The sequence below is a fragment of the Mustela putorius genome, unplaced genomic scaffold, assembly GCF_011764305.1.
Source record: "Mustela putorius furo isolate JIRA1106 unplaced genomic scaffold, ASM1176430v1.1 tig00003836_pilon_pilon_pilon, whole genome shotgun sequence".
NCBI classification, from domain to species: domain Eukaryota; kingdom Metazoa; phylum Chordata; class Mammalia; order Carnivora; family Mustelidae; genus Mustela; species Mustela putorius.
In genome coordinates this window covers 34,879,243-35,162,655 of record NW_025421989.1, presented here as the reverse complement: position 1 = coordinate 35,162,655, position 283,413 = coordinate 34,879,243, and the positions used below count along the sequence as shown (strand labels likewise).

The 283,413-nt window shown below is 52.1% G+C and overlaps 1 protein-coding gene, 1 long non-coding RNA gene, 1 other non-coding gene and 1 pseudogene across 18 annotated transcripts; all 4 read left to right on the top strand.

Moving 5' to 3' along the window:
• Window positions 1-4,525: 4,525 nt before the first annotated feature.
• LOC101692152 lies at window positions 4,526-4,936 on the top strand (annotated as a pseudogene).
• Window positions 4,937-62,408: 57,472 nt separating this feature from the next.
• On the top strand, window positions 62,409-183,973 carry BCOR (BCL6 corepressor). 14 transcript variants are annotated; one of them, XM_045089462.1, is made up of 16 exons: window positions 62,409-62,482; window positions 152,900-153,025; window positions 154,343-154,421; window positions 155,414-158,254; window positions 158,935-158,988; window positions 159,457-159,643; window positions 165,479-165,739; window positions 166,120-166,464; window positions 167,081-167,406; window positions 167,682-167,936; window positions 172,276-172,442; window positions 173,579-173,724; window positions 174,188-174,265; window positions 174,460-174,616; window positions 175,853-176,140; window positions 183,818-183,973. In XM_045089462.1, the coding sequence occupies exons 2-16, from the start codon at window positions 152,940-152,942 to the stop codon at window positions 183,837-183,839; spliced, it is 5,292 nt and encodes a 1,763-aa protein (XP_044945397.1). In that variant the 5' UTR covers window positions 62,409-62,482; window positions 152,900-152,939; the 3' UTR covers window positions 183,840-183,973. The 14 variants fall into 14 exon arrangements, with proteins under 14 accessions (XP_044945397.1, XP_044945396.1, XP_012912953.1 ...); XM_045089461.1 differs by lacking the exon at window positions 62,409-62,482 and adding an exon at window positions 132,775-132,863; XM_013057499.2 differs by lacking the exon at window positions 62,409-62,482 and adding an exon at window positions 133,343-133,635.
• A 29,763-nt stretch (window positions 183,974-213,736) lies between these two features.
• Window positions 213,737-213,809, top strand: TRNAQ-CUG. Its single transcript has one exon. It is a non-coding gene; the product is annotated as a tRNA-Gln (tRNA).
• A 22,786-nt stretch (window positions 213,810-236,595) lies between these two features.
• Window positions 236,596-281,809, top strand: LOC106006055. Of its 3 annotated transcripts, XR_001179903.2 has the most exons (6): window positions 236,596-236,651; window positions 236,760-236,931; window positions 237,065-237,355; window positions 237,783-237,952; window positions 279,450-279,565; window positions 281,602-281,809. It is a non-coding gene; the product is annotated as an uncharacterized LOC106006055 (long non-coding RNA). The 3 variants fall into 3 exon arrangements; XR_006609493.1 differs by having other exon boundaries at window positions 237,065-237,952; XR_001179902.2 differs by lacking the exons at window positions 279,450-279,565; window positions 281,602-281,809 and adding an exon at window positions 263,414-263,677 and having other exon boundaries at window positions 237,065-237,952.
• The last annotated feature ends 1,604 nt before the right edge of the window (window positions 281,810-283,413 follow it).

Here is a 283,413-nt window from a genome sequence, read left to right as displayed (position 1 = left end):
TGCACATATAGTATAGTTATACATATATATTTTTTAAACTGTATGTGCATCTTACATATATAGTGCATATTAGATTTTATTTCTATATATATGACAAAGGTCAGGTAGGCCAAATTATTGAGGGTGCTTATCTCTAGGGAGGAAAATAAGGGGGTGATGTAAAGAGGGGAGAGAATGGACTGGAAGAAGTGTTCACTTTTTACTCTATGTATTAAATTTTAATTTTTTTTTTAATTGAGAGAGACCACAAGAGGGAGGGAGAGGGAGAGAGGGGGAACGTCTCAAGCAGGCTCCATGCCCCAGCATGGAGGCCAACCCCTGGCTCTATCTCAAAACCCTGAGATCACCACCTGAGTCAAAATCAAGAGTTGGGCACTCAACTCTAACTAAGCCACCCATTTGCCCCAAATTTTAAGTTTTTACAAAAAGAAGATATTAAAGTACTGCATATAGAAAATGTATTTCATCCAAACCAAACAGGCCAAATAGAATCATCTAGATAAAGTGCCTGGCACACAGTAGGCACTCAATTCATGGGAGCCGTTAGCATCATTGTTCTCATCCACAAACATTTGTTGAGTGTCTATTATGTGGGAGCCATCGTAGTCAGGCTCCATAGGGAGGCAGAGAAATACAAAACAAAGTCCCCGCTCTCACATGCACAAAAAAACCCCAAACGCCCAATGGCAGTGTTTACTTTGGGTCCAATGAGTGCTATAGAAAATAAAGCCTTTAAGAAGTTGAAATGAGAGAGAGATCATTTCCAGCTGGCCTCTTCAGGGGAGGTGGGGCTTGTGCAAGGCATTGAGGAAAAGGGAAGATTTCAATAGGCAGAGAAAGGGGGAAAGAACATTCCAGCGGCAGAAAAGAGCGAGGTTCAAAGGGCAAAGGGACTCTGTAGGCATGCGCAGAAAACACCGAGGGAACATTTGGCTCGGCTCCCCCGGGTCTGCAGGGGACAACCAGGCCGGATCTGACAGCGGCAAGAGCCGGCCTCTCCTCCCTCGACTGCAATAAGACAATCTCTAGCCCCAATCCTTCCGGTACCTGGAAGGGGGCCAAGAGTGACTTTCTTTACAGTTCTTGACCCTTGTGGGCTGAGCCTAAGAATGGGAAGCAAAGTAGCCAGGGCCATTAAAAAGAAAAAAAAAAAAAAAAAGTGAACCCTTTCCCTTAACTGCTGGTGCCCAGGTGCGCGCAGGGCAGCCACACCAAGCCGGGGGTGCGGACCCGCGGGCCCACTGTAACGTGCCTGACGTGCATGCGCCTGCTTCTACGTGGGGCGTGGGGGGGAGCGACGCGTGAGCGCGCACGTCGTAATGACATGTGGTATTTCCTGTGATTGTGTGCTGTGATATACTGGGTTGAGTTATGAGGGCAGTGTGTGCTAACCGCATTCCTGAAGGCTAATCTCTGTGAGCAACGAAGAAGGGGGCAGAGGGAAACAAGCAGCCGGCGACGGATCTAGCCACAGAGCACGTCGCTGCCTTCCGTGGGCAGCGCCGGGACTCGGGGGAGGGGGCAGCCTGGGAGGTCACCTGGCAGTGTTCGCACGGGGGGCACGCGAGTTATCGGGAATAAAACTGGGGGGCATTTAGATTCCAGACGGAGCCGGAGTGGCCTCCTGATCAGCAAAGTGTCGCATCGCGGCACCCTGACATCGTCCTTGAGCTGCTGCCTGTGTGTATCTCTCCACAGCGTGTATACAGAGACTAGGGATAAACACTTTTTTTAAAAAGTTAAAGCTTGATTAGCTGAACACCACAAGGCCCTGGGAAATTGAATTTAAGAAAAATTTGGATAATTGGAACAGCATATAATATCGAGAATGTTAAACACACAAGTCGGCTTGAGCACAGAGTTTATGGCAAGCTCTGATTAAAATGAAGTTTCTGATAATCAAAGTTTTAATGGCAGAGGCTCATTTGAATTTCTTCTGTCTAGAAGGGAGATTAGATATCGTGTGCACAGAATATCTTGTGATAGTTTCCAGTCTTCCCAATTCCACTTGGGTCACATACACACTGTATTATGTATGTATTTATTTCATGAAAAGTGCTCTATCCTCTGGTCGGCCCCCAACTAGCCCAAACAGGACTTGCCACAGATGTGTTTATCAGATTGCTCTGCAAATGCACGGGGAGGAAAAGTCTGCCTATCGTCTAAGTGATTTCAAAATCAAAGCCATTCCAGACACACCAGAAGCCTAAAGCAGCCAAGAGATAGGCCGAGTTTATAAACTTCCATAATATGTTTATTGCAAGGATGGCAATTACCCAATATCCCTGCCCTCCTGGGTCTTAGATCAGAATATTTCCACAAAAAGAAATCTGTGTTCGACTGCATTTAGCCAGTCATAATTCCAGATGTCTGGAATGTTCCAACACCAGGCATGGGGCTAGGGAGGAAGAAAGGAAGGAAGCTGCTGATCATTGTTAGAGCCCCGTGGTAGTCTGTGGTGGCATGTCTAGTGTGGCTGTTTGTCCCTCTTCCTCCTCCTCCTAATGGCCAGGTGTCACAGGAGTATCGTTAGATGGGGCGGGGGGCGGGGTTGGCTGTCCTGAGCCACCAGATGCTTTTCTGTCCGGCTCTGGAAACCCAACATGTCACATCAGAGACGTAATATCTTTTTTTTTTTAATTTTATAATTTTTTTTAAAGATTTTATTTGACAGGCAGAGATCACAAGAAGGCAGAGAGGCAGGCGGAGAGAGAGGAGGAAGCAGGCTCCCTGCCGAGCAGAGAGCCCCATGCGGGCGGGGCTCGATCCCAGGACCCTGGGATCATGACCTGAGTCGAAGGCAGAGGCTTTAACCCACTGAGCCACCCAGGCGCCCCAGGGACGTAATATCTTAATGAAATGACTCGAGTGTGCGTAATTTACGCTAGAACGGAAAATGCTGACATGGCAGAAAGGACGCTTGTTCCTGCGGTTGCCGGAGCACATTCGGGCCACATCGCTTGGGAATGAATCAGACCAGCATTACAGGGAAGCTGCTAAGAGAATTGCCTCCTCGAGCGCTCCTATCAAATGTTGAGGTTATTTACCGCGAGCGTACATGGTGGCCCATTCTGCCCTGTTCGCTGGATCACAAACTTGGGTGAGTTCAGTCATTTGTCCCAGACTCCTTCCGGAGCCTGAATAAGAGGCAGGGTTATTCCGTAGAGTCATCAAAAGGATTGATTCTGCCCTTTCCTCTGGGGCTCTTCTGGCAAACATTAAACATCACAGCACCCTATTAAGGGAAGTTGAGGTGCTCGTTTCATAGATGCTAAGACTGATACCAAGGTTTTGCATCCATGACACCTTATGGCCATCGGCATAGATTTTGTTTTGTTTTGTTTTGTTTTGTTTTGTTTTTTACCCCCAGCAGACTGAGATGTGGTGGCTTGGATATGGCATGGCTGAAGAAGTCAGAGTTTCTTCTGATCATCATGGGGCTAGGGAGTGGGGTCTTAAACTCTGAAGCCTCTGTCTTCTGCTCACCACGGGGCAAGAGGCATCAGTTCAAGGCCAGGTGCAAGAAGACTTTTTCTGCTGGTCTCTATGCCAGGAAGTCTCCAAAGTGGAATGACACATACCCTAAAACAAGATAATCCTTTGAGGAGTAGGGGTAATGGGTTGAATTGTGTCCCACCAAAATTCATGTGTTGAAGTCCTTGGCCCTAGTACCTCTGAATATCACCTTATTTGGAGATAGGATATTTATAGAGGCAATGGAGTTAAAATGAGGTCACTAGGGTGGGCCTAAAAAATATGACTAGCGTCCTTATAGAAAGGGGAAATTTGGACACAGACATACACAGAGGGAAGACAATGGGAAGAGACACAGGAAAAAGATAAGCCAAGGACAGAGGCCTGGAACAGCTGCCTCCCTCACGGCCCTCAGAAGGAACCAACCCTGCCAGCACCTTGATCTTGGACTTCTGGCCTCCAGAACCATGAGACAGCGCATTCCTGTTGTTTAAGCCCCTCAGCGGGTGGTTCTTTGTTATGACAGCCCGGGCCAATTAATTTACATAGGAAGAAAACATCAGAACTTGAGAATTTTCCTTACAACATTATGGTAGTTTGGCTTATTTTTTTTAAGGTTTATGTATTTATTTAAGAGTGAGAGAGAGAGAGCTGGGGAAGGGACAGAGAGAGAGGGAGAGAAGAAACCTCCCCACTGAGCACAGAGCCAGAGCCCCCAGTGGTTTGGCTTATTGATCCTAATTCATGGCTCACCTGGAACAGAAACGACACCGCTTCCTGGTGACTTTGCAGTGCTTTGCACTGTGGGTGGGATATACTCCGGCCACCCACGGGCAGTTGGGCTTGAGCAAGATTATTGCCAGAAGTGGCACGTGAGAGGCCACTTTAAACGTGTTGCGTGGTATGGTTTGCCCTCTTGAGCTTCTGCCATCACTAGGAGAACAGGTCCCAGGTGGCTGTATTCGCATCAGCCAGGGCTCCAGACTTGCACAAATTCTGTGACCTGGAGCACTTTCCATCTCAAACTGCGATGGGGAGAGGAGCTGCTGCCATGTCCTCCCACCGGCAATGGATGGTGGGGCAGAAGTGCTCCAGCTTCCTGGTGGAGAGGAACAAGCAGGTGTACAGCACTGACCCCAATAACCTGAAGGCAAACAAGTCCTTCCACTACATGGGCTGATTCACCGCTAGACTCTGGGTGTGGAGCCCAGTCCCCGCAACAGAGATGTGGTGGTGGTCATGAAGCAGAGATCCCGCCAGTGAAAACCCACTACCACCTGCTTGCGAGTCACCAGGAACCAGAAGGTCCAGGAACCCTGAGCAGCACCAGGCCCGTCATCCGCAAGAACGAGTACCGCCCAGATCTGCACATGACCGCCATTCACAAAGCCAGCACCATTCTGCGCAGCCAGAAGCTCCTTATGGTGAAGAGGAAGTGACCCGCCCCACAAAGAGCTCCTGAGCACCTGCCCCCCACCTCCAAAACAATAAAGATGTCAACCACCCCAAACAAACACACAAAACCCAAAAAAAACCCATGACCTGGAACCACTCCCAGCCATCCTGCTGACATAGCCAAGCCTAGCCAAGATCAGTCAGAACCCCACAGCTCTGCAGGACTGTGAACAAGAAAAATAAACACTGGGTATCATAAGCCACTGAATTTCGGAGCGTTTGTTCCGCAGCATTATGGTGGCAAGAGCTGACGATTACAGTGACCAGTATGCGACATGCAGACTGGCCTTGTTGGGGCTGTACATCACCACTCAGCATCCAGTGTGACAGGTGAGGAAGGCTAAGGGAAGAGTGTCAGTCCCATAACTTGGACACCATCTGCCTCAGATGGTTTTTCACCTTCAGCAAATGGCCTATGATGAATGCCATGGTGAGTGAATTTACAGATTACATTACGGCGCTCTAACCAAACTAATCATCACCAAATGAGCAAGGGGCTCGAAACGGTTCCTCTAACGAATCCATGGCTGGAAGATAGTCCTATAAAATGAAGCCTAAGCTAAGAAGAAACTGGTGGTGCTCACAGTTTTCCTACTTTGAGAGCTAGTTCATTTTAAAATTTTCACACTTGAGGAGACAATTCAAAATACGGCTTTTTTTTACTTCTATTGTTAATAATGGACCTCACACACAGGAGGACTTATGATCTTAGCAAAAAGCATTAGCACAGGAACATAAGTTATAAGGAAATAAACATATAGGGGGAAGGGGTGCTAAAAATGCTTTACTGTTGGGGTTGAGACCATTTGAAAGTCACTTGCAAGTTAGCTCACCAAAAAAAAAGGAAGGGAAGAGAAGGAAAAGAAAGGGAAGTAAAGGAGGAGCATGTGGCTGGCTCAGTCAGGAGAGTGCAACTCTATCTCAGGGTTGTGAGTTTGAGTCCCACATTGGGTGTAGAGATCACTTAAAAATACAGTCTTTTAGAAAGAAAACTGGAGGGGCGCCTGGGTGTCTCAGTGTGTTAAGCCTCTGCCTTCAGCTCAGGTCATGATCCCAGAGTCCTGGGATCCAGCCCCGCTTCGGGCTCTCTGCTCAGCGGGGAGCCTGCTTCCTCCTCTCTCTCTGTCTGCCTCTCTGCCTACTTGTGATCTCTGTCTGTCAAATAAAAAAAAATTTTTTTTAATTAAATATTTTTAAAAAGAAAGAAAACCGGAGGGGTGCCTGGGTGGCTCTGTTGGTTGGGTGATTGCCTTCAGCTCAGGTCATGGTCCTGGAGTCCCCGGATCGAGTCCTGCATTGGGCTCCCTGCTCAGCGGGAAGCCTGCTTCTCCCTCTGACCCTCTCCCCTCACGTGTTCTCTCTCTCACTCACTGTCAAGTAAATAAATAAAATCTTTTTTAAAAGAAAATCAGAGGTCAGCTCACCATACTGAACTGATTTATTTACTTGTTAGGTGAGTTCATTTGTGTTTAATGTTGTAGAATTACGATGGTGTTATCACGGGAAAGGCCTGTCCCCCCAAAGCACAGAGCATAGACCCATGGGCTCTCCAGTGTTGTGTTGCGCTCCTGCTGTTTCTGAAGCCTGGGGGAGAGATGATGTCATGGAAAAAGAGACGACACACCTCAGTGCCAGGCCTAATGAGCGACATCCAAAGCCAGGAGCTAAATTGCTCTGCTGTAGCCAGGGGGCCTGGGGCCCTCACGGAGGGATCAAAGGCCCTGCTCCCCACCCGTAGTCTCCTCTTAGTTTTGCAAAGGCCTGAAAGGGGCGCCTCTGTTGGCCTGCCCCAACTCTGACACCACCATTCAAGCCCCATTCTCAACCAGAAACTCTACTCTGAACCCATTGGGTTCCTCTCCCTCCATCATGCAAACCTTGCTCTGGGCATAGTCCCTGAGCTGGGGTATGGAGCAAGGGTTTTGTAATGGAGCAAGACCTCCCAGCCATGGGGGAGTCTGGAAAAGGAAGAGTCTGAAGGGGAAGTTGGAGGGTTAGAGGAGAGTCGCTAGGCTGCCAGAGTTGGGCCATGAAGGAGAGCTTGGGGAGAAGCCCACGGAAGATGTGTCTGTATGTCTGAAGGCGGGCTGGGCATGGCACGGCTATGGCACAGCAGAGCCAACAGTCAAGAAGCAGAACTGCATGCATGGCAGGAGAGAATAAGGGCAAGGTGGCACCTTCTGGCACCTTCTGTCGTTCACTGCATCTAAGCACGATGACCAGAAGGGAGTGGTAGCTGCTTTTCCTCCACCTTCCAAATGCGGTGCAAATTTCTCTTCTGACCAGCTGGCATCTGGAACCACAAAAGGAAGGGAATTTGGGGGAAACATCGCTCCAGCCTTGCCAACGTGACACAAAATAAAACCACCACCATGGACTAGATTTGAACAGATTGCCAGAGGGTCTGTGGCTGTTCTTTGGCCCAACTTGTTTCAAAGTGAAGATCGTGCACTTCTGGACCCCACGATGGCCCAGTGGACCTGGTTCATGAAAGGAAAGGCCTTCACTGGTCAACTTCAAGTCTGTCCTTTTAACTCACTTACCACTTGAGAAGGATGATTTCAGGCTGGGAGACTCAGAGAGAGAGAGAGAGAGAGAGAGAGAAACAGCTAAGGGCCTGTGGCAGATTGTACTTTCCAAAGATGGCTGCTGCTAAGGACCGAGTAGTGTCCCCCCAACACCCTGAAATTCATAGGTTGAAGCCCTAATCCACAGTGTGGCAGTATTCGGAAATAGGGCCTATAAAGAGGTAATTAAGGTTAAATGAGATCATAGAGGTAGGGCCCTAATCCGTTAAGACTGGTATCCATATAAAACCAGGCAGCCGCTCCAGGGATCTTCCCAAAGAGAAAAGATCGTGCAAGGCTAGGCAAAGAGAGAGAAGCCTCAGGAGAAACCCACACTGCTGACACCTTGATCTGAGACTTTTGGCCTCCAGAGTTGTGAGAAGATAAATTTCCATTGCTTAAGCCCCCCCCCCCCGCCCCACTTGTGGAATTTTGTTATGGCAGCACCAGCAGACGAATGTAGCAACTGCATTATCTCCCATCCCACAGGGTCTCCTTCAAGGTGATAATGACATTCCAAGTTTGATGACGCTTCTGGTGACGGTGTCTATGCCCTCTTCCCTTGAACGGGGCCAGGCCTTTGTGACTGCCTCATCCAACAGAACACAGCAGAAGCAAAGCTATGGGACAGCTGAGGCTAGGTCCTCAAACTGCCAGTTCCCCGTGTACCTTGTTTCCTCGGGCCACTCCTTCTTCGAACCTAGCCGCAGCCCTTCAAGGGCACCAGGAATCCACATGGCGAGGCCACAGTGGACGACCCCAGCCGAGGTCCTGGCAGCCAGCCAGCGCCAGCACTAGATCTAGGAGCGAGAGCCTTCGGGTGACCCCAGGCTCCAGAAGTCAAGCCACCCAAAGGACACTATGTGGAGCAGATCAAGCTGTCCCCATGGGCCTTGCCCGGACTGCAGATTTGAAAGCAAAGTAAACCATTTGTTGTTTTGAGCCACTAATATTGGGGGTGGTTTATGACGCAAATAATCAGAACAGAGGTCTTCAGAACAAACGCATCCAGGATGACACCTGGGAGAAAAGGAAGCCAGGTCAGTATATATAGGGCTTTACCTGTTTGGAGGGGGATGGCAGGGATTTCGGACAGTCAAGCTGATACCGACCTCTGGCACCAATGAGACAAAACAGGCTGCTGGATGAATGTTTCCCCAAAGATCACACCCACTTCTAGGATTCCTATTCATTTTCAGATGGCTCTGAAAGTCTTCCCAAGGAGATTTTATTATTATTATTAATGTTGATCAAGCTCCAGACAGAGTTTAAAGAGGACATATGTGCAGAAAGAAAATGCTGGAATCGGGAAGTTGAGCTGGAGGCTAGAATAATTAAAGGTTAAACTCCAGGGCTGCATTTGGTATTTATAGAATTTTCCATGCTTGGTGTGAGGGTTTTAAAATCAGGCTGAGCAGGGAAGCTCCTTTCAGCCCTTATAGGAGGGAAAGGATTTTAACACAAGGAATCCAGCCTGTCTAGTTCAAAGTTTTCAAAGGCAGCGTAATTAAGCTGCTTTGTTGCTTCAAGTGATGCTGTAAAGGTGAACAGGGCTCAGAGAGGAGGCTTGGTGAACAAAACAAAGCCAAACAAAACACTTTCTTTCCCTACCAGGCACCCAGGGCTGTCAGCAGCAGGTCCCTGGGTCATCGAAAGCTGTTTTCTCCTCTGTTCCCCCCGCCCCGCCCCGGGCGTGGAAAGAGCACGAGAGCTGCTTATGGGCATTTGACAGGGACCGAGGCCATAGGGGAAGCAGCGCTCTGCTCTGGTACATTGTGAGGGTCACCAAAGGATGTACACGAAGGATGCAGGTGAAGGAGGAGGGAGTGAGAACCAGGCACGCTGCCACCCTGCCACTGGCTCCGCTAGCAGCTGCACACTGAGGCTGAAAGCAAAGGCACTGGAATGCTGGTCTGCTTTGCTTCTCGCCTCTTTCCACTCCCTCCCACCACCGTCTTCAGTATAGAACATCAGAGAGACTCCTCTGTCTTTCAGCTTGTTGTCTGTTTTCAGGAATTGGATGTCTCCTTTTGTTTCCTGAAGCTTTGATGGGGGGTGGGGGTGAGAGGCAAAGGGTATGGGGCTCCAGGCTCAGACGGATCTGCCAGGGAGCATTTTCCTAATGCATCCCTGATCCAAGCCTTCCAAAGACACCGATGGGGAGGCTTGTGAAAACTTGTCTAAACTGGCACTGCCTCTCTTTGTGAAAATGGAGTTACTTAGACGGACTATCAGCAGCTATTGCAAAGGGTGATGGTAAAGACCATGTGGCAACATGGAAAAAGGCAGGCGTGATATATCCTTAAACGAAATCTCAGAACTCCAAATGGCACCAGGGTGCCATTGCAACTATGTTAAAAGTGGACTGGGAGCAGTGGATCAAACAGAGACAGCACACCCGTGTTCGTTACAGTGCTAGTCACAAAGGCCAAACGGTGGACATGACCCAAGTGTCCACAGACGGATGAATGAATAAACAAACTGTGGATACAATATCATTTGACCTCGAAAAGGAGTGAAATTGTCATATGCTACATGACTGAACCTTGAGGATATTAGGCAAATAATATGAAATAAGCCAGTTGCAAAAGGACAAATATTGTATAATTCCATTTATATGAAGTTCCTAGAGCTGTCAGATTCTTAGAGACAGAAAGTAGAATGGTGCTTATTGGTGGGAGGGGGAACAAGGAATTAGTGTTTAACGGACATAGAGGTTCTGTTTGGGAAGATGCAACTTTCGGAGATGGGTGGTGGTGATGGTGGAAGGACAATGTATGCTAATGTCACTGAACTGTACATCTAAAAATGGTTAAAGTGATAAATTTTACATTATGTATAATTTACAATGAAAAAAATAGTTAATTTTCTTTAAAGTTGGATTAGGCAGACGTGATTGTCAGGGCCCAGAAGGAAGAAAGAATAGGGAGTAACTCATGGGTACAGAGTTTCATTTAGGGATGATAAAAATGTGTTGAAATCAGTAGAGGTGAGAGGAGGAGCAAGATGGCGGAGGAGTAACAGACAGAAATAGTATTAGGTCCCAGGAGTTCAGCTAAATAGTTATCAAACCACCCTGAACACCTACAAACTGAACAGGAGAGAGAAGAGAAGAGCAGCAATGCTAGGAACAGAAAGCGACCACTTTCTGGAAGGTAGGACGTGTGGAGAAGTGAATCCAAGGCAACATTTGGAAAGACAGACCACAGGGGGAGGGGCCAGCTCCCGGCAAGTGGTGGAGCAGTGGAGCACAAAATCAGAACTTTTAGAAGTCGACTCCACTGAGGGACGTCGCTTCAGAGGCTAAGTGGGGGTGGGGGGTGTGGAGCCCTCCCGGGGATGGTGTGGTCTCGGGTCCTGCAGGGTCACAGAAAGATCGGGTGTATCTGAGAGCGGCAGAGCCCACAGGTATCAGACCAGGGAAGCCGGCTACAGAGATGGAGCTGAGGAGTGAGCTCTCAGCTTGGGGTTACCGTAAATCGTGATCCAAGGCACAGTCGGGTCACTCCTCTTCAAGCAGGGACCCCACCATTGGCAGATCCCAGGATACTCACCTTCTTCTCTAGGAGGAGCAACAAGGGAGCAAGTGGCAGGAATCTGCTGGTTTGGAGACTCCAAACGGGGCCATGCGCCAGAGATAGAAATGCATGGTCACAGGCCAGGCCAGGCGAGCTCAGAGTGCGGCCAGAGACCAGGGAGATGAGAGAGACTGACTGCTTTTCTCTGAGGGTGTGCTGAGGAGTGGGGCCCCGAGCTCTTGGCTCCTTCGGGCTGGAGACTGCGAGGCAGCCATTTTCATTCCTGTCCTCCAGAATGCTATGGAGAGCGTTCAGGGAACAAAATCTCCTGAGAGCGAACCCAAGCAGATTACTTAGCCTGGCCCCTGGCAAGGGCAGTACAATTCCGCCTCAGGCAAAGACATTTTAGAATCAGAGCAAAAGGCCCCTTCCCCAGAAGATCAGCAAGAACATCCAGTCAAGACCAAGTTTACCGATCAATGAGAACTGTGGAACTCCAGAGCTAAGGGAAAGCAACACATAAAATTCATGTCTTTTTTCCCCAGGATCCTTCAGTCTTTCAAAGTTAAATTTTTTAAATTTTATTTTTCTCTTATTCTATTTTTAAAATGTTTCCACTTTCCTATTTTAACTTTTTTATCTTACTAATACCTTTTTAAAAATCTTTTCTAATTTTCATTATTATAGTCATATTTTGTCCCTTCCTTGTATTTAACCTTATTTTCTGTATACATATAAGGGTTTTTTTTCTCTTTAAAATTTTGAGATACAGTTTCTTCTATCATATCAAAATAAACCCTAAATCTAGTGCATGGCTTTGTTCTAGTCTCCAGCCTGATCATATTTCTTATTCTTTCCTTTTTCTTTTCCTTTTTGAACCAACTTATCTTATCAATTCCTTTTTTAGAATCTTTTAAAATTTTCATCTTTACAGTCATATTCCATCCTTTCATCATGTTTTCCCTTATTTTTGTATATATGTAAGTTTTTCTTTCTTTAAATCTGTGGGAGGCAGGTTCTTCTAAAAGACCAAAATACACCCCAAATCAAGTGTGTTCTAGTCACAAGTCTAGTGTGTTCTAATATATGTATATATTCCCCCCCCTTCTTCTCCCCCAGTTTTGGATCTCTTCTGATTTGGTTAGTGTATATTTTCCTGGGGTTGTTGCTACCCTTTTAATATTTTGTTCTCACATCCATCTATTGTTATCTGGATAAAATGACAAGGCAGAAAAACTCACCTCAAAAAAAAAAAAGAACAAGAGGCAGTACCCATGGCTAGGGACCTAATCAATGCCAACATTAGTAAGATGTCAGATCTAGAGTTCAGAATGACAATTATCAAGGTGCTAGCCAGGCCTGAAAAAATCATGGACAATACTAGAGAATTCCTTTCTGGAGAAGTGAAAGAACTAAAATCTAACCAAGTTGAAATTTAAAAAACTGTTAATGAGGTGCGATCAAAAATGGAGTCTCTTACTGCTAGGATAAATGAGGCACAAGAGAGGATTAGTGATATAGAAGACCAAATGATGGAGAATAAAGAAGCTGAGCAAAAGAGAGAAAAACAACTACTGGACCACGAGGGGAGAATTGGAGAGATAAGTGATACCATAAGATGAAATAATATTAGAATAACTGGTATCCCAGAAGAAGAAGAAAGAGAGAGAGGGCCAGAAGGTATATTGGAGAAAATTATAGCAGAGAATATCCCTAATTTGGTGAAGGGAACAAGCATCAAAATCCAAGAGGCACAGAGAACCTCCCCTCAAAATCAATAAAAATAGGTCCATACCCCATCATCTAATAGTAAAACTTACAAGTCTCAGTAACAAAGAGAAACTCCTGAAAGCAGTTTGGGACAAGAGGTCTGTAACATACAATGGTACAAATATTAGATGGGCAGACCTATCCACAGAGACCTGGCAGGCCAGAAAGTACTGGTGTGATATATTCAGAACATATATAAATGAGAAAAATATGCAGCCAAGAATACTATATGCAGCTAAGCTATCATTGAAAATAGAAGGAGAGATTAAAAAGCTTCCAGGACAAAAAAAACTAAAAGAATTTGCAAACAGCAAACCAGCCCTACAGGAAATATTGAAAGGGGTCCTCTAAGCAAATAGAGAGCCTAAAGGTAACAGAACACAAAGGAACAGAGACAGTATACAGAAATAGTAACAGTGACTTTACAAGCAATACAATAGCACTAAATTCGTATCTTTCAATAGTTACTCTGAATCTAAGTGGACTAAATAGCCCAATCAAAAGACACAGGGTATCAGAATGGATAAAAAAACAAAACCCATCAATATGCTGTCTCCAAAAAACTCATTTTAGACCCAAAGACACCCCCAGATTCAAAGTGAGGGGATGCTTTAAAAAAAATTACAAGAGGCACCTGGGTGGCTCAGTGGGTTAAGCCTCTGCCTTCAGCTCAGGTCAGGATCTCAGGGTTGTGGGATCAAGCCCCACATTGGGAATCTCTGCTCAGCAGGGAGCCTACTTCCTCCTCCTCCCCCGCCTGCCTCTCTGCCTACTTGTGATCTCTGTCTGTCAAATAAATAATTAAAATATTTTTTAAAAAATTACAAAGTGAAAGAGTAGAAAACAATTTACCTTGCTAATGAACATCAAAAGAGAGCTGGGGTGGCAATCCTTATAGCAGTTAAATTAGATTTTAAGCCAAAGACCACAATAAGAGATGAGAAAGGAAACTATGTCATACTGAAAGGGCCTGTCAAAAAAGAAGACCTAAGGGGGCGCCTGGGTGGCTCAGTGGGTTAAACCGCTGCCTTCGGCTCAGGTCATGATCTCAGGGTCCTGGGATCGAGTCCCGCATCGGGCTCTCTGCTCAGCAGGGAGCCTGTTTCCCTCTCTCTCTCTGCCTGCCTCTCCATCTACTTGTGATTTCTCTCTGTCAAATAAATAAATAAAATCTTTAAAAAAAAAAAAAAAAGGACCTAACAATTTTAAATATCTATGTCACTAACATGGGAGCAGCCAAATACATAAACCAATTAAAAACAAAATCAAAGAAACACATAGACAATAATACAATAATAGTAGGGGATTTTAACACCCCCTTCATTGAAATGGACAGATCATCTAAGCAAAAGATCAACAAGGAAATAAAGGCTTTAAATGACACACTAGACCAGATGGACATAACAGATATATTTAGAACATTCCATCCCAAAACAACAGAATACACTTTCTTCTCTAGTACACATAGAACATTCTCCAGAATAGATCAATCCTGGGTCACAAATCAAGTCTCAACCCGTATCAAAAGATGGGGATCATTTCCTGCATATTTTCAGACCAAAATGCTTTGAAACTAGAACTCAACAAGAGGAAAGTTGGAAAGAACTCAAATACATAGAGGCTAAAGAGCATCCTACTAAAGAACGAATGGGTCAACCAGGAAATCAAAGAACAACTAAAAAAAATTCAGGAAACAAAAGAAAATGAAAACATAACTGTTCAAAATCTCTGGGATACAGCAAAAGTGGTCCTGAGAGGATGGTCTAGAGCAATACAAGCCTTTCTCAAGAAATAAGAAAGGTCTCAAGTACACAACCTAACCCTACACCTAATGGAGCTGGAGCAAGAACAGCAAAGAAACCCTAAACCCCACAGGAGAAGAGAAATAGCAAAGATCAGAGCAGAAATCAATGAAATAGAAACCAATAGAAGAGTAGAACAGATCACTGAAACTAGAAGCTGGTTCTTTGAAAGAATTAATAAGATTGATAACCCCCTGACCAGATTTATCAAAAAGAAAAGAGAAAGGGCCCAAATTAATAAAATCATGAATGAAAGGGGAGAGATCACACCAACACCAAAGAAATACTAACAATCATAAGAACATATTATGAGCAAGTACACACCAGCAAATTTGACAACCTGGAAGAAACTGATGCATTCCTAGAGACCTATAAACTACCAAAATTGAACCAGGAAGAAATAGAAAACCTGAACAGACCCATAACCAGTAAGGAGATTGAAGCAGTCATCAAAAATCTCCCAGCAAACCAGAGCCCAGGGCCAGATGGCTTCCCAGGTGAATGCTACCAAACATTTAAAGAAGAATTAGCACTTATTCCCCCTGAAACTGTTCCCCCAAAAATAGAAATGGAAGGAAAACTTCCAAACTCATTTTATGAGGCCAGTATTACCTTGATCCCAAAACCAGACAAAGACCCCATCAAAAAGGAAAATTACAGACCAATTTCTTTAATGAACATGGAGGCAAAAATTCTCACCAAAATACTAGCCAGTAGGATCCAACAGTACATTAAAAGGATTATTCACCACGACCAAGGGGGATTTATTCCTGGGTTGCAACGTTGGTCCAACATCTGCAAATCAATCAAGGTGATATAATACATTAATAAAAGAAAGAACAAGAACCAAACAATACTCTCAATAGATGCTGAAAAAGCATTTGACAAAATGCAACATCCTTTCTTGATCAAAACTCTTCATAGTGTAGGGATAGAGGGTACATACCTCAATACAATCAAAGCCATCTATGAAAAACCCACAGCGAATATCATTCTCAATGGGGTAAAACTGAGAGCTTTTCCCCTAAGTTCAGGAACATGGCAGGGCTGTCCACTATCACCACTGCTGTTCAACATAATACTAGAAGTCCTAGTCTCAGGAATCAGACAACAAAAAGATATAAAAGACATCTGAATAGGCAGAGAAGAAGTCAAACTCTCACTCTTTGCAGATGATATAATACTTTATGTGGAAAACCCAAATGACTCCACTCCAAAACTGCTAGAACTCGTACAGGAATTCAGTAAAGTGTCAGGATGTTACATCAATGCACAGAAATTCTACACACCAACAGCAAGACAGAAGAAAGAGAAATTAAGGAGTCGATCCCATTTACAATGGCACCCAAAACCATAAGATACCTAGGAATAAACCTAACCAAAGAGGCAAAGAATCTATACTCAGAAAACTATAAAGTACTCATGAAAGAAATGGAGGAAGACACAAAGAAATGGAAAAATGTTCCATGCTCATGGATTGGAAGAACAAATATTGTGAAAATGTCTATGCTACCTAAAGCAATCTACACATTTAATGCAATCCCTATCAAAATACCATCAATTTTTTCAAAGAAGTGGAACAAATAATCCTAAAATTTATATGGAACCATAAAATACCCTGAATAGTCAGAAGAATGTTGAAAAAGAGAACCAAAGTTGGCAGCATCACATTCCAGACTTCAAGCTCTATTATGAAGCTGTCATCATCAAGACAGTATGGTACTGACACAAAAACAGACACATAGATCAATGGAACAGAATAGAGAGCCCACAAATGGACCCTCAACTCTATGGTCAACTCATCTTCAACAAAGCAGGAAAGAATGTCCAATGGAAAGACAGTCTCTTCGACAAATGGTGTTGGGAAAACTGGACAGCCACATACAGAAGAATAAAACTGGACCATTTCCTTACACCACACACACAAATAGACTCAAAATGGATGAAAGACCTCAAGGTGAGATAGGAATCCCTCCAAATCCGTGAGGAGAACATAGACAGCAACCTCTTCGACCTCAGCCACAACAACTTCTTCCTAGAAACATCGCCAAAGACAAGAGAAGCAAAGACAGAAATGAATTATTGGGACTTTGTCAAGATCAAAAGCTTTGCACAGCAAAGGAAACAGTCAACAAAACCAAAAGACAACTGACAGAATGGGAGAAGATATTTGCAAATGACATATCATATACAGGGCTAGTATCCAAAATCTATAAAGAACGTATCAAACTCAATACCCAAAGAACAAATAATTCATTCAAGAAATGGGCAGAGGACATGAACAGACATTCCTGCAAAGAAGACATCCAGATGGCCAACAGACACATGAAAAAGTGCTCCATATCACTAGGCATCAGGTATATACAAATTAAAACCACAGTGAGATACCACCTCACACCTGTGAGAATGGCTAAAATTTACAAGTCAGAAAACAACAGGTATTGGTGAGGATGCGGAGAAAGGGGAACCCTCCTACACTGTTGGTGGGAACGCAAGCTGGTGCAGTCACTCTGGAAAACAGCATAGAGGTTCCTCAAAAAGTTGAAAATGGAGCTACCTTATGACCCAGCAATTGCACTACTGGGTATTTACCTAAAGATACAAATGTAGTGATCTGAAGGGGCACGTGCACCCGAATGTTTGTAGCAGCAATGTCCACAATAGCCAAACTATGGAAAGAACCTAGATGTCCATCAACAGATGAATGGATAAAGAAGATGTGGTATATATATATACAATGGAATACTATGTAGCCATCAGAAAACCACAAAATCTTGCCATTTGCAATGAGACAATTATCATATGATCTCTCTGATATAAGGAATTTGAGAAGCAGAGCAGGGGGCCACGGGGGTGCAGGGAGGAACAAAAATGGAACAAGATGGGATCGGGAGGGAGACAAACCAGAAGAGACTCTCAATCTCATGAAACAAACTGAGGATTGATGGAGTGAGGGGGTGGGTAGGGACAGGGTGGCTGGGTGATGGACATTGGGGAGGGTATGTGCTATGGTGAGTGCTGTGATGTGTGTAAGCCTAATGATTCACAGACTTGTACCCCTGGGGCAAATATTATGTTAAAAAAGAAGAAGAAGAAGAAGAAGAAATCAGTAGAGGTGATGATTGTGCAAGATTGTGAATGTGCTAAATGCCACTGGATTTTTCATTAAACGGTTTAATTGTGGGGCATCTGGGTGCCTCAGTTGGTTAAGCATCTGCCTTCAGCTTAGGTCATCTTAGGATCTTGAGATAGAGCCCCACCTCAGGCTCTGCACCCAGCATGGAGCTTACTTAAGATTCTCCCTCTTTTTCTGTCCCTCCCTCTTCTCCCTCTCCCTAAGGAAAAAAAAATGTTAATTATAGGGGCTCTTGGCTGGCTCAGTCAGTAGAGTGCATGCAACTCTTACTCTCCGAGTCATCAGTTCAAGCCCCACGTTGGGTGTGAAGCCTACTTAAAATAACATTAAAAAAAAAAAAGATCTGATGATACTTTATTTAATAAAATAAAATAGGGGCGCTTGGGTGGTTCAGTCCATTAAGCGTCTGCCTTTGGCTCAGGTCATAATCCCAAGGTCCTGCAATTAAGCCCCACATCGGGTTGTGTGCTCAGTGGGAAGCCTGCTTCTCCCTGTCCCTCTGACTGTCGCTCTCCCTGCTTGTGGTCTTCTTGCTCTCTGTCAAATAAATAAATAAACAAATAAATGTTTTTAAAAATAATTAATTAAAATAAAATGGTTAATTGTATGTCGTGTGAATTTCACCTCAACTGTTTTTTAAAAAGGGATTAGGAGAAGCTTGAAAGGGAATGTGGAAAAATGAGAACTGTTTAATGCATTAGGATTATAGGACTATTGGTGGATTTATTTTGACTTCTTTTTTTTTTTAAGATTTTATTTATTTATTTGACAGAAAGAGACAAAGCAAAAGAGGGAACACAAGCAGGGGAAGTGGGAGACGGAGAAGGAGCCTTCCCACTGAGCAGGGAGCCCAATGTAGGGCTCGATCCCAGGACCCCGGGACCATGACCTGAGCTGAAGGCAGATGCTTAATGACTGAGCCACCCAGGTGCCCCTCATTTTGACTTCTGAAAAAAAAAATTATTAAAACTGTGCAGTGTATTTTTTATGTGTTTAAGAGAAGTGTGTCAGGCCGAAATTCTATTATTAAAGAACAGACTGTTTATCAACAATAGCAAAAGCCTTTCTTAAGACTTACGGAGCAAGACTGTCCAGAGAGAAGCACCAGAAGGGAAGAGAAATTGGGGACTGAGCTAAGATATCACTTGTCACTTCTAAATATGTATTAATATATAGTATGTGTCATGTATCAAATATATTAGTACTACAGAATAGAAGAGATGAGTACAGTAGGTCCTCACCCCTCGATCAGACATAGATGCTTCATATCCGGGGTTTTCCGGTATGGTGCTGGGCCCAGAAGGTGGACTGGAGCTAGCCCTTGTCCTTGTGTAGTTGACGCCATCCAGCTAAGTTGTGTGATGCTGATATCAAGTGCGTGAGGTCAGAGAAGGGAAAGAAGCCAAAGCACACAGAGGCTGCCTAAAGGGAGAGAGGGCACGTTAGCGGGCCTTGGGGGACACTTGCGAAGGCAAAGGGGAGAGAGGAGTCCTTCTAGGTGTGAGAGGACAGGCAGGGGGCAGGAGGGCCGACATCTTTGGTCAGGAGAAGGGAGGGGAGAGCAGAGGGGTACGCCAGGCAAGTTGAACGAAGCCCAGTGAAGGCAAGCTTTGAACTCCTTCCCAGAGGCATAAACACTACAGGCGGTAGGCAGTGAGGAGCCATGGTTGGCTCCCGAGTGAGGGACAGAAGCCATATTTTCAGGTTACTCTGCCAAAACAACAGTAGGTCCTGGATCCCCTTTCCTTTTACCCAGGGGGCCCAGAGAGGCCAAAACACAGCTGGGGCCCCAGCCCTGCTACGGATTACAGTAGCAGCAGCACGGAGCAATTTTGGAAACCCTATTCTCATCCCCAAAGGGAATACTCTTAGAAAATCATGGTATGTCTGGTTAAAGATGGAGGATTGCATCCTCTGCTTCCTTCCAAAACTTCACGAAAATGCCAGTTGAGGGATTTTTAAAAGGCATTTGCCTGCAAGTCTAAAGAGAACAAGAAAGGAGAAAATAGCCAGGAGCTTGGAAGCTGGAAAGCGGAGGGTTGTTTGATGACTGACTTACAGAAGGACTGGGAAAGCCCATCCCTCAGGTGGCAAGGGGAAAGGCTGAGAAACTACCAGAACTTCACTCCCCTCCAAAGACCGAGAAGGGGCCATGCCAGGTGCTTCTGCAAGTGGAGGTGAAACAGATCAATTGAAAGTCCTTTCTAGAAGCAGTCAGATATTTGGGTGCCTTCCCCTGCTCTGTACACCTAAGTGACTGTCCCTTTACCACCCCCCACTGCAGGCAGAAGACTGGACCTTTATTATCTGCACAGGGTTCAATGAAAAGGTCTTTGTCTTTTTTTTTTTTTTTTAAGTTTTTTGGTTTATTTAAGACACAGAAAGGCACAGAGTGCAGGAGAACAAGCATGAGCAGGGGGTAGGGGCAGAGAGCCCGCTGAGCAGGAAGCCCAATGTGGGTCTAGATCCCAGGACACTGAGATCATGACCTGAACCAAAGGCAGATGCTTCACTGACTGATCCCTGCAGGCACCCCTAGGTGTAAGTTTTGTTATGAATATCATGGCCCTCCCAAGCTCTCCTGGTCATGCAACTCCTAGAAACTTGACATTCAGGCTCAGACACCCTCTAGGAAGTAGACTGAATACTGCCACCAGGGATTTCCCACTTACATAGCCTTGCCAGATCACCACACAGCAGTAGTTCTCAAGCTTTAATCTGCACCAGAATCCCCTGGAGGGTTTGTTAAAATGCACACAGCCAGAGTTTTGAATCCAATAAATTTAGAGTGGTGCCCCAAAATGTGCATTACTTACAAGTTCCTAGGTGATGCTGCCACTGCTGGCCCAAGTACGGGGACCATATTTGGAATACTGGTGCTTTAGAGTGAAGTCTGCTGGGATGCCTGGGGGGCTCAGTGGTTAAGCATCTGCCTTCAGCTCAGGTCATGATCCCAGGGCCCTGGGATCGAGTCCTGCATCAGGCTCCTTGCTCTGCAGGGAGTCTGCTTCTCCCTCTCCTTCTGCCTGCTGCTCCCCCGCTTGTGCTCTCTCTCTCTAACAAATAAATAACATCTTTAAAAAAATTTTTTTTAAGATTTTATTTAATTATTTGAGAGAGAGAGCATGAGTGGGGGTGGGGAGGGCAAAGGGATAGGGAAAAGCAACAGACTCCCCGCTGAGCAGGGAGCCTGAGGACCCCGGGGATCATGACCTGAGCCAAAAGCAGACGCTTCACCGACTGAGCCACCCAGGCGTCCCAATGTCCTAAAGGCTTCTAAAGAGAAAGTACATATTATACACGAGGATTAAGAGTCAGAATGGCCCTAGACTTCTCCATAGCAACCCTGCAATTTGGGAGAAAAGAGAAAAATGCTTTTCAAAATTATCAGGGGGAAATGATCCAACTTAGAATTCTATATCCAGCCAAACTATCAGTTAAGCGTAAGCCTAGAAAAGTACTTCTCTGACATGCAGGGTCTCAAAACATTGCTGTCCCTGCATCCTTCCTCAGAAAGCTGCTGGGGGAGCTGAGGCACCAAAATGTTGGAAAAAGTTGTGAAAAAGCATGTGTGGGATCCAGGGAACCAGGGGTGCCACCCAAGATGGAGGCAGAGAAATTCTCCAAAACGAGAGAAGGAGGCCACAGGAAGATAGCTGAGCCCTAATCCCAAGGAGGGACCACTCTAGGCACTGCTCAGAAGCTTCCTGCTAAGCCATGGCCATCAAAAGGGTCATGAGGTGCTTGGACACAGTGAGAAATTTAGTAAATCAGGAGAGTTTGGGCTGCAGCGACCTGCTTAAACTGAGGCAGTCAGAACATGGTAAGACAGCTCAGTGACTACAGACTGGCCTGAATTCTGATTTTCCGTGCAAAGATGAAAAGGCCCAGCTCCCGCCTCTGCCTTCCTCCACCAGCAGCCACATCCCAGGCGCATTTGGAAAGGCAAAAATATCTAGGCCAATTTTATCATACTAAAAAGAGAAAAGAATCATCAAAGTTCAAACTCCCCATCATCAAATGATCTCAGAGTCTCCCCAGTGTGAAATTCCAAATGTCTGGGTCCAGGCACTGTCATGGGTAGATTGGCAATGGTCATTGTTTTATGGAAGGAGAACGCGCTAGGGTATAATTAGATGACACAGATTCCTTTTTCATTTTTTATAGGGAATATCTTGCCGTTACATTGGAGTATGGCATGATATGTTTATGGCAAGGGATTTTTCACCCGGATGGTATCTCTTTGGGGGGTTTATTTAAAGTCAAAATGAGGGGCGCTTGGGTGGCTCAGTCGGTGAAGCGTCTGCCTTTAGCTCAGGTCAGGATCCCTGAGTCCTGGGATCAAGCCCCACATCAGGATCCCTGCTCAGTGGGGAGCCTGCTTCTTCCTCTGCCTCTGTGTGCTCTCTCTTTCTCAAAGAAATAAACATAATCTTTAAAAAAAAAAAAAAAAGTCAAAATGACACCAATGTGGAGAGCCAAGTGGTTCAGCTGTTCTCTCCCCCACCCCACCCCCAGATCTGCCACGCAGGTTAATGACTATCACTTACACATTTCTCTTCAGTGCAGTTGGCTGCCTTTAGTCATTTACATGAGGTACCATGGTCCCAGTCTACCATTTTTATTGTACAAAATGTAGGACTAATCAGGATTGTAAAGCATCTCAATAGGTTGAAATAAATAATGAGCCTTATCTGGGCACCACCACCCCCCAAAAAAAACTACACCAAAACCAAAACCCATTCCACAACCCCATGATTTAATCAAGAGTCTTCTCAAGGAGGACAAGTCTTTCTGGGTCCAGGGCTGCTGCTGTCACTCAACTACCAGCCGGCCAGCCATGATGGATGCCTGCCCCAACACCCACTGTGAGCTTCTCTGGGATCTGGCAGACCCTCTCCAATCTCCCTACCCCACCCCCCACACATCTGCAACCAGACTAGGGGTCAATGCCAGGCTGAGCCCCCAGCCCCTCGTGTCCCCTACGCTCTATCCACCTCCATAGGCAGCCTTCCTTCAGCAGCCCAGGACCCCTCACTGCCTGTCTCCCCTTGGCTCATGTGCCAGCGGAGGGTGGAAAATGTAGCTAATTCATCTTTGGATCCGAGCACCCCGCAGAATCTTGTACAAAGCCGTGCTTAATAAATAGTTGTTGAGTGAACGAATAAATGAAGGAATGAACAAAACAAATGTGGGGAGACGTATGACTCTGGGGCTTCGGGAAATGCCTCATGAACGGGCTGACGTCATATGACTGCCAGAAAATGCTAACACCAAAGGCTTATGCTGTTGAGCAGTGGTCTTTGGCGCTCCCACTGTGGTGCGTTGACAACTTTAGTCTCTCTCTTATTTCTTCAGGATAAAAAAATATACGTCAAAGTCCCCATGTCAATATTAAGGGAGATTACTTTCTTTTTTAATTCACAGATTCAAGCCAATGTGACTAGTCTCTGCATTTCCTTCGCAGATTCCTGCTGGCAGGTGCCCTTCCCTGGCCAGTGCCACTGTGAATGCTGGTCACCCGTGGCCCCTGCGAGACCAGGAGAAAAGCAAGAAGCTGGCCTCCCCCTCCACCATCAGCAAATTGTGACGCATGGCAGCTTACAGGTGCCTAGTGATGTGGATTTACTGATCATATGACCTAGTTTTAACTTAACTCCCAAATGAGCCATAGAGCTTAAAAAGATTCCTGCAAAGAAACCATGTGTTAAAAATAATACCAATAATACAAGCACGCCCGGGCAAGATGGAGGCAGAGCAGATGTTTCTTCTAGCACGAGCTCTTTGGCAGCCACATCATGACGCCAAAACAACCATAATCTAATCAGATCTGAGATGAAGTCGGCCCTCAAATTGAAAATATCAAGAGACAATTTGAAACACGAGTTTCCAATCACTGCCGTTTTAATGACAAGCCTGGCCTTGAGTGTAACATCGTATATGGGGACTCTCTGACGAACAGCAGAAGCCGCCAGAACAGAGGTCCTTAAACACAAATAAATGCGGCAGATTGCGAAGGAAACTAACAGCATTTAAATCATTATCGAATTATTAAAACAGATTTGTGATATAGATATTTACGCGCTTCTTTAGTAAATCATTAAGCGACAAGTTCCTGTGGCAGATCTAATAACTATCATCACTGCATAGCACTGGTGAACAGAAGTGGTATTTCAAGATCTCCGCAACAATGGGAAAGTGATTTTAATTGGTGACAGCCACAGGTACCGCGAATACTACTGAGGCTTCTTGCTTATGATCATAATGGAAGGAAATGCTAAATTTCAGTTAGGAGCGAGTGAAAATGAAGATGTCATGTCTTCCGGCATCAAATTCACAGACCCTGTGAATTTTATCCTTGAATCTCAGCAGAGAGCCTTGGTCCAGAACAAAGTAAAGGCTCTTGGTCCCATGTCTCACAACCTCAATACCAGGTGTCCTGTTCAAAATCATTAACAAACAAACAAACAAAAAAATAGCTCATAGAAATTGCACATAAAAGCATTTATTACAGAGTGCCCAGGTGGCTCAGTAAGTTAAGCAACTGCCTTCCGCTCAGGTCATGATCCCTGAGTCCTGGGCTCGAGCTCTATATGGAGCCCTGCATGGAGCCCCCCGGCAGGTTCCTTGCTTAACCCTCTCCCTCTGCCCTAGCCTCACTGTGCTCTCTCTTTCTCAAATAAATAAATAAAATCTTTAAAAAATAAAAACAGCAAAGACACACATACCTATATGGAAGCACTTTCTTATGGACTGAATTGGGTGCTCCCAAATTCATAGGTTGAAACCCGAACCCCCAGTGCGACTGTGCTTAGAGATAGGGCTTTACAGAGATAATTAAGGTCAAATGAGGCCACAAGGGTGAGCCCCTAATCCGAGAGGACTGGTGTCCTTACGAGAAGAGGAAGAGACCTCCAAGAGCTTTTTCTCCACCCACAGAGGGGAATGACTGTGTGGGACACAAGAGTGAGATGGCCATATATAAATCAGAAAGAGGGGCCTCACCAGGAACGGAATTTGCCAGCAGCTTGATCTTGGACTTCCAGCCTCCAGAGCTGTGAGAAATTAAATTTCTGTTGTTTTAGCCACCCGATCTGTGGTATTCTGTTACAGCAGCCCGAGCTGACTTGGACACCAATGGATGGGCTTCTGACTATTTCAATGACAGCAGAAGTGACACTCTCTGACTTCCAAAGCCATGCGGATCCTGTCTCACTTGGGGGTAGGGGGTAAGGGGAAGCATTTGCTCTTAGAGTCTGGGTCATCCTGTAAAAAAAACCCTTGCGTTATGGGTTAAATTGTGTCCCCCAAAAGGATATGTTGAAGTCCTAATTCCTGTGACCTCAGAATGTGAACTTATTTGGAAGTAGAGTCCTTGAAACTAAGGCTAGCTAAGTTAAGATGAGGTTATATGGTGTAGGGTGAGCCCTAATCGAATCTGACTGGTGTCCTTATAAGAAGAAGGAAATTTTGGACACAGACCCACAGGGAGAAAGGAAAACACATGTGAAGACACAAGGAGAATGCCACACAAAGACAAAAGAAGAGGTTGGAATGATGCTTCTAGAAGCCAAGCAATGCCTGGGACCCCCAGAAGCCAGAAGAGACAAGGAAGGACCCACCCCTAGAGGCCCCAGAGGGAACATGGGCTGGCTGACACCTTGATCTCAGCCATCTGGCCTCTAGAACTGTGAGACAGTACCTTTCTGTTATTTTAAGCCACCCAGTTTGTGGCACTTTGTATGACAGCTCCGGGAAATCCGTATGTCCTTCCAGCCTGAGACTGCCACCTTGGTAGTCCATGAACACTCACAGCCGAACCTGGCCGTCCATGCTCGGGGCCCAGGTGGCTGCCATGCCAGGGAGGACGCCATCTTGGAAGTGGATCCTCCAGCCCCAGCTGTGTGACTCTTCCCAGCTGAGGTCCCAGATATCACAGAGCAGGCACAAGCTGTCCCCTCCAGGTCCTTGCCAGATTCCCACCTGGCAGAGTCTATGTGCTGGTATTCTGGTTAGTTTATGCCTCTGTGTTTTGGGGTAGTTCGTTACATGGTGTTAGGTAAGTGGAGGAGATACTGTTATCAAAGGGAGGGAGAATGGAGGCTGGGCAGGCAGAAACAGTAGTAGTGAGCGTCTGTGTCTTTTGTTTCTACAGAAGGCGATCTGCGACAAGTGCTGCTGCTCCAGCGGCTGTTGGGCTCCATGGGTGTGTGGCCTGTGCACCCAGAGGGGCCCCATGTTGGCTTTGACACTTCCCTCTGGCTGGATGGAAACTCTGAATATTCAAACAAGGGGTCCTGCATTTTCATTTTGCACCAAATTATGTAGCAATCCTGGCTGGAGCTTGAGGAACTGGCTTTAACCACCCGAGGATTTCAAGAATGGGGGACACACACCACAGAGAAGAGGAAGGTGACAAAGACTCTGGATCCAGGAGCATTTCAGAGAGAAGGACTGCCATACCAGTTTGGGATGCCTTCCTCCAGACTTTGGTGTGACTAGACTTCTATCTTGTTTTTTTAGGGTTTATAGTCACTCTCACTTGAGACTAATTCCTACTGAAGATGTGGGTGTATGAACTCTGAATCCCTCAATAATCATTCTGGAAATACAGCTGTTGAGGCAAAGTCTATACACCCGTGCCTCTCTTGTAGCCAGATATGACCCTGAAACTATGTTGTGCCCAATGGGAAATGAGCAGAAATGTCAGATGCAATTTCCGGAAAGTGTCCTGAAATAGAGATTGTGTGCTCCCCTTTTCATCCTTTTCTCCTTCCTGCTGGCTGGAATGCAAACATAATGACTGGAGCTTCTGCAGCCATGGCGCTCCATGATGTCTGGGGCTTCCTCTGGAAGACCTGAAGTTGGGAATGTAGAAGATACACTTCCATGGTAGGTCACTCACATGGCGGGCAAAGTGGTGCAGACAGGTTGGTTTCTCACTATGTGGAGCTCTTCATGGGGCTTCTTGAATGTTCTTTCAACATGGCAGATGGCCTCCCCCAGAGCAAGCAACGTGGGAGAGCAAGCCGAAAGTGGCAATGCCCAGCATAGCAATCCTAGACAACACCATAATGCAAACTTCAAAGTTGTGAAGAGACTAGATCTTAACTGTTCCCACCATAAAGGAGAAATAATTATGGGACACGATAGAAGTATTAGCAATCATGTTGCAATATGTAAATGTATCAAGTCAACCTGTTGTATCCCTTAAACTTACACAATGCTATATGTCACTTGTATCTCAATAAAAATGAATTTTAAAAAAGAAAGCTAAGGGGCAAAAGAAAAAAAAAAGTAAGAAAGCAAGCAAGCAAGCACACTAAGGGGTGCCTGGGTGGCTCAGCTGGTTAAGCATCTGGCTTTTGATTTTGGCTCAGGTCATGATCTCAGTGTGGTGAGATGGAGCCCTGTGGGCTCCTTGCTAAGTGGGGAGTCTGCTTGAGATTCTCTCCCCCCTTTCTCTCTCTGCACCTCCCCTCCCCTCATTCATGTGTGCACATGCACACATGTGCTCAATCTCTCTCTCAAATAAATAATTAAATTAATATTTAAAAAAATAGTTTAGGGGGTCTGGGTGGTTCAGTCATTGGGCATCTGCCTTTGGCGCAGGTCATGATCCCAGGGTCCTGGGATCGAGCCCCACATCAGGGTCCCCGCTCCGTGCGAAGCCACTCCCCCTGCTTGTGTTCCCTTTCTGGCTGTCTCTCTATAAATACATAAAAGATCTTAAAAAAAAAACAATAAATCTTAAAAAACCATGTGGACATTAAAAAAAGTATTCAAACCACCTCATAGCTAGCTTGTAATTGAATCACAATTCAAATACAGAGACCTCTCGGTCTTTAGTCAATGTCATCCTGCTTCCTTGTCGGTATCAGTCAGGATTCCCCTGAAACACAGAACGGTTAGCAGGAGAGGGAGTGGTGGTGGGTGGATGTGTGTACAGAGGTTCTATTAATTAGGAATTGGCTCCTACATTCGTGGAGGCTAACAAGTCCCAAGATCTGCAGCCAGCAAGCCACATGTGGGAGAGCCAATTAGTGTAGCTTCAGTCTGAGTCCAAAGGCCTGAGATGCAGGAGATCCTATAGTAGTTCCAATCCGTGTGACTTCAGGCTCAAAATCCAGGAAAAGTCATTGCTTCAGTCCAAGTCCCAAGGCAGGAAATCACCCATATTCCAGATCAAGGCAGTCAAGTGGAGGGAATTCCCCCTTTCTTCCAGGAGGGTCAGCCTTTTTGTTCTACTTGGGCCTTCAACTGATTGGATGAGGCCCACCCACATTAGGGCAGATAATTTGATTTCCTCAGTCTACCAATTCAAATGTTAATCTCATCCAAAGCAGTCTCCCAGACACACCCAGAGCTGTGTTTGACCAAATATCTGGGCACATGTGTTCCCATCAGTTTGACATCTATAATTAACCATCACAGTGTCCTTCATGAGCTCAGCTTGTTTATCCTTGGACATTTTTAGCTTGGAGCACCAGTTTTGCTCTTGCTTGGCCTAAATGTTATGCTTTAAGGAGTCCTGCCCTCACCCATACATAATTTCTGTATTTTCATCTTCGTATTGATGTTGATAATATCTCCTGTTAAATTAGGTGGGAGGAAATAAGTAGAAGAAAAGACACAAAAGGAGTACTAGGGTGTCCTAGTTCTAAATACTTTTTCTTAATGGATTTTGGAAGAAAAATCAATGAAAAATACCTTAATGGGAAAAAAATGAGAAAATAGTTTAATCTAGGGCAGTGGTTCTTAAGCTATAAAGTACATCAGAATCACCCTTGCACTTATTAAAACGCAGATGGCTGGGTCCCACTCCCAGAGTTTCTGGTTCAGTAGGTGTGGGATAGGGCCTGAGAATTTGCATTTCCAACAAGTTTCTAACAAGGTAATTCTGATTGTGCTGGTTCAAGACCACATTTTGAGTGGGGGGAAAAGCCACATTTGATAGGGGGGAAAGCCTGTCCATAATATGTGCAGAACTGAAATGGTATTTAGGGACCCATGTTTCTTCTATCTTGACACTTGACCATTCTATGCCACCTCATAGCCCAAGGTGGCTGCCTGAGCTCCAGCCATCAGGATTAGATTCCAAGCAAATGTTAGAAGGAGCAGGGGGAAGACCACTCCTTTTAAGGACACTTCCTACTTCCCAGAAGTTACGTGCAAGACTTCCCCTTACACACCATTGACTGGAACTTAGTCACATGGCCATGCCTAGCTGCAAGTAAGGTGGGAAATAGAGGCATTTTTTTTCCCCTCCAGGAGGCTATGTGCCCTAGCTAACATTCTATTACTTATAAATAGTGGGGGAAAGAGCTATTTAGGATTAACTAATGGCCTCTGCCATGGAAAGCTTCCACCTTGTTTGGAACAGGAGATAATTCATTCCCTATTTTGGTGTGTAACCTGGGCCTATCTTTCCTTCTGAGTCAAAAGCACAATCCCTGCAGCTTCATAAACAGGACTTAGAACCTTGCAAAACCTGGTGACTAAGTAATTACCAGCCCAGCCTAAGTCACATGCTCTCCCTGCGAATGGCTGGAAGAATGACCATGAAATCCTAAGCTAGACATGAGCTGTTTCATGCTCCCTCTCTCTGGTTTAGTTAATTGGTTATCCTGTTAACCGGCAGAGGTTTGTTTCCTCTGGATCGCTTGTCTCCTGAAACGTAGTAAAGACCAGACATCAGCAAATTTGAGGGGGAAATGTCCTCTGGAGGGGAAAGAGCTGAAACTCCAGCACACACGTAATTATACTCACTCGGTTCCAGAGCAAGCATAGAATAAATAAGCTTTTAACAAACCCCACCACCATGCCAGACGCCAGAGGTTTCCCCATTCCCCAGCTCTGTGCTCCAAGGGGGAAGATGGGCCTCGAAGGTCCCTGCTGCTAAGAGGTAAAGGAGGCGTGGGAAACAAGCTGCTGCCCAAACAGACGCTTTCTTCAAATGCGTGTGACTCAGTGGCTTCATTTTTAGGCACAGCCCCGCTTGGCAGAACTGAGCCACAAAAAGAAAAAAAAAAAAAAAATTGCTGTTCCCTGATGAACCCTTCTAGCCACTGGGTGCCACTATTGATTTGTTCGGTTAACCAAACTGTAAAAATGCTTTACCGTTGGGGGGGGGGGTGGATTCTCAATGCAGATTACTTTGGTAAAGCAGGAAAGGAAAATGGGCCAAAAAAAAAAAAAAGTCTGCATGTGCGTGTGTATATATATATACCCTTAGATGTATGTTGGTTATTTCTTTCCTCCTGACTTCCTGTCGCCAGACGACATACTTTTGTCTGTAGTATCTCCTTCTTGATCACTCTCTCATAATGAATTTCAGAGTAACACTTTAAGAACCGCCTCAAGAATTTTGTTTCCTGAAGTGCCTTACAGCTCACAAAAAAAGAAAGACAGACAGATGTGGCAACTCTACTGCTCTGTGATTTTACAATTATTTATGTGTGCCATCATCAATAACAAATGTTTATAAAGTGCCTACTATGTGGCTGGGGCTGGGGAATAGAAAAATCAACAGAATTCCTCCCAGGAGGTTTTACACTCTCACACTCTCTCTCTCTCCTAAAAAGATGTATTTATTTAAGAGAGAGAGCGGGGAGGGGCAGAGGGAGAGGGGGAGAGAGAACCTGGAGCAGACTCCCCACTGAGCATGGAGTCCTACTCAGAGCTCCATCCCACCACCCTGAGAACTGATCTGAGCTGAAATCGAGTCAGATGTTCAACGGACTGAGCCATCCAGGACCCCTACTCTCTCTTAAAAAAAACAAAACAAAAGAAAAAAAGACCTTATCTCCCACAAAAAACTTTTTTTTTTCTTTAATTTTCGGTAGGCTCCATGCCCAACATGGGGCTTCAACTGATGACCCCTAGATCAAGAGTCTTGTGTTCCACTCACCAAACCAGCTGGGCGCCCCCATACTCTCTCTTAATGAATAAAAGAGAATAAAAAGGTGGGTATCTAAGTAACTGTGGCCAAAACCATGCACTGTGTTCATCCAATGGGCATTTCTCCCCTTCTGTGCCCCCAATTTCCCTCCATCTTTCTCAGTGGCCAAGCCTACATTTTGTTCTAGGGTTCACCGTTCGGTATGGTCAAGGAAGATAACCCTTCCCCCGTTCCGGGGACAGTGAATCGTGGTGGCTTCATATCCCTTTCCAAGATGAGCTGAGCTTGGCCATGTGACCCAGGCCTAGACAACGAGACGGGAAGGAAAATCCACCACCAAAATACTCCCAATGACAGAAGCGTCAATTCCTTTATGCCAAACACGCAATGCCTGGAATTGCATTAGTCACCTTCAGACCACAAGGAGAGTCACCTCCGACCAGCCAAGGATAGCAAAGCAGAGAGATGGAAAGCCCCCCTGTTGGTAGACCCACCCGGGAGCAAGTCTGCCTCGGGAGTTCTTGTCTTGTGAGATATGTGAGCCCCTTTTTGTTACGCACTTTTAGTGGGGTCTTCGGTTTCTTGCAGCTGAAGGTACCCCACCTGAAGGTCATGTACACTGGCTGCTTTATGCACGTTAGCTGGCCCATCATCCATCTGCCTGTGAGGCAGACATAAGCCCATTTCAGGGATGAAGCAATGGAGTCTGAGAGGTTAATACCATATCCAAGATCACCCTGGTGAAGCCCTCTTTTAAATGCAATCAAGGCACAGCGGGTGAACAGTGAACGGATGACCAAGCAGCAGGTGCGGCTGAGGGGCTGAAGGTCACCGCCTGTCTTGGGGACATGGAAACACAACCTTGTGCAGGACATACTCTACCCGAATCTTCAGATTGTTCCTTGACTCTCCAGCCTCAGCATCTTCCAGTTCATCCCAAACAACAGCTTTCCGTGTTTCATCGAAAAGCCTCGAATTGAAATCCGGATCAAAGACAATCCAGATAGCCAGGAAGTCCTTCCTAAAGTCTCAGCTCAGACTCCCCTGTTGGCAGGGGGGTTGGGTCCCCAGCTCCAGCACAAGACAGCCCTGCCCTCTCCCTCCTCTTGAAAAGAAGGAATAAACAGTGGTCTGGGATTCAGCACTCCTCCCCGCAGAGCAGCGATGATGAAAACAAATCTCACTGGGGACAAAGGCTGCGCAGCTCCATGGGGCCGTCTGCATGGGAAGATCCGGGGACCCCCCCCCCTTTTGGGCGTCCTTCACGCTCCTTAGCCAAATGGAAAGCCCACACAGCAAAGTGATGCTTCTGCTTTCTTCCCTTTTGTTCAGCGCCCATTACAGGACCGCGCTGATGCTCAGCAGGCACATTTCTCTCGGGCTCGCCACCCCCCGGCTCCGGCTCCGACGCTGGGGCTGGAGGGCTGTCCTTCACCTGGGGCCTCGCGGCAGCAGATCACCGCCAGCTTCCCGAGGGCGGTGTTCCAGGCGAGGAAAATTGCTCCCGAGATTGCTTAAGGCCCCTGGGGAAATGACAAGGAGAAATTAATCTTCCATTGCTAATCTTCCTCCGCGGCTGGATCAGAATAGTTGCCTGCCAGAGACGGCCGCCTGGCTCCGGGTGCCTGGGGTGGGGGGCGGGGGGGGGGGGAGGGCCGTGCGCATGGTGTGTGTCTCTCCTACACTCTGCCCTGCGTCTCTGCGATTAAATTCCCCAGCCTATGGGGCCAGATCACTGTTACTTGGCCCTGTGCCTCGGTCTACACCTACCCCTCTCCCCGCCCAAGATCTAGACCTGCTCCAGCCTCTGCTTACACCTGACCCTCTGGGCTCCAGGACCTGCTCCCTTCTCGCTGCAAGGCCTGGACCTCAGCTGGGCCATCTGCCTGGAAGCCTTAGTTGTCCCAGGTGTAATGACTTTCCCGTCCATGTCCCTGCCAGACCTCGGGCACAAGCATGACATCTGTCTGCTTGGCTACTATGCCTCTGGCTCCCAGCACGGGGTGCTCTGGGTACTCAGGAATGTGTGTGCCAGGGAGGAATCCCTTCGAGTCGCTTAGGATGTGCAGCCACTCGTGACCTCAGGGGTTAGATTCGATTATTCTGTCCATTTGATGGAGGAAGAGGCTGAGGCGCAGAGAGGTTAAGTACTTGGCTCAATGCAGGTGATCCACTCTGGAGCACCTGCTCACCATCCCTGGGCTACAGTGCCCCTCTGACTGCAGGCTGTCTTGTATAGCTCTGGGTGCCTTTGCATCCAGACCGAGTCTTATTTTATTTCTGTTCCCTTGGTCTTTTCCAGGCACTCATTTAAGCACCCGTTAACAGTCGCACACCATTCAGCCCAAGAAGCCATAGCCCACCGCTCGTGGGCTCGCACTCTCAGACAAGCCAAGCCAGAAAGTGATGAAAAGATGTAAGTCACAGGGAAATCAGGGAATTGTCCCAAACACGCAGGGTAGACTCTTTAAATTTTCTTTCAGAGCTGGCTCTTTTTGCAACGCTGAAGTTAAAAAAAGAAGGAAATTGGGTTTAGGAAGGAAAGCGAGCTAAAGAAGCCAGTCTCCGAAGCCACCTGCATTGCTCAGGCTTTAAGTCTGAGAAGCAGAAGGCGGGATTCCCAGGGGAACCTGTCCCTTCTACTCGGGGGTGGGCAGGGGAGGGGACACCATGCCACTCTAGAGAAGCCCGGCTCATTGGCTCCACAACGGGGATGTCGGAAAGCATGTCTGGGAAGCATCCCCCCTCTCTGGGGCCCTGAGCAAGTGTGTCAGTTAGGACTGCATTAGGGTGCGAGGAACCAAAAACTTCATGATCAACATGCTGAACAAACCTGATGGTCATTTCGTTCCCACAAGAAGAAGTCTACAATTTCATATCGATAGGGGTGAGTTCAACAACATAAAACATCAGGGACAGCATTTCTGTGGTTCTCTTGGCCTTTCCTTCATGCCTCAGAATGGCTGCTGAAGCTCCAAGGATATGTTCGTGGTCAAGGCAGGAACGTGTGAGGAGGTGGGGCCCACCAAAAATATCTGTTCCTTTTTTTTTTTTTTTTTAAGATTTTACTCATTTATTTGAGAGAGAGCGAGAAAGACAGCACACGAGCTGGGACAGGGGAGGGCAGAGGTAGGAGAAGCAGACTGACCAGTCGAGCAGGGAGCCATATGTGGGACTAGATCCCAGGACCCTGGGATCATGACCTGAGCCGAAGGCAGACGCTTAACTGACTGAGCTACCCAGGCACCGCTATCTTTTCCTTTTATAAAGAAGTGAAAGCTTTCCAAGGAATCTTCTGGAAAACTTCAGTTTATGAGCCACCTATAACTGTGAAGGGATGCTGGAAAGTAAGCATTCAGTTCCCTGCCACCCCATATATCAGGGAAGGGGTATGGGAATGGGAGTTGGTTGAGGTTTCCCCAAGAGCAGAGCTTGAGACAAGGACTTGGGGGCAAGTAGCTTATTCGTAAGGTCACTTCAGGGGGCACCTGGGTGGCTCAGTCGGTTAAGCATCCACCTTCGGCCCAGGCCATGATCCCGGGGTCCTGGGATGAAGCCCTGCATCAGGCTCCCTGCTCAGTGGGGAGTCTGCTTGTGCCTCCCTCCCTGCCTGCCGCTCTCCCTGCTTGTGCTCTCTTGTGCTCTATTTCAAATAAATAAAATCTGTATAAAAAAACAAAAAACAAAAACAAGGTGACCCCAGGAAGTATGGCAAGGGAGGGGTAAGTAAAACAGAGAGGGAAGCCGCATGGGGAGTGAGGCGGGGGTGTTGATGAGCTTGTTAGCACTGGGAGCAGCTGAAGCTTGATTCCACTGGAAACCCCATGAGAGGCTGTGTGGGACCCGCTTCAGAGCCCACAGTCCCCTCGAAAGCCCCAGCCCAGGTTGGCCAGGTCGAGGGTTCTCCCCATGGTGCCAACTCTGTGGCATTTTCAGGTTGCAGCTTACAGCAAGATCCCTGATGCCAAAGAAAGCCCATAGACCAAGAAGAAAAGAGAGGAGAGAACAGTAGGCATTCCAGAAACAGCTCCTGGCTGCTGCAGGTGAAAGCAGAGGCAGCCTAAGGGCTCAGAGAGAGACATTGATAGTGCCCACTAGGGGCGCCCGACTGGCTGTCGGAAGAATATGCGACTCTTGATCTTGGGGTCATGAGTTTGAGCCTCACGTTGGGTTAGAGATGACTTACATAAATAGATAAACTTAAAAATAGTGCCTGCTCTGGCCACCAACCCTTACTGCCAGAGTGACCCAGTGGTAGGCTGGTTCCTGCTCCCCCTCTTCCTCTCCACCCCTCAGGGCGCCTCCCTCCAGCTGTCTCCCTGCTGGATCCTTCTCAATAACCAAGTTCTCCCCTACCCCACCTACCCTCAGGCCCTTTGGCACTCCAGAAAGAATGAGATGAACTAATTTACACTGATATTGTAACAATATATCCATAACAGTAACATGTATACAGTTCCTTAGAGCTCACCATGAACTTTCACATGCATTATTCTGTTGGGTGGCTCAGTTGGTTAAAGCCTCTGCCTTCGGCTCAGGTCATGATCCCAGGGTCCTGGGATCGAGTCCCACATCAGGCTCTCTGCTCAGCAGGGAGCCTGCTTCCTCCTCTCTCTCTGCCTGCCTCGCTGCCTATTTGTGATCTCTGTCTGCCAAATAAATAAATAAAATCTTAAAAAAAAAAAAAAGAAACCTCACAGTATTGCTGGGGCGCCTGGGTGGCTCAGTGAGTTGAGTGTCTCAGTCAGTGAGCGTCTGACTCTTGGTTTCCCCTCAGGTCATGGTCTCAGGGTCATGAGATCGAGCCCTGTGTGAGGCTCTGAGCTCAGTTGAGCGTTGGCTTGAAGAGTCTCTCCTTCTGCCCTTCTCCTTGTGTGTGCTCATGTGCTCTTTCTCTCTCTTTAATAAATAAATTAATCTCAAACACACACACACACACACACACACACACACACGCAAACTCACAACATTGCCTTGCAAGGAATCTCAGGTTCAGAGAAGTTAAGTAATTTGCCCAGGGATACTCAGCTAATAAACTGACCGAACTGAGTACCTTGTAAATGCTAACACCCCAAGTAGCCAGCTATCCCTACCTCTCCACGATGCCTTCTGTTTTCCTCTCATAAGCAGGCACTCAATAAATATTGATGTTTAATGGACTTCTTCACTAGCAAAAGAAAAATTGCTCATTTGGGGAACTGTCAACATTCAAAGAGTTTGTTATGAAACAGGTTCTAGAATCAAATCCGAACTCCTTATCCTGGCCAACACGGCCCACAGGATCTGGTCCTGGGGCACCTTTCCTTTCATTTCATCTTTCTTCTCCCGTCTACCTGTCCTCACTTCCCCAGGTCACCACCTTCATTAACTACACCCTCGTTCCTTGAACAGGCTGAGCTGCTGCCTGCCTCCCAGCCCTTGTTTTGGCTGTTCCCTCTGCCTAAAATACTCTTCCCCTTGTTCTATCACTGTCAGCTCTGACTCACCCCGAAGCTTTCAGGTTCCAAGTTGCCTCTTGTCAAGATCGTTCTCCCCCCAGCCCTCACATTCTTTATTTTCTTCTCCCTTGACAAATAACTTTCCATTTTTTTGTTGAACGCCTCATTTGCCAAAGTAAGGTCTACATTTCCTCCATGTGACATGGCCCTGTGACAAAGTTCTGGCCAGTAGGGTGTAAAGTGGAGGGGTATCTTCAATTTGCATTGAGTGTCCTTAACGAGGAGTCTTCCCTTCCTTGTGGCTTCTTCTCTGCCGGCTGGGATGGGTACCAGAAGGCTGGTGCTCAAGCAGAGGGGGCCAGGGTGGTTGCAAAGCCACACAGAGAAGCCTTCTCACATCCCACTTGGCACCAGAGCAAACAGGGTAGCTACAGGCCAAGGAGCCCAAGAAGGCCTAAAGGCCAATAACATTCCCAAGCTGGAAAATAGAGCTCTAAAAATGTTCCCCATCCCCAAGATGATCACAGACACGGCTGTGAAAGCTGTGGATTTAATGTAGCAGACCGTACTTCGAAAGGGGTCTCCACAATATTTAGGTAGAATCTCACATTCTCTTCCAGAACTACCTTGCCATCCCCCAGCGAGAGATGAGTCAGGGGTGCCTGGGTGGCACAGTTGGCTAAGTGTCTGACTCTTGGTTTGGGCTCAGGTCATGATCTCAGGGTTGTGAGACTGAGCCCTGTGTCGGGCTCTGTGCTCAGCATGGAGTTTACTTGAGATTCTCTCTCTCCCTCTCCCTCTGCCCCTCACCCCACTCTCTCTCTCCAAAAAATAAATAAATCTTTTTCTAAAAAGAGAGAGATGAGCCTATCCTAGTTCTCTCTCCTCTTAAAGTTGGGCGATGCTGTATGATTTCTTAAGAATGGCTCACGAATGGTAGATTGGCTTCTCTCTCTCTCTCTCCCCACCACCCACCACTTCAGCTTCTCTCCTGACCTCGGGCACTCACTGTCCCAACCCAGCTGCCATGCTATGAGGAAGCCCAGGCCACAGGCAGAGGGCAGAGGTGCAGTGTAGCAGTTCTCTTTTTGCTTTTTAAAGGTCTACTGAAAATTTTTTTAACTTTTTATTTATTCATTTGAGAGAAACAGAGAGAGGCAGAAGCAGGATCCCCACTGAGCCAGCCAGGAGACAGACGTGGAGCTCGATCCCAGAACTTGGAGGCCATGACCTGAGCTGAAGGCAGACACCCAACCATCTGAGCCACCCAGGAACCCCTCGGTATAGCAGTTCTAGCCGACATCCCCAGATGAGACCCCAGACCACACCCAGCTTCCACTCTCCCAGGAGGCCTTGCGGTGATCCCAAATCCCCCCCCACCACCACCACCACCCCCGCCTTGACCTCACCAGCTGACACCAAGTAGAACAGAGATAGTGGTCCCTACTGAGCCCTGGTCTAATCACAAATTTTATGGGAGAAAGAAACGCCCTGCTGGGTTTAAGTTTTGTAGTGGTTTGGTGTGGCTGGAGATAGATAATCCCAAGGACAAAAGTCAGTGGGTAACAGGAGTGGCATGTGGGCCCCTTCCTCGGGCCAGGACCAGGCCTTCCTTGCCCAAGATCACTGCTGGGGAGAAGGGAAGAAGGAGATAGATATGAGGAAGAACCACATTGACCCTGACAAAGGACCTTCTTTTTTATTTTTAAGATTTTATTTCTTTATTTGAGAGAGATCACAGGAGAAGGAGAAGCAGACTTGCCACTGAGCAGGGAGCCCGATACAGGACTCAATCCCAGGACCCTGAGATCATGAGCCGAGCCGAAGGCAGAGGCTTGACTCACTGAGCCACCCAGGAGCCCCAAAAGGGGACTACCTTTAAACTGGAAGGACCTGAGCTGGATTGAATTGGCCCGCTGATGTTTTCCAGCATCAGCGGAAATGTGAGCTCAAGGGCCAAGGTAATTTTAATTTCAGGAAAATAAAGAGCACTAGTCTTTGCATACCAGACTTTGTGACCAAGCAAAAAATTCCTACCCACTTTACAGTTGGGGGCTGGGATGTGTCCAGCCACAGTCCTGACTCCAGTCCACGAGCAGGCACTAAACTCACATACACAGAGAGAAGGCTGCCCTAGCCTTTCCAGCAGGAAATCATGACTTAGCAGTATAAAATGGGCCCTGGAACCAAGTGGATCTCTAAGTTCGTTCTGCTACACCCCTACACCCCTAGCCATCCTGAGGCTTCTGGCAATGAGAGAGGAGGGGAAGGATCAAGTGCGGTGTGGGGAGCCCTGTCCTGGTCCCGTGTGGGGAGTAGGGCACGCACATGGTGGAGCCGCTCGGAGGGTCACACTCTGGCCTGGTCTCTTTGTGGACAATCCAGGCAGAAGGCAGGGATGGAGGGGCCAGATAACGCCTCCAGCCATCTCCAGCCTTCCAATTCGGAGACAGATGTTTTATGACTCAAGAGTTTGGGGAAAGCAGTCTTGCTTCAAATACTCCTATTGTAAGCCACATCTGAAGTTTTTACAAAGTATGCTTTTTTTGCTTGAAAGTACCTGAAAGGCTATCTGTCCCCAAACATGTCTTGGGAACCCTTTGGCGGGCTCTGCGTACAAGCTGAGCGGAGCTGTGTTCTTCCCTCTTCAGACAAATTAGGTGTGTATTCTCGGGAGTAACAACACGTGGTTGTCATTAGCGCTCGTGATGTTTGGGGTTTGGTGTGAACCCACATTTTATCCATTGAATGATTTCTTTTTTCCAAAATAGTGAAAAGAGCCACAAAACACAAAAGTAATTACATGATTTAACTTTCCATCTCGGTCAAGCCGTGATTAGAAGTGGAAAATAATACTGGCGCTTGGGTTTCTCGCTGGAAAGGCCAGAAAAGGACATTTGTGATGGTTGGGTTTGGGGTTTTTATTTTATTATTTATTTATTTAGTTAGTTTTGTTTTGTTTTGTTTTGTTTTGTTTTGAAGGCCATAAACTACCAGTGAGGAGAAGCCAAAAGAAGCTGGGGCTAAGACAAAAGGCCTCTCTCCTAAGTGACAAGGGCTCAGTGGCCACTCGGGTCCTAGAGAAACGCAAGACCTCACCGTCCTGTTGTTTAACCTCTGATGCCTTGCTCACTTCTGGTAGAATCCAAGAAAACTCGCCATGGGATTGTGATTTATAATGAGAAATATACATTTGGTCTTTGCCCCCCCCCCCAACCTTCTTTAGCAGAACTCCTAAAACCCTTGGAATTTCTTAAGCCTGGAGAGTGAGCGGATGTCTTTTGTTATGTTAATGAGATGACTTTTGGAAGGCCCTAGATCACCTGAGGGTGGGGGCTGGTGAGGAGGAACCAAAGGAATGACTAAAGGGTTGGAACTTTCAGTCCTACCCCCTAACCTGGGGGTGGAGAGAGGGGCTAGAGGTTGAGTCAATCCCCATTGGCTGATGACTTAATCAATCATGCCTGTGTACCGAAGCCTGCATAAAAATCCAAAAAAGACGGTTGTGAGAGTTTCCAGGTTGGGGAGCACAGGAGATGTGGGGGGAGTGGCTGGCTTGGAGAGGGAATGGAAGCTTTTCATCCTTTCCCCAGACCTCGCCCTGAGCATCTCTTCCATCTGGCTGTTCTTGAGTTCTATCCTTTTGTAATAAACCAGCAATCTAGAGAGTAAAACGTTTCTCTGGGATCTATGAGCTGCTCTAGCGAATTAATTAAACCTACGGAGGGGCGTCACTGGAAACTCCAATCTGCAGCCTGTTAGTCAAAAGCACAGGTGACAACTTGAACTTGGACCGGGATCAGAAGGTGGGGGGGCAGTCCTGTAGAACAGGGCACTTAACCTGTGGGATCCGAAGCTGTGTCCACCAAGATAGTGTCAGACATCATAGGACAGCCAGCTGGTGTCCGGAACATTGCCTGTTGTTGATGTGAGAAACCCCCACTCCCCCCACACTTTGGAATTGGGATCTGGTCAGTCTTATTTCCTATAGTCTATATCAATGAAGGACAAGAACGGGCTTCTGATCTATCAGGCAACCAGGTATGAGCTCCACTACATTTCCTAAAGATTTTTTTTAAGCTTTTTTTCTTTTTTCAGTAATCACCACTCCCAACGTGGGGCTCAAACTCATGACCCAGAGAACAAGAATCACCTGCTCCTGAGCCAGCCAGACCCCCCTCCCTGAAGATTTTTAAAATAAGTTTGGATAGGCCTTTGCACTGTCATTTAGCTCTCCCTACCTACTCGTATCTGTCCTGCCAAGAAGGAGCCGTGGCCGGTCAGTCTGCCCTCCTCTAGCCTTGGCACTGATGGCCACATCTATGGCCCGAGGCCCTCGCCCTAGCCAAAGGAGATTGCAGCAGAAGAGACGATGGCAGCTGACTTCAGACCAATGCTGTGAGTTCCTTTTTTTTTTTTTTAATAGACGGAGATGTAATTGACTTGTCATTATATTAGTCTCAGGTGTACAAAGTAATGATCCACTACCTGGATGTATTGGGAAATGATCACTACAATAAGTCTAGGTAACATCCATCATCACACTTAGCTACGAAATTTTGTTTCTTATGATGAGAACTTTGAAAATCTACTCTCTTAGCAACTCTTTTTTAAAAAAGCTTTATTTATTTGTTTCAGAGAGAGAGAGCACAAGTGGGAGGGGCAGAGGAAGAGGGAGAGAGAATCTCAAGCAGACTCTGCACTGAGCATGAGCCCAACAAAGGGTTGGATGTGGGACTCCATCTAACAACCCAGAGATCATGACCTGAGCCGAAAGCAAGACTTGGATGCTTAACCAACTTGGCCACTCAGGCACCACTCTTGTTTTGTTTTGTTTTTTTTAAATATTCTCTTTATGTAATCTCTACACTCAATGTGGGCCTCAAACTCACAACCCCAAGCCCGAGAGTCACATGCTCCACCATCTGAGCCCAGCAGGGTCCCCTCCTAGCAATTTTCAAATATGCAAGAGCGTGTTATTAACTATAATCACCCTGCTGCATGTTACAATCCTGGGACTCACTCATTTTATAACTGGAAATTTCTACCTTTCGACCTCCTTCACCCATTTCATCCACCCCACACTTCTGGCAACCACCAATCTGTTTTCTGTGTCTATGAGCTTGGGGTCTGTTGGTTTGGTTGTTTTTTTTCTATAGGTTCCACATACAAGTAAGATCATACAGTATTTCTCTTTCTCTGTCTGACTTGTTTCACTTAGCAGAATACTCTCAAGGTCCATCCATGTTGTCGCAGATGATAGGATTTCACTGCTTTCTATTTCACTGTATATCTATACCACATTCCCTTTAAGAATGGTGTGGCTTATGTTTACACTTCATTTCAGCCAACAGTCTAGACCTTCTAGTGACCAGACTGCCATGTACAGTCCAGAAATGGGGTGCCTGGCTGGCTCACTTGGATGAGTCTTGGACTCTTGATCTCAGCTCAGGTCTTGATCTCAGGGTCCTGAGTTCAAGCCCCGCACTGGGCTCTGCAGTGGGCATGGAGTCTACCTTAAAAAAAAAAAAAATGGGTCCACCCAAACTCCTCAGCGTTTCTTGTCTTATTTTACTACTGATATAGGATGTGTGTGCGTGTGTGTGTGTTTTAAGATTTTATTTGTTTATTTTTGAGAGCAAAAAAGAGCAAGGGGAGGGACAGAGGGAGAGAGAGAATCTCAAGCAGACTCCACACTGAGAATGGAGGCTGACATGGGGCTCAGTCTCACGACCTGAGATCATGACCTAAGCTGAAATCAAGAGTCAGATGCTTCATCGACTGAGCCACCCAGATGTCCCCAGGGTGTGTTTTTTAAAAGTTGGGTTCATTTTGTTGTTTGAGGGGCCAGGAATGAGAAGAAAATTTCCTATCAAATATAGAGGGGCCTGTGTGGCTCAGTCAGTTGAGCATCTGCCTTTGGCTCAGGTATGATCCCCGAATTCTGCAGGGTCTTGGGATCGAGACCCGCACTGGGCTTCCTGCTCAGCAGAGAGCCTGCTTCTCCTTCTCCCTCTGCCCCTTGTTGCTGCTTGTGCACTCTCTTTCAAGTGACTAAATAAGATCTTAAAAAAAAAAATAGAGGGGAGCTCAGAAACATTACATGAAAATCTCTGAACCTCTCCCAATCTCAATTTTCATAGCTTTCAGCATCTGAACAACTGCTGGGATAATTAACCTGTTTAATTTCGAGAGCAGTAAAAACTGCTTTCTGTTAGAAGACATAGAAACACTGGCTGAAACTGGCTTCCACAGCTACTGGGAAATATCTTGGTTTCTATGACCGTAGAGTCCAGAGGTAGAGTTGGCTTCAGGCAAGCCTTGATCCAGTGATGCTATAGTAGCATAGTGCCATGTCCTAGTGCCTCCGTATTTCACTGTACTGCTTTCTGAGGATGCACAGACATCCTCCTCAGCTTTGTGTCCTGAAGCAGACACTATTAATGCCCTGTTCCTTATCCCCTCAGAAGTTCACTACAGCTGCTGGAGACCATTCACTATGCTCTCACAACTGCCTATCCTCCAGCATCCATGTAAGTCTGATGCACTGCCTGGATATCTTCTTCTGCGACAGGGGACCTGGGAATTGACATTGGGGAGACATTTCCTCTCTCTGCAGTCACATATGTGGCTTGCATTATATTTCTGTCAGAGAGTTCAGCCATAGACTCTATAGAATGACGACACACTGTGCCACCAAACCTGGCTGGCAACCTGTTTTTGTCAATAAAGTTTTATTGGAACCCAGCCACACCTATCAACCTCTGTATTGTCTGTGGCTTACTTTCCATGCAGTGGCAGAGGTGAACAGTTGCAATAGAAACCTTTTGGCCCGCAAAGCCTGAACTATTTCTCCTCCGACCCTTTACAGAAAACATCTACCAAAGGGATGAGCAAGATGGCAGAGGAGTAGGAAACCTAGTATCATCAGGTCCCAGGAGTTCTGCTACATGGTTATCAAACCATTCTGAACACCTACAAACTCAACAGGAGATGGAAAAGAAGAAGAGCAGCAATTCTAGGAACAGAAAAATGACCAATTTCTGGAAGGTAGGACATGCAGAGAAGTGAATCTGAGGTATATATGGGAAGACAGACCTTGGGGGAGGGGCTGGCTTCCAGCAAGTTGTGGAGCAGCTGAGCACAAAATCGGATCTTTTAGAAGTCGGCTCCACTGAGGGATGTCGCTCCAGAGCCTAAGTGGGGGGAGGGGACAGGGACAGTGTGGTCTCAGGACCCATGAAGTCACAGAAAGACCGGGGGATATCAGAGTGTAGCAGAGCTCCCAGGTATCAGAGCGGGGAAGCCGGCTACAGAGATGGAAACGAGAATTGAGCTCTCAGCTCAGGGTTAGTTACCTTAAACCATGCTCCAAGGCACAGTCGGGCCACTGCTCTTGGAGGAGGGACCCCATAAGTGGCAGATCCGGGGAGACTCACCTTCCTGCTCTGGGAGAAGCAGTGCGACAGAAACCTGCTGGGTTTGGAGACTCCAAATGGGGCCATGAGCCAGAGACAGAAATGTTCGGTTACAGGCTGGGTGAGTTTGGACCAGGGAGACAGGAGTGACTGAGCGCTTTTCTCTGAGGGCGACTGAGGAGCAGGCCTGAGCTCTTAGTTCCTCTGGCTCGGATATTGAGAGGCCGCCATTGTTATTCCCGTCTTCCAGAGCTCTATGGAAAGCATTCAGGGAACAAAAGGTCTCAAGACCAAAAGTACGCAGATTACTTGGCTGGGTCCCTGGCAAGGGTGGTGCAATTCCGCCTCGGGCAAACACATGTAAGGATCACTACAACAGGCCCCTCCCCCAGAAGATCAGCAAGAACATCCAGCCAAGATCAAGTTTACCAATCAATGAGAACTGTGGAACTCCAGACCTAGGGGAAAGCGACACACAGAATTAATACCTTTTTTCCCAGGATCCTTCAGTTTTTCAAAGTTAAGTTTTTATAATTTTATTTTTCTCTTATTCTATTTTTAAAATTTTTCCACTTTCCTATTTTAAAGTTTTTTAACTATTTTATCTTATCAATACCTTTTTAAAACTCTTTTTTTAATTTCCCAACACCAAAGAAATACAAACAATTATAAGAACATATTATGAGCAAGTAGACACCAGCAGATTTGACAATCTGAAAGAAACTGATGCATTCCTAGAGACCTATAAACTACAAAATTGAATGAAGAAGAAATAGAAAACCTGAACAGACCCATAACCAGTAAGGAGATTGAAGCAGTCATCAAAAATCTCCCAGCAAACCAGAGCCCAGGGCCAGAGGCTTCCAGGGGAATGCTACCAAACATTTAAAGAAGAATTAATACCCATTCTCCTGAAACTGTTCCCCAAAAATAGAAATGGAAGGAAAACTTCCAAACTCATTTTATGAGGCCAGTATTACCTTGACCCCAAAACCAGACAAAGGCCCCATCAAAAAGGAAAATTACAGACCAATATCCTTAATGAACATGGAGGCAAAAATTCTCACCAAAATACTAGCCAATAGGATCCAACTGTACATTAAAAGGATTATTCACCATGACCAAGTAGGATTTATTCCTGGGCTGCAAGGTTGGTTCAACATCCACGAATCAATCAATGTGATACATTACACTAATAAAAGAAAGAACAAGAACCATATGATCCTCTCAATAGATGCTGAAAAAGCATTTGACAAACTACAGCATCCTTTCTTGATCAAAACTCTTCAAAGTGTAGGGATAGAGGGTACATACCTCAATATCATCAAAGCCATCTATGAAAAACCCACAGCGAATATCATTCTCAATGGAGGAAAAACTGAGAGCTTTTCCTCTAAGGTCAAGAACATGGCAGGGCTGTCCACTATCACCACTGCTATTCAACATTGTACTAGAAGGCCTAGCTAGTAATCAGACAACAAAAGGAAATAAAAGGTATCAGAATCAGCAGAGAAGAAGTCAGACTCTCACTCTTTGCAGATGATATGATACTTTATTTGGAAAACCCAAACGACTCCACTCCAAAACTGCTAGAACTCATACAGGAATTCATTAAGTGTCAGGATATCACATCAATGCACAGAAATCAGTTGCATTTCTCTACATCAACAACAAGTCAGAAGAAAAGAGAAATTAAGGAGTCAACCCCATTTACAATGGCACCCAAAACCATAAGATACCTAGGAATAAACCTAACCAAAGAGGCAAAGAATCTATACTCAGAAAACTATAAAGTACTCATGAAAGAAATGGAGGAAGACACAAAGAAATGGAAAAACGTTCCATGCTCATGGATTGGAAGAACAAATAATGTGAAAATGTCTATACTACCTAAAGCAATCTACATGTTTAATGTAATCCTTATCAAAATACTATCAATTTTTTCAAAGAAGTGGAACAAATAATCCTAAAATTTATATGGAACCAGAAAAGACCCTGAATAGTCAGAGGAATGTTGAAAAAGAGAACCAAAGTTGGCAGCATCACAATTCCAGACTTCAAGCTCTATTATGAAGCTGTCATCATCAAGACAGTATGGTATGACACAAAAACAGACATATAGATCAATGGAACAGAATAGAGAGCCCACAAATGGACCCTCAACTCTATGGCCAACTCATCTTCAACAAAGCAGGAAAGAATGTCCAATGGAAGAAAGACAGTCTCTTCAACAAATGGCGTTGGGACAATTGGACAACCATATCCAGAAGAATGAAATGGACCATTTCCTTACACCACACACACAAATAGACTCAAAATGGATGAAAGACCTCAAGGTGAGTCAGGAATCCATCCAAATCCATGAGGAGAACACAGGCAGCAACCTCTTCAACCTCAGCCACAACAACTTCTTCCTAGAAACATCGCCAAAGATAAGAGAAGCAAAGGCAGAAATGAACTATTGGGACTTCGTCAAGATCAAAAGCTTTGCACAGCAAAGGAAACAGTCAACAAAACCAAAAGACAACTGACAGAATGGGAGAAGATATTTGCAAATGACATATCATATACAGGGCTAGTATCCAAAATCTATAAAGAACGTATCAAACTCAACACCCAAACAACAAATAATTCAATCAAGAAATGGGCAGAGGACGTGAACAGACAGACATCCCTGCAAAGAAGACATCCAGATGGCCAACTGACACATGAAAAAGTGCTGCACATCACTAGGCATCAGGGATATAGAAATTAAAACCACAGTGAGATACCGCCTCACGCCAGTCAGAGTGGCTAAAATTAACAAGTCAGAAAACAACAGGTATTGGTGAGGATGCAGAGAAAGGGGAACCCTCCTACACTGTTGGTAGGAATGCAAGCTGGTGCAGTCACTCTGGAAAACAGCATGGAGGTTCCTCAAAAAGTTGAAAATGGAGCTACCCTACGACCCAGCAATTGCACTACTGGGTATTTACCTAAAAATACAAATGTGATCCGAAGGGGCATGTGCACCCGAATGTTTGTAGCAGCAATGTCCACAATAGCCAAACTGTGGAAAGAGCCTAGATGTCCATCAACAGATGAATGGATATAGAAGATGTGGTGTATATATATATACAATGGAATACTATGTAGCCATCAGAGAAATCTTGCCATTTGCAATGATGTGGATGGAACTAGAAGGTATTATGCTGAACGAAATAAGTCAATCAGAGAAAGACAATTATCATATGATCTCTCTGATATGAGGAATTTGAGAGGCAGAGCAGGGGGTCCCTGGGGTGCAGGGAGGGACAAAAATGAAACAAGATGGGATTGGGAGGGAGACAAACCAGAAGAGACTCTCAATCTCACGAAACAAACTGAGGGTTGCTGGGGAGTAGCGGGGGAGGGATAGGGTGGCTGGGTGATGGACATTGGGGAGGGGATGTGTTATGGTGAGCACTGTGAATTGTGTAAGACTGATGATTCACAGATCTGTACCTCTGGGGCACATAATACATTATATTTTAATTAAAAGTAAGTAAATAAATAAATAAGAAAAAGGCAGCAATCTCTGATGGAGCATATTGGCCCTAGGAATATTCCTACGCTGCAAAAATATTACTGGCTTTCAGTAGAGAAGAGAATTTGCTTATTTTTTGGAGTATGTGAAAATACAAATTTAATATGTGTGTACACACAATCATATGTGACTGGTATGTGTGTCTCTCTTGGACCAGGATGTTGAAGTCCCTGCTTCCAAGCAATGATTATCTGCACGTGTACTGTGGCTCAAATGGAAAGTGTTTCTAGCAAGCCCTTGACAAGTTGCCAAAGAAGTATTACAAAAAGTGGTTTTTTGAAAGATTTTAGTTACTTATTTGAGAGAGAGAGAACAGGAGTTGGGCGGTGCTGGCAGAGGATAGGGGGAGACAGAGACTTTCCACTGAGCAGGGAGCCAGATGTGGGGCTCGATCCCCGGACCCTGGGGTCAAGACCTGAACCGAAGGCAGACGCCTAACCAACTGTGCCACCCACGGGCCCCCGCAAATTCTCTTATTAGACTAAGGATGGCAATGGTAACCTGCCCAAAGTCACCTAGCTTGTAGGAAATACAGTATGTTCTCCCGTCTTTTTTTTTTTTTTAAACTATCTTAAACCTCAAAAGAAAAAATGTTACCAAATAAAGTAAGGCTGCTATAATATTGCTATTAGTTTAGTCTGCCCAGAACACAATCTCACAGCCCTTCTTCTGATACTCCCCCACTCCTTTCATAAAGAGCTCAGCCGTGGGCCTCTGGTGTGACTCGCAGTTATGACATCCCTACCTATCCCCTAGGAATTAACATGGAAATGAAACTAAATCTAGTCTGCTTCCTCCCAGACAGAGCCTTTGGCTCAAGAGGTAGGCATGTGAACCAAGCCTGGCCTGTTGGAGACCTTTCCTACAATTTTCTTAAAAAGGAAGTGGAGGTTGGGGGATGCCTGGGTGTCTCAGTTAGTTAAGCCTCTGCCTTTAACTCAAGTCATTCTGGGGTCCTGGGATCCAGCCCAGCATCAGTCTCCCTGCTCAGTGGGGAGCCTGCTTCTCCCTCTCCCTCTGTCTACTGTTCTGCCTGCTTGTGCTGGCGCGCTCTCTCTCTCTCAAATAAATAAATAAATCTTAAAAAAAAAATGTTGGGGCGCCTGGGTGGCTCAGTGGATAAAGCCTCTGCCTTCGGCTCAGGTCATGATCCCAGGGTCCTGGATTGAGCCCCACATCAAGCTCTGCTCCGCAGGGAGCCTGCTTCCTCCTCTCTCTCTCTACCTGCCTCTCTACCTACTTGTGATCTCTGCCTGTCAAATAAATAAATAAAATCTTTAAAAAAAAAAAAATGTAATCCCGGACTCTTTTCTCCCCTTACTATTGCTCTATAACAAATTATGTCAAGATGCAACAGCATAAAATAAGCATTTTCTCATGCTCCCAGCTTCTGTGAGCCAGGAATTCTGATAGCACAGTGGGGAGGACTTGTCTCTGCTCTCCAGTGTCTGGAGCCTCAATAGGGAGGACTGGATGACTGGAGGGGTGGGGGAGGGGTGTGCTGGAATCATCCAGGAGCATGTTCATCACATGTGCTTGATCTTGGCTCTTAGGTGGCACTGCAGCTGGAGCTCTCCGTCACAACACTTTCATGTGGCCTCTCCATGTAGCTTGGGCTTCCTGACAGGACGGCAGTCTCAGACTTCTGCCATGGCAGCTCCGGGACTCCAAAGGCAATGTCCCAGTTACTAAGACAGAAGCCATATTGTCCTTTACGACCTAGCATTGGAAGTCCCACAGGGTCCCTTCCACGGTCATCACAACCCCATTAAGAACAGAAAATATAGGGCGCCTGGGTGGCTCAGTGGGTTAAGCCGCTGCCTTCGGCTCAGGTCATGATCTCAGAGTCCTGGGATCGAGTTCCGCATCGGGCTCTCTGCTCAGCGGAGAGCCTGCTTCCCTCTCTCTCTCTGCCTGCCTCTCCATCTACTTGTGATTTCTCTCTGTCAAATAAATAAATAAAATCTTTAAAAAAAAAAAAAAAAAGAACAGAAAATATAAGGGCACCTGGGTGACTCGGTCGGTGGAGCACATGACGCTTAATTTCCGCTCAAGTCATGATCTCAGGGTTGTGGGGTCAGGCCCTGCATTGGCCTCTGTGCTGGGCATGGAAACTGGTCGAGGTTCTCTGTCTTTCTCTGCCCCTCTGTGCCCCCACTCACGTACATTCTCTGTCCCTAGAACAAAACAAAACAAAACACCTGGGAAATATAGACCCCATCTCTCAACAGGAGGAGTGTCGAAGTCACATTGTAAGGTGAACATCTGGGATGGGAGATGGTCTTGGTGCCATTTTTTTGAAAATAGAATCTGCCATCTCTTGGTAGTCATGTCATTAGGGGAAAAAAATGTGAGAGAATATGGAGAGAGCGTCTAGCAAGTGTGCAATCTCCTCAGGCCTACTGGTCTAGGGCCCTGGTTCCTAGAATCACTTCATAGATGTTAGAAGCTCCCCCAGTCGTGTGACCCATGAGACTTCCGTTTTGCTTAAACAACTTTAAGTGGGTTTCTATCACTTGCAACCATGAGTCCTAGCTGATAAGATAAATAATTGTTGATTTTGAAACGGAGAGACTTCATTCATTCGCTAAAGATACCTAAACAAGGCACCCAAGGAAATGTGCTAAGTGCTGCGGGTGAGAGAGCGGTGCAGGAGGGAAGCAGACAGCACAGCACGGTGAGTACGACACAGCCCTGAGTCACCCACAAGGGGCTTACAGGCCTGTGTTAGTTTGCTCTAGCTGCCACATCCGAGTACCCCAGACTGGAGGGAGTGGAAACAACAGAAATTTACTTCTCACTGTTCTGGAGGCTGGTTTCTTCTGAGGCCTCTCTGCTTGGCTTGCAGTTGGCCGCCTTCTTGCTGGGTCCTCACGCTGCCTTTTCTCTATGTGCACACGATCCTGGGGTCTCTCTGTGCACCCAAATCTTCTCTCGGAAGGACACCAGTCAGACTGGATTTGGGTCCACCCCACCGGCCTCACTGTACCTTAATCACTTTTTGTCTTCTTCTGGAGTTTATTATTTTCTTTTTTTTAAAGATTTTATTTATTTATTTGGCAGAGAGAGAGTACAAGCAGGAGGAGTGGAAGGGAGAAGGAGAAGCCGGCTCCCGCTGAGCAGGGAGCCTGATGTGGGCCTTGATCCCAGGACCCTGAGATCATGACCTGAGCCAAAGGCAGACACAACCCACTGAGCCACCAAGAAGCCCCATCAAGAGTTTATTCAAATACAAATTCGTTCACATATAGTGCAGTATTAGATTGGGGGGTAACGTAATCACTCTTTTTAAGGCCCTATTTCCAAATGCAATCATATTCTGGGGTTTGTAGGGTCAACGTATGAATTTTGAGGGGACACGATGCAGCCTTTCAGGGAGGATAATCGTGAAAGACCGTTGTTCGGCAAACATTCACTTGCCTCCCCCTCCTTCTCCCTCTTGGGGTGCTGTGTTCCCACTGACTTCAGACTTGACCCTGTGACTTGCTTTAGTCAATGTCATGTGAGCAGATACGATGCCAGAGAATGCTTTAAATTGCTTGCACCATTCAGCCTGACTTTTGCTCTCTGGTCATCTACCATAAGCCCAGAATGCCCCCCAGGAAATTGCTGAAGAAGAATGAGGAGACATGGGAGGAGGCCTGGACCCAAGCTACAGAATGCAGCTAAACTCAGCTGAAATCACCAGAACAAGTCACCCACCCATTTGCAGGAAATACACGTTTTAAGCCACTGAGTTGTGGTGTGTTTAAAACTTTTGTTACACAGCGTTATTGCACCAATAGCTAACCAGTATGATAAGAAATAAAGTAAATTACTACACCATGTAGACAGAAAGCTCTTTCTTTATGCTGAATATTATTTGCCGGAAGATTCTGAATAGATATAATTTCTTTCTGTCTAATGGTTAAACCAACGAGCTATAAATTATTTTGATTATCTAACATATTTGACAGAGAGGGGAAGTTTTTCCCAAACACATTGCATATGTTTCCACTTTCAAGAGGATTATTACTATTTTGTGAGTGTCAGCAATGCGCTAAGTGCTGACCTGGGAATCCAGGAAACGCAGTTCATGCCCAGAAACCTCAATACTGGAGTCACCTAAGGACCATCAGACAGATGAGGTCATGAGCTAGGAATTCCTTAAATATGTGAAAGGATTGTGAGTAATTATGTAATTACACTGGTGATTAGAAGCCCAAGTTCACATAGCATTAATCTCAGGTATGACTCCCTACATGTTTCCAGATTGACATTTCTCAGACTTGCATTGGCCCTGATTTGTCCAGTTTCTTCCTTCTTTTTAAAGATGTATTTACTGGGGGAGGGGCACCTGGGTGGCTCAGTGGGTTAAAGCTGCTGCCTCAGCTCAGGTCATGATCCCAGGGTCCTGGGATTGAGCCCCGCATCAGGCTCTCTGCTGAGCAGGGAGCCTGCTTCCCTTCCTCTCTCTCTGCCTGCCTCTCTGCCTACTTATGATCTCTGCCCATCAAATAAATAAATAAAATCTTTAAAAATAAATAAATAAAGATGTACTTATTGGGACACCTGGGTGGCTTAGTTGTTAGGCATCTGCCTTGGGCTTACGTCATGATCCCAGGATTCTGGGATAGAGCCCTGCCTCCGGCTCTCTGTTGGGCAGGGAGCCTGCTTCTCCCTCTCCCTCTCCCACTGCCTGTATTCCCTCTCTCGCTGTGTCCCCCTCTGTCAAATAAATAAATGACATCTTTAAAAATAAAAAAATTTTAATTAATAAATAAATAAAAATTTAAAAAAATAAAAAAAATTTTAGTATTTATTTATTTGAAAGAAAGGGGTAGAGAGGGGCGTCTGGGTGGCTCAGTGGGTTAAAGCCGCTGCCTTCGGCTTGGGTCATGATCCCAGGGTGCTGGGATCGAGCCCCGCATCGGGCTCTCCGCTCGGCGGGGAGCCTGCTTCCCTTTCTCTCTCTCTCTGCCTGCCTCTCTGCCTACTTGTGATCTCTGTCAAATAAATAAATAAAATCTTAAAAAAAAAAAAAAAGAAAGAAAAGAAAGGGGTAGAGAGTGTGTGCAAACATGGGGTGGGGGAGGGGCAGAGGGAGAGGGAGAATCTCCAGCAGATTCCTCACTGAGCATGGACACCCCCCCACCGCCCCACACGAGGCTCCATCCCAGGACCCATGAAATTATGACCTGAGCTGAAAACAAGAGTCGAATGCTTAACGGCGTGCGCCCCTCAGTTGCCGATCCTAGAAATCTGCTTCCCGAGCTGGAGGCACATCTTATCCCCGACAGGGTTCAAACGCTGGTAACACCATCAGCCCCTCTTCTATTCCTGATAACCTGCCATGATTCGAGATTTGCAATCAACGGCATGGGATTGTGAACACGAGTTGGAATGACACTTTATATGGTCTCCAGATCATCTGTTTTCGTTCGTTTGGGCTCTCCTGTTTCCATTGCCTCTCTAAGCAAAGGTCACGACCTCTCTTGAAAAGGGCTCGACGGAAGGAAAAACAGCAAGTCTACGTGTTGAAGTGAAAGAATTCGGTTCACAAAATAAAACTAAGGCAACAGAAGGCAAAGGGAGTTTCCACTGTTTGAAAAGGGGCTTTCTCAGCACAAGCTTGGAAAAAAATGTTGATGATTTATGCAAATGAGGAAGGAAATGTGCCCCGAGGGATCTTGGCACAGAAGCTCAAGTTGGAATTCTGAATCCAAGGCTGGCGGTGTCTCTCTGATTCACTCTGTGACTGGGGCTGAGCCATTTCACCTCTCTGTTTCTAGATATCCTCATCTATAAACGCAGGCTAACAACGCTGTTCTTCCTGCCCCTGAAGGGGAGGCAGTAAAAATGAATGAAATGTCGGGGAATTACTTCTAAGAGCCATCGATTAGAAATACAGCATATGGTCTTAATGAGAACTTGTTTCTGCCACAAATTTTTCCCCGCTCCCTATAATCACTCCAGCTAGAGTGCCACAGAAATCAACTTCTCTCTTCAGCTCTCTTCACATGCTGCTCTGAAAATCACAGAGGTCTTTAAAACGGAACTCCTGCCTGTTCTGGGGATGCAATATGAGGCCATGGCTCCTGGCTCTTTTCTGCACGGAGCCCCGCAGCCCGGATTTTCCGAGACGGCGGAGATTTAAAATATTCTGTCCCATTGTCAGACCATGTGTTGGAACATGTGTCAGATCACGTGTCCTGATCATTGCTTCGGAAAATATGGTCGCTCACACCTTCACGGGAAAGGAAGCACCTGCTTGCTGCCTAAAGTCCTCTTTGGAAACGGATGGGGATAAGCAATAAAAGCCAGAGAGAGACCCATTGATTGACTGAGCAGTGGATATATATACATAGGGGAGGGGGAGAGTGTTCATTTGACTCAACCATTACTAGGTGCCAGGTGGGGTGGGCTGAGTTAGGTATTAAGTAGCTAAGCTTGTGCTGGGCACCGGGCTACTACGACAGTTACAGAAAGTGGTAGACAACATCGCCGGCCACAGCACCTTGCAGTTCAGTGACGAGAAAGGCAGGGGACAGTTAAGAAGCCAAGGGCATGCTCTGGGGCTGTCATGAGAGTGAGGACGGTTTGTGGGAATGCAGGGAGGGCTGCATGGAGGTGGTGACCCCATAGCTGAGGGCTGGAGGAGCAGAAGAAGCTCAGGGGTGGGCTGAGAGGGAGCAGGCGTTCTGAGCAGCTCTGTTGCTGCCCCACTCATGTCCCTGCTCCTCCCCGGAAGGCACCTGAAAGGACTTCCCAGATACAATGAGGACTTCCTGAAACTCCATCGGAGAGCGTTCTCTGGCCTCCGAAGCACGCTCAGCTGGCCACCATATGTATGGGCAGATACTAAGTGCTTGGCTTCCCAGAAATAACCCTCAACTAATGCGGAGTGGGGGCAGGGGTGTGTTGGAGCTGTGGTACTAGCTCTGGAGAGCCCGATTGTTACATATTCAGAAAATTTGCAAGCCAATTGTTAAACCATCACTAGCTTAGAATCAGCCACAGTGGGAATATTTATATCATGGCAATTGGCAAACACTGCAAATTAAGACTTTCTTTGTCCTCCCAGAAAGCTGGTTTACCAGCACACCCCTGGATGGGAGTTGGTGGATAGATATACTCCAGCTTCCTCACCCCTCTCTGGGGCAGTTCCGAGGCATGTGCTACACAGGATCCCAGAGAGGCATCAGCAGGATCTCCAGCCACCACCACCGCCCGCCCCACCCACCTTGGTAACCTATTCACCAAGGCACCCTTTTTTGGCCTGTCTCTATTCCCGCTCTCCTGCTGTGCTTCCTGAGATCACAGCTTTTATGCCCCCAAATCCTTGGCTCGGGGTCAGCTTTTGGAGGGACTCAGAGTAAGACAGGAATGGAAGCAAGAGAGCATGGATAGAGATCACGGAGGGCTATCGCACCATTTGGTGAATACCGGATCTAACAAGGTGTCTCAAGATCTTGAAAAATGGCAAGGATCAAGGTCGCATTTTAGGAAGGTAACCCCAGGGGCCGTGTGACACACAGATGCCAAAGCAACAAGAGCGGAGCAGGCGGATAGTGGTGAGGGTTGCACAAGCAGACAAATGTACTCAATACCACCGAACTGGGGCACCTGGATGGTTACATCAGTTGAGCGTCCACCTTCCGCTCAGGTCAGGATCCCAGAGTCTTGAGATCGAGCCCCACATCGGGCTGCCTGCTCAGTGAGGAGTCTGCCTCTTCCTCAGCCCTTCACCCTGCTTGTGCTTTCTCTCTCTCTCTCTCAAATACATAGATAAAATCTTTTAAAAATACAACACCAAATTGTACACTGACGATGGTTAAGATAGTTTTTCTTTTAAGATTGTAAGTTTTATATTATGAGTATTTCACCACAATAAAAAAAAAAAAAATGAGGGGCGGGGCGGGGAGAAAAGATTCTAGATGGGAGAGTTAAAGACTAGGTCAGTGAGAGAGTCCAGGGAAGAAATGGTACAAGGGGGTCAGACAATCGCAGGAAGTGCTGTCCGTGTAGACCCTGATGGAGTTGAGCTCAGCCAGCACTGTTTGTGGACAGAACTCTGAGCCAGGCCACTATTTTTGGAGCAGATACCAAAAGAGGAGGTTGGGAGAGAGATCTGCAGGGAAAGGACAGGACACACAGGAGGGTAGTGTCAAGGAAGCTGGAGTAAAGGGAATGTCAAAGAGGAAGCATAGCTAATGCCACAGGCTAAAGAGGGGTGGTGGTGAGAAATAAATAGGTAGGGGTTTAGTATATGATATCAATTTCTCATTAAAGCCCCACAGGAGGGGCGCCCGGGTGGCTCAGTCAGTTAAGCATCTGCCTTTGACTTAGGTCATGATCCAGGGACTCTGGGATGGAGCTCCCTGTTCAGCGGGGAGCCTGCTTCTCCCTCCCTCTCCCCCCTCCCTCCACTCGTGCTCTCTCTCACTTGTTCTGCTCGCTCTTTCTCTCTCTCTCTCAAAAAAAAAAAAAAGCCCCACAAGAGCCCTACATTAAATCCAGCGACCTTGCTGAATTCCCTTATTAAGTCTGATAGTTGTAGGATTTTTTTTCAGATTTGTATGTGCAAAGTCATGTCATCCGTGAATGATGGTTTCATCTCTTCCTTTCACTTCTGATGCTTTATATTTCTTTTTCTTGCTTTATTGCACTGGTTGTGACCTCCAGAATAATAATGAATAGGAGGAGTGATAGCAGGTGTCCTTCTGTTGTTCCTGATCTCAGGAGGGAAAGCTTCAAATATTTTACTATTTTTTAAAAAGAATTTATTAATTTATTTGTCAGAGAGAGAGAGAGAGCACAAGCAGGGGGAGAAGCAGACTCCCTGAAAAGCAAGAAGCCTGAAGCGGGACTCAGTCCCAGGACCCTGGGATCATGGCCTGAGCTGAAGGCAGTCGCTTAACAGAAGTCGCTTAAACAACTGAGCCACCCAGGTGTCCGTCAATATTTCACCATTAAGGATAACGTTTGGTGTAAGTTTTGCACATATATACTCTTCCTCAGATAAAGGAATTTCCATTCTCTTCTAAGTCTACTAACCAAACATATAATAAATGAGTATTAAACTGTATATCTGGTTTCTCTGGCTGACCCCTGGAAAGTTACTTTAAGCTATAAAGTAACCGCCTTTGGCCTTAGATATGTCTGGGTTCAAATTTCGACTGTACCATTTTCTAGCTGGGATGCCAGGTGATCTAATTCATTTCCTCATAGAGAAAACGGAGATAATTATAGTCACTCTCTCATACGAATCTGAGATTTTTTTCTTTTATAAGCTTAAGAGCCCAAAAGGCTGGTTTTGAAGCAGGACTAGGGTTTAACATCCAAAGCCCAGGGACTCAGCTCTCAGATGCTCGGTGAGGTCTAATGTTCCCAAGAGCGTTTCCATCTCCTGCTCCTCGCTCAGGATCTCCCAGAACCCTTCTGATGATGAATGGGGATGGATCTGGGCTCTTCCATTTGAGTACTCACACTCTGCCTCCCAGGACTGAGGGCACACGTGTATGAGTGGTTGGTCCACAGTGAGAGATGGTCTTCAAAGATGGCCCCATGATGCATGTTTGGGTACTCATTCACGCCCTTCTGTGCACCCTGCTTTTGAATCTGGGTGAACTTGTGACTCTCTGGTAACTATGTGAATGGGCAGAAGTGATAGTGCATCATGTCCAAGGCTAAGTCAGAAGAGGCTTTCTAGTTTCTGCCTTACTCTTTTGTAATGCTTTCTGCAAGACCTGGGGCACCATATAACAAGGACTACTCTCCTAAGACCACCACGCTGGAGAGGCCACAGATGGGAGCCACATTTTACAGTCCCAGCTAAGTCCGGCCTTCCGGCCATCCCCACCAAAGCACCACTCATATACGTGAAGCCAACTTGGATTTGCCAGACCGGCTCATCTACCACCTGGTACCACTTAGAGACCTTAGTCAATCCCACATGGAGCAGAAGACTTGCTCATCCTCGCCTCTTTTTTTTTTTTTTTTTTTTTTTTTTTTTTTTTTTTTTTTTATTTTATTTATTTATTTGAGAGACAGAGGGAGAGGGAGAAGCAGACTCCCCTCTGAGCAGAGATCCTGACTCGGAGCTCAATCCCAGGACCCCGGGATCATGCCCTGAGCCGAAGGCAGATGCCCAACTGACTGAGCCACCCAGGCACTCCAGTGCCCCTCCTAGTCTTGCACTAATTCCTGGCTCACCAGATCGTGAGATACAGTAACGTGGCTGTTATTTTAAACACCAAGTCTGGGGTGCCTGGGTGGCTGTGGGTTAAGCCGCTGCCTTTGGTTCGGGTCATGATCTCAGGGTCCTGGGATCGAGTTCCGCATCGGGCTCTCTGCTCAGCAGGGAGCCTGCTTCCTCCTCTCTCTCTCTCTGCCTGCCTCTCTGTCTACTTGTGATCTCTCTCTGTCAAATAAATAAGTAAAATCTTTAAAAAAAAATTTAAAAAAAATAAACACCAAGACTGGTGGCTGTTCACTGTGTAGCAACAGATAACTGGGATCCCTACCTTACACGGTTCATCTTCCACCATGGATATGTGCTAAGCAAACCCGTCTCGTGCTCGAACCTCTTACAACCCTCTTGGTTGACCCTATTCTAACCACTTGAGTTAACCAGATTCAAATAAGCAGTTTTTAAGCACTGAGAAAACAGTGAAAGAAGGAAGTCATTTCACTCTAAATTTCCTGCAGGCTTTGTGCCTTAAGTCCCTCTATTAACAAGGATGGGCGCAGATAATCCTCATAGCAACCTACGATGTTGGTCCCATGGTGTCCGGTTGTTTTTGAAGGTTGAGAAAGTGAAGACATGAAGAGAATAACTAACTGGTCCAGTATCGCTCAGTTAGTTAAATGGCCAATTTGGGACTGGAGCCCAGTACTGTGAACTACAAACCAAGCCTTTTTTTTTTTTTTTTTTTAATCTTGCTTGGGGAACTTGTAGTTGGCAATCAGGGAAACCCATTCATAGTAACACAAGGAACAGAAGAGAATTGATAAGGAGAACAGAGGAGCGCAAGCCCAGCCAGGCCTCCCCAGGGGCAGGACCTGGGCACTGAATCCCCTCCAGGAACCCATCTTAGCCCTCTCCGGGGCCCCATGTTTCTGAAGGCATTCTGTTACTTGCTGCACTTCTTCATTATTCTCTGCCTTTCTGCAGACTGGCTTTCCCCGGCCTGGCATACACAGGCCAGAACACCACGGCCCCACGGTCAGGCAGGGCTGACCACAGAATTTGCAAAGCCCAGAACAAAATTAAAATGCAGGGCCCCAGTTATGGGCAGGGTAGTCAATCTCTTTTTCCCAAGTGGTTACCACCTCCACCTATGGCAGGTCGTAGCTTCCAAGAGATCACAGCCACCACACTGGGACACACTCTGTGCCTGGATCCACGGTGGGTAGGTGGGAGGACTCTGCCAAGTTGCCAGTCAACCGTGCTGTGGCCCTCCCAGCCCAGGCAGGGAAGGCTGCCCCCTTGCCCCACCCCCACATTAGCACCCAGGTCCCTACCAGAGGCAGAGAGGGTGGAAGGCCGTGGGGTGGGGGAGCTGGAGGCACTGGGTGTTGGGGAGCAGGCATCTGAGAACCCATCTCAAGGAGGTAAACCGGGAGGTGAGGCCCTATAGGACCCAAGTCTCCATGCCCCTGGTTCATGCTCCACCGCCCCATTCGGCTTCACCTACCAAACATGAATTAGAGATCATAGTCTTCAAAAGGTCAAGGTCAACAACTGCAGAGCATTGAACCCTGAGCGTGGGGCCCTTCTGACCAGGGGGTGGCGTGATTGCAGTGGTCACACACCTTGGAGCCAGCCCTGACCTGCTGGACCCGGCTTTCTCTCCTGATCTGCCCTTCCCAGCGAAAAGAACAGAAGGGTCTCGGCCAGGGTCAGGCTCCCCCTGGAGCTATAGCAAACAAGGAGCCTGCCAGTGACCCCATAGCAAGGAGGAGATGATGGGCCACTTCCCAGAGAACTGAGATGCGAGCCAAGAACAGGGACCCAATGGTCCCTCCTGAACCCTCTCCTACCACCCACCAAGTGTTTTCCTACTATCTGCCACATACTCTCTATGCATAGATGAGCAGAGGAGGCCTGTTCCCACCCCAGTGGGCTGTGCCTCCTCCTCCTTTAGTAATGGGAGGCGCCAAGGCACCCAAGCTAGAAGGTAACACTTCTCAGCCTCCCTTGCAGCAAGAGTGGGTCAATGAGACAGTCGTAGAAATCACTGGGTGAGACTTCTGAGAAATCTTTTTATAAAGGAGGCTGACTCAAATGGAAGGGGGCGTCCCTTGTGCCCCTTGTCCCTCCCCTTCTTGCTGCTTGAAGGATTTTAAAGCCGTGAGTTTCACGATCAGGGGAGTTTGGGGGAGGGTGCGTTCAGTTGCCTGGCAAAGAGTCCTAGAGGATCTGAATGAAGGCAGTCCGGTGAGTCAGCGCAGGATAGATGTTATGGGTGGAGGACCCACACGATTTGATGGTGGGGACCATATCCTGCACCTTTTGTGTGCCAAGCAAAGTAGAATGTAAGCTCTGCGAGAGCAGGGCTTACCTTTGGATACGCAGACCTCGCAGGATGCCCGGCACAGAGTGGGTGATCCCGAAATGTGGTCCAATACATGAACGGAGAGAGTAAATGAACAGCGCTCCCAGAGGAAGCAGGCTCAAGGAGTCAGGAGCATCCGCGCCCCGGGGAAGAAATGATTCTCCAGCATTGCTTCTCTTGCTTCCTGCCACCTGCGATTGCCCGTCATCCCCATGCTTAGACCCAGTCAGGTTGCCTGGAGCCCCGGGGTAGACAAGTCCTAGGAATGCCACCCAGCTTTGTGTTATTCCCAACGCCGACTCCGACGATGCGGTTTGCAGACCCAGCTGAAGCGACTGTTTCCACAACATCACTTCCTCTGCAGCGTGAGAAAAGAGGAAGAAAACTTGCTCTGTGACTCTCGTCTTCCCCCAGGGAAAGCACAAAGCTGTTGGAAACAATGAGGGCAGCCCTGTGTAAAGGGGAGACTTTTGTCTGTGCAGTCGGGTTGCTGGGCCGGAGACTTCCTGCAGGGACATTCGGGAGCTTTGCAGAGAAATAAATGCTCACATTCAGAATGACCAGCCTAGAACACTTTTATGAGCCTTTTCTCCTCCCCAGGCTGTACACAGATAATAAATCAAATTAGCATCCTGAACCTCCCGTTCAACATCACTTGTCACCCGTCCCCCGGCACAAGGGGTAAGTGAGTTTCAGCAAGACTGTTCTCAGCTACAATCGGGCCACGTGGGATGGAGGCCTGTGGCCTCTTTGGAAATCATCTGATGCTTCCAACCTGGGCTGGCCACGCCGAGGTCACAGGGTCCTGCTGGTCATTCCAGACCAGATTGTAAAAGAGGTCGCTGAAACCCCAGTCTTACACTCAAGACTGGGTTGTTACTTCGAGAGAAAATAAACGTTTTCATTTCTTGGTTAATAATCTTAGGAACGTGAGCCAAAATAGACAACTGTCAGAAAGGGTGGGCGGGAGGGAGGGAGGAAAGGGGGGGGGAGAGAGGGAGCGAGAACAGACTATATCAATAATCAGAAACAGAGACCAGGCGCTTTCCTCCTCCATGTTCTGCCTAATGTAGTGACTTCCACCACAGAGGCATATGCAACAGATGTTGGAGGAATCAAACTGGAAAGGAGAAAGTTTGCTTTCAGGTAACCGGAAGTGAAATTTGTCCTCACTTCAGATTGCCCAATTAGTGACACAGAAGGGACAACTGGGTAGGTTCAGAAAATGAGGAGGGGAAAACTAACAATATGGTATAAAAGTACATTCTATCGGATTCTCTAAATAGAGGAATTTTTTTTTTTTTAATCACATCCTCTCTCAGGGGCCACCGGAAGGAGGGGGACAGCACAGAGAGTCAGTGGCAGCTCTCCAAATGGCAGATATGGTCCTACTGATCAGCATCTCAGAGCTATTGGCTAAGGTAGATAGCCTCATATTTGGACAGATGTGGCCTCACAGCTGGTGAGGGCTGTGACAGAAGCTGGCTGCAGGATGGTGGTGGTCCTGATGTGGTCCGTGAATTTAAAAAAAGAACCACTGAGCTGTAAACCATGCTTCCCCACCCCCTCCCCACGGCCTGCCTGTGGAAGAGAAGCCAATGGGCCATGTCTGCGGGGACATACACTCCTTCCTTCTTGCTATATGTTTCGAATCATCTCAAACTCAGTTCCAGCCTCCCTGACCCTAAGCAGAAGCCTCCAGAGAAAGAATAGCGTTGGGAAAGAAAGGGCTAACACCCAGTAAAAGCCGCTTTGGGTATGTGCCCCAGCAAGTTCAAATGCTGCCAAGCTGATTGGCTGGGAGGGAGAGGAGGAAGGTTAGTATATTTTTGAATAAGAGTTTCCTGTTACCTGCAAACACTCCAAAAACAGAGGTTTTATTGAGGTAGGACCATCATCTTAGAAGGATCAAGAGTTGAGGCTGCTTTCTCCAAAATCACTTGCCATCACCGGTTCTGTCAGTCACTCGTTCAGGCCCCCATTCATTCCACCAGAATTTGATGCCTACTGTGTGCCAACCACTGTGCCTAGTGAGAGAAAGAGAGCCCTCAAGAGAACACTACAAACACACGGGTCTGTACTTTTGATTCCAAGGCGAGCACCATAACAGAATGTTTAACCACCCTGGGCTGGAGTGTCCTGGGTTCAAATTCTCACTAAGTCATTTAACTACACTGGGTGACCCTGAGCTAGTTATGTAACTGAGTGTTCTCTATGCCTCAATTTCTTTTCTTTATTTGACAGAGACACAGCAAGAGAGGGAACAGAAGCAGGAGGAGTAGGAGAGGGAGAAGCAGGCCTCCAGCCCAGCAGGGAGCCGGATCAGTGCTCAACGTGGGGCTCAACGAGAAGTTCCGTCCCAGGACCCTGGAATCACAACCTGAGCCCAAGGCAGACGCCCAACAACCGAGCCACCCGGGCGCCCCATGCCTCAGTTTCTTGATCTGTAAAGTTGGAAGACTTCAGAAATAGCGCAAAGCGGAAGTGGGAGCTACTATTAATTATTTAACGCACTCTCTCCACCCCACCCCAGCTCTGCTCGGTGCCACAGCCCACCGCTGGGTGGTATTTCTGAGGCTGGCCAGGCCCTCTGCCGCCGGGCTGTGACCCTGGAAATCGGGTCAGACACTAGTCAAGGCTGCATATGCCTGGTCGGGAGGGAGGGGGTGCTTTCTTAGCGCGCGGTTGCAAGCGTTTCCCCAGGGCCTCCGGATAGTCTAAAAACTCACTTCGGAGGAGAGGAAGGAGCGTAAAGTGGCTCTTTCGATCTGAGACACCCCCTCCTGGAGAAACCACCCCCTCCCCCCAGCCCAGCGCGGAGTGAAATCTTAGAAGCCGCCGCTGCTGGGTTTGCACGGAATGCCGGAGTCGGTGGAAGCCGGAGCTGGTCGGCCCGAAGGTCAGCGAGTTGTTTTGAGTTCTCGTACCCGGAAGGGGGGGCAGGGAGGAGAGGACGCCAGGGCCCGAGAGACCCCGCATCAGAGCAGAAATTGTTTGTGCTCCGGAACAGGCAGCTCAGCGGAAGCCGCGACGGGGGCGGGTCACGTGCGGCGGTGGCGGCGCAGCTGGCGGGGGAGCCAGGCTGGGACAAGGGCCCGGCCGGGCGGGGGTGGTGGTTTTCGCAGCCGAGGGTAGAACCGGCGTGCTCCGGGCGCTGAGAGCGAGCGACGCCCGGAGCCCGGGGCGAGGCAGGCGCGCGAGTTACGGGGAGGTTGGGGGGGTGTGCGGGGGGAGCTGGTGTGGGAGCCGGGGTGCTGGCTGGGAGCTGTGCGCGGTGCGGCACAGGCGGGACGAGGAATTGCTGGGGGGGAGGGGCGGGGGGGCGGAAGCGGGTCCCCGAGGCCGGAGTGGCCATAACCGGACCGGCGCGGAGAGCGCGCGGGCGTCTGAACCCCGAGAATGGAGGCGCCACTCTCGTAGTCGCCGGCCTTGTTTTCTTCTTGCACGCAAATCCCGGAACGACCGGAACCGCCATCCCTGCCTGCGTCCCAGGGGCGCCCCATTCCGCGTGGAGGCGGCTGCATCCCGCTGGGCTACTCCGGGCAGGGATCGGCTGAGGCCGTGGCCCGGGAGGGCTGCCGAGGTGGCTCCGCGGAGGGTGGTGAGCCGGGGCCGGGGTGCACACGACACACACGTCTCCCCCCCTCCCCCGGAAGAGCCGGCGAGCGAAGGCGCGGGCCGTCTCTGGCGGCTCTTTGGGGACTCCCCGGGGGCGTGCGAGCCCTGCGGCGGCCGCAGAACGGGAGAGGGTGCTGTAGAGAAACCATCAGCCCCACCTTGAAGACTGGAGTGGCCTCGTGGCCAAGGGGTGAGGAGTCTCACGCTTTCCCAAAGCGGCGCGCGCTACTCCAGCGTGGGAGGGAAAGGACACAAACTTGGCCGCCCGCCAGACCCTGTGAAGACGCCTGACTTTGGTGTCCTCCCCCCCACCCGCTGGCCTGAAATGTACCTCTCCCACCACCGCCGTAGCCCACAAGGTTCAGGTCCGAGACCTGGAAGAGCGGGGGAGTGTGGGCAGGCCTCGGACGGGAAACCCACCCACGTTCCTCTCCCGCGCCACGCGAGGAAGGCGCAGAACAATTGTCTCGCAAAGTTTCCCGCGTCCCCTCACCCACCCTACAGAAGGGCGGCTTTTCCGGACGTGGGGGCAGGGGGAATGGCCTCGGAACGGGGAGCAGTGCTAGTTCCTTTTCCCGAGACCGGAACACAGGAAAGGGGCGCCGGCCGCCAGTGTGTTCGCGTCCCCAGAGTGGCGGCGCTTGGCCCGCTGCGACGTCTGCTCTGGGTCTCGGGGCAGCGGGAGCCGTGCAGAGTCTGGGACGACGTGAGACGCCATTTGCATTCCCCCCTCCTTCCTGCAGGTTGGCGGGGGCGGGGGTGTCGCCCGCCGCGGAAGCGTATTCCTGGCAGTGACACTGATTAGATGCTGTGTCGGTACGTGCACAGAATCGGGGTGGGCCTTCACCTCTCCTGTGCGCATACACTTTCTGTTGGAAAAGTTGCTGCCCCCCCCCACCCCGCCCTCCCCTGCTCTCGCCGCACAGCTGCTGTCTCCAGGGCGGAATTAGGCGAGCACGTTTGCTCAGCCCGAGGGAGAGAGGATCGCGCCGGCGCGGGGAGGCCGCCGGGCCCGGGCCTCGAAAATCCAGCCCTGGCTTTGCGTCGAGCTGCAGAGTGCGGCGCTTACGCGCGCCCGGCCAGCGGAGGCCTGGTTTCCATCTGCCCCTTTCGCCTCCGTGTTAAGTTCGCCGGGGAAAACCCAATCATCCGTGCAGAGTCCCTCGGAGGAGAACCCACCGTTCCCCCCCACCACCACCAAAGCCCGATTCTGACCGATGGAAAAAATGACAGTATAGGTCAGAGCAGGCTGCCCGCGAGTATTAATGCGGCCGCCTCCGTTCCCGGTGCTTGGGGAGGATGGGCGCCTCACCAGGAAACCGCCGAAGGGGGAGCCAGGAGGGCCGCCTGCCCCTTCCCGGGCTAGAAAACGTGGATTCTTAGAGAGACTAGACAAATGTGGTCAGACAGCTGCGGGAACTTAGCCTATCTAAATACAGGTCGTCCGTGTATCTTTCAAGCAAGATGAATTTTTTTTTTTTTAATCGAGTGTACGTTGAGTCAGTTACAAGCACTATGAGAACTGGTTAATCAGATTCGAATGAGAACCTCACATTTTTGCCTGGTATTAAACGTGTGTGCAGAAGGTGCTCGGCTGACCACGATGTCTCCTGGCACCACCCGTGTGTGTTCTAAGAAGGCGCGGTCTCCCTTGCATTCCACCTTGGAGGACTCTGAATATAACTCTAAAAGGGGATTTATTTTAGTTGTAGTTTCTATTTGGAGGCTGCTGAGTCCTTGCAAACTCCTGTCTGGGATTGTTTGTACCGAGTAGTAGATTTCCCTGGGTTTTGGCTTTTAAAGCCCACGTCCCCACCCCACCCCCGGGCTTTTTTCTTTTCCTGCATACGTGCCGCAGGGTGTGGGGAAACTGCCCCCCCTCCCCGGCCGACCCCCCGCAGCCAGCCCTGTGCTGCCACCACCTTCAGTCTCTCGCTTTGCGCACCACGCGGCCTCGAAAGAGGGGTAATGTCAACTCTCCGGGTGGCGCTCGAGAACTGGAATTCTGACTTCGGGCTCCGGCGGTGTCCCGGGCGGCGGCTTGGGGGCCCGGAAGCTGTAAAGGGGAAGCCCCGTAGGTGACCCCGAGGCTTCGGGAGCAAACCCGGAGGCAGCCGCGTCTTTGTCTTCCGCGGGCCTGGCAGCTTGGCACGCACAGTTCCGATAAGGATCAACCCAGAGCGGGAGCGCACCGCCAGCACATTTCAGTGTCGAGGCGAATGCCTGCAGCCGCGTCAGGGAAAGGCCATTTGCGTTGTCTCTGAGAAGGAAAAGGCTGTCCCACTTCATGAATTATGGGTGACCCGGGAGAGGCCAAGCCCCGGAGTGAGAGGCGCTAAGACCTCCTCAGACCTTTCTTTGCCCCAGCTCTTCCCCATCAACAGGAGACCCTGTTTCAAAGGGAATGTGAAGCTTCTTGAAATTCGAAATTTGGCCAGTTCTATCGACATAAAGAGTAGTGCACCTATGTATCCCTAAAATCAGGCCCAGGAACAAGGCCTGCCACATTCCAGACCTAGAGCAGCGTTAAACTCTGGCTAAAGTGCTTCAGAGAGCGGACCTCCAAGAGCTGATTTATAGGAGGTGGCTTTGAGCCATCAAAAAAGGGTGGCTTGGGAGAGTCTACTGGAGGTCCTCTCTCCCCCAGTGCTGTTTACCCAAGGCCTCAGGGAGAGGGTGGTGGGTAATGGTGCCTGAGCCCTGGCAGAAGCTTCCCATTAATCCAGTCTAACTGAGCACCATTAAAGCACGCCTTCCTCCCTACATCTCTAACACACACACACACACACACACACACACACACGCCTTTAAGGCAAAGTGTAGTTCAGACAGCTGGAGTCCATTTTGCCTTCTGGCCATTTTTGGTGGGTACTAGTGTTCTTTTCCTCCCTGCCCCAACCCCTGCCTCCATACGGCCTTTGGGAACTTGAACCGGCTGTTTTTTTTCTACCCTCTCCCTAACCAAAGGTAGGAGAGTACCAAATCATAGCAACACACACATTGTAGCAGCGCTCTAGGTGTTTTGCATATTAACTTCTATTATCCTCAAGACAACCCTATGAATTAGAAACTGTTGTTGGCCTCCTTTTACAGATGAGGTCTCATCATGGAAGTTCAGAACTGTTCAGCAACTGGCCTAAAGCAGCACAGCGTACGATAGGGCAGGAAGGGTCCTGAGCTGGGAAGGCAGAGCTGTGCTGCTTGTTGTCCAGTGTTGTGTAGTGAAGGCAAGCCCTTTTGGGGGATGTTTCAAGGGGGACTGCCTGAACCCCTACCTTCCAAAGGAAGAAGTTATGGGAAGATCCGAGAAGGCCCAACATCTGGCCCTTGTTTTCCAAAAGAAAGTTTTGGGGCTTCATACAGAAGCACGTTGTTGTGGCTCGCCGCTGGTGCTGGAGAAGGGGTCAAAGAAGGCAGTGCAAAGGCCCCATGCCCCACCTTGCCGCAGAGCATCCGGTGGTCACGACCAGCGGAGGCGGCTGGGGGCTGGGGACAGCCGATTATAGAGGAACCCCTTATCACCAAGTGTCAGTGGTCCTGGAAGGCGGAGCTAAACGGATGCTTGTGGGGGTAGCTGGGCCACACGGATCCCTGGGCTCCTCCAGCAGAACTGGACCGATGTCATAACCCAGCCCGCAGCTCCTGGCTCCCCTCCTCTTGAACGCCAGTCCTGGGCATGGAGCCCCGTGGCGGGGGAGGGGGGGCAGAGGGATGGGGCGGAGGGGGGGTGGCGGGTGGGCGGTAGCTGGAGAGGCCAGCCAGTCATTCCCTCTGAGGACGGCTGGTTCTGGGTTGCTCCCACCCACCCTGCCTCTCGTAAACACGGGACACCCTTTCCGGGCGAGAGTGCGCGCGCAAGCACATACACACACGCGAGCGCGCGCGAGTTCCAAGCGCACAACCGGCCACCCAGGCCTCCGCCTTCCTTTCCTCCTTCCCGGTAGGGCGGCTGTGGGGGAGTTAGGGTGGAGGGGCCGAGCAGCCCTCCTCTTCCCCAGCGACAGTGCGCATGCTGCACCCCTGGGGCCTGCAGCCAGGCCTGTGGACCTCCTGCCCACCCACCCCCTCCCAGCAAGTGGCGGTGGCTGGCGGGGACCTGTGCACTGTGTTTCCTGATGGCTCTTTGGGGGAGGATGGGGAATCCAAAGGAGAGGGCCAGGCAGTAGGGTGAGCGCGTGGATGGCGATGGCGATGAATCCTCTCTCCCGCGAAGGCTAGTCGGCCTCCAGCCATCCCTCCAAGGGGTCTACCTGGCACGTCTTGTATTGGACCAGCCTGACTCCCCAGCATGCCTGGCCAGAGTGAGGGTATGTGTGTTGGGTGGGGGTTCGTGGTCAGAGCCGGCGCTGCATGATCAGCTCCCCACCCCCTCGAGCCTCTACTTTCAGCACGCGAGGACTCGTGGCCCCGCTGCCCTCCCCACCACCGGGGTCTGCGGAAGGGCAGGCTAGCCGGCCTGGCCGCACTCGCCCGCGATGAGCGCGGCTCCGGGAGCCCGGGCCGGCCGCCGAGCTAGGGGAGGGAGCGCCGCAGCCCGCGCGCCTCGAGGCAGAACACACGCCTTTCCCGGAACCTTGAAACCCAGGGGAGTCGCTGCCATCTTCGCGTGACGAGCAGCGAGACGCCGGTGATTAAGTGTTTCTTTCCGGCTCTCTCCCCGGGTTGCGGCTCGCCTCCTTTCCACAGGGCTGGGAGAATAAAACCTGGAGAAAAACACAACTGCGCTCCACTCGCACACCAGGTCCCTTCTGGCCTCCCTGGGTGAGCCGGCACGAGGCACGCTCGGGCTCCTTCCACCTCGCCTTGCCAAAGATCGAGGTCCAGGGCCACGTGCCTCAGTTTCCATGCCCCCCCCCATCGTAGAGTCTAATGGGGAGGGGGCTCACGTTACTAAAACCACCCGATTTCTCCCCTCCCCGTCTGTTCTCCTCCCGTGGGGATTAAACCTTAAACAGGAATCCCCCACCCACACTAGGGACTAATCCTGCCGCCCCTCCTGGGATTAACTCGGCTCACAGGTCCATAAAACACTTCCGGCACGGCCAGAGGGTCTGTCTGTAGAAACACTTTAAAATTGTCCTCCCGGGTCTGCCGTCAGAATTGACTCGGGGGAGGCAAGTGAGTAAACAGGAGGCTGTAAGGGTCGAGGCGGGTGGGGGTTGCAGGCTGGGGAGGAGCTGCCCCAGTTGGAGGCGGTGAGGGCAGTCTCAGCCTGGAGGGTGGCCCAGGACCCAGCAGACAGAGCTCAGAAAAGGATGCAGCATTTGCTACAGGGCACTGATTTGGAGAAGGGGGGGGGTGCAGGCAGGAGGAGGCCTGTGTCAACCTAATCCTGGCCCTAGTTCTGTGAGGCAGACTGGATCCCTAAAACTTGGTGGGGAGGAGGGGCTCAGGCTCCCCTGCTGGCGGATGGGAACAAGAAGTGTGACGCCCCCCCCCCCAAGCTCAGGTGGAATTCTGAGGCCCAAAGTGTCAAAGCGCTTTGGTTTTTTTTGGTTTTTTTTTAAAGATTTTATTTATTTATTTGACAGAGAGAGATCACAAGTAGGCAGAGAGGCAGGCAGAGAGAGAGAGAGAGAGGAGGAAGCAGGCTCCCTGCTGAGCAGAGAGCCCGATGCGGGACTCCATCCCAGTACCCTGAGATCATGACCTGAGCCGAAGGCAGCGGCTTAACCCACTGAGCCACCCAGGCGCCCCTCAAAGCGCTTTGTTAAAGGGGAGTGCACCCTCCATTTCACTGGGATCAATGTGCAGCCTCTCTTACCCTAGAAAACACAGTGACTTGGTCAGTAGACAACAAAACAGAGCGAAAAGCAGCCGTTCCTCAAATCCATATGGGAATGTACCAGGTCAAGGGAATCCAAAAGCAACTTAATATTTTGAACCTCTTTTTCTTTTACATCACTTCAAATTAAGTTTCTGAAGTGATGGGAGAAGCTTTGGAATGTTGTAAGAGAAAGCTCTGTCCCAACTCGAGGGGGGGGGGGTTAAACGGAAAGAGAAAGGACCTTCGAAGTGGATCCAGCCACATTGTGAGGAGAAATCTGGATGAAGACTCAAAATTCAAAGTAGCTTTCTAGCTCCTTCAGTTCTTCTGGAGAGCAGATGCCAGAGACAGCCACTCCATCCCTCAGGACCCCGAAAGTAGGCCGTGACTCAGGCTGGGTCATCTAAGTGTGTACGAGGTGGAGGTGACGTTGGAGTTCAGGGTGGGGACAGTGACGAAGGGTAATATGCTTAAATTGAACATCAGAAGACAGAGGCCTGCCTCAGGGTCCTGAAGGCCTAGAGCCGCTAAAACTGTGTGTGGGAGGAGGCGCCCCGGGGACTCCTTCCCCACAGATGGACTCACTCAGCGTGAACGGCCCCAAGTGGCACCCAGGCACGCCCGGGACAGAGGCCCAGGCTGTGCCCTGCACCCAGCCTAGCAGATTGCTGGTGGGGGGGGGCTCTGGCTGGACCGCTCACCGCCCTTCCTCTCCCCTCCCCTGCCCTGTAGCCTCTGGGCAGGGTCAGCTAGCCTCCACCCCACTGCCCCTTGTGCGCCGGGCGCCCTCCCCTCCCTGGCGCCGGGCCTGGATCCCGAGGCCTCCTCCGCCCCGTCGTCCCGGTTCTTCCCGCCTCGTGATTCATTTAGCGGCGGTACAGAAAGCCTGTTTACCTCCGCAGCCCAGGGCGACTGATCTGCTTAAAAAGCCCCAACGCCAGCGCCGACCAGTAGGGGGGGATTGTCCTATAGATTATTTCTCCTCCTGGGTGTTTTTTTTTTTTCCCCTTAAAGAGAAGGCTTGGTTGGAGAGGGGGGTGGGGTGGCGTGTTGCTGCTGTTTTTTAAAAACACCGTATTTGAAAGAGAAACAAAAGCCGTTTAGGAGGTACCGGGGCTGTTTTTACAGATAAAAAGTGCAGCGAATACCACCGGGCCCCCAGCAGTGATAAACTAAATGGTTGGCCGATTCGGCCAATTAGCAGTTAATCTGTTATCTGCGATCTGCAAACAAGTTTTTTGAGGCTCCAAGGACACCGAATTCCTGTTCCCGTTGGCAGGGTCGTTCGCGCTCCCGTCCGGTGGGCACCTCTGATGCTCTCGGTTTCTCTTCACTGGGAATTCGGCTCCCACAAACATGTTTTGCGGGTGGGAGGACAGACTTGAACCACAGAAAATTCACTTCCGCAGCCGAGGAGCCGCCCGCCTGCATCTCCCCTCGGGCCTGAGCTTGCTCCCCGTTGGTATTTTACCCCCTTCCCCAATTTCGCAGCCCTCCCATTCTGCACGCAGTAGGCCTCCAACACATGTGGAATGAATGTCAAAAGCTATAATGAGGCGCTCGGCCTGGAAGGCAGCTTGGCGCGCGGCCTCGCCTTCGGAACCCCATTCCCGTTCCCGGAGCCCCCAGGTCGCCGCAGCCTGTGCGCGCCTTCACCCTGCGCGGGCCGGGCGGGCGGGGGAGGCCGGGAGGCACGAAGCGCCTGGAGCCTGCACGATGATAAATATTGCGCAGACAGCCCATAAATAATTTGCATTATGTTCAGCTGACAACGCAGGGCGATTAATTTTAATAGCTACATATTTGCCTGGGCTGCTGCTTTCGTAGGCCGGGTAATGAAAGGCGAGAGGCCGCCCTGGCTCCGTGCTCGCGGTCTCAGAAGGCAGCCGGAAGGTGCGGGAGCGCCCGACGCTGCGTCTCCTCCATGCAGCCCCCCGGGGAGCCCTCGCCCCAGGGCCTCCCTTCCGCCTTCCACGCTGTGCAGGGATGGGGTGCGCGCGCTGCCCGAGCACCCCGGGGCCCGAGCAACAGGAGCCACCATAATGACACTGCACATTTGCCTGTACGGGGACAGCCACTTGTGGACTCGGAGACCCTCCCCGAGGCGATGCACCCCACCCGGCCCGAGTCCGAAGTGAACTCGGGAGGGGATTTCACATTGCAGTTTGGTGGCGGCGGGGGGTTGCTGGTGTTAGGCGCCGCCAATTCGCCGGTGGGCCCCAGCGCGGCGGAGACTTTTCCGCCCTCGGGACCCGGACAAGGGACAGAACAAAGCCCGGCTGCCCACGCGTCCTCTCTGCGCGCGTCCTGAGTCCCGTCCCGCTCCCCGCGGGAGGCCCCCCCTAAAATGCTTCCCGAGCTCCTCGGTTGAAAGGACCGCATACATAAAGGACGGAAGAAAGGGTTCAGTGGAGCTCTTAAAAAGGGGGGGGGCGGGGAGGCGAGCGCGGGGAGGAAGGACACAGCGCAGCGGCCGCCGCGGTCCCGTGGTGGCCGGGTGCGCGCGTGTGCGTGTCTGTGTGTGCGTTCCGATGACAAAGCCCCGCCGCCGCCAGCCAGCTCCTGGCTGCCGGAGCAGTGGTGGGGGAGGGGAGAAGGAGGAGGGGAGCCAGCGCTCGCGTAGGTAGCGGGGAATCGAAGCTTCCCCAGAGAAAGAGTTCATTCATGAGCTGGCGGAGACCTCCTGGCCGGGCCAGGTGGAGCCTCCTGAAGCCCACACCTGTGTATTTCCCTTTTTGGAAAGGGGGGAACGCATCGATCATTACCATATTTTAATTGCCTTTCGCAAAGGTCATCTCTAATTATGGGTTGCGAGGAGGGTTGGCCAGAGGTCTGTAGCCCTTTATTATCTTTGTGTATGTGCGTGTGTGTGTGTGTGTGTGTGTCTCGCCACTGAGACAATGCACCCAGCTCTTCTCGAAATGCCAATCTGAGGGTGTCCGTGCGCGCCTGCGAAGCGGTCACGACGTGCTGAATCCACGCAGACAGACCGGGCTGCGTGCACAATAAAAGCCGAGCAGGCGGCGAAGGGCCGCGCAGACCCACGGGTTTTCTTTTTAGAAACGGTGGTGCGAAGAGATTTGACAATAATAACACGCAGCAGGATTAAATCAGGGCGGGAATAAGAAAATGCATTTTCGTTTCTAGAACCGCGGGCTCCTTTTAACCCATCCGATTCCCCAAGAGCTTTTTGTACCCTTGTGGAGTCCAGCTCAGGGACAGGTGGTGGGCACTTAGCAGCTGGAGACTGCCTGATGACGTTCTGGGCCAGCCACATTATTTCAATATTAATCTCTTCCTTTAATTCAGCATGTTGTCAGTTACAGGCACGTGGACTCCTCAGCCACGTCTGTTTGATGGGAAATGATAACTGGCCAGCCAAAAAGGAGAAAGAATATGTTGAGGGGATTTTAACTTTTAAAAGTCTTCATTTCCTTAGTTTTCATCGCTTGGGCAAACCCTTGAGGCACAAGTCTATTTTAACTTCATCAGAGGGAGAGCAGTGCAGTCGGGAAGGTTGTTGGACCTTCAGGGGGTTGGTGGGATTTTGAAGTTAAGGTGTCCGTGTTCAGTAAAGAGCTATATGGTCCAGAGTGGGCAGCAGCCATTCTGAACTTGACTTTCTCAAAGGATCCTGGCACCTTTGAGCCTGCATGCTGGTGCAGCCAGGGGCTGGGGTCAGGAGCCTTGGAAAGTTGGGGGCTCTTATCCTGGCTCTGCTTCCTGCCTGCCACCCCCCCACACCTGGCCTCCTGGCCTCACCAGCAACCAGCTCTGCCCAGAGGAAGGCAGAGCCAGATGACTGGTCCAACCCCTAGAGATTGCCTGGTTTTCTCCTCCCCTGTAATCAAAACCAGATGCACTTAAGCGCCTTTCATCAGAGGAAGCCCAAAGCCCTTTAACAGGCTTCAATAAAAGGCTTCCTAGGGCCTACCAGCCTGCTCAGTGTCTGGGACCCTGTGCCCATTTCCCAGCTGCAGAAGCCTGGGGCTGCAGCGGGGGCTAGCTCCTTCTCTGGGATCCCCCAGAAGCCAAGGACAACTATTCAACCGCTGTGGCTCCTCCAAGGCAAGTAGGGTACCAGCATCCCTGCCAGGTGTGCGGGGACAGATCCCGTGGACAGGAGAAAACAGACGTGGGAGGGAAGTCAGCAGCTCATGCCTAAGGAAGGACAAGAAGAGGGGCCTATGAGAAGGAACCAAAGGAACCAAGATACAGAGGTGGGCTGGAAAGGCAGTGATGATCAGAATATCCAGAAGGGCTCCAGGGTTCATGGACCATTTCCCCCTCAGCCCCCTTGTGCCACTGTATTGTGGTGTTTTGACTCCCCAAGGGCAGAGGCGGTCTTATTTATCTTTGCGTGCCCACCTCAGGGCCTGGCACAAAATACATGATCGAAATGTTTGGGAGATTGGGGCGCCTGTCTGGCTCAGTTCCTAAAGCATGGAACTCTTGATCTCCGTGTAGTGAGTTCCAGCCCACATTGTTAGGTGTAAAATTTACTTAAAAAAAAAAAAATGTTTAGGGACGCCTGGGTGGCTCAGTTGGTTAAGCAGCTGCCTTCGGCTCAGGTCATGATCCCAGTGTCCTGGGATCGAGTCCCATATCGGGCTCTCCTTGCTCCGCAGAGAGCCTGCTTCTCCGTCTGACTCTGCCTTCCACTCTGTCTGCCTGTGCTCGCTCTCGCTTGCTCTCTCTGACAAATAAATAAAATCTTAAAAAAAAAATGTTTAGGGGACGCCTAGGTGACTCAGTTGGTTAAACGGCTGCCTTTGGCTGAGGTCATGATCCCAGCGTCCTGGGATGGAATCCCATGTCCAGCTCCTTGCTCAGAGGGGAGCCTGCTTCTTCCCCTGCCCTTGCTCTCTTGCTCTCTCCCCCTCTGGCGAATAAATAAATAAAATCATTTTTAAAAGTTTTGGGATGTTGCAGGTATGGTAGACATTTCTGGAACAAGACATATGTGGGCTTAAGGTGGGAACTTCTGCCCTCCCCCCGCAATGGTTGTATAACCTGAGACTCAGTTTCCTTATCTGTGAAATGGGTATGAGAATGCCTACATCCCAAGATTGGGGCAAGATTAGGTGAAATAACGGCACTTAAAACACCAGGAAGATAATAATATTTTAATAAATGTGCCCTAGTTCTTGAGAGAGTGAGAGAGAGTTTGTGCTGATGTTATTTGGAGTATAGGAAGGAAATTTCTTGCAAGGCCCTGGCTGGGTAAAGGTCTCACTGGCCTGGGATTTGGGTCAGAAGAGACTGTTGGTTCTAAAATATGTGTTCCAGGCGCACCTGGGGTAGCTCAGTAGGTTAAGCCTCTGCCTTCAGCTCAGGTCATGATCCCAGGGTACTGAGATCTAGCCCCATGTTGGGCTCCCTGCTCAACAGGGAGTCTGCTTCTCTCTCCCTCTGCTCTTCCCCTTGCTTTGTTCTCTCTCTCTCTCTCTCAAACAAATAAATAAAATCTTTCATTATTCCAGTTCCAGTAGCACTGTGAATCGGAGCCGTGGGACCTCACTGTCCAGAGGAGGCAGGCAGCCCCGCTGTGAGCTCTGGGAGCCATGCCAGCCTTCAGACTCACACTCTTGGGGAAGGGGTTAGGTCCCAGGCCCTTGGGCTCTCCTCTGCAGGCCCGACTTGGGACTGAGCCCTGGTTGTGCTCTGAGGGTCAGGCCTCCTGGGCTGAGTGACTGGCAGATTCTAGTTGGTGCTGGCTTTCCGTGGTCCTGGGGCCGGGGGGGACGGCACTGTCCCTTCTGCCTGACCTCTGCTCCTGCTTCATGGCCGTATTTTATCTTCAACAAGTTCATTCTTCAGCCTTTGGCTGGGCAGAGATGGAATGTTACCTGCCTCTCTTTGCTGCTTGTCTTTTCTGGCCTGTTCAGCACCCCACTTCTCATGCCCACCCCACCCCACTGTACCCACAATTTGACAATTTCACTTCACAGTCTCTTTTCTTTTGCTCCCTGGCTTTCTTGCTTGTGGGGCGTGAGGGGGTGCCCCTGGGGGTCCCTACATCCCCCTCCTTAGTCTTCCACATGCTATGTTCTTGCACCCCCTTCCCAGGACTAATCCTCAGAGCTCAGCCCTTTCCCTCGGGAGGGCTGGCTATGAATTCAGTCCGTGAAGTGGGGGCAGAGGGAGGGTCAGGCCAAAGGGCACTGCTGGGTGATTCCATGAGTGTATGGCCTAGCCACTGTGACTCTGAGTATCGTGGATGAAAATACACGAGTCTGGAGGGTGACACGAGTGGAGTAGTTGCAGACAGGGAATGAGAGATGTGGAGTTTGTGGGGAAGAACCTGATGCTGACACTCCTTGCATATTTCCATCCTTCCCCATCCCCAATAGGAGAACCTTCAAGAAGAGGCCAGAGGAAGGTGGGGAGAGAACAGATGGGAGAGCAAAGCCAGCTGGGTGGAAATGCCTGGTCCCTGTCTCCTGCCCAGTGAACTGGGTCCCTCGTGCAGCCAGTGTGGGTCAGGAGGGGACAACATATAGAGTTCCTTCAACCAGGTCCTTTAGGGAAGCGTGAGATCAGATTTGAGAAGACAGCTCATGGTCCTACAGGGATTCCATAAAGAACAAGAGATTAGTTGTGTCAGCGAAGGTGGAGGATTTGAGTCCCGATCAAAAATGTCTTGCTGTCAACACTTCTGTTTTTTATCCCGCTCACATTCTTCTAGGGATTTAACAATGATTGTCCCTACTTACTATCACAAAAACAAGGGTCATCGAATGTCCGCTGCAGGGGTGCTCGCTCCAAAGCAACTGACTTCTGCTCCTGGGTTCTGTGGGTCCAAATTTGGTGGAAAGTCTCAACAGCTGGGAGCTAGAATCGTCTGGGGACGGCTTCACCCACATGTCTGGCTGGTGCCTGGGACCTCAGCTCTGTCCCACTGCATGGACACAGGGCTCCCCATGTGGCCTAGGCTTCCACATGGTATGGTGGCTTCGGAATGGTAGGCCTTGAAGTCACACAGCAGCTGCTTGAGGCTCCCAGACCAACCCTGCCAGCAAATGGGAAGAAAGCCGCATCACGTCTTCAGACCCAGCCTCTGAAGTCACATGGTGTCATTTCAGCTCCACTGTACTGGCTGCAAGGAGTCACAAGCCCATTCAGAGTCAAGGGAAAAGGAGGAGTGGCAAAGAACTTGTGGCCATGGTGAGGGCAGGGGGCATGCCCAGCACTCTTGAGAGCTAAGCTTAATGAACAGTGGCTCTAAACAGAATGGTCTATATTGTAATAGAAACTGGTACTCTCGAGAGGCCACATAAATTATACAGGGGGTGGGTAGGGGCGCCTGGGTGGCCCAGCTGGTTAAGCATCAGGACTCTTGATTCCCACTCAGGTCTGATGATCTCAGGCTGGTGAGATCGAGCCCCACATCGGGCTCCATGCTCAGTGCATTTGGCTTGAGTTTCTCTACCTCTGCCCCTTGAAGCCCCCTGCCCTCTCTCTCTCTTCTTTTTTCTCAAAATAAATAAGTAAATCCTTTAAAAAATATTATACAAGAGGTGGGGAGGCAGAGGGTTGAAATTAGGCCAGGGTAAAAGAAATGGGTCTGTACAGCAAGTATGGATTTTATGAAAAAATAGACAATATCTGAGGACAGCTCTGTCTGTGAGCTTGGGAAACCTGAGAAGGATGGAGAAGAATTGTGTGCTGGGATCAGATGGGTTCTAGGCCCTGCAGCACTGAAAGGGAAAGCAGGTAGGGCACAGGACTTAGCTGCCCCCATCCTTCGCCCTCCACTTTTGGGGGATCTGTGGCAGCCCTTCATTGCTTCAGACAACACAGGATTATGTACTATTTGCTTACAAGTCGCCTCTCCCCGCCGCCAGCATATGGGCATCTCTGTGTTGGTACAAAGCTGGAGATGTAGTCGATGCATTTCCGAAAGTAAGTGTGGAAAAAATAATACATTAGTCTAATAATAAATTACCCTAATATTTAATGTTTGTCCCCTACCCTCAGGTGTGGTTTTAAATATCCAGCACGAAGAGTGTTGGGGCTGTGTACATCTCTAGAGCCCCAGGTTCTCATTATCTTTGTCTCTAACCCCTGAATGGAGAGTTTGACTTCTAATTTCATGCTAGGGGTTTCACAGGCAACGTAATTGTATTTGCCTCTGCCTTTGATCTGCTCCTTGATCCGCTGTTTCATTGTGGCTCAACTAGGAGACAGAGATGGAAACGTGGTGGAAAAACATGATTTTGTTTTGCCTTGGAATTGACAGTGATTCTTTTCTCTGGCTCCCTTAACGTGACACACCTTCCCTAAACCTGAAATCGAATTGTTTTCCCCGTTTTTGAAAATCCAAAAGGCATGTGCCCCCTTTGGCATGCTTTCCTTTTTGCTCACAAAGATTTAATTTTCAGCAAAGACTTCGGGGGCAGGATGCTCATGTTTGAGATCTCCATGAAAACTAAGTCCCCCCGGGGTTAGCATAGAGTTTCTGGGTGAACTCTGACCCATCTGCCCCTTTCCTGACCTCACCCCGACTTGCCAGGATGTACCTGGTGGACCTCGGGGCCTCCCTTCGGGTGATCTTGGTCTGTGTGGGGCTGGCTGCTTTGCTTCTGGAAGCCAAAGAAACCCAGATTCAGCAGGAACCTGGCAGGTCAGAGCCAAGCAACATTCAGTTTGACTCCTAAAGTCAGCGGGCTTCTCAGGCTACAGGGTCCGATACATGGGGTTTTTCCGGCTGTGCCTTTCATGAAGGTCCCCAGCCAAGACCGGGAGCGAGGGCCGGAATTCAGGCCCAGGGCACCTTTCCCCCCTTCTTTCAAAGTCACCCAGGAGGCTAGTGGCCATTCTCTTCTCAGGGTGGAGGAGAAACAGATTCTCTCTCTGATCAAGAAGACAAGAGAAACAGTGACACAGGGCAGGACAGGGGTCAAAAGTGCGTCTTGGGAGCAGAGTGGGCCCGCCTAAGGCTGCAGACCAAGCCAGTGTTGACCCAGCAGGTTAGAATAGTAGGCCCATTTACTGACTTACTCTTTGCTCTGTCATCTGCAGGGGCCAGTGTTCCTAAATTACTGAGTCCCTCCTAGGCTTTATTTGGAGTTAAAAAAAAAAAAAAAAAAAAGACGGGTGTCACTCTATCTATGTGTCTTGTTTAGCAAGCAGGGTGGGGGGGGGTGCCATGTTTTCTTCGGTTGTGAATATGAAGACTTTAAGGGATGTTGCTAGCTTGAGGCCTTTGAGGGTAAGACCGGAACAGCCCATACAATGGAGTTTGACTTCCTAACAAGTCACCTGTGAAAGAAAATTCACACTCCTGTGTAATGGATGGTGATAATTTACATTTAAAAGTCGCTGGCTCAGTCCTAGAGCATACATCTAGATCCTGGGTTCCTGAGCTCAAGCCACACAATGGATGTAGAGATTACTTTAAAAATACAAAGGTTAAAAACCAAAAATGTCTAAAATAAATAAAAGTGGAAGCTCAGAGCACCTGACTGATTCTGTAGAGCCTGTAATTCTTGATCTCGGGGTCATGAGTTCAAGCCCCATGTTGGGTGCAGAGCCTACTTTATTTAAAAAAAAAAAAAGTGTAAGATCGTCCAGATAAAGCAATTCCTAATCAAAATTAAACAACTCCAAAGAGGGACTTTTCTGGTGTTAGCAATAGGCTGCTAGCGAAAGCCTTCGGAAGCCTTCTATATTAGGCCTGGAAAGCCAACTCCTGTTCCTCCCATTCATTTCTGTAGTGGATGGTATTGGTATTCCAAATTCCATGAATACTTGGAAAGGTATTTTCACAATAAAGCCACAAACAGGGTCTCTCTTGAGAAGGATGAATTTAGAGAACCTGTTCTTCCCCTTTAACCAGGAATGTGTAGTCTGGGAGCCCCAAATCCACTCATCTCCCTCCCCAGTTTTTCCCCCCACTTTTGGTAATTTGAATTGGGTATGTTGAAGAATTAGACGGTTTTGAAGGACATTAGTTACATCCTCTTGACTGAGAGTTCTCAAGTTTATTCTTCTAAATGTGGAGGAGGGGGGTGTCTGGGTGGCTCAGTTGGTTAAGTCTCTTAACTCTTGATTCAGCTCAGATCATGATCTCAGGGTCGTGGGATCAAGGCCTGCGATGGCTGGCTCTCCCCAAGGAGTCTGCTGGAGATTCTTTTTCTCCCTCTCTCTTTGCTCCCCCACCTGTCCGCGCTCGCTCTCTCGCTCTTGCTCTCTCTCTCAATAAATAAATAAATAAATAAATAAATAAATAAAATCTTCCTTAAAAAAATTTGATGTATATATTTTTTAAAGATTTTATTTATTTATTTGGCAGAGCGAGACACAGCCAGACAGGGAACAGAAGAAGGGGGACTGGGAGAGGGAGAAGCAGTCTTCCTGCTGAGCAGGGAGCCCGATATGGGGCTTGATCCCAGAATCCTGGGATCATGACCTGAGCCGAAGGCAGACACTTAACAACCGAGCCACCCAGGTGCCCCCAAAATCATGTGTCTTTAAAAAAATTTTTCAAATATTTTATTTATTTACATGAGAGAGAGAGAGAGAGAGAGCGCGCAAGTGAGAGAGAGCCCTAGCAGGAGCTGGGGAGAGGGGCCAAGGCAAAGGGAGAAGCGGACACCCTGCTGAGCAGCAGCCCCATGCCAGGCTCCATCCCAGGACTCTGGGATCATGACCTGAGCCTAAGGCAGATGCTTAACCGGCTGAGCCACCCAGGTGCTCCTGTTGTTTATTTTATTTTATTTTTGAAGATTTATTTATTTGAGTGAGGAAGAGTGAGCGAGAGACTACATTGGTTGGGGGTGGTGAGGGGCAGAGGGAGAAGGAGAGAAAATCTGGGGCAGACTCCCTGCTGAGTGCAGAGACCAACCAGGGGCTCAGTCTTGGGCCAGAGATAATGATGCGGCTGAAACCAAGAGTCAGTCACCCAACCACTGCACCACCCAGGTGCCCCAGAATGTGTTAGTTTTTCTAAAAATTGGAGTTTTTCACAAAGAACTGTTTGCCCAAAGTTTACAAAGCCAAATAGTATGTAAAGTCTTGGTACAAAAAAGCAGACCCCTCCCTTGTCCTGCCTGTTTCTTCTGGTAGATACCATAATTTTAAGTAATATGTAGATGTGGCCTTCTCTTAAATAACCCACTGTAACTATCTATCATCTGTTGACCTCTTAGTATAAGAGAGGAGGATTTTGGTTTTCTGCATCATACTTCCCCTCTCCTACTCTTACAATAGAGCTATGTCATAATTTCTTAAGAAATTCATATTCAGGGGTGCCAGGGTGGCTCAGTGTTTAAGCAGCTGCCTTCAGCTCAGGTCATGATCCTGGGGTCTTGGGATCCTGCTCAGCGGGAAGCCTGCTTCTCCCTCTCCCACAGCCCCTGCTTCTGTTCCCTCTCTCCCTGTGTCTCTCTCTGTCAAATAAATAAATAAAATATTAAAAAAAAAAGAGGGGTGCCTGGGTGGCTCAGTGAGTTAAGCCTCTGCCTTCGGCTCAGGTCATGATCTCAGGGTACTGGGATCGAGCCCCACATCGGGCTCTCTGCTCAGCTCGGAGCCTGCTTCCCCCTCTCTCTCTGCCTGTCTCTCTGCCCACTTGTGATCTATCAAATAAAGAAAATCTTTAAAAAATTCATATCCAGTGTTTCCTTTGCGACCACATACATATTGCTTATTGCCGAGGCAAATGAGCTTCAGTGATTGCATTCCCTTTCCTGTATTTTTTTCCCCCTGGGGTTAATAATTGCCTCAGTTTTTAATTTGCTTAATTTTGTTTGACCTATGACTAACTTTCCCACACTCCCCAACCTCTGTACAAATCATCTTGGGACAGTTTTCTGCACGTTCACATCCTGGAGACCATCTGCAAATAAATAGGCTGACCTATTTTGCTTTGTGTGTTTGTTTCCTTTTAATTCCCATTATCTTTAAGTCTGAAAGCTTTCTAGAAGTTTCTAACCCTCCCTTTAATTTTATTTTTAAAAACTTTTCTTTGAAAACACACACACACACACACACACAAAACCCTTTTCTTTGTATGAAGTGTGGTGGGAGTTTTACCGATTTCAAACGGGAGTATTGTGTTTTGATAGAAAATTGCAACTCTACCATCCAGCTAATGTCGGGAGCTAAGAAATGAATCCCAAGTTTCTGATTCTTGGTATTTTGCTTAGTTTAAATAAACTTTCACCATTTTTCCTAAACATCAGCCTTTCAGAAGTGATGACTGTTATTCCCTGGAACCCTGGAATGAACCAGTGTTAGTAAATTTTTATCCTTTCCTCTCCTCCCCTCCCAGAATGGATACTACATTTTTAGAAAGTAAAGGTTATTTTTAAAATAATTAATTGGCCCTTCCCCATGCCATTTACTACAGGATTCATGCCTTTTGTTTACATTCATTTCACGTTGCCTTTTATTTGTGTTTAGTTAGTCATTTACAAGTCTGCCTTCCCACCTAGACTGTAAATCACTCGAGGGATGCTTTTTTAAAAAATTCACTTTTGTACTTTTGGATTCCCCTAGGACCTAACACAGTGCCTTGCCCTTACCAAGGTCTCCATAAACGCATGTCAAAAAAGTGGACAGATAGAGTGGCAGTCTTCTCCAATCAAGATCCCTTAAAGGGAGGTAACTTTCCAATATTCTCTTGCCCCGAAAGAGACTGCGAAATCTCTTGAACGGTGGGCACTGCGCTGCAGGCCTCGCTCCCCAGCCCTCGACCGCCCCAGGAGCAGCCACCGCACGCTGCAGTCGGGAAACAGCAGCCCAAGTTCGGCGGGAGAGGTGACAACGTGTTGACCATTGCAGGACTCCGGGAACGAGAGGTCGTTTCTAGGGATTGAAATGCACACGGGCGGTGCGGCTAGGGGCGAGTCCAGATCGCGCTCTAAGCAGGAGCGTCGGCCCTAGGCGGGGGTCAGCCGTGCCCCGCGGCGCGGAGGGGGTGCCCCGGAGGGAGAGGGCGCGGCGCCCCGCCCCACCCCCCCTGCTGCCCGGGAACGCCCGCGCGGCCGCCCGGGACCCGGCCTGCGGCTCTGCAGTCCCACCGCCGGGGGCAGCGCCGCCCGCGCCGCCCGGGCTAAGATGGCGGCCGGCGAGCAGTCGCGCGGGCTGTTGGCGCCCAGGGTGGCGGGGGAGGCGGGCGGCGCGCCGCTCCCAACCCCGGGAGCCGGTACGGGCAGCTGTGTATCCTCCCCCCGGGGTGGGGGGGAACCGCTCCTCCTTGGCCCGCAGGGACCCCCGAGGACTCCCTCCTGAGACTTCCCCAGATAGGCACCCTGCCAGGCGCTCTACCTGGACGGGCCCTAAAGGGACATTTTATCAGCCAACTCCCCCAGACTCGGGTTCCGAGGAGGGAGGCAAGTCCCTGGCTGAAAGGTCTGTAAGGATGGCAGCCCGAGTAGACATGGTGGACGGAAGACCAGCGGGTACCACTGAGTACAGGCCTCACCACCCACCCCCACCCCCACCCCCCGCCCCAAGCCATTTCCTCCCGCCTTGGCGGCTCAACCAGTACGGCTTGGAACACCTTCGGTGCACAATTACGCAATGCCAGTGCCCGCAGGGAGCGGGGGGGGTCAGACCCGATGAAGACACAGGGACCAGTGCTCTTGAAATCAGAATTCTCTTGGAAAATCTGGTACATCCGGTTGTGAAATTCGTAATATCATCTAGTAAAGGCTACAGAACGTGTGCGGCTCGTCACATTAGCTCTGGCATCGGTATGCGCGCCGTGTAGGCTGCCTTCCTCCTAGGACACTCCAAAACCTGAGGTCCAATTTACCAGAAATGGCATTGATGAATGCGGTGCATTCTGAGTGATCGCCTCGGGCTCAGGTTGGGAGGTCAGAAGGCCCCTCCCCTCTCCGCCCCGCCCCCTCCCCCCAGCAGCTGAGGCAGGTAGAATCACAATGGTAGGAACGGAGAGGTACCTGGAAAAGCTGGCCATTATCCTCCGTAAACTTCAGGCTGGCACCTCCCATCAGTTCAAGGTTCCATCCAAAGTTTGCAGGTGGCTTAGCAGTTCAGTGTGAAAGGCTGAATGTGAACTTTTTTGGCTTTTGTTTTGTTTTGGTGAAATAAACCCCTTCTGCATAAGGTTTGCACAGGCTTGTTATTCGTATGCAGAACACTTCCTCCACCCACCTAAGCAACAGCCACACCAGCCTTTCCTTCCTTCTGCAGCCCCTCTTGTAATCTTGCCTGTCTCTTGCCCCAGTTTAGGCAGCTCCCTGCACTTTTTTCAAAGACAGCCCTATACCCAACACCGGACCTAACCCTCCCTGGTCCTGACCTTCCCTGTAGCGGCTGGGGCCTGGAAGGACCAGCCTCCCCAACTCAGGAGGGCCAAGGGCGCTGCTTGTTGTGTTTATGTGCGTTTTCGCCTCTCTGCACACTTGTTGGTACTTTTCAGATACCATGCTTTGCCAAAAAATAAATCGTATGCAAGAAAAAGTTCAAAGCGGCCCATTGAAGCCAGGCCTCCAGGAGCTGGGGGTCAATCCTGCGGGGGAGCCAATCCTCCGCTTTCTAAGCCACAGCCAGCACCAACGGGTTTACCGCTGACCATGTGCCCACGGAATTCCTCTAGTAACACCAGCTTCGGTGGCCTGGGCGCACCCACCTCCGGCCTTGTCCAGCCCCATGCTCCTTCCGGGAGGCGCAGCAACCACAAGAGGCATGACAGGCGGCCCACCGAGCAGGTTTGGTGACGACTTCCCGGAGACGGCCGCCTCCAGCGGCAGGCCCCATCTGCAGTGCAGCTGAACGAGTTAAGCTGCCCCCAGCGTGAGCGGCCTGGGGTGGGGCCCGGATGAGAACAAACCAGCGGCAGCTCCGGGCAGCCTCGGTCTCAGGATCCCCCAGTTACATAACTAGGTGAACCTGTCTTTCCAAGGGCTGCGTGAGAGGCCCGAAAGACCCCCGTCGGGGGTTGGGGAGGCGGCCTCGGAGCCGGGCCTAGTGTGAGGCTGCGCTGGGGACCTTGGAGTCACGGAGCAGGGGAGAGGGACGCGTCCTGGGCATGTAAGGCGCTTCTGCACTGAACTAGCAGCGAGGGGCTGCAGTACCCCACCCTCAGGCTTCTGCGGCGGAGATGAGCCCCCGATGGCAGAGATGAGGCCCCGATGCGGGCAGGCAAAGGAGGCGCGGTTCTCAGGGCAGCTCCTCCAGGGGCTCTAGGGTTACTCGCCATCGCTGGGACAGTCAGACCCCGCCCTGCCGCCCCTGCCCTCTGCCTTCGGGCATCGGCGGGAACCTGGGCTGCCTGTGCCCCCGCCCCGGGACCGCGAGACTGGGCCCTACGCGACCTAGCCTCAGCCTCACAAAGGCAGCGTGCGGCTGGGGCAGAAGAGGAGGAATGGCCACTACTCTCATATCTTTAATTACGCCCCTACCCTTCCCCCCACCCATCGTCGGCTTCCAGCCCTTTAATCAATTTCACGATATTAAATATTAATTTCCCGCCAGCCAGGCTTTCTCGGAGGAGGGGGAAGGGACCGACAGGGCAGTTCCGAGGAAAGGATGGCTTTGTTGGGTGTGACCCGGGTAGTAGGGCGCTGGGGATGCGCGGGCTCCTAAGTGACCTGCGCCGGGAACTCGGTCTGCGCTTCGCGGCTGGGGAACTTGGAGAGTTATGCAGGCCTCCGAGAGGGGCAGGTAGGTGCGCTGGGCGACCGCTTCCTGCTCCGCACGCCCCCCCCCCGCCCCCAGCCCCAAGTCAGCCTCTCGCGGGCCCGCGGCGCGCAGCGATGATGGATCGCGCCTGGCGGGGGTGATTTGGTGTTGATCGCACATTATCACTGGCAGGTTGGACTGGTTGCTGATGGACGACTTCTAGCGGCGGCAGCAGCAGCGTCTTCAGATACCGTGCGGGGACTCGCTTGCTTTGCGAGGGTCTCTCTTACCCCGCCCCCCAGCCACCTCTCGCACACTTGCCGGTGTAAGGAGGACTTAAGAGTCCAAGCGGGGTCTTGCGGCACCCAAGGCCGCCCGCCCTCGTTGGGGTCCTGGTGTGGGCCGCAGGCCGGGCGAGGAGGGGAGCCAGGACGGCTCTCCCACTTCCTACCATTCCTCCTTCCCTCGCCGCCTGCCTACTCCCCCCCAATCTTTCCTGCTTCCCCATCGAAATCGGGAGGGCCTGGGTCACTCGCGGGGTGGTTTCCCCGCCGCGGGTGCAGGCCACGGGGTGGGCGGGCGAGATACCCCCCAAGCCCTGCGGCCCCCGCCCCTCTCTAGGGGCTCGGAGCACCGCGGCGCAGCGGTGTGCCCCTCCTCGCCTCTTTTTCTAAAGTGCCTGCAGATACAAAAGCGGTTTCGTAATGCCTTCCGTCTGCGAGAGCCGGAGGACCTTGGCTGACCTTTCGGAAACTGATTGCAACTGCCTGTTAACAGCCCGTACTGACCGCACCGAGCAGAGCGGAGGACAATCATTTAAGTGACAGACGGCGAGGTGGCCTCGGCTCAGTCGAGCGGCCTGGTTAAGCCCGCCCCTCCCCTCCCCCCTTGAGTGCCCCCCCCCCCACTCAGCCCTGGGCGCACTGCCGGCTGTGGCGGGCGTCCGGACGGGCGGGGAGGGCGCGCCGCGTGTGTATGTGTGTGAGTGTGAGTGTGTGTGTGTGTGTGTGTGTGTGTGCGCGCGCGCGCGCGCCCGCTCGCGATTACCGGTTGACGGGTTAACCCTTCGCCGAGCGGCCGGCCCCTTTGAGGCCGGACGCTGTCGGCTTAATCTGCCATCTGCAAAAGAGGAATAAAAGGGCCGCCTCCGCCGACTTTCCCTAATGGATAAACTGTCCCCACTCAGCGTGACCAGGGCCGCGTCCCCGCTGCTGCTGGAGAAAGATCCCGACCCTCAGCTCTTCCGGCATGTCCCCGGGTCCCCTCCCTGCGCCCCCTCCCTTCCCCGCACAGAAAGACACCGACACAGGAACAGTACAGGGACAGCGCGAGGGGTCTAAAGGCTCCAAGAGACTCGCGGTGCAGTGGACGTGGGTGTTCCCGTGTTTTCTGTTTTGGAAACTGGAGAAAGGTTGGGGGGGGGCCGCACTGGGAAGGCGAGGTGGGGGAGGGGAGGCTGGTGACAGGGCACCTCGGGCTGCGCTCGCTCCCTCTCTCGGGAGAGATCGCCAGCTGCTCTCCAACAGGCAGCGCCCTGAAATCTATTTAAAGAGAGGGAAAGGGGAGGAGAACAAAGGGGGAGGAGGGGGGCGGTGAGCGGAGCTTGGGCGAGAGCGAGCGAGCAGGGAGGATCCGCCGCTCCGCGGGCACATCAAGCGCTCACATCTGTACACTCCGCGATCGATGGGGAGAATGGATAATATTTGTCAGCTGCAGACCTTTCTCTTCCCGGTTCCCGGGGAGGGGAGGGGGCGAGGGAGGGGGAGGGGCGGGCAGACCAGGCGCGAGAGGCCGCCTCAAGGACAGCGCGCTTCCCGCTGCAGCCACACGGAAACCTAGAGCCATGAAAGCCCGGGGATTTTTCTCTTATTATCATTATTAATTATTTTTTATTATTCCACAGCAGCCAGCGAACGCTCGGCGGCGCCCCTCCCCCGCTCGCCTGCCGCCTCCCTTTGTTGATTCTCAGCTGCGAGCGCGGCGGGCCCGAGCCGCCGTCGCCGCCGCTGCCGTCGCCGCCGCTGCCGCCGCCGCCGCCGCCGCCGCCGCCGCCGAGCACGATCTGCTCTTGAGCCCTCGGTCGCAGCTGCGGCCCAGGAAGCCGGGGCTGCGTCCCCGCCCCCCCGCCCCCCACGGCGCGGCAGCCCCCGCATCCCCCTCCCTGCCGCCCGCCACGAGGCCAGCCCAGCCTCTTCGCTGCTGCTTGCTGCGGCTCCGCGTTCCCAGCGCCGAGCAGAGGCGCTGGCTGCTGCTGCCCCGAGCCTCCGGCTGCGCGGGGTCCTTCGCCACCCCTCACCCCCGGCGGCTGCACTCTGATGCCGCCGTTTCCACACATGGTCTTCATTTCGCACACTCGCGGCGTGCTTCCTCTCGGCTCCTCTCCTCAGGGCTTTTCGGAGCGAGGAGGGAGGTTCAGAGGAAGTTAGAAGCCCAGCGAGCCCAGGGGAAAGGGGGAAAACCCTCGCTCTCGGTCTGAGCTTCCCAGGCGGAGGGGAGCGCCCCGCGGGGGGTGGGGCAGAGCCTGGGTGCCCTCCCCTTCCTTAGATGCTGTGAGGGGTGGCGGCCGGAGGACAGGGAGCTGGGGAGCGCGTGAGCTCCAGATCTGCTTTGGCTTGTCCCCCGCCCGGCCCTACCGACTAGGGCAGAACTGACCCGCCCTCTCGGAATGGTACATTGGGCCTGGGAGCCGATCGGATTAGCGGTCCCCAAATGAGACCAAAGACACCTCAGACTGTCCCCCCCCAACCCTCCGCGGGGGAGTTCCCTGGGCCTTTGCCCCCTTCCTCCTCCAAGGTGTAAAGCTTGGAGCTGACGCCCCCCTCCCCGGCCGGAGTCCGGGCCCGCTCTGGTGTGTGTGTGTCTGTGTGTGTGTGTGTGTGTGTGTGTGCGCGCGTGCAGAAAGTTCTAGTCGGGGTTTACTTGTGGCTTCGCGCCCCCACCCCCACCCCCGCTGTCCTCCTGCGATTCCGGGCCAGCCTGCGGCGGCGTCCCCGACTGCTCCGCGGTCCTGGGCAGGGCAGGAAGCTGGCACGGCCGCCGGCTGGGCCGGCGCCACTTGGCCGGGCCGGCTGGTCTCTGGAACTCGCGCGGCACCTTCGCGCCGAGTCGGGTTCCCGGGTCTCCCGCCCAGTCACCCTGAGCGGTTCCCCCAGCCCCCGCTCTGTCCGTCGTCCTCTCTCCGGAGTCTCCCTTTCTCCGCCCGCCTTCTCAGCTTATCCCCTCCTCGGTCTGTCTCGGGAGCCCCGTAGCGCAGTCAACCGCCCTTCCCGAGATTCAAAAAGAAGTTTTGTGTTTCCCCGGGGGCAGCAGGCTAATGCTTCCCTTGTTTTCCGGAACAAAGCAGACATTCAGTGGGGAGGGGGCAGGCTCTGACTCTTTCCCCTCCCCGCAGCACCCCGCACCCCTGCAGGTTTAGAACGCTCGCTCCCGGGCCCCGGCGGCCTGGGGATGGGGTGGGGGCCCTCTTTCTTCAGGCTCGACTACAAAAGCCGCGCCCCAGGTTCCCCCAGCCACCGCCGGGAGCCGGAGAGAAGGCTACATGGTGTTTGGGTGAGGTTCCCAGCCCCGGCTGGGAGGGCGCGCACGCAGCTGTTTACAGTGTGCCTGTGCTGCGGGAAGCTCGCCCACCGCCGCCTGACAGCGTGGAGCCCCCGCGCGCCGCCAGCTCAAAGGAGGCGCGGAGCCGCGAGCCCTCCGGCACTCGGCCCGAGGCCTCCGCAGCCCTGGAGCCAGGGCGCGCTGGTAAACTCGAGGTCTCCAATCGCGCTAGCCTCGTCTGGCCCACAAACCGTCCCCTTCTCCCCAACAATGGACTGAATCGGGTAGCATATCAAAGGGACTGAGAAGGGGGGGCGGAAGGGGTGAAGAGCTCTCTTGGGGCGCCCCGAGCAGTCCCTGCGCCAGGGTTCTCCGCAGCCCTTGCCCTCCTGGGGGTAAGTCTCTCGCCAGAGTGAGCAAAGCACTCCACTCCCGCGACTCGGATTTGCCTCTGGCTGCAGATAGCGCCCCGCAGCCCCACCCTACCCGGTGGACTTCCCCTCACCCCACCCCCGGGGGGGCCGCGGCACTAGCAGTGCCCACGCGAGCCGGGCCTTGTCCGCGCAGTGCTGCCTTAGATCCCGCTCCAGCTCTTCCCCTCTCCCGGGCCTGTGGCCGGCCCCCGGCGCCTTCAGCGCGTCCTGAAACTTGATCCCGTGTCGGAAGGACAGTGTGTAAACACCAGGCGCGCTCCAAGAGCCCACGGGAGGGGCCGGGCAAGGGCCGCCCGGGCAGCGCCGAGGCCCCGCGCCCTGGCCCGCCTGCTCGCCCCGGGCACGATCGGCGGGGCCACCGCCTCGCTCTCTGCCTTCCCAGTTGGCTCAGCTAATTGGAACCGCCGCCGCCGCCGCCGCCGCCGCCACCGCGGCAGCCTCTTGTTGAATTTTCTAGATCGCAACCGTTCAGTCGTGGCTGCCTCCGGCTCCCCTCCCCCTCCCACAGCTGTTATCTCGGCCGGCAACTTGTTGGTGGTGGGGACGCCCCTCCGCTGACCCTGGCCTCAGACTCCGTTCACCCTAGCAGTTCGGGGGTGTTTTTCTGCGGGGCGTGGGAAGGGAGGTAGAGTCTTATCGAAGAGTGATGCTGTGCGCCAAAATCTGAGGTTCGTTTTGGTGAGCGCGAATACTATCCAGGGGATCCTCTAGGCAGAAAGCCATCGTCCTCGCTGCCTCGCACCAGGAGTAGTGAAAGTCCCCGAGGGGCTTCAGGAGCAATTCCAGTAGAAACTGCAGTTCATTCCTGGAAGACTTTACCGAGGGGTGGGGGCATTGGGATGGCTCGAGCTATCCGCAACCCCCCTGCCCTGCCCCCCCCCCCCAGTCCTCAGCATTTGGGACTTGCTACAGCAGAGCTCTCCTAAAACCAGGCCTAGCCTACCCCAACAGGACAGGGCCATTTGAAGTACCTGGTGGGTCCAGGGGGCTTTTGTCAGCCTCAGTGGGTTCTGGAGGTGCACCTCCCCCCAAGGCGGGTCAGCTCTAAGCTTGTGCCAACAGGCCCTCCTGGGCCTTTGGTCCCGCCAGCTGAGCCTCACTTCTTGCTTGGCCCCCCTCCCTGGCCTAGCCATATGTCCCTGCTTGGTGCGGACTATGGGGTCTGCACACTGTCAGTTCTGCATGGGTCTATAGGGAAGCCAGAGCCTGGCCTAATGGCCAAGGGGGAAAGGAGTGAGGCAGTCCAGTAGTAAGTACTGAGGGAGTCAAGAAAACGCTGTTCGCTGCTATGCTGGAGGAAGCACTGCCCAATATCCAACATCCGCCTAAAAACGACGTGTCTTCTGAGTAGAACTTTTTGCTGGTGGGTTTCACAGGCCCAGGGCCAATGTTGTAAAAGTGGCTGCACCCCCAGCCCGGAAACGCCTAAATACACAGTCAAACTCCGGGGTGGGGGGTGTCTACAAACCACCACCCAGGAGACCTGTAGCAGCCAGAAAGCAGCAGCTTTTCCTGTGATGGTTCTGAGAAGGACACCCTTTCCCTCCCTTTGATGGTTCTCTGGCAACTGTTAGGGAACAAAGAGGCAAGGCCGCTGGCTCATTTTCTAACACCTCTTTCTTTCCCTTCTAACTTTTACCCAGATCCCCTCTTTGGGGTTTCCCCGAGGTGTCCTCTCTATTTATAACCAGAGCAAGATTTCCAACTCGGTCCATATTGATTTGAGTTATGATTTAAAAAAAAAAAAAAAGGACTCTATAAGATTAATATAACTTGGTATCCAGGATGGCACTTCAGCAGGTCAAGTTCACCTAGTTCTTTGGCATCTAAGAGCCTCCAGGCCTTCCCAATCAGATGATCGAAGTGTATTTCCCCACTGTTAGTTTCTCTTCTCTTAATGTAGTGGAAAAAAGAATCTGCTCAAAGATGTTTCTTCTTCACCCGTATCCTATCAGTCTGCCAGAAACTTGTTTCTGTACAGGGTAAAGTGTATTCCTGTGTTTTGATAAAGAAGAGAGTAATTTGTGTTCTTCTTCGGGCCTGAAAAGATAATTATGTGTCCTGGGAGCTTGCTCTTCTCCTGGCTGTTTAACAATCTGGATTCTTGTTCTGGAGCAGGAGTGCTTCGGTGTCCCAGCCTCCTTCTTGTCATCCCTTTCCCTCTGTCGCCACCCAGCCATCCCCAGGTCTTTGAGTGGGCCACAGGGCTAGAGGGTTTCTGTCTTGAAGGCTGGTGGTGCCTCAGAAGGGCTTAAAACTCTGAGTTTGGTAGCAGGCATTCATGTTTCTTTTCCCGTGCAAAGAATATTCTGAGACATTGGAATTCCTTTTACAGGTCCCTGAAAGCTTTTGCCAAGAGCTCCCCATGGGGCCTATGGTGATGGATGTCAGGAGGGCCAGGAAGAGGAGCCCTCAAGGTGGGAAGAGTTGAGAGCTTGCCTGCAGGACTCAGACCTGACCCAAACCGAAATGCAAACAGCAAACCCCCCAAACCAGCACCAACCACCAGGTAGCTGGTTCGGAAGCAAATCCTACCCTCCCCCACCCCACCACCAGGAAAGCTTGGGGACAAACAATCCCTTCGGCCTCCCTTTCGCTTGACTTACGGTTCCTACAGTTAAGCATACCAGGAAGCTGAGAGGCATCCCCTAGTCCTCACTTCCCCTGGCACTGGGCTTGGCTTGGCTGAACTTGCCGTTCCTGTCTTTTTAAAGGAGCTGGTGGTATTCCCGAAGCAGGATCGCACTGTGCCGCCTCCCCAGGGGTCCTCAGCTATTGATTTTTAATATCCGTATTCAATATTGTGTATTAAATATTGAATCCATGCACGAGAGGATGTGATGCAAATCACCAGCCGTGCCTGAGACTTTAATAGTTGTTTTATTGCCCGGAAACCACAGTTGGACGCGAGGCGCCCTGCAGCCGAGGCTGGGGGCGGGGATGACAGGGGGAGAGGAGAGCTGAGCAGACAAGCACAGCCAGGCCTCCCAAAGCTGCAAGACCTCTGGAGTAGCCATGCTGAAGGCACTGCCAGGCACTGGCAGCTCACCCCTGGGCAGGTGGGCTGGGGGCCAGCTCTCAGGCTGCTACAGAAAGAGTAGTCCGCTCCGTGAGACCTGGGTAGAGGAAGAGGTGTGGGGCTGTGTCCTTCCTTCCTGGACTTCCCTGACTGGACTGTGCATTCCTTGTCCAGCCATCCCCCTTCCCCTCCACACGGATCTTCACCCAAACACACACACACACACACAGCTGTTGAACAGGAAAGTGAACTTGGGGGCAGGAAACTCAGGCCTTGGGCCTCGTCCACCACCCTTGGCTCTACGACCTTGGTACAGACTCTCTTAACCTCTCTGGGCCCCATTTTCCTCCTCTGCCAATGGGGGTAATGCTGTATCTGCCTGACTTCCCTCACAGCGCGGCAGCGTGGCAGCGAGGCTGGTGCAAATGATATAATATTCAGGGAAAAGGCTTTTGTAGACTGTCAGGCCCCACCGGAGGAGGCCAGGCCAGCTAAGGGATTAGTGTTGGCTTTCCCTTTATACGCCCCCTCTCCTGCAGGCTGTGTCTCCCGCCCCCTCTCCTGCAGGCTGTGTCTCCCGGCTGGCTTCTTTCTCTCAGGCAGGAGCCCCCTCCTCCATTACGGGCTGCTGGCCTCCTCTCCCTTGGCCACCTCCATCCACTTGCTCTCCTTGGCTCCTGGCTTAGCGTTGCTCTGCCCTCAGACTGGGCAGTGAAGTTTCGAGGCCACCCAGCGGGAGATAGGAAGGGCCAGAGCAACCGTGTGTGTGTGTGGGGGGGGTGGTGTAGCTAGTGTGTTCATGGCCAATATGGCCAATAGCCTCAGGAAAGCGTTCTTCTCCGTTGGAGGGAGGACAGTCGCGCTCTGCAGCGGCTGCTGGGGTTGGCTGGGTTGGGGGAAGCAATGAGTTGGGGCCGCTGCTGGCCCAGTGCAGGGGCTGCTGGGCTCACTGTACGGGCAGTGGGAGGGAGTGGCCGAGAACCGGAGGCTGTGGTCCTCTTCGCCACATTACACTGTTCCCCGTCGCAGGAAGTTCAGTTTGGATTCCCGCTGGTTGGAAAGTCAGGGCGTGGGCTTGGTCATAAAAGTCTTAAGATCGGGAAGCCCAAATGTTACTTCGGTGGACAGTGGCGGCCCTCCAGCTGCCTCCAAGTCAGGTAAACAGTTGTCCGAGGCCCGCAGGGCGGAGACACGAGTTCTCCAAGGGCCATGCTCTGAGCCCTGATTAGGGGCTGAAACTCTCTAACCCAGACCTTTGTCTGGGGTTCAGGGAGGGGCGGAGACCAGAGGGGTCCCTGTTAGTTAAGACCTCCCCGCGGCCAAGGAAGGTCCAGACTGATTCGCCAAATCCGCTCAGGCCAAACAGAGACCAGCTCTGGCAGTAGGCCCCGCCGGGAGTCCTGGTCGTTGTCCCCCAGGCGCGCCACCAGGGGTATGCCAGGCTGGGCCTGCTGCGCATGCCTCCGCGTCGGGGCTCGGGCGTCTGCTGCTGCCTGCGTTTCCGGGTCTGCGGCTGAGCCTCCCCAGCTTTCTCCTCCCGCTTTGTCTCGCTGCCAGCTCTTCGCCTGCCCTCGCCAGTCTCCTGGGTCGGCTGGTCGCGCTCTGCCTGGCCGAGTGCATCTTGGCATTTATGCTGCCTAGCTCTTTGCGCGCCTGTGGCCCCCTTCCCTCGACCCTGGGGCTCAGCTCGGCCTCTTCCTGCTGGCTAGTTGGCACTGACTTGGGATCGCTGCTAGTGTCCACCCCTCATGCCCCCTCCCCCGGCCCAGGCCGACGTGTCCCGGGCTCAGCGACCTCGGGGACTGAAACATCCCGAGGTTCTGATTTAGTAAACCGAAGAGGGTCAGAGTATCCCTCATTGCATTCCCTGATGCACCCAGCCCTAGACAGCAGCTGAAAGGGGGCTTTTATGAGACCCACTTTGCAGAGTTAAGGGGGAACTCTTCAGCGGCGACCTCGCGCCTTCTGTGGCGTTCTCCAAACTCTCGAGACTGTGAGCGGGGGAGAATTTGACTACGGGGTTCTGTCTTTGACCTGAAAATTGGCCAGACGTGTGGGTCCGGGTAGGGGTGCCCTGAGTGCATGTGCCTGTGCCAATTGCAGGGACTTTCGGTGGATTAGCCGCTACAAAGAGGGGAAGGGGTCACTGGCCTCTGGTGCTCGGGCTAGGGAGCCAGCCAGGGGCCTGAGAACACCTTAGGCCGCGGGACAGGTGAAGACACCCTTCCGAGCCCGCCCCCTCCCCGTGGGCCAGCACACTGTCGGCCTTGGAGGAGGAAACTGCGTCCAACTCCTTGAAAGTAAACTTGCCGCGAGGGGAGCGAAGGAGGGAGGGGGCTGGCGGGGGTGTCTGCGTCGGGAAGGCCTGTGTCAAGTTTCAGCCCCTAATGACACTCGGTGGCAAGGTGCCAAGGCCCGGGAAAGGGCGGCAGGGGGAAGGGCGGCCGGGGTCGGGGTGAGAGTGACCGCGCCGCGGGGCCGGACCCGCGAACCCCGAGGCGCACCGCTTGCTCTCCGGCCGGAGAAGGCCGGGGGGGCGGAGGCGGCGGGCGGGGAGGGGGCGCTCCGAGAGCCGCCTGAGCGGAGAGGAGCGCAGGCATCTTCCGCAATCCATTCATGCACTGAAGCGCGTGCAGAGCTGCTGATCGCTGCCATTGTTACTCGCGGGCGGTGTGGGAGCCGAGCCTCCACTCTGGCGAGAGATAAATGGCCTCTGACAGCCCCTCCTCGCCAAGAGAGCTCCTCGGATTTCACCGCGCGGCGGCTCTCAGGTCTGTGCCTCGCTCGCTTCCCGGTGAGAACCTTTAAATCAGCCTCCCGGCCCTCCCTCCTCCCCGACGCTGCCCCCCGCCTGCTCAGGCCCCGGCAGCGCCCGGGGCGCGCTGTGCGCCGTCTCTGGCCCCCTCCCCATCGGGGGGGGGGGCCGACAAGGTGGGGACCTACAGGAGAACCCGGGGGCTGCGGGGGAGGCGGCTGGCGCCCCCCCCCCGCCCCGGGTCCGCACCTCCCCCGGAGCGGAGCCCCGCGCCCCGCCTCCGCGCCCACAAGATGGATCAGGCTACCGTGCGGAGAGCGGGCTGTAAATATTTAAAAAGTCTCTCGCGCGCCGGCGGTAATGGCTTTCGCAGTCGGAATGTGTGCTAGGAGAAGAGAGGAAGGGCGATGTGTGTACAGTGTTGCGAGGTGGGGGAATCGTTCTTTTGCCTCCCCCACCGGGTCTGGGGTGGGCTGCGGGTTCCGGCTGCCCGATTTCCCGCCCTCAGTCTCTCCACGGCCGCGTCCCACGGTAGCGTCGAGAACGCCAGTCGATAGGGAACTTGAGCATGGAAGGGGGACGCAGGCCCCGAAGAGGTGACCTGGAGCCACTATCCCCTTCGGGGTCTCCCAAGGTCCTAGGCTGGAACTGGCCAGAGATTCCCCCGTCCAGGTCCGCTTCTCGCTGGTGCACGGGGGAGGGCGGGAAACGCGCAGATTAGAACCCTCCTGAGTTTGGGCGGTCGTTAAAGCCTGAGCCAGGGTTTCTGCAGCGGGGGCCTGGGCCCTGTTTGTGCCTTTGCTCCCCTCCGCTTGCCTCTCTGAAGCCTCGATCCACTCTAAAGGAGAGCCCTTCTCCACCCCCACCCCCACCCCCATTTCTGAATCTGAAAGTAGCTTTGTGGCTGCTGGGACAGAAAACCTGGGAGGAGGCGACGCGGAGAGATGGGGTGGGGGGCGGTGCCTAGCGCCCTGGCTTAGTGGAGGTCACACGTGGACGTGGAGGGGGATCGTTTCTTCTCTGGCGAAAGTGGGCCTGGGAGCTTTAAGGCCGAACCCGGCGGGACGGGAGAGGTGGGGGAGGGGGCATCCAGTCTCCTCGGCTGGGAGAGGCTTAATGGGCCCACCACAGGGTGTGTGCGGGGTGAGGCTGTCGCCTTTGCCAGCAGCCCCTCCCTGGCAGGGCGGGGGCGCCGAGTTGCCCAGGGCTGGGGTGGACCGGGCGCCGCGGGTTCTCGGGAAGGTTGGAGGGGTGCGCGCCCAGGCTGGAGCAGCCCCCCTTCCGCCCCCCTCCCGCCCCACTCCTCCGATCCGCCCGCTCGGGGACCCGCCGGAGTGTGGGTGCTGGCGGCGTGTCAGGGCGCGCCGGGGCTGCTTGGCGTTCGAGCGCGTGGAGCTCCCGACTCCTGGCAGCTCCGCGCGCACTCCGCTATCAGGGGCTCCTGTTGTGCCCTGCTCGCTTGTTTGTCTCGTGTGAGCCTCGTAAACCGCCCTGATTTATTACCCAGACTAAATGCTTAATTTGTGAATATGAAACAGATTAAAAGGGGCGGGGGGGAGGGGGCTTGAGGTCGGCATATTTTAGCAATCAGACCAAAGCAGCCAGGCAGATGTTTCAAATTTGTCGACATTTTCAGGCTCATGTGGAAAGGCAGCCAGAATGGTCAAGAGGTCTTCTCCTTCCTTCAACCTGAGAACTTGGCAGTGATCAAAAGGAGGTGATTAGTAGCTACAGAGAAAAGACACCGGCCGGCAAGGGGTTAACAAGCTGAGCCCTTCACCTCCGGGATTGGGAATGGGGTGTGTGTGGTGGGGGAGCAGGGGAGGTTGGTGAGAGCTGGTCACAAAGGCAGGAGGGGTCCCAGCTAAAAAGGCTCAAGTCCCAGAAGCCAACTTTGAAGAACAAAGTAGAGGATCTATTTAAAAGTTAATTCAGTAAATAAACTTTATTGGCGATAAAACAAACAAGAAAGATGGAACTGCCAGCTGAAAATGGCCAAAAGACAGTAAAAATAGTTGGATGTGCCCTAAACAGGCAGGTCCCTGCCGCCAGCTGCCTCAAACAAGCCTCGCCTGGGCACCTTCTCCCTTTTGAAAAGCCCTCGTGTGAACAGGCGATATTTTTTGGCATTTGTCATTTTTAGGCAACTTCACACATCAAAGGCAAGCACGGCGTTCTTTGCCGTTCCCTGGTTGCAGCCGCCCAGTGAAGCAGATACAATTTCTATAAATTGGCCTTCTCCTCTGGGTTTTGATTGATCATCACCATATGAGATTATTGAAAGTCTAATGTCTTATTTCACTTTCTCCAAGGGGTGAGGAGGGGAACAGTTTATTGGAAGTCAGGCCACGTGAAGACTCTGGTGTTTGTGCAGTAGTAATTTCCATTAGCCTGGGTAGATCAGCCTCCGGAAACTCCCCTGCATCTCCTGCCTGCCCCTCATACCCTCCTCCCCTTCCCACCTCTCTTCCCTCTTCCATACCCCCTCCCTATTCCCCCCCCCCCCGCCCCCGCCCCAGGTCTCAGCTTCAGTGGCTAACAAGTACAGTACAAATTAGAGCCTTCTGGAGCCTTCGTCGTGGTAAGGAGAAATGGCTGTTGACTAAAACAAGGCAACAGGAGATTCATTTTTTTAAACATATTTTATTATCACTCAGGAATTCCCTCTTGAGATTTGTTTCCCACTCCAAACTTTTTCGTTCCCCTTTTGCCTCGATACCATCTTTCATTTTATTAAAGTTGATTATGGTTCCTCTGCCTTGTCCCCAGCCAGACAAAGGCTTAGGGAAAGTCAGAGAACGTGTTAATTATATGTTTCTTGTAAACCGACTTTTCATTTCCCCCTAACACATTTAGTCGGCTTGGTGTTTAGTTTAACACTCAATTGCTGCAAATATGCCGCTTAAAAATGCTGTCTTTATTAAAACAAATAAATGAATGCAAAGACCTTTCTAATTTCGACTCGCGTGGGCTAGAAACAGAACAGAAAACTGAAATCGAGAGCAAGAACGAAGGAAAGCCAGCAGGGAAGGGAGAGAAAAGAGACCAGGAAGCACACACACAGTATTCCTTCTGCCATCCCTCCCCCAGCCATGTTAAACTGGTCCATACAACCGTCCCTCGCTGTGCCCTGCAGCTCACCAGCCCGCCTGGATTTTCCATCACTTGGTGCCTAAGGCGATCATTAGCTGAGAAAGGACAACCTCTACCTGGGAGTGGGGGTGCTGGCTGCAGGCTCCTGTGCTGGGCCGGGCCCCATTTGCTCAACTGGAGAAGGGTCCTTGCTTCTTGCCCCTGGGTGCATTGGTACCTAATTAAACTCTATCCAGGGCAACGTGCGCTAAATATATGGAGGCTGAGAGGAAGCTGGGAGGAAAAGAGGGTCATTACCTGGGCAGACAGAGTGCATCTTCTGAGAGCCAGGAGGAAGGGATCCCACCGATCACGCTTTCTGTTTACCCTCAGCAGAGCATCTGAGTGTACGTTAAACGTCTTGCTGAAATCAAGGAGAAATGGAAATTAGGAAGGGGAAAACAGAGCAAATCCGGAGCCTATGGATAAGGACACAGGGCCTTGTGTCACCACCAGGCAGGAGGGAGGTCTACCGTAGCTCCAAAGGGACAATGCTGGCTGCAGAAAAATGACTCGGGTGCCCTTGCGGCGTTGGAGTTATTGCTCATGTGCCTTGGCCCCCGTCGCACGCGGGAGCTACGGCTGTATTTATAAATGGCTGTGAGGACAGAAAGGAACGGATGTGTCCGGAGCCCAAGGACCAGGTGTGTGTTGTGAAGCTAAACAGACCGTGGAAAAGCAGGGGAGAATCCTCAGCCGAAGGCCAGGGATCCCATGAAAGACCTGAGCCTGGGCAGTATCAAAATGGCGCGACCTGGGTCATGGTCATTTCCCACCCCACCCCACCCTGGCTGGTGAAGGGGAGGGGATGTACATTCCCCTAGAATATGGAAGCTCGGGGGCTTTCATTAGCCCCCCTTCCACTTTGCTGAAGCTGAAGAAATCGGTTCAGAGGGTAAAAAAGAAACAAAACGCTTGCTCGAAGTAACCCATTACTGGTGAAAGTAAGACCGGAACCCAGAGCTCCCTGGTTTGGGAGACCGAATCTGAGGAGGAAGGTGACTGGTGGCTAGAGGAAGATGCGGGGTGCTCTTGGTCACTGCAGAGGCCCAGGATTTTAGTCATTTAGCATATATTAAGCACTTGCTGTGTGCAAAGCCCTACTCTGGACCCGGTGCTGTGAGCCCTCCAAGGAATACACAGGGAAGCCACAGTCCTTTTTCTGTGCCTGGTAACAAAGGCCTTAAAGGACAAGGGGCGAAGGGGCTGGAGAAGGGAAGAAAGAAGCTGGCCACTCGCAGGGGTCTGCTTTTATATGCTGCCCACAACAAGGTTTACAAGTGGGGTGGCCTGGGTGTGAGACTGTCCTCCCAGGGCTGGAGGTGCGAAAGAGGAGATCCGGATCAGGCCCCTTCGCTCCACTTTCCTTGCAGGGTCTGCCCAGAGCATGAGTCTAATGCAAATCAGGGAGGCAAGTTTCCCTGCTGGAGCGCTCCTTAGAGTTCTTTCTGTTACTCTGGACAAATAGAAAAGTGGAGCTTATCCCCAAAAGCTCCTGGACAAATGTAGGCTCTCTGGGGGAGCCGGTAAGGGAATACTGCCTCCCTCAACAAAACAAACCCGAGACTCTCCAAGGTTTAGCACTGGAAACGGAATCTCCCAGCACAGAAGGGGAGCCAGCAGAAGTGCCCCCCAGTCTGTACCCCCCGGATTCCACCTGCCCCTTGGGGCTCTCGCAGTGTGATCACAGGTGCCCTCCCTGCAGCCATCTGGCCTCCGCCCAGCCTCCGCTCTTGGTTTCCCTAAGCAGAGGCGAAACATGCTGGAACCTTCAAAGCACATTCCTAAACACTAAGGGAGATCTGTGGGGAAGGGAAAACAAAGAGGCCAAGGAGCTCCAGGGAGCAGTTCAGCTTACAGAGTCTGTGGGCCAACAGGGCTGGCCCAAGTTCAGTCAGACTTCCTGGCTGTGGGCCAGCCTGAGCTGGCAGCGTGCCCTTTCCAGCCCACCACTCAGGCCTTCGTTGGCCCCCAGACCTGGGCACACCCTCGAACCCAGCCCAAGCCCCGGTGGTCCTCTCAGCCCTCCCTCTCGCCACTCAGGGTGCTAGTTCCAGTGCCAGTCCACGGTCCCCCAGCCCCTTAGCCCAGAACTTCCCAAGAGGGAGTGGGTTGCCAGTGGCCAGCCCCTTGGGGTGGCCCAGTGCATCTGGGGGTGGCCCGGGGCCCCTGACTGGTAGCTTCTGGCTTTGAGCAGCCATCTTGGGCAGCTGTGGACCCTGGGCAGCTGCAGACCTTTGGCCACTGTTGACAGTGGGGTGCCATGAAAATAGCACATTGGATGTGCCGACTTGTGATAAGTGTGACACCCAAGGCTCTGAGAAGTACCCACATGCACATATAATGGGGAGAGCACCAGGCCCGTGGCCCTTCCGGGAGGTGAGCATTTGTTCAACACCTAGCCCCTCTTCTTGGTCGGGCATTGCATCTGTGGCCGTTGGGGGAGGCTAGGGGAGACCCCAGGCCTTGGGCCCCTCCTTAGAGAACTTACAATCCCCCCGAAGAGAGATAAGCCCCACGTAGCCAAAAATCTCACTGTGCTCACACTAATTGAAACCAGGGGAAAGAGCTGCCCTTGGTTTTCCTCTTCAGGCATATATTGTTCAAGCCGAAGGGCGGATGGCATGCTTCTGCCTACTTTCCATCTACAGCTGGAAAACCAAAGATTTCCCCCCAACTCTGAGCTGCCAACCTGCTGGACGGGGACTGGGGCATGGGGAGTTCTGTGTTCTCTTTGCTGGGGTTCCACCCAGAAAAGGTCATGGTTAGCGGCAGATGTTAGGGGGAACACCTGTGTGTGCCCCAAAATTCTAAGGATAGATATCAAGGGTGTGCCGAGGGAAAGTAAGCCCCTCCTACCCCTTTCCAGTTTGTCTCTCTTGGGGGGGTGGTCACTGCTCCCTGAATTCTTGCTTACCCTCCCTGAGATCATCTATGAAGGCTAATTCTTTTTAAAAAAAATTATTTTATTTTATTTTTGAAAACCCCAAACCCACAGAAAAATCGAAGGAACAGTACAATGAACACCCATATAGGAAGGCAGATTTTCAAAAGCGCTATATTTATTCAACACGCCTACCCTTGGAAAGAATTCAAAACCCCTTCAAAGATCTGAATTAATTTAACTTTATCTTCCAGTGTTAGTTAGGAATACTTTGCCCTCGTAGATATGTCGCTCGTCCATCCTTTCTCCTTGTGCCAACCCCCCTGCCCTGCCAGCCCCTGGCACCATCTCAGGGTGCCTTGTTCATGGTGGGCCTTTAATAAATCTTGTGGAGTTCAAACAGCAAAGACCACAGTAGTGGTTGGCAGGGTGGAACCAAGACTGCTCTCTTGGAAAGCGGGCTCTGTCACCTGACTACTGCGTAGCTTTATGCAGTCACTCTTGGGGCCTCCCTTTGCCCTTCTAACGTGGAGGGTAGTCCTACGCCAGATTTCAGAAAAATCTAAAAAGAATGCCTGGCATGTACAGAAGGTGCCCAAAAGGACGGGGGAGTCTGGACGCTGAAACGCATTTGGTATCAACTTTGCTTTGGTGATTGCCCATGAGTCATTTGGCCCCAAGTTCATTGGCGAGGGCAAGGGAAACCCGGAATGCGGCTGCATAATCATCCCCCTGAGAGCATCGCCCAGCTCAGCTATGCTCCGAGCCGAGGCGGAGCGGTGTATGAGCCCCAAGTGCTTTTCTGTGGACAGTTTCCACACTGGTGGAGAATGTCTAGCCTTGCTTATTCAAAAGGCATTTGGAGGGAAAACGCCCCCCCGCCCCCCATTTTCTGGTCTAGCTAGCCACTGCCCGGCTGATAGAAACATCTTTGGAGAACCAACATTGACTTTAGGGGCAAAGCCAGGAAGAGCATGCCTCTCTTTCTCGCTCTCGCTCTCGCTCTATCTCTCAGGAAGTTTCAGGCTCACAAAAGGCCCACTTCCGTCCCAAGGTGAGGGTCAGACAGGCCAGTGGGTGCGATCCCAGGAGTCCTTCTGTCTGATAAGCCAAAGAGGGTCTTACGGACCCCCAGACAAGTTCTCCCTGATGCTCTTCACGTAGGAATGGTTGAGTGGTGGATGTCTTCACAGCCAGAGGCAAGAGAGGACGCAGGAAAGATAAAGAAATTTGTTTAAAGGTATACTTTGCTCTGTGCTATAAAATACTGTGCCTAATGTTAGGCTTTGACGGCTGTAATATCTGACCTTGACATTGTAGTGTTTCTGCCATATAATTTAATTAACGTGTGATGCTGGCACGATGCCAGAGAGTCAAGCGTTCTGACAGCTCTTGGAAGCCACGTAAGTCCCTTTGAAGTTCCCCCCACAGTGAACCAGCACACGGAGAAACCCCCTAAGGTTGAGGACAGCCCCCAATCCAGGGTACAGATATGCAGCTGTGTTGCAGTTATACTGGATGGCACTGGCCAAGCGATGGGCCAACTTGTCCCAGTTCTAGAAGCCTGCTGTGGTTTCTGAGGGCCCCAACCACCGTGAGTGGCTCCTTGAGGACGAATAACTCATCCTGCATCAGGAACAATATGAGGAGGTCTCCTGTTTGCAGATTTTTCCCCTCAAGATGTTTTCTTCTCCCTCTGCTTCACCTATCACCAAATCATTGAGCTTCATAGGGGACATAAATTAGATAAGGGGCGTATTAACTAAGGACCAAAAGGACCATATTCACCCATTCTGCACAGAATTTTTTTTTAAAGATTTTATTTATTTGACAGAGAGAGAGAGAAAGATCACAACTAGGCAGAGAGGCAGGTAGAGAGAGAAGGGGAAGCAGGCTCCCTGCCAAGCAGAGAGCCCGATGTGGGGCTCAATCCCAGGACCCTGAGATCATGACCTGAGCCGAAGGCAGAGGCTTAACCCACTGAGCCACCCAGGCACCCCCATTCTGCACGGAATTTAACACTTACTGTGCACCTACCAAGTCTTTGGGCATTTATAGCAGGGAACAAAACAGTGTCTTGGCTATTCGTAAAACTTCATTTCACTGGAGAGAGAGAGAATAAATACGACAAACATGTATGTCGTACTTTTGGTTGCTATAAGTGCTATGAAGAATTAAGGGTGGGGTGTCTGGGTGGCTGCATCGGCTAAACAAGCATCTGACTCCTGATTTCTGCTCAGGTCACGATCTCGGTGTCATGAGATCAAGTCCTGAGTTGGGCTCCGCGTTCGGTGTGGAGTCTGCTTGTCCCTCTCCCTCTGCTCCTCCCCTGTTCCTCCCCCTGCTCCCTCCCTCTCTGTAAGAAATAAATAAATAATTAAAAAAAAAGAATTAAGAAGGGTAAGGGGCTTGAGAGAGGTGGGGTGTTTTTCTTGATGACACACTGGCCACTAAAAGTCTGGGGTTGACAAAATCACGTGCTTAGGTGGTGGGTGTATCGGTCAGTGCTTGCCATAGTAATGCTGTGTAACAAACCACCTTAGGACTCGGTAGTTTACAACCATAAGCATTTGTTTCTCACGTATGTGTCTGTGAGTCACCTATGGTTAGCTCTTCTAGACTGTGTTCCATTGAGCTTGGCTACAAGTGTGGGTCGGATTCAGGCCCCTACATGTCTCTCTTATCCTCCATGGACGAGTGGATGATCCGGACTGTGCCTGCAGAGTCCTGGTCTCAGAACTCACACTCTATTACTTTTGCTTACCTTCCATTGGCCAAAAGACTGTCTTTGGACTGGCATTGATGGGATAGATGGGAGGTACAGCCACCTCCAGCAGGAGGAATTGCAAAGTCACATGACAAAAGGGCATGGACACAGGGCGGGGTGAAGACTTGGGAACAGTAACACAATCTGAAACAGATGTTTCAAACCCAAACTATGTATCTCCACCTATGGCATTTGTATATACAAATACATATATCAAATCATATAACCGCCTTTGCCGGAGTCTTCTGTTTTAGATTAAATTTAAATAAATCCATGCAATAATTACACATTAGCATCTCTGAGGTGGTTTATTATGGGACCAGAGGCTTCTGGGTCATGGCCACAAACCTCAGGAAACCTGGGAAGATGGACCACAGAGCATCCCAGGGCTCAGAGAGAAAGCCGTGCTAGAGAATTCTCTTCCTGCCTGGGCTTCCCTTGTGGGGCTGGTGCAGGTGGAAAGACCAGAGGACACACGCAGATCCAGCAAGTGTCCTTGCTGGCCTCCAAGCGTGTCTTAGAGTGACGCAAATCTGGAATGGGCCCCAGGTGTGTCACACAGGGCCTCACTGTACTAACAGCTAGAGGTTTAGCTTGTCTCGTTGGCTGTCTAGGACACATATTCTTGTGTTCGTTGTATAAGGGCATAGGTCAAAGATCCCAGAACTTTCCTGCGTCTCCTTTCCCCCCAGGCTGGTCTTCCCTTTTCTCATGCCATCCTTGAATAAAGTGAGAGGGATCCCTAAGGGTCTCTTCAGAAAGCAATGATGTTTACAATCGGGCTTCTCTTCAGTGAATTCCTCCAGGGCTCTGCAGTCAGCCAAGTACTGGAACCTAGCCCTTCCCTTTAGGAAGGAAAGCTTGCCATCCAATTGATTCCGATGGCTAATGGAATCTAATCGCCTTTGGCCAAAGCGATTCCAATCAGAGGAATCCACTGTGTAAAAATTCAGGGTGGCACCATCAAGATTTACATCTTGTAAGCAAAGATAATGGAGCCCAGGGGCAGGTGTTTAATGGTAGGACCCCGTAGGGATTCCGTCCATCTCTTACTTGGGAGAATTCTGGCTCCTGTCTTCGAAGGTGTGTGAGGTGATCCATCTTCTGTAAATAATCCTAGCCTGGGACTGGGAGGGGGACCAGCTGGATGTAATCACCTCTCAGAACCGCCGCCATTGTGGAGCGCAGGGGGCCATTCCTGACCCTACAGCTGGGTCTCCGATTCCACTGGCAAGGTCGCTAGATTTAACTGGGTCTCTCTGGAACTTGTCCGTGTCTGAACCTCACTGGGCTTTGTTTCTTTGTCACTCGAAGCGTTAATCTCTTCACAACTCTATCCCAGAGGCCCTTCTGTGCTTTCAACCTTCGCTCCCCATTGGATGATGATAAGGACGATGGCGATGATTCACTTTTTGTTGAGGCAAACTAGCTACACGGAAAAGCCCACATGCCATTCGTGTACAGCTTGATGGCCGCACCCAGTTAACGAGCACCCAGAAATCAGAAATCAGTTAGTGCTCCCTTTCCAGGTACTACAGCCCCCCAAATAACTGCTATCCTAACTTCTCCTTTTTTTTTTTTTAATAATTTTGTTATTTTCTAAAAAAGTAATCTCTACCCCCAACGTGGGGCTCAAACTCACAACCCCAAGATCAAGAGTCACACACTCCTCCGACTGCGCCAGCTAGGTGCCCCTGTTGTCCTGACTTCTAGTAGCATTGATGAGCATTGTCTGACTTGTTGCTGGATGAGGTGAACTTTTTGTGTCCAGCCTCTTTTGTTCCACGTGACATTCTACTCGCAGTGTGTCTAGTGTGGTGTGCTCATTCTCTATGCTGTGTGATATCCCAAAGTGTGAAGATACCACATTTTATTTATTCATCTACTGTCCTACTGTTGAGGGGCACCTGGGCAGCTTTGCTCTGGTGTTGTGCTAATTGTGCCACTATGAACACTTGTGTACCTGCCTTCCAGTAAAGAGATGGACATGGTACTGTGGGCTGTCTGTTTACCCACAGGTTGTATTTCTGGGCTATAACCTGGAGGCTATAAGCCTCTGTTCAGCTTTAACTAGAATTTTCCAGACTCCAAGTTGCCAGAGTTTTCCAAGGCAGTCAGGCCGATTCGTACTCCTACAACTGAGTAGGAGAGCTCCCCTTGTCAGCACTTAGGATTTTCTTTTTCCTTTTAGGCAGTCCAGTGGACCTGATTAGATTTCAAAGTCATTTCCTTCCTTGAAAATTCTCCCAAGTGTCTCCCATAAAACCAAGGTGGGGAAAATGTTAGCTGACGCCCTGGGACATAAGCACGTCTATGGTTTTCTTGTCCTCAGAAAATCTGCAATGTGGTCCTTCATCTTTTAAAAAGATGGTAGCTTTTGGAAACAGAAAATAAAAAATCTGGATCAAATTTCAAGCCCCTGCTCCCCTTCCCCCAGTCTGGTCCCCCTCTGCACTGGTTGCCCCAAGCCAGGAGCCTACTCAGCAGGTGGCCGGAGGCTTCCAGATGCCCACCCACACCCTTCCACCTGCTCTGCCCTTCAAGGGAGCCTCAATCCCTGGGCCCAGGGCTGGAGCAATCCCCCCCCCCTCCCTGATGCCTGGCTCCAGCCACATCTCCTCTGCAGAGCCCCTACTGGTTTAGGTTTGATCATCCAGGATGTCCTTGTGCTCATGGTCACAGCCACAAAACGTGTCCTCTGGCCTCTCCGGAGTATCTTTAGCTCCTTGATTCATTCGTAAGGGACCACAGAGCCTAGGAAGGGGCCAAAACACATGAGCTGTCTGCGACCCTAGGGTCCAGAAGGTCTGAATATAATCAGATGAGCACATATCATGAGTGATTTCCCAACACTGGGTGTATTTTGCGGAAAAGCTTATGGTCTCCTCTGTCTAGGACAGCCTGGCTGAGCCTCAGAGCTCCTGGGGCTGGTTCACACTCTGGCTGCTTCCGCGAAGTTAGACTGAGTAGGCCTGGGGTAAGGCCTAGCATTCTCTACCTTTAAAAAAAAAAAAGATTTTATTTATTTATTTATTTATTTGACAGAGAGAGAGAGAGAGAGAGAGAGAGATCCTAAGTAGGCAGAGAGGCGGGGGGGGGGTGGGGGGGGGAGGAGGAAGTAGGCTCCCCGCTGAGCAGAGAGCCAGATGCGGGCCACTGGATCCCAGGACCCTGAGACCATGACCTGAGGTGAAGGTAGAGACTTAATCCACTCAGCCTCCCAGGCGCCTTTTTTTTTTTTTTTTTAAGATTTATTTATTCTTATTTGAGACCGAGAGAGAGAATGGGGGTGGGGCAGAGGGAGAGGAAGGAAAAGAATACCAAGCAGACTCCCTGCGGAGCAAGGAGCCCAACATGGGACTCTATTCCATGACCCTGAGATCATGACCTAAGCCAGAACCAAGAGTGAGACGCTTAACCGACTGAGCCACCTAGGCGCCCCTGGCATTCTCTACCTTTTAACACTCGCTGTGGCTGACCACAGCCCGGTTGGGAGACTGACTGAGTCCGAAAAGGATGTTCTCTTCTAAAAAATGAGGAAATGTCAGAGGGTGTGGGGAGAAGGGGTGGTGATGGAAGGTTTTGGGCTCAGAGAGACGGTGTGGGAGTCTCAGCTCTTTCGCTTACCACGGGTGTGACCATAGGCGAGTTCCTCGACCCCTCTAAGCCTCAGTTTTCTCTTCTGGGCAGTGGGAACAAACACCATGGGGCTAGCTGTTCCACTGCAGTAAGTTACCTGGGATTTGTTGGTAATTTGCCAAGAGGAATTCCAGGAAGGGCTCCTCCAGGGTGGCTCCCACCTGGGGTATCTTGGGCAAGATTGTCTAATCACACGGCAACTAGCTGATGTGGCCCATTTTCTGGAAGTTTGGTGGGGCTGTCGATGGTGGTTGACTTCCTTCTGACTTTTCCTGGAAGGAGCACCCCTAAAGAGCCGGGAGGAAGCTGTATAGCTTTTTTTCTGACCTAGCCTTGGAAGTCTCATGGCATTGCTTCTGTTGTGTTCAAAGCAGTCATTGAGCCCACACAGATTTCTGGGAGTGGGGACATTGACTCCCGGTGGGAAGAGTGTCAGTAACTTGCAGCTGTGTATCTCATGGCGTTGTTTTCAAGATGGAATAAGCTGATCTCTTGGAAGTGCTGGCCAGTGTGGATTCCCCTTCTAGTCTAAGGCCCAGAGCTCACAGGTCAGTGTTGGTGCCCGGGGGCAATGTTCACAGTTGCCATTATCTGTATCTACCAGGCTGTCGGGACCTGGTGAAAGGACAGTCTTGATTTCTAGTTATTTCCAGTCCTTTTGAATAGTTTGTACAGGGCATCAGCGCCTTCGGATTCCCTGATGGGGGTTACTGGCTGCACGAGGTGTCCCGCAGTTCCCTGTGACCCCATATCAACCCTGAGCAAGTACCTGGTCTCAACTGGAAGCTTCTTGGGCTCCAAATGGGAGCACTGACTGAGGACACCGTGTCTTTGGGACAGACACAGTGGCGTGGGGCCCTCGGGAGACCCAGCTGTGTTGGGATGATGAACTGGGTGGCAACTGGAGAGTAGCTTTTGTGGGGACAGTTCCTGTACCTCATGTTAAAGAACAGGTCCCTCTCTGGCTTTGCTTTCTTCACCCCAGGTCTGGAGAGAGCCAGGGGGCTGAGGAAGTCAATGCGAAACAATTTGGGCCAGCTCGCAGGCTCCCAGAGGGAGGTGAGGGATGGACTGCCTCCGGAGCTGCCTTCCAGGGGGACTCTGGATGAGGCAGCATGAAAAGGGAGATTGGGAGGGGTGCCTGGGTAACTCAGTGGGTTAAGCCTCTGCCTTCAGCTCAGGTCATGATCTCAGGGTCCTGGGATTGAGCCCCCCTGCTGAGCAGAGAGCCTGCTCTCTGCCTGCCTTCCTGCCTCCTTGTGATCTCTCTCTCTGTGTCAAATAAATAAATAAAAATTTTTTCTTTTTTTTAAAGGGGGAGATTAGGAAGACAGGACAGAGGATGGAGAGCATTATGTTTGTGCTACAATCTGCTGTCATTTGGGAACAGGGTGGTTGAGAGCCTTCGCTTAGGAAGGGTCCCATTTACCCCTCTGGCTCACACTCTTATTCTAGAAAAAGGCAATGGAGCTTGTGTTTGGCAGTGTGAGGAAGCTGCTCTGTCTGGTCCTCCTGCTTCTCTTTCTGGGGCTCCTTCCCCTCCCCCATCATCACCACTAGCCTCATGTTGGCCAACTGTCAACTGTCGTTCAGCGCAGGGGGTGTGAGAGGCGCAGAGCGACACCGGGACCCAACAGGTTAACCACCAGAGCTCACATTACTGGGGTCCTTCTACACATGGACACCAAGCTGAGGGCGAGAGAGGGTCTCCAGGCCTCTATGATGCTGGCCCAGGAGCACGTGTCTATGAGTACACATCACTTGCCCGAGTGAGTGATACACACACGTAAGTGCCTCAGGAAACCGTGGTGAGTGCAGAAGGGCTTGGAGGACTGGGGAGGCCTGGAGAGGACTCCCTCACAGTCACCACTAGTCCAGACTGCAGGCTTGCCGTCCGCTCCGGGCTTCGTGCCTCAGCTTCCCCATCTGTAAAATGGGAGTCATGAGGATGAAATGTGGGGGTGCAAATAAGCACAGGCTAGGCACACTGAGCCCTTAGTCTGGTGGGGCTTCAAGTAGGGATTTGCCTCCTCAGGAGCTGGGGAGGAAGGGACGGTGGGGTCACTGAGAAGGAGAAGCCCCCAGGAGGCCAGAGGGCACGGGAGGGGTAGTCAGCTCCTGGGGTGGGTTCAGTACTGAGCAAAGACCCAGTGTGTGCCCTGTGCCAGTGTGTGCCGGTGTGCCGTGTGCCGGTGTGCCATGGAAGTTCCTGCTTCCAGGGAAAGACAGTGGAGGAGCTCGGCCCCTCCCCCACCCCTCCCCCAGCTCCCCAGAGCCTCCCAGCTCCTCCTTCCCTCCCTCCAGACTGCTTCACCCTCTCCCTGAGGCAATGCCAGGCAGCTGCAGCCATCCTTCTGCCTCCTGCCATACCTGGCCTGGCCCGGGCCCCCCACAGAGGCCTGCCGCTCCCTCACCCCAGTGGCCACCCAGCTCCTCCTAGCTCTCCTCCCTGGGCCCAAATCCCCATTCTCCTTAAGCCTCAGACCTTGGGGGAGAGGAAAGACCATCCATTTGGGAGTGCCGGTCCAGCAGCTCAGGAGAACTACTTAACCTCTTTGAGTCAGTTTCCTCATCTACGAAGAAGAAGGGTAATAATTGTGACTACCGACTTGTTTTGACTGTACTCCCGTGAGGTTTAAACAGGGGAGTGCAGTCAATATGCAGCCGGTACTTAGTAGGTGCTTAATAAATGGGGGCTCTTTTCTTAATGGTGCTACGGCTGTGTATACAGAAGGTGTCTGATTCATCCACATTCAGGGATTTGACTGGCATAGGGGGCCACTTACTGCTAGAGTCTGGTTACAGAAATGGAGGTCATCCTCCTTTGATGACTCAGAGAGAGCACCCCTTTACCTGCCTGTGGGGTACCCCTTGCTATGCCCCAGGATTGGGAACAGCAGGTACAGATGCAGTGTGTGTGTGTGTGTGTGGGGGGCAACCCAGAGGGAGCTGGGAGCCCCTGAGGGAAGAAACTGTTCTGGATAAAGGATTTTCTCATTTCCTTGAGGGCTTTGCACAATATACAGGAAACATACCTTCTTCCAAAACTTCTGGACTGAAACCTTTCTACTGTTTCAATGCAATGTATCAGTGGGTTGCTGCTTTGTAACAGAGGAGCCTGCTAGGGAGTGGCTGAAAGCCACAATGTATTCTTACTCACTAGTGGGTGGTTCCTGCTCATAGCTAGTTGGAACAGGTGCAGGGGTTGGGGGCGGGACGCCAGTCTGCCTGATGACATTGATGGGGAGGCACACTGTGGCCCCCTGCCCAGTCTGGTGGTTGTGGCTGGCTCCTGCTTGGGGTGAAAAGTGGCTCTCCTCCCTGTCACCTAACATCCTTTAGTACCTGAGACTCCCTTCTTTCGGGGGGGGGGGGGGTTCAGAACTGCCTGAGAGAATGAAGCAGATGGCCACAAGGGTCTCTCAAGAATGTGCTTCCGAAGTCTGACAGCATCCCTTTTGCTGTGTCCTGTTTGGCCAAGAGCACATCTTCAGGCCAGCCCAGATTCTAGGGGAGGGGACGTAGATTCTAGATTCCACCCTGCCTTAGTTTGCCTGGGCCACCGTAACCAAGTGCCACACACACCCAGGGGAAGGGGTTGCTGAAAGGACAGAAATGTGCAGCCTCATGGTTCGGTTCTGGAAGCTAGATGTCCAAGATTGAGGTATTGGTAGCGTTCGCTTCTGAGGCCTCTCTCCTGGCCTTGGAGATGGCTGCCTTCTCACTGTATCCTCACATGGTCTTCCGTCTGGCTGGGTCTGTGTCCATATTTCTTCTTTTTTTTTTTTTTTTTTTTTTTAAAGATTTTATTTATTTATTTGACAGAGAGAAATCACAAGTAGATGGAGAGGCAGGCAGAGAGAGAGAGAGAGGGAAGCAGGCTCCCTGCCGAGCAGAGAGCCCGATGCGGGACTCGATCCCAGGACCCTGAGATCATGACCTGAGCCGAAGGCAGCGGCTTAACCCACTGAGCCACCCAGGCGCCCCCATATTTCTTCTTTTTATAAGGACACCAGTCGGACTGGATTCAGGCTCACCCTCATGCCCACATTTTAATTTTATTTTCTCTTTAAAGACCCTAACTCCAAACACACTCATGTTCTGAGGTACTAGGGGTTAGGACTTCGGCATGTGGATTCTGGGGGACACAACTCAGCCCATGACGCAACCCCTTGGTGGAAGAAGCTCCATAGAATAATCTAGGATTATGGAGTACCCAACCATAGCAAATGCTCCCGCACGCCAGCTGCTAATATTACTATTTTATTTACCTTCGCATTGTGAGGTTAGAGGATACACTTCCACAAGAGGTCCTAAACCCCCAGACTCACCCTCTCCTGCAATCACACGCCTTCCCCAGGGTGGCTGCCCCAACAGCTGAGAGCAGGCTGTAGGGACCTCGGCCGTCTTGGCTACCCACCTTCCCACTCACTCAGCTGTCCTTGAGTGGACTATGTGGGCGGCCTCCCAGAACCAGACAAGCCAGATTGGCCCCAACAGCCTTTATCAACCCCTGTCCCCCCCTGCCCAGCATACCCCTCCACCCTATGCCCGACTGGTCGCCTCCCCCAGGGCTCCTGGAGTGTCTTTTCCAGGGCATTCGCTCTTGAAAACATGGAGACTCATTCCCATAACGCCTGACTTACACATAGGGGGTGTTTATTTTTTTATTTTTATTTATTTGACAGAGAGATAGAGAGCACAAGTAGACAGAGAGACAGGCAGAAGCAGAGGGAGCAGTCTATCCACGGAGCCGGGAGCCTGATGTGGGGCTCGATCTCAGGACCCTGATGGGACAGTGGTGCCGGGAGAGAGGAAGCATGTCTGCTCCCTCTGAATCTCCTTACACACACATGCATGCATGTACACACACGCACACACACAGACACATCCCGGGAAGCCATCCTGCGCCCCAGGCAATATCTCCTCCCAGGCTGCGCCCCTGCACTTCCAGAGCAAGATCAATGAAGGAAAGTAAGACAGCGGCAGGTGCAGCCATGCCGAGAGACATGAGAACACGGGGAAGAAGACGAGGAGAAATGGCATGCAGTTGGGGGAGGTCAAACGCCGAATTACTTGCATCCCTGATGGGTGCCCAGTGCAGCTCAGAGACACAGCGATGGGGGCACCCAACAGAGAAGGCCCACAGAGCCCCCCTGGGTTGCCAGAGCTGCAGTTCAGTAGGGCAGAGGATTTTAGTTCTGTCCGTGAATGCCGTCATGAGCTGATGGTGAATTTGCAGAAGGCTTCCCCATAAAACATGCAGAAGTGACCACAGCATCCCTACTGAGCCTACACAGCCCTCCCCAGGCCACCATGCTCTGGTTGAGGGTCCCTGAGACCCTTTAGCAACTTCTTCCCCACCTCACTGCTGCACACAGCTCGGTGACACCCCCTTCCGAATGGGAGAAGCACGTGTATCCGGAAGAGGAATTCCTGCAGGGATTTCAGGAAAGGAACAGAATGGGGATTTCTGGTCCCCATGACTCATTTTGTAAAAGTCACTGTTTGACCCACAGTGGATGTCTTGAAACCTCTAAAAGGAAGGTCAGCAAGTGTCTGAGACTCCCAGGCCTCAGAGTTGCCCCAGGGCCCGGGAACGAGGTCAGACATGGAAACTACCATGCTGTGGCCTAGAGCTCCTGCCGTGGAGCAGTTCTGCTAAGGCAGAATGTGTTTTCCAAACAGTCTGGCTGGTCGGTCAGCCTTGGGGCAGCCGTGGGTAGCAACAGGCTAAGTGTGACGCTGGGCTTGGCCCCAGACTCTGGGCCTTTTTAAACAGCACGCTCTGCTTCGCTCTGCGCTCAAAGTTGCCTGCTTAGAAAACATCTCTGCTTGGGTGGTGAGGGATCTAAGCCCTGGTGACAGGGAGGTTGACATTTTTGCCATCAGCGGCCAAAGGCTGCTAAGAATATCCAGCCACAGATCTGACCACAGGCCGGTTAATGCCCCCTGACTTCCGTGGCCCTCCAGCCATGGGAGGTAGAAGCTTATGGGGTGGCTGGTACTCCTGGAAGCCCTCAACTGGGAGTGTGCAGGCATGGAAGTAAAGAATAAAGTAAAAGAAAAACACAAAACACACCAAAAAAATCCCTCACCAATAAGCCCACCCTGCCTTCAAGGAATATATCCTCTGAGGAGGGACGACACTGACCAACCACAGGGACCCACTGGAGGTTACAGATAAAAGCAAGGACAGCCATACAGAGGGGACAGGAGGTTCCCAGTGCAAAGGAGAGAGCCCACCGTGGCTTCCTGCAACCAGATGGGTGGATCTGTGGCCTGGCAGCTGGTGGCCTTCCTGGGAGCCCAGGATACACGGGCCTTCCTCCTAACCAGCGTCTGTCTCTGCGTCTGCAAAGCCAGGGGTTGGGCTCCAGAAATGTTTCATGGGCAAAGGGGACTCCCAGGTGCCTGGAGTTCATGCCTGAAGGACATATCATGAGCAGGTGGTCAGTGGCCAGGCCGAAAGGAAGCAGGGAGAGAGGGAGGGTGGGAGAAAGAGAGCTCCCAGAGAAGGATGCCTGTATGCAACAGTGGAGAGCAGCTGTGCCTGTATGGGGTGGGGAGTGACGAGTCCAACTTGGCTGGAGTGGAAGGAAGTTCCTGTAGAGGAGAGGAAGATAAGAGGAAAGCCAGGGTGGAGGCCTGGCCCACCGCCAGCTGCGCCTGCTTTATGCCAGCAAGTTGGCTTCTGGTCACGTGATTTTGATTTCACTCCACGCCTCCGGGCTGTCTTGGGAGCCACTCCGCTGCGCACCTTCCCCGCAAGCCAGAGCGCCCCCGCTGCTCCCACCCTCCTGCCACAGGGTCTCCCACCCAGAGCTCCCATATGATGATGAGCCTTACTCTTCCCCACTTTGTTTCTGTACATTTGGCTTTATTGGTTTTTTTTTTTTAATTTTGTGAACATTTTATTGAAGGGCAGCACACCAACAGAAAAGCGTATATACTTCCTAAGCGTACAGCTTGATGAATTTCTACAAGCCCAACACACCCAAGTGGCCAGTCTCCAGATCAAGATGCAGAATATTCCCTGCAGGGTCGGGGGGCCTCCCCTGAAGTCCCCCTTATGCTCGTCCTCTCCCCGGTAGCCCCTACGCTGACTTCTGACACCTTAGACTGGCTTCCACTGTTCGATCGGCTTGGCCCACTTGCAAATTTGATGATCACGGAATCCTCCCATGCGTGTTCTTTCACGGGGTGCCTCCACGTTGCCTGCACTTTAGATGGGTAATGAAGGCTGAGCTTCCGGAGATTCCTCTGGCCTATGGAATCCTTTGAGGAAATCTTGGAGAATCCCTAGCAGAGGCAGTAGAGGGCCCACGGAGACTGGGGGTGGGGGTGGGCGGGGACTGCATGGCTGTTCGGCCCAAACGATAGGCTAAACGTTGGGTTAGGTGCTGCAAGGGGAAGACAGGGTCAGAAGGAAATGAACGGAAGATGGGACTGGATCCAGAGAGCTGGGCCAGGTTATATATGTAAGAGGGTCTTCAAGGGCAAGAGGAGAAAAGAAAGTAGCTCACGCCTGCCAGGAAGGAGGGAGAGACAGAAGGTCTGGACCAGGGGCGTGACTCCTGCCTCCCTAAAGGATGTCCTCCAGGCTCCTGGGGCTCTCCTGGGAGTCTCTCTTTCAGCTAAAGATTAGAAGGAGGTGGGGTCCTTGCCTTGAGGGAAGAGACAATTGAAGTTTCATTGCTGCAGTGTCTGCGAACATTTTTCATTTTGTGTATGTGTGTGTGTGAGAGAGGGAGAGAGAAAGCGTGCTTCATTCCTAGGGGGCCTCCTGCCAGCTGGTCAGTGCTGGCTTCCTCCTGCATGATGACGGCAGGGGTAAGAGGTAAGACAGAGGGAGGAAGGCGCCCCAGGGATTGAGATTGGCAGAAACATTTGAGAAGTCCAGAATCCAAAATCCAGAGAGGGCCAGTGACTCGACCAAGGTCACAACACCGAGGGCACTGGCTCTAGAAACCAGATATCTTGTCCCTTCCATGCTTCTTTCTACTCCTGCATACCACCCCCCTCCCTTTACAAAGAGCCCTGTGTTGCCACCAAAAGAGCTGAATTACCTCATTTTTGAAAGGCGTTATGAATTCGGTTCTATTTTGCGGACCGGGGCAAAGATGCTGTGAGCAGGAGTGACATTATAATTCATGTCCCATTTCTTGTATTTATCTTTGCTGGGTTTTGTGTATCTTTGGAAGCAGCCTTAAATCATTATTGGAACAAAGTAGGGCGAAAAATAATAATATATAATTACAAATGAGGCATAGGCTGTGTGATCCTATTAATTGCCTTCCCAGCAATCCTTATTCTTGGTATTTTCAGAATAATTAAAAGATTAGGCTAACGTCAGTGGAAGTAGTGGGTGAGCACTGAACCCCAAACACAACATCACCTGCTCCAGAAATGGCCCGGTGCCACCTGCCTCCGGCGACGCTCTCTGAGTAACACCAAGGGCTGTGCTCCAGTCTCTGAGTATTTACTCTCTTCAGAGGAGAAACTTTGGCAACGGCTGTAAAATAAACCCCAAAGCAGGGAAGAAGCCGAAGAGAGGAAGTACTTGGTGGCGCATTAATCATAGTCGTCAGCCCAAGAGCAGAGGACAGAGGCTGGATCGAGCAAAGACAGAACCTAAATTATCTTGGTGATTGATCTTCCCTTCTCTGCGCTCCCTGTGCCAGCAAGCAGGTCAGAAAGGTCTCGGCGCAGCCACTGGCACTGAAACGGCGAGGGCACCCGCGGACTGACCGGCGTGCTTTGTCAAAGAGCAGGGCGGGGATGACCACGCTCTGTCGTGGGGATCCTACCAGAGCTTCCGTTCACCCAGAATGGGGCCTCGTCTTGGAAAGCTAGGGAAGAGAAGAAGCACCTACCTCAGAGGGACCTGCGGGACAGATTCACTGCCGTCATGTCCTCAGGGGACATCACTGGCATGCCAGGATGCAGTGAAGGCCATTTCCTTGCAGATCTGCGTAAAGCACCCAATTAGGACAGGCCTGTGCCATTGGCAGAGTAACAAAGCTGACCACAGGGGCCTGGAAAGTCCGAAAGACTGCGTGGGGAGGGGCGCCTGGGTGGCTAAGTGGGTTAAAGCCTCTGCCTTCTGCTCAGGTCATGATCCCAGGGTCCTGGGATCGAGCCCACATCGGGGGTCTCTGCTCTGCTCAGCGGGGAGCCTGCTTCCCTTCCTCTCTGCCTATTAAAAAAAAAAAAAAAAAAAAAAAAGACTGCGTGGGGAAAGGTTTGGGCTCTAGGAATCAGGCGATGAGTGTCCAGGCAAGCAGGCTAGCTAATTATCCTCTAAAGTCTCGGTTTCTTCATCTGTGAAATGGGGATAATAATAGCACCTTTATTATAGGGTGGTTTTCAATATGAAATGAGATTACTAATGCGTATAAAATGTTTAGAACTGTGTGCCTGGCGGACACTAAGCTCTTAATAAGTCCTAGCTATTGTTTTTTTAGGAGCTGGAGAAAGCTAGTGACCTTCTTCTCCCCAAATCTTAAGAGCTGTCCAGCTTCAGAAGGGCTGTGTGGTGGGTTCTTTCTGGATCAACTTTTCCCCTGCTCTAGCTCTCCCCATGCTAAGAGCAGAGTATTGTTTATCAAAGCTCCAAGCAGGAGGGAAACAAACAAATAACCACCCCCCCTCAAAAAATGTTGCCTGGAAGTATGAAAGGGCAGCTGGTTAATGATCTTGACAAACCATTATTTAGTATTATGGAGTGCAGAAGCTTTCCAAACAGAGCTAGAGAATCTGCTTGTTCTGGGGAGGAAGGCCTTCCCTTGAACTTGGTCCCACACTTTTTTCAAAGCTTAGCCGGGAAGAAGGCAACTCTTCATTCAGATGATAAACTTTTAGGTTCCCATGGTGAACACAACAGATCAACTGAAACTTGCTGATCCCAGAAAGAAACAAACTCCTTTTGTGATAGTTACTGCAGTTGGCCAGTTGCCAGGATGACCCCAGAAGAACACCATTAGAGAAGCTATATAGGATCTGATCCCAGAAATAGTTTAAGGTTTGGGGGAATAGTGCCTGTGTGGGGGAGGCGAGCAGTATACTTTGCTGGAAAGAGCCCAGATTTGGAGGCAGGTAGAATCCCCGTAGCCAAGCTTGGCTAGATTAGCTATGTATTTTTAGAGGGCAATTGTAAGAGCTTCTGTTTCCCCAGCTATAAAATGGGAATCATAATACCTTACCCATTGGGTTATTTTGGGGGCTCATGGGAGGAACATAAACAAACATATTGGAAATGCACTTAATAAAGTAACTGCAAGGAGCGGAGGCCCTCGGTAAACAGGAGCTATTTTTATCCTGTAGGAATTACTCATCGTTAAAAAAGACTTGCTTTGCTACCAAATGCATTGTCGTGGTGTAGTTACTGTTAGAAGTCAAATGGCATGGAATTGAGAATTCCAGTTGTCTAAGGTCAAGGGTGTCCAGAACCCACTCTTAAAGTTTTTGAGGATTTCGAGATAGGAAGACAGTCTCCATCTTTTGCCACCAAGTAAGGACCAAATGACTGGCAATAGGCAAGGTACTCTAAAGAGATTCTGATTTTGACTCTGGGTTTCTGGCTTACTCTTGGCTGCCCCTCATTTATCTCCTGAGGTTGATATTCTGTGGCACTTAGCAAGGATACAAAGGATGTCCAAGACTGGGGAGCCTGGGTGGCTCAGTTGTCATTCATCTGTCTTCGGCTTAGGTCATTATCCCAGGGTCCTGGGATCAAGCCCTGCATCAAGCTCCCTGCTCGGCGGGAAGCCTGCTTCTCCCTCTCCAGTTCCCCCTGCTTGTGTTCCCTCTCTCGCTGTCTCTGTCAAATAAATAAATAAAATCTTCAAAAGAAAAGAAAAGAAAAGAAAAAGGATGTCCAAGGCCTTCCCCCCAATGGGCACACCCAGGAACCTTGGCTTCTCTGACAAAGACCTGTGTACATGCATCCCTGCATCCCATGCTCCCTTGGGCCTTCCTTGGACCTTCCCAGACATTGATGGCTCCTCTGGCTTCATCCTGCCCTTTCTCGAATTCTGCCTCAATCCTCACCAGAACTACAGAGCCCCTCCCTGCAAGCCCAGGCACCCCCCTTTTCTTTTAGCACACACCCACAGTTGTCTTGTTCTCTTAAACTTGGTTTCTTCTCTTGTCTTGATACAGAATATTGACTTGATACTATCTTGCTGGGTCAGAGCTGGGCTGAAAGTGGCAGCAAAGAGATGGGCTGGAATAATAATCTTTGGTTATTTTTTTTTTTTAAATGTTATTTGTAAGTCATCTCTACACCCAACGCGGGGCTTGAACTCACAACCCTGACATCAAGAGTCCAAGCTCCACTGACTGAGCCAGCCAGGTGTCCCCTAATCCTTGGTTATCCTCCAGGCAAGTGAAGATGGTGGCCTGGCCTTAGGTGGATGTGGGAGAATGGGAAGCAGGCTTACTGGACAGGACATTGGGAAGTAGGAAGAGCTCTGCCACTGGAAGGTGAAGTGGGAGATAGGTCAAGAGTGACCGCCCCCCGCCCCCCCACCCCAGGATTCTGCTTTAAGTACTTGGGTGGCTGAAACATTTTCTGCAACTGGGGTGGGGGAGGATTGGGACAAAAGGCAGTTTTAAGCAAAGAGCACATTCTCTTTAAGGGATAGTTTGTCCAGCTTACTGCTCTTTCGCAGCTCCCGTCCCAAGGCCTGGAATTTAGTAAATTGCCCCCCCCATATTTGTAGATTAATTCGTGATTTTAAGAATTCAGTTCTAGGATGCTAGGAGTTAGTGACGCAGAATGGCTGCCAACATGAGCTCTGGAGATAGAACTGAATCCTATCTCCAACATTTTCTGAGTGACCTTGCGAATGTTCTATAGCCCCTCTCAGTTTCCTCATCTGCAAAATGTGGATAAGGATTAATAATAGTAAATTTACATAAAGTGCTCACAGGAGCCCGCACTATGCAAATGTTAGCTATTGTCATTCTTAAACCGGACAGAGATTACCAAGTGGAGAAGTCAGATCTGCAGCTCTGTATGACGGTGTGGAATGGGTGGCGGGGGTGGGCTGGTGGGGTGGTGAGGGGGGGTGTAAGAATCACCAGCAAATAGGTGACCTTTAAAGCCAGGGGCCTGGATGAGATTGGGGGAGGGAGAGGTGGGAGGGTCCTGGCCCAAAGTGACTAGTAAAGCAGAGAGGAACCTAGAAAGAGACTGAAGGAGGATGACAACCGTGTGTGTATGTGTGTATGGCATCTGGGAAGCTAAGAGCAGTTCGACTGGGAGTAGTGAGGGGTGGTTAGTGCTTCTAAGGCCAAAGGGAGGAATGGGAAAATGCCCCCCCATTCCTGGCAACAGGGAAGTGATCACTGGCAGCAATGATCTTGAGTGCTGTCTGCAGAATGGCCGGGGAGGCTGGTGTAGGTTGAGGTGTAGGTTGACGAATTTGCTATATGATGTACCTAGAGGCAGTGAAACTCCATGAACCTTGGCACAGACAAGACCCATCTTCCTGTGCTGGTAGAAAATGATCTGTAAGATGTAGTGATAAATCTCATAGGTAAGATACAAAATAGTTTGGCCGATGTACACCCACTTCTAAAAATAAAACGGAGGAGGACAAGCATATTACAAAGAAAGGGGTGGTGGGGGAGTGCTCCCAGCAGCTCGAAGATGTTTCCTGCGGCTACAGAAATGTGTCTATATTCCCCCCTAATTTGCTTTTATACAAACTGTAACATACCCAAATGGTAACATACTATGCACGTTGCTTCTTTCTGCACCTTATGTTTTCCTCTTAACAGTAGTCCTTCTGGGTCATTCTGTATTAGTCCTCGGAGGGGAGCTTAATTTTTAAAATAGCCACAGAATATTTCGTCCTATGCAGGTACCATCAGTGTCATCACTGAACACTTAGGTTGTGTCTAATCTAATGCTGTTACAAACAAAGCTACAATTTTCCCCAAATCATAGACTGTCTTCAAAACTAGGAGATCTTGAGTGCACCCTAGGTAAGGTAAATAGAAATTCCACACTTCTGTAGACACCTCTTTAAAGAAGTACAGCTATACACGGGAACAGAGCTGGGGAAGGAGATGTGGGGTTCAGGAAGGGCATTTGGAAGATGGGAGATGCTTCAAGGGAAAACGAATACAACAGGGTAATTCAATAAAGAGTGCATAGGGGTGGGGGAGGGGGCGGCCAGGAAGAGGCTCTGCTGTGATATTTTAGCAGGTGTAGAAGGATGACTTAAAATGGTAAGAGTCTCCGTCCTGGGTGCTGTAGAAGCACCAGGATGGGTGGATGGATAGATGGACACAGGCCATAAGGAAGCTTCCACTCCAGCAGGAAAGCTACTGTGTTTCACAAATCAGTTGCAAGATTGCTAGAAAGCAGTTGATTCTGTTTCCGAGGTACAAAGATATACAAACTTCCCACTGGGGTGCCTGCTGGTGGAGTTTTCTCACATTTCCAATGGTTCCCTGGGTTCCCGAAAAAACATTAGCTGGGGAGAGGAGAATGATACTTTGCCTGAAATTTGTACATTTTCCCATAGGGATTAAATGACATGTGTGCCCTGGAAGGCTTTAAAAAAAAAATCAGAAATAAATAAATAAAAATCCCAAGAAGAATTTATATTCCTGATGGCTATGCTGATGGTCTTGTAAATTGTATATTTAATCAAAGGCACTCAAATGTCTTTTTTTTTTAACTATTGAAGAGCCATTTAAATGTCAGCATAAGTGATTCCCTCCCAAATAGTGCTGTTTATACATTACTTCCCCTAATAGACCATAATGATTCATAAGGAGGCATTTCGCGCCTCCAAATTGTAGGCCTATTGAAATATAAATTAAGATGATAAATAATTTGACCTTACCTGAGAGTACTAAGTATTTACATGTGTCAAATACGAAATTACCCTGAATATCAGGGTCCCTAAAAAGGGCTTCCTCTCCTGGCTGAATTCAATAAATGACAAAGGTTTAGAAATTTCCTTTAGCGTGTGTAGGAAGAAGAGGGGCATACACAAAAGAATGAGCCCGGGGACCCGGCGGTCCCCGCGCTCCAGGCAGACTTCCCATTGGGCCGGCGGGGGGTAGGGGGCGGTGGAGCGCGGATTTCCCCCCACCTCCCGGGGAGTGAAAGGCGGGTTCCGGCCGCCCCCGCACGCTCCGCGCATTCTGGCTCTCCCCCTCCTCCCGCAAAGCCGCTGGAGTTTCTAAACATGGAGTTTGAGCAGGAACTTTGCCAGGCCGAGCTCGCGGCCCTCCCGGGTCCCCGCCGCGCGGGATTCGCTCTGTCGGCGGCGCCGCCTCCCCGCCCCCCACGCCCTCGGGGAGGCGCTGCCCCGGCGGTCTCCAGCCCGGCGGAACCACTCCGCTGGGTTCAGAACCTGAGAAGGTGCGGAGCCTTCCGGGCTCAGCGCCCCCGCCCCACCCTGCCCGGGCCCCGGAGAGTGGCAGCTGGGTGCCCTCGGCGGGGCCCGAGCCGAAGCCGCCCGCTGGGCCTGTTCGTTGGCCGCCGCCTGTGCTCGCGGCCCGGGGCTCGGCGAGCTCTCCGCTTTCCCGGCCAGGGCCGAGAAGCGGGGGTCGCCGAGGCGGCAAAGGGGTGCAGGCCTAGTCGACCGCTCGCGCCGGGTTTTTGTTTTGTTTTGAAGCCGGGCGTGGGGGAGGGGCAGCACCTTGTCAATGAGAAATTTCCTGTTCGCAAGACTCCGCTTGCAGAGTTTCTGTCCTGCCCTTGAACTGACAAGTGGATCTCGGCAGCGTTGGCCCCCGAGCCTGTCCAGCTGCGCCGGGCGCGCGCGGGGCGTGGGGGCGGGGGCACCTTCGCTGCGGCGCCGAGGCCCCGGGAGCCCGGTAGAACGGGGCCGCCGCCTGCCCTCCCGGTTCCCGGGCGCACCCGTGAGTGCCTAGCCGAGCGGTGACTAATCTGCGGCTCCCGGCCTCTTGGCGCGCAGCCCGGGCTCGCCTCCCGCCCCCTCGTCCCGCCCTCCCCCCCCCCCCGCCGTCCTCGCGGCCCCGCCGCGCCGAGCTCCTCCAGGAGGATCGCGCGGGCCAGCGCCGCCGCCGCCGCCGCCGCCGCCTCCGCCGCCGCCACTGCGTTCCCGAGAGTGTGGGAAGCGGGTCGAGGCAGGCGGCTCCCAGCCATCTCTCCAGTCGGCCTTTTTCGACCCAAGCCCGAGTGTGCGTGTGTTTCCTTCCCCGTAAGCACTTTGATCAGCGTTTCCTCAGCGCCGCTGAGGAGCCAGGGCGAATCCGAGCTTTTAACCCCCTGCGCGCCGCCCCACTGTGGGCTCCGTGGGGACGGCGCCGCGGGGAGGCTGGTCGGCACGGAGGCGATCAGTTCGGTTTGGCAAGCGCGAGTATGGAGGAGCCCAACAGAAGCTGAGGAGCTTGCCCAAGCGCGGGCAGGCTCTCCTGGGGAGAGCAGGCCGCGAGGCCCCGGGCGCCTCGTTAATGTTCAAGCCCGCCCCGGGGCCGCACAGTAACCCGACCTGCCCGGCGAGGCAAGGTGCGGGCGTGAGAGTCCCGGCAGGCGGAGGCTTCTGGAGGGAATCAAGACGCCCCGGGGGGGAGGGGACCCGCCTCCACGCACCCTGGCCGCTGGCGCGTGGACGGCTCCCAACCCGGGGCGGGGGACCTTGCCCCGCGCCCTCGGCTCTGGCCGCTGCTCCCTCCCTCCGCTGGCCAGGCCTCGCCCGGGAGTTAATGATTGATTTACTGGCTCCGCGCGGCCGGCGCCCTCCCAGCTATTTGTCCAAGCTGAGGAGTTGCTGGCGAGCAGCGCAGAGGCCGGGAGAGCGGGGGTCGCCGGGGATGGGAAGCCGCGTTGCCGACGGGAAGAGCGGCCACTTGATTAGCCTCTACTGAGCGGCTCTCCCCGTGTCCCGGGCGAGCCCGCTGGAGGCCCGGGCCAGGCGAAGGGAGCATTGGGAAGCGCCACACGTAAACGGGTTGGCAGCTGGTGATTAGGCCGCCCGATTTTATGAGTCATAATGGGCCGCCCGCCTGGCCCTCAACCTGCTCGCTGTGGACTCGGCGCGCTGGGGTCCAGGCGGTGGACCTTTCTGGGCCGCGCATTGGGGGGATGATGCTCTGGGGGTCCACGGCCGCGGAAGGCGTTGCGCAGGATTTCCTCTCATTTCTCGCAGAAAGCAACACAAACACCCTAAATCAAACCGCTCCGACAACCGAGGGCTCCACACAGACACATCAATAAGGATTTCGCCTCCCGCGTTCGAACGCACTGAAACACTTGTCCTATTTTTATGCAAATGACACCACACAAATAGATCTCGCAGGCCCGGGAGTGGGGCGAGAGGAGGAGGGGCGCCGCCGCCCCAGCCTGGGGGCTGTGAAAGGGGAGGGAGTCCCAAGCCCGCACCCTGGGGCCCGCGCCGGCTCGGGCGCAGGGGTCTGGTACTGGCCAGGCGGCCCGCCCCGCGCGCGGTGGCTCCCTGCCAGCGCCGCCAAGTCGGCCGCGTCCCCAGGCTGCCTGCAGAGGCGGATTAGGGAAGGAGCGAAGCGAGCCTGTGACTAATCGCGGGGCCTCGGACCGGAGCACCAAGGCCATGTGCGACTGACAGGATCGACACTAGCAGAGGACACGGCGACGCCTCGCTTAATTGCAGGCTTAAAAAACTGCCGCCTGAGCAGATCCGGTGCGGAGAGCCAAGGCGTGCGCGCTGGGCTGGGGAGCGCGCCGGGGGGAGGGGTGGGACGGGGCGGGGACGGGACCTGCTCTCTTGCCCAGGGGTGGGAGGTCTGGCATTTCCTGGATCCAGGGATCTGGCCCTGCCGTCCACCACTCTGCAGGGTCGTCCCACCCTTCGTGCGGCTGTGTAGCTGAGTTGGCCAGTAGAGTACGTTCCAGCTCCCAGGCCTAGGTTTCTGACCCTTTGACCCGTGGAGCCCCCGTTCCCCCTCCTTCTCGCCCTAGATCCTATAAAGGAGGCTGTACGGTTGGGAGTGAGAGATCCCAACAAACCCTTAATAGAAAAGCCACACACACAAACCACTTTCTTCTCTTCCCTCCCCTTCCTCTCCGCCGGTTGATACAAAGCCTCGAATGACCAAAGGGAGGGAGAGGCCCATCAGGGCTGCAAGGATCGAGGTTACCGAGTGCCCCAAAACTCGGGGCTCGCAGACACGCACCCTAGGCTCTTCACCCCTGGTCACCGTGCCTCTGGCCCAGACCTCCTTCCTGGAGCGCTGAGGCCTCTCAGGGGAGAAGGGGGAAGCGTCGGCAGACCGGCTGGCCTGTGTCTGTGAGGGGAGGGGGGAGGGAGGGAAAGGCGGGGTGGCGGGGAACCCAGCGAGAGAAGTTTCCACCACGCTCTGGTCGGCTTCTGCCAAAATCCCCGGGCCCCTCCCCGCCCGCACCGCCTTCCGTTGCCACCACAAGTTTGGTTTAACGAGAGCTCGGGACAAAAGCAAACGTTTTCTATAGACCCGGAAAACAAAGGGGAAAGAGACGCGCGGGGCCGCCGAGAAGCCGCTGCTAGCGTAATGGTGTCGGGCCGACAGCAGAGCATTAGAACTGCAAAAGCCGCGCGGGCGGGAGGAAGTGCGAGGCGGGAGGCGGGAGCGCGGGGAGGGCGGGCGGGGGAGGGGCGCTGCGCCATGTTTCCGTGTCACCCGCCGAGTCGCCGGCGCTGGACTCGGCCGCCGGCTCCCGCCTGCCTCCGTAACAGCAGAAAGCGTGCGATTAGCAGCCAGACAGGCGGGGACTCCGGGCCCGCGGGGCCGCCGCACACGCCGCCCGCGGCCCGGGCCTGCGCCCCCCCGCCCGCCGGGTAATCATCCTCCTCGCTGCAGCGCTGTGTGCACTCTCATTAGAGCAAGGAGGCTTTTCTCTGCGCACTCGCTCGGCCCCCGCTGGCAAAACAACGCCTTCCCCGGCCGGGCCCAGGGCCAGGAGCGCCAGGGAGGGCGGAACGGGGGAGGGGGGGCGGTGAGGCAGGGCAAGCAGCGCAGGTCATCTCGGCTGCCCGATCTTCTCCGGGCACGGAGAAGATGCGGAAGGTCTATCCGCCCTCCCCACGCTGAGTGGCAAAGTCCGAACCCCATACCAGCCCCTTCGGGGGAGGGGAAGGAGGTGCGGGTGCCGCCATGACCTACTCTCGTCCCTCGCCGGAGGCTAGAGTCGGGGCCGAGGGGAGATGAGTGTGTCTGGTTTGGAGAGCGGGGGCGGACACCGGGAAGGCTCCCAAAACAGGTTTTGCCCCATCTGCCTTGCGAACGACCTCTTAAGGACAGAAGTCGGATCCCAGGGGTGGTGGCCCTTCGATCCCCCGGAGACCCGAACCCCCAGGCTTCGAGCGTGATCGCATAGAAGGGATGGGAGATGGGGGCGGCCGAGACGCGGCTGCGCCTGGCCCAGAGCTTCGGAGCCCCGTGCTCTCCTCCGCGATCTCTGCACACAACAGTAGGCAGCCTCTCTCGGCACCACGCGCCCAGCTGCAGGGCCCCGGGAGCAGGTGTTCCTGCCCGGTCAGAGTGGCGTCTCCGAGCCCCTCCCGTCCCAGCTGCGGGGCTGGGATTGGGGGCGGGGTGCGGGGGGTCTTATGGCGGTCACCGAAGGAGGTCTCCCTGGACCGCGAGAAGGGTCCTCTGGGCTTAATTGGGGACGCCCCGGGGCGAGAGCGGCCGCCCGGGGCAGGAGGGATGGAGGGTGACGCGCGGCCATCCCTCGTCTGGAACAACCCTGGGGGCCAGCAGAGGCCGCTCGGGGCGGCGCGAGGGCTTCCGGTCCCGGTGACTGCGGCGGCGGCGGCGGCGGCGGCGGGGCGGCTGGGAAGTTCCCGGGGCGGCCGCGAGGAGCACCCTCCCCTGGCTGCTGCCTCCGCGCAGCTTTCGGAGCAGCGCCCTAGGAGCTTCTCGGCGTCCGGCAGCGCCGCTCTCGGCTGGAGCGGGGACGGGGGCTGCGGGGTGGTCCCGGCCCAGCCCCCCAGCGCGGAGGAGGAGGCGGGGGCCGGAGACCCCGCGGGAGCTGCGGCGCGCCTCCCTGCCCCCTCTTCTCGCCGCCGCGGCGGCCGCTGATATGGCGGGCACGTGAAGCGCAGCTCGGCGCCTCGGCGTCAGCCAGGGAGCGGCCTGCCCCGGCAGCTCGGCTTACTCGCCGGCCCAGGAACGCGGAACCGAGCCCGGCCGGGTCCCGCAGAGCCCGCGCCCCCGCCCCGCTCCCCGCTCGCTGCGGCCCCGCACCCCTCCCCGCCCGCGCCCGGCCTTGGGGCCGCGCCAGACGGCTCGCCCGAGGGGAACTCAGGCTGACTAATGGGACGCGTGTAGGCCTTACGTGAGGCCCGGCTGTCAGCGGATGCCCGCTCGCTCGGCGCCTACGCCGCGGCCAGGCTTTTCGGGGAAGGGCGAGAGGAGGGGTTTCCCCACTCGGCGGTTTCGGCTCCCCGGGGGACAATCCGGCCGCGGCTGGCCCCGGGCTGTGGGTCGCACAGCCTGGCCCGGAGGGGGCAGACTCGGTGTGCGAGCCCGGGATGGAGGGCGAGGTGGTGGGAGCCTAGGAGCTCTGAGCCCGAGATGAGCACTGTGGCTCAGCCACTCGGCCGGGGGCGCCCGCCTTAATGTTTGCGATCTGGAGCCAGCTCCTGGGCTGGGGGTAGTTTACAGGCTGCCCTGAGAGCCTGGAGTTCAATACCGAAACCTCCCTAAACAAATACAAAGTCTTACGGAAACCCCTTCGTGAAATATTTGTGCGGGGGTGGGGGGTGGGGAGGATTTTACGAAACTCCCCGAGAGTCCGGTTCGTCTGAGAGTTCTCGGGTTCTGGTGTGCATGATATGATAACCTTTTCCTTCCTTGATGGGGGACTGCAAAACCCAGCAGAGTGTCTTATCATTTCGCATTAACAACCACTTCGTGTCGACATAGGTCTATGGGCCTCCCAAATACACGAACTACCTGTTTAGCTTCAACACGCGAGCGCGATGGAGAAACACAACGCTGGTCAGTAACTAAGAGCAGAAAGCCGGGCTGCGAGCTTGAGGTCGGACGCAGAATAAACCCTCATCACGTATCCCTGGTTTTATTCAGCCTAATTACACTAGTAATCCTGCCTACCCCTCCATGAGAAAGCCTGAAACCCTGCAGTCGAGGTGCGACTTTTCCTGAGGAGCCCCGCGGTCGGGGAAGGGTTTGCTGGTGTAGAGGAGGTGGGTTTTAAATGTCACTTCCAAATGAAAATGCTTTCCTTCGGCCTCTCTCTCTCTCTCTTTCTTTCTTTCCTTTTTTTTTTTTTGATGCAGTTTTCGAAAGCATTTTTTCGAGATAAGAAGTGACCGATCAAAATCGCTGAGGGGAGGTTGTAAGCAGCCGCTTTGCCCCAGCTTAGCGTTATCTTATCTTTCACACTTGCATGGCGGAAAAAAAATTGGCTTATCTTTATCCCCACCCCCTTCTCGCCTTAATTGCTAAAAAACACTGGTGTGTTAAATGGGGAGGAAGGAGGTCTCCGGATTGTCAGTGGAAAAGTAAGATTCAAATTGTGGGTGCCTGGGGCGGGGGAGGGGGGAGAACAAGGATGGCAGGATTTTTATTCTTTCTTCCAGGCCTGTCTAGTACAACTAGAGGGTCCAGTCCAGAATGGAAACCTTCGATGGCCAGATTAAAAAAAAAAAAAAATTCTGGGGATGGCCTTGGGTGGTGTGGCTTTCCCTAGGCCCTGCTTTCTCGGTGCTACGTTTACCAGCCTTTCCTCCCCTTGTCTCAAAAGCTGGCGGTGGGTCTCGGGTTGAGGCCTCTCACTCTGCCTTCATTCCTCCTCCCCATACACATCCCCCTTTTGGGGAGGGGGATGCAAGACTGGGACGCATGGCCTGCTGGAAATCATTAAAATATATGCGAGTGTCTGCAAACACACACTTTTAAATCATGGCGTTTCCCCTCCACGCTGGTATATTTAAACTCCAGAGCGAGCTGGATCCCCTCCCTCTCTCTCAGTCGTTTGTCTGTGTCACCGACAGGCCGCTAATGGCCGGGCTTCCAGGCGCTGTGCATTATGCATTAGCCTCCTCCCTCCGCCGCACACAGAAGGTTCTGTCAGGCCTCGCAACACAAACCACCCAGCGCCCCCCTTCCCCCGCACTGACGGCCAGGGGCTGCGCGGCTGCTAACGCACTGGGCTCAGGGGATGGGGAGGGGCCCCTAGGGGCGAAGGCAGAGCAGAGTGGGCGGAGGGGGAATGGGAGCAGGTAAAAAGTGCCGTGGATCAGGCCGCGTGGAATCCCCTCCTGGCGCTGGCCCTGAGCTTTGCTCCGGCTGACCTTCCCCGAAGCCACCACCCGGGGCCACTCACCTCCGCGCCGGACTTTTCGGGGGCCTTACAGGTTTCTAGAGACAAATCAGCGCCGCACTTCCCTAAGCCGGGCCCTATTCCCTTTCTCCCTGAGGGAGAGGCTGGTGGAGCCTTCCAGATCCCTCCAGTCCCCAGGTGATGCCCGCGAAGGGGCTGGGGCTCCGGGGGATGCATTTCCGCAGGGCTCCCCTGGGAGTGGAGGAGGGAAGCTGGATACAAAATGGCTGGGGAGGAAAGCCAGCCTGCTGGGTCCTCAACCAAGGAGTTGACAGTACTCCGCCCCCTTACCTCGCTGTTCCCACTCACTGCCCCCCACCCCACTGACCCCGGCCGGGTCAAATAGGAGCGGGAGGCCCACTTGCTAAGTAAGCAGCTGGGGCGGCTTTCGGCGTCCGGGTTTATCTGCGGGAGCATCCACCCCGCGCCCCAGCTTTGAGGGCTCTTAAGCCAGGGCCAGATGGAGTTCAACACAAGGCCTCCTTGAAGCCTCCCGGTATTTATGCTCATTAGGCTGACACCTATCAACTCAGCGAACCCCTCAGTGTAAACCAAAGGGCAGCTCACTCAGGGGTGCCTGAGTTGGAGGACCCCAGAGCCTGCCACTAATAAAGCCCACACCAGAAATTGCAAGAGGCATTTAGTTGGTGCTATCATGCTGGGCCTGCCTCTTGGACCCTCCTCCCTGAAACGCCCAATGACCCCTCAAAGGCTAGGCAGAAAGAACAGCCATCTTCAACCTGGGGACCCCTAAGTCTAGGAGACTTCTGCACGGAAAGCAGCTACCTTTAGATGTTTCCAGATGACTGAACTCCCCGGAACAAGGATGCCCTGTGCTTGGACTGGGTGTGCTAGTGAATCTTCCGGGGCTGCTAGGTAAGCCCAGAGTTCTTTCACAAAGAATCAGTGAAGACTGTTAGTATGTGTTGTTGAAAATAGTTACTGTTAAGAGGCTGCCTCATACCATATGAAGTGAAAATACATTATCTGTGATCACCCAGATCCCACCTATCACAATAATCAGCGGCATAAATGTGAGAACAGTCTCTGAAGAGCATAACCAGGGGCCTACAGAGCCTTGTGCTTTAGATCCTATGCATAGGTTACAAATGAACTGTGCCCACAATGCTGGAACCCCAGGGTCCCCCAAATATCAGGTAAGGACCTCATCATGGGATGTGTGGTTTTTCCCCCAGACTTGGGCAGTGGTTGATGGTGTTGAAGGGGTCCTGGCAGGTCTTGCACAATCAGCCTGGGTCAAAAAGTCTGGCCAGGCTCCAGGCCTGCTCCCTGAGGCACCAACCTGCTTGCCTAGTTGCGGAGGTGGGGTCGAATCTGCACCAGAAGAGTGCCTGAGAGCCCGAGGTCGAACCATATATTCTAACCAGGACAGACTTTCCAAGGGGACAAGAGGCAGGTAGGAGAGGGTTAGCCCCGCGCCTCTCCTTTAGGATCTCGTTTCTTTCTCCACTGCCCATGCTGCCTCCCCTCCCTTGCGATCACTCACGGCCTCTCTCTGCCTCCTCCTCTGCTTTCATTGAAATCCTCCCGTTGCTGAGCGCTGGGTATAGCGGCCTGACCCCCAGGTCAGCTCCCAGGGGACTCCTAGGAGGGCAGGGGAAGAGGGAGCCCTGGAAGGCCACGGCTGCATTACACTCTGCTGGCTCCAAGGTGTCCCCAGCACCTGGAGTCCCTTCCTGAATGGGGGACGCAGGATGGGACTGCCCTGTGTGAGCTTTCTCCTCCTCCACCCTGGAACAATTCCAACTACCCAGGCCAATAGGTGTAAACTCCCAACCCTTCCCTGCCTTAGAGCACCTCCGGAAAATCTCACATTTTAATTCCCAGTGAGTCACGAACCACCTTCCCCACATACACACTCGTGCCTCTTAGGACTCCCTTAATAAGATATTTTTAAAATCCCACGGAGTTGGAAAATGTATCCCTCAGAGATGGAAGAAAACCCTTTAATCCCACCAGCCCGCACGGGGATACCAGGGAGGCTCGGCTCCTTAAAAAAAGTCGGGCGGGGAGGTTTGCGGGTGGTGAACGCTGCAAATTACGTCAAAGGCGAATTTACTGGCCTGTTTGTCTCCAGCATCAAATTTCTCCCACAGTCAGCCCTCCTCGCGGCCCCCTCGAATTTACAGCACCACAACCCCCCCCCCCAATTCATTTTAACTCTAGGACTTTTAAAGTTAGACAAACAGGCCCCTTTGTCAGCAGCCCCAGGAGGCCACAGGGTTCTGAGAGGCTGCAGGCTCCGCGTCTCGCTTAGTTCCTGGATTTTCCAAAAGTTCTGGACGGTTACATGCAACTCCGGGAAAAGCCTGTGCCTGGGGGGAGAGTTGGGGAGGCATGGGAAGGGGAGAGAAGGTGGCCGGGCATGGTGCCAGGGTCTCTGCGGCGGCCTAACCGAGCCGGAAGAGCCTGGCACGGTTCCACACTCACCCAGGCCAGCTCTGCTCTCCTGCGTGGCCCACAGTGGCACGGCGGCCTCCTTGCCTGGAACCACGTTCAGAGACTTTCCCCACAAATACCCAACTTCAGCCTTCCCAGTTATTTTAGACTTGTTTTGAATAAAAGGAGTCGCTTCAAAAAGAAATGTTGCTACAACACACAACCAGAGGCCTTCTCTCCAGCTGTGTCTGTAACTCGCATGCGTTCAGTCTAATAACTTTTAATGTCTGGCCCTAAAATGTCTTTATAAAAAATAGCTTTACAGCATAATAGTCCAGGTGTCTTTCTGCTTGTTACCGGAGATTAAAAAAATGTGTGGGTTAGCTTTCAGAGACATCCACCTCCAGAAAGACCGGGAAGAAAAAGGCGTGCATGCCATTATGCAGGCACGGGTCCTGGAAGTGGTGGCGGCCCAGCAGGGCTGGGCACTGTTCTCAGGGGGCACTTGCCCGCCTGTCTTTTACATCAGTTGTTATAAGCAGCTCTGGAGCATGAAGATTTAATTCGGCCCGAAGTTTCGGGTTTCAAACGGTAGAGATGTTTCACTTCTGCTTTGAAAGGGGCTCTTTTTATAACTATGTACTGAGAACTAAAACAGAATAAATAACATCGCACCTAACACCAGTCCCGCAGTCAGTATTAAGTCTAATTTTTGAAAGGGCTCTGCTAGCTAGAGCTGATTTTGGCCTTGACCTTGACTTCGTAATCAACTTGAGATGCTTTTGATTATTTTTGGCATGGAGACACTCCAGGATATTTTAAAACTTTCCGTGTGGATTTACAAGCTACCTCCATTTCGGATTGATGTTCTCATCGAGCCTGCACCATCTTGTCCTTAGGCAGAAAGAGACTTCCCCCACCCTCAGCATAAAAAGACTCTAGCGAAGAGCCCCAGTAGGATCACCTTTTGCCGTGAGGTCCAGGCCCCCGGTCTGGGTGCGGCTAGGCCGGAACACCCCTCCCCCACTCCCACCCCTTCCCGCCAGCTTCACGAACTGGGGCTTCACGGCTCGCCCTAGAGGCTCTGCGCTCCAGGGAGGCCGGAACCTCGCCTCTCCGCCTCCCCCTCCCGTCCGCCGGCCCCCGCCCTCCCCCCGCGGCCAGCGCCGCGCGGGGTGCGCTGGAGAAGCTCAATACGTGTCAATTGAATTGAACTGCTGCGGGCGCAGGCTGTACGCCGCCGCCGAGCACCGATCAGCAAGACGTTACCGAGTGGAAATTTATGGGGCGAACGGTGTAAGCCAAAAGTTGCTCCCTGCCAAGGAAAATAAAACGCGGGAGATAATCTCCCGAGGCCGGGGTGAGGGGCCAGGACGGAGCCTCCAACCATCAGAGGTGCAGACTACGAAAATATCCGTGAACGGGGGAGAAATTCTGGCGGATCTCCGCTCCCCTGCCGCCCCCACCCCCGCTTCCTTGTGCCCCACGGACTGCCTTCCCCACCTCACGCCCCCACCCCCGCCTCTCCAAACAATTCCCACACAATTGAAACGTCCGGGGAACTCGAGTGCGGAGTTCGGGCGAAACGGCCACCGGGGCCCGGCGCGGTGTTTCCAGGTAGCTCTGGACACCAGAATGGGCCAGGGCTCCTCTCGCAGGAAGGGGCGACCCAGGGCGAGGGTGGGCGCCGACGCGCACTCGCCGGGCTCTGCCGGGTCTCGGAGGGGACGCGCGAGCGGGAGAGCGCAGTGCTGGTGGCGAGAGGAGGCAGCGGTGGCTGCCGCTGGGGTTTGACAGCTTTGGCTGCGCAGAGTGCGAGGCGCTTTATGGTAATTGCGGTCCTCCACTGGCCTTCTGGGTAGCGAGGGGAGTCTCGGCGCGCGGCGGGGAGAGCCGCCCCCGCCGCCCCCCATCCCCTCCGCTCAGGATCAGCGGGCCGCCCTCGCCACCGCCGCCCGAGCGGGTCTCCAGCTCGCCCAGGACGCGCGCCCGGGCCGGGTGTGCGCAGCCAACTCGGTCCGAGCGGGGGAGGGGAGGGCAAGGGGCGAGGTGGGGAGCCACCCAAGTGGTCCCGGCTACGGACCCAGAAAGGCGAAACGCGCCCGGCCGGGAGTCGATGACGGCTGGGGAAACTCGGGCAAACCTTTCCTAGGGAATCACCCCTCCGCAACCCCACCGCCGAGGCGCCGCAACGGAGGGTGAGCGGAGGCTGGGGGAGCTCAAACTTGCGAGAGCTGGAGGCGGCGGCGGCGGGCGGGCGGCTGTCGCCCGAGCGCTGCGCCTGCGGGGGGAGGGGAGGCGGCTGCTGGGAGGGAGGGAGGGAGGGAGGGCGGGCGGAGGGAGGGGGAGGAGGAAGAGGAGGGAACGGAGGAGGGGGACGCGTTGGGATCGCGGCGTGCGGCGGCAGACGGAGCCCGGGCTCCCAGCGGCAAGGTGAGGTAGAGCTACGCTCCTCGCTGAACGCGGGCCGAGCTCGGCGGCTGCGGGGGAGACGCGCCGGAGCCCAGACCGCGACCGAGAGCGGGAGCGAGGCGGGCGGCGGCGGCGGCGGAGGGGGAGCCCGCGAGCCGCCGGGCGGGGAGCCCAAGCCGCGCTGTCGCCGCGCAGGGACGACTTGGCCAACACACACACACACACACACACACGCACTCGCACACTCACATACACCCAGCCCGAGCGGGCGCTCGCGGCGATCCGTCAACATGGCGCTGGGGCTCCTGCCCGAGCGCGGGCGGCAGCAGCGGCAGCGCGGGAGCTGCTGAGCCCGGCCGAGCCCGGCCCAGCCCCGGGAGCCCGGAGGATCGCGCGGGGCTGTCGCCACCTGCCCGGAGGCTTTGAGCCCGCCCCGCCCCGCCCCGCCCCCACCCGGCCCAGAGCCCACCCCTCGGCGGGGCCGACCCCGAGGGCAGCCGGCTGGCAGCAGACGGCGAAGGAGACGAGCGAGCGCGGCACCGCGAGCGGGCTGCGGGCAGCCGGGGACGGCAAACTTTGCTGCTCGCCGCGCTTCCCCGGCCCGGCTCCTTCTCCGCTAGCTAACGTCGCCACCCCACTTTGCTTCAGCCCCGCACACCTCTCCCCACCCAGCCATCCGCCCCTCGCTCCTCGCCGCCTCGACTCTGCTCGCGGAGGAGGTGGGGGGGGGGGAGGAAAACTTCAAAGCGCCAGATCGCAGGCTCCCTGCCTACTCCCCGGCCGGGGATTTCAGGTCAGTGCTCGGAACACCTTTCCCCGGGGAGGCAGGCAGCGCGGGCGGCGGGCGGGCGGGCGCGCCGCGAGCTGCAGTCGGTCCCCTCCCTTGGGGCCCCCGCCCGCAGCGGGTCGCTCCTCCGATTCTCTCGTGTACCCCGTGGAGCTCGAAGCTTTCGCTTCGCGCGTCCCTTCGGCTGCTTGGCTCGGTTTCGTTTTATCTCCTAAATGTAAGTTATTAAAAATGCAGCCACCCTAAGCGGCCCCGCGTGGGCCCCGGGGAGGGAGGGGCGCGGCGAGGGGGCCTGCCGCCTCCCCGGGGGCCGGGAGGAGAGCAGGGAGTTCGCGGAGTGGAAGTTTGCAGCCCGTGTGTGTCTGTGCGCGGGAGCGCGGTCGCCGCTGAGCGCCGCGAGTCGGGCGCAGGAGGGGGGGGTTCTGGGCTGGAAGCTGGGAAGCTAGGTTCGGCGTTAGCTCGCGAGCAGGAAGGGGAGGGCGGCGGGTTCCCGTCTGCTTTCTTTTTCGACTCGGGAAAGAACTGTAAAAACCCCCAGCCGCCGCCGCCGCCTGGTCTCGCCTCTCCAGGGGCCGGTCGTTCCTCCTAGTGGAACGACGGCGTGTGCGTGCGCGAGGGTGTGTGGCGGGCGCCCCGGGCCGAGCCGAGCTCGACCTGCTGCCGCCGCCGCCGCTGCGCAGCTCAGGAGGGGAGTCCCAGGTTTTTCCTTGGCTTGCCCCAAAGCTCGAATCACGTGGATTAAAAAAAGGGGGGGGGTAGAAACTACTAGGAAATCGAGCCGAGCGAGGGGTTCCGACTCGTCCCGCCCGCCCGCCAGGTCAGACGCTTTGTTTTTTAAATGTTCTTGTGAAATTACAATCCGCGACTCCCTCCCACTCCCACGCTCTCCCCGATGTTGCGGGGTAGGTTTTAAGTTGGGAGCCCGGGGCGGGGGGGCCAGAGAGGTTGGGGATAGAATGTACGGGGGCGGCGGCGGGAAGGGAGGGCGCGGACGGCTGGTGGGGGGGCGCGAGAGACCGGGGCCCTCCACTGGGCAGCGGGGAGTCTGGTGGGGAAGCTGTTTGGGCGTGTGCGTGTCTGCGGCCGGAGGAAGTTGGTCCCACTCGGAGGGCGTGCGGCGCAGAGGCTAAAGGCGAAGAGGAACTTGCGCACCCGGGCGCGATCCTCGGCCGAGGCGGGGAGGGCGAGGCGCCGCCGCGCCGCGGGGCCCGCGCTCGGAGCAGGCTGGCCGCCGCGCCGCAGAGCCTCCGCCAACTCGGGGGCTCAGGGCGGCGGCGACGTACGCCTGCTGTTTACCAAGCAAGCCCTGGGGCGCTGTGTGCGGAGTAGGGCGGCTCGAGGCACGCGTGGTCCCGGCGGGCTTCCCGCCGTTCGCACTTTCGAGTGGGCACTTCCCCGGGTCCCCGAGACGGCGGAGTCTGGCCGCGTGTAGGCCGAGGCCGGGCGAGGCTTAATTTGCTGTTAATGAATCTTTTCCAGAAGTCCGCGATCTCCAGCTAGAGGCTGTGAGTGCCTGCGCGCGAGGGCGCGCGCCGCCGGCGTCTGAAGGGTGGGGGTTGGGGGAATTGAAGAGCGAAGGAAGGGGGAGGGTTATGTGTATTTAAAAACAAACCTTAAAAAGAAACCAGCGCGCTTCAAATAGGTATTCTCACAGCCTCTCTGTGTCTAGACCAGACAGCTCAGGGTTTTAGCTGTTTTTTTCTTTTCTTTTCTTTTCTGTTTCTTTCTTTCTTTTTTCTTTTTCTTTCTTTCTTTTTTTTTTTTTTAAAGAAGGCGAGAGGAGGGGTAGTGGTATTCGGTGCTAGGGGTAGCCTCTTGTCGAAAAATCCTGAAAAATGGCCTAGAAGTGAAAACAGGGAGGAAATGGCCCACCCCAGAAGGTAGTGGGTGGCGAACGCAGACAGAGTTGGGTATTTCTAGCCATCTGACACTTCCTGTGGCACTGGAAACGGACACCGCGGGCCGAAATCAATCCTTACGAGGTGTTGGATTCGGTTTTGCCAGCGGAATTGCTTGTGTGGAAGGCATTTTAATTGTCGGCCTCGGAGACTTCTGTACGTGGGCACTTGGAGAATACGTTTGTTTCTCGACCCTTCCCACACCTATCCCGACCTGTTATCTGGTCTGGGCTTTGCAGTGTCGGTTTTCGTGTTTATTTTGGGCACGATTTCACCGCGTGGAGGGACTGGGGGCTGGGGGGGGTGGAGGAGATGGCGGTGATTAATGTGCCGTCCAGCTTTAACGTGAAGCTGGCCTTAAGTGTGCGGGTATCCGCCGCCCCTCGCCGGGATTGCCTGGGGTAGTGAGGGGAGCGCGCGGGGTTCGGGCGCCAGGCGCTCGGCAGGCAAGTCGGGGCTGGGGCTCGCACGGCCCCTGCGCTGTCCTTTGAGGCGCTGTCACCAGTAGGTGACTGAGAGTTAATTAGGAAGTGTTCTCCGGATCAATGGGCCGCACAGCTCATTAGCGATTCTCCCCAGCCCTTTGCAGGGCCGGCCGGGCCTCTGCCTCCCACACAGGCCGGGGCCCCGCGGCCCGGGCTTCGGAGAGCGCGGCTGGGAAGTGGGGAGGGACCGGCAGCGAGGGGCGGCGGAGAGGCTAGTGTAACTTCTCCCGGCTGCGCGCTGCGTGCGGCGCCGCGAGGCCCGCGCAGCCCGCTCTTTCTTCCTGCTCTTGGTCTCCTCGACTGTGTCTTTAACTCGCTCCTGCTCGCGTCGCAGCCTGGCTGCTCCTCCCCGCCTCCCTCGCCTATCTCTTGTTCTCTAAGCACGACGCCTGTGCTCCCCGCCCAGTTTGGGATTAGACAAGATAAAAATAGGACTGCCCAGCGCGCAGAGCTGTGACTGCCCCAGCAGCCGGGCTGGCGGGAGCGCCGGGGGCCGGGGCCAGGGCCGGCAAGATCCCGCGGTGCGCTCGGGGCGGCCCGCGCCCGGAGGCTCCCACCCCCGACCCCGCAGGCGCGGTCACGCTCCCCGGGCTCTGTCCGCTGGGTACCGTGCGAGCAGGGGGACCTGGGCAGGGTCTCCGCGCTCTCGCGGGTGTTGTTGGTGTGCCTGTGATAGATCGGTCTAGACAGGCATGCAGGCTCCCTCCCGGCTGAAGGACGGGAAGGGGGGGGCGGGCCGCGGAGGCGGCGGCAGACTCCCGTGAGCAGCGAGTGAGCGAGCAAGCCTGCGGGCCCAGCGAGCAGGGTGGAGGGAAGGCTGTGAGGATTTCTCTTAACCCTTTAAAGGCAGTGGGGGAGTGTGATGGGGGGTGGGGGGCAAAGTTCGTGGTAGAAATTCCTGGAGGCAGAGTACACCCCCCTCCCGGAGGGGGCGGGGCGGTAGTCTGGGCCTAGGGTTTTCCTTTCTCTTCTGTGCTTGCACGCTCACATCCTGGTGCATTGGACTCGATTCTTCGACAAACCAAACGCAGCTGCTAGATGATCTAGTTCGATCCAGGACTTCTCAACGGGAGAGGCGTGAACACACAGAGTGGGCACCCCTCACTTAAGGAACTGAGTTTGGGAGATGTAGAGCTAGACCTCCCAGAGAGAATTAGTGCAGATGATCTAGTAATGGGAAGGTCGGCTCAGAACCGTAGTGGGGTGGGGCTTCTGACCAAGACTGCTGCAAACGGAAGAATTGAGGCTGAAATGCCAGGCCAGTGGGTCCAGGTATGCGTTGGAGACAGCCAAGAAGTCCTTGAGTTGTCTGCATAAATAGATGCACTTTTAACCATGAACTTGTGGGGAGTTCGAATCAGGTATGTGCAAGGAGACGACCTCTAAACAGGAGTTGGGTAGGGATGTGTATGCACAGTCGTGGTGTCAGCCTTGGACGGGTCTAGAAATTTAAACTCAACTTTACAGACAGTGATCTAGTTATTTCTTAGAGGTCGAAATTGGTGGGGGTTACCCTATATATAAATAAATAATTAGTTAACACACCTGCCTCCTTCCTCATCCTCTTTCAGGGTTTGTGGTCCAGGGGATCCTCTAGTTATATTTAAACTGCAAACCCATGTTGGTCTAGCCTGGGAACGGGCCACACATTACTGGCAAAGCAAGAATGTAAGTAGTGGGGAGGTGTAGGCGCTAGACAGGAATGTTCAGATTAAGATGTGGGCCCAGATGACATGTGCTGAGACAAATCAAGACACTTGGGCTCCGATGCCCACATGGAACAAGAGATACAGAAGAGATAAAGAACTGGCCAAGAAGAATGTAAACACGGGTATGCAAATATGGGGATCTATAGTGATATTCTAAGAGAAAATCCCAGACTTTGTTGAGCTAGAAACTGGGGCAGAATTCTGTAAGTGCGTTCCAGAGACAAAAGCCCATTTAAAGGTGTGAAGAGGGTCACTTGGAAACACAAAAAGCATTCATATGCATACATCCATGCTTAGATACACAGGCTGAATGACAAAAACTCCTCCTTGGCCGAGGAAGACTTTCCTGCCGGGGCAGAACAGCTTGGGTGAGGAAGTGTGGGCTGCCCAACCACCTTCGTGCACTCCCTCGCAGGGAAAAAACTGTGTGGTAGGCTGGAGGTAAACTGAGGGCAAAGCGGCCTAGCTAAGGGTGGATGGCCCTTGCTCACTAACAGGACTTCTGGTTATAGTTTCTTCCCTTTCCGGGTAGGGAACAGGGCATGTGTGGAGCAGATAGGAGGATCTCTGAGAGATTTTGAGTTCTTGACCTTGAGTGGATGGATGGTAGAGGAAAAAGAGGAGTAGGTCGGTAGGAATAGATAAATGGGGGCCCTGCTCTGAAGTCCTGTTTGCTAATGTGGCTGTCAGCCTGGTGGATTGATAAAGATTGAACCGAAATAAGTGCGAAGTTCGGCCTCCGGGAGGAATAAAGAGGAGGTATGCTTTCATTTTGGTATGCTTTAATTTTTTTTTTTCCTTTTCTGGAGGAGACCTTGCGGGGTAGGGTGGATTAGCAGGCGCCTGTGTGACCCCCAGACGCTCACGTAAACCAGGCCAGGGTTGGGTTTGCCCGCGGCGTCGACTTGCCGCGGTCCCTCTTTGTCTGAGCCCAGCCGGGAATTCCAGCTTTTATTGGGAAGACCGCACTCGGGTGGAGCCCGCGCCGGGTCGGGCGGGGCAGGGCTGGGCTGGCGGGAGGCTCGCAGGCCGCTGTGCCGCCCCAACTCCGGGACGGTCCTCAGGAGCGCGAGGCAGCCCTGACAATGGCACCTCGGTGATTTCCTCGAGGGCGCCTGGCCCGGCGGAGCTAGCCAGGCCCGGTGGGGGCGGAGTCGGGTGGGAAACTCGAAGGTCCACTACAGCGGCCGAGCCCCACCCCTCCCTCCCGTGGGCCCCACCCCTCCCCCCGCCAGCCCGAGGCCGAAAGGAGCTCTGAAGGCCCTTTGTTAGGCCCCAGGGTCACACCCGTGCCCTGGGGGCCGCAGAGGGGCGGAGGGGCGGGAGAGCGGTGCTCTCGGCCAGAAAGGACCTTATCCTTGCTCCAAGGCCTCGGCCGCCCGCTCACAGGGTTCGGGTAGGGGAGGCCCAGGCCCAGGCCCGCCCTAGCTGCTTTGCGGGTGTGTATGGCCCTCAGGATTCCGTCTGTTTGCAGAGCAGGCTGTGCTGCTGGGGCCTAGGTGGCAGCGGCGGCGGGGTGAGAAAGCTGCTGGGGCAGGAGTGGACGGCTTTCTCAGGCTGCCCCCGCTGGTAGCCCAGCCGTCTTAGGCGTGAGTACTTGGCCGGAGACTTCACGCGGCCACCGGCCCGGCCCGACGGCTTTTTGCTGATTGTCCCCAACGTGTTTCCCCTAGAAGGAATATCTGACTTTGTGCTGGATGGGAATTAATGAACGATGCTTTTCCGCGATATTTCTGTAGAAGGCCCCCCTTTCCCATCCCAAGCTCATCTGTGCCTGTCCCCAGTCGAGGAGGTCTTCACTTGGTTATTTTTTTGAGCCATGTCTCCCCGAGCCAACCATCCCCTCCCCGCTCCCCCCCCCAGCACCCACGGGCTCAGCTCCCCTTGATTAGACTAGCGGGGGAAGTCCGCTGGAAGATCCTGACAGCATAAAATATAATTTGTGATCTAAAAGACAGTTTCCAGTATAATCTCATTATGCACCACAGACTCCCGGTGTTATTTTGTGGAAGGCGGACAATGATCAATTTACATTGACCCGGGGCTGGGCGAGCTTTTAGATGGTAATTGCCATATTGATTTGCATGCAAAAAGGAGACCTGCTAAAATTAAAGACCGGAAGCTAAATTAAACTAAATTTATTGTCTAGGTGCAAACCAGAGAAACTACTGGGGGAGGGGGTGAGTCAGGTCGGGGTGCCAGGGGCAGAGCAGGTGAAAGTCCCAGAGAGCTTCCAGAGGTCACGGATTGGGGAGCGATCTTTGCCCTTGTGATTTCATAATGTGAGGAGGGGGACTTGTTTAGGGTAGGGGGACCCAGCAGGAAAAAGTTATAAACAGGCACCGTCGCATTGAAGGCACTGGGGTCTTTTAATGCTAATAGTAACTGGCAAGGGGAGGAGAGGTTTATAGGGTTATAGGGGTCTTCCTGCACCATTTCCGGCAAGCCCCTATTTCTATTGTTCTGTCAGAGCGCTCGCAATCGTGCCAGGGACACCCAAAACTCTTGCAACTAAAGAGTTTTTTTTTTTTTAAAGAAGAAGCAGCAGCAGCAGCAGCAGCCCACGGCCCTTCCCGCCCCACTCCCTCCCCTCCCCCCTGCGTAAGTTCTGTCGGAGAGCGTGCGAGTGTGGGGCGCACTGCACGCGCGCAGCTGCCAGGCCGGGACGGTTGGCGGCTTCGGGAGTTCCTCCCCGGTCGCGGCAGCCCCAGGCTCGGCCGGACGCCGATCGTTTTGGGAAGCCGCCCGCTCCAGGTGACTCCAGGTAGCTCAAGGTGTGTGTGTCGGGGGTCTTCCGGGGCCGCTGTGTCGCGGAGCCGTGGGGGGGGTCACCTCCCTGGAGGTTTGGAAGGGCCTGCTTCGAGCTGGGGGCGGGGAGGGGGGCGGAGGCTGGAAACCCTGCCCCCATCGCCAACGCCAGAAAGTTTAAGAGAGCGAGCTAGTGAGCGAGAGACAGAGCCACTGGCGGGGAGCCAGGGGCAGCCGGGCGGTCGGGGGCGTGTTTGGCTGGCTAGTGGGGTGAGGACCCGGCGCCGCCATCGCCTCGATTCCTCCAGCTACCGAGGCTCTTGCCCGCCTAGTCGCTCCGGGAGCCATTTCGCACATCCGGAGCCTTGGCCTCTTGGAGGAGCCACGGGGTCGAACCCGGGAAGCCCGCAGGGGCAGCCAACTGTCCGGTGCCCCTGCCCTTCCCGGTCGCCATCGAGCCGAGCGGGAGATGGCCCTGTGGAGCTTGGGTCGTCGGGTGTGGAGAGTTCCCGGAGCATCTGAAAGCCTGGGGCAGATCTGGAAGTTGGGGATGGGGCCGGGTGGCGACGTTAGGCCCAGACCCCCGCTTCTGCGATAAATTGGAGAAATGAAAGATAATCCCAGTTCCTCACTTGGCTCAGGGCTTGGCCTTTCGTGGGGTCCAGTAGGGCCTCGTATCTTAGGACCCACTTCCCTCTGAATTTCCTCCTCCCACCCCACTTTGGTCCCTGGGTTTTTTCCTAAAACCCTGGGAAAAGTAGGTGTAGGCACTCTTTCCAAAGGGCTTTTGCTCTATCCAGATAATTTGATTTATTGCCTTATGTGGCAAAACTAGGGTGGTGTGCCCAGCCCTAGTACCAGGAGTCAGCACTTTTTACAGAACCCTGAGAGGAGCCACCCACCTACCCTTGCCTGTTCTGGGGTCTTGGAAGTGGAGCTTTGTTGGAAGCCCTGACCTCACCTCACACCAGGGTATTTTTGGGTAGGGAGATGGGTAGGAAGTGTCAGAAATGGGGGAAAAGACTGCAAGGGGACTAAGAGCTGACTGGCTGTAGGGGAAACTGGGTTCTGGTCTCCTTGTGGACTGTTACATAGGTGTTCAGCGCTTCCCTCTTGCCCTGCCCTCGAATACAAGGGCTCAGGAAGCTTTCCGAAATTCGTGGGGATCTCCGATGGCACAATTAGACCAATAATTGGCTCCTCTCCGCAACTCCAGGACTGAGTTTGACCGTGGCCCATTTTTACTAGCTGTGTGACCTTGGGGGCAAGTTATTTATGGCCTCTGAGCCTCAGTAAGTTTCTTCATTTGTAAGACTGGGAATAATTATCCACCTTTAGGATCAAAGAAGACTACTTGGCACATAGTAGGCCCTGAGGATTTAGGGAGTGCTTTGAATGACTGGTGGTGTTCCTGGAGGTTGTGCCTGCATTCCCCGCTGCCTCGGACAGCCCCTGAGAACCAGCCTGGGGCTGGGGGGGTGGGCACGCAGGACAGCAGGTTAAATTCGCCTGGGAGGCTTCTCCTCTGGTCTGCCTTCTTGGGCTGCTCTTTGTTTTGTAGCTCTTTGCGTTCTGCGCTCTAAAGGGTTCCATATGAAAGGGCTTGGAGTTTTTTTTCCCCTCCCCTAAGTGGGGTCATTATATGGTTAGGAATTGATTCCAGAACCGGGCACCTATCTAGGTGATCTCTGGCCAGCCTCCCCGTTCTTCTTGCAGGGCAAAGGGGAGCCAGTGGCCAGAGGGGAGAGACATGGTTGGAGGAGGTGAGGGGGGTGGCCTGCTGCGGAGGCCAGAGGTGCTGTGGTTTGTTTGATAGGGATTAAGCCCGGATGTTACGAGGTCTCAGTGTGGTTTTCAATAAAGTCTGCCAGGGATTGCTGCCATATATATGTGTGTGTGTGTGTGTGTGTGTGTGTGTACATATCGATATGTATTTTTAAAAATTACCAGCATGAGAAGAAAACCAGACCTGTATGGATCCAGGCCGGTAGTAAGCTACTGTGATCAGGTTTCCTCCTTGACTCCCAGAGGGGAAGTCAGCATTTGATTGAAGCTACACTTGGTTCTTGACTCTCAGGGGATGCCTGCTCTGAAACTGGAGCCCTCCCTCTCTCTTCTCCTCTCCCCCCCACCCTCCTCCTCCCTCTTTTTCCCTTCTTCCCCTAAAAGCCTTTGTGCTGAAAGAGCTTCAGTAGGCACGAATCCCTGGTCCCTCTCTAAAGAATGCCTTCCAGCCTTTGCTGACATTGTTTTGTGAACAGTGGGTTTTACCAGGCCAGCAGTTTTTCTCCCCCCCCACCCCGCATCTTAGCTCACTAGTTTAGAGGTAAGAGTATGGCCACGGTGCGCCTAACTGCGCTGATTTCCACACCGTAGAGCCGGAGGCCTTACCTGTAATCTGAAGACACCTTAACCTTTACCCTAGGTGCCCCCAGACGGGGTGAAGGTGGGGAGAGCCAGGACCCCCCGGGGTCATCATTGAGGGTATGTTTGTTTTTCTCAGGCAACGGAGGCAGAGGGTGGAGAAGGGGTCTGGTCAGAGAGGAGGGTCGGTCCCGCCTTGGGTCTGATTTAAAACTTGGTCTCACTGGAGCAGCTCTTAGGCACTCAACAGTTCTGTACAAATGCAAACTTGAAATAGCTCTAGGCCTACGTCATTTAGGACAGAATAAATGAAGTACAGAAATGTCCAAACTATGCAAATCTTGGAGTTGTCTGCCCTCCCATAAACACATGACAAGTGCCAAGGCATTTCCAGTCAAAACAGCCGTGGAACCAACAGCCTCCGTCCTTTGTATTTATTATTTTATTAACAGCATTTTACACAGCAGTTAACAAGCACAGCCGTGCCCGCTTTGCGCCCCAGCTCGCTCTCGGCAGACGGGGGGGGGGTGCTGGGTGGAGGGTGGTGGGGAGGGGTGGTCCCTAAAGGAGCCAGCTAGCTGGAGGAGTTTGTGCATTTGGGTAAGGGAAAAGTATAGCGTTTGGGGCTTTCTGCTGGTCCGAAGGAGAGGACAGCTCAAGTGAGCCTTTGGAGGAAGAGATCCTCTATCTCTTCCCGAGAGGGAAGTTGCACAGATGTGGTTATGTCTGGTCTCTGCCGGGATTCCAGAAGGTGAAACAGTATCTTTCAGGATTCTCTCTGCCCATCAGTTACTGGAGATTTTCAAAGAGTAAGTGTTTGTCTGCTATCGTGAGTCTATATCCTGGTGGAAAGTTTATAACGAAAAGTAATGCCTTTCTTAAGTCATAAAATGAGCCTTGTATGATTATTTAATTAAAATCTATTTAAGGACCGATTAGGCGTGTAATTTGCGCTAATAATGACGATTATGGAAATGTTCGACTTAACCAAAAATCATAAAGGAGACATTTTGATCAGTGGGGCGGCAAGTACGCACAGAGTTGGACCATTTTTTCAAGGCGTCCGAAGGCCTGGGGCTGCAGGCGGCAGAAAGTGCAGAGCCGCCTGGCCTCTGCGACCTGGCTCAGGGAGCGGCTGGCCTCCCTGCCCTGACCCGGAGCCTGGCCGCGCCCTCCCTCCCGGGGCAACCTACACTTTCTGAAAAGCGACCCTGGGAGTCTGAACCACCTCCCTTCCAGCCGAGGGTGTGGGGGAGGGGTGCTTCTCCCCCAGCCACCAAGAGGGGCAAACTCTGGGAGAGGGCTGATAAACCAAACCGAAATCCTGGTGACATGGCTGTGCTCTTTCGCTTTTACAATCAGGGGCGACAAACTGCACGCTGCCTTGGCTAGCCTCGGCTGGAGCTGGAAGGGCGGGGGGGAAGGGGGGGTCCCCTTGTTCCGGAGAAACCTGCCAGCTGCTGGGCTTGGTGCGAAGGCAGTGGAGGCAGACACAATGCTGCTGTTGTTGGTTTGATCTCGAACTGTGGATTGTTAGTCTGGCTTTAACTATGCGGTAAGGGGGGAATGTGAAGGCTGTTTACAGCGAGTGCAAATAATGTGACAGCTGTTGGTGCACGAGCAGCATGCGGACTGCTGCAGAGGTGGCCGCTGCTTTCTGGCCACGGTATCCTCATCCTCTCATGAGGGAAAAAGTCAGCCACGCGGCTCACCGCCCCACACAACACCCCACCACCACGCGCCCCAACACCCACCTTGATGGCTCCCAGAATCAGTGTGGAGGTTCAGGTCGGTGTGTGGTGTGTCGTGCTTTAGGGGGATTGAACCGCGGGGTGGTGGGAGAGAGGGCCCACAGGGTCCCGAGTGTCCCTCTCCAGAGGGGTGTGGCCAGGATCGCTGGACCTTGGTCCTCAGGTGCCCGGAGGCCGGATTTTTAAGACTGGGGAGCATAACTTGCAGCCCTAAGGAAGTTTGTTGGAAACAATGTGTTATTAACTGAAGGCTTTCTGGAAGTTGCAGAGACGCTTTGGTGGCCCTCTTTTCCCCCTTGGAAATGGCCCTGCTAACTGAGACAAGTTAGAGAGACAGGTTGGCGCCACGTTCTGTGCACTCACCACTCTTTTCCTCGGGGCTGGAAACACTGTGCATAGATTCAGGACCCAGAAGGGGGTGTTTTGGGCGTGTGAGGGTGGAGAAAGGGGTGCATTTTGGCTTCTGATTACCCACACCCCTTAACCTTCCTTCGCAAGCCCTCCCACTTCCAAGAGCACATTGGCCTTCAGCTTCAGGACACAAAGGTGTGGCCCTGGGGTGTGCCCACAGCGCTTCCCACTCTGACTTGATCAGTTAGATGCCCACAGTCACGGGCTTCCTCTGAGCTCCCGGTGGCCCACTAGGTGCTGGGAGGAGGCTCCAGGGTGGGAGGGAGAGCAGTTGGTGGTGGCAGTCACCCCTTGTCCGCACCAGTTCTGGAGATGCAGAACTGGCCCAGGCAGGTGGGTTCAGGATGGCCAGAGACCCTGTTGGGCCTGCCTCTGAGGAGTCCTGGGGCCAAAGGGGTGTCAGAGTTGCTCCCCCCCACCCAAGGTGGGAGCCCGCACAGCCCTGCCCACCCCCAGGTTTTGGAGGATCATTTAGAGCTGATTGAATTCTGTAGCATGGCCTTTCTCTGTGACTGTTCCCCGGGTGTACGGCCTCCAAGGACAGCTGCAAATGGAGTTTGTTGCCCCCAGCCCCCCAGGTCTCCCCTCTCTGAATCCTAACGTGGACTTCTGCATCCGGTTGGGTTCCCCAGTGGGGAGCTGGGAGATGCTTCTGGAGTGATACATGAACTTCGGTGCCAGTTCTATAAATTGGTCTCTTTTTATGACGTGTGCCATTTTCTGTAGGAATGTTGCTTGCAAAACGAGTTTCGCCTTGGAGGAAAGGCGGAAAGATAAACAAGCCTGTAACGCCAAAACACTGGCAGTCTTTCCCTCCTTCCAGCTCTCTTAAAGCAGCCGGGCTGTATTTCCAGGATTAGACTCGTGCTTGTGAAGAGGGACTCTGGTTGGCTTTTTTTTTTTTTCCCCAAGCAAATGCAAATTAGAGAAAAATAATTTTCTTTCAACGATATGCAATGTATTAGTCACTTGTTATCGTGCTCCGAGGCAGGCCTCATTTGCGCGTCTGCCAGCTCGCTCACATCTGCTCGGCGCTGTTCGGGGCATTTTAACCTTGGCGGTGTCGTGTCTAGTCCCACGGATCAAGGAGGAGTAATTAAGGTCTGAACAGCTACAGAAATTCACGGGCCCCCTTCTCTGCCGTCGTGGTTCCACAGCTTTGTTGGGGGGGGGGTGTTCCGAATCCCAAGATTGAGTAGCAGACATGGGGTTTCTTTTGTTCCTTGTCAAGAAAGTGGGAGCCCCCTCTTGTCCTCTAACCCTCATTCCCAGCCCTCCCAGAATTCACAGGCAGCGCACAGTCAGCCAGGGAACCCAGAGTGCGGATCACGGGCCGTGTGTGAGGCATCTTTTTAGCGTAAAAAGTTCCTTTGTGCCTCCCGGGCGGGTACTCCTGATAGCTGTTGTTAATATCTTCACACTATAGCTTGTCCCTTTGGTGGAGGAGGGGGGGTATGGAGTATGTTGTATTCCTGCAAGACCCTGGTGGAGATGGCAGTGCATGGACACCCCTTCTGGAGTTGGGATATGGATGGTTTATTCTGGATTTCCCCCAGGTTGTGCAGACTCCCAAGTGGCAACCCGACTCTCCTCTGGTGGGATTAGCCCAGAGGAGGTGTGCGGTTTTTTTGGGGGGGGGAGGTGAGAGTGATTAATCGCATTCCACCCAGGTTTTCCTGTTCTGGGCTGCCTCCTGTTGAGGGACACCAGCTTCCAGATGGGCCCTCTCTTGCCCACGTGGTGGTGTGGGGCACAACCCTGAAAGAAAGTGAAAGGAACAAAAACCCAAGGCGGTGGCTTGCTTCGGTGTCAGGGGAGAAGGGGAAGTGTCCCGTGTTGGTCCAGTAGCCCACCCTGGGTGGGGGGGGGTGGTACATGGCAGGAACCCACCACCGGTTTGGCAGCCATTCTTCCCGTGGGTCTTTGCAGGGGCCTCCCCTCCTGGAACCCCTTCCCACTTTACAGTTGGCTACACTTGGCTAGCCCGAGGCGCAGGCGGGGGGCGGGGCACGTCTGCGGAGAATAACACTCCGGTCTGCTCAGAAGGATCCCAGGATCAGGGCCAGGAGGGTCTGCGTGTGCCCACCCAAAGTTCCTTTTTGTCAGATATTCAGCGGCGGGGGCTCGGCGGGGGCTCGGGAAAGGGGAAGCCTAGAGGAGCGCCGGCCGCAGGGCCCCCGGGGTTAACTGGGGGGGTACAGGACACTGGGGATTGCGGAGGTCGGGCCGCCTTCGGGAGAGAGCCGGAGTTCCTGGAAGACGGGGCGGGGGAGCGTCGCGAGGGTGTGGGCGTCTGCCCTGGCGCGGCCCCCGCGCGGGGACCTCTGGCGGAGGAGCCGTAAGGAGGGGCGGGCGAGCCCGGAGCAGCATGGGTGTGTGTGGTGGGAGAGAAAATCCCTTTGTTGCCGACCGATCGCGCTTGGGGCTGAGGCGGGGGGAAGGGGCGCCCTTCCCCCGCTCGCCCTGGCTGCGGCCGCCGCCGCCGCCGAGGGCCAAGTTCACCCCCCGACCGACCCCAGTGGCTCTCTCCTCCGACCCAGGCGCCCTAGGAGGAGGCAGGGAAGGCTCTGGTTTGCTCGAAAGGTCAGGGCTGCGCGAGTTTCTCATCCTCCTCGCTCCCTCTCCCCTCCTGCTCCTCAGCTCAGTCTGTTACTAATGCAAAACTTGGGGCGTGGGTGGGGACGCCCCCAGAGGCAATGCCCTGGCTTGGAGTGTGCAAAGAGACAGCGCCTCGGCCGGCTGGATCTCTCCCCCCACCCCCTCTGACACCCTTGGAGGGCTGGTGGACTGAGCCAGCCACCAACATCAGCCACACCCCCGGAAGCCTGTGGCCCTGTCCAGAAGTGGGGGGGGGGCAGTCTTGGGGTCCCCCTCGCCCGGCAGCTACATGTCTGGGAGGGGGGTGGAAAGCAGCCCAGGAGGACCCGCCCCCAACCGTGCACATCCGGGAGAGCGTTTTCCTCTCATCTTCTACCCCCACACGCTCCCCTCCCCCCATCCTAAAATAGGAACTTCTTCACCCCTCCCTTCCTTGACACCAGGAGAGAAGTGCTGCTGTGCGTGACTCAGTCTGCTCTTGGAGCAGCTCCAAAAAGGGCTCCCGCAGGGTTCGCTTTGGGCTTTGATGAAATCCACACAAGTCTCCTGAAGGTCACCCCTCCCTGGCCTGGGCCCCTCTGTGTCCCTGCCTCAGCCTTCCCACGCAAAAACTGTGCCACGATCTGGGGATGGCACACAGCATGCCTGGTGGACTCAGATGCTGCTTGAGGGGGCTCGACGTGGCGGGCAGTAGCTCTTGCCTGGCGAAACTTGTCACCAGTGCGGTTTAATCCTCTGGAAAACACGGTGCCAAATATTTACAGATGAGGGGACCAAGGTTGAAGAGGTTCGGCCACCTGCCCAGGGACACACTGTGGATGAGGGTGGGAGCTGGGAGACTGGTGGTGGTGACCGTGTTCTTGGATGATCTCCACAGAGAGCCAGCTCTGATGTGAGGGAGTCCCCTTTCCCAGCACACCCTGCACGCAAACTGTCTGGGCTCTCTGATGTCAGCTAGGCCTTCTGAGCCAGGAGCAAACCCCCCCCCCGCCCCCCTCCACCCATCCAGGCCTTCTTAGCCCCTGACTGGATAACCACCTGATGGATGCAAGGGGTGCCAGGTGAGAGAGACCCTTGAAGGGGCACCATTACCACTTGTGAAGGAGTTGGAATGGTTTGATGGTGACTTGACACCTGTGATGTGCAGACTCGAACTGAGCACTGCCTCAAGGGTGGAGGCAGTAAAAGTGGCCTGGTGCCAGGAGGAGCCCAGTGGAGAGACAGGAAGGGTGCCAAACTTGGTCTGATGCTGCCTCCCCCTCCCCTGGCGCATCCCAGCCACTCACGGTCATTGCCGCTTCCCTTTCCAACCTGCTGCTGTTGTCTATCTGGGTAGATCGCCTTTAAAGAAAAAATAGTTCTCTCTGTCTCCTCAGGGCATAATGGTGTCCTCATGGCCGAAATGGGTGGGATGGTGGTGACTGGTCCTGCTCCGTGAGCCTCTCCTGTCACAAGCTTGGCAGTGCCTCTTCTCAGGGATCACAGCTCCTAATTTTGGTCCCTCCAACCTCTTTCTGCCAGTCATGTCCTTTCACGGGTGTCCACGCCACGCCGAGTACTCGAAGCATAACCCTTGGCTTCCAGAGCAGGTGACTGCCCACGTCTGTTGCCGGAGACCCAGGCCCCTCCTGCTTTCATTACTGGTGCTTTCAGTTAACTGCCATTCAGAGAGCTGGAGTCCATGCTCGGGGGCAATGGACTGGTCTCTCCCCGGAACTGGGTGTTCCAGTGGGCAACCACTACAATTCCTACTGTTCTTCAGAAACCACCAGACTCCCTCAGTCTCCCTGTCCGACCTCTTCTCTCTCAGCCACCTTCCCCATCCCTGTCCTTCCTCCTTGGCCCCCATCTCTCCTCTACTGGAAAAAGGGTTAAAACCTCATAGCCAGGGTGTAGCTTTAGCAGCTAACATGGAAACAGGTTGGTGCTTGTAAAGTGCTTTTCTTGAGTGACTTCACACATCTTGGCACTTCTAGTCTGCACGTGGAAGAGCGGGGCGGTGGGGGCGGGGGTTGGTGCACTCAGAGAGAAATAAGGGCAAACAAGCCTCTCATAGTGGCATAGTGCCTGCTCTGTTTGTCATCTAAATCACATTATTTGTCCTCTCCACCGCTGCCCAAGGGTCAGCGAAGTCAGTTTTGAAGCACTTTCTCTTAGAGTTTAAAAAAAAAAAAAAAGACCCCAACTATTTCAACAACCCCTTCTAGAAGTGGAGTGGGATGAGCATCGCTGTATCTCTGCCTCTCAGTCTTTTTGTTGTTTCTCACCCTGGCGTCCCCTCAGCTCCACATCCCAGAGAGGTTGGTGGGGGAGGTCCCCAGGGCCTCGACCCCGACCCCGGCGGGGTTGGACTCTGTGTGGCCTCTGCCGCCCAGCCGGACGCCTGCCCAGGATGTTCCTGCTGGGGATTCCCACCAGGATCCTCGGGGCTCCCCTCTCCCGGAGCAGGCTCTCACCCGAGAGAAGGGCCTCCTGGCCAGCCCAGGCCCTGGCTCACTGGCCCTTTCTGCTTGGCTCCATCTTTGGCCAGGAACCTGAAGAGTTAAAAGTCTTTAGCTTGTTGCAATGAAATTATGGCTGGCAGTGGCGCCGCTGTTTGTTCAACAGACCTCCACTTTTAAACAGTTCACAAAAAGTTCATGGGGCAGCTCAAGATTGTGTGTGTGTGTGTGTGTGTGTGTGTGTGTGTGTAGTCAGCAGGATCCAGCAGTGGACCTCCCCCTCCCTCGTTTCTTCATGTTCAACCTCCTCCCTCTGCCCCCTCCCCACCACTCCATCTGACCCTGTGCACACGCGCTTGAAGCCACTTCATTTAGGTCACATAAGTGTGTGGCATTAATGTTGAAAAGTCCACAGGAAGGGCCCCAGAGGGGTGGGGGAGGGGTCAGGAGGGCTTTGAAAGCACCCAGTGCTCCCAGATGTCCCTGCATCGCTTTCATCCTTCCGTCAAGTCCGGGCTGCCCCTTCTCAGGAAAAGCCCCTTTTTTCCAGGCGGGGGCATGAAGGCAGCACCCTTCCTGTTTTCCTCACTCAGGTGCTCAGAGGTCCTTGTCACAAGGTGTTGGCTAAAGGAGGTGGGGAGGTTATAGCTTGTTTAAGGGGAGGCCACTTTGGGGACTGCAGAAGTTTGAGGTCATGGAGGGGCTCTCTCTCTTTCTCGCAGGAGTGTGCGCGCACGTACACACACACACACACACACACACGGTTTTTCCTTTCCTCATCATTTTCTTAAGGACTTGATCTAGTGATGCTTTTTGCTCCTGGTGTAATTTCTGCTTTTCCTACGGGTGCATGGCGGGAGAGGCTGGTTCCGAGCGGTCATTCCCACTTCTGGTCCCCCTGTTGCAGCCGGTGACCAGGACCCCTGCCTCCTGCCTCCTGTGAACCAAGGAATGTTGCTCTACCTTCCCAGTCAGGCCACCCAGAATGTCTTCCTTTTGTTAGAAGGGGTGGCAGGGGTTAGGGAGGAGACAATCTCCCTTGGATGTGCCTTGTGGTCATCCCTGGACTAAGTGGTGTCCCCCCGCCCTCGCTTGATCTGTAGGTTTGGAAGAAGGAAGAGAAGCTCATGAGCCCCCACAGAACCTTCTTCAAGACCCCAGCTGGTCTTTTCAGGGCACCGTGTCTAGCCCGTTGGAAGGAGAAGGCGCTTTCTCTGAATCCCACCAGGCCTGCTGCAACTGCCTAGTTAGGCCTCTTCCTCTTCTTCCTCTTCCTCCTCCTCCTCCTCTTCCAGCGCATCATTGTTGGGCTCCAACTCCGTGCCGCGTGTCTGTGTGTGTGGCTCTTGATTAACAGACGGTGTTCTGTGTATAGAGGGGCCGACAGGGATACTGGTGGACAAAAGGCCTAGTTAGGACAAAGAACTGCTGAAGGACAGACCAGCCTGGCTTTTGGATTCAGGTCTCTCAGGTGCTCCCCCACTCCCAGCCTTAGTTACTCCCAGAAAGAGTCCCCGGACCCCGGAGCCTCCAACTGGGCCGACCTGGCAGTCTGCTCCTTGTGCTCAAGTGTAAAAGCAAGCATTTGCATATTTTTCCCTGCTAACAAAGGAAATGTGTCGACTTCGGGAACATTTGGGCTTTCGGAAACTGTGTGGGTGGGTGTGTGCGGGAGGAGAAAGAAAAGTTCCCCCAACGATCTGCACACACCGCTGATTTCAGAGTCTGCTTTGGGGCCCGGGGAAAGATGGCCTGGCCTGCGGGCCCGGCCTGGACAAGGGAGATGACGATGTGTTTGTGCACTGGGGAATTGCCCAGGGCCATCGGTCCCAGGCATTAAAGGCTCCCTACTTATTAACCCAGCATTTAACAGCAGGATATGGGCTGAAGCGCAGTCAAAAGAAACGGCTCAACCTCCAAAGAGCAATTAAAATCCTGCACGAGGATAAATCACGCGCCGTGATAATCCTGTTAATAAAATGCAGCTTGTCCTGACCCTTCACTCATGCAGCAAACTAGAATGTGATGTGGGTGGGGGTGGTGGGCAGAGAAGGTAAGGAAGGGCGGGGAGAGGTGCTCTCCCCTCCTCTGCCCTGGCCACCTCCCCCTCCCTGTAGGTGGAAAATCGGTGGCGTTTGCCTGCTCCCAGCTTGCCAGTGGCTCGCAGCCCAGCAGCCTGGGCTGCTAAGACTTCTGCGCTCACTGATGATTTCTTGTCCCCAGCGAGCAGGCATCATGGAATTACTTAGCCGCCTCCCTCTAGCTCCCAGGCCAAACCACCCGGGGTTGGTGCTTCATCTGATCGAGGGCTGGGTGGGGTGTTTCGCTGGCCCACTGACCCTGTGTAACCCTCAATCTGTTAAGTCGGTCCACACCACTGCCCCGGAGACACAGGGTAGTTTGGGTTACTACACCTAACTCTTGTGCCCTCCCCCAGACCTGATCCTCTTAGTCCGCGTCTGCTCCCCCCCCCCCCCCCCCCCGCGCACCCCAGCGGAAGATCCGGCGTGTGGCCCCCACCAAGATCGCTGCCCAGCAAGCTGCCAAGCATGTTACCCAAAGGCTGGGGAAGGACAAGGCAGGAGTGGCCGGGGTGGTGGTGGTGATGTGTGCAGTTGTCGTGGATGGTGTGGCGCGTGGCCCTTTAACCCCCTCCCCGCCCACAGGAGAGTCGCGGGCTGCCCCTGTACCCTTTGGGTCAGGTGCGTTCCCTGACTCCCAGACATCTGTAGAACATTGAGCGCAGCCTGCCTTCCCGACTCTGCATTCTGTATGAATTGCCTAGAAAGCGGGCCTCTCTGGTTCCCTGTTCAGCTCTTCTTTATTCAACCTCCCGGGATTTTTTTTTTTTGTTTTTTTAAACAGACTAGACGCTTGAAGAAAAGCTGCCATCCAAGAAGACGACATGCTTTCAGCAACCCCCCTGTATGGGAACGTTCACAGCTGGATGAACAGCGAGAGGGTCCGCATGTGTGGGATCAACGAAGACAGGTGAATGTTCCCTGTCTGGGTGAGGCCTGGGGAGAGAGGGTGGGTGCCGCCCCACCCCCACCCGGTGCTCCAGAGCCCTGCTGAAGCCCCCCTTACCTTCTTAGAGCCAGAGTGGGCCCAAAAGGGGTGGGGGAGAACGATCTCCCGCCTAGCTGGCGGCCCTTGATTTACAGTTTTAACAGGCAACCCGGCTCAGCGAAGCATTGCCGCCCTTTAAAAGATTAGCCCCTAAAGCGGCCTTTCAGTGCACTTTCGTCCTTAATTTATTATTTCATATTTATGAAGGAGAATTAATCCCAGTCTATATGCTGCTTTAACTCTAAATGTCAGGAGTGTGGGCCCAGGTGGATCGGCATTCGATGTGCTTTTAAAACAAATAGTTTGCTCAGTAATAAATGGGGAGATGGCCACCCCTTACTCAATTCAAGCCCCAGGTTTCTCGGTGTCCTCTACCGCCTCCTCGGCGAGGCCATCGGCTCCTGGTTTCAGTCACCCGACAGCTCCGCTGGGCTTCCTAATCAGTGATTTTGGAGTGTGGGGTAGCAGCAGCTAAGCGGCAGGGGCCTGAAGCCGCTCTTGGGGTATCCGCTGCTGCCTGTCAGCGATTTTATCCTGGGGATTTGAAAGTTGGCACCGTACACTTGCTATATCGATGCTGTCTGATAACAAGTCCCAGGACGGCCGCGGCAGCCTGGCACAGATGGGCGGCTTTGCTCTGGAGCCCGGAGCGGCTGACATGACATTTGTAGGCTCTTCGTGTGTATCCCCCGTCACTGTGAGACGGGCAGTCACATACGGCTTCATTATCACCAGGGAAGCCAATTTTGTAGACCACGGCACCTAACTTTGGGGAAAAGTTTTGAAAGCCCACCCTGGTGAGGAGCACAGAATGGCAGGTCCTGTGACTGCAGCCTTGTGTCTCCACTTCGGTCTTTGGCCTTTGGTCCTCCCTGATGTCTGACCTCAGGTAGAGCTTCGGAGGTCCCCGCTAGGATCGTGGAGCTATGTATTGGCCCCCGTGGCCTCTTCTCCAGAGAAAAGAACAGCACAGAATCTTCGTTTCCCTCGGCGGCCGGCCTGGGGCCCTGTCTGGGATTCCCTGGCCCCGTTGTGCCCTGCCTTGCCTTTGTTTTCTGCCAGCCCAGCTGAAGCACCATTTGGGGCCAGCTTTCAATAGGGGCGCTGGGGAGGAATTGTTCGGTGAGGGCGGTTTGAGGAACGGAGTTATTAGAAACTGGTCCGTTCGGGGGCGATCTGTGAAAGATGGATTAAGTGGGGGAATGCTTTCATGAAGTTTCGTATGTCCTTTTCACGTAGGAAAATTCCTGTAAACGATGGTGACGCTTCAAAGGCCAGACTGGACCTGAGGGAAGAAAATCCCTTGAACCACAACGTGGTAAGAGACGTGGCTTCAGTCTAAATATCCATCGATCTATAATCCCTGGTGCATTAATTTGCATGCTGCCAAGGGGTCTTTTGGGGGTAGGGCAGGGCTGGGTGGGTCTGAGTAGGATGCTGCTTCTGCAGGACCTGGCCCTCACCGGAGCTCTTCTTGCATTCCCGGTGACACGCTAGCCCTGTCCCAGGAGTGTCCGAGTCAGTCCCATAGTGACCCGGTGGCATATGTGCCTCCTTTTCTTGGCTAAGCCACAGGCTGCCTCCATGCTCTCTGAAGCTCGATAAATTTCCAACCTCCAAGTAGACCCTTAGGGTTTCCTTTTCCAGTAAAATACGAAACACAGACCCGTCTTCAGACAGCAGGAGAGGAAGTCAAAAGGCACTACCACAGTTTGACCCCTGGCCTCTTTATTGATTTAGAAATGAGACAGCTAAAGTCCTCCTTCCCTGCCATCCCACCAAAGATTGTTTCTTGCATGTTATGTTAAATAATCACCATGCTTCCCTAGCTGGGGGGGGGTGGGGAGAGACCCCAGTGAGCACCACCCTGCCCCCCAACATAAGGGCCTGGGAGGTTCAGGTCCCGTCTCCCCACCCACCCACCCCCCTGTCCGTACCCTATGAGGGCGGTGCCTAGAGTAGTAGAGCTGGCGTCCTTTCTGTGGCAGCCGAGAATTTTTGCTGAGAAAGTGAATTTTCCCGAGTTAATAGATGACTAAATTTAATGTATAGGCCCCAAGTCTAAAGGGATCAACCTTTTACAGGCTTTCAGGATACTAGCTGAACCAAGGTGAGAAGGCAGGCATCAAAGGCTTTTGGATATGTGGGCCAGGGATGGTGGGCCCCCGTGAAGCCTCTCTTTTTAACCCTTTGTGCTCAGATGTGGAGGCTGATGTCCTGTGAGCCTAGCTGTTGGTTTCTCCTTGGGACAGGACCTACAGCTTTGATGGGGGCGTCACGAGTTAACACCTGTGTTCTTCTTCCACTAAGGTGGAGGCCACTACGGCCCATCGGATCGATGGCCTGGCCGCGCTCAGCATGGACCGCACCGGCCTGATCCGGGAAGGACTGCGTGTCCCCGGCAACATCGTCTATTCTAGCTTGTGCGGACTGGGCTCAGAGAAAGGTCGGGAGGCTGCCACGAGCACTCTGGGTGGTCTTGGGTTCTCGTCCGAGAGAAATCCAGAATTGCAGTTCAAACCGAACACCCCTGAGACGGTGGAGGCTTCCGCTGTCTCTGGAAAGGCCCCCAATGGCTTCAGTGCTATCTACAAAACACCCCCTGGGATACAAAAAAGTGCTGTGCCCACAGCAGAAACGCTGGGCTTGGACAGGCCTGCCAGCGACAAACAGAGCCCTCTCAACATCAATGGTGCTAGTTACCTGCGGCTGCCCTGGGTCAACCCTTACATGGAGGGGGCCACGCCAGCCATCTACCCTTTCCTCGACTCGCCAAATAAGTATTCCCTGAACATGTACAAGGCCTTGCTACCTCAGCAGTCCTACAGCTTGGCCCAGCCGCTGTATTCTCCGGTCTGCACCAACGGGGAGCGCTTTCTCTACCTGCCGCCGCCTCACTACGTCAGTCCCCACATCCCGTCGTCCCTGGCTTCGCCCATGAGGCTCTCGACACCTTCTGCCTCCCCGGCCATCCCACCTTTGGTCCACTGCGCAGACAAAAGCCTGCCCTGGAAGATGGGCGTCAGTCCTGGGAACCCCGTCGAGTCCCATGCCTATCCCCACATCCAGAACAGTAAGCAGCCGAGGGTGCCCTCCACCAAGGGGGTCACCAGCGGTCTGCCCGGGGACACAGCGCTCCTGCTGCCCCCTTCGCCTCGACCTTCGCCCCGGGTCCACCTTCCCTCCCAGCCCACTGCAGACACCTACTCTGAATTTCATAAGCACTACGCCAGGATCTCCACCTCGCCATCTGTCACCCTGTCGAAGCCATACATGACAGTCAGCAGTGAGTTCCCTTCGGCCAGGCTCTCCAACGGCAAGTATCCGAAGGGCCCGGAAGGGGCTGAAGGGGCCCAGTCGGTTCCCGGGCACACCCGGAAAGCAGCGGGCCAGGACAGAAAAGACGGTGGCTCCCCTCCTCTGTTGGAGAAGCAGACAGTTACCAAAGATGTCACCGATAAGCCACTGGACTTGTCCGCAAAGGTGGTGGACGTGGATGCTTCCAAAGCCGACCACATAAAGAAGATGGCCCCCACGGTCCTCGTGCACAGCCGAGCTGGAAGCGGCTTAGTGCTGTCCGGCAGTGAGATTCCGAAAGAAACCCTATCTCCTCCCGGAAACGGCTGTGCTATCTATAGATCTGAAATCATCAGCACGGCTCCCTCGTCCTGGGTGGTGCCCGGGCCGAGCCCTAATGAAGAGAACAACGGCAAAGGCCTGCCGCTGAAAAACAAGGCTTTGGACTGGGCGATCCCACAGCAGCGGAGCTCATCGTGTCCCCGCATGGGCGGCACAGACGCTGTGGTCACCAACGTCTCGGGCTCGGTCTCGAGTGCCGGCCGCCCGGCCTCTGCGTCGCCGGCACCCAATGCCAATGCAGATGGCTGCAAGACCAGCAGGAGCTCCGTGGATACTACGCCGTCCGTCATTCAGCACGTGGGCCAGCCCCCGACCACACCTGCCAAGCACAGCAGCAGCACCAGCAGCAAGGGCGCCAAAGCCAGCAACCCGGAGCCGAGCTTCAAAGCAAACGAGAATGGCCTTCCGCCAAGCTCGATCTTTCTGTCGCCAAATGAGGCATTTAGGTCCCCACCGATTCCCTACCCCAGGAGTTACCTCCCTTACCCGGCACCCGAGGGCATCGCTATAAGCCCCCTCTCCTTACACGGCAAGGGACCTGTCTACCCTCACCCAGTCTTGCTGCCCAACGGCAGTCTATTCCCCGGGCACCTTGCCCCGAAGCCCGGACTGCCCTACGGGCTGCCCACAGGCCGACCGGAGTTTGTGACCTACCAGGACGCGCTGGGGTTGGGCATGGTGCACCCCATGTTGATACCTCACACGCCCATCGAGATCACTAAGGAGGAGAAACCAGAGAGGAGGTCCCGCTCCCACGAGAGGCGCTACGAGGACCCAGCCCTCCGGAACCGGTTTTCTGAGATGCTGGAAGCGAGCAGCACCAAGCTACAGCCAGAAGTCCCCTCCGACAAGAACCTGAAGCCCAGCCCCAGCTGGAACCAAGGGAAAACGGTAGTCAAGAGCGACAAACTTGTCTATGTAGACCTCCTCCGGGAGGAGGCGGACGCTAAAACAGAGGCGAACGCGGCCAAGCCGGGCTTCGCGGCCGAGAGCGTGGGCCAGAGCACCGAGCCCAGTAAGCCCCCGGCTGAGCCCGCCCTGCAGCCACACCGTGATTTCGTCGCCCTGAGGGAGGAGTTGGGGCGCATCAGTGATTTCCACGAAGCTTACACTTTCAAGCAGGCCCCTGGCCAGTCAGTCTTCAGCTTAAGCAAGGAGAGCATTCCAGCAGGAACCACCAAGGAGAACCTGGGGCTGCCCGTCTCTACTCCCTTCCTGGAGCCGACTCTGGCGAATGATGGCCCACCCGTAACTTTTGGGAAAACCCCAGAGGATCCCAAACCGTTTTGCGTGGGCAGCGCCCCGCCAAGTGTGGACGTCACCCCTACCTATACCAAAGACGGAGCCGACGATGCCGAATCCACCGATGGCAAAGTTCTCAAACCCAAGCCATCGAAGCTGGCAAAGAGGATCGCAAATTCCGCTGGTTACGTGGGTGACCGATTCAAGTGTGTCACTACCGAACTGTACGCAGATTCCAGCCAGCTCAGCCGGGAGCAGCGCGCCTTGCAGGTGAGCCGTCCCCCCACCCCCAAATTTCAGTGACTTTACCAGTTGTCAGTTCTGTTTTTGTTAATGTGGAAAGAGGATTGGGGGAGTATGGTAGGGCAGGGCGCCGGGCAGATTTTGGTTAAAGAAAGCTTATGGTCACGTAAATATATGTATGACACGTGTCCAGTAAGGGGACGTGAGTGGTAGCACTTAGGAGGTTCACGTGTCCAGACACTTGCCGTTATCCTGTAGATGCTAAGAGAGCTCCACGCAGACGCTGCTAACAGAAGTATTAATGATTGCAAAGGTTAGCTAAAGACTGCATGACGTCCCCTATCAGTTGCTTTGACTTCTCTGCCATTACTGTATGTTAACGAATAATGCCTAGCAATACTGCTTAGAAATGTCTTACGCGATACTTGGTGGAGATGTGTGGCAGCCGCGTGTCTGTGGGATTCGGGCAATTTTTTTTTTTCCACCCCCCCCCAAAAAAAACCTCGCTTAAAGGGATAGAGTTATGTGTTTAACTTGCTAGTGAATGATAGATGTTGTATAGGAATTTCCTTAAGATATTTTACTTTTAATTAAAAGATAAATAAAGCCAAATTGTGTTGCAATGTGAAGAAAAAAATTGGTTTATGCTTATAAAAATGGATGAAGTTATCTAAATGATCCATTGAGTGCCCATTTTAATTACATAGATGGAAGGATTACAAGAGGACAGTATTTTATGTCTACCCGCTGCTTACTGTGAGGTCAGTTCTTCAAATTTTTATTACTAGAATCTTACATAAACCTTTTGAGTTAAATTTCATTTCCAAATATACAGAGGGAAGTTTGTGGGCCATGGTCGTCTTTTATTCATTGTGCATTTTGTTTTCTTTTCTGTTGTTTTTGTTTTGTTTTCCTTTGCGTTGTGTTTCTGTTTTGTTTTTATTTACCTCCAAACGAGAATGTCTCTGTGCTACACATACACAGCGCGTTTCTCTCTCTCTCTACATATGGCTTCACGAGTACAGACTGTGTGATTGCTTACGTATAGCTACTCTTACGTTTTTATCTATTACGTTTTTAAAATATCTCAGTCGTATCATAAATTGTGGTTGGTTTTGGGCAAACTTTTCTTTGAAACTACTTTCCTTTAAGGTAAGGCAAATGAAATAGCTTTTATGGTAAGGTGTCGTGTTTTTTTTTTTTCTTCCCCGTCTCCGTTCTCTTTCTAGCGTGCAATGATGCGCTTCTCAGAGCTGGAGATGAAAGAGAGGGAAGGTGGCCACCCGACAGCCAAAGACTCTGAGGTGTGCAAATTCAGCCCTGCCGACTGGGACAGGTTGAAAGGAAATCAGGACAAAAAGCCAAAGTCGGTCGCCCTGGAAGAGGCCATTGCCGACCAGAATGACAATGAGAGATGTAAGTAAACCCCCAGCGGCTTACCCGTGGTGCGTGGGGTGGGAGGCACTGCTCCCAGAGCTCAGGGAGGCGATGGGGAAGCGGTTCATTGCTGTGGCCCTGTGGCTGATGGGCTGCTCAGAGAAATAGGCCGCTGTCACCAGTCCAGGAGGGAAGGACCCATCGTCTGTTTGAACGAGGTGGTGTCCAGGGACGGAGGCACCCGTGGAAGACGACTTCCTGGGACGCTTCTCCTTTTCTAGGGAAATACCGGTCCTGTAGTTAGTGACGTTCTGATACGATACCAGCAAGGGAATGACCACGGGAGACATAAGCGTGGCCATGTGTGTTGTGTCCTGTTTTGTAGTGGGTGCAGATAATCTGCCCTGCCCTTCTTTTTGGTACCAGTGGGCTGATGCTTCCAGCCAAAGGTGCCTCCCCACCCACCACAGCGACAGCCTCCCAGGGGACAGAGGGTTCTCGTGTTCTCCCTCCAGAGATAAAGGTTTTGTTAAAATGGGACGGGGTCTATTGAGGGCACCAGAGAGAGGAGATCATTGTTTTCAGTGGCATGTTTGTTGGCCACGGTTAGATGTTGACAGCATGATCCAGGGGTGTGGAATAAACCAATATAAAGAGGGGGTCTTCCCGCCAGACAGAGGTGGTATTCTGTTGGGTTGGTCAAAACGGAGAGGAAGCAAGGGCTTTTCTCAAATCGCTCTTCGGGCCCAGCAGTGGGTTCCCCGCTGTGGTCTGGGGCCGTGGGGTTTGCCCACGAGATGTCCCTGGCCACCACGGTGTGTGGGTGGCAAGTGGAGAAGGTCTTTCTCCATCTCTTTTAAATGCGCACGCGTGGGGGCCCAAAGGGCGCTCCAGACCTTGGAAACCTCACTCGTGAGGGTAAATTTGGGCGTCTGGCTGAGTGTCAAGGTGACGGGGGTTGCAGAATCCTCCTGACGGGGCAGGCAGGGATGGGAGATGCATTTGTGCGGGCTCCGTGCTGTTGGGCATCATGGGTTTGGCGTTCATTGGTGCCTGATGGTGTTTGGGGGAGAATTTGTGGTTCTGGATGGAGTTTGGGAGACTTTGTGCCCCCGGAGAGGGCGCTTCTTACTGCTGTGGGCACAGACCACCCCCAGCCCCCACCCCCTGTCTCCCATAGTCAGCCTTGGGGTCAGACAAAGGCCTGTGGCCAGGTTTCTGGGTAGGCCATGCCAGGACCATTTGTTCTCCTTCAGTCTCAGAAGAAGGGAGTTTTTGTTGCTAGTCAGTGGCGGGGACTCTGATGTGCCTGGAGTAAAGATTTCTTTACTCTTCCACTTCAGGGGGATGGATAGGGAAGCTTGGAGGGTCTGAGCTGCTGTTCAGTAAAGCAGAAACGAGGACAGCCTTTGTTTCTGATTTGCCCATAATGCCAGCTCTTGGGGAAGCCTCTCAGGGAGACCTGATAGACGTGAGCAAAGCTGAGTTAACAGGTAGGTGCCTCTCTGAGGGGAGAGGGAGTGGGTGAGGTAGGCTGGAGGAAGGGAGCAGGAAGTTAGGCAGCCTTGAGTCTTCTTGCCCTTTGTCTGGGTTTCGAGTAACTTGGCCAGACCCGGGATGACTGCTGTTCTTCCCATCTCACTCACCCTGGCTGCCTTCCCAGGGAAGTTTATGTCCTCTGCATCTTTCCTGCTGATCCTAGAGTCGAGTACTCGGTCTGGTCAATGGAGAAGGAGAGCCCAGATGACTCAGAAAGACCTCCCTCCTTCCCCTCCCCGGAGTCCCTCCAGGCTCAGTCCGTTGGGTTCTTTTCCTGGAGCACCCAGGACACGCAGCAAGGCTTGGGTCATCACCAGGGGCCAGAGAAGGATTGGGGAAGGCGGGGGTGGGGGCTCACTTTCTAGGATGGGGGCAAAGAAGGGGGTAGGTCACCATCCCCAGTCTTATGGGGACTTGGCAGTTTGTGGAGGAGTGACCTAGAGGAACCATTGTCCTTGCTGTCACGTCCTCAACTAGGGAACAGTAGGTGCTGGATCCATTTGGCTTCAAGTTAACAGGTTGTCTTGTCCTTTTGGCCCTCGTGTCTTGAGCCCACGTGAGCTCAGGCCCTGCCCCACGTTGGTTCTCTCCTCACTGGGGTCCATGTGGCCGAGAGCCAAGCTGTGAGCACGTGGGAGCTGGGGTAGGGGTGGGGGTGGGTAGGGGCTCTGAGGAAGTTACGGGATGCCTTCCAGATGACTTCCTTCTCTCCAGACTTCCCTTACCTCCCGCAGACCCCAGGAGCTTCTAAGATGATGGGTGCTTCCGGGAGGGGCTGGCCTGACAGGAGCGAATGTAGTCAGAAACCCCATCGTCGGGATTTTCATGTCTTTTTCGTGGTCAGAGTCAGTTTTTATTTTAAAAGTCCAGCTGATGCCTTTAGGAGGCTTTGTCGCTTTGGAAGTTTATCAGTAGAGGAAACATCAGTGGCATTCTGAAGGTGGGGAGGGACAGGGACAGTCCCTTCCCCCATGAACCGGGAGTGATGGTCTCCCTCGGCAGCCACTTGGCTGGAGCAGACCCGGGATCTGCCCTGTCTGGGTGCCTGGGCAGGACCTGGAGGAAGCCTCGGTCAGAGGACTTCACGAAGCTTTTCTCAGGCCTTGCACCTGCGTGTTGGTGAACTAGACTGAGTTTGGGATCAGAGGTTCCCCCTGTATCCCTTTTGTAGAGGCCTTGAGTCCCCACAAGGTTAGCCTTTACCGGGGGTGGTACAGTCACATGCAGAGGAGGGAGTTCCCATCATGGGGAACCCTCCTGCCTTGTTGAGGGCTCACTGGGAGGGGGGTGGGGGACTGGCCCCTGACAGCGGGGGTGGTTGCTTTGCTGCCCCCAGTGAGGCATAAATGTTGCCATGGCGAGCTTTCTGTGAGGTGGCGCTATGACACAATCAGAACAAATTGTGGGAGGCCCTTGAGTCACGGGACTGGCGCCACAGGGAGCAGGTGTTAAGCCACGAACCACACAGCCACATTCACGTCTGCGTCGATCAGGTGACCAAGAGCGCGTGCCGTCCCGCCTGTAGAAGGGCTGAGAGTAGTGGTGGTGGCCGACCCAGTGGTTAGGTCCCCTGTATCCAGCTCTCTGTCTCCTTCGCTCTCAAGGGTAACCCCATGAGCTCTGGCCAGAACAGCTCATCTCCGAGCCCTGGGCCGGGTTTGTGATGAGTCTCCCCCCTCCCCAACCTTAGCTGGTGGCGATGTGTCTCCTGGTTCCTCGTGGTGGCTGCTCTTCAGGGTTCTTACTGAGGCAGGTCTTGGCTCAGTCCAATTGGGATCTTTGCCTGAGAGGATTGGGAGCTGTGGAAAGGATGGGGGACCCTAGTCTGGGGAAAGACCCTCCAGCGGAACAGGGGAGACAGCAGCTTAGTGATGTAGTGTGAATAGGTGATTTTGTCAACCTGTGACTATAGTGGCAGGAGGATTCCTAGGGGGGCACGGGTGCGACTTTGCTCCCTCTCCTTGTGGGTAACGGGGTGCTCTCTGCCCTCAGGCGGCAGCTTCTCGGTGGGAAGCCTGGAGGAGACCTGGGGAATGGCTCTTGTCCGCTTGTTGGGGACACTGTGGTTCAGTGAGCAACAGGGAGCTGAGGTGTCCAGTCGGTGGCTGCTTGCTGACCACGGCGAACGGCTGGGCAGGCTAGGTGGGACGTGAACTGCACGGTTTGCAAGTTTGCAGCTGAGGTGAAGATGCACGGAAAGCCTTCTCCCGGAGCAAGGCACGCCTCATTAGGGGACCTGGGGCTGTTACAGGTACAGGTGATTATGACACCTGCAGTTAGAGTGTAAAATCCAGAAGTGGCATCTTGGGAGGGAGAGAGGCGTAAACGGATCAGGGCACGTCTCAGGTGTGGGCACCAAGGTGGCCAGGGTCCCACACCAGCTAAGCTGCTGCCTGACTGTGACCGTAGAAGGTGTCCATCACCTCCCAGTCACCCCTGCTTTCAGATCACCTGCTTTGATCCATCTTTCCTATCTCGGGGCGGGGACGACACGTACACTGAATTAACTTTAAAATGGCATAAGGTGGTTCCTATATTTGTGCGCTGATCCCCAGCCCTTCCCACGGGGCTCTCTGTGAAGGCTGACCAGAGACGCCAAATGGTGTCAACTGGGAGGGCTCACGGCTCCAGATTTTATGCAGTGGGGCTAACATGAAAGCTTGTCTGACAGTCTTGGTGTCCCGTCCACTGATTTCCCCAGCCTTTCTCTCCACTGGTCTTGGCCTGTGTTTATGAAGCCCAGTCCGGGAGGCAGCTGGCGGTAATAGTCCCACTTTACAAGTGAAGGGGGCTGAGTTGTAGAGTAGAGCTGTTACTGCTGGAGCAGTTAGGAGGGTCACAGAGCAGCGGGCGTGTGACACTCACAGCCCACCCCTCTGCTTCCCCCGGGCCCAACGTGGGCTGCCACGAGTCCCGGCTGCCACTGAGCTTTGTGTCTTCCCGCAGCCATGACAGTAGACCCACATGGTTGGGTCCTTCCACCATTGAGAGCACAGCCTAGCTGGGGCCAGGGATCGATCCCACCCCTCAACGCACACACGCAACTGACCACCACTAAATGGTGGTGATGTCCCCAGGAAAAAGCCAATTGGGGAACCACGTGGGCTGGTCAGGAGCAGGGAGGGATATTTGAAGTGGCCCCCCGGGGGTGGGGGTGGGGAACGCAAGAGGAATGGGGTTGGCATATGAAGAGTGTATTTCTGACTTCATCGAGAGATGGACTCGCACAGTTTCTGCTCAGTGTTAGCAGAATACCGAGCTCCCGCTCCTTAACATCCCAGCGATGCTTAGGGAATTAAGTGTGTATTAGAAGAAAGGTGACCCAAAGCGTTGGTGAGCCATTTCTTAGACTAGAAAAACAGCAGCGCGTCATGTTGAGCTGAGGTGATCTAAGGAAAGGTCCTGAGGTGAGGAGCCCACCCTCGTGGCTTAGGGAGCGCTGGAGGGAGCAGTGCAAGGAGACACACCTGTGGGCCAAGGGGGCGGAGCCTGGTGTTTGGAATGTCCTCAGGTGCTTGCCTGTGAAGGAAGGCATGAAGGGAGTGCCAGCTGGGGTAACTGACGTCCCATGGGTGTGCATGGTGTCACTGAGGTGTGTGTGGGGGGGGGGTGGGGGGCGGCTAATATACACTCTTTCCACTTTTTCCCTTCCTCCCATGTGAGAAAGACGGGGAACGAGTAGCGATAAGGTTGAGTTCTTCGAAATTGCCCTTGACCCTCGTGCGCACACCAAGAAGCCTCTCCTTTGGCTTCCCCAGGCTCCTCTTCCCATCTCCCTTGGTCCCCCAGCTTCTCTGCCTGCCAACACTCCCTGCCCCAGCCCCCCTCCTTGGCTATCTCCCAGTTGACCCAAGGGGACACAGATGCGGTCCCTTCTGCAGATGACATGTAGGAGCTATTTGTTCTCTTTATTACACAGCCTTCCTTTTATTTCAAAATAATGCCCTCAGCAAATGTTGCCCGAGAGATTTCTTCGGTCAGCCCTGGCTTGGTTGGCTCTGGCTGCAGGGTCACCTGCCCGCCTGCGGGAAGGGACCCGGAAGGGACCTAGGCGTCTTGAAGTTGTGATGCCTCATCTTCCGATTCTCCTCGCGCCCCAATTTAAAAAAGGTGCAAGGAGAAAGTTGAGCATCGTAGTCGCTTTCTGCTTAGCTGTCCTAGCCCTGGGACCTTCTGTTTTGGTGGCCTTTGTGCTTCCAACGTGTGAGGGCCCCGGTGTTCTGAAGAAGGGTCTGTGTGTGGCAGATTACCATGGATGGGCACGGAGGTCCTGTGTTCTCACGGTGACCTTTGGGCCTTCATTCCTTGTCCTGCCGTTGTCCCCCCCCTCCCCAGGCGAATACAGTGCTGGCAACAAACATGATCCTTTTGAAGCTCCAGAGGACAAAGATCTTCCTGTGGAGAAATATTTCGTGGACAGGCAGCCTGTGAGCGAGTCCCCCACTGACCAGGCGGCTGTGGACATGCCACACAGCCCCACCCTCCGGCTAGACAGAAAGCGCAAAGTATCAGGTGATAGCAGCCTCACCGAGACGGCTGTGGAAGAGGTGCCCGAGGACCCTCTGCTGAAAGCCAAGCGGAGACGGGTCTCCAAAGGTGAGCTCAGTTGGCTTCAGCTGCCTGCGCATGCGGGGGGTGGGGGGACGGCCAGACCCAAACTGTGCTGCCTGCCCTCACCACGGGGCGCCCAGGGGGAGTCCCTCGTGCGGAGCAGTGGCGGTCCCCCGTTCCCGCCCTGGAGCCCTGGGGAAGCCACTCATGCCTCCCCTGTGCCCAAAGCCAGATGCAGGAGCTTGAGCCCAAAGATGGCCAAAGATACCGGATAAGTCCCGTTCCGAGAGACTTGGTGACCGGCTCCGGCAGAGGCAGGGACCGCTCACTCCCCTTCCCACCCCCACCCCTATTAGCGATGCGTAAGACAATTTGTTCCCCCCCCAGGGGGCTTTTTGATTAATTTGTAGTTATTTCTCCATTAGATGACTGGCCTGAGAGGGAAATGACAAACAGTTCCTCTAACCACTTAGAAGACCCACATTATAGTGAGCTGACCAACCTGAAGGTGTGCATTGAATTAACAGGGCTCCATCCTAAAAAGCAACGCCACTTGCTGCACCTTAGAGAGCGCTGGGAGCAGCAGGTGTCGGCAGCAGAGAGCAAACCTGGCCGCCAGGGCAGGAAGGAAGTGACCCAGGCGGTTCAGCCTGAGGTCACCGTCCAGGGCAATAACAGCCCCGAAGAGAAACCCGGCAGGAAAAGGGCTGAGGCCAAAGGCAACAGAAGCTGGTCGGAGGAGTCCCTCAAATCCAGTGACAATGAACAAGGTACGCAGAGGCCGCCCCGCTCCTGCAGGGTGGGTCACCAGCCTTCCCGTGGGCAAGGGCCCCAGGAGGAGCCGAGTGCCAGAGAAATGGACAGACCAGGTCGAGGCGGGCAGGGAGTGCTTTCCTTTCAGATCCTTCCAACCTCCGGTCCTGCCCTGGGGAGGGAGTGTGTAGTGAGGGGAGCTCAGGAGGGAGCCCATCGTCTGGGGAACCCCAGGGGGCTGGCCGGTGCCCTGGTCCAGCCTCAGCCCGTGTCTGCTTATTTAGGTCTATTTAGGTCCTGGGCACCCAGCTCCCCCCACCGCACCCCCACCCCGGCCCCGTGGGTTGGGGGGTGGGAGATCTGGAAGAGCTGGCTCCTGCCCTCCTCCTGTCCAGGTCCTTTGAGGAAACTTGGGGCCACTTGGCGTTTTGTGGGTTAACCTACTTGCTGTTTGAATGTGGGATAATTAAAATATTAATGCTTTGGGAACATAATTGGTATATCTTTAAAAACTGAAGCCGCTCCAGTGATCAGTGCTAACAATGGGCTTTTCTTTCCGCACCGGCTACAACTGTGTAACGCCCGCTTCTTCTCCCCCTCCCTCCTTCCCGCCGCCACCCCCTCTGGATTTAGGCTTGCCTGTGTTCTCCGGCTCTCCGCCCATGAAGAGCCTTTCATCCACCAATGCGAGCGGCAAAAAGCAGACTCAGCCAAGCTGCACGCCAGCCTCGAGGCCGCCTGCCAAACAGCAGAAAATTAAAGAAAGCCAGAAGACAGATGTGCTGTGCACAGACGAAGAAGAGGATTGCCAGGCTGCCTCCCTGCTGCAGAAATTCACCGACAACAGCGAGAAACCATCCGGGAAGAGACTGTGCAAAACCAAGCATCTGATCCCGCAGGAGCCCAGGCAGGGCTTATCCCTAGCGGGAGACTACTATGTGGAGAACACGGACGGCAAGGTACCTCTTGCCTACCCCCTACCCCCACTCCCCTTTGGGCCCGGGACAGCACACCCCACCTGCTTGCCGCCTCTGCTTCTGGGGACAGAGGTTCTCTTTCCCCACATTCCTCCCCGAAATATCACACCCCACCCCCTAGGGCTCCTCCGTGCAACCCTCTTTTCTTCCCAAAACAAAAGCAAGGGAGAGAGTTCCCCCCTCGTTCGGGTCTGTCACTTGGGAAGGCGGGTCAGTGAAGCCTGGCTTACCTGTGTGCACACCCGGTTTTGTGACAGGTGACCGTCCGGAGGTTCCGGAAGCGGCCTGAGCCCAGTTCCGACTACGATCTGTCACCAGCCAAGCAGGACCAGAAGCCCTTCGACCGTTTGCAACAGTTACTGCCAGCTTCCCAGTCCACGCAGCTGCCACGCTCCAGCTCCCCTCCAGAGACCACCCAGTCGCGCCCGATGCCTCCAGAAGCTCGGAGACTCATCGTCAATAAGAACGCGGGCGAGACTCTCTTGCAGCGGGCGGCCAGGCTCGGCTACGAGGTGAGGGGCCTTGTTGGGGGTTGCCTGGATCCCAGGAGCCCTGGCCATGGCTCCTCAAGGCTGGGGGCGGGGGTGGGCAGTGGCGGGGTCCAGACACAGCCCCCTCCTCACCCGGGACTGGGCCGGTATTCCAGCGGGGTGTTTGCGTTCTCCCCGCTCGCGCTCCCGGCTCCTGCCGCTTTGCCGGCTTGTTCAGTCGCCACGTGAAGAGAAAGGCCTCTCTGATGTTCACGTCGTGTTCAGGCAGGTAGGCTGCTTCGGCACCCTCTAGTCTCGCTCACTTATCTCTGATACAAAATCTGACATAACCCAGGGCTTGGCGACTGGGGGAATTTTAATGAGCCCTTTTAGATTCTGATTAGCAAGGGGGAGAGAAGTTATTAGCTCTATTTTGGGTTGCCTGTGCTGTTCCGGGCAAAGCGATGCCCCTGTCGGGAGGGGGCAGGAGATGTCCGGGTAGGGCTTGGGGTTGGGGGACAACCTGAAGAGTCTTTTTTTTTCCAAGAGGGCGTGCGGGGGAGGATGGGGGGGACTCGGTCAATGCCTAAGACTCACCGCCCCCTCCCCCAGCCTGCTCCTCTCCCAGACCGCCTCACGCTGCTGGACTTGCCCTCTAAGAGATATATTACCCCCTCTGCCCCGCGCGGCTCCCCCACCACGCTTGTCAGATGAAATTGTGATGTAAGAGCCCACAGGGCAAAGGCATTTTTTATGCTGGCATCAGCCCTCTGGGAGTTGAATGGTGGAAAAAAGAGGGCTCAGCAGGCTGAGTGTGGAGGTGTGGCCCAGGGCTGCGATGAGGGCCCGCGAGATGAGGATGCTCGGGATGGGCCCGGAGTCCCGGCCCCCGTACCTTGGCCAGCTCTGTGGCTCCGTCTGCTGTGTGGGGGAGCCCTTCCTGGTGTGACCGCCTTGACCCCCAAGCCAGACACACACACCCCCATTTCCCTCCCAGGGCACAACTTGGTAGGAAGTCCAGAGCACCCGTGATTTTTTAGCTTGAGGGTAGTTTTGGTGGACCGTTAAAGATGCTATTGTTGATGCCTTTTCTGGTGGTATTCCTCTTCTGGAGATCTCTGGATTGCCTGGAGAGAACTCTCTGGAATGATAATCTTAGGGGTGGTGAAGTCCCTGTGGCATCTGGTTGGCTTCCCGTGAGCTGAGAGCTGCAGCACCTAGGATGACCGACAGATACTCTACCCGACGCTGAGCTAGTTAGACCCCGCGTGCCCGGCATTATTAGCTCCTTGGGTCATGACTGGTCGTGGTTGAGAAAAGGGGTCTGTGTTCCCGGCAAACACTGGATGAGAGGAGTGAGAGCAGGAGGGTAGGGCTCCCTGCTTCACTTCTGATCTTGGCATTTCCAGAAGTCTTCATTTGGGCCCAGAGACCTAGGGAGACCCTTGTTGGTTCTCTAAGGAAGTTTCCATTTTGGTTTTCTTGTGGAACCAGTGGGTCTGAGGCCTGGACCAAGGAGCATTTACTCAGTCCATGCATTTTTAAGCTACGTACTAGGCCTCTGATGGCACCTGAACCCTTGGAAATGTTTATGTCCTGACAACTGTGTGTGGGGGGTTCCCTTCATGCCTCAAGTTCAGCATGTAAGTTGCATAGATTACCAGTTTTGACGTTGAGCATGTATGTAGTGACTTTTAACTCCCAACTTTCTGGGATTTCGTTGGGGAGAATTTAAAACGCGTGGGGATGGCCATTTAGATTGGGCAGTCTCAATCTTTGAAAGTTGAAGGACCGTTTGTTTAACGCCGGAAAGGCATGTGTCATGAAAGCACTGACTTGGAAGAGTCTTACCGAAGTTCGTTTATACCACCATGTGTTTTTGCTTAGCTAGGGATGCTGCGTGTCCTGAAAAGGGTGTCCGAGCTTTGTGTTGGGCTTCTCTGCTCCTTGAGGTTCAGAAACACCCTCTACGTTAAATAGAGCACTTGCGTGGCTGGAGACACTCGAAGCTTTTCCCTCCTGGTAGAAAGGCTTCTGTTTCTTAGGCTAAAATGCCCGTGTGCAACCACATGCTTGTGCGTTTCGTGGTGATGGTTAAATTTTCTATGAATTGAATAAATCATGTTTTTAAAAAAGTTAATGAGGCATTTAATTAATTAACAATGTCGGGTTTATGGCCTTTATGGTTACATTTTGCGGTTAATGGCATTCAGCTTATAGCCACTTAACAGAGAATTGTCCAACGAAAACAGTTTAATTTTGTTTGGAAATGGGTGGGCTGCCCTTCAAACACTCCCATTTCTAGTACAGAACATAAGCCAGGAACTGTTGGGTGGACAGCCTTGCCTGTCCTCTCTGTGGATGACAGCAGTGGACAGGCGATAGGCCGCTGCCCTCCCAGCAAGGAAGCCATAGTTCTTTAGGCCGCTTGACCCCCTAACTAGACTGGGGCTTGCAGGCTGCTCATAGCAGCTGGATTGCGTCCCTCTCTCAAGGGGCCCTCTTGGGACTTCTGAATCTCCCCACTGACCAGGTACCAGAAGACTTGAGCTGTAAGTCTAGCACATGATGTTCGTTGAACTTGGGGCTCTTAATCTCTCCAGACCTCAGTTTCCCCAAGCGTGGAAGGAGAACGGTGCCACTTTCCCTTCTGGCTGTTGCAGAGGTTACTGTGGGGTAACAGGTGACATCCTCATTTGGGGAAACTGACAATGCTGTAAATAGCACAGCACAGTGAAGGCAAAGCCCTGTGGCCGTCCCGTGCCTGCTGCCTCTCCTCTGCCCTCCAGGAGAGGAGAGTCAACTTAACCTACCCATCAGGTTGGCCGTCCTTTGATTTCGAGGTACCCTGGTAGCGATGGGGGGGTCTCCAGGTGAAGGCCATAATTGTCAGAGCAAATAAACCCCAGTTGATAGGACACCCGGCAGGCTGCTGGAACCCGGGTAAATTGATCTGCGCACAGCAGTCGGTGGCGCTCGGACCTGATCCTGGAGCCACGTGACAAGGCCTCTCCCTGGCTGGGGCACCACAACTCATTAGCTTGCAGCCGTCCACTCGAGTCTGGCTAGTGAGGGCCTGCTAAAAGAGCAGCAGCTTCATGCGGTATCCTGGATACGAGGGCTTGGGGCAGGTGGCCTGGGAGCCCGGAGGATTGTGGGCTTTCTGGCAGGTTGGGCTCCCGAACGGAGAAACGCATCTGTGGGCATGCCTTCTTTCTTCCGCCTCCTGTTTCGGAGGGGAGCTGCTGTGGTGTGACCTGAAGCCACAGGACACTGATGGCCAGCTCTGCCAGCATGCCACATGAGGTTCACGGGGTGAGCATGTAGAACATTCTAGTTAGCTCCCAAGTAAGTGGTCGCTTTGGATGGGGCCTGGAAAGACCCCGAAAGGTTTGTAGATCCCAGTTTACATCTGCGGGTGGCTGGAATGACCCCTGTTTGGGGTTTAACAGAGGAGTTACTTCAAAGTTGTCACAGGGAGGCCTGCTCCGGCCCCATCCAGCTCCCCCTTGGCAAGTAGACTGTGTGTAGGCCAGCCTCACGCAGCCCAGCTCTGGGAGCCTGACAGCTCTCTGCTGGGCATGACTTGTAGGAGAGCAGGGCCGTGTGTTTTCTGGTGGCAGACGCTGTTCTGTGTGTTTGAAAACTTTCTTAATCAAGGTAATAAAACATTGAATAAATTACTGCTCTGCTTACCAGGAGCTGTTCGTATTAATATTTTAACACACCAAAGAAGTCAGATTAATAACAGTGATTCTAACGCAACCCGTTGACACAGAATACCTTCTGAAATGGCGGGGGGAGGGGCGGACTTGTTTTGTTTAGTTCTCAAGACGAGTAGGTTGCAGCGTGCGACTTTTCGGATCCCTGTCTTTATTAACTTAAGTAGCTATGCAAATATCCCATATCGATTCTGCTCCCAGTGGGGCAGCGCAAGGTGAAGGAGAGATTGGGGTTATCTGAAGTGGTGTCCTGTCCTTTCTCGATGTTCAGCGGCGGGTACAGAGAGAGCCTCACTCTTGGACCCTGCTTACCCCGCAAGCAGGAGCACGGGAGGACTTGGCTAACCTAACCCAATGCCCCTCCTTCTCAGTGTGAAGGAATGTTCTCTGGCTAATTTAATCTCTGTGCGTCGGTCATCCATATTTTTTACCTTTTTCTCTCCACTACCACCTACTGAATGCACCCACGGACTCCGTCACATGTGTTCTTGCCACCTTCACCAGCAGGGCCCCCGCTGGCCCGAACTGCTCTTGGGCTCAGGGACCCAGGGACACGCGCGTGCACCTCTGAGAGTAGGCACTGCCAGGCTCTGGAGAGGTCGCCCTTGTAGGCACAGAGGTCTGATGGCGTCCCCGTCTTCCCCCCCCCCCCACCATAGGAGGTGGTCTTGTACTGTCTGGAGAACAAGATCTGTGATGTGAACCATCGAGACAACGCAGGCTACTGCGCCCTGCACGAGGCTTGTGCACGGGGATGGCTCAACATCGTCCGACACCTTCTGGAATATGGCGCGGACGTCAACTGCAGCGCCCAAGACGGAACCAGGTGAGTGGCATTGGTTCTTGGGGCATGGGGTAAACTCCAGAAGGGAAGGTGGAGAGTGATAACCTAAGCACATCAATGTTGGAGTCTTCCAGAACGGAATCAAGCAGACCTTTGTGGCAAACGAAATGGAACTCCAAAAATTACTAAGGGCTGCCCTGGACTGAAAGTCCTAAAGACGTTAGAGCTTTTGTGATAACTGAGGTTGTCACCTTTTTAACAGTGTATGAAATACGTGTGAATAAGTAGTCTCAGGAACACATACAGATGGAGGGCCAGCGGCCACTGGCTCCGTAGGACCTGCTATGTCCACTGGCATCCCCACGCCTGTCCCCTACCCTGTCCTTGACCTCAGGTCAGAGGCCCAGGTCGAAGTCAGCCCTAGCATCTTTCCCAGTTGCATGTGGGATGCAGCTGGGAGACAGGGCCTAGGGCTTTCCTGACAGGGGTAAAATTAGCAAAACTGCAAGGTATTTGGTGTCTCGTGGTTTCCAAACAGGATTTCCCCCCCAAGATGGGACTGCAGGCAGCGTTCTGACCCCAGTGGACAGGGGCCAGAAGACTCTGAGATCTCACTGCCCCTGCCCTGCCCGGGACTCTGCTTCTGGGCCAGAGGCAGGCTCATTCATCTCTGAGCTGCTGGCACGCCGTCTTCTGGAGAGGCCCCACTTTGTACCTAGTTTTCATTTTTTTAAAAAGGAGTAGGATTTACCCTTTATTACTTCTATTATTATTATTATTGTAGAAAAGTTGCTTGGCTTTTTGGCTTCCATGATGGTGTGAGTCCTTCACCCCACCCCGCCCCCGCCCTAAATTCTTTTTTCCCAGTCTGTGTCACTACTTCACGTTCATTGAAAATAGTTTCATTTTAGTTTGAGTTCCCCCTTGGGCCCTGGATTAAAATAGATTTGCATTTGGGAATTAGGTTTGAAATTGGCCCTTCCACCTGCCTCAGAAAGGGTTATGTGTAGAAATAGCAGAGTAAGTCCTTGCTTGACCTTGGGCCACTCCCAGGGCCTCCATTTCCCTGTCCGGAATGGCAGCGGCACAGCTCCTTGGTGAAGAGGGTGCCTGGGAGGCTTGACGCACACATGTCCCGTGGTGAGCACAGATTTAATCCTACTACGCGTCTCTCCTAGACCACTCCATGATGCCGTTGAGAATGATCACTTGGAAATTGTCCGCTTGCTCCTCTCCTATGGTGCTGACCCCACTTTGGCTACGTACTCAGGTAGAACCATCATGAAAATGACCCACAGCGAACTTATGGAAAAGTTTTTAACAGGTACGACAAAGTTCAGGAGATGGTCTTAGTAGTCCAGCTGTTTTCTACAGTTTCTTCACACACTTATGTCCGGGGACTGCCCCTTCCTCACTGGGCCCACTCTCCTTCACTTTAAGGGACACTTGCTGGGGAAAGTTAGTCTGTCTGAGAACGGATACGTAATTCAGAGGACAGATACGTACAGTCTTTGCCTACGAGGGCTGAGAAAATTCTTCACTTACCCATCTAGCCTTTTGGGTGGGCCAGGGGCAGGGAGGGTGGTCCGTCTGTCTGGAAAGCAGGTGGACGGGTACGTAGGTCTGGGCGCACGTAGCTGAGAACAGGGATTTGGAAGCGTTGCCCAAGAGGGAGCACTGTGGGATAGATAGGAAGCGCCGTGCCAGCTCTCACCGGGAAATGCCCCCTACCTTGGCCAGCGTTTCATTCCCCTACAGCGGGTTTTATCTTGTTTTTCTCCTTCCAGATTATTTAAATGACCTACAGGGTCGCAGTGACGAAGACTCCAATGGCTCTTGGGAATTCTATGGCAGCTCTGTGTGTGGTGAGCAGTTGTCCTTTTCCGTTCAGTGGCAAGTGAATGAGTTACAGAACTTTCTGGTGTGGGTGAGGGCTGGCGGGCAGCGGGTGCTGTAAGCAGGACTGAGTTGGGCAAGTTTTTCAGAGTCCTCTTTTGACAACAGCCAACCTCTCGCGGCTGCTTGCTGACATCTTTCTGTCTCGTCTGCCCTCCCTTAGAACCAGATGATGAGAGTGGCTATGATGTTTTAGCGAACCCCCCAGGACCGGAGGACCAGGATGATGATGATGAGGCCTACAGCGATGTGTTTGAATTTGAGTTTTCGGAAAGCCCCCTCTTACCGTGTTACAACATCCAAGTGTCCGTCGCTCAGGGGTGAGCATGGCTGTCTGTCACGTGCTTGAGAACTAACTGGGCTGCTCGGGGAGGGGTAAGGGGGCAGGGGTTAGAAACCCCTTTCAGCAGGTGAGGGTGGGTGGGTGAATGAATGCCGTGAACCCCACATAATGCAGTAGATCTTTCTAAAAAAGGTCGGTGGGGGTGGGGGAGTATAGCATGGTCTAACTGCCCTTATCAGGGGACCCTCCCCCCCGCCAGGACATTGAATTCAGTGATTGGAATTTCATGGAAGAGTTGGGGCAACTCGGATCCTTAAGTCACTAAACTTGGAAAGGGGTCCTCTTCATGAGCCCCCCCATAATATGCCACTGTTGTGACCTTCCAAGACACTTGCAGTCTGTTGGCCTCTGCTGATATACCCCCCTCTTATGTAAGATCGAAAAGAACATTCTGTGGTACCTGGGATCTTGACTGTCCTTGGACGTGGTTAGACCAAGCCTTGCCCTGATGGTTGGGCCCTGGGGCCGCAGATGACCAGTCCCTTGGGGGTGTGTACGCGACAGGGGACTCTTTGGCTGCGTGTTGACACAGGTGCTTAATGAGTAACCTCCTCCTCAGATTCCAAAGTCGTAAACACGCATGCTGCTACAGTGACATGTTACTCGTGATAGAAGTCCTAAAGCCTGGCAGGGTAGCTGGGAGGAATGTCACACCTTCCTTCTCAGAAGAGACACTCCCAGGAGTCCCAAGGGGTGGGGGTGGAGGCGCAGGCGCCGGGAAGGGAAGGCCAGCGGGCCAGCCTTCTGTGTCGTGTTGATAATGCTTCCCTTCGGGAGGGTCAGAGCAGAGGACAGGAGAGACCCGAGGGGTGTCTGTGGGCGGTGTTTGGGCTAGGATACAGAAGGCTTCCCACGGTGACCAGAGTGAGGTGCTTGCCCTGGAGAGGGGTCACCTGAGAGCTGTGCTCAGAGTTGTGTGAGCAGGTGTGTTTGCCTGTCAGCCTCTGGCCGCCCCAGGACTCCCCGAGATGAGGCTCCTTTCAAGGTGCTGTCCCTGCTGCTGTCTAAGTCCGGCTGGTCCTCTTTCAATGGTCGCTTCACAATCCAGACACATCGCACCTCCTCACCAGCTTTTCTGGGGGTGATGAGACCCTGGGACGGGGTCCCGGCAGGGTCCCCACAGGAGTGGCCAGCCCATTCGCGTGGGGGTTGTAGCTCCAGGCACCTTCAGCTTGGCCCAGAAACTCGAGCCACTCTCCTGTCTCATCTGCAGGCCTCGAAACTGGCTGCTGCTCTCGGACGTGCTCAAGAAGCTGAAAATGTCCTCCCGCATCTTCCGCTGCAATTTCCCCAACGTGGAAGTTGTCACTATCGCCGAAGCCGAATTTTACCGGCAGGTGTCGGCCAGTCTCCTGTTCTCCTGCTCCAAAGACCTGGAGGCCTTTAACCCCGAGAGCAAGGAGCTCTTAGACCTGGTGGAGTTCACCAGTGAGCTGCAGACTCTGCTGGGCTCGTCCATGGAGTGGCTGCACCCGAGTGATGGGGCGTCAGATGACTACTGGTGAGCTGGCTGGGCCCGCCGTGTACAGTGTGTCATAGTGTTAATCTCTGTGCATATGTGTCATAATACGACTATTTCTGTAAAGAAAGGACACTATTACATAGGAAAATATCTCTTCTTTATATAAGAGAAACGACTCCACAGTCAGAAGGACTTAGCAACATGTTCTGTTTCTGTCTCTGTTTTGGTTTTCTCTTGTTTTCTTGTTTGTTTATTTCTCCTTTTTAAACCTCTCCATCGGTTTGTATGAAGTTGTTACAATGTCTATTTACTTTTCAAATGCACACCTGCTTCTGGGATATGTTCATTTCTACTTGGAACATTAGTTTTCTTTTCATTTCTTTTTTAAGGAAATCAAAAATATGAGGAAAAGGAGCTGCACACTTGGACTCAGTGTCCCACAAAGCTCCCGTGACCGCGACCACCATGGTTTCACGTGTGGCCACAACCCCGTGGTTGGTTTGGGGGCGTGAATTGGGTGAAGGCACTTGGCAATTGTTGTAACTTTTATGTTATGTTTACAGAGTACCTGCTCAGGCCAGGGAAATGCTATTGGATGTAATCCAGTAGCGTGTAATATAAATTCAGACCATAGCCACACACAACAACTAATTGTATGAAACTTTTATATCCTAATTTAAAAGCTGTGAAATTAGTTTTCACGCATCAAACCGGATTGTTTATATGTTTAAACATTTTATGCTCTTATTTAAAGAAGACTTTGAGCTATTTTTTTCTGTACCCTGTAAAATATTGAGAACTAACATAATATGTTGAGGTTGCTTGAAAATGTACATAAAACTAAAATTTTCTGAATTGTGTGTTTATGTTTGAAATCTGTGTTTTAACTTTGTAAGTAAATTCTCTGCCTTTGTATTTATATTTTACAAAAATTTTCTTAAAAGGCAATAAACCTGTTGAGGAAAAGGAGAAAACGGAAGCACCTCGTGTCCCATGTTTCCCTGCAACATTACTGTTGTCACAGATGCTTTTTAAGCAACAATGATGGTCAGGGCCCCACAGTGAACTTCAGAGGAATCTTTAGTGCCCAGAAACCAAAGCAGATGGAAGATTTCAGGGGAGTTTACTCAGAACCAAGTTTTGAGGCCTATTCTAAGTACATTTGGATGTCTCTTGGATCCTTCTCCCAGCTTTTTCTCTTGATGCCCCGGTACTCCCTTACATTGTCTTTGGTGGCCGTGACGGCGAACTATAGTAATTCCATCGTGGCCAGCCCTTCGTCTTTAAGGAGCGATCCTTCCAGAAACAGGGGGGGTTGCGTCCCTTCTCCCTCTAGACCTCATGTCTTTTTGTTACCTTTTGCAGTCCAGACCTATAGTTTTGACCACCCTGACACTCAGCCGCCCTTCCTTTTCCAGCAGTATCCGTGCTGGGTTCTCTCGGTTGGCGCTCAGTTTCTGTCCCATGTCCTTTTACATCCTTTCTTCATTGCAGAGGCTGGAAATCTGAGAGCTGCTAGGCTCCCTTGCAGCTAGGATCTCAGCGTCCCTTTGGTTTGGAAGGCAGAGGGAGGGAGAGGCATCCTCCTGCTCTAGTAGCTGCCAACAAGCCTGGAGAGCTCATCGAGACACACTGGCTGGCTGGCGTGACTAGACCAGCCTTCCAACATCGAGTCTTCAAAAGCAGTTGGGGTCGTGGTGGCCGCTTGCCAGTGCCCGGATGACAACCCTGGTGGATTGTAGTGGAACCCAGGGGTCCCTCCCAAAGATTTTATAAGCATGTGCTTCCTTGTATCAAATCCACTGGTGCTCAGAATGTCCTGAGTGCTTTCTGGGCCTACCTGGAACGCTGAGAACGCGAAAGTAGAGCAGACAGACAGGGGTGCTGGTGTCTGGGAGGAGGCCGCAGGGATGATGTGGTGGAGTGGGCTCTCGAAGCGCACAAAGGGTGGCGTCAGCAGGCCTCAGTAGGCGGGAACAGCGAGGCAGAGCTGGGAAGGGGGACTTCTAGCACCGTCGGATAGCCTGGCGTATGGAGTGAGAGAGCCTCTTGTTGGGGAAGGCTTGGAGTACCTGTAACGTTTGGGATGGGTCCTGAAGACAAAAGGCAGCCAACAAGTGGTTTTGATCTATTAATGCTTCCAGGAGCGCCTGGATGGTTTGGTCCGTTAAGTGTCTGCCTTCAGCTTACGCTGATCCTGGGGTCCTGATATCGAGCCCTGCATCATGTTCTCTGCTCAGCAGGGAGCTTGCTTCTTTCTCTGCCTCTCCTCCTGCTCTTGATCGTGCGCATGCGCATTCTCTCTCTCTCTCAAATGAATGAAATAAATCATTAACGCTTCCATTTAAAAAGAAATCCACTTTTATTATTAAGAAAACAATCCATGCCTTTGACTAACTGAATTTTTTTTTTAAAGTATCCACCCCCCCAAATAAAGTTCTTTGAGCAGTAAAAAACGGAGGGAGATGGGGCACCTGGGTGGCTCAGTGGGTTAAAGCCTCTGCCTTCGGCTCACGTCATGATCCCCGGGTCCTGGGATCGAGCCCCTGCATCGGGCTCTCTGCTCAGCAGGGGAGCCTGCTTCTCCGTCTCTCTCTGCCTGCCTCTCTGCCTACTTGTGATCTCTGTGAAATAAATAAATAAAATCTTAATTAAAAAAAGAAAGAAAGAAAGAAACGGAGGGAGGGAGGAAGGAAAGGAGGAAACCACACATTTCAAAAATTCAGGCTCCTGTCCTCCCTCCCAGCCACCTTTTCTGCCCATCTCCCACTCAGGTACCACAAACAACCCGATAATCATTTGCCGAGTTACTGTGTTCTAGGAAGTCACTTCCAGCATCAGGTGAGAGTGGCAAAAAGGTAAAAACAAATAGCAAGACCCGTCACCCAGGCCCTCGGAAATAATTTAAGCACAAGAGGACCAGTGAACCCAAACAAAAGGAAAGAAAAGCACCAAGGCATTCACCTCTATAATAGTTTGGGTTAAACTAACTACAAAGGTAGTTTTATATTTGGGCTGGAGGCAAAGGAGGGCTCAAGGCCAGCTGAGGTTCCATCCCAGATGAGGGGCATTTTTAGTAATCAGGCCAAGAAAACAGGTGGGAGCCCCAGGTTTAAGGGATGGATGGGGGAGTAATGCACTTGGTTCAGGAAACACTGGAGGCGGTGGTTCCTGTGGCTGGAGGAGCGTTAGCCTAAAGAACGTGGATTGAACTGCCAGCATGTGTGGAAACATGGATGAAGGAGGGCCAAAGCGTTGACCGTGGGTACAGAGGACATAGCACAGTCTAGAAGCTCCCCTGTGGTAATGGAGAGGACACCGGTGTAGATAGTGAAGATGCAGGCTAAGACATGTAGACCCCTGTGGCTGCGGTGAGACCACAGGGAGAGTGAGTCATTCACTGCTCACCCTGGACAGAGGGCAGCGGTATGGTTCCTTCTGCTTCTGAAGGTGTCCTGTCCTCCCTCTCCCAGGTAGACTGGCTGTGACCGCTACCTGAGCAGCCTCCCTCGACCAAGAAATGTGGGAGTCATTGTCCATGTGTTGGGTCCCCAAGGCCCTAGTGACGGAGCCACCACCCCAGCCCTGCCCTCCCCTGCCTGGCTTTTAGGTGGGAGACGAGGAAGTGATGTCGAGCCAGGCCACTGTTAATTTTGAATTGTTCTACTACTCCACCCAAATCTCCCCTTCATATACTTCCCACCTGTGTGAACTTTGAGTTTGTTCTCTGTTGGCAAATTGTCCTAATAGTTGTTATAGTAGGGGACCAGAGACATCTGAGTCTCCATCAGCAGGGTTTTCTGGGGAGATTGTTCAATGAAAAGACAAGAGGAAGAAAAGTATGCGTGGTTTCCTGCTATTCAGGTTGGGAATGGGGAGTTAACCCTAGACACCTATCTGTTTTTTAAAAATGAAACACCTTTGAAAAAATGCTTACGTCTGGGGAAAATAGAGCTGGCCACAAGTGAAAGAGGATGGAAGCTAAGCATCTCTGAATTTCCTCATTGTATAGAGTTTCTGTAGTTTTCAACTGTAAGCAATGCCTGCAAATAAAAAAGCAAAAGGAAGCAAACCTAACTTGGACCCCAGTTGATAGCACAACCACACAGGAAAAGAATGATTTCAAGTGACTTTAGAACACAATCAATTGATTATATAATCCTTTGTGGATTTACCTTGAGGACAGAAAAGGGCAAAAAAAAAAAATTTCAAATTTGTTTTCAGTAATCCTATCCTTGGTGGTGGCATCCGCATTGTTATTCTGAGCTGGTCCTGTTTGTGTTGTGAGATAAAGCGGAAAAGTATCTGTTGTTGTTGGGAGCTGAGATTTTCAGCAAGGGAGAAAGGAGATGCAAATGTACGATTGGTGAGGTTGAATACAAATTACACAGTCCTGAAGCTGAATTAGAAGTAGTATCACTATGAAGTCGTGATGAATTTTATCTTAAAAAAATATATCGGGGCACCCAGCTGGCTTAGTTGGCAGAGCATGTGCCTCTCAATCTCAGGGTCGCAAGTTTGAGCCCCACGTTGGGTGCGGGGGTTACTTAAAAATAAAATGTTTAAGAAATACATTTTGTACCAAAAATATATATTGAAGCTCTGTCTACTGAAAAGGCCCAGAAACAATGACCTTTAGAAATGGGCACCACTGTGTCTCAGACTGTGGTTTCTAAATACCTTATCCCACTACAAAGAATTGAGCTCCCTTCGAGCAATGGTTGACTGCAGTTTGAGGAGGGAGACAGTTGGAGGGGAGTATGGGTGTGCACAATAAGCTGGTGGGGCTTTATCAGGAAGACAGCAGCCAACTTGGAGAAGCCCCAAATAGGATAAATATGGGTTGCTTTGAGCATCAGTGGGGATAGCTGCAATGAATATAAATAAGCATGAATATGTTCCCATTTTGAGTTCATAAAGGTAGGCAAAACCAAACTCCTTGACACCCCACACCCAACCCTGTTGGGGAAAACCTCATCAGTTGAAAACTGGCAAACAAGGGAAAGAACTGAGCATTTTCCCTGCCTTTCCTAAACGAAAGAAATGTTTTGTTCTATGACAGTGTCCCAGCCAGGATCTGAAGAAATTACAGAACGTTACCAGTTTACGACCCTTCATGAAACAGTGGATCTGGGCAGTGATTGTTTATGAATGCCAAAATTACCAAAAAGAAAGGAAAATACAAAAAGGAACAACCAGTCATTGTGAGCCTCCCAAAGGGAAAACATTTCACCTCATCTGAAGTTGTCTTGCCAAAAATTTGAACCTGAAGACTGATCAAGGCTCTAGAGCAGTGGTCCCCAATAGAAATATAATGTGAGGGGGGCCTGGGTGGCTCAGTTGGTTGGGTGTGTTTGTCTTAGGCTCAGGTCATGATCCCAGAGTCCTGGGATCGAGCTCCATGTGGGGGCTTTCTGCTCAGCGGGGAGCCTGCTTCTCCCTCTCCCTCTGCCTGCAGCTCCCCCAGCTTGTGCTCTCTCTTTCTCTCTCAAATCTTAAAAAATAATAATAAACCATTAAAAAAGAAACTCAATGTATATTTTGTGCGCGCACAAACACACACACACACACACACACACGCACCACTTTACAATTTCGACTGGCCACATTTCAAGTGTTTGATAGCCCATTTGGCTAGTGGCTACCATATTGGACAATGTGAGTCTAGATCAAATCACAATTTACAGGAAATACAGGGGCAGAAGAACATGGTAGGATGCTATGGGCATGAATTCAGCACAAGTCAGACTGAGGCTCTACAAGATTCAGGATTCCGTTTCCTCAAAGTGTAAAGAGGAAACATGGAGGGGAACCTGCAGCTAATAGACTTAAGAGAAACACTAAGAGTTGTAGAATATGGATTTCAGAGTCTTATTTGAACAGACAAACTAAAAAAACATTTGTGAATACCAGGGGTGCCTGGCTGGCTCAGTTGATAGAGCACACAATTCTCATCTCAGGGGGTCCTGAGTTCAAGCCCCAGGATGGGCATTGAGTTAGCTTAAAAATAAATTGGGGTGCCAGGGTGGCTCAATCGATGAAGCATCTGCCTTTGGCTCAGGTCATAGCCCCACATTGGACTCCCTACTTAGCAGGGAGTCTGCTTCTCCCTCTGTCCCTCACCCCACTCTTGTGCTCTCTCGCTCTCCTCCTCTCTCTCAAATAAAATCGTTAAAATTAAATAGAATTTTAGGGGCGCCTGGGTGGCTCAGTGGGTTAAAGCCTCTGCCTTCAGCTCGGGTCGTGATCCCAGGGTCCTGGGATCAAGCCCCGCGTCGGGCTCTCTGCTCAGCAGGGAGCCTGCTTCCTCCTCTCTCTCTGCCTGCCTCTCTGCCTACCTGTGATCTCTGTCTGTCAAATAAATAAATAAAATCTTTCAAAAAATAAATAAATAAATAGAATTTTAAAAAGATACATTTGTGAAAACCAGGGAAATAAAAACACTGAACATTTTTGGTGGAGTCCTTATCTTTTAGTAATAGATGTTAAAATATTTATGAGTGAAATAAGATATCTGGGATTTGCATCAAAATCATCCAGGAGGAGGGGTAAGGAAGAGGTATAGACAAAACAAGCCTGATCATCAGTTGGTAATTGTTGAAGCTGGTGAACTTTTGAATTGTTGAATTTGGTTATATTTGAAATTTTGAATTGTTTGAGTTGTTGAATTTTAGTTATATTTGAAATTTTCTACAATAAAAAAATTTTTTTATGGGGCACCTCGCTGGTTCCATTGGTAGACCATGCAACTCTTGACGTGGAACCTGCTTTAAAAAAAAAGTTAAAAAAAATCTTTTAAATGAACATCAGTACCTATCTTTCAGAGTTGTCAGGATTAAATGAGATAATATGTAGAGCTCCACGCACAATGCCCAATAGATAGTAGGCACTAGATAAATGTTTAGGTTCCTCCTTTTGTTTTATTTAATTTTTAATAAAGATTTTATTTATTTATTTGACAGACAGAGATCACAAGTACGCAGAGAGGCAGGCAGAGAGAAGGGGGATTAGCAGGCTCCCTGCTGAGCAGAGAGCCTGACCAGGGCTCAATCCCAGGACCCTGAGATCATGACCTGAGGCAAAGGCAGAGGCTTAACCCACTGAGCCACCCAGGCGCCCTTAGTTTCCTTCTTTTAAAAAAGCTGGACACTTGGGGTGCCTGGTTGTCTCAGCCACTGGAGCATGTGACTTGGGGTTGTAAACTTGAGCCCCACGTTGGGTGTGGAGATTACTTAAAAATAAAAAAATCTTGGGGCTCCTGGATAGCTCAGTTGGTTAAGCGTTTGCTTCAGCTCAGGGTCATGATCCCAGGAGTCCCAGGATTGAGCCTTGCGTCGGGCTCCCTGCCCAGCAGGGAGTCTGCTTCTCCCTCTGCCTCTGCCTGCTCATGTTGCCTTCTCTCTCTCTCAAATAAATAAATAAAAAGTTTTTTAGGAAGTCTTAAAACTGGGGCATCTGAGTGGCTCAGTGGGTTAAGCCTCTGCCTTCAGCTCAAGTCATGGTCTCAGGGTCCTGGGATTGAGCCCCAAATCAGGCTCTCTGCTCAGCAGGGAGCCTGCTTACCCCTCTCTCTCTGCCTGCCTCTCTGCCTACTTGTGATCTTTGTCAAATAAAGATAAAAGAAAATTACTGCAAAGTTACCTTGAACTCTATTTAGCAGGTTTCCTGTAGTGATATTTGTATTGTCATTCTGAATGTATTTTGTGTGCATTGTAGGACAAAGCAAAGACATCGGTGATGTTGGAAACCATTGTGTGAGAAGAGAATTACGAACATAGAATGGAGGAAAGAGAAAGTACCTTGTGATGTTGGATTTGAATTGTCAACTCAAGATTTAAATAAAACAAATATGATGTGGATTTTTAAGTTCTGTCTACTAAAAAGTCCGAAAAAACATTGACGCTCCAGTAACAATGAGCACATCTAGTAGCAAGTTCTTGGTTTCTAAATACCATTCTCCATCAAAAACCAGGAACTGCTTGAAGAAATGGCTGCCCCCGAGTCTGTAGCAAGGAGCCTACAAAGTGAGCCTTGCCTGTGGAGGGGGACACTGACACGTGTGTTGAGTCCAGACACGGCATTATCTCCATAGTGTTCTTTTCAACAATGTGTAACCTGAATCCTATTATGAGGAGATGGATAAATTCAGAATGTGGGACAGTCTGCAAGACAACTAGCCTAGCCTTCCTTTATTTTTTTTAAAATTATTTTTAAAGATTTTATTTATTTATTTGACGGACAGAGATCACAAGTAGGCGGAGAGGCAGGCAGAGAGAGAGAAGGGGGAAGCCGGCTCCCTGCTGAGCAGAGAGCCCGATGCAGGGCTCCATCCCAGGACCCTGAGATCATGACCTGAGCCGAAGGCAGAGGCTTTAACCCACTGAGCCATCCAGGCGCCCACCTTCCTTTATTTTTATTTTTTAATCCATGTCATGTAAAACAAACGCACAAGGGAATGTTCTGGATTAGAGAAGATGAAGAGACAAGGCAATCAAATGCAACACATGAAATTTGCTAGAATTCTAGGACAGAGAAAAAAGTTGCTATAAAATTCTTTGAGGGGGCACTTGGGTGGCTCATTCAGTTAAAGTCTGACTCTTGGTTTCAGCTCAGGTCATGACCTTGGGGTCATGAGATCAGGGAGAGAAGACTTGGCAGAGTCTGCTTAGAATCCTCTCTCCCTCTGCCCCTTGCACTCTCCCTCTCTTGCTCTCTTTCTAAAAATAAATAAATAAAATCTTTAAAAAGTATAAATAAAACATTTTGGGGACTACTGGAGAAATTTTTAAAAATCAATCTTAATGAGGTATAATTTACATAAAGTTTCCTGCTGCCCCTTTGCTTTCAATGATCCCCTCACCCCAGGCAACCCCCAGTGTGATTTTTCTCACTATAGAGTTAAATGGGAAATTGAAAGAAAGGCTATAAATTAGAGGGTATTATTGAGTAAACATAAATTTTCTTAGTGATGACGGCATTGCGGTTATGTAAGACAATGTTCTTCTGGGGCGACGTCCGCTCGGGTGTTTAGAGGTGAATTTTCATGACATCCGGAATTTACTTGCAAATGGTTCAGCAAAGAGTACACACACACACACACACACACACACACAGATAACAAAAGCATGGCAAAATATTACTAATTGTGAATCGAGGTAAAGGGTATATTAAGCTGTTCTTTCAACTTTTCTATGGATTTGAAATTTTTCAAAATAAGTTGAAGGGAAAAAAGGAAAAAAATTGTAATTTTCATCTCAGCCTTTTTTCAACGCCTCTCAAAGTGGTTTCCTGAGGGAAAGATGAGAGAAAGGCAGGTTAAAACATTTATTACCTTGTCACTCTTCTTCTTTTTTCTAAAAGGTATTAGGATACTGCCAAAAACCAGAAGGCCCAAGAGGTTTCATGTTCCTCTCCATCAAGGCCCCTCCTGAAGCCCAGGTTCAGAGTTTGGGGGGTTGGATGTGGGTCTGGATTTGGCGGAGGGGGATGTCTCTCCTTCTTATGGTGAAGTCACCCCCCCCCCGTCTTCATTCATTAGGCTGCTGTAATAACAGAGGATACTAGAGTGGTAGCTCCTCACCAACGGAGATTTCTTTTTTTTAATATTTTATTTTTTTGAGTGAGAGAGCGAGCATGAGCAGGGGAGGGGCAGAAGGAGAGGGAGAAGCGGACCCCCCCCTCAGCAGGGAGCCACCTCCAACATTGGACTCCATCCCAGGACCCTGAGGGGTCATGACTGGAGCCAAAGGCAGAGGCTTCACTGACTGAGTCACCCAGGCACCCCTGAGAGGTGTTTTCCTACCATGTCCTCGCATGGTGGAAAAGTAGTCCTCCAGTCCTGTGGCCTCCACCTAGGACCTGTTCTACCACCTAGAACCTTCACATCAGGGGTAGGGTTTCAACAGGTGAATTTGGGCAGGGATCAGGGGACACGCATATTCAGTTCCTAACACCCCCCTGCCCAGGGCCCCCTGGTTTGCACAAACAGATTTCTGAGGATAGATTGGGCCTCCAGGGCTCCACCCAGGCCGCCAGAATGGAGCCCCTGGTCAGGGCTGTGGGCCCTCCACGAAACCGCTGTGCTCCCACCTGCCTCTGAGGGCACAGTCCCCAACTGCCCCAAGCCGCCCGCTCTCCCGAATCCCGCCCCACGTTCAGGCCAAGGCCACACTTCCTGTGGGCTCTTCCCATCCAAGGACTGAGCACAGCAGCTGTGCTGTGGCAGACTCATTCTGGCAAGACGTGGGGCTCCTCCAATGGGCACCTGCTCTTACGACCCAAGTTCTGGCTGAACTGGAACCGCACCCCATCCATAGTCACCCCCTACCCCCGCCCCCGCCTCTGCAAGTGTCCCCCCTCTCCTCCCCTCACATTTTCCTGCTTCATCCCCCAAGACGCGCTTTCCTGTCCTGTTCCACCTTGCATCTGCTTCTTGGCTGACCTAAAGGAACACACTTTCCCTCTGTCCCACATGCTATGAGAAAGGACTGGGGCCAGGGTTAGCAGGGCCCAGATCTGCTTCCGGAGGCTGGTGTTTTTTTCTCCGCAGGCTTATATTAGAGGAAGAAAAGGAAAAAGAATAAAAAGGCAGGCTCTAGATGCATGGGCAGGCCAGGGAAGGCCTCTCCGGGGACGGGGTGTTTGAGCAGACGAGTGGATAAATAAATTGGCTTACAGTCAGCCAGCTAGATAGTAGACGCCGGCTACGGCAACCAACACAGATGCATGTCACAGACGTAACTGATCAAAATAGAAGGTAATTTACAGAAGAATGCGCATGGCATGACACATTTATGTAACATTGCAGACAGGCACAATCCCGTTATAGTCTTAATGGGCTTCTGACTAGTTAGTAAAGATATAAAAACAAGAAGAGGAGTGATACATACCTAATTCGGGATAGTTGTCACCTAGGGGGGCGGTAGAGGGAGGGAATTGGTTACCAGATGGGGGAGGAGGGGTAAGGAGGGGAAGGAAAGGGAGGAGAAAAAGAAGAGAGGGAGGGAGAAGAGAGAAAGAAAGAGAGGAAGGAAGGAAGGAAGGAAAGGAGAAAGCTAGCAAGCAAGCATGGTCAGGATATGAACTTCGGAAGCAGAAGTTTCTTTTGACTAAAACCCGTGCGGTGCTTAAAATAACAGAAGTAAACCGTTTCTGTCTTTGGGCATATCCTTCGTCTACAGTCCCAGAAGGAAAATCCTAAGAGTTTGCCATGATCTCTTATCTGCGTGGCTTTTCTCTGCAGATTAATCTTGCTGGCAGGCAGGAGCACGACCCCGAACACATTTTGGAGGCAACCGTGAGGCTAGGGAATTGTCCCAAAGCTTAACTTTTGCCTCTGCCTCTACCCACCGCCCAACTCCACTGGATTTGCAAGGTCTGTCCAAGTGCTACTAATGCTCCCACCCAAAGGCTTCAGGGTAAAAGGATGAGAACTTTCTAAGCTGGCCTGGTGGCTGGATTACACCCCTGGATTTCAGTTCTCCAATGAAAGAAGCAGGAAGGTTCCTGTCACTCCTTCCTTTCGCTGCCTTTCTCTTTCCCCATCTTCCACTTGATTTCTTCTAATATTGTATTTTTTTAAGATTTTATTTATTTATTTGACAGAGACAGAGATCACAAGTAGACAGAGGCAGGCAGAGAGAGAGGGAAGTAGGCTCCCGGCTGAGCAGAGAGCCTGACGCGGGGCTCGATCCCAGGACCCTGAGATCAGGACCTGAGCTGAAGGCAGAGGCTTAACCCACTGAGCCACCCAGGCGCCCCTTAAAGTTTTTTCATAAGTGAGCTCCACACCCGACATGGGGCTCAAACTCCTGATCCCAAGTTCAAAAGTCTCATGCCCTACTGACCGGGCCAGCCAGGCGCCCCTCATTCTGTTCCTTCTACCCATTCTCCCTCCCTGCTGGCCCCTGTTCCACTTGTGACAGATGCATAAAAGTCACCCCATCTTATTACTTTTTATTGTAATTCTCTGTGGATGTGCCTGTTGTCCTTCTTTAGCACGTTAGCTCCTTCTTTTGGAAGTAGTATAGAGAAAGGTCAACAGCGTGATAGAAAAATGCACACGATGTAACCAGAAGGGTCATAGAAATTAATGCAGATGGGCTTTAAACATACGAAAAGATGTTCAGTCTTGCTAATAAGAAGAAGAATGTGAATTACTATGTTGCCCCTTCTTACCTGTCACATGGACGTGAGCCCAAAAGCTTGACAGTGCTCTTTGTGGGTGAGGTGGTGTGGAAATAGGACTTTTCGTACGTTGATGGTTGGAATACAAAATGGTCCAGCCATTATACGGGGAAATTTGTCAACAGCAAGCGAATTTATACATGCTTTTACCCTTTGGTCCGGCAATCACACTTCTAGGAACTCATCCCAAAGATATTACTGGAAAATATATGAGAAGATATATCCAGAAAGTTATACTTTGAAGCAGTTTTTGTTTTGTTTTGTTTTGTTTTGATTTTTCAAGATTTTAGGATGCCTGGTGTCCCTGTAGCAGTTTTTGTAAATGCAAAAGATTGGAAGCAGCCCACATACTATTAATCAAGGACTAGTTGAAAAAAATGACAGTCACCCCCAAATGTTATGGCTTATACTGGCATAAGAACATATGGAACAATGAAATAGTATAGAATAGAAAGCCCCAGAAATCAACCCTCACATAGATAGTTAGCCGACTTTTGGCAAGGTTGCCGGGACTATTCAGTGGGGGAGAGGATATTCTTTTTAACAAACGATGCTGGGAAAACTGAATCTATGTGCAAAGGATGAAGCTGGACCCCTACCTCACACCGTACCTCAAAATTAACTCAAAGTGGAGCAATGACCTAATGTGAGAACCAAAACTCTAAAACTTCAAGAAAAAATCAGGAGCCAATCTTGGTTAGGCAATGATTTTTCAGATGTGACATCAAAAGCATGAGCAACCAATGAAAAAATAAATTGAGCTTTTTCAAAATGAAAAACTCTGGTGCTGCAAATGATACCATCGAGAGAGTGAAAAGACAATCCGTATGCTGCAAGAAAATATTCACAAATCATACATCTGATAAGGGACTTCTATCCAGAATATATAAAGAACTCTTACAACTCAATAATAAAAAGACAAATTAAATTTCCCAATTGAAAAATGGGTAAAGGTGGGGCACCTGGCTTGCTCAGTTGGAGGGGTGTGTGACTCTTGATCTTGGGGTTGTGAGTTCAAGTCTCATGTTGGGTAGAGAACTCACTTAAATAAATAAAAACTTTTGGGGCACCTGAGTGGCTCAGTCATTAAGCATCTGCCTTTGGCTCAGATCACGATCCCAGGGTCCTGGGATCGAGCCCCGTATCCGGCTCCCTGCTCAGTGGGGAGTCTGCTTCTCTCTCTCCCACTCCCCCTGTTTGTGTTCCCTCTCTTACTGTGTCTCTCTGTCAAATAAATAAATATAATCTTTTAAAAAACCCAACCTTTTAAAAAACCAAGGGATTTGAATAGACATTTTTGCAAAGAAGATATGTAAATGGCCAATAACTACAAGAAAACATGTTCAACCTCATTAGTCATCGTGAAGATGCAAATCAAAACCACAGTGAGCTACCACCTCGCCCCCACTAGTATGGCTGTAATCAAAAGTAACAAGTGTTAACAAGGATATGGAGAAATTAGAACCCTGTGCGCCACTAATGGGAACATAAAAGGATGTGGCCATTTTGGAAAACAGTTTGGTAGTGCTTCCAAATGTGAAATAGAGGGGGTGTCTGGATGGCTCAGTCGGTTGAGCATCTGCCTTCCGTTCAAGTCGTGATCACGGGGTCCTGGGATTGAGTCCCACATCGGGCTCCTTGCTCAGCAGGGAGCCTGCTTGTCCCTCTGCCTGCTGCTCCCACTCACTTGCGCTCTCCCTCTGACAGATAAATAAATATATTTTTTTTAAGATTTTATTTATTTACTAGACACAGAGAGTGAGATCACAAGTAGGCAGAGAGGTAGGTGGAGAGCGAGAGGGAAGCAGGCTCCCTGTTGGACAGAGAGTCTGACGTGGGGCTCGATCCCAGGACCCTGAGATCATGACCTGAGCTGAAGGCAGAGGCTTAACCCACTGAGCCACCCAGGCGCCCCAATAAATAAAATCTTAAAAAAAAGAAAGAGATGGCTTAGGTTCCATCCTCTGTGGGAAGAGTGTCAAAGAACTTGGAGGCATGTTTTAAAGCCATCACACTTCCTCTGCCCCACACACCTCCAAATCTTTGCAGGTGGGAAATCCCTGAATGCATGGAAAGCAAGGAACCTCACGGAAATGGCTGTGAAGGGCTGTAATGTCTCACAGAGCAACCTGCACGAGGGCCCGGTTGCTTGTGCGGGCCTGTCCTGGGGTGACCCGTGGGCTGAGCAGGACCCCGGGGAAAGGAGCCGGTGCCACTGACCGTTGCTATGTCTTCGGACTTCTCAGAAGAGAAGTCAGTGATCCGGGCTTTTGTGGTGGCTCTCACAGTCGTTCATGACATTGACGAGAATAAAAACATCCTGGTTTGGCCCCAAGCTCCCCAGTTTGCAAACTCCAGGGTATGGCCTGCAGGCTTTTTTCACTCACAAAAAAATTTCCAGATTCATGCTGGGTCTGGATGATTCGCCCTCTGTGTAGGGGCCAAGGAGATCACTTCAAGGGCCTCTGCCTCGAATGTTCCCCAGAGAAACAGTGCAGTGAGGCCCGTGAGCCTGGGGTCTTGGTTAATTTCCTGATAAATAAATAAGTGAATCCAGTGTACAGCGGGAGTTTAAAAAATTCTTTTAATTTAAAAATTTTAAATTTTTTATTATACAGATGAACTGTAGGCCCATGAGGGTGGGGGAAGGCAAGGTTTGCGTGATCATGCTTTCAAGTTTCTTTTTCTGAGCATCTGTTTTTTTTTTTTTTTTAATTTTTTTAATGTGCTTTATAAGCAGCTTTTAAAACAATATGTGGCAAACACATTCCAGTATGAATGAATATACCTCTTTCTCAATATTTTTGACGGTTGACATGGTATCTCATTGTTCTAGGATGTATTTAATCAACGCTTTAACAGTAAGACTAGCTTTGGGTTTGAGGGCGCAAACCAAAAGCGTGAACAACACCAGCACGTGAATAAAATAAGAGTGGCTTAAATAAGATAGAAGGTTTTTTGTTTTTTGTTTTTTTTTTTTAACAAGATAGAAGTTTAAATCTCTTTCAACATCAAGGACGTATAGAGGTAAGCAGTGCTGTTTTGCCATACCAACTTTTGGCTCTCTCTCCACACATCGGTTTTACCTCATAGTTCCTTGAAGCTGCCAGAGTGCTGGCCATCATCATCATATTCACAGTCCAGATAACAGGGGAAAGAAAGACACGAGTAACACCTGCCTCCTGTAAGATATCTATCTCCCAGAAGTCATCTCCAACGTCTCCATTTATGTGCCATGGATGAGAACTTAGTCTTACACAGCCTTGACTCTGGGCATTCTGTGCCCCTTTAGAAATCCTAGTGTCCAAACTGTGGTCTCTATACCTTTTTTTGTTTGTTTTTTGAGTAGGCTCTACATTCAACATGGGACTTGAAGTCATGACCCTGAGATCAAGAGTCGCATGCCCTACAGACTGAGCCACCCAGGCGTCCCTGAATAAGGCCACTAAAGCTTGCTTTCAAAAGCAACAGTTGGGGCAGGGCACCTGGGTGGCTCAGTGGGTTAAGCCGCTGCCTTCAGCTCAGGTCATGATCTCAGGGTCCTGGGATCAAGCTCCGCATCGGGCCCTCTGTTCAGCAGGGAGCCTGCTTCCCCCTCTCCCTGCCTGCCTCTGTCTGCCTGTGATCTCTATGTCAAATAAATAAATAAATACTCTTTTAAAAAAAAGCAACAGTCCATGGGTCAATTGTAGGGACCATAAATGCACACCGAAAAAAAGAGCCTAATGGTTGGACAATAAGTACTTGTAACTTTGGATAAAATTTCCACACAGAAGGTGTAGGGTCTCCAAGTACTCAGCGGGTAAGGAAAGCTGCATTGGGGGTTGGGTGCAGTACAGCGCAGGTGAAATCACCAATGTCAAAGATTTGTGGGGAGTTTGAATAAGAGAGCTTTGGGATGTGATGGTTGAAGAGGCAAAATGGTCTAAACTCATCCATCATATTAATACTACATGCTTTTCTGTCCAGGTAGATAATTGTGATGGCTTATAAAATACATCTACAAATTATTCTTTAACATCTCCCCCTTCAAGAGGTAGAGCCAAGGGGCGCCTGGGTGGCTCAGTTAGTTAAGTGTCTGCCTTCGGCTCAGGTCATGATCCCAGGGTCCTGGGATCGAGTCCCGCATTGGGTTTCTGGCTCAGTAGGGAGACTGCTTCTCCCCCTCCCCGTACTCATGCTCTCTCTCACTCATTCTCTCTCTTTCAGATAAAGAAAATCTTTAAAGAAAAAAAAAAAAGTAGAGCCAAATTCTCTTTTCCTTGTCTGTGGGCTAGACTTGGTAGCTGGCTTCTAGTGAGTACAATAAAGGGGAACACGGAGCGCCTGGCTGGCTCAGCTGGTGAAGCATCCAATTCTTGGTTTTGGCTCCAGTCCTGATCTCATGGCTCGTAAGATGGAGCCCCATGTCACACTCTGTGCTCTGCACAAGTCTGCTTGGATATCCTCCCCCTCTCTCCCTTCCCCCACTTGCATTATCTCTCTGCCAAATGAATACATAAATCTTAAAAAAAAACAAAAAACAAAAAACAAAGAACACCAAAACCCCACAAATCTGTGATAGAGTCATTGCGACCCTGTACAGAGTCTTTGACGTGTCCCTCACTGAGAGCCTGTAACTGGGCTGACCGGAAAGAGATTTGCCCGAGCAATAGAACATGGAACAAGGGACTTTTTGGAAATTTTTTTTTAATTGAAGTGCAATTGACAATAACATTGTATTCATTTCAGATGTACAACACAAAGCTGTCATACTTGTATGTATTGTGAAACTGCTGTAAGTCTACATAACACCTTGTGACATTTTGTATAGTTACAAAATTGCTTTTTGTTGGGGGCACCTGGGTGGCTCAGTCTTTAAGCATCTGCCTTTAGCTCAGGTCGTGATCCTGGTGTCCTGGGTTTGAGCCCTGCATCTGGCTCTTTCTTTGCTCAGCGGGAAGCCTGCTTCTCCCTCTCGCACTCCCCCTGCTTGTGTTCCCTCTCTCACTATGTCTTTCTCTGTCAAATAAATAAATAAAATCTCTTAAAAATTTTTTTTTCTTGTGATGAGAACTTTTAAGATTTACTTTCTTAGTAACTTCCAAATACGTAATACGGTATTGGTATTATTAACTACTATTGCCATGCTGTAGATTATATCTTCCTGACTTACTTATTTTATAACTGGAAGTGTGTATCTTGTGACCCCTTTTGCCCATTTTGCTCACTCAACATTCTGGAAATTCTAAGGTTGGGTCAGAAAAAGCCTGGCAGCTTCTTCCTTATTCTCTGGAATACTTTTTTGGGGGGGGGGGCAGAGGGAGAAGCAGACTCCCCCCAGAGAGCTGACAAGGGACTTGATCCCAGAACCCTGAGATCATGAGCTGAAGTCAGACACTTAACCCACTGAGCCCCCCAGGCACCCCTAGAGCACTCTTTTTGGAGCTGTGAGCCACCATGTATAAAGCCCCCGTCCCAGAGGCTGCTGTGATAGAGAGAGAGCTCGCTTGGACAGAGCACGTGGAGATGCTGGGATACTGCTTAGAGGCACAGACAAATGCCCAAGGAGTCCCAGTCATCTGGATCATTCCATCTGAGGCCCCTGACATTGCCTGGAATGGAGAGACAAGACTGTCCGCCGAGCCCTGCCCACATGGCTGGTTCAAGAGCAAAAGAAATGATTGTTGCTGTTTTCAGGCACTAAATTTGGAGGCAATTTGTTACATAGCAAAGATAACCAGAACACTAATTGATGTGCCTCTTTAATTAGGAATTAAATAACAAGATCTAGCAGCGGGCCTAACAAATACCATAATTTCAAATTAGCGATGAGTGTAATCAATATATTGAGATATTGGCGTCAGCTATAATGTGATATGAAAGTGTCTCTGATTTTGATTGGTGACCGAGTCATAGATACTACTAATATAGTTATAATCGTTACCCACAGGCACGGCCAAAGGAAGTGCTAACTTTCATTTAGAGAGGAATAAAAAGAACAATAAAAAGATTTCCCATCCAAGTTCACAAGTCCCCCGAATTCTAGCTGCAGATCCCAAGTTAAGAAGCCCTATTTCAGAGAGAAATCGGGGCATCCCTTTGATGACGGATTCTGTCCTTCTTAAGAATTCAGTGAAGTTGCTTTTATAGACAGCTGAACAGACTGTATTTTTAAATGTGTTTTACCGGAAGCTTTAAAAATACCCGTTTTTCATTCTTCTCACTTTCTGATGTTCTTTCTCATTTTTCTTCTACGGCAGCTCTTGCTCTCCCTTAGTGCTTTCTCCTCCTCTCCATGCCCAGAACCCAGGGGGTCAGGCCCCTGTCGCCTCCCCCTCCCCGACCTGGACCACAGAGAAGGTTCTTCCAGTTTTCGGTCATGTCCTCTCTCCTCGCAACCCTTCCCCGATAGCTCCCCAGTGCTCAGGCTGGTTCCGGCCTCTCTGGGTTTGCTTTTCCACATCCAGCTTCTGGGAACACCTTCCCACATTCATCCCCAAGGCTAACCCGGACATCTTTGTGAAGACCAGCAAGGCCGGCATCACCTCCTCCAGGAAGCTTTTCTTAAGCTCCCTACCCTGAGATGAATGAACTGCTTCTCTCCCTCATCCGCCCACCCACTCTATGGAAGGGTGGATTTTTTCCATGCACATTTTATTGACAGATAGCCCACACACAGAAAAGCGCATGTACCCTAAGTGTATCACTCAACGGATTGTCATAAGCCAAAAAGACTTGTCACACTGGTGTGCGGGTGACAAGGGACAGAACCTTCCCGATCTTTCGGAGGCGCCCCTTATGTCTCCTCCTGGTTACTATGCCCTCCTCCCAGAGGGTAACTATTATCCTGACCTATAACTGCCAAGGCGAGTTTTAAACTTCACATATGCGGAATCCTACAGTGTGTGCCTCTCCATGCCTGGCTTCTCCCGCTCAATGTCATGGTGATGACATCCTTCCTACTGCTTCGTGTGATTTTGGATTGCTTATCTTCTCCGCTGTATGGTATTCCATGGTGGGAAGACACGAGTTTCTTTTTCTATTCTGCTGTTGATGGGCATTTGGTTTGTTTCCAGTTTAAGCCATTACCAATAGCACTGCAGCGAACCCCAACTTTTGATGAACATGGGTACAAAATTCCGGTTGCGTTTATACCCCGTGACCTACAAACTTGTGAGTTAACCTACAGACTTGTTGCAATGTCTGCAAATCTTTATTGCATATCACTACATTTTGTGTCTCTGCTTCCCTTTTCCAGATTGAGAGCATCTCTACCCATGGGCCCCGTCTTAAATTTTTTTGTGTGTCCTTGCCGTCTAGCTTATAGTAGCTGTGAGATACATATTGTTCAAATGAATGGATACTGAAGGTTGATAAATTGCTACAAGAAGTTACTCCTCCTGTGGTCTTTTTTTTTTTTTTAAGATTTTATTTTATTTATTTATTTGACAGACAGAGATCACAGGTAGGCAGAGAGGCAGAGAGAGGGGGAAGCAGGCTCCCCGCTGAGCAGAGAGCCTGATGCCAGGCTCGATCTCAGGACCCTGAGATCGTGACCTGAGCCGAAGGCAGAGGCTTAACCCACTGAACCACCCAGGTGCCCCATTCTGTGTCATTATATTGTGTCATCCTTCTATTCTTCGATATTCCAGATTCTGTTCTTGACTATTTATACTTTTGTATTGGTGTGTTACTTTTTTGTTTTTTTGTTTGTGTTTTTGTTTTACAAATTTACTCAAATCCTTTGTGGAAGTATGAAATACACACACACACACACACACACACACACACACAGCATCCCTCTTCCCCTGTAAGCTCACAGAAAGGAGTGGAACAAAGCAATCTGAGGGGCTCCTGGGTGGGCTTGGTCAGTTAAACGTCTGCCTTTGGCTCAGGTCATGGTCCCGGAGTCCCAGGTTTGGGCCCCCCATGGGGTTCCCTGCTTAGCCGCTTGGCCCGGAGTGTGTTTCTCTCTCTCCCTCTGCCCCTCCTCCCCCTGCTCATGCTCTCTCACTCCCTCGCTCACTCTCTCAAATGAATAAATAAAGTCATTAGGAAAAAAAATGTAAAAAAAGCAATTTGAATATGTGAAGGTTTACCCACTCTTTTTGAGAAGGAGAGTCTTGGTGACACTACCAGTCCCTGTCCCTGTGACAGGAAGCAACCTGAGTCATTTAGGTCACCCTTCAAATGTTTTATCATTTTGGTCGTTGAAAAATACCATGCACGTAGAAATGTTCTTGAATCTTTAAGTCCCACTTTGGGGCATACCTACAGGAGATTCGCTCCTCTAGAACTTAGTCATCCAGGTTTTGCTCTTCTCGCTTCTGGTGGCTTCCAGTAGGCTGTGAACGTGTGTTTTGTTTCATTCTGACTGTCTCCAAGCACGGCTCCTCTCAGTAAGTTGAAATGGTAATGAATTCTTACAAAGATCTGACTTTCAACTGCAGAGCGATCAAAGAATTCTTTAATACTGTTTTATTTCTTCTGCTAGTTTATCATCCCCTGTTCTTGCCGGAAACATTATTTTGTTATATATTTAGTTCACCCTTCGCTCTGACCCCCCGCAATGTGATTCAGTTGCTTTCCTCACCACATTTAGGTAATGGTTCTCAAGGTTGAGAGCAAGGGGCGGGTGTTTTCCTCTGAGGTTAATAAGAGGCACATTCACCCAATCTAGGCAAAAGAGAAATGCTTTCATGTCATTAGAATGGTTTAGAGCTACGTCGGAATGCAAGACTGACTCATGTATTAGTTATCTACTGCTGCCTAACAAGCCGCCCTGCAATTTGGTGGCTTAAAACAACAAACATTTATTATCCCAGCGTTTCCGTGGGTCAGGAATTCTGGAGCCACTTAGCTGAATGGTTGTAGCTCAGGAACTCTCATGAGGTTGGGGTCAAGATGTTAGTTGAGGGAGTGGAGAGGAGGACGCCTGGGTGGCTCAGTTGGTTAAATGTCTGACTCTTGATTTTGGCTCAGGTAGTGACCTCAGGGTCCTGGGATGGAGCCCCATGCTCAGCAGGGGAGTCCACTGGAGAATCTCTCTCTCCATCTCTCTGCTTCTGTCCCTCCCCCCTGCTTGTGGGTGCACACATGCACTCTCTGTATCCCTCCCTCTCTCAAATAAATAAATAAATCTTAAAGAAAAAGATGTTGGTTGGGGCTGCCCTCGTCTGAGCGCTCTGCTGGGGCCCGAGACCTTCTTCTGAGATGGCTCATTCCCAAGGCTGTTGGCAGGAGGTTCAGTTCATTGTCGCTTGGCTCGTCCCACAGGGATGCTTGAATGTGTGCAGGACAGGGCAGCTGGCTTCCCCCAGGGAGCAAGGAAGAAGACACAACGCCTTGTGCATTCTACGCATGGATGTCACCTACAGTCACATTCTATCCATTAGAAGTGAGTCACTGAGTACCGCCTACAACTACGGGAAGGGAAAAATCAGGTTCCACCTTTTGAAGGGAGGAGAAGCAAAGAATTTGTGGACATATTTAAAAAACCAGCACAGATGGTAAGTAAGTTAATTGGATCCAATCAAGTGGTGAGGCAACGTGGTGACCACATGTTTCCCTCTCCTCCAATCAGATGACAGAATGCAGAGAGCTCGGCGGTTAGAAAAGAAGCAGCCTGGCATTTGCCTTGAACTTGGAACCCGAGGTTAAGAAAATAATTCCACCTGAAGAGTATGGTCCTGGAGCTTCAGTTGTCATAGCAACTATAAACAGGATTAAAAAGGGCTCTGTTGGGATCTGTCTGGGGTATAAGCAAATTCTCCCAGGAGATCTGTAGGGCCCATATCCTGTGTCCTGTGGCCTCCAGTTTCTAGCTGGCAACAAATAGCATCCATACAGTGTGAAGAACTGTTGACTGACGTCAAAGGGAGATTCTCAAAAGAAGGCCGAAGCATGACTTTCATAACACGTAAAATGAATACGTGTTAAAGATTTTATTTAACCCATTAATTAAATGAAGGAATGGGTGAGCTGCTCCAACCCATTCAGAGGAGAATTCCAGGAATAGAAACATTTATAGTAGGGAATATTGAAATAAATTTGCAAGTGAATGCAAAACTGCCTTTTGGGATTGGGGTTGGGGGTTGTCCCTCTCCCAGATAATAGTTTGTTTGCTAGTTTGTAGGCCAGAAGTATTCACAGAGCTATTAGGTATCTGTGCCTTCTAGAGTTGTAAAATAGCAGAGTGAAAGACAAAGGGTCACGTCCCAGTAGGTTCGGACAACCCCACTCACCCCCCTCAGTCTCCAACATTCCAATCAAAGAATAGCCAGTAATCTCCTGATTATTCCAAACCCTTAAATTTGTCCCTGACTTCGAGTAACCTCAACTCCCTGGAGATGGCCAAACACGTTCCTCAAGGCGGGGGGGGGGGGGGGGGGAGGCGCTCCTCTTAATCTCCGGAAGGTTGAGACTCGAAAAGGGAGAAGATGAAATCAATCAAACATACTTCAGTGATAGGTGGTTGGTATGTTCCAGAACAATCTGCGTATACCATTTAATGTGGAATGTTTGTGAAAACCTAGGGGTTAGCAAAGAATCTCACAGCCGAGCCTGAGGCTTCCGACTTGAAATTGTAGAACAGACTTTAATCTTGCAGGTTTCCGGTAAAAGGAATTAAGATTTGACTTGGAAAGCAGAGTGGCAATTGTCTAAGACAACTGAAGCTTCACTATATTTACAAATTTAATTGATTTGATTTACAAATGTTTGAGTCCTTGGGGAAGTTTTGCTTATTAGGGTCATAAGTTTGTCCATTCAAGCGTTCCCTTGAATGCTTGAAAAGAAGATTAAAAAACGAAATAAACATATGCATATATATACGTGTATATATGTATGTTGTAGTCTAAAATATTTACCAGCGGCACCTGGCTGGCTCAGTCGGTGGAACGTGTGACCCTTGATTTCAGGGTCGTCAGTTCAAACCCCACGTCGGGTGTAGAGATTACTTTATTTTTTTAATTTTTATTTTTAAAAAAGATTTTATTTATTTATTTGACAGAGACCACAAGGAGGCAGAGAGGCAGGCAGAGAGAGAGGGGGAAGCAGGCTCCCTGCTGAGCAGAAAGCCCGATGCGGGACTCCATCCCAGGACCCTGAGATCACGACCTGAGCCCAAGGCAGAGGCTTAACCCACTGAGCCACCCAGGCGCCCCTAGAGATTACTTTAAAAATATAAAATAAAATAAAATAAAATAATTAGGAAAAATCAGCTAAAGCTATATGAATGGACCAGTTTAAGAACATATAGTCTGAAAATAGACTATTTCATCTGGTTTAGTCAACATGTCTGATCTGAAAATGATTGCTTTCATTTTTTAAAAAATAAAAACAAGGTTAATAAGCGGAAGTTAGAGACTTGTGACTGTCTAGATTTTAAAGTCTGGAACGCTCACAGATTAATAGCAACTAAAAATCTCAGTGTAAGTGGTCTTTTCCGTACTCATGCACACAAGCTTACTGGGATGTCAAGGAATTCCTGTTGACAGCTGGGAGGTGGGAGGAGAGGCTGAAGAAGGGACAGGTGGAGTGAGCCACGAAGCCAGACAGGAAGGCACATGTTCCATTTTCATTTAAAACGAGTCTGTGTCACCTTTTTTAAAGAAAGATTTTATTTATTTGACACAGAGAGAGAGAGAGAGATCACAAGTAGGCAGAGAGACAGGCAGAAAGAGGGGAATCAGGCTCCCCGCCGAGCTGAGAGCCCAATGTGGGGCTCCATGTGCAGCTCGATCCCAGGACCCTGAGATCATGTCCTGAGCTGAAGGCAGAGGCTTAACCCACTGAGCCCCCTCTGTCACTTTTAAAAGAGAGCTCCAAGATTCTTTGACTCACCTCCCCATGGAAAGCTAGGAGGGAGGGAGGGCCCACCGCCACCCCCCCCTCCGCACCGGGAATCTGGGCTCTGAGGTTGCTGGACCAATAGAATATGGCAGAATGAACACTACTAGCTTCCAGGCTCCGGTCTTAAGCAACTGGCAACTTCCACTTCCCCCCTCTCTTGGGTGCTCGCTCTTGGCCACCAGCCACTATGCTGCGAGGAGGCCCAAGTGATCTTTGGAGAGGCCCACTTGGAGAAGAGGCAAAGCCAGCACCTACTTGCCAAAAGTATGTGTGTGAGCCATCTTGAAAACGGATCCTCGAGTTCCAGTCGAGCCGCCCGGGCTGACACAGCATGGTTTGGAGGTGAGCTGTTTCTGCCGAGCCCTGCCCAGATCGCAGATTCTTGGGCAAAATAAATGATGATTATTGTTTACACCACTAAGCTTGAAGGTGGCTTTACACGGTAATAGATAACCAAAACAAGATATAACTTCCACACAGTAAAGGGCACAAATCCCGAGTGTACAGCCTGATGAATTTTTACATTTGTATATAACCGTGTAACCATCCATCAGGAGAGATACAGGATATTTGCATCTCCCTAGAAGGTTCCCTTAGTCAAAAGTCTTCTTGAAATACTACCCAGGCACCTGAACTAGTCGCCTACAGCTCCGGGCAGCTTCGCGCTTATTTTCACTCAGAGACGTTTCCAAACTTAACTGGATTAGAAGCATTCTCTCCAGCATCCGTCAATGAAATAAAAACAGGCTCTGATGTGCGGGCCAGGAAGAAGCCGAAGCTCAAATGGAACGCAACCAGATTGCAGTCTGTAACCTCTTGGAAGTAGGTCGGCAGGAAAATGAGCTGATCTGCTCTTAAACTCCCCATCAGCAGAGTCACCTCGTAAAATGCAAGCACATGGGGTGCTGTCTTAAGACCTGTGGTCAGGCCTGCGACGCCTGATTCGGTACTTAGAGTCCTAACTGCCCAAAGCAACAGAGGCCAAAAGGGCTTTGGGGAATCTTGAAGCCTGGGGGTAGGGGGTGGCAGTGGGGGGGGCTCCCCCTCCAAAATCTGCTCCACCAACTGGTTTACTTCAAACTGTGGGCTGATTTCCATTAATCACACTTGGCCTTAATTACCCTGGAGCAGCCTTTCGTCCTCGGGCCTGGGGCAGGAATTTTAAGGGGCTCCTGACAAAGCACGTCCCTGAGACCAGACAATAGTGGAGACTCCAGGAAGAGACTGGGTGGGGAAGGGTCCATGCCCCCTCCAGTCTTTCCCGGGAGACCCAGGTTCCAGGCCGGCTTGTGATCTCCCCAGGTAGGAACCCGAGTTCCTCCACTAAATAGATTTTCCTTTTGTTGTCACATTAATTTGCAACTCATTAATAGTGACAGAAGTGAGGTACTGCACCGGTGTCATTTGCATATTCATGAGTGACTTATTATTAAACAAATAAGATTTTCCTATCTTCGCGAGCACCCAAAGTAAGGCTGAACAGTACATTACACCGGCCCCGATGCTTTATTCTCTCTTTAATATGTTAATAGATGCAGTTGATTTCTTTAAGTAAATACGCATCTATAAAACAACACGTACTTTATAAAAAAGAAATCATTTAAATAATAATCCATTAACAAAGTTGGCAACAATTTAAGAGGAACAACCCATTAATACCAACGCGTGAGAATCAATTTGCGAATTTTAACTCGGTTGGGTGGTGGGCTGCGGACGACCGAGGACGACCTGCGAAAGTGCGTGCGCGCTTAAAAAATGTATTTTAATTAGTTTCCGGAGACAGGCGATCGAATCTTTCGCGTCTTTCGGGTGCGGGCTCCCAGTAGGGCCCAAACTGCCTGTGTCCGGACCCGGATCGGCGTTTTTCCGGCGTCCGCGGGGTTCTGGAATTGTGAGCTGAAAGCAGGCCCGAGTGCCTCGTCCACCCGGCCGCTTTCCCAGTGCCCGTCGACCCCCGATTAGCACCCGGTTCTGCAGGGTGGGGGCGGGGCAGGGCCTGGTCTCCCGGCGACACTCCCCCACCCGGCTGGGACTGGTGGCCTCCCCTCCTATCCGCCCCCAACCCGGGCATGGCTTTCGTCACAGCCGGCTCTTTTCCTGCCGGGGTCAGGGCGGGCTCCCCCCGCGGCGGCGCGGAGCGCGGGGCCAACCGCGCACCCTTATCTCGGCCGAGTCAGACACTCGCCGCGCGGAATCTGTTGACATTTACTATTGTTCGCAGGAGTCCGGAGCACGGGGCGGGGGCGGGATGGAGGCGAGGAGAGGGAGGGTGGCGGGTGTGGGGCCTGCAGTCGGCCCGAGTGTGTGTTTGTGTGAGCTCGCGAAGGAAGGGGGTGGGGGTGGAGCGCGCCGTCTCCACGGAAAAGAAAAGTGGCCCGCGGGCCCGGAAGCTTCCAAGCCGGCTGACCCGGCTACGCCGGGAATTGTGGAGGTGGTGGGTACTCAGGAAGGGAGATGGGGCAGCCGGCGGTGGGGTCCGCGGATGGAGGGGGTCGGTTCCAGCCGCACAGCCCTCGGTGACCCACAGGACACAAGTGCATTTGTGCCGAGCCGTGGCGGGGATTAAAGTGCCATACGGCCCGAGCGAGGGGGGCGAGGCGGGTGGAAAACAACTCCCCGCGCGCACAAAGCGCGCATTGTTCCAGCCACCTCCATTATGCCGCGCTGCAGCCAAGAGCCCGTTTCGCAACTGCCCGCCCGGCGCGCGCGCGCGCGCACGCACACACAGACACACGAATTCTTCCCCCCACCCACCCCCGCCTCCCCGGCCGAGGCCGGGGGTGGGTGCGCTCCGCGGGGACTGGGAGAGGCCGCTGCGGCCGAGGGCGGGGGGTGCTGCTCGTCTATTTAGGGCTGGGCTTTTTAATGTTTTCTCTCCCTTGTCTTCTCCCCGGCACTTTTCCTTTTCTCTGTCTCCCCGGGCCTGCCCCGAGCGCACCCCAGGGCCTCGAGCTCCCCAGAAGAAGCGGCGACAGTGGGAGTGGGGAGGGGCGCTCTCAGCCGCTGTCCCCCGCGGATCGAAGCCCCAGGCGCGCAGCGCTTGCCGTCTCTGCTGAGGACACGTGCTCGGGAGGAACAGGGGATGCATCCCGCCTTCCCGGGAGAGGCTCCCGGAGCGCCCCCATCCCGGGCTCTCCAGGACTTCCCCTGGCCCGGAGCGGGAGCTGCGGAATCCCGCGCCGCACTGCCGGGTCTGCCGGCTGGAGCTCGCCAACTGGGACAGCTCGGCCGTCCCTACCCTCAGCACGCCGGTGCCTGGACCCTCTCCTCCTCCCCCTCTGGCTTTCACGGCATTGATAGGCACCCCGAGAGAAATTTAAGGCTTGCCAGCCTCTTAGTATCCTGCCCTGTTCTCCCCCGGGAGCGGATCAGGGCTGGGAGGCTGGGAGAGATGTGAGGCACCCCCTCCGCCTCCCGCCGCGCCCTCCCTGGTGGGCAGGTGGGGAGCGTAGGAGCCGGAGCGCGGCGAGCCAGCGCGGTCTGGTTTCCTTTACGTTTACAAGCTATAAATAAACTTCCCCTTGGGCGGATGCGCGCTGCGTCCAAGGGCGGCTTCCCGCCGAATCGGGCGGATGGTTTACGATCCCAGCCGCGAGCTGGTCCTAGCGCGGCCTGAGCTCAGGGTGGGGCACTGGCTCTGGGAGAGCTCAGAGGTCCGCCAGGAGTGGCCCAGTGACCCTCCATCCCCCGCGGGGCTGGGGCGCCTCTGCGGTGAGGCCCGAGGGTGGGGCTGGGTGATTTATGAGCCGTCACCCCACCCCGCCCCTCCCGTTTCACTTGTTTTCGTCGCCCTCTTCCCAAGCCTCGCCTCCAACATTGCCCAGGGACGATTTGGCAATTTCAGGCTGCTGGAGCGCCCACGGCGGCCCCGGCGGGGCGCGTGTCCGTAGGACGTGGGTGAGGCCCTCAGTGCTTTCACCCCCGTGCCCCCGCCCCGGGTCGGGAGCCGGCCGGCTGAGCGCGACTAGGCTGAGCGGCCTTGGCCCGAGAGGCTGGGAGGAAGGGCTGGCCGCGCGACTCCGGAAACCGCGGGCCTGCGGGGTGGATCGCTGACCCTCAAGGTCACCGGGCCTGGGGAAACCACCGGCCCACGCCGGAGCAGAGGCCACCGCCCCAGTCGGAACCCTTCTGGTGTGGGGGGGAGTGCGCAACTCCGTGCGGAAGCCCGGAGGACAGAGGACAGAGCGCGGAGGCCGCCACGAGTCCCACTACGGCCCTCCCTCAAAGGGACACAGTTTCTCTTGGCCTTGGCGCGCACCGCGAGCCGGGCCTCCTTCAGTGCCCAGCACACGTGTGTGGGGCGGCTGGTGTACGCGTAGGGGCCTATGGGGACTGCAGAAGGAGTGAGGTGACCCCGGCGGCGGCTGCGTTCGTTTCCGCCGAGGCTGGGGAGGCTGCGGAGGAAGAGAGGCGGCCAGCCAAGCGGGCGAACGCCTGGCTCGGGAACGAGGAGGGGGCGCCTTCCCTCCGGGAGACTCCGTAGCGAGCGCCCCCAGCGTCGCCTTCTCCCTGATGTCTGCTGCGCGAGGGCCGCAGCCCCACTGCACCCCAGACTGGCTCTTCTGCCCCGTGTTTGCTTAACCCTCGACCCTTCCGCGGCAGCCGCGGGTAGACGGATTCCTGGCGGCGCTGACGCTGGACCCCAACCTCGCGCCGTCGGGAGCTCCCCTTCCCCCTCCCGAATCTCCAGGCCCCAGGTCCCCACGGGCCGGCGTCTCTGCCACCTACACGGGCCTGGGGGCCTTCGGGGATTGACAGAAGGGGACCCTTGGCAAGGTCCCCATTGTTCCCCGGGAGCTGGGAAGCTGACTCACGCTCTGAGCACAGAGCGATGCCGAGTGTTTTCTCGGCAGCCTTTACCCGAGTGCTTTATTTAGACAGGCTTATTTACAGTACACATGTTTTCGGCTCGTTATTCTGGAAGCGGGAATGGAAACTGGGCAGAGCAGGAGTTCTCCCCGTGAGCCTCACGTTTGGAAGGGGCTGAGGCTCAGCGCAGTCGAAGCATCCCTCTCCCGCTGGCTAGGTTCCCTAGTGAGATGCTTTGGAGGAAAACGGGGAACGGCTGGGAGTAGAGGGCGCTGGGGCGCACACTTTGGGCCACCCACCCCGGTCCTGTAGTGCTGCTCATCCAAATACACAGCACCCCAGCAAAGGGGAGACATCTGCAGACCCATTGCACAGACTTCAGGGATGGCAAGGGGCCCGCAGGTCACACAGCAAGCAAGCCTCTTTAACTTCATTTCCTGGGCTGCTTCCTTACCGTGTTGGACCTCCCGGATGACCCGGATCCAGGTCTCTCCGGATTCTAGTCGGGCCTCCTCCAGGCTCCTGAGGGCAGGGTACCCTGCGGGCCAGGCTGCTGTAAGGCCTGTGGTCGCAGGCCTGCAGTCAAGCCTGCATTCTGGCAGCTTTTCAGTAAATGGGGTGGTCCGGTTAGGGACTGCAGGAAATTGTCTGAGCTAGATTAAATATTTTACAAAACCTTCGGGGGGCCCACGGTTGACTTGAAGCTGGCAATGTTAAACCAAACAAAAGTTAACGAGTTCTCTCTCCTGACTTCTTAGGTACAGTTCAGAGAAAACTGGGGGTAGTGCTTTTTGGAGGAAGCAAATTTAATGGCGTTTCCTCTCATTTTTCTCCATATCGAGATGTAGTCTTTGAGCTCCTTACAGAACTCAGGAGCCTCTCTGGAGCTGGCCTGGAAGAAAGGCCTCTCTGGGGTCTCTCTTTTGTATGTGGGGCGCAGCCCGCCTCTGAATTTTAAGTCCTATCCTGTTTGTTAGCTTTGGACTCCTGCACGCAACCTGACCCAAGGAGGTGCTCCGGCCCTCTGAACAGGACACACACGGTCCTGGTCTCTCCGTGCACACACGGGTCCCTAGGGCAGCCCCTGGGGGAGAAAGGCCTACTCTTCAGGAGCCAAGGCCCAACAGCCTGGGCCTGGGTTTCTCTCCCTTTCTTCAGTCTCCTGCTGCAATTCCTGAATAAGGCTTCCTGGGGGTTTGCTGCAGTGTTCCCCCTTCTGAATCTCACATCCCCTGGTCCCTGCCCTCTGGCTTGGGGGGGTGACCTCTCCCATGCACGGCACCCACCCCATCCCCACAACCAAGTTTCAGTGTGTCTGCTCGGCAGGCCAGAAGGGAACTGTGGCCAGGTGAGAGGAGATGGCTTGACCTTTGCAGGAAGGGAAGAGAAGGCAGATTCACAGCTTGCCACCTGGGCTGCGGGGAGACCCCAGGTTATACGGGGAGCCACCAGCAGGCTTGCCATAGCCCCAGCGACTCTGACAGGAGCCTGTAAGAGGAAACCAGCTCTGGGAGGCAGAGAGCTTCTGTGTGGGGTGTGTGTGCCCTGGCGAGGGGCACACGTAGCTGTGGCTGCTGCCAGTCCAGCGGAGGGAGGGTGGTGGCTCACAGAAGGTGGGGGCCAAGGTTGGGAATGCAGTGGAGGATGGGACCTCTGGAGAAGACAATGGCCAAAGGAAGCTGCTCTTGAGGCCCAGCGACCTGGAGACTGGCTCATTCTATGGCGTGCTACGGGGGTGGGGGGGGTGGGGGTGCTCCAAGCAGCCTAGGAAGGGCAGAATTGCCAAACCATAGCGTGGAGCCTGGTTGGGTCCTTACACATGAATATCTGAGGTGGTGTCTTTCCTACCACACCTTCCCAGGGGAAAATAGGCTATTTACAAGTCCCCAAAGACCCTAAGGACAATGCTCTGAGCCAGCATGCTGGTCCAAAGGGCGCCTAGGGTTGTGTGTGTCCTGAAAGGGGCAAGCCACGCTGGACCTTTCTTAGGCTCTGAGGGAGGGGTGGGCAATCATGGGGTATTCCCACTGCCCGCGGAGGCTGCTGCCACTGGGGGTGAAGTGGGAAGGTGCTGCCTTTAGCTTCGCTGCTGGAAACCATTGTTTGAGTCTGCACCCAGCGCTTCTCTGGCCGGTCTAATTCTCCACGTGTCCAATTTTCGCGTCTGAAAAAAAGCAGCAGCACAGAAACAAAACCATATGACAGGACTGGGCTGCAAACCTTGAAGAATCGACAGGGTGGGGGAGGTGGTGGCTGGAAAGGGGGAGGGGGAAATTATGTGTGTGTTGAGTGGGTGGTTAGAGGCGACGGCTCACAACTCAAAGTTTCAACTATTTCCTACCCGGTCTCACCTCCCGGCGTGCTCATCTGAAGCAGTTCCAACTCTCTCAAACGATTCCGCAGCCCCAGCGCTCGCGGGAGTGTGGAATTACAGTTGGGAGGCGAGGCGCTCGGGGACAGGCGACGCGCAGAGCTGGGGAGTGCGGAAGCACAGGCCACAGGCCCGCGGCGGCCAGACGGCACCGTCCCCCCTTCTGGTCCCGAGCGGGGAGGTGGGTCACTGCACACCCTTTGCTGGCTGGGGATTGGGGTGGGGGGTGAGGGGGCCGGGGTTCTCCCGCCTACCTCTCCGCGGCGCGGTGTGCCTCCTCCCCTTCCTGAGATCCATTTCCTTAAAAACTAGCCCAAGGGCTAAACACTGAGCAGCGGGTTCCGACCCCCCACCCTTGCCCTCCATGCCCTCTCCGCGTTCTCCAGACCCGCGAGGGCGCTTTAGGCCCAGCCTCTCTCCCGACCCCCCCCCCCCCCGACCCCCCCCCGACCCCCCCCCGACCCCCCCCCACTTCCGCCTGCGCACGAGCCTGTGCAGGTCACTTCGGCGACTCTTTAGAGGCCGACGGTCCGGAGCTTTGTTCTCCAAGGGCTTTCCCCGTCTCCCCTAACTCATTCTGGTCTCCACACTTTATCTGCACCCCCCGGCCCCACCATGTCCGCGCACACAGACAACCCCAGTTCATAATCTCATTAGCATAGGCCTGGGTCTGGGTGACCGCTAGGCTCCCAGCGCGTCTCCGCCCTGCGCTCTACTTCGCCGCAAGCCGGGGTTTCCACCAGACGCGCGCCCTGGGAGGCGGCGGGGGGGGGGCGCGGGGGGATGTTGCGCGGGGCCAGTGTTGGCTCCGGGGCAGGATTGGGGCCAGCCGGGAGGAGGAGGCCGCCCAGGGCAGCCGGAGCCGCGGGAAGGCCCCTCCCAGCGCCCAGTTGCCGTGGTCCCCGGAGCAGATGGCAACTTTGTCTCCTGGTGTGCGCGCAGCGACTTTCAACACATTCAAAAGGCTGCGCTCAGCCTGTCGGGGAAGCCTCGCTGACATTCAGAACCGATTAAAGACCCGAGACGGTGCCAGGCGCAGTGGAGAGTTATGAATTAATCATGGGGGTTACCGATATCTGAGGCTCCCCAGGGCAGCCCCTCTATTATTAAGCAGCCCCCACTGCCCACTCTTGACCCCCCTCCCCCCCGCCACAAAGGGGTAGGCTCGGCGTCTTTTGCACTGCCCAATTAACAGCCACCGGGTAATGTGAAAAGTGTTTGCCCTGCCACCCTTGGTGCAGGCTCCGGTCGCGCCGCTGGGCCTGCCAGACGCGCGTCGGGCAGAAAGCTCAGCCTCTGGGATAGGCCGAGGGTGAGCGCCTGGCCTTGGCCCCGGGGTAGGGTGGAGAGGCGCGTTCTCCGGTTGGGAGCCCCAGGCTCCGCAGGGGAGGAGGGGAAGGCCCAGGCCAGTGGGCGACGCCCGCAGGGCGGGGCGGGGGGGGAGGGGTACCTCCCTCCAGGTAAGTATCCTGGGTCTCCGCCAGCGGGCCGCTGTTTCGCGGTTTCCCGTGGTGGCTCTGGTGACGTTCCAGGCATGCACAAACGAGGTCCGTGCGTGCACTGAAAACCCGCACAGTTCCTGGACCTTCTAGGAGATCTGCCGGCTGGAAGCCGCAGGCTCCAGTCAGCTCGGAGTCACCCTATGTGCTCCGCACCCCTGGGAACCCGAGTATACATTTCGACCACCGAACCCCCTTTCTGCATATTGTTAAATCATGTATACCCTTCTAATCTTCCCTATTTATTTGCCAGGCCTGCCTGGCTACAGATTTCTGCAAGACAGAGCAGTCTTCGGGTTCCTCCTGCTTCCAGAGGGGCCATAAAAAACAGATGGTCTCATTAGGAACAATTTATGCATATATATTTCGAAGAGTTCAGCAGAGCCGGGGTAGGTTTGCAGCCCCTGCGTCAGGCAGGAGCAAAATATCACCACTTGCAAATGTTTCCAGTTTGCAAAATAATGGCCTATCCAAAGTAGCTAAGCAACGAATTACTCAAACACTAGAAGGTTAGATGCCAATATTATCACATTCCTCGTGTTCCTTAAACCGTCCTCCTCCGCGGTCATTGGATTTCGGAGGGAGGCTCGCGGGCCTCGCACCCCTACGCCCGCGGCTTCCTTTCAACGACTATTTCCAATCTCCAAGTCAAATCACTTATTAATTATAGAGGCAACTCGAGCAAACCCAATTACCCGTAGGCAGCCCTTCCCAGATGGGAAGTCTGTCTCGCGGCTCCCACGGTGGCCCAATTTCTGGGGAGCCCCCCCCCCCCGCCTTGCGTCCGATTTCTTTCTGCCAGTGGACTGCCAGCGGCCCTGAATGTTTTCTCTCCCCGATTCCTCTTCCTAGAGGCAACTCCATTTTCTTACCCAGTTTGCTTTCTTTCCTCCGAGGAGACGTCCCCGCCCCTTAGGAGGCGCTGCCTTCAGGCGAAATTTACCGCCGCGCCAGGTTGAAGCCTTAGGCGTCGCAGACCTGGCCCAGGAATGGCGGAAGCCGCAGACAGAGCCCTATTCATTTGCAAAGGCGGAAGGCTGAGTGATTCGCTCCCTCGGCTGCCCCTCGTCTCTTCTGTCCTCCCTTCAGGCCTAGCTGGTGGCCTGCGCTCAGCCCGATTTGGGAGCTGTGGTCTTGGACTCCGTATGGGTTAGCTCCTGGTCGGAAGGAGGCCACCCCTCTTTCAGTGCCGCCGCACTTTGTGGCCAGATGGTAATAATAATGCTAACCACCAGGATTGTGTGCCAGGTAGTTTCTCTAGACGTCTAGCTTCTTTAAACCTCAGAGCCACGCATTAATATGGGCACCATTTCTCCCATTTTGCAGATAAGGAAACTGAGGTTAAGAAATTTGCCTCAAATCACGCAGTGGGTTGGAAATGAAGCCCTTAATCCCAAACCTGAGTTTTCATTCACAGCCTCAAAGACACCTTCCGGAATGGTATAAAACCACAGCGGGAAAGGGGCGGCGGGGGGTGCGGCGCGGTTTCCTTGCAGCAGAGGACGCCTGGTAACGCAAAGGCCTCAGACGTTTCAGGCAAGTGGTCTAGGCGTCCACTTGGCAGTTGGAAAGAAGACCGGCTGGACCCGGGAGAGGCCTGGAAAACGGAGGCGAGCTTGGGATTTGGGGCGTTAGGGTGGCTGCACTGGCCCGGGGCAGAATTGCGGGGCAAAGCGGGAGTGCGGGGGTCTTGCAGCGCGTGGAGAAGGCTCCTGTCGCCCTTTCCGGACCGCAACAGCCGCTTCCGGGACTGCGGCGCTCGTGGGACGCGTTGCGGGGTGTGGAGGGCTTGCCCGGGCCCCCCGGGGTGGAGCGTCGCGCGGGAGAAGCCTCGGGATGTCCCCAGAGGGAGCTGGCCACGGCCGGGCTTCCCAGGCGCGCGGGCTAAGATGGAGCCAGCAGTTCCGCGGAGAAGGGGAGGGGAGGAGAGGGGAGAGGAGCGGGGGAGAGAGATGCGCGGGCGAACTGGTAACCGTCTGCAGCGAGGAGTGTAATTGCCCCTGTGACCGCGGGCGGCGAGGGCGGGGCGCGCGCCCGGCCTCCTCCCTCCCACTCCGCCGCCGCGCGGAGCTGGCTCTCGGCTGGGAGGGCGCGGAGCACCTCGAGGGCCTGGCCGACTCCGCGCGGGGCGAGGTGGCTCTCAGCCCTCGCCGCGGGAACAGCCGGCTTCAGCACTGGGGCCTGGCCCGAGCGCGAAGGCCGCTTCCCTTGGCCCACAGGCCCTTCCAGGCCCCAGCCTCCCTCCGCCTCGTGGAGCTCCTGGGCCGGGGCCTGGGGCGGCCAGCGGCGCCCCGGTGACGTCTTTCCCTGGAGAGCGGCGGCCAGCCCTCCACCCATCCCAGGCTTCGGGTCTTCCTGGGCCACCCCAGCGGGGCGAGGCCAAGCTGGGCTGCGCGGCACTGGGCCGTCGGTCCCCGGGTCGGGAGGGACATCGGGCAGCCCCTGCACCCCTCCCACCCCCGGATCTCCCCGCGCCGTCGGCGGGCGCGCTTTGCCCTTTGGCGGCTTCCTGGCCCCGCGCCAAGGCGAGGGGCAGCGTCGGAGGTGGGAAGGGGGCCCGGGCCGGCCAGGGATTCCGGAGTTTGTAACCCGTGTAGTTTCTGGCTTTCACGGCTCGTTTGAAATCCTCCCACAGGAAGATGTCTGCCAAGGAGGCCTGCGCCGCTTGGAGACCCGCGCGGCCACCCGGGTGTGCGAGTATTCGAGTGCGAGTGTAAGCGTGTGTGTGTGTGTCTGTGTGTGTGCGTGCGCGCGCGGGCGCGCGCTCAAGAGACTCAGGAGATGAGGGAGGGAGCCGGCCCCGGTGCCGCCTCGGCGGCCTGCAGCGCGGGGCCTGGCACCCAGGGATCGCCCGCGCCCCAGCTTCGGCCCCGTGGGCGCCCTGGCGGCCCTCTAGCGCCTTCCTCCCTGCCCCCGCGGCAGGAACTGTTAACCCAGGCAGGTGACGGCGCCCCGGCGCCCGTCGTGCGTTGGTCTTTATACCTCGTGAGTTCAACACTAATGAGTTATGGGTTGGCCCACGAAAACATAATGTGTAAATTAGGAATTTAATGATGTGTAAGATTAAAAGCTGCGCAGGGTTGCATTTATTTAAGGCTGCCATCTTGTGTTCGCAGAGAAATTACTTGAACGACATTGACCCCCCTCGCCCACAGGCCTGGAAATGGCGCGGGGGTGGGGAGGGTTCTGGGGGCCCCTCCCTGGGCGGTGGAACTCAAGGCCCCTCGTGGCTCTGGCAGGGGAGAAAGGAGGCCTCAGTGCATCGTGGTCTGGGGAGGCCCCTGCCTTGGGCTGGCTTTGGATGGGCTCATTTCCAGGAAGCCTAAACAGGGGTTCATCAAACTCTGTCCACACCCCGTGGGACCCCCACTTGCCCCCTTCTGTGCCCCCCCCCCCCCCCCCCCCCGCCACTTTCCCAGGTGGGGAACTGGCAAGGCCCACAGGGATTGCCAGTTTCTGGGACACTTACAGCTCCTTCCTGTCCTGGTGCACTCCTGCAGCATGGGGGTTACCAGAACTGAAACACACACACATATATATAATATATATATATATATATATATATATCAATTTCTCTTCCTATGCGTTGCATAAACTCCATCCTGCGAAGCAGCTAGGGTTCCCCCTAGCCACGGGCAGGCCTGGACTCAGGACTCTGAACCCTCAGGTTTACACAGCTAGGGCTCCCTCTTGATTTTCTGGTTTTCTTTTTCTATTCTGCAAATTCGAGGGGAAATTGAAAGCAGAAAATCCCTCCTTTTATGCTCTGACATTGGGGCGCCTCGCTCTGTGACATCATTGCCTGGGCAAAGGTCAGCCACCACCCTTACTGGGACGTTTGTCTCCAGCATTTTTCTTTTTTTTTTCTAGCAAAAGCTCCTGATGAGCTGTGTGGCTTGAAGGCACCTCTCAAGCGTTCCTCAGACTCAGGTGAGGAGTGGTGGGAGGCTGTGCACAGTCGCACCCCAGGCCAAGCTTTCCATGCGGGTCTCCTGCCGGGGTGACCAGCAGGTGGGATGTCTCTCCCCAGGACCCCATGTGAGGCCTCTGGGGCGGCTAGCCTCTGCCTAGCCCTGCAGCAGCCGAGAAGGGGGCAAGGTGAGGTGGGGTGCTCCTGTGACCGAACATAGAACTCCCTGCTAAATCATCCCTCACCCCACAAAGAAGTGGGGTGCTTTTTACCTGGAAATAAGAGATGGCCTGACTATTTGGGGGGACCCGGGAGGAGTCGAAGCAGGTGGAAAAAGGGTTGGTTCATGAACTTTTAAGGAATGAAGGCTCGTCTTGGTAAATTCTGGAGTACCAGGGCCCCGTGAGATATAGAAAGGCCTCCAGCGTGTGTTTTCTTGACCTTGAAAGAGTTAATGGAAGAAATGTTCACAGTTTGTCTGTTTGCTCAGGCCCCATACTTATCTAACCAAAGGCTGAAAGGGTATATAACTTGAGAAGTTGCCTCTGTCTCCCACTTGGCTGGGAGTTCCAGAGAAGCCTTGCTTAAGTAATCATGATAATCCTTTCAGAGTCCTTAGGGTCTGAAGCCATTTGGTGTTCCCACTTGAGTCCTTCTCCCTAAAAGAAAAGACAAGGAGAGAAAAAGGCAGCCCATGATAAAGGGCATTACGACATATCCCTTGGAAAACTTTCCTTCCTGACACGGCTGTGTTATCAGGGTAAACTTACCAAGTATGTCCCCCAGTTTCTGAACAATGGTACTGCCAGGCCTGGACATTGGCAGGGAAGGGAAAGATCAAAGGGAAGCCAGGTTGGGGGCCCAGATTTTTCCTTTGGGTGAAAACGTGGAGAGAATGCCTTGCCTTCTTGGGGAGCTGGGGGAAATGGATCACATTGTGGGGAACCGGATAGAGTGGTAGGCCTTTGGAGGCAATGCTGTTGAGACACCTGGCTGTTGGTATCAGAAAGAAGGTGTGTTGGGGTGCCTGGCTGGCTCAGTTGGTAGAGCATGGGACTCTGGATCTCGAGGTCGTGGGTTTGAGCCCCATCTTGGGCCGAGAGCTTACCTTAAACCAAAAAGAAAGAAGGTGTGTGCTTTCTTGTAGTTCCTTTGGCCAACTTTTTGCCATTGCAGTCTGTAATGTGATGTCCCAAAGGGGTCCCTCGGACCTGGACCTGGCCTCCACTGCTCGAATCAGCCTGTCTTGGAAAAGTGCCGTGCCACCACCTCCCCCCTCTTTGGCCACACCCTCCACGTGTGATCTGGGCCTGAGGGCCTCAGACATCCCGGCTCTTTCTGCAGCCTAGCCTCCTTCACTCCCAAGAGGATTTGTTTTCCTCCTAAAGAAATTCCTCACTGAGCTATCACAGTAGGCTGGCCAGACCTGTTCCCATTTCTGGTGACATTCTCCAGGCTTTTGCTTAGTCCTTTATGCGCCATTCCCAGAGCAGCTGCGGGCGGAAGTGAAAGAATGCTTGGCTGAATTTTTGTAGGTCTTTCTAGTCTGTTCTGGGGCTGATCTAGCCCTACAGGCTTAGGCAGGCCTTTTCCCCTCTCTGTGCCCTGGTGTGGGGAGAAATGATTTCAAAGGTCCTCTTCAGCTCAGACTTTCTGACAATTTGTTTGACAAGGCTGAAAGTGAACTGGGATTCTAACCCTCAAGACTGGATATAAGAAGACAGTTTTTGGTTGATTGGGAGGTTTTGGTGTTTATGGGTTCTTTGGCAGCTCCCCAGAACCACTGTGGTAGACAGTTTTAGCTTTGCCTGTCCAACATTTGGTTCCCCTTCTAGATCCAGAACCCACACTGTGTTTGGGGAAACCATTCCTTTCTGATTTTAGCTTGCAGGTCTGACATCCTCTCCTGGCTGCAGAAGTGGGATGAATGGGGCATTTGAACCTGTCCCCTCACCCCACTCTGGCCACACTGATCAGTTCAGAGGTTGGTAGGTGACCTGAGTGTGATCCAGAGAGACCATTTCAGAACTTGCTGTTTCTAGTGGAAAAGAGAATCACACTTTCTACTGGGGTTACTGAAAAGATAGGCTGTAAGCCTGGGCTGGCTGGCTGCCTGAGAATGGAACCAGTAAAGGCAAAGAAGAGCCAGGTGACAGACACAGCATTGTTTGAGCCCCTGGATCCCACTGAACCTGAAGTGGCCCTGCCCTCGGAAATTTCAGTTTTACGTGACAATAAATTCCTTTTTTTTTTTTTTTTTTCTGAGATCACTTTGACCTGGGTTTTCTGTCACTTGATTTACCTGCCACCGTGGGGAAACCTGGAGGTCACTACCCCCAGACAGGTTCCCAGAAGTTAAATCCAGGTGGTAGAGAGCCAGGATGGGAACCCAGATCACTCCTTCCACCGTGCTTGGCTCATTGAGCTTTGTTATCATTTGAGTTTTCTTTCTCTGGCCTCTAGATGTTTCCAAGGACCGATCCAGAAGTAAACTTAGTATGCTGGGGCATCTTCATCATGGTTGGTGTGGGGGGAGAATGTCTGCTTTTCTTTCTGGCCGGGACTGTTTAGGATTTCATGCTTTACTCTCAAACCCCTCCTAAGCTGTCCTCCCAAGATTAACTTCCTTTCGTTTGGTTTTCTGTTTTGTTTTCTTGCCCTCATTCCAAGGACATTTTCTTGACTCCCATCCATTCCTTTAATCTGATCTTCTATATTCTGCTTTAAAGACACTTCCCAGGCCGGGGTCTGGAGACAGTGCCTAGCACATAGTTGTAAGTGCCTGGTAATTGTTAGTTTGTTGTGTGAATTATATCCCTTCTTTCGCCTTGTCCACCAGACATCGATACTTTGTCTCCCTTCTTTTGAGCAGCTTCTAGGACCTCAAGTCTTTCTTGAAACCTTATCAATATCTGAGAAAGGGGTGGCCATCTTCCCTGGCTCTGGCCTAGATAAACTACTGTGGCCCCCTTACCCACCATCCCTAACCCCCCCTCCCCCGCAGCGCGAGCCAGCCCTGTCTTCAGTGTAAAATACCAAGAGGCCTGGAACAGGAGATAAGAGACTTGGTATCAGGCAAATACCCTAGCTAGTCTCACTCACACCCATTCCAACTCCCTTCTGCTTTCTCATTCTCTACCATGGAGGCTAGATAGTGAAATTCTCAAATTGCTAGGCTCCCTTGGTGGCCATATGATTCAGTTCTGACCAATGAGAGTTAAGCAGCAGTCTCTGGGAAGGGTTACTCTTCCCAAATAGGTAAAACCTGGAACTGAGAAGACCTTTATTCCTTGTCTTTTTGTTTGTTTGTTTGTTTGTTTGTTTCCCTGCTGGAATACAGAGGCTGTGCCTGGAGGTGCAGCAGCCATCCTGGGATCATGAGGATGAACCCCACAAACAGTGGACAGCAGTGCAGGAAAATAGAGGTCTGTGTTAACTGAAGTAGATAACCTAGCCCTGGTCTGTGTGTTTCTCTGGACTTCTCATAGAGGAGAAAAATCAACCCCTTACTCAAGCCACTGTTCGTGGGATTTCTTTCTTTCTTTCTTTTTTTAATGTAGGCTCCACACCCAATGTAGAACTTGAACTCACAACCCTGAGATCAAGAGTTGCACGCTGTAGGGACTGAGTCATCCAGGCACCCCAGGATTTCTGTTGCTTGTAGCATTCTTAACTTGATACGCCTGGGCTCTGTTCCAGCTCTGCTCTGACTCACAGTCCTGCATGAATGACTTCACCTCTCTGGGCCTTGCTTTCCTCACGTGTAGCATGAATATTTGTGAGTACGCATGCTTTAGTAGATTTTGTCTTTCCCCCTTGTCTCTTCCTGTGTTGAGGCCTTATCATCCAACACTTGCCACCCAGTCTCCTGACTTCCCGAAGGACCTCTCCTTCTACATTTCACACACCACCCTCCGATTAACCTCAAATCTAGGACGTCTGCCTTGTTACGCTTGAAAATTGCTGATGGTTCTTCTTACCCACAAAATAGAGCCCTGTGTCCCTTTTTCTTTATTCCCTACAGATATCAAGGAGTGGATATATTTTGTGATAACTAAGATCTGATGTCATTGGCCTAAAACAGAGCACTGATCCACTGAATAAGAGTGATTCTAGAAGAGATATAAAATGCTGTGATAACCAAATCCCTGACAAACCAAAATCACCAAGTAGCACAGAAAGGTCTAATTCTTTAACAAATGCCACGAGTACAACTTATTGGTATAGAGGACTAACTTGGATTTGTATTTGCATCCTCTACCAGACCCTATCCTCCCCTGCCCCCCCTCCCCAATTCTGGGTGAGTTAGACTTAACTATACAAACATGCAGAGGGGGCACCTCGATGTCTCAGTCGGCTAAGGGTCTGACTCTTGATTTCAGCTAAGGTCATGATCTTGGGTTTATGAGATTGAGCTCCGTATCCGACTCTGTGCTCTGTGGAGAGTCTGGTTGAGGTTATCTTTCCCTCTCCCTCTGCCCCTCCCCCCACTCACACTCATGGTCTCAGGCTCACACTCATGCTCTCTCTCTATAAATAAATAAACAAGCAATATCTTAAAAAAAAAAACCCAACAACAAACAAACAAACAAACAAAAAAACCCAAAGCAGAAATACATCAACAACAGCAAGCACAGAACTGGAAGAAAATAGGTGTATATTTCTCCCGTATATCTGTAAGAGGGTCCGGTGGACTTTGTAGGAAATGACAAGGACATTGACATAAGAATAAGGAAGAGTGGGAGCCTGGGTGGCTCAGCTGGTTAAGCGACTACCTTCAGCTCAGGTCATGATCCTGGAGTTCCAGGATCGAGTCCCACATCGGGTTCCCAGCTCCATGGGGAGTCTGCTTCTCCCTCTGACCTTCTCCCCTCTCATGCTTTCTCTCTCAGATAAATAAATAAAATCTTTAAGAAAAAAAGAATAAGGAAGAGTATCACACGGTAAAAGTGTGGGTTTATTTTAGGGGTTCTGCATTCACCGCTGTGGATCCGTCCTCCGGCCCCTCCTTCAGTATGACACTGTCTTGATTATTGTAGCTCTGAGTGATCTTTCCTATCAGATGGAGTGAGAATACTGAGTTTTTTGACCATGAGCTGACTCAGTTTACACGCCCGCCCCCACCCCAACCCCGGGCTGGTCTGATCTGTGCAGTGTCCCTCACACCCTCCACGGGCACACTTGAACTCATTGTCGCCTGCCTGGAATGACAGGCTGCAGCTGGCATCAGAGACCAGGTCTTCCTTTCAGATTAATCTCCGTTTCTTCCTTTTCTGGGAGACCTTCCCGCATTCCCACTGCTTCTTTCTCCCTGGAATCTTAAAAGTGAGGGTGTCTTCTCTCTTGACTTCCCTGCCCTCTGGCTCTGCGTCATTCACTTAGACTTTCGCATGTGCCTTCCCTGCCTTCCCAAGTGTCTCTGTTGCCTTCTCGAAGATGGCTTTCAGGTACCCGCCATCCAGTATGTGGTATACAGCAGGCGCTTAGCAAATGACTTGCCAGACCAAAAGAACAAACCAGACGCCGCTGCTACTTCAGGAAGGTGTGTGTGTGTGTGTGTGTGTGTGTGTGTGTGGTCATAGGTGGGCAGAGGTGTCCTCCGTAACTCTTTACCTGCTGGTGCTTGCAAGCTGGTTTGCAAGGACGTCTCGGCCACCGTGGTGGTGCAAAGCCAAGTGTTCTGTATTTACAAGTTGATCGAGGCTCTACATGTAGACCTAGCCTGGAACGGACGTAATAACTGTTGCCACCCCCAGCTGCATCACCAACGCCCCATCTCTCATCCCAGAGTCCCCTGTTGAAGCACCAACTGCGAGCCGGAGGCTTGTCCTCATGGCCGCGGCTGGGGGTCGGGAGTCCAGGCCAGAACAAGGAAGCGCATTTAAGACCTCTCTCTGTACCCTGTTGACTTCTATTCCATAGACTGAAGCCAGCATTAGCAAGACTGGGGAGTCTACTCTGCCCCTGCGGGGGGTGGGGGAGTGGGGGGCGGGGGCTGGAGTGGAGGAGGGAGGAGGGAGCATTTGCTGAGCAATGACACGGCACAGATGCAGAGACTGGGGGGGGGTCTGGCTCCAAAGGCTCTGGAGTCAGAGGGGCAGGACTGGCCTGTGTGGGACGGTCCGAGCAGATCTGGGAGGAAGCCAAACTCGGTCAGAGCTCACATGGGCCCCTTAGTCGGGAGGAGCTGGGAGCTGGGATCAGAACCCGCCATGCCTCATTCATGGTTTGCGTGTGCTATGCTCCCAGTAACACAGCACATGGCTCTGAAGTAAATACAGTCTCGGGTGGAAGCCGGGCTCAGCCAGGTCCAGATGAGGACGTGCAATCTGTGGCAGACATGGCCAGTCAGTTGCCCCACTCCGTGATTTCTCGGTCATTCCGCTGTTCATCTTAGTGGGGAATAATCTTGATTGCCATTTCCTTAGTATGAAATATTAGACTGGGGGAAGGCAGAACCTTTGGAAAGAAATGACAGTGAAGCTTCTGGAGTGGGGAGAGTTTTCTCGCAGGTGTCTGGTGTTTTGAGTCCTTCAAAAGCCAGAAGAGAGAGAGAGAAAAGCCAGGGATCTTCTTGGCATGAGGGGGGAACGGCTGAGGTTTTCCTGGAATGTTTCTAGATTCTTCTTACTGCTTCTCCTGGGAACAGAGTCTGGAGGGGAGCCAATGTGTTCCCGCATCTCAGAGTCCGTGCGGTGCAAGGGAGAGACTTGGCCCTCTAACAGCTGATGACGACACCCCCACACCCTCCTTTGCTTCCCCAGTCAACTCATTCCAGGCTTGCTCCCAAAGGTCGATGAAGGAGTCGGGACTCACCAGCGGAGGAGAACCAATTATACACATCTCTCAACTCTGCAGTCGGCAATGTCAAGTCGAGAGCTTGAAATTGGGCCCCGGTGGGAGTATTTACACCACAGAAATGGGCAAACACTACCGACAGGCTTTCTCCTCCCCCGGAGCCCATTGTTAAATGTTTATCAGAACATTGCGGCTGCTGAGGGATGCGTCCGTGCCTGCCGTCAGGTCCTTAGAAGCATGTTTCTTGGAGTTTCTTGCAAGTCTACTGTTCTGCTTGTAAAGGCAGAATGAGACTTTGTGAGCAGAGTGGGGTGGATATGGGAGAACCAAGGGGTGTGTGTGTGTGTAGGAATGAAGGTGTTATACTATCCCATGTTTGTTCAGCACCCCCTCCCTTTTTAAAAGATTTTATTTACTTGAGAGAGAGTGAGAGAGAGAGAGAGCATGCATGAGAGAGAGCACAAGCAGGGCCAGGGGCAGAAGGAGAGGGAGAAGTAGGTTCCTTGCGGTTCAGGGAGCCCAGTGCGGAGTTGGATCCCAGGACCCCAGGATCATGATCTGAGCCCAAGGCAGATGCTTAACCACTGATGTACCCAGGTGCCCCTGTTCAGATCTTTAAAAAAAAAAAAAAGTATTTCTTTATTTGAGAAAGAGACAGAGAGAACATGAGTGGGGGTAGGAACAGAGGGACAAACAGTCTCCCCATTGAGCAGGGAGCCCGCATCGGGACTCGATCCCAGGACCCTGAGACCATGACCCAAGCAGAAATCAGACCTTAACCGACTGAGCCCCCCAGGTGCCCCCACCTCTTGATATAGAAAAGAAGCCTTCAAACACTTCATTTTTAAATTCAGCACGCCCTGGGTGAGGCTGGGGGCCGCTCCCTGGACAAGGGACCAGTAGAAGGCTGGGGATGGCGGGAGTGACTGGATCTGCAGGGGGCTGTCCCTATCTGTCCTTTCCCATGGAGTGCACGATTGTCATTCACCTCCTGAAAAGGTTATAAATCTACGCAGTGTTGAAAAGCTCCAGAATGAATGAAATGGAATTAGAGGTGTACCACGTGAGAGGGCTCTGTGGGCTGACCCCCCTTCACCTCAGGTTTGGGGCTTTGCCAACACGACGAGAGCTCCAGGAACTCACTGAATGAAGGAGTGAGGGGCTGGAGGTGCAAATAGTCTTGCATGCCTCTGTTCTCCTGTATTTTCACTCAGCGAAGCTTTCTGGGTCCCCCAAGCTGTGCGGGTGGACTGCGCCCCCATGACTCTGTAGGTCCCCCCGCGGGGGCAGCCTTGCCCAGGTTATGGCTTGTGGCCTCACCTACGTGGTCCGTGGTCCATGGTTCGAGGGCAGGGTCTGGGTCCTCAACTCCCCGATCCCCTGCTCTGCCCTCGAGAAGCCCATCGTTAATTCCAGCGGGAGCTGCCGCCGCCACCCCCATCTCTCCATTGGCATGATGTTGGCAATCTCTTACGGAGGAAGGAATAATTTTGTCTCCTGTCACGTAGCAAAATCAAAGCGTTTGGCAAGCACGAAGCCTGGGAGGCCTTTACTGCCACACGTATAATTAGAACTTTGGGCTAAACCTATCCCCGAAGAGCAAAACATTACATTTTAAGGCACATGCTTTTGGATTTATTTATTTTTACTTTTTTTTTTTCTTCCAAAAAAGCTGTTCCCTTCATTCCCTCGGATGACATCACGGCTGAACACAGCACACAGTTCTGCACCACTTTGAAGGGGAAATATTTTGCATGCCGTCTCTCACGTCAAACCCTTCTGAACCAGACCTTCCCTGGGAGCCCGGGATGGGCCTTTTCCTTCAGGTGCAAGGATCATTACAAGGCAAGCATTCTTAAACCGGGTGTGCTCCCAGCCCAGCATTTCCACATATGGATATTAATTTATGTGATCACTTGAATACAAACGCTCAGCTGTCTCCATAAGTTATAGAAGCAATCATCCCAGGGAGCATCGGAGACACCGAGAGTCAATTCCTGGGTAATAATTTCATATTCGAGCCAAGGATGCCAAATCACGGCCCCTTTGGATAAAATGTGAGCCTGTAGAAACACTCCCCTCCCCCTTTTTATTATTGTGCATTTTATTTCTCCATAAAATACGTTTATGCCCTGGAAAAACAAACCAGCCCAGGGGGCCAGAATGACAGTGTAATGCTGGGGGTGCCAGCTCGGGGCTGCTCAAAGCTTCTGACTCAGCCACTAACAGGCACCGGGATGAGAGAAAGCTCTCCTGGGCCCGAACCTTGAGGGGCATCCATCCTTGGAATAGAAATCACCTAGCCTTGGGACGGAAAGAGGTCATCCAGCCCCAGTTCCCATCTTGGTGGGAAGCCTCTAGTCCTCTTTTTTTTTTTTTAAAGATTTATTTATTTATTTATTTGAGAAAAGGAGGGATCGAGGGAAAGGGAGAGGGAGAGACTCTCAAGCAGGATTCACATGGAGCCTGGAGCCCGACACAGGGCTCGATCTCATGACACTGAGATCATGATCTGAGCTGAAACCAAGAGTTGAGCGCTTAACCCACTGAGCCACCCAGACGCCCTGCCTCTATTCCTCTTCAAAAAAAAAAAAAAAAAGTAACGAAACAACAGCTTTATTGAGATATAATTCACATACCATACAATCTCCCCATTTAAACTGTACAATTCAGTGATTTTTAGTACATTCGCACAGGAGTGTGACCATCATCACTTTTTATCATGCCCGAAAGAAACCTCATATCCATTAGCAGTCACTCCTCATCTCCCTCCAACCACTCTCCAGTCCCAGGCAACCACTCATCTACTTTCTGTTGCTAAAGGTTTGCCTGTTCTGGAGATTTTGTAGACACAAAAGCCGGCAGCGTATGTCTTTTGTGACTGGCTCCCTTCACTCAGTACAATGTTTCCAGGGTCTATCCCTGTGCCCGCATAACACTCCACTATGTGGATTCACCACATTTGGTCTCTCCGCTCATCTTTTGGTGGACCTTTGGGTTGTTTCCACCTTTTGACTGTGGCGAATAGTGCTGCTCTGAACATTTGTGGACGTAAGTTTTCATTTCTCTCGGGCATATACCTAGCGTGTGTTTTCATTTCTGTTGGGTGTATACCTAGGAGCAGGATTGTTGGGTCATATGGTAACTGTATGTTTAACTTTACTGAGAAACTGCTAGACTCTTTTCCACAGTGGTTGTACCATCTATATCCCCACCAGCAGTGTATGTGGGTTCCAATTCCCTTTTTAAAATTTTATAAATTGTGGTGAAGTACATATAACATAACATTTGCCATTTTAACTATATTTTTTAAAGATTTTACTTATTTATTTGACAGAGAGACAGTGATCACAAGTAGGCAGAGAGGCAGGCAGAGAGAGAGAGGGATGTGGGGCTCAATCCTAGGACCCTGAGATCACAATCTGAGCTGAAGGCAGATGCTCAACCAACTGAGCCACCTAGGTGCACCTCCTGGCCGTAACTTTTATTCTATTTTATATCTCTATGAATTTACCTGTTCTAGGGTTCCAGTTGCTTTTCTAGTTTTCCCAACAGATGTTTGTCTGGATTCTGCTTGAATACCCCAGTGACAGAGGGCTCACTCCTTTGCCAGGCAGCCTATTTGGTATTAGAAACATCTGCTGGGAAGTCTTTTATAATTGCTGCCTCTGGATATAAGACATGTCAGACAAGCTGACCGCCCCCCCCCCCCAAGAGAAGCTGTAAGGGAAAACTCCCCTCCTTTTCCAAACAAAACTGAGGGCTTCTAGGGTCTAGTTCTGGAAAGACAGTCTCTTAGCGGGATAAGGAGTGAACAGCTCTGACCTTGGGCTCCCCTTGGGTCCCAAGCTTGGCATCTCTTGAGACCTCTAAGCACTAAGGGAGGGGGGATCCAAAGGGACATTGACACAGAATACACAAAACATAAAAACAGTCTAGTTTACCAAGTGCAGAAGTACATGGTCACACCCATCCTCGCAGAGGCTGCCCCTTCCAGCACTGTCCTAAGCCACAAGGTTGCTTGGGATAGTCTGCAGGCTCTCTCCCTTCGTCTTCGCTAGTCTTTCTTTCTGAAGATCCTGCTAGACCTGACATGTGGCACCTCTCGGATGATTCTGTACGTCTCTTCTCTCTCACGGTTTCTGTCTCTTTCATTGTGCTCTGGGATCTGGAAGAATTTCTTAATCTTTTTTTTTTTTTCTTTCAGGCTGTCAATCGATTTCTTTCACTCTGTCCCCATATTTTAAATTTCTACGGGTCCTTATTTTCTCTCATGGTTAGTGGCTCGGTCTTGTTTTGTGGATGCCATGGCTTCTAACATCTGAGTGTAAAGATTTCCCTTCTCCTCCTCCTCCCTGCCCCCTGCCTTCCCCTGCCTTGCTCATCCTTCTGTAAATTCTCCAGTTTACCAAATCATCAGTTTCCACCAGGATCAATCTCCCTGTTGTTCTTTTCTTTCTCTTCGATGTTAAGGCTTTCTTTAGATGAACAGCTGGGGATGGTGTCTCTTCCTGGGCAGCAGGAAGAACATGGACCAGAAGCGTTGCCTTGCATGGGTGGGGATTGGTGGTTGGTGGACTCCATTTAGGTGAGCCTTTGGGGCACTGAGGTCTCCCAGATGATGGGTCGTTGGGGGGCTTTCTCCCAAGCCCAGTTATGTGCCCACAAGCCACTCCAGTTCTCCTCAGACAGCATGTTCCATTTCTTCAGAAGAGGGTCTCTCCCGCTTTGGCATGAACTCCAGTGTCAACTTGAAGAAACCAAGACTCATGGCTCACGGCTCTCTTACTCCCCGAGGTGGGGATGGTGGTGTTGGTGCCGGGGCGGGGGAGGGGTGAGGTGGGCAGCCGGTCTGCTTGCAGACTCTCAGTCAATCCTGTTTCCAGCCCCAGTTCCCATTCCTGCCCTGGGTGGGGGCAGGGGGTGCGCAGTCTCAGCCCAGAGTCTCTTCTTTGTGCTTCTCCGCCTGGGAGGATTCCAGCCGCGGTTCTTTCTGCTCTGTGTCACCTGTCACCACCCTTCCTTCTGCTCTCTGTCTCCCAGAAGGGTGTTGAAATCCCTCATCTGGCGACACCCTGCCCGCCCCCCTTCCTTATTGTGGGTTTATACCTTTTTTGTTCTTTCATGATTATAGTAAAGGGAGTTTGGGGGGGGGAGAAAAATACATGTGCTCTGAGTATGTAAAACAGATCATCTGGGCAAAGCGCTCTGCAGAGTAGCTGCTCGACAAATGTTAGCTCCTCTGAAAATGATCACCTGCTGTGGTCGTATCCTGGGGTGTGCGGGGAGAGGTATGAGGGTCAGGGGGACAGTGGCGTTCTCTGTCAGGGCGAGCGGATAGGGAGCGAGGCTGTGGCCTCTCTCCGAGAATCTTCCGTGGCTTCTAGCTATAGTTTTTCCTCTTAAAAATTTATTATTTAAAATTGATTTTTAATTGCATTAATAATAAATGAGTACGTGCCTTTGTAAAAAACGTAAAGCCTCGAAATAGCCTTCTGCCAATTCCATTTCGCTGCCTCCTCTGGTCTCGGCTCGGGTCTGGGAAGCAGGCCCCCGACACACAGCTTGGAGGGCCAGCCCTTTATGGAAGAGGTGGTCTCAGGAAGTCCCAGGAGAGGGGTGCAGAGATGAGCCTGGGAAGGGGAGGAAAGAAAACCAATAAAGCCATGGTTATCTGGGAACTCAGCACTGTGGGCAGCTGGGGCTCAGTCCTGCGGGGGGATCTGCGGCCATCGGGGAGAGCAGCTCACCCAAGGAGCCAGGGTGATGGGGGGGGGGTTAGCTGCCAAGTTTGCTTCTTGGCCACGCTCCACAGCTTGCGAGATCCACTTCACCAAAACCCCCTCCTGGCGCCCCTACCCCACCCCCGACATTCCCCTTAGAGGTAAGAGGGGCCCTGGAGCACATCGTCCTGTCTCCTCCACAGTCTTGGGGGATAGGGGTGGGAAAGCTCTTCGAGTCTTTCTCTAGACAGCCTTCCGCCGCCCCCCTTCCCCTCCCAAAACCTTAGCCCATCCCTCAAGCAGTGGCTGCCAGAACTGGTTTGAGCTGGCAGATGGTGCGCATCTCCTTCTAACTCAAAATTTGGGGTGTCACGTTGGTAGCTTAAAAGCAGCCATGGGGGAAGCATTTATACCATGGAAATGGGCCAACGCCCCAGGTGTTAAACATTTGCCGCCACACCAGTGTCTGACCTCCAACTGAGAGCAGATACAGGGAATAGGAAAACGAGCTAAATGGCGTCACAAGGAAGTCACCGGATAGCTCTAGAAGGTGGGACATGATGCAGAACGACTCTCCTATGCCCTTCAATATGTTAGGTTCATTCAAAAAAGGACCTTGCCAGACAGAAGCAGACTGAAGTGACATCACCAGATGAAGTCTGGTCTCGACTGGATACTGGTTTGCAAAAACGTTTGTGGGTACACTGATGCACAGAGCTGAGGAGCTATAGGTATGTTCTGGGTATTAGTTGAGATGAAGATTTCCTGAAATGGAAAGGTAGAGATCCTTGACTGGAAAAAGCAGGTTGCTTATTGTATCTAGAATACAAGTATGCCTTTTTTTTTTCTCTTTTTATTTTTTAAGATTTATGTATTTACTTGAAATAAAGCGAGAGAGCAGGGAAAGGGCCAGAGGGAGAGTGAGAGAGAGCGAGAGGGAGAGAACCTCCAGCAGACTCCCAGTGAGCGGGGAGCCCAGGACCTTGAGATCATGACCTGAGCCAATGAAACCAAGAGCTGAGTGCTGAACCCCCTGAGCCACCCAGGTACCTTACAAATATGTCTTTAAAAATATATATGTGCAGAGAGAAACGTAGAAAGATAGTGTGGTAAGTGGTATCCACACCCTGATCTCAGCTCCTGTGCCAGGGAGATTTCACTCCTGTGATCACGTCCTGTGATAAGGTACAGTTGTTGGCCTTAAAGTTGAGAAATTATCCCTCACCTGATCACAAGAGCCCTTTAAAAGTGGAGTGTTTTTTCTGCCTGGTGGCAAAAGAGGCAGGCAGAAGGAGAAGTCAGAGAGATCCGAAGCAGGTGAAGGGTTTAAACTTTTTTTTTTTATTTTAATTTATTTATTTAACAGAGAGAGGTCACAAGTAGGTGGGGGGGGCAGGTTTCCCCTTCTCCGCTGAGCAGAGAGCCCGATGTGGGGCTCGATCTCAGGACCCTGGAATCATGACCTGAGCTGAAGGCAGAGGCCTTAACCCACTGAGCAACCCAGGTGCCCCAGGAGAAGGGTTTAGATGGGCTGTTTCTGGCTTGAATACGTGCAAGAACCAGAGGACAGCTGGAAAGGAACTTGGGAAGACCTCAGTCCTGCAGCCACAAGGACCTGACTTCTGGTAATAACCCAGACGAGTTTGAGAGTGGATTCTTCCCCAGACCCTACAAGTAAAAACCTAGCCTGGCTGACACCTGGACTTTGGTCTTTTGAGGCTCAGAGCAGAGAACCAAGTCCATCCGGACTTCTGACCTGCAGAGGTGACAGGTAGTAAATGGATGGGATTTTAAGCTGCCAAAGTTTCGGTCATTTGCTACCCAGCTGTAGGCAGCCAAGATGGATGTGCACTTAGGTGTTAATGGCGGTGATATCAGGGAGGTGAGAGTGTGAGGTTTTTATTTTAACCTCTCTGATGGTCTGTATGTAGTAACGTTCTGCTGTGTGCCTGTTCTTCCATTATATTAAAAGGATATATATTTTTAAAACCCTTTTGGATTGCTGGAGCAGGGAGGGGAAGCCCGTCCCTTTATTCTCCTCCCCGACCCAAGACAACCTACCGCAGCAGCCTTCTGTAGCCCTTCCACAAAAGTTGGCTGTATTCTGTACTTCTTATGTTATTAGTAACATCACATTTTTAATTTAAATCATCTTAAAAAAAAAAAACAGCCAAAATACTTTAGCCTCCTCCTGAGCAATAATATTCATGAAGTCATGGGTTGATTGTGCCATTTCTTTTTTTCCCAGCACATCAAAATACATAACCATAATTATTAAAAAATACGGGTCTGTGTACCTCCAGCGGTATACAAAACAGGCTCTGGGAACGGCTGATCCCATATAATCCTTTTGCAGCTTTGGCTGCTGGTGAAAACAAAAGCCTGGGAGGGGTTGGCTCCTGGGTGCCCAGCAACTTCAGCCATGACCCTGTCCACCAATGCCCAAAGGCTGGAGACGCCAAGGTCTGGCCACTCTGGGTCACGGAGGGGAAAAGAACTTACGGCAGGAGGAGGTAAACCCAGATTTGTGCTTCTGGAAACCACCCTGCCCATGGCTGGGTGTCAGAGCCCTGGATTCGGCTGAGCCAGGCCATCTGACTCCGCAAGTCCGGACTCAGGCCACTTTTTTTTCCAAGGAAAAGACCAGAAGCATAAGAAGTCCCAGAGGGAATCAAGCATCAACCAAACACTAGCAGACACAACAGGGCTTTTTGTCTGCGTTTTGGTTTTACCCGGAGGAAGGAGGGAGCAGGAGATAGAGTGTTAGATAATTTTTTTGGAGATTTTATTTATTGGCGAGAGAGCGTGTGTGCACCATGCAAGAGAGAAAGAGCACAAGCAGGGGGAGAGGCAGAAGGAGAGGGAGAAGCAGACTCCCTGCTGAGGAGGGAGCCCAATGCAGGGCTCAATCCCGGCACCCCAGGATCATGACCTGAGCCGAAGGCAGACGTTTTACCAACTGAGCCACTCAGGCATCGCAATAAATTTGGTTTTAATATGGCTAGGGCTCATGGGGAAACCTATACCAGAAATTTTCCTGGTCAAAGAGCTTACTGCCTAGGCAATTTGAATAAGTTACTTAACTTCTCTGTTTCTTCATCTTTGAAGTGGCTATAACGTAAAAGGGGGGTTTTGCCAAATGCTGCTGCTGAAGGTGAAAATACTTCCTGCTAAAATATTTACTGGTATGTTTGTGGTTCTCAGTATCCAGCTATGGAGGACCACTGGTCTTCACCGTGTACCCCTACTTCTACCCTCACCCCTCCACCGTTTGCTCTGAAAATAGTAGCCAGAGGAGTCCCCTAAAAACCGAGTCAGCTTCTGGCCCTTTTGGCTTAGAATTCTCCAGAGCCTTCCTATGTCACCTGAGTGAAAGCTGAGGGTGGCAGGAAGGCCCTGTCTGATCTGGTGCCTTCCCTGCCCTGACTTCTGTGAGCTCATGGCCTCTTAACTGCCGCTCTCCTCCACTTCAACCACACCAGCCTTTTTGCAGTTCCTGGAATACACTGGACCATTCCCACCTCAGGACCTTTGCACTGGCCTGCTCTTTCTCCATTGTGCATTGAGGTGCTCTCACACCTCCTGGAGGCTTTTGCTGAATTGTCAACTCCCCGCCCCCAGCATCCCCGACCCCATATCAATGTTCTCTATTCCCTTTCCTTCCTGTTTTTCTCCTTCCCACTTCCCACCATAAAACACGCTGCATATTTTTCTTATTTATTTGTTTTCTACCTTTCTCCCTGCAAGAATGTAAGCTCCATGGCTACAGGGATTTTAAAAAAAAAAATGTTTTGTTCATAACAGTTTTCCAGGGCCTTAGAACAGCAAGTGACATATTGCAAGGGCTTAGTGATTATTCGTTGCATAACGAACAAACCGAAGGAGCGATGGGCGGAGCGGGCACACAGTGGCCTGATTTTCTCAGGGTACTGCCTCCGGCTCGTGCAGGCCTTGGCCCTGGGAACCTGTTTCTCTCCCAGGACCCCTTGCTGTTTGAACGCCAGTGGCCACGCTGTCTGCTCTTCAGCAGCCCTCCGGAGCAGTCCTCAGTTGGCTTCGCTTTTGCTGGATTTCCAATACGTGATTTCCCCCCACGGACAGAACAAGAATCATTTAAAATCATTCATGAGAAACTCATAGCTGTGCTTTCTGCAGGCGGCTTCGCAGGCCACGAGCGCCTGGTAGGGAAGGTGAAAAGCAGAGAGGGAAACCACTCGGCCTGCTTTCCCATCCCCTCTACCCTCCCAGTGGGCTCCCCCGTGCCTCCCCTGCCAGGCCTGGGTCAGCAGAGCTGCTGTTTTGGCTGGGCAAAGCCGAATGAAGCATGGCAATGGTAGGGTCCTCTCCCCACTGTCGCCCCCTCCCTCCCGCGTCCCGGGCCCATAAGCTGCTCCCCCATGGCTCAGCCTGGAGCTTGCCCCTGATCTGGCTGAGGCCACACAGTCCAGGTCCCTCTTTGGCCTGGTGGCAGATCTGTCCTCAGCCTGGCCTCTAGCGGCTCACCCAAGAGGAGTCCATAATATTCCCTCACTGGCTCCTCTTGGTCTGATTCAAATCCTCGGGAGCAGCCCCTGGGGTTCAGGGATGTCGACCCCTGTGCCCCTCGGCCTTTTCCCAGCGGCTTAACCCATCAGGTTGCGGTTGCGCAGGCAGGGCGGCTCTGCTCCTTCTGCTGGCTTGCCTTGACCTGCCCTTGGCAGCAGACTCTTTCGCGGTCCCACCCACCTGCCAGTAGCCCCAGCGTCCGTGCTCTGGGAGGCTGCTCACTGCAAACACCTATGACTCTCTGCCCGAGATTTTTCTGGCAGCACACTCTTCCTGCCTGCTGGGGGTGGGGGTTGGGGTGGGGCGGGTGGGGGTTGCCTGGGACAGACAGCGTAGAGCAGGACAAAGCAGGGAAGGAGGGAATCAGCCGACAAATAGCACAGCTGCCTTATTGCTGGCTGGGGGCAAGTTCAGGGGTGTGTTCTACACTGTCTGCGGGAGGTCCCCTGGGGCACTCTGTCCCACCCAGTGGCCTGCAGGAACAACCGCCTTTCCCTCCTCTGCCCTCATTTCTCTTCCTGTTAGCATCTTGCAGATCGTGGTGGCTTCAAAGTAGCTGCAGCTTCCTTGTCATTCCCCTCGCAGGGGGCAGGGAGGCGGGGCCGTCCCTACCCCCCACGTCTGCAAAGACACATTGGAGTACCAGCCCCCACTGCCAGCGGGCGGACGGGACCTTGTTGGAGCCAGGCTGGTGGCTAATGTCATCAAGTTAAGGTAAGGTCCGGAGTCGGTGGCTCTTCAATCCAATGGCAGGTGTCCTTTCAAGGAGGAACAACACGGACACAGGCACACAGCTATGGCTTGTCACAGCAGAAGCAGAGATCAAGGTGGCAGAGTGGAAGATGGGGAACACCAAGCCCCAGAAGCCAGGAGAGAGGCCTGGAACAGACTCTCCCTCTGGGGCTTCCAGAAGGAACCAATCCTGCCAACACCTGGATTTGGGGCTGGTGGCCTCCAGACCTGGGAGAATGAATTTCCGAGCTGGCAGACGGCAGCCTGCGTCGACTTGCTGGCTCTTTAGGAAATGGGCCTTCCAGCTCAGCTGATGCTCAAATTGTAAAATTGTGAGCAAGTAAAGTGATTGTTATTTATTTTAAGCCGCCAAGTGTGGGGGTGGTTGGTTGCTTGGCAATAGACAACTGAAACACACATGAACTTCTGGCCCTGGGATCCTCCTTTTAGAGTCCTACATCTTCCACGTTCCTTCTTGCCGATTGGCTGCACTTCAAACTCAATTTGCTTCTTGCCGCCCCTTTTCCAGGCCTGGCCCCTGGGGCTTTCTCCCTTCAGACGCCCCCAGACCCGCACTCAAGCAGGTATCCCCCCACATCTTCCCCAGAGGCAGGGCTGGGACGGGTGCCCCGGTGCTCCCTTCAACAAATGTACTGTCCTTAGCCCTCCAGGCAGCCTCCTCGGACTGGTAGGGGTGCCCCTGGGGGAAGTGAGTCACTGCCAATTCCTGCTTTGCAGTGAGTGCCCCACTCCCACAGCATGTGCCCCACTCCCACAGCCCAGCATTCTCACTGGGTGGCCATTCTGGGTCCCAGTCCTTTGGCCACATGGAACCCCGTCACCTCTGCTGCAAACCCCATGAGATCCATTTGGTGGTTCTTGGCTGGCATCCATTAATGACGGCCTGCTCTTGTGGGCATGTGGAAGGCATGGTGGCTCACTCTCTGATGCCTGTCACCCTGCTGGGTGGCCCATCTATTTATCTGGCTAGGGATTGGGTCAGGAACGGACCTGTGGCTTGGTCCTAACCAATGAGACATGATGGGGGCGGGACCTAGGGGCTTCTGAAAAATACTGACTTGATATTGACTTATTCCTAAGGAAGATGCTCAGAGTCTTGCCTGTGTGTGTTTTTTTTTTCCTTTTTAAAGATTTATTTACTTATTTTAGAGAGAGAGAGCACGAGAGAGCATAGGGAGGGGCAGAGGGTGAGGGAGACAAGCAGACTCCCTGCTGAGTGTGGAGTCGAACTCGATCTGAAATCACGAGTCAGTTGCTTAACCCACAAGCCACCCGTGTGCCCCTTGCCTGCCTGTTTTTGCCTCTGGACTTGTGTCTGCCACAATGTGTTGTCTAGGATGGCCAGAAGCACCTTATGACCTCCAGAGAAACCGGCCTGAGTGTGAGGCTGACATGAGGCCAGCTGAGTGGGCAGATGGGGGCACTCAGGTCCTTGTGGATGTTGCTGAGGTGATGAGTGTCCCTCACGTGGTATCATCAGTTTTCTTGGTGTTCAAGCCAGCATTTTCCCAGCTGTAGATCTGAACCGATCAGAGAGCCATGAAATCAACTGGGTGCGTCACGACCAATAATAGAAACAAAACAAAACAATGAGTTAGATGAAGGAAGAGGAGAATCGAAGATATCAGGGCACATCACGACCCCTAGTGCTTTGTGAAACTTTTGTCTGGTGGTACGGCTGAGCGTGCACAGAGCCAGAATGGAAAGGGTATTTCTCACTGTGGGCTGTGGTCAAAGAGTTTTAAAGCCAAGGACCAACGCCAGGTTGAGTGGAGGTGTTTTCCATAATTTGTAGTCAAAATTATCCCGGACACCCTATTTTTCCATCCCCCACTGAATGACAAGAACTCTTTTTTTCCCATCCTTCCCAGCCAGCCATGTGGCCTTCATTTCAGCCTTAAGTCTTGGTGTGAGTTCTTGCCCTCCACCTGCAAAGCCCTTTGGCCTCTCTCCCCTCTCTCCCTACCTGCCCTGTCTGATCTGATCCTTCAAGTCCTGGCCCGAGCCCCACCGAGTCTCTGCCTCCTGCAATGCCCCACCCCGGGTAATATCTGCTCGGGGACGTGAGGGCCACGCAGCCCCACTCCCTGGATTCGAATTCCAATTCTGCCGCCTACTGACGTTGTGAACTTGGGTGAGTTAATGAGCCTGTCTGAGCCTCGGCTGAGTCATCTGTGAAATGGGGATCCTTACACTATTAGTCTTGTAGAGTGGTAATGACGACTAAATGAATAAGTTCAACATGAATTTGATGGCCTTGGGGTCTCACTCTTCCTGGACTCTGAACTTCCTTCTAGGTTCCTGGCTAGCCTGGTTCTCACGCCCAGTAGCTGTGTACATCCCTGGATGGCACACTGCTCAGAGCTGCCCTTTCCAATCTCAGCCGCAGCCCAGGTGCTTTCTTGCCAGTCTGGGTGGGAACCCTGGAGGTGGCTTTCGTGGGTTGATTTGATGTACAACTCCTCTTTTCAGTCACTAAGGGAGAAATGGCTTAAGAGCACTCGAGTATCATTTCATCGCTAGACTGGGCACGAGAGATCCCTCCGGCTGCCTAAAGTTTGAGGAGTGTGGCGATCATACTACCGGTGGTAGGAAAATAATAACGGGACATCTGAGCTGCCATCAAGCCTCGCGTGTGTGGCCCTGACCTTGCTGGAGACTCTGTACAGAGTCCCCTCCCTGAAGCCTGCCACATCCTGGCAAAGGAGGAACCATTGTCCTTGCTTTACAGAGAGAGCCAGAGTCACTTTCCCAAGTTCACACAACCAGGAAGAGGCTGGGGATGGAGAGGAGGTCGGGGGAGCTGGGAGGAAACTCAAGTTTGACTTTTCCCCAAATCTGCCCCCCACCTTGTGCACTGGCCTAAATCCTCTTGCTAGCAGGGAGCCGGCCCTGCTACCCTGTGCATCCTCACCAGCTCTCAGCCTGGCCTGGGCTGTCCCTCCCCAGGCCAGCTGGGTTTGGCTCTAGGAAATGTGATTAAAGTTGGTCTCTCCAGAGAGGGTCTGTTTGAAAGAATCAAAGGCTCGAAGCAAGCAGAATGTTCATAATGTTGGAATAAACCCCTGTGCTTGGACGGCTGCAGAAATATTAGACCTCCCAGCAACACCTGCCGGGTTGTCAATTCAGAAATGGCGAAGGGGAAGAAGAGAATAAAAGCAAAGCCCCGGCTCCGGCAAATGCTAGCATTCCGACAGCAGCTAGGTCCCCGGAATCCTTACAGTGTGAATTCAGAAGGAAGAAAATATCTATCTGGGCGAGCAGGCGGTTCTCTGTCTCACTTTTAATTGCACCTGGAAAGGGGCTTAATATCTCAGCCAATTTCTGCATCATCTTTTGCAAATCGTGGGCTGCTCAGGTCTCTGGGGGGTTTGTGTAATAAAACGGGATGGTTAAAGGGCATGTTTCTGCATTAACGAATCTTTCTGCACTGGCTGGGCCCGCGCATTATGTAAATGTTTACTGTAATTAAGAGATGAAGTTGTCACGGTGTAGTATTTTGGTTGCTGGTGTAGAGTTCCTGCCGTGCCCCAGCCGTGAATAGTCACCCGAGAAGGAGGAGGACCAGAAGCATCAGAGAGAGGAAAAGGTAGAAACGCGTGCCTTGTACTTGGCTAACCCCAGGAAGGATCGTGTGGTTATGACGTGCCCTTCACCCCCAGGTACAAGGAAGAGCCACGCTTAAGCCATACAGCCTTGAGCCTGAAGTAGGATTTCTCCTGCCTGATCCCAAAGACGAGAGGATATGTGGAACCTCATGGCCTCTACTTGTATGTGATTGTGTTCCGAGGGGAGAGTGGTAGAGAATTCCAGCGTTAAAATAAGGGAAGTATAATTTTTGTACAGTGAAACACACATTTAAAAAAAACACAGCTTTTTTGAGGTCTAATTGACATCCGATAAATTGCATGTATTTAAATGATACAATCTGATCGGTTTTGACATATGCGTCCACCCATGAAACCATCACTGTAATCAAGATCATGAATATATCCACTGCCCCCCAAGGTTTCTCCGTGCCCCTCTGTGATCCCTCCTGCCTGCCTCTCCCTGTTCCCCATCCCCAGGCAACAGCTGATCTGCTTCCTGTCACTGTAGACTAGCTTGCATTTTCTAGAATTTAATATAAATGGAAACATGCAGTATGCACTCTCTGGCTTCTTTTACTAGGCGTGATTATTTTCAGATTTATTCGTCTTGTGTATTTGTTCCCTTTACTGATGAGTTGTACCCCACCGTGTGGATATACCACAATTTGTTTAATCACTCATCCGTTTGTGGATATTTGGGTTGTTTCCAGTTTTTGGTTCTTACGGATGAATCTGCCATGAACGTTTGTGTGCCTGTATTTCCATCTTTCCCAGGGAGGCATCTGGGAGAGGAATGCTTAGGTCATCTGGTAGGTTTCTGTTCAACTTTGTTAAAAAAACATTTTCCAAAGTGGTTGTACCAGTTTCCACTCCAATCAGACACAGCTCTACCTCCTTGCCGACATCTGGTGTCATCTATCCCAGCTTGTGTGTGTGTGTGTGTGTTTTAATTAAAATTTCATTTTTATGGGGCGCCTGAGTGGCTCAGTGGGTTAAAGCCTCTGCTTTCTGCTCAGGTCATGATCTCAGTGTCCTGGGATCGAGCCCTGTATCGGGCTCTCTGCTCAGTGGGGAGCCTGCTCCCCCCCCACCTGCCTGCCTCTCTGCCTACTTGTGATAAATAAATAAATAAAATCTTTTTAAAAATTTCATTTTTATGTACCTTAAGACTCCATAAGGAATGTGGCTGTGTACATTTTAAAAAGTATTTTATTTATTTATTTGAGAGAGAGGGAGAGCAAGAGAGCATAAGTGGGGAGCAGGCAGGGGGAGAAGCAGATTTCTCATTGAGCAGGGAGCGCAACTCTGGGCTCCATCCCAGGACTCTGGGATCATGACCTCAGCTGAAGGCAGACACTTAACTGACTGAGCCACCTAGGTGTCCTGAGTGTGTACATTTGTAAAAATTTGTCAAGCTGCACACTTGAGATGTCTGCATTTTACTGGATATAAATCATTTCTCTATAAAGTCCTATAGACAACAAAGTAGGGAGAATAGTCCCTTGAAATTCAGTCATCTTCTCTTTCTTTCTTTTTTTTTTTTAAGATTTTATTTATTTATTTGACAGACAGAGATCACAAGTAGGCAGAGAGGCAGGCAGAGAGAGAGGGGGAAGCAGGCTTCCTGCTGAGCAGAGAGCCCGATGCGGGGTTCCATCCCAGGACCCTGGGATCGTGACCTGGGCCATAGGCAGAGGCTTAACCCACTGAGCCATCCAGGCGCCCATCTCTTCTCTTTCTATCCTTTGAAATGACTTCCCTGACCAAGTCAGGAACCTGGCTCTGGTAATAGAACCTTTAAGAAAGCCTGCTAGTTGTTGGTGGCAAGGTGAGGTGTGGGCCTGGTAGATGTGGTTCCAGCTGAGGAAGGCACAGGTGACTCATCTGGTTTCCTGGATCCTGGAAAATTGTGCCCTGGGCTTTTTTTCTGAGGCTGTTCTTTGAAGTTCTAGAGATGAAAGCTTTGCATACCGCAGCCACTCCCCAAGCGCTGATGGAAGTGGCAGGCCACTCTGGGCCAAGAAGGGCGGAGGCCACTGCCCTGGGGTCGGGCTGGTGGGCTTGGTGTCTCAGTGGGGTGGGCACCAGAGCAAGATACCCTGCAGCTCACCTTGTAGAGGCAAGACCCCTTCATTGCCCACTGAAAATCCCACCTTGATAGCCCCGTGCACCTGGATCAGGGGCTCCCAACCCAGAGCTGCACTGCCTACCACCTAGGGGGGTTTGGAAACGGTGTTTTTGAGGATCACGACATCAGGGGCCCATACGGGGTGAATGGGCAGGGATATTGTGTGGGACAGCCCTGTGCAATAAAGGACTGTCCTTTCCCAGATACTGACAGTGTGCCCCGGGTTGAGAAACAACCTTTTTTTTTTTTTTTTCTTTTTTAAAGTAGGCACCATGCCCAGCATGGAGCCCAACGTGGGGCTTGAACTCACAACCCTGAGACTGAAACCTGAGCTGAGATGAAGAGTCAGCCGCTTAACCCACGGAGCCGGCCAGGCGCCCCAGAAACATGCTGGTTTTGGTTGGTAAGAGTTAATCGGTTGCCTCGGTGGCAGATATTCCTGTTTTTTCAATTCCTTTTTTTTGGGGGTGGGGGTTAGTTTCTTTTAAAGTAAACTCTGTGCTCAATGTAGGGCTTGAACTCACGACCCTGAGATCAAGAGTCTCATGTTCTGCTGAATAGAGCCAGCCCAGCGCTCCATCCCTGAATTCATCTCGGGATGTCCATTAAGAAATCCGTCTGCGACGTCAACAGCACGAAAACCCTGCACAGATCAAAACCCTTCTCTAGCTTAAAGGTTACACGTAAGCTTGGCCTTGTTTCGAAAGTTTCTGGTGCTCCAACGCGTAGTTCTAGAGACGTTTAAAGAGCAAGGTTGATTTCAAGAGCCGTGAAATAGTTTCTTAGTCTTATGTCGTTTTACTTTTGTTTTTTTAGAATTCACTTCGCACCTCGCGTTTGAACTCAACCTGGACTGCTCTGCTGGTCTTGGCGTGCGGCTGTGAGGACGGAGACGGAAGAGTTCTGGCTGGCGTGACTTGTGCGGAGAAGGGAGTTGCAGTTTTCTGACATTAAATATTAACACTGGGTATTAATAATGAAGGCTGACAGTTCCTTTCTCGGTATTTCTGAGCGTGTCTCTCCCCAGCCTGCAAGGCCAGCAGGCCCAGGCCCTTCCCCTGCCCGAGCCATGTGGCCGGAGGCCCCTGCTCTCTGAGGTCAGGAGAGGTAAGGAAAACAACCCTCTTGTCACCCAGAGGGGTAGGAGTGCCTGCCTGGGCCACTGTGCGTGGCTCCAGGCTTGTCCTCATCCTCCCCGGTGACAGGAAAACAGCTGGTGGCGGAGGGAAAAACAGGAGGTGGATGCGGGGCTGGGGGTGGGGAACCTGAGGAGGAGAGAGGCTTGTGGCCAAAAGAGAAGGGGGACTAGGGGTCCCTGTGCATGGAAGTGTCGCCCTGAGGAGAGCTCACGTACAACCCAACACCTCGTCAGCTCGGCCCCCGCTCCCTGAGCCTTACAGCTTTCTTATGAGCTGAATGGTGCCCCCCTTTTCCGGGTGAGGAGGCCTCAGACTGGTTTTGGGGAGGGGTGGTGACGTCAGTGCCATGCACACCCGGGCCGCACAGACCCTGACCTTACCGCTCTCGCCTCCAGCTTCCCTGATGCCCCAGGTCCCAGCTGTGCTAGCCGCCAGGCCTGCTGAACTCTGGTGACCCACGAGCCAAGGAACATCACGGCAGCCTTGAACTTACGCGCAGGGAGCTGGACCGGCTGAAGTCTGTGCTGGACAATTAGACACGCAGCAATCTTTTACGTAATAAAAGGTACAAGGAATCCGATGTGAAATAGGCCCCCGTTTGATTTCCCACGCTCCGTTGATGGATGATTGCATACGTGCTTTGCTTTAATAAGACATTCCTTCCCCCAACCTCATGTCCATTTTCTCCTTTCCCTTCCTGCCCTCCCCTTGAGCCGTGACAGCGGAGAGTGGAGGAGAAAAAGAGAAGGTCGGAAGCAGAGAACTCAGTAGGTGTCAGAACTTGGCGTTTATCCGCGGGGAGCGGAAGCGCGGCCCTTGGAGGGCTCGGCCTCTGCGGACATTTTTAGGAGACCCAGGCCGCTTCGAGCAGGGGCGGGAGTTTGAGGTCAGTGGCCTGGCTTGGTGCTCATACTCCCGTCTGAGGGAGAAGGAATTTAATCTGAGGAAGAAGCTCAGAGGCTCTGAGGAAGACAGCCATTGTCTCTGAGGAAAAAGGTCGTGTCCAGAAAACGTCCAGGGAATGCCAAGGGCTGGTGGCCCTGTGGTGTGGGATCCTCTTCTGGCCTCTCAGTGGCCCCTTCACCACCGCCGGCCTGACTTTGCCCTGAGACAGGGCAAGGCGGCTGGAATGGAAGAGGAGGGGGGCCGGAAGCCTCCATCAATGGTGCTAATTAATTGGGCTTGTGGTCGCCTCGCACCTCTCATTTGAGGCTGTACAGGTGTTCCACAGACATTAATTAATTAGGCCCGCCGCGCTTCCTGTGGGGTTTGGACAGATGTCTGATTCCAGAGGCCCCGTCTTCCCGGTATCAGGGCAGAGCGCGAGGGGTCTGGTTGGACAGTGAGGAGAGCACCATACCACCTGACCTGTGGCCGCCAGAAAAGCCTGGGCAGATGGGGGATTCACTCCTAGGGGTGATCGTGGGAGTTCGGTGGAAACACACGGGCGAGGTGTTCCCAAGCCCACGTGCCATTTTGTGAGTCCTCCTCCGTGGAGCACCACAGCGAGGCTCCATCCGGTGACTGCCTGCTGGCTTTGGCATCAGAGTGGAGACCACCGCCTTCCTGGTCATTGGCTCACCAGTGTGGTGCCACCATGGAGGGCTGAGTCCTTCCTTGGGTAGAAAGCCACGCAGGGAAAGGAAAAGGTTATTTTCACGGGCAAAAAAGTTAATGAGTAATGGTTTCTGGAATTTCTCCTCAGAGAATATAACCTCGTCAGCTCTAGGCTTCTGGCTTCTGAATAATTGTTCTTGGTAATAATACAGAACACCTTCATAATAATACATCCTTCTGTGTGTTCAAGAAAGTAGCAATTTATTCCAGGCAAGACTAAAAAAAAAAAAAAAAAAAGGTTGCCTTTATCCATCTTGAGACCTGCCCTCCCCAGAGATCAAGCAGCGAGGAGGCTGGCTTTTTGGAGGTCTTTAATGAGCGCCTATGGCGTGCTCTGTAGTGGGGCAAGGGGCCATGAGGGAGACAGAAAAAAAGAGGCCATAAGAGCTAAGAATATTTCTGGGAATATCAGTCCTAACTATGTGCTGAATTTGTTTTCCTTAAGTGCATTTTGGGAAAGACACGCTGGATTGACTTTGGGCATCTACTTCGCCCTCCGTTAGACAGCGACACGGTACATCGCGCAGACTTCCTTGCGATGAGGGTTAGCCGATTGGATGCTCTTGTGTAAAATTTGACTTCAGATCTCAGTTAAAGAGGGAGAGAAGCACGCCTTTTGCTTATGTGGATTGTGGCTGAGGCCACATGGTTCTCAAGCTGGTCCTGGTGGCTTTCGGGGACTCTTCTGGAAACTCGGCATTGTGTGGGTCTCTTCAGGCCTCCAAATAACCCTGTAAGCCTCTTAACACCCTATAAGGAATCCTTTCTGTTTATATATATATATATTTTAAAGATTTTATTTATTTATTTGACAGACAGAGATTACACGTAGACAGGCAGGCAGAGAGAGGAGGAAGCGGGCTCCCTGCTGAGCAGAGAGCTCGATGTGGGGCTCAATCCCAGGACCCTGGGATCATGACCCAAGCTGAAGGCAGAGGCTTTAGCCCACTGAACCATCCAGGCACCCCAGGAATCCCTTTCTATTTAAACTACCTGGAGTGGCTTTTAGTCTCGGCACTGACCCCTGACCAGCACAGCTCCGCTCAGTCACGCTTGCACTCCTGCTGCCTCTAGGCTCTTGCCCATGCCATTATCCCACCCTGTCCCCTTGAGCTCATCTTCCTTATGTAGGTAACTCCTACTCATTCCTCAAGACTCCGTTCACATGTCACCTCCTCCAGGAAGATTTCCCTGATATGTATGTCACCTCCCTATCCCTCATACCCAATACCACCCAACACTTCCCTTCATGGCTCTTCTCCCATTGGGTCATCAGCATCTCTTTCTGAGCCTTCCACCTCCACTTGACCAAAAACTGCTTAAAGATAGGGACTCTGTCTTTTCTTGGTGATCCTGGTGCTAGGCTTGGCTTTCACCAAGAAAACACAGTCCTATGTTGTTTGCACATAGTAGGTCCTCAATAAAACTTCATTGAATCAGAAAACAACATACAGCTAATACTCTCATGTGTGGTTCAGACCTCAATTCAGTAGAGGGAGAGGCCACTGTTGCCTAAAGCAAGTGGTATTTTCCCCGAGAGAAGAAATTGTGACCAGAATCCAGGACAGCCCCCTTTCTGGGTCTGGTTCTCTCATGTATAAAATGAGGGGCATGCCTTCATTCGTGTTTCCTGCTGTATATCTCTCAGAACATTGCTTCTTTAAGGTGTTTCTTTGGACAAAGTGTTCCATTAGCAAATGAGTTTGGGAGTGTTGGATTCAGCAAAATTCAACAGGTTCCTTCACTATATAGAACATCCCAGGGCCTTTACTGTAACTAAAGTGCTTTGTGACTTGTCTCTGGAGAGTTCTAGTATGCAATGTTGTATCAGTTGTCTTTTGCTTCGACAACACTATGAAACCTCAACGCCCTACCACATTCCATATATATGGCTCACGGGTCTAGAATCAGCTGGGGATTGGCTGGGCACGCTCCCGTGTCTGGGGGTGCCTGGCTGGAGGGCCACCTAAGCTGGTCCTGTGTGGGATGGCCCCGGCCGGTCTGCTCTGTCCCGCCTGTATCTCCTCCTCCTGCGTGCTACCTGAACACGTTCTCGTGATGGCTGAAGAGAACTAGCCTCAACATGGGAGCTCACTGTAAGCCTCCTTCCCTCAGGCCTGCTAGCATGATACTGGCCAACAGGCCCAGGGCTGGACAGGTGTCCCCGCCTGCAGTGGGAGGACACTACAGAGCTTCCTGGCAAAGGGCATCGATTCCCGGAGGGGCAAAGAATTGGGATCACCATGGTACCCTACTGTACTGTGTTTCCCAGAGTCACCTGACCAAGGAACTCCTCTGTACATCTGACTGGTTCTCCTAACATACACTTTGAGAAACCCTTGACTGGCAATGCTTGAAATCTTTTGCGGTTCTGATACCTGGATTCTACGCTCTGAGTGGCTTCAGGAGGGAGCTGGTGACAAATCTGGATCCTGCTGGTCGGGCGGGATTTGGCTAGAGGCGTGGCTGGAGGCGGGTGTCCAAACACATCCCACTCCATCAGGGATGTCTCCTTTGGGAATTTTCCCCATGAAACATGGGCTGTTCCCATGATGTCCCTCTTCTTCACCTCCGGTCACCACCAGACTTTTTGCCCACCCACTGTTGGGGAGTGAGTGGAATGCTACTGGAAGTATCACTTCCTGAGAGGCGGAGTTCTAGGAACTGTATGGCAGGCCGGGAAACTGATTTTTCCTGTGTTCTGTGACTCCAGGAAGGCATTTCCCGGAGGCTTGAGTTCGAGACGGTCTTCCTCGTCACAGCTGTGGTGGCTTCAGCTAGCTCTTCCCGTGGCTCTGGGCTGGGGGCCAGCTTCCTGCCACCAAAGATTTATCCTGGGCTTTCGGGGTGGGGTTACCCCCGTTTCGGACATGTTTGGATGTTGGCACTGCCCACCTACCTCCCCTGGTTGGGGGGCAGAGCCGAGCATCACAATCCCCCGCCTTCACCCTGACCTCACACCATCCAGGTAGAAATGACAACTGGAAGCCCCCTGACAACACCACGACCCACCCACCAGGGTGGCCCCAAACATTCACCCAGTGGCTCTGGATTTTGCAAACTTGAATTCATCCAGCAGCCCCACTTGCCTTCCACTAGGCACAGTGGCAATGCTTCCTGTTTATGATTCCCTGTCTTGTGTCCCCAGAGCTCAGAGAGGTGGAATTTCCGACCAGACACCAGGGACGGCTTCGGTTTGATCTTTGATCGGTTTTATCAAAGCCCACCCGACCCCCTGAATGCCCTGTGGCTTTGGCAGGGGGCGGGTGGTGGTGGCGGCGGTGGTGAGTGGGCTCCGGGCAGGGGAAGAGGACAGCTCCACAGCTTGGGTTCCCTTTGGGGGACATAAATTTGGCCTTGTTAAGGAAACCTGCAGGGACATAGGGATGAAGGTGATCAGGTTACAAAAGTACACCAGGCCTCTGCGGCTGGCTTTGCGGGAGGCCTGGGGCACACAAAAGGCCCTGGGGCCTGGGGTAGGTGGGGGTGGGGGTGGCCCCCCCAATGCCCCCCCCCCCCCCCCCCGCCAGCCAGCGCCTCTAGCCAGACCCCCACGGAGCCTTCCCACCCCAGAGGCTGCCCTTCGAGTTCAGCAGCTTGGGGGGGGGAGTTGGGGGAGAGGTCCCACCAGAAATACCTTTCCCCCTTCTGGGTAGAGAGTACCTGGGAATGTGGTGGGGTGATCTTATCAGAAACCATTGCTGCGCAATGTGTGCAGAAAAACAATTCTGAAAAGGAACATGGGGCTTTGCTACCCGTGGCAAATCCTTGGCTTGCAATTAGAGGTCATTTATATTTCTTTTTCTGTGCTTTTCTGGTAGTTTCCAAATTTTCCACAGCGGTTACATGATATTGTTAAATTAGAAAAAAAAAAGTGAGGGAAGCAAAATAGAATGGTAACATCACGTTTTTGGAGAACTGATTGTTCTATAATGCTTTGTACTGTATATTCAATAGAATCTCATTAGTAAAAAAAAAAAAAAGGTATAAAAGGTGGACAGAAAAGACATAAAATTGTTACCAGTGCTTATGTCTGGACATATGGTTGATTTAGTTTTCTTTATTTGTTCTTATATTTTCTATTTTTTTTTTTTGAAGATTTTATTTATTTATTTGACAGAGAGAGAGACAGTGAGAGAGGGAACACAAGCAGGGGAAGCAGGAGAGGGAGAAGCAGGCTTCCCGCTGAGCAGGGAGCCCGATGCAGGGCTTGATCCTAGGACCGTGGGATCATGACCCGAGCCGAAGGCAGACGCTGAGCTACCCAGGCGCCCCTGGAAATGGGTTTTTATATAGGTCATCAGGTTAAAGTGAGGTTATTAGGGTGGGTCCCCAATCCAATATGCCTGGTGTTCTCATAGAGAGAGGAAATTTGGGTAGAGACAGACACACACAGGGTGAAGAGGATGTGAACACATAGGGAGAAGATGGCCTTCTACAAGCCAAGAGGCCTGGAACACATTCCCTCACAGCTCTCAGAAGGAACCAACCCTGCTGACTCTGAGACCAAACTTCTAGCTTCCAGAACTGTGAAATAATACATTTCTGTTATTTAAGCCACACAGTGTGTGGTAACTTTGTTCCAGCAGCCCTAGCAAACGAATCTACCCTCCTAGGTGAATTTCTCCTGTTCTTCTAGATCCTTCCTCTTGCCTTATGTATCAGTCAGCTATTGTAATCCTGCTGTGTAACAAACCACTCCCCAGATCTACAGCATTCAGGTTGGATTCAGATCTGCACCGTGTGTATCCTTGTCAGACCGTTGGGCTACCTGGAGCACCTTTTTCTCATGGTGACGACAGAAGCACAAGAGGCCAAACTTGGCCACCCCAGCACATTTTAAGTCCTTTCTCACAGAATTTGCCAACATCTCATTGGCCAAACAAAATCACGTGGTCCAGCACACCATCAACTGGGGAGAGGCAGTAGTATACTCTAAACCACAGAGGGAGAGGGATGGGGGTGAATATTTAAACTATAATTCAAATTTTCACCCTTCCTAGTGGTGCTCTGGTCTTGGAATGAACCCACATACCCTTTTTCCTGTTTGCCTTGATCGAAGGCTCTTCACATCTGCCAATCCTATATATGCTTTTGCAGCATTCCTTCCACCTCCTCAAGGCCATTTCCTTCTTAGCCTAATGAAGCAGTTAGAATGATTTCCACTGCACATGATGGAAAATCCAGTTCAACCTGGCTTCAACAATAAAGGGATATAATGATTTCAGTAACTGACTAATGTGACAGTTGGATGGACTTCAGGTGTGATGTGATCAGGGCTCCAACTCCATTTATCTGCCAGTCTCTTGGCTCTTTTCTGCCATGTGTCACCTTATGCCTCAAGAAAGTTTCCCTCAGGGGCAATATATGATTACAGCCCTACCTATAAAACAGACAAACAAACAAATAAACAAAATAACTCAAAAACTACACAAGTGCCTATTAGCAGTAGAATGGGTCAATAAATTGACAGGCTGAACTAATTTAGGCTGTTGGAAGCTAGGACAATGGTTACCCTTGGGGACGCGGGGTAGTCACTGGAAGAGGCTACAGGTGGCTTTTGGACTGCCAGTCATGTTCCTTGGCTTCTTGATTGGGACTCTGACGACATGAGTATAAGTTCGTTTTGCGAGATGCTGCCAAGGCATACGCTTATGACATGGGCACTGTTCTTTGTGAACATTTTGCTTCAAATACAAGGTTATTTACAGAACTCCCCCAGGCTGCTGTACGGAGACCAGGAAATACATAAGGGTAGAAGCAGGCAGACTCAGGAGGAGACTATTGCCATAGTCCAGGTGAGCAACCAAAGCCGAGAGGTGAAGGTCGAAGCTACTCACCTGGGCTACTGGTGAGGGAGAAGGTGTGGGGGAAGGCGGGAAGGTGAGGGAAAGGCAGACCACTTGGCCCCACTGATGGCCTGGGGGGGGAAGTTTGGAGGTTCTGAGGGAAGTGGGAGAAGCACCACGAGCACTGGGACAGAGCTGAGGGAGTAGCTGGGGATGGTAGCCTGCCCCTCACAACCAGGGTCTTCTGGGGACCACACTGGACAATTTGCCTGACCCCCAAAATGGCATTTCTTTCTTAGAAGATGTAGGCTCCCATCAGCAGTGGACAAGAGTTCCAGTTGCTCCATATGTTAGCAACACTTGGCATGTTTGCAGAGTCTTTTTAAAGCATACATCAGCTTGTTTCTGACCTGCTCAAACCCCCCAAATGACTTCCTGTAACACTTAGAATAAAATGCTGACTCTTCTACACAGCCTGTGATAAGGGGCTTCTTATTTCTCAAGAGGCCAAGCCTGGTCTCGCCTCAGGACATTTGTATGTGCTGGGCTCTTCACGCCCAGCTCTTTGCCTGTCTGTCATTTCTCATTGTTCACAACTCAGTGTTTCTGCTACTCCTGCTGCATAACGAACCACTGCAAAAGTTAGGGGCCTGAAATGAGGACTTTATTACACTCACGGGCTCTAGGAGTTAGGAGTACAGTCAGGGCACAAAAAGCTTGCTTCTGTTCCACTGTGACTGCAGTCTCCGCTGAGAAGACATAAAGCCTGGTGGTGACCGGCCACTTGGCCCTGGACTTTTCTGGAGGATTGTGGCACCTGTGCTGGGGTGACTCAAAGCCTTGGTTCATCTGGGACAGCTGGCCAGAGCACAGACATGGGGCTTCTCTCGCTGTTTGGGCTTTCTCACAGCATGGTGGCCTCGGGCTAGTTAGACTCCTCACATGGCTGTTCAGGGCTCCAGCATGAGCATTTGTGGGAACCAAGCAGAAACTCTGTGGCTTTCTCTTGCCTACTTTGGAATTTTATTGGTTGAAGCAGTTGCAAACCTGCCTGGATGCCAGGGAGGGGATGTGCCTATTGATATTTTTTCCTTCCACTTTCATATCACTAGTGGCTAGCACCATACCTAAAACACAGTCGAAAACCTGTGCATATTTGTTGAGAGGAAATGATTCCGTGATAAGCAAGATAGCATGCTCTAGGAGCACAGAGGCTGGCTTTTGTTGGGGATTCCATTAAAGCCTGCCAGGAGGAGGTGACAAAAGCTGACTTTACTTTTTTTTTTAAGATTTTATTTGTTTATTTGACAGAGAGACACAGTGAGAGAGGGAACACAAGCAGGGGGAGTGGAAGAAGCAGGCTTCCCACAGAGCAGGGAACCTGATGTGGGGCTCGATCCTAGGACCCTGGGATCATGACCCAAGCCAAAGGCAGACGCTTAACGACTGGGCCACCCAGGTGCCCCCACAAGCTGACTTTTCACCGATCAGGGGTTGTATAGCTGGTAGGAAGGGATTTGTGTGTTCCCGACGAAAAGATCACAAGGGACCTGGAGTGCGGGTCCCAGTCGGGGCCTCTCCCCTTCAGCACGTGCGTGTGATGAGGGCTGGGGGGGATGTCGTGGGGGGGGGCAGACCCTCGGAGCTGGAGCTTGCAAGAATGTCTGGCCTCGCTCCTGAGGGCTGAAGAACGCCCCATGAATAATTTTAAGCTGATATTAAATGATGGGATCAGATGAGCTCTTTTCCAAAGGTCATGTCTTACAGATGGAGTGTTTTTCCCACGGGCAGCCCGGATCTGGGCGGGCACTTGAGCGAGGCCTTGCATGCAGGCCTCCATCCCTGTTTCCCTCTCTGGCCCTCATTATGCCGCAGACACACCTTCTGTCCAGGCTGCTGTAAGGTCCAGGTGGCCCGGGTCTGGAAACTGAAGCCTCCTGGGGATTGGATGGGCTGAAGTTCATCTCTTGGTTTCCCTGCAGTAGAGAGGGATGGCTACGGACAGAGGTTTCACCCCTTGACAATAATCTGCAGCTACGCTATTAACAAAACCCAGGACCAGGCGGGTGAAGTCTGTGGTGTCTGGGGCCCGAGACGACAGAGAGTGGGCCTGGGTTTGCAGGCTGGTGAGGCTGCTGCTGCTTCTCGACAGTTCCTTATTGGATTCTCTCGATTTTTGCCTATGTCTGGAATTCTCCATAATAAGAAGGTTGAAAAGACATTACAGCCACCCCAATAAAATCATAGTCTCCCCCTTTCTGTCTTCCCTTTCAGAAAACCATGATGTTGGGCACATTCTGTCCCAATAACTTTAAAAGCGATAGCTTTTGACCATAATGTCAGGATAATAGCAAGATGATTAGCAACCCACACAGGATGTGAAAGCAGTAATTGTGTTTTTCAACTTATTATAGTGACTTAATGGTCATATATTTTATCCTGAAGCGTGGAGAATGCATATTGAAAGTGTGTACTCCAACACAAAAGCTATTATTTTTAACGCTCAACTTTACGTAGAGTACAAAAAGTGTCAGCTTTCATAAGGCGAGTAGGGAGACTAAACTTTATTATTTTGGAGGATTTAGCAACAGATTCTAAAGCCAACAGTGGTGCCTTCCATACCCAGCCAAATATATCTGGGCTCCCCAAGCCTGAGAGTTTGGGGTTGTGAGGATGGAGAGCAGCAGCCCCATTTTTACAAAGACCTTTGGGTCCACAGTGGAGATCTCAGTGTCTGTTTTCAGAATTACCCTTTTCAATACGGCCACCAGTTCCAACATGGCTGCCTATTCCAACATGGCCCCCGATTAGTGCTGTTGAGTACCTACTAGGGACTGTTGTTCTTCTCAGAGTTTTGAGGGGAAACTGCTGTCCCAGGCTGTGAAGAGCCACTCTTCTTCTTCTTCTTTTTTTTTTTTTTTAAGATTTTATTTATTTATTTGGCAGAGAGAGAGATCACAAGTAGACAGAGAGGCAGGCAGAGAGAGAGGGGGAAGCAGGCTTCCTGCTGAGCAGAGAGCCCGATGTAGGGCTCGATCCCAGAACCCTGGGATCATGACCTGAGCCGAAGGCAGAGGCTTCAACCCACCGAGCAACCCAGGTGCCCCAAGAGCCACTCTTCTAAAGGAGGTGTCTAGTAGGTCTGTGTACATGGACACAGACATATACACTCTTATGGATGCCCAAAGAGACTGGGAGAAGAGGTTAGGCTGAAGCTCTAGAGTGAAACACAGCCAGCCAAGGATAGATGAGCTCTTTTCTTCCCTAACATGCTGACATCCTGGCTCTGTGGGTTCCATTGCTGGCCAGAGGTTTGTAGAAGTCAGGGCCTTCCCAGAGGCAGGCCATGTTAGGAGTGGAGGGTGAGAGCTTTTTCCAGTGAGGCCCACCACAAGCACGGGTGGATGGTATACAGGGAAAGAGGATGGTGCCTGGGGCTGGGCCAACCTGTGGGTAGTGCATCAGGATGTCCTGGTCTGTGGGTAGCCTCTCTGACAGGTCAGTAAGGAGCCTGGAGACCTAGGGGAGGGTGTGAAGGCAGGCCTCACCTCAGCGCGGGGGAGTTCTGGGAGCAGAAGAGTCCGGAGGGCTGGATGCTCATGGTTCCCACCCTGTCAAGTGGACACTGAGGATGAACAGTAAAGACCCCCGCTTAAGGCCTCTGGGAAAGGGAGAGGTGCCAGGAGGTTCGTTAATACTTTGTACTGTGGAACTGTGAGCATGGCACTTGAGGACCGTTTGTGGGGTGGGAAGCACCTGTTGTGTGCCGTCAAATCCCAGCGCACTGGCATACCCTGACCCCAGTCATGGCAAAGGCTTAAGATACTCCTGGGCCCCAGCCCCTTCCTACCTGCCCCCAGGGAAGCCATCTGTCTCCCAGGACGCATGCCCTGGCTTGCCCTCAGGGGCGGTGGTTCCCACAGGAAGGCAGTTTGCCACTATAGTCTCCCAGTCTTCAGATCGCTCACCTCCCTTCCTCAGTCCATACTCTCAGCCTGACCACATCACATTCCAGCTCAGCGCTCTTCTGTGGCTCCCCATTTTGCTGAGATAAAAGTTCCAGTTCTTGTTCTGATTGACCAGGTCTCCCTGGTTGGCCCCTCTTCCTACCTCCCTCACCTCATATCCTGTTACCACACCCCCTCCTCCTCTCCCTACTCCAGCCACCTTAGCCTCCTCATCCTTCCTGGAACACACCAGGCACACTCTGACCTCAGGACATTTGCACTGACTGTTCCTCCTGCCTGGCATGTTCTTCCTCCAGCTATCTTCCTGGCTTGTTTCCTTACCTCCTTTCTTCTCCTTCCCAGCAATCCCTTCCCTAACATGCTGTTGAAACGACAACAGCCGGTCCTTCTGTCCTGTTTCCTGCACTTACCTCCCCACCTCCGCCCTGCTCTGTAGCTTCTACCATCATCTGCAGGGTATCATATCTGAAGTGTTTTTGTGTATTGTCTATTTCCCCTCATTCACATGGAAGCTCTGAGCCAGCCGGGACTTTTCACTGCTGTCATTCACTGCTCTGTCCCCAGAGCTCAACACAGTGCTCAGCATGGTCAGCCACGTGGGCAAAAGTTGTTCAGGGAATGAATGGATGCTCTCACTCTGGCCCTTTGGGTCCTTGCTCTTCACTGGGTCCTTTCCCACAGGCTCAAATCTGCCTCAGCCACCAGCAAGCCTTCCCCAGCCTTCCCTCTCCTCTCTCTGCTGGATTGTTGTCACCCACCCTTCTGTGCTCACTGCCCCCACGTCGTGACCTACAGTGTGCATCTGACCCTGCTTCCTGCAGGCCCCGTTGGCCTGTGTGCCCCGTCCTGCTGCTCTCCCCATCCCAACCCTCTGGCCCCCTGCTCAGCACTCAGGCCCTCCACTTTCCGTGGGCCTCTCCATGCTCCTGAGTGTCCCCTCCCTGCTTCCCTGTGTGCCCCCAACTCGGGCTCAGCCCTTCTCCTGGTCCCAAGGTGTGCTCTGCCTCCTGCTTCTGTCTCCGGGGGCTCTCTCCCTTAGAGGTCTACTCCATCAATCTCCTCAATCCAAAATCAATGAGGAAAAGCCCAACAGCCAAGTGCATGGATTAGTTAAAGAAAAAAAGCAATAAAAAAGGGAGAAAAAGAATAAAGGAAAGTCCAGCTCATCAGCTCCTCTCCAGTTCAGCTTCTCCCCCGACCCTCCCATCTCTGTGGGTCCCCTGGCCATTTCCCCGGGTGCCCAAGCAGAGGATCAGCGTCACCTTCGGACCCCCCCCCACCACATTCCTCTGGGAGGTCCAGCTGCGGCACCTCTTCTGGGGTTCTCTGAACATCTTTTCCCTTGTCTTTTCTCCTGCCACCACTCTTCTTCAGGCCTTCCTCATCCTTCTCCTGGGAGATGATCGGAAAACCTGTTGAATGGGGTCCTCTGCAGCCAACGTGTCTTCTGAAGCCAAATCAGTTCCAATTACCCAGTATTAGTGAGGGTCTAACCAAGAAAACAGAACCACTCTAGGTATTTAAACATAGGAATTTAATCCAGGTAACTGGCTTCACAGACAAGTGGAGGAGCTGGAAAGCTGAACAGGGTATAGTGAGGTAGCACAGAGATTAGCAACCCAGAGATTAGTAACATCAGGTAGCTGCTGGCCTCCCCAGGGCTAGAGGGACAACAGGAGAGGGAGTGTGGCAGGAACCTAGAAGCTAATAGGAGCTGGAACCACAGAGAAGATGCTGGAGAAGCAACTGATGCTGGCATAGAGTGGGGAGAAATACCCTGGCTTCTCCCTCTTCCTGCCCCCCGATCTCTCTCATTGGCTGAAAGGAGCTAGAGGACAGGTGCAAGGCAACCTGGGAAATGTAGTTCCCTGCCATGCCAAGCAGAACAGGAGAAGGGCAGGGAATGGATCTGAGAGGAAGAGAGACAAGTGACTATCTACACTCCCTGGCAAAGAAGCCTTCTGTAGTTCCCTCTCCCTACTAAATAGACTCCAAACTCCAGAGTCTTTCTACATGCTTTGGGTCCTCTGCTGTCCACTTTTCTGGCTTTTTCTGCTGTGGTCCCCACAGGCTCATACTGAATGTGGATGATAAGGGGACCCCTGTCACTAGCATCTGCCACCTCTGTCCCCTTCCTCACTCTGTCCAGAGACTTGCCCTTCCAGCCATGCTTGTGCAATCTCACCCAGACTTTAATGCCCAGGTGAGGTGCCACCTCCTCCATGGAGCCTTCCTGCCCATCACTTCCAGCCTCCCCCCCACAAACCAATGTTCTTTTTTGCTTCTCCAGCACTTCCAACACTTATGCCTTGCCTCGTTTCTCCCTGTATCATAGTTATTAATGGGCTTGTCTAAGCGCCTCCATTAGACTGCAGTCTTCCTTAAAGCCATGTTCAAAATGAAGCCTCACACAGCCCCCCAACATGCAGCACCCTGCACCTAGGGAGGGCATACCACATTCTAGTTTAATAAATGAACAAGTAAGTAGCAAGCCCCACATCAGCAGGTAATGATGCCTAGTCAACACAGGTGAATTAATTTGGACTTTTTGGCAATCTGTGCCTGGTGGGGGGTGGGGTGACAAGGTTGGAGAGGAGTGAGCTGGGGAGTCGTGCAGGGCGGGGAGCAGATGTCCACATTCTGCCTTGTTATTACTTCAGCTTATTGTTCCAGGTTTTTTCTTTTAGAGAGAAAAGAATCCGCCCATGTTTTCATGTTGTTCTCATTGAAATCCACCCACAGGCTTTGAAACGAACCCACTGGTGAAGTGCAAGGAGAGAGAGGGCGGCAGGTTTGTTTCTCTAGCGTGGTTGGTGGAGCAGCTCGTGGGCTGGGGCTCCCTGGGGCTTCCTGCGGCTCCCTGGGGCTCTAGCTCGGGAAGCAGAGGCTGGATTGCCCAAGTGGGCTGGAGAAACCCCAGAGAGCATGGCCTTGGGTAAATGCTCCAGGTGGGGGGTGGGGTGGGGAGGGGTTGTGGGGGGAGGGGGAGGCTTGGGCGCTGGAGCGTTGAAAATGTGTCTGTGAATTCACATTCGTAGGAAGCATTTTTCAAGCGCTTACCTTTTCCACAATGAGAGGCTCTCAGGAAGTTGTAGACGATGGGAAGGGATGCAGATGTGAGGCTGAACCCAGGGCAGAGGTGGCTCAGGTTTGGGGTCCCCGTTGTGGGCCAGTTATACACGAATTCTGTTGTTCATTCATACATTTCATGAATGTGAATCGAGCAGCCAGCAGAACGATCAGACTTTTGGAAGCCAGCTTAATTCTCGTATTGAGATGTTGGAGGTCCAGAAAGGTTAAGTGACTTGCTCGAAGTCACACAGCCAGTTACCAGCAGTGTAAGGTTTTAACCTGGGGCTCCTGCCTCCCTGTTTGGGGCTCCCAAGGATTGTGGGGCTGCCAACAGGAGTCCAGCCTGCCCCTGCCTTGATACATTGGGATTAAGGATCACATTTGGAGTGGTTTTCAAGTACGGTGACTGCCTCTCCTGGCTTACCACCGTCCTGGGGAGGGACACCGGTGCTTGGCATATTTTGTGTCAAGCCGGGGGTCCTTCCAGCGGTGGCGAAGTGTGCCTGTCTCTGAGCAGAACTGGTTGGACCCCTCACTCCGGAACCTGTCCACGGCGCTGTGCCCTGCCCCATCGGCAGTGTGTATCTCTGACCCGGGTTACTTTACAGACTGCATTCTGTGCTCTGTGTTTATAAAGCTGCGTCAGCTTGGGGTGTGGACAGGAATGACCTGCGCTGTCTAAACAAACCACGAGCTTCTGGCAGCCTGCCTGCCAGGGTGCTTGTGACATCCTCTGGCCCGGCAAGGTGGGTTGGGTTGGAACTCCTGGCTTTGCTCATTTGGAGAACTCGCCAGTATAAAGGCAGGTCTGTGGCCTTCCATTCCCCAGAGCGAGTGGAGGAAGCTGGCGCTGGCGCTAATCTACCAGGCGAAAGTGTGGGGAACCCTCCAGGACATGACTGCTACTCCCTCTGCCTCTCCTAAGCTGCCATGCCTCCCCCACCCCACCTTTCTCTTAATCACCAAGGCACGAAGAGGAAACCCTGCGCCACTCACCCCCAAGCAGAATTTTACCAATGAGAAACCACAGGAACAGGTACATTTTAGCAAAATGAAGGCCTAGCGGCTTCTCTCAGAGATGGTGCCCTAAATCATGCAACTTCAGTCTCTCCTCCAAGACGTATGTTTGAAAAATCAGGCTCAAGTCTGTCATTTTAAACAGCTTTTCAAATGACACAGAAATTATACTATTTTTAGGTCAAACACTCTGCAAAAGTTGACATTTGAAGGTTCGGCTATGTGTGAAAACATCCAAAAGGAAACGTGTGATTTCTTCTCTCTCTCTCTCTCTTTTTTTTTTCCTCCCAGAAACAATAAACAGGAGTGGCTTGGGTTTATTTGCGTCCGTTCTTATCCCTCTTACATTTGCATCTCCGGTGTTTATTGGTGTAATTCTCCAGCCGCCCACTCGTCGTGGCAGATGTCACCTGAAGGCCGCCCTTGGAGATGCGGTCCCTACAAATAAAAGCAGGTCGTTAGACTAGAACCGTCTTTGTTCCCTTAACTATGGCGGTTTCTCCCTCCGCACAGAGCGCGCTCTATATAAAGCCATAACCATTCAGAGTCACACGTAGGCTATATAAAGGCGCTGCTGAGAGATGAAAGATGTTTTTAACCCCTTCCTCTCAGGCGTCGGTGGCAGCTGGCTGCGATCGGTTCCAGAATGTACAGAGTTCTGTTCTGGGCTGATGTGGGGCAGGGGTGGCGGGGAGGGAGCTGAGGGAGGGGAATGTGAGTGCCGCAGTAAGGTGGGAGAAGTCCCCATCCCCACCCTTTTCTCCCCCTTCCTGCCTCAGTGTAGAGCAGAGTTGGGGGGGGTACCTCCCCCCCAGGAATTGGGTGGGGCTCAGGTCGTGGGAGCAGGAGGAGCAGCTACTGGTTGGGGGCTTTCATCTGTGATTTCATTTGGAGGTCTGTACACGCTGCCGTCTCTCAGGGGGGACAGGACACTTGGGACCAGAGGGGTCAGGGTGGCCCGGCTTCCTGGAGGATCAATTGTATTTGATTTGAAGTTGCGGTTAATGTTGCATTTATATGAAAACAAGCGCAGGGTGGTTCAGTGGGTGAAGCACCTGCCTTCTGCTCACGTCATGATCTCAGGGTCCTGAGATCGAGTCCCAAGCTCCGTGTCAGGCTCCCTGCTCAGCGGAGAGTCTGCTTCTCCCTCCGAGCCCAGCCGCTGGCAGGGGCCACTGTAGCCACCAGGCAGTGCAGTGGCCTTTGTCCTGTGAGAGCACAACAATGGGCACTAAAAGCTGAGAGGAACTCCTGACTTTTGGTGCAAAATGCAGTCCCAACAGGCCCTCGCTCATTAGACACCCAAGGGCAGCAGTGCAAACACTATGCAGCGCCTGTCTCTTTATTCTTTCGCATGACCTATGTGGTCACTTCTGAAACAAGCCACGTCTGCTTCTGCAACTTGCTTTCATGGAGAACGGGACCCATGCGGGGGTTGGGGGGTTGGGGGGGAGGGGTCGGGATCCCAGCCGGGCAGGCCTTAGGGAAGGAGAGGAAACAGCTGGTGGAAACTCCACCCTGGATTGGACGCTGTGGTGCTTTGAAAGCGAAGTCCACACGTTCTTTGACACCCTTCCCCTCGAGGGGGAAGCCAGCTGCCACGTGGTGAGGACCGAAGCCTCCTGCGCACAGAAACTCTGAGATAATAGATGTGTGTGGTTTTCAGCCACTGCGTTTCGAGGTCGTTTTTTACGTAGCAGTAGATACAGACACCACTCCTTGTCCTTCAGAATGTCTTTTGAAAGCTGCCAAGACTTCATCGATGCCTTTCTTTTTTCCTCCTGGCTTTTAAGAATGTCAGAAGCTGGAAAACAAAGACGTGTGGCTTTGGAATAGGACAAGTAATACAGCGGGCATCCATGCTGAGTATTTTCCAGATGCCGTCGGGTCATCTCGACCATCCTGCGTGCAAGGATTATTTGTCCCATTTTATAGGTGAGAACACAGAGGCTCAGAGAGGCTAAGACCTTTGGTCAAGATGACACAAGAAGCTTGTTTGTTGGGACACCCACTCCATGTCTCTTCATTGATAACAGGCTGCCTTTGCTTGGGAAGAAAGCAACTAGGTCAAGGTCCTGGCCTTGCATCTGATGAATTGCATAGCCTTTGGCAAGTCACTCTTCTGTGGGGGCCTTTTTTCTTGTGAAATGGCCCATGTCCCATTCCTTGTAGCACAAGGGGCTGTCAATCATAGTGGCCCACTCTCTTGTGGCATTAGGCATGGAACATGGGTCCTTGGCCTGGCCTATCAGAATGGCTTATTCCCCTGACTGTGGTGATTTGGTAAGAAATGTGCATGTGATTCGAGCCAGGCCAATCAAAATCTCCCCCAGGGCATCTCTGCCAGAGCCACTGGGGAGGGCTGTTCTTTCTTTCTGCCAGGCTTGTTAAGCCAGGAGGCCGTGGCTCTCGTTCTATGGGATTAGTGGGCCTGCCTGTCTATGGAGTCAGGTCAAGGCAAACCATGAAGGGAGGCAGAGCTGTGGAGTCCCTTGAGCCCCTGGATCCAGCTATGCCTGAAGCCACCCCTCTCTCTGGACTCACCCGTTATGTCAGTAAATTCCCAATTGTTTGTTTGTTTCATCTATTTTGACGTGGGTTTGTGTTGTTTGCAGTGCAGTGGGCAAACTTGGGGGTTGCTTTTGGCATCTCAGAGCGGCAGAGCATAGCTCCTCTATATGGTGACCAAATGTAGCAGGTGCTGATGATGACCTGCTGGCCCATGCTGGAGGTCATGACAGACTGTTTCCTTACAGGCCAGTGGCTTCCTGTATCTTTCTGCTTGAGGTCTTCTCTGGCTTTAGGACCATGCATGGACTGTGTGTGTGCATGTGTGTGTGTGCTTGTGTGTGCACACGTGTGCATGGGTGGGTGGTGGGTGGGAGGGGAGGTTGTTCTAAAAGGGCGGGAATTAATAACTCAGGGGTGACCCTCTTCCAATGAGGGATGGAGGTGGATGGATACATATTCCTGGCTCCCTTGCCCCTTGAGAAGACAATCTGGAGGCTCCTTCTATACAGTCTCCCTGAGAGGGTCCCCAGCAGGATCACTCCCCAGTAGCCTGCAGCAGGAAACCCACTCAGTAAAACAAAGCATGATTCACCGGCTCCTCCCCTCCCAGGTGATTCCTGGGATCACCCCCCAGATAAACTACCTGTGACCCAAACCCCTGTCTCTGGGTCTGCTCTGGGGGGAAAATCTAAAACTAGCCCATCGATATATGAAATTTTGATTTTTTCTGGAGCTGCCAGATCTGGAGGTACTTCTCATCATTGGCAAGCCAAAAACCACAAAGTTCCCAGGCTTAGCAGTTTTGTGGGTGAAATAGTCCCTATATCGGACACGTGAGGACTGCCCCAAGGCTCCACGGGGCGGGGTGGGGCAGGACAGCAGGGCGGAAATGGCTGGCGTCCGGGACCCCTGTGACTGGCAGGAGCCGTCTTGAAATAACAGTTGAGGGGACAGATGGGGGTTGGAGCATTTGGGCAACTGGGGGTTGCCTCAGTCTGGCACTTTGTGGGGTGGCCGCCTTCTCCCTTGCATCCACAGCCTGGAGGTGTGTCTGGACAGACAGTCCTGGAGCCCTCCAGATGACAGCAAGAGACTGGCTTGCTTTCCAGCCGTCTTGTTTGCCTTCCTCCCCCACCTCCCTCGCCTTTGTTCTCTCTCTTTCCTTTTGCTGCTCCCGTTTATTTATGTTTAAACACGTCTTGTCCTGTGTCGCCGCCTCAGCGGAGTGGCAGGAGAGCGGACGACAGCAGGGTTCCCAGCTCGCCCTCCCTTGCAAGTCTGGGGCTCCTCTGCTCCCGGGGACAGAGTTTCCCTGAGCTGCTGGCCTGGCCTGGGGAGGTTTGGCTGGCGAGGCTCCTCGGGCTCTGCCTGGCGTCTGCTGTTGCTGCTCCCGCGGGCCGGCCCCCTCCCCCGCTCTTCCTCCTGGTCACTTCCGCAGTGGCATCTGGGCCGCAGACATTGTTTTCCCCTAATTACATTGCAGCCGAGGAGAGCCACGCTAATAGACGGAGGGGCCTGGCAGAGCTCGGCTGGGTGGCTGCAGCTTCTGCATGGGGCTTGGATCACTTGGGCTACCGACTCACCCTTCCCCTCAGGGGAGTCTCTTGCCTTTTTGTATTTTGTCTTTTTCCTTGAAGTATGCGATGGATAGAAGGAAGAGCATCCAACCAGATAAGCCGGCACCTTGATGGAGTTTTACGTTATGTCCACATGCCTCTATCATTCCAGGTCAAGATACAGAACTTCCCCATCGCTCCAGAAGGTCCTGTAATGCCCCTCCCAGTTAGAACCTCCCCATCCCCACCCCCCAACTCCTTCAGAGACGACCACTAGCCTGACCTCTCTCACCGGAGATGGATTGCCTGCTTTTTAACCGCAAGATGGAATGCGTTGTCCCCCTTTTCTTCTTCTTCTTCTTTTTTTTAATTTTAAAGGATTTTATTTTACTTGAACTTGCAACCCCAAGATCAGCAGTCGCACGCTCCACCGACAGAGCCGGTCACACGCAAGCATTGTGCCCCCTTCTGTGTCTGGCTTCTTTTGACCCACATTATGTCTGTGAGCTGGCGTGGGAATGGTCCCCTCCTCTTTTTGTTGTTGGTTTGTTTTATTCGATTCCTCACCATTGAGCGTACTGAATGTTCAGGCCCGGGGGGGGGGGGGTGTTGGGGGGGTGGCGGTTTGTAAAGCCAGGAGCTCCAGATCTTTTGGGCCCCGTCCACAGTCCCGGTGGTGGCATTTTCTGGGGGCACACCTTCTCTCCCAACTGTGGTAGGCTGATGTGCGGATTCTGCCAGAACTCTGCTTGAGAGGCCAAAGCAGCCTCGGGCATCAGGTTCCCTGGTGATTTCAGGCCCCTGGGCCAGTAACCTCAGAATGGAAACCTCACTGGCTCTTTGGGATACTGGAGGAAACTGGAGCAGTCCTAGGTATGGGGTGGGGCTCAGAAATACTAAGTTGCCAAAAAAAAAAAAAAAAAAGAAAAGAAAGAAAAGAAAAGAAATAGTAAGTTGTGATTTGCACACATGCAGACAGCAGCGTCACTTAGGTCTGGTGACTTTCAGTCCAGCACAGCCCTCTCCTCTCTTTTCTGGATTCCTTTGGTGGCCCTGATCAGCAGCCCTGTGCATGGTCTTCCCTCTTCTGATTCACCAGCTCGCTGAGCGTGGCCCGGCTCCCAGGGCCTGTGCTTATCTTGCTGCTCCTCTGTTCACCAAGCCTTCCGTGGCTCCCCACTGCCTGCTGAAGTCAGTATTCTTCTTAGGCAGACACTGCCTCCTTTTTTGAGCAGCTGGGGTCCTGCTAGCTCTGTTCCTCCTGGCCTATGGACCTTAGGAGACACTCTTTTCTCTTCCGTCTCCCCGAGGAGGTTTCCAGCTAGCCCAGTCCACCAGGGATGGCCTTGGTTCCCAGGGTCACTTCATGGACCACAATCCCTGCTTCAGCTCCAGCCATCATGACTGCATTCCAGCCAGTAAGAAGGAGGAAAGGCAAGGAAAAGGGCATGCCATCTTCTTTTAAGGTTTGTAATAATAATAATCATAGTGGACGCTTACACATCATTTTCCATGTGGCAACCCCTGTTCCAAGTACCATATCACCCTATGAAGTAAGTGCTGTTATTTGCCTCATTTTACAAATAAGGACATGGAGACACAGAGAGGTTAAGTAACTTGCACAAGGTCACACAGCTAAGAAGTGACTGAATCAAAATTTGAACTCAGTCTCATTTCAGAATCTGGGCTCATAAGCCCTCTGTTTTTGTGCTTTTCCCTTCCCAGGTCCTTGTAGGCCCTCCCTGCTCTTACAACCCATTGGCCAGAACTTAGGCACATGGCCATACCTACCTGCAAGGGAGGCTGGAAAATGTAGTCTTTGTTCTAGATGGTCGTGTGTAGGAAAAATCTGAGAGTTTGATTGCTGGGGAAGAGGGGAAGACAGATCTAGGAGGGTTAGGAGGGTGGCAAGAAGTCCCTGCTCGAGGTGGTAATTGCCATTTTAACTGTATGGCTCTATTATGTGACTTGTTCTTTCATGTACCCCACAAGCTTCTAGAAGGTGGGCATTCGGTTTCCAAGAAAGGCTCTTGCCGCCGGGACCCTGATATAAAACGGCATTCTTTGTGTTGCTGTTGACTTTAAATCTAGAGCAGCTCCATTTAGGACCCAGAAGAGCCCTTTGCAAAGAGTAGTCCCTAATAAGTCAACTCATACTGTGCATTTGGAGGGAAAGGTCCTGGGTACAGGATGTCAGGAAGATGCGTGTGGCCTAGTTGACCATCCTCACCATTTTGAAATTGTGTTTTGGTTTGGCTTCCAGGACATCACGGCGTCTGGAATTTCCAGGGCTCCCTCTCAGTCTATTTTCTGGGGCCTCCTCCTCGGCCTGCCCTCTAAGTGCTGGCTGTCTCTGGCCCTCTGCTTTTCCCTTGGCCTCTCTCCCTGGAAGATCTCGTTTTCTCCCATGGCTTTGTAAATGCCATCGTGTGCTGGTCACTTGAGACAAGACCTCTTCTCAGAGGTCCAGATGTCCACAGCCCCCCTGCCCACTGGCATCCCTTTTGTCAGGGTCACTGGTATCTTGAACCTAATTGTGTCCAAAGCGGAACACCTGATTCCTTTCCCCACCAGCCCCGGCTCAAACCCGCTGCTCCTTCAGGATTTCCCACCTTAGTCAACGGCCCCTCCAGCCCTCCAGGGGCTCCTTCCAGAAACCCAGGAGCCATCCTTGGTACTTCATGCCTCGAGTCCAACTTGGCTCCTGGCCCTGACATCTTCCTCCAGCATGAGCCCTGAGTCCATTTATTTGTACCCATGGCCATGGCCCCCTCATCTACCCCCCCCCTCTCCTGGACCACTGAGACGCATTCTACCTGCTCTGCCACATCTGTCCTTCCAGACCCTTCTCTACTCCGCAAACCGAGAAACTCGATCATCCATTCTCCTGCCCAGGGCGCTTTAATGGCTCCCGAGTGCATGTGCACAGCTCCCAAGCCTTGATCTGGCCCATAACCCAGCTGCTCTAGTTCTTTCTGCCTCTTCAACCTCCTCTCCAGCCTTGTTGCGCTTACTATGACTGCATAGCCAACCATCCCACACTCAGAGGCATGAAACAACCACCATTTATTATGCTCACAGAGTCTACGGGTTAGGAATTTGAAGAAGGCACAGTAGGGAGGTTTTACCGCTGCTCCACAGTGTCTGGGGACTCAGCAGGAAGCCTGGAGGGCTGCCGGGTGGGACTGGCTGCAGGTTCATGCTCGCACCTGTCGCCATCCTACCCCGTGGCGGGATGTGATGGCTGATGGGGCACCTGCCCTGGCCCCTCCCTGTGGCTCAGGCTTTGTCACAGCATGGCGACTTCAGGGTGGTCCCATCTCCCACATGGCCGCCTAGGGATCCACTGGTCCAGTCCCCAAGGTGCTAGCTGATTCCCCTTCTCTGACCCAGCTTCCAAAGTCACGTGCTGTCACTTCTGCCATATTCCCTTGGTTGCAGACCTGACAGAAGTCCATCCAGATCCAAGGCAAAGGGACATAGACCCCCATCTCTCCATGCTTCGGAAAATGCTCTCTGCTGCGTGGCCCTCTCTTCGTTCCCTGGGCCTCTGGCACGCTGTGTGTGTGTTTTTTTTTTTTTTTTTTTTTTTTTAAAGTTCCTTAAAAGCTCCAAACTCTTTCCCTCCTCAGCTCCCTTGCACACGCTGCTCTCTCTTTGCTTCCTCTGGCTCACTCCAGCTCGAGGCTTACTTATGTGTCACTGCCGCCCCCAATTTGAAACAGGTCCCTATTATATTCTTTCCTGGTTTCCGCTGCTGGGCCTGCATCATCCTTCCTGCAGCTTTTAATTATAGGCACTTCGGTTTGTCGAGATGTTTAGTTTGCGTCTCTGCCACTGGAAGCGAAGCTCCACGGAGCGGGGTGGGGGGGGCACCAAGGAGACCACTTGGCTTGTGGTTGTCTCTCCAGAGAGATCTGGGATGAGGCCCACCAAGGAGTTTTAGACTTCTCATGCCAGTTTCAAAGAAGAGCTGTCTCCAGGCTAGCAACGGCTATGAGGATGGGTCAATAGTGGTCTATCTCAGTGGTGGGGGAGGGTTTTTGAGAGGCATTGGTGGTCAAGGTGGACCGAGAAGGGGATGGCTATGAAAGAGGCAGTTTCTGTGCTGCTTCTGGCCCCTCTCTTAGGGGTGGGCATGCCAACACCAGCTGCCTGCCTTGCCCCCCACTCCTTGTCCCAGCCTCATTGTGCCCTCTGTCAGACTCACACTTGGCATTTATCAGATCTCCTGCTAGGCACACCCTCCTCACTCCCCCGACTAGCAAACTCCACACTACCTCCTCCAGAACTTTCCTTGACCTCTGAGGCTGCGTGAGGCTGCCCTGCTCCTTCCTTCCCTAACCCTTCCTGCACACCCTTATTACAGAGCATACGCCCCTCTTACCATCTGAGTCCTTGTCACAACACCCCTTTCCTCCCCCTCTGCCCCAGGGAGACTGAGGGCTTCTGGGCCTGTGGGGGCCACACTGCCTGCTGGCTTAGGCTGTCCCAAGCCTTTCTCTTTGGGCTGGGCCGGACCTTTGTTTTGGAAATTGGCCCGGAGCCAGGCTCTGGGTGGGCTAGGTGGGGACGGAAGGCAAGTTGTTCCTCCACAAAACTCTGCCTCCCCTGCCTTCGCGGGCCCAGCCTTCTCAGAACGCCTTCTTCAGCCTGCCTCTGACCGGAAGTTCCTCATTCCTGCGTAATTACATTAAACTTTTATGATGGGGATCTGGGCGGCCAGCAGTGTTATTTTGCAGGGGCCGACTGCATTCCTGGTGTCTGGGTTTACCTTCCTTCTCAGTCTGTGCTCTGGAATGCTGCTCTGTGGACAGGTCCTCCTGCCAAGCCTGGGTCTAGTTGTGGGGTCCGCGGTCAGTGTGCTGGGGGCAGGGCGAAGAGAACCGTGTCCTCGAGTTCCCAAATCCAGCAGGACGGCAGGAGGGAGTCTAGGCTGGAAAGATGGTCAGAGCCCTCTTTTCTAGCTGACGCCTGCTTGCTGGGGCTTCAGGGGGTCTCGTGGGTTTCTCCTTCCCGCATAGTAGCAGGTGTGTTGCGTGCGTGCGTGGGTGTCCGTGTGCAGGGACTTTCCTCTTCTTCCTCCTTTTTTCTTTTTAAAGATTTATTTATTTATTTGTTTATTTAGAATGAGAGAGAGAGCCCCAGCAGGCAGAGGGGCAGAGGCAGAGGAAGAGAGAATCTTCAGCAGGCTCCCTGCTGAGAGCAGAGCCCCCAACTGGGGCCTCGATCTCATGACCCTGAGATCACAACCTGAGCCAAAATCAAGAGTCGGGCATTCAAGCGACAGCCACTCAGGCGCCCCAGGGCGTTTCTTCTCAAATGGCTCCTTCTTTAAAAAAGTATTTGTAAGCAACTCTAGCCTAAAGGTCGGACCCTTCTACAAAGATAAATACCAGGGAGATTAAAAATCCCAACGTTCCCAAAAGCATCAAAACTCGGGATGAAATCTCACGGTGGGTTACTTAATGATTGCGGGGTAGGGAGAGTTCACTGCACAAATGACCCACAACATAGGTGAAGACACTTATATGCGGTCTGATGGAGAAGGAAAGTAGAGAAGGTGGAAAGGAACAGGTGCTGTCCTATGCTGTTGGTGGGGTTTAAACCGGGATAGCATTTTCTGGAGAACAGTTTGGCTTTTATCTATGCGCATTCGTCCAAGCCGACGCCAGCGGTTGGACACATATCCAGGGATGTTCACGGCATCATTGTTTTTGGGCACAAACTAGAGAACAAGCTAAATGCCCAGCAGAAGGGGACGGGTAAGTAAATGAGGAGCATCGGTGCCAGCAAATACTACGCATCAGTTCGAAAGAGTAACAAGTCCCGACATGGAATGTTCTTCAAGAAACATGAAGCAAGGAAAGGAAACCGCAAATCCGTGCGCCTAGCCCAAGTTCCCTTATATCCAACAACCTGTGTGTCTCTGTATAAATGCAGAGAGAACGGCTTAGAGCTGCATGGCCGGGCTGACCTTTGTGGAAGGGTCCTACAGAGCTGGGCCATGTCACAAAGGATGCTAAGAGGAGAGTTTCACCTTTTCCCCGGGAATTGTTTGAAGTTTTAAAAATTGCGTATTACTTTCATGGATTGGAATAAAACTTTTTTTTTTACAAATCTCAAAAGCATATACTTTGTAAAAGGCTAAGGAAATCAAGAAAAAAATTACAATGGTTATATATTTTTTAAAGATTTATTTATTTTAGAGAGAGAATGGACAGAGGCGCAGATAGAGAGAGAATCTCCAGCAGACTCCCCACCGAGCACAGAGCCCGACTTGAGACTCGAACCCACGACCCTGAGGTCATGACCTGAACCGAAATCAAGAGTCGGATGCTTCACTGACTGCGCTATCTGGGCTCCCCTATGATTGTTGTATTTATTGATTCTGTGACCACATATGCCTGACACCTCTCCAAGATGTTGATATATATAAACTCACCGAGTCTTTGCAACATGCTGTGACACGTATTGTTGTGCCCGCATTTTACAGACGAGGCAACCAAACATGGAGAGAATAGAGAACGTCCCCTAAATCATAAGAGCTAGCCACGGGGAGCTGAGATATAGAGGCAAACCAAAGTCACCCAGAGCCTTCTTCCACCTGGAGATGACCACTGTTGAGGTTTTGGAGAACTCCTTAACTGGGTAACGTGTGCGCACGCATCACGCCGGATGGCCTTCGACGGCAGGTCTGTGACGAACCTTGTGCCCTGACAATCTCCTCATTCATCCTTTCTCTCTTCCTTGCTTTGGCTCTGATTTGGGGCTTTTTCTCTGCCTTTGGAGGGTTTCCTTCCAGGACACAACCAGTCTCCGCTGCCCAGGTCACAAAAAGACTCTTGAGCAAAAGAGGTCTCTTGGTGCCTGGTCTTTCCTGCGGAAGCAGAGGAAATCAGGAAGACCACCTGGTGGCAGTGCCCTTGGAAGGAAGGCACCCTCAGAGGTGACACTTGTTCTGTACATGGCCAGCCGGCAGGTCGGCAGGCTTTGGGATTCAGAAGGTGATGCGGCCAAAGACCCCACCCTGACTTCCCAAAGGAAGGAATGGGGCCTGTATTGGGTTAGGAGTCGAACTCCGTAACCAGTTTTTTAAAAGGGCGGTGAACAGTGTAGGAGACAATGTACTTGCTAAGGAAAGCAGCTTTGAGGGGGGTCTGGTTGGGAGTCAGCCTTCAGCTGAGCGCTGGTCCTTAGCACACACCCTTGCCCTCCCCTACTGCGCCCCCCCCCCCGCTACCCTCCCTCTGCATCTCCCCCACCCTTGGTCCCTTCCACCTTCTGCTACTGCACACTGCTCATTGTCCAGGAACAAAGGCTGTTGAGATCTGTGAAAAAGAAGGAGAAAAAATAAACTTAGCCGAACTCATCTTGCTTGCAAGTGAGCAGTTGGCTCTGGCCCCTGTGCGGGAAGTCACGTAGGGCGGGTGGTGGCAGGGGGGCCCTGGGGACCGTTTGGCTGGAAGGGAGCGGGGGCACGGAGGTGCAGCGGAACTTGAATGGCTGGTGATTGATGGCACCAATAAGCGCAACGCTTGTCTCACAGTTTTCCCTCCGGATATGTCGGAATGCAGCCCCTTTGGAACATCACCTGTGTGGGTTGTGGCCGCGGCCACGGTTCTTCTGGGCACAGAAGCCCAGCTCCTCTGAGACCTGCTGATGGGTGCCCCCTCCGCTGGAGGCCCAGGGAGAGCCCCCCCCCCAAACTGAAAGGCACTGGGCAGATGTGTCAGCAAGACCTAAAATGTGCTCTGATATTGAGGAAGGTGCAGGGTGATGAGGTGGTGATCGGGGAGGGTGGGGGGTCTGGCTCCTCTTCAGGACAGAGTGTAGGATGCATAGATTCAGAGAGCCTTCTGGAAAAATCAGCCGGTGAATAACATTCACCTTGGCAGTTGTGTCCCTGCTTTGAGCTTTAAGCAAGGAGGCCCCCGAGCTATCCCTGGCTAGGATCCCCGGGTGCTGGAGGTACTGTTTCTTGAGGGCCTAGTCTGTGCCAGGCACTGGGCTAAATTCTGAATATTTTCTTAATGCTCTTTAAACTTCATGATGCCACCTTGATGTCGGTATAGTTATTAGCTTCATTTTCCAGAAGAGGAAAGTCATGCTCGGAGAGCGAATAACTTACCAAAAGACCGCAGCTAGTAGGTGGAAGATCTGGGGTTCAGACCTATCTTCAGGACCAAGGAACCTTAGCATACTTCAGTGCTTAAGGGTTGAGTTTGCTGAGGGGCAGGCCCAATGGTACCCCACATAGGACAGGACAACCAGGCCCAGAAAAGCCCTCCAGAATGAACCTAGACAACTGTCCAACAGCAGAGTGCTTCTAAAATCTGTAAAGTCGGGGATCCACTATGGCCTCTAGATCTTTTGCTGTTAAGCACTCTGCATGTGTACCTTGAGGACTGAGTTTTTCTTTCTGTAAGTTTGACTTCCAGACTGGCTGCATCTGGCTTGTTGGCTTCCAGTGCTCTTGCTGACTGTAGACACACAGAGAGAGAGAGAGAGCATAATGTTGACCTGTAAGCTACTGGGTGTCCGAGTTTTGTCTTCCCACCATGGACTTTGGCCTTGGCTGCTCTCAGCTGTTGGGGTCACTCAGAAGCTCATCTTTGTTTGGCCATTTGTTGGGCTGAGTGAACAGGCAGATGGTTCTTCTGCTTATGGATGGCTGTCCTGCCCCTGTCCCTACCACTTGACTCCTGTGTGTCCCATCTCTCCCTCCAAAGGCAGGCACCAAGCAGAGACATCTTTCTTTCCTTGTAGGAGCTCAGGTATCAGAAACTGCACATTTTGAGTTTGAGGGAAACACAAAACCAGCCCAATTCAAGATATTGTCCAAAATTCTGATGCCCTTTACTTTCCTTCTGCTGGTGTCATATTAGCAGCCTGAGCCTTCTCCCATGGGGAGGAGTATCCGACCGGTGCTGGGTCACCGGCTCCTGGATGCGTGGGCCCCTTAATAGAGCACCTGAAAATTCCTGTGGGCCCAGCGAGGTCCACTGTGAGCGCGCGCGTGTGTGTGTGCATGTGCGTGCATGTGTGTGTGTGTGTGTGTGTGGTGTATGCTGACCGGGCATCTTCTTCCCCCTCATCCTGCTGCTCTCTGCACCCCAAGTCTACATGAAGGGAAACCGAGGCAAGGTGATACAGGAGTGGGGGACAGAGGGTTGCCTGGCTATGGGTCCTTTTTGGGAGGGCCTGGCTGAGGACAAGTTGCCAAATACCCGGCAGTTTAGTTCATCCAACCTCGGGGAGTTAGGAGTTTTCTTCCAGGACTTCTGGAATGTTCTCAAGCCAGGCTAGAGGGGGAAAGGAAACACAGCCTGGATTCTCTTCCTCCACCTCCCACCCCACACTCCTCATGCTCCAGCATTGATTTCCGATCAGAGCTCAGTGATTTCTAAATGGTCAGCAGCCTCCCAGTAGCCAAGGGGGAGAGGGAGAGGGAGCGGAGATGCCAAAAAGGCTGCTGGCCTTCCAGGTGACGGCTCCGAGGAGGCGCGCTCCCCAGGGCAACCGCACGGGCCCACAACAGAGATTTGTTTTGGCCTGAAGATGGCCCTGGTGTTTGGTGGACTGGTGCTCTGGGGTGTGACAGGCAGGCAGTTAGGTGATGTGTCTGGGAATCAGATGGGTTCAAATCCCGGCTCCGGGATGGCAATTCAAGTGAGTTATTTTCCTTCCCTGATCCCTAGCTTCCTGGTGTGTAAACCAGGGCCAATAACAGAGTCCTTCCGATGTGAGCATGGCATACCATGCCTGCCACACAGCAGGTGCTCGGTGCCGTAGCCGCTCTCATTCATTGGTGTGTTTTCTCTTCTGTCCTCGGTGGCCAGCATACCCCGTCCTCGCGCACCCGCCCTCAGTCTTTGGGTACTTGGTGTTCTCAGGAAGCCGAAGGGGTCTCAACTGGTAAGAAGTTATCAGTGCGCGAGGGGTTGAATCACCTGCTCAAGGTCCCAGAGGTGGGCCCCCAGCTTGACTGGCTCTAACACCTACCTCGAAGGTGCCAGGCCCCGTGCTAGGCCCTGGGGCCGCAGAGAGGAATGCATTTTGTCCTCAGCTGCAAGAAGCACTCTTTCCTGCGGCGGGGACAGGCAAAGAGGCCGGTCACCAGCATTTAGGAGTGGCAGAAGGCACAGGGTAGGGCGGGCCCAGAGTAGGGGCACGTGGGACATTTGGGAGCATAACCTCCTGTGAATGCTTCCCTGTGTGGACCCGAAGCTACACGGAGCGGCATGAAGTGCATTCTCCCACCTTCTGAGGCCACGGTGTACCTGCCTGGGATCGGAACCAGCCCTACCACAGCCCCCCGACCTCCCCAGCCTGGGAGACTAGCCTCTTTACAATGTGAAATGACTTCAAGGTCGTTCTTTGGAATCAAGAGATGTTCCCCTGTGCCACCCTCACCCCAAGTTCTGGATCCTTCCAGGGGTATAGGAGGATATGCGTATGCGATTGTATATAAATGTAGCCTTTGCAAAAACTGCAAAGGAGAGCACACCTTAAGCCAGCAGCACAATAGGACACATCTATATCATGTATATTGATATACAAAAGTAAGTCAGCCTCTAACTCTCTTCCCCTTCCTGAAGGCCACCCCTGCTGCCAACATCTAATACAAGGGGATACATATATATATCCTTTTAAAAAAGACAAATGATGGGATACTATAAACATATGATAAAGTTCTATACATCCTGTTTTCTCACTTATCACTCATCTCACAGAATGTTCTACAGCAATACCTAGAGCTCTAGTGCCCTTCTTTTTAATGGCAGCATAACATTCTATTATGAGGCTGTGCAGGCTTTATTTAACCAGTCTCCTATTAATGGATATTCATTCAGGTTGTTTCTCGTCCTTTAGGGCTCCAAATAACCCAGCTATGAATATTCCTTTACATAGGCTTTTACTCACATGTGGTATACCTGTATACTTTTGCTGGATAAAAAGGTGTGCAGTTGAAAATGAAAAACCATTAAGCATACCTAACTATGGAAGATCCATGCCTAAAAATCATATCCAAAGAAATGAATCACTAAGCGTGGAATTGTGACCATCAACAAGTGACACCATTTGCCTGAGTAGAGGCTGCCAGCTCACCCTGGGAATGGCCCTCCCCTCTCTCCAGCTCTCAAGCCTGAGTACCAGCTGAGCAGAGATGGCTGGGGTACACTGGCTCTTGAACCCTTGGTGGGGGGATGGGTAGTGGCCTGGTGGTGTTCTCCGTGGACAGAAGTTCCCTCTCTAATCAGTTTTCCCACTGCATTTCATTGGCGGCCAAGAGAGACTTTCCTAACTCTTGCTATCTTTACAATATGTCGTTCAAATTTAAAACATGCTAAAAGGGAGAAAATATTTATAGAATTTTTCTCTGGAAGTAAAAAAAAAAAAAAAAAAACCCTACTTTTAAGCCTAGCCAATGACATTTCTGGAAACCACGGAGAGAAAACAGCAACAACTCGCAGAAGATAAAATGGGCTAATTACACAACAGATCTCTAATTTAAGAAACTAGCTGCATTCTTCTGTTTTTTTTTTTTTCTCTTAAAGATGACAGAGAATAAAAATAGTGGCTTACCAGCTTATTAAAAAAAAATAATCCGATGACTCCTAACCTCTTCCTCTGCAAGACGACGTGTCTTTGTGCACGCGTACACATGGCATGGCTGCTGGCCTTGGTGAAGTCCTTAGAGAGGGGTCCTGTTGGTGGGGTTTCTTGGCCTGTGCGCTAGTTTCCCATGGGAAGGAACAGGGATTCTGCTGCCTGAGTTATTTAAATCTTGCCGTCTTCCTCCCTCTTTCCAAAGCTCTGGGAGTGTCTCCACGGCCCCAGCTGTTGTGGACACTCAGCCCAGTGGCCTGGCTTGGGGGTGGCCGAGGTCGGTCCGTGGTAACCCTGTGGTGGCACCATCATTCACCCAGCCCCCAGAACTGCCACCAGAACCCCAGCTGGCCGCCTTGAACAAGTACCCCAGGTGTCTAGAACAATTCCTCAGCTGCAGGGTGGTCAGCAAAGACACAGGGAGCCCCTCTCCCCTCTGTTGTTTCTGCGAATCTGAGTCAGAGCCCTTCCAAATGGGCCACCAAGGGAATCTTTCCCTGGCTAGAATTTCCAGAAGCCAAAAAGCAACTGCAGCCAAAACCTCCCCGTGAACTTCATTTCTGTTTGGGATTTTTATGGAAACTGTTTCTCCCAGACACACATCCTGTGGGACTGCGCTCCTTCCCTTTCCCTTATTTTTATGTATGAATGGATTAGGTTGGCTGTTTAATGGGTTTGCAGCAAACCCAGGCCACCGAGCGGTTTTAATGAAGTCTCGGGCTGGCCGGCCCGTGGCTTTCTGAGGCCTTTCGAGGCCCGAGAGAGGGTTCCCTGGTGCCCGGATGGGATTTGCTCTGTGCTCCCTGCCTGGGAGTCGTGGCTACCCTCGCACTACTCTGATTTGCTGGGGGATTTGGGGAAAGGTCTTTAATCTCCCAAGCCTGCAGTGTAGACCAGAGCTAACACCGGCAAGCACTACAGCCTTCCCTGAACCAGGATGAGGGATCCTGGTGGGGAACAAAGAGTAATTGTGAGAAAGGACTTGGGGGCGTGGAGGGGGCGCTCTGAGGAGGGGGTGTGCCTGGTGGGAGGGAGTGGTTGGGGGAGCAGGGTCTAGATGGAAATTCTCAGCATTGACTTTAGTTGGGGTGGCTAGTCCTCCTCTGTTGACCTGGTTTGCCTTCTATTACCCAGTAGGCCCCACTGTGTTGATTTGGGAATGTAGTACCCACCTTCAAAGCACGCAGAACCAGGAGTCTAAGTGGGGTGAGGGGGTGCTCTCCTGGGGACTGCTCTGGATCCCCTTTCTCCCCTTCGGGAGACCAAGGAGTCTGCGGAATCAAGGTGCGCTCTCTCCTGGGGGTGCTCTCCAGCGGCTCACTAACCCCTCTTGCCCACAACCGCCATGAATGTTTCCTGTGCTGCCCAGAGGCCGACTTGAGAAGCAGGGCACCTTCCCGCCTCGCCTTTCAGCCTCCTGCTCAGCCTGGGGACCCCTTGTCACCAGCGTTCCCAAGGGGCCTGCTGTCAGCAGCTGCTGGGAGGGCTGATGGATGAGGGCGACCCCACAGAAGGTTCCCGCCCCTTCTCCCCCCAGAGCTCCTTTTATGATATCTCTCCCGGGCTCCCAGGTTGACAGTGGCTCTGTGGGGAAGGCGAGAGATTCCTGACCCACTGGATTCCGCGGGGAGGGGCGGGGAGAAGCCCCTGATTGGGTCAGAGGAACCCACCTCCACCCCACCCCCTCCCGCAGGCTTCTGGGCTGCCTGGCCCAGGCTTTTCAAATCTGTTCTCTGCAGAACTGCCTGAATGATCTCTTTAAAATGCACATTGGACTCTGTTATTCCCTCCTGAAAACCCTTTGTGCGGTTTCCAGTGCCTGGAGACGGAGGCCAAGTTCCTTTTGGTGGGTTATCGCTCCTCTTTGGCTCTACCTCTCCAGCTTCAAGCCTCCCTGTCCTCAGCCTGCACGGCTAAATCCGCAGCTCCGGGTGGCCCCAAGCTACAGTCCTCCAGGCCTGCTCTGTGAGTGCTGCCCACAGGACTTCGCTCTCCCTCTTTCTAGAAGAATTCTCTCCAGCCCCTTCTGGATCACCCCTATTCTATTGTCAGGAGGCAGCTTGGATGTTGCCTTCCGAGTCTGTCTGTAAATCGTTAAGCCAGGAATTCATTCATTTTATTGCTTTCCAGTCGATCGAGACATATGTAACCGGCCATTACCACCCTGGGTCGGCCTCAAACAGCCTGTCCTAGAGCTCGTGCCTTGCCTGAAGCTGGCAAGTCATGAAACCAGAAAGGGGTCCTTTCCACCCCATGCCCTCTTCCCTCACCCCCTGCTGTGTGCACACCAATGGATTCCTCACCCCTCTGCCCCTTAGGCCTGAGGTGTCCCGTTTGCCTTGCTACCCCAAAGTGCTGATGGAGGAAACTCCCAGAGGCTGTTCTCTGACCTGCTGTCTCTTCCTTGGGACCCGGTCTCCTAGACTTTTAGGTCCATCCACTTCTGGGGCCCGTGGCTCCTTGAGTGAGGCCGAGAGGTCTCAGACTGCCACTTTCTCAAAGCCTGCGGTCACCGGCTACAGTGCGGCCCACAGTGGGCCTCTCTCAGGGTCCTCCCCTCCCCGTACAACCTCTAATCTCCCTCACCTGGATGACGGCAGCACCCCCACCCCACTGGTCTCCCTGCTTCTCCTTTTGGTGCCTCTTGATCCTTCTCTCCACACAACAGCCAGGCCATCTTGTTAAACAGAAGTCAGATCATGGCAATCCTTGCTCAGAACCCTCTGGTGGCTTTGCATTATGCTCCAGGAGGCCTCAAGACCTCCCCATGGCCTGTGACCATCTACAGAATGGTCCCTGTTACCTCTCTGACCTCATCACCTCTCAATCCCCCCTCACTTACTCCACTTCTGTTAAGCAACCTCCTTGCTATCCCTCCCGCTCCCTGGACACATCTGGCCCCAGGCCCTTTGCACTTGCAAATGCTCCTCCCTGAGTCCTCTCCCTTCCTTCCCATTTCCTGATCAGTGACACTTCTCCCACAGCTCTTTGGAGAACTGAATTCCTCTCCCCAGCACTCCTTACCCCTCTCCTCACTTTTCTTCCTCCCTAGCACTTATCACTTAAGGGATTATGCATCTTTTTTTAAAAAAAGATTTTATTTATTTATTTGAGTGAGAGAGCAAGACAGAGCCAGCGAGTCTGAGCAGAGGGAAGGAGCAGAAGGAGAGGGAGAGGCAGACTTCCCATGGAGCAGGGAACCCGACATGGGGCTCGATCCCAGGACCCCGAGATCATGACCTGAGCTGAAGGCAGACACCTAACCTACTGAGCCACCCAGGCACCCCACATCTTTCTTGATTATTGCCTATCCATCCCCATGGGACTGTAAGCCTCTGTGAGAGCAGAAAGTTTGTTTGGTATCCTAGAGCTATGCCAGGCACCAAGTTGGCACCGATCAAATATCTGTTGGATGAAAGAAGAATGGAGGAACGGACTGATGGAGTGACCATTAGGTCTGGGAGTAAAGAGACTCCAAAAACCCCATGGTCATCAGTCCTGGAATTCAACTTCTTCCTCCTCAGCTGACTTTAGATTTTCCTGATGTGGACAGTACAGTGATCACCGACCATTTTCCTTCTCTTGAGATGCAAGTGACTGTTCATGGCTTTCAGCTTGCTCTGCTGTGGCTGGTCACGGGCAGCGGTTCTGCATGACTTCCTGCTGGGCTGTTGCTCTTGGAGCATTTGAGAAACTGCCTGGGCCCCAGCAAGAGATGCACGAGTTTTAACTTCACTGCTGGTGCCAGCAGCCCTGGGTGCACCTTACAGATGGAAATGAGAGAGCCTCACTTTCCCATCAACTCTTGCCAGCTGCCTTAGAGGAAGAAACTTGCCTCACAACGGGAGCCTTCCAGTTTCAATGTGAAGGGCTTAATTCACCTGAAGGCATGGTCTTGGATGACGTTCACTGGGACAGGGTGTTCAGTTCGTGCATCCATAAAATGGGGCCAGCAATACTGACCTGGCCCAGTTGTTGTGTGAGGGGTAAATGGGTGACATAAATTAGGAAACCTAGAAAAGTGTCTGGTTTTGCTGTCACTGATGGAGCAGACTCCCTGGGGCAAGCCTGTTGCTCTGCAGGATGGGGGACCTTTGCGGAGCCCTAGAAGAACCTGGTGCCTTTGGGCAAGGTCCTGTAGCTCTCAAAGCCTCTGCTGCTCACAGATGGGGCTTGGATATGACTCTGTGTGCAGTTTTCTGTGATGGGAGGGTAGCTTGGCTTCTCTGCATGCCTCCCAGTCTGCTGGCTGCATGGAAACGGTTTGAGTCGGGAAGGGAATGACCGCTGACCTTTCCTCGATGTCCTGTGTGGCGCATTTGCATTTTCCAGTGAGCTGAGAGTTTATTAGCTAGCAAAGGGACTCTTAGCTCTGGGTGTGCTCTTAGCGTGCAAGAGATTAACACAAGGAAGCAGCCTGTTGGCTTGGTGTGGGGTGGGTGGCGCAGGCCCGGGGAGTCTGGGGATTACGGTCTCTTCCTCATTTCGTTCTTGTTGGTCAACTTTGGGCCCGTCAGGTCACCCTGCTGGGCTGCAGCTGCCTGTCTGTATCCCAAGGGGCTTAAAGTAGACAGGTCCGGTTCTGAGCTGGGGTCATTTTATTCTTGTGACTTTTTGATGACAAGCACTTCAAACCTGGGAATAAAATCTTGTGGATGGTCTCTCTTCTCTTCTGGCTGGCCTCCCGTTCTGAATTTCTGCCGTCTCCTCTGCAGACCACTCTGGGTATGGTGGCTCTCCCTGAGGGGAGTCTCCACTCAAGGGGGAGCGAGCAGCCTGGGGGATGCCTGGGAGGAAACGCCTCCAGGAGTGAACTCCTAACTGACACCATTGGGAATCCATGGGTCCCTCAGGTGGCCCGGCTCCCTCATGCTTTGGTGGGACAATTCTGTGATGCTCTACACATTCTCTCAAGGACCCTGTGAAGTGGAGGCAAGAGTTCTGCAAGCTCAGGAGAGAAGCCTCAGAGGAATCCCACCCTGCTGGCACCTTGATCTTGAACTTCCAGCCTCCGTGACCATGACCGAGAGAGAAATCTCCATTCTGGAAGTTCCCTCACTTCTGGGCTATTGTTACGGCGGCCCCAGCAGACAAAATCACCTACCTGCACCCACATCTGCTTTTTTGGAGGCGGGGGAGGTTTAGGCCATCGTTTTCCGGGGAACAGAAGGTCAGTGCCACATTCAAGCTGCCAGGGTCTTATTTTGGCTGTTACAGACCTGGTCTCTGCGGGGGTGTGGGGGTGGGGAAGGGTCTGTAATAATGCGGCTCTTCTGCTCCTGGGCAGAGATGGAGACAAAGATCTAGAGACCTGGGAAAAGTAAAAAACATCTTCCTAGACACCTTCTCCTATTCAGGTTCGGGGCTGGTTCACGGCAAAGAGCCGGAGTCATGCGGAGAAGTCTACGCTGGCAGTCGGGCCCGGGATAATGGTCCTGACGCAGTGCATGAATACAAATGCTTTTATTCACGTGAAATTGCTTCAGAATGAAGGGCTGCTTGAAAACTGACCGCCAAATGGAGCGTTTTGTGTTACAAAATAAAATTGCATCCCTTCGGCTCTGAGAAAAATGCATATTGCCCTCATCTGAAATGTGGTGATAATTATATGCCACGTTATTCATCCCGTGTCATTTCTGGTCACATTCAGCGTTTGGCACAGTGGCAATTTAGGGTGTGCTGGAAACAAAGGCAGTCACGCAAAAGGCGCCGGGGACCGAGCACAGGCAGCCAGGGTAATGGGGATGGCGTGTGGTACCTTAAGACCCCAGGGATGACACACCTGCGAGTTCAGACGTTCTCTATGGAGGACCAACTTTGATGTGCTTTTCAGGGAAGAGGGAAGAGGGAAGAACGGGAAAAGGAAACCAAGTCAAATAATGCAAAGGTATCCAAGGAGGGGTGTGTGTGTGTGTGTGTGTGTGTGTGTGTGTGTGTATGTGTTTAGCAGGCCAGGGAAGTCAGAGCCATGTGCTCTGGCCCCATCAGTCTTGGGGCGGAGGAATAATTAGTTATTAGCATGTAGTATGAGGCTTTTCGTTAGAGCTGAGTTTTTTATCGGTTGCTGAAAAACTCATTACCCCCCAACTGAACAGCTTACAAACAAGACACAGTTTCTTCAGGTCTGGACACCAGAGTGGCTTAGTGGGGCGGTTCGGGCTCAGGGTTTGCCATGGGGCTGCAGTGAGCTCAAGGGTTGACCCGGCTTGGAGGACCCGCTTCCCAAAACGGCTCAGACATGTGGCCGTTGACAGGACGCATCAGAAGGTCCGTTTCCAAGCTCACTCATGTGGTTGCTGTCAGGCCTTTGTTCCTCCCCATGTGGGTCTTCTAGAGGCTGCCAGAGTGTCCTCATGACATGTCAGCTGGCGACCTGAGGGACAGAGAGTGAGTGTGCTGGAGAGAGCCTGAGACTGAAGTCATCGTCTTTTTGCAACCTAATCTCCCAAGTGACAGCCTCTTACTTCTGTCCCTCAGGCCAGCCCAGCCACAACGGGGTGTGAGTACCAGGAGGTGGGGATCACTGGAGGCCATCTTAGAGGCCGCCTGCCACAGCGGTCAGGCCCTTCCCCACCCCCAGCATTCTAGAAGGTTCTTGGGCCTGAGAAAGTTGCCGTCATCATTACAAACAAGTGTTGGAGAGAAGAGTTTCAAACTTGAGACTTGCAAGAGCTTAGTACTTGCCCTGACTGTCTTTCTCGTTTTTTTCTGTTAGAGAAAAGAAAAAAGTCTCTCAGAGTTGCTTTCTGCATCTATCTTATACGGAACAGCAATGCCGAGCTCAGTAAAGTGGGGCTAGTGGGGTGACATGAGCTGTAAGTTGCTCTAAGATGGAAGGAATTACGGTGGCGGTCTTGAGAACATTCCCTGGTGTGCTGCTACCCAGCCAGGATTGGGGGGCTTGGGGCTTATGTGGATGACCGTTTCTACTGTGGCAGGCTATCCTGGCCACTCCGGCCTCTCAAGGCTCAATAGCCAGAGTGACAAAAGCCTGAATGGTCATTCAGTAAGAGACCACTGCCAGGTGCTACTGTGAGGATCTCAGTCCAGGAGATGGCAGGTAATGACCGGCAGACCACACCCCCTGGAGCCAATGCCTGGTCCTTTCCATTCTTCCTAGTGTCCTTGGCTCTCCCCATCTCTGATTTAGACCTTTCTCCACCCAGTTTCTTCAGGTCTGGACACCAGAGTGGCTTAGTGGGGTGGTTCAGAATGGCCAGAATGGATGAGAAAAGTCCTTTAACAGTCTGGTACTTTCCAAGTGACATTCTTGATTCTGGTCCTGAGTGTTTTATGTTTCCTCCAGTCAAAAATAAAAGATTGAAGTTTTCCCGGGATGCCTGGGTGGCTCAGTTGGTTAAGTGCCTGCCTTTGGCTCAGGTCATGATCTCCAGGTCCTGGGATCGAGCCCCACATTAGTCTCTCTGCTCAGCAGGGGAGTTTGCGTCTCCAGCTCCCTCTGCCCCTGCTCTTGTGCTCTCTCTCTCTCTCACTCACCTTCTTTCTCAAACAAACAAATAAAATCTTCAAAAAAAAATTTGAAGTTTCCCTTTTGTGGGAGGTCCTGGGGGAAGGAATTCTTCAGGAGAGGAGAGGAAAGAGAGAGAGAGAGACAGAGAGAGGGGCCTGGTAACCCCATGCGGGGTAGGAATGGGCTCTGAGCCTGGGGGTTGGAGGGCACTGGGCAGCCTGGCACCCTTTGTGGGAGCAGCCTCTGGCCTCTGGGGCAGCCGCCCGCCACCTCCTGGGAGCTCCCATCATGCTCTGGGGCTTGCTGTCCCAGGCAACTCCAAGGCAGGCTGCTAGTGACTTGGGGGCCAGGAGGATGTCAGGTCGCCTCCAGCTCTGTCACTTATTAGCTCTGGGGCCAGACAGAAGCTCCCTCTGGACAGGACTCTGTCTGCCCTGTTCACTATCATATCTCCTGCTCCTGGCACAAGTTCTGTTTGGGCTTCCTTTTAATTTAATTTTTTAATTAAAGCCTCATTTGCATGCATTGAAATGCACAAGAGGTGTACACCGTGATGCATTCGGGCGAATATATGCATCTGTGGAACTACCAGCACCAGACACAGAACATTTGACCAGCCTCCAAAGTTCCCCGTCCCCTTCCCAGGCAATGGTGTCGGTCACCGGAGGCAGCGCCTGTTCTGATTTCTGTCACCCTGGGTTCGTTTTTGTCTCTTCTTGGTTTTGATATAAATGGATCATCCAGCATGTGTTCTCTTGTGTTTGGCTTCTTTTGCTCAGCATAACATCTGCGAGACTCATTCACATTGTTGGGAGCCCCACGAGCACATCCCCTTATATCGCGAGTACTATTCTGTGACCCAGTTACACCACAGCTCGTTCATCCATTCACCAGTTATGGATATTGGAATCGACCCCAATTTGGAGCTATTACGAATAACGTGTCTACGAGCATTCTCATGCAACTTTTTTTTTTTTTTTCCTGAACATACGCTCTTATTTCTCTTGGGTAAATACCTCAGAGTGGAATGGCTGAATTCTAGGGCGGTTGTAGGTTTAACCTTGTGAGAAGATGCCAGGCAATTGTGTGGAGGGCCCTGCGGTTGTATACTCCTGGCTGCCATTTGAATCTTCGAGCAGAAGAGTAAAGAGGTTGTCTGTCTCTGGGTCTGCCTTGGTCCCCGACAATGCCAAACGTTCTTATCCAGACTTCCAATTTACAATGCCAATTTCCGATCATCTTCCAGTAAATTCCTTTTTTTAAAAAAAGATTTTATTTATGTATTTGAGAGAGAGAAAGAGAGAGCGCGCGAGAGTGTATGAGCAGGGGTGAAGGGCAGAGGGAGAAACAGACTCACCGCTGAGCCAGGACCTCTATGCAGGGCTCAATCCCAGGACCCTGAGATCATGACCTCAGCCAAAGGCAGATGCTTAACTGACTGAGACACCCAGGCACCCCCCGTAGATTCCCTTTTGCCCAAGTTAGCCAGACTCTGTTTCTGTTGTTTGGAGAAGCTCTAGCTAACAGATGCAGTGCCTTGAACACAGTAGGCGCTCAACGAACAGCAGCTGCTCTGGCATTGGTCATATTAAATCCAGAGAGTCATAGAGAGAGGGAGAGGGAACAGGGCGAGGCTTCTAGATTGCGTGTGTGTAGGAGGCAGCTGACAGGGAGGTCCTCGGGGAGCCAACATTGGCAGTGTCCACACTGGCTCCATCCTGGTCGTGCTGGTGGTCTTTTTGAGGCTGAAGGGGATGAAAAGGACACATTAAGGCAGTGGTCCCAGCTTGAGCTCCTCATGCATTTTGGGGAGCCACTTGCTCCGGGAAGAGGGACCACAGGCAGCAGAAGTCAGACAGGTGGGATCTCAGGCTGCTCTGTTACTATCATTACTACTCACGTGTGGACTGGCTGGGGCTGTCTCGGGGAAGGCCAGGGTGTAACCGTCTTCCCTGGAGGACCTCGATAGCTTCCAGTGTGCACTGCCACGGCTGACCCAGCGCCGAGCCTGGTGCTGCTCAGAGGGCAGGCAGCTGGCTACAGTTGGGTCCGTGGGGTGCCACCTCCTGCAGTTTCAGCCCACCATTTTTTTCCCTTGTTTAAGTTCAGGTGTAACTAACATATAGGGAAACGCACCCACCTTCAGTGCTAGGGTTCGAGGAGTTTTGGCAAAAGTCTACTCTGGCGTAGCGGATCCTATCAAGACATAGCTCATTTCCATCATCCCCAGCGCATTCTCTCCCTCTCCTTCCTTTTTCCGACTTTCATTACCATAGTTTAATTTTGCTTGTTCTTGAATTTCACAGAAGCGGGATGATACAGTGTCTCCGTTTTCACGCTTGGCTCTTTTCAGGGAGCAGAATGCATTTGAGATCACCCAAGTTGTATTTAGCAAGACTTTGCTCCTTTTGATGGCTGAGTACTTTCCTCTGTACAGATGTACCATAGTTGGTGTATTGACTAACCTGTTGGTTGAACTTTAGGGTCGTTTCCAGTCTGCACTGCGATGAGTGATGTCACTATGAACCCTCACATTTAAGTCTTTTTGTGGACCAATGCCCTCATCTCTCTCGCCTGGGTGCTCAGAAGCGAGAAAGCTGGGTCTTACGGCAACTGCGTGCATCATTTTAGAGGAAATTGCCAAACTGCTTTCCAAAGCGGCCTGACCATTTTACACACCCGTCTGTGGTGTCTGACAGCTCTAGCTGCTTCTCGCCCCGCCAGCACTTGGTGTTGTCAGTCGTGTTTAGTTTAGCCATCCCAGCAGATGTGAAGCCTTTTCACATTGTGGTTTTAACCTTGGACCGTTTTTCAGTTCCAGGAAGAGAATGATTAATTCGAGCTATGTTGAGAATGGCTCCATGCCTGTGTGATTGTTATTTGAAATATCAACAGAGAAAAGCCGAGTCGGAATTCCAATGAACACTATTTGCTGATCTCTGTAAACACCAATAGGGTGTCTCTCGATGTAATACATGACACCAATCCATTTCCGTCTCCTCCTATCACACTTGTTTTGCACTGAGGGTGAGTGAGGTCTGCACTCTGCCAGAAGCTGGCACAGCACCCCCACTGACGCCCCCACCCCCCAGGCTCGAACACCTGCTGGGGAGGATGGGGCTGCTCACACACCTTTGAGGAAATGTGTTGGAACTGTCTTGGGGTGTTCCTTGCTCTCTTAGGGGATCCTGACCAGAAAGACTGAGTCGATACTGTCCACACACGGGAATAGGGGGAGGTCCTGGCCAGAGCTGCAGAGGTTTTGCACACGACGTCCATGAACTGATGTCACGGGCGTCTGCAAGCCCTCTGACGTTGTATGCACAATTTTGGGTGTACGTGATTTCTTTTTTATCTGTGAAAGGGTTCATAGCCTTCACTGGGTTATCAAAGACAAAGATTGCTAGTTGACCTCCAACATTTATTTATGTATTTTCTTTTCTTCAAGTGATGGAGCCCCTGAATTCTTTCTGGGCACATAAGCCATGTTTGGCATTGGACTACATTTTTCAGACTCCTTTGCAAGCTAGAGGTGACCTGTGACTGATTGCTGGCCAAGAGAATGTAAGTAGACATTTGTAAGTTTTGGGAGGTGGTGTTCCTAAAGGGAAAGGGGCCTTTTTTCCCCCCTCTTAAATTATTTATTTAAATTGAATTAGGCAACATATAGTACATTGTTATGTTTCCGATGTAGTGTTTGATAATTTGTCATTTGCATTTAATGCCCAGCGCTCATCACATCACATGCTCTCCTTCAGGCCCATCATCCAGTTACCCCATCCCCCCACCCCAACTCCCCTCCAGCAACCCTCACTTTGTTTCCTAGAGTTAAGAGTCTCTCATGGTTTGTCTCCCTCTCTGAGGACTTCCCATTCGGTTTTCTTTCCCTTTCCCTATGATCCTCTGTGCTGTTTCTTATATTCTACATATGAGTAAAACCACATGATAATTGTCTTCCTCTGATTGACTTATTTTGATCAGCATAATACCCTCCAATTCCATCCACGTTGATGTAAATGGTAAGATTTTATCCTTTCTGATGGCTGAATAAAATTCGTGTGTGTGTGTGTGTGTGTATGTGTGTGTGTGTATGCTTTCTTTATCCATTCATTGGTCAGTGGACATCTGGGCTCTTTCCATAGTTTTGCTATTGTGGACATTGCTGCTATAAACTTTGGGGTACAGGTGCCCTTTGGATCACTACATTTTACCTTTGGGGTAAATACCCAGTAGTGCAATTGCTGGGTCGTAGGGTAGCTCTATTTTCAACTTCTTGAGGAACCTCCCTGCTGTTTTCCAGAGTGACTGCACCAGCTTGCATTCCCACCAACAGTGTAGGAGGCTTCCCCTTTCTCCGCATCCTCGCCAATACCTGTTGTTTCCTGACTTGTTCATTTTAGCCATTCTCACAGGTGTGAGGTGGTATCTCACTGTGGTTTTGATCTGTATTTCCCTGATACTGAGTGATGCCGAGCATTTTTTCCTGTGTCTATTGGCCATCTGGATGTCTTCTTTGCAGAAATGCTTGTTCATGTCCTCTGCCCATTTCTTGACTGGATTCTTTGTCTTTTGGGTATTGGGTTTCAGAAATTCCTTATAGATCTTGGATACTAGCGCTTTATCTGTTATGTTATTTGCAAATATCTTCTCCTATTCCATAGGTTGTGTTTTAGTTTTTGCTGTGCAGAAACTTTTTATCTTGATGAAGTCCCAACAGTTCATTTTCACTTTTGTTTCCTTTGCCTTTGGAGACGTGTCTTGAAAAAAGTTGCTGTAGCTGAGGTCGAAGAGGTTGCTGCCTGTGTTCTCCTCAAGGATTTGGATAGATTCCTTTCTCACATTGAGGTCTTTCACCCATTTTGAGTCTATTTTTGTTTGTGGTGTAAGGAAATGGTCCAGTTTCATTCTTCTGCATGTGGCTGTCCAATTTTCCCGGCACCATTTGTTGAAGAGACTGTGTTTTTTCCATTGGACATTCTTTTCTGCTTTGTCGAAGATTAGTTGACCTTTGGGTTGAGGGTCCATTTCTGAGCTCTCTATTCTGTTCCACTGATCTATGCATCTGTTTTTGTGCCAGAACCATACTGTCTTCATGATCACAGCTTTGTAATAGAGCTTGAAGTCTGGCGTTGTGATGCCCCCAGTTTTGGTTTTCTTTTTCAACATTTCTCTGGCTATTCAGGGTCTTTCCTGGTTCCATACAAATTTTAGGGTTATTTGTTCCAGCTCTGTGAAAAAATTCTGATAGGGATCACACTGAATGTGTAGATGCTCTAGGTAGCATAGACATTTTAACAATATTCATTTTTCCAATCCATGAACATGGAATGTTTTTCCATTTCTTAGTGTGTTCCTCAATTTCTTTCATAAGTGTTTTATAGTTTTTAGAGTACAGATCCTTTATCTCTTTAGTTAGGTTTATTCCTAGGTATCTTATGGTTTGGGATCAACTCTTTAAATTCAGTCGGTTTCTATGACCAATAGCATATGGCAGAAGTGATGGCATGTCCCTTCTGAGATTTGGTTATAAAAAGACTGCTGCTTCTGACTTGGGTTGTCTCTCTCTCTCATGGGTCACTGGCTCTGACACCCCCATGAAGAGACCCATGTAGCAAGAAACAGAGGCCTCTGCCAACAGCCACATGAGTGTGCTTGGATGCCGATCGTCCTATCCCAGAGAAGACCTGAGAGACGGCTGCTGCAGACACCAGCTTGACGGAAGCTTGAGGCAGAACCCCCCAGACAGGCTGGTCCTGGATTCCTGACCCCCAGAAGCCGTGTGAGATAATAAATGTCTGCTGTTCTAAGCTTCTACGTTTGGAGCAATTTGTTACCAAGCAATAAGTAATGAATACAGGCTTCCTGTCGCTGGAGCAAACAAAGACAATCCTGCAGATACGACCCATAGGATATTAAGAATTAGTTGGTAACACCTAAGCATCTCCGTCCCTGGGTTCTGGCCCCAAATTTCCAGAAACATCCTCCTTGGCATCAGGCAAACCATGTCGCCAATCTGGGCCTCAGTGTCTCCTCATATGGAAAGTGAGACCGTTGCTCTAGCTGATGCTGGCCTTTCTCCAGCTGAAGGGTTTCAAATTGCAGAGAGTAAGGAAGGCCACCGAGGTTTGCGATGGGCAGAGGCCAGAGGATTCTCTCGGACCAGCATAAAATCAACGCAACACTTTGGTGAGGCTTCTTGGGCATTTCCCCAGTCTGGGCGTGGGTGGGTGAGGCAGAGGGAGGACAGAATTGCTCTGCCTAATAAGTCAGGAAAAACCGTCCAGGGGGCGGTCTGCCAGTGGGGGAGGAAAGGGGCAGGGGGACAAGAGGGACCAAAGGAGAGAAGCCTGCGAACACGGCCGTGGATCGGGGCCAGAGAGAAATTCCCTAAGCGCAGGAAGTGCTGATGAATTTTTAAAATAGTGCAAGTGTCATTTGTTCCTTGTATTGTGCTGAAATCTATTTCCAAGACTCCAAACTCACTCTCTCTCTCTCTTTCACACACACACACGCACGCACACGCACACGCACACACACCTCCTGGGCCTTCTTACTCTGGTCTCCAAGCCCCGGGCAGAATTTAAGGGCCCAGAAACAGCATCAGATAGGCCTGACTTTGAACCTGGGCTCTGTTTCTTACCAGCTGTGTGACTGTAAAGCTATCGCCTCCCCTCTCCTAGCCTCAGTTTGACTTTATACAATGAAGTTAAATTAAGGCGTGTTTTGTGGAAGTTGCTGGGGGCGCGGGGGCGGGGGCGGGGTGGGGGGATTGCACTTGGCCCTTCAGGCCCTTGGCCATGGGCTGAGCTCTCAGCCAGAGCTCAGGAACCACGGGTCTCTGCTGTGAGCTCTCGTGGTTGTCTTTCCTCGGCTTCTACCCGCCATAGGCCAGTCATACTTTTGGAAAGGGGGAGCTAAAACCTCTTCTTCCATGGGGTGTCCACCTGCCCAACTCCCTCCTCCCTACCCCTCAGAAGAGATTGCTCTGTGGGACACCATCTGAGTGCCCCTCTTCCCCTAGCCTGGGAGGCCAGGCCACCCTGGGTGGGTGTGTGGGTCACTTCTGGTGGAAGCATAAGGTCCAGGCTGGTGGCCCAGGGGCTGGAGTCCTGCTCTCTGAGAGGCAGGACTCCCAGCAAGGCTGTGACCTTCTTGGTGCCCTGTTTGTTTCTCTGGGTACAGAGAACTTTCACCAAGGGACCCAACCCCAGAGGAGGCCAGTGGGGCAAACTGACTGGAAGTTGGCCTGGGGCATGGCTGCCTCACAGAGGTGCTCCTGCTGGAAATGACAGCCGTAGCGATTGTCACCACCCAGGTGCTCACCTCCTGCTCCCTAGAAGTCAAAGTCTCTGTAGACACTGCACCTGGGAGGCCTTCCCTTGGGGCTGGACAGCACCAGTCCATGTAGAGAG

Excerpts from the sequence above, each read along its gene's own strand:
- BCOR (XM_045089462.1), top strand. The coding sequence starts at position 152,940 with ATGCTTTCAGCAACCCCCCTGTATGGGAACGTTCACAGCTGGATGAAC. Across the intron at positions 158,255-158,934 it reads GGGAGCAGCGCGCCTTGCAG|ATGGAAGGATTACAAGAGGA; the intron begins GTGAGCCGTCCC and ends TTAATTACATAG. Across the intron at positions 159,644-165,478 it reads CCAGAATGACAATGAGAGAT|GCGAATACAGTGCTGGCAAC; the intron begins GTAAGTAAACCC and ends CCCCCTCCCCAG.